General features: G+C 36.2%; 3 protein-coding genes, 1 long non-coding RNA gene and 1 other non-coding gene across 23 annotated transcripts; 2 read left to right on the top strand and 3 right to left on the bottom strand.

The window, feature by feature from the left end:
• Positions 1-3,894: 3,894 nt before the first annotated feature.
• Positions 3,895-67,380, bottom strand: TRAK2 (trafficking kinesin protein 2). Of its 2 annotated transcripts, XM_072813312.1 has the most exons (17): positions 67,104-67,367; positions 62,002-62,045; positions 43,466-43,752; positions 34,247-34,441; positions 27,558-27,634; positions 25,393-25,509; positions 24,174-24,383; positions 23,434-23,512; positions 21,801-21,931; positions 21,256-21,330; positions 19,626-19,763; positions 16,883-16,962; positions 15,912-16,115; positions 13,715-14,013; positions 12,351-12,599; positions 10,419-10,524; positions 3,895-7,896 (listed from the first exon to the last, which is right to left on the bottom strand). In XM_072813312.1, the coding sequence occupies exons 3-17, from the start codon at positions 43,554-43,556 to the stop codon at positions 7,218-7,220; spliced, it is 2,730 nt and encodes a 909-aa protein (XP_072669413.1). In that variant the 5' UTR covers positions 43,557-43,752; positions 62,002-62,045; positions 67,104-67,367; the 3' UTR covers positions 3,895-7,217. The 2 variants fall into 2 exon arrangements, with proteins under 2 accessions (XP_072669413.1, XP_072669412.1); XM_072813311.1 differs by lacking the exon at positions 62,002-62,045 and having other exon boundaries at positions 67,104-67,380.
• LOC140625920 (U6 spliceosomal RNA) lies at positions 27,379-27,486 on the bottom strand. Its single transcript, XR_012025188.1, has one exon. It is a non-coding gene; the product is annotated as a U6 spliceosomal RNA (small nuclear RNA).
• A 165-nt stretch (positions 67,381-67,545) lies between the features above and the next one.
• On the top strand, positions 67,546-103,558 carry STRADB (STE20 related adaptor beta). 2 transcript variants are annotated; one of them, XM_072813313.1, is made up of 12 exons: positions 67,546-67,711; positions 70,915-71,009; positions 76,121-76,201; positions 93,883-93,979; positions 97,415-97,536; positions 98,432-98,540; positions 99,319-99,442; positions 100,645-100,816; positions 101,082-101,186; positions 101,334-101,578; positions 102,242-102,284; positions 102,748-103,558. In XM_072813313.1, the coding sequence occupies exons 2-12, from the start codon at positions 70,998-71,000 to the stop codon at positions 102,880-102,882; spliced, it is 1,245 nt and encodes a 414-aa protein (XP_072669414.1). In that variant the 5' UTR covers positions 67,546-67,711; positions 70,915-70,997; the 3' UTR covers positions 102,883-103,558. The 2 variants fall into 2 exon arrangements, with proteins under 2 accessions (XP_072669414.1, XP_072669415.1); XM_072813314.1 differs by lacking the exon at positions 67,546-67,711 and adding an exon at positions 68,192-68,216.
• On the bottom strand, positions 96,743-228,224 carry C2CD6 (C2 calcium dependent domain containing 6). Of its 17 annotated transcripts, XR_012025080.1 has the most exons (22): positions 227,979-228,212; positions 214,293-214,379; positions 211,320-211,371; positions 209,673-209,818; positions 206,459-206,581; positions 202,344-202,388; positions 201,320-201,388; positions 198,751-198,830; positions 193,841-193,987; positions 187,015-187,120; positions 185,193-185,259; positions 183,084-183,127; positions 181,705-182,061; positions 161,426-161,483; positions 150,656-150,714; positions 129,792-129,866; positions 121,470-124,916; positions 118,363-118,577; positions 117,236-117,293; positions 104,552-104,761; positions 103,876-103,940; positions 96,743-101,568 (listed from the first exon to the last, which is right to left on the bottom strand). XR_012025080.1 is itself a non-coding variant. In XM_072813298.1 (20 exons), exons 1-19 carry the CDS (start codon positions 228,183-228,185, stop codon positions 103,913-103,915), a joined length of 5,412 nt encoding a protein of 1,803 aa, XP_072669399.1. In that variant the 5' UTR covers positions 228,186-228,212; the 3' UTR covers positions 96,743-101,568; positions 103,876-103,912. The 17 variants fall into 17 exon arrangements, 14 of the variants coding, with proteins under 14 accessions (XP_072669399.1, XP_072669403.1, XP_072669397.1 ...); XR_012025081.1 differs by lacking the exon at positions 104,552-104,761; XR_012025082.1 differs by lacking the exon at positions 117,236-117,293.
• Positions 140,488-181,047, top strand: LOC140625760 (uncharacterized). Its single transcript, XR_012025083.1, has 3 exons — positions 140,488-140,625; positions 177,163-177,241; positions 179,341-181,047. It is a non-coding gene; the product is annotated as an uncharacterized lncRNA (long non-coding RNA).
• Positions 228,225-234,863: the final 6,639 nt, after the last annotated feature.

Genomic DNA, 234,863 nt, shown 5'->3' with positions numbered 1-234,863 from the left:
GAGAGAGAGAGAGGGGCAAAGACACAGGCAGAGGGAGAAGCAGGCTCCATGCAGGGAGCTTGATGTGGGACTTGATCCTGGGACTCCAGGATCACGCCCTGGGCTGAAGGAGGCGCTAAACCAGTGAGCCACCCAGGCTGCCCGGAGGGCCACCTTTTGAATTTGTGGGTGACTGCATGTTGGGCTTAGAGGTGGACTGCTGTACACTTGGTTAAAGCCTCTATTCGCAATTTTATATCAATAGAGGCAGCTCCTGAGACAAATATGGCTACAGGATCAAACCATCAAGAAGCCCCCTTTGATGTCTAGCCTTAACAATGTCCTAATTATAAGCAAGTAGAGAAGACCTGTCCAGAGATATGGGCACCCCCAAGTGCATCATCCAATCCAATCATAAAGAAAGTGGGGCCATCCATTATCTCCACAAGTCCATAGCCAACCCTATGGAGTGCCCATGGGGTACATACATTTTGCCTCCTGGGGGAATTTTGTCATCTCAACTATATAAAAGTGGTCAAGGATAGTTAAGTTATACAATTATTGGAGAGTTCATCCCATTTTCCAGTAGTTCAAATAATCATATGCCCATAGGGTCCTGTTATTATCCCCACAGAATAACAAGCATGAAGACTGTCTATACATGAGCTATTGTGGGAATTTCTCTGAAGCTGACCTCAGGTTGTCTAGCTTTGTGAACAACAAATGTTTAAAGACAATCAGAACCAGAACTTAACATCTGCAGAGGCGTATTATTGAACCATAATTTCTTTCCCTTATTTCCCTAGGTGGCCAAATCAAGATTAATTCATTTGAAAAACAAGTCCAATTTTAACAAATGTAGCCTAATTATTATTTCTAAGGAGATCTATTGGCTTCATAAAGTCAACCTTAATTCCTTACAGCTGTCTCGTTATATAAGCCTATGGATGTCTCTCTCAAATATGGCAGTTCAGTCAAAACCTTGGTAATATAACCAATGTTTCCAATGGTGTCTTGTTACAAGAATAGATTCTCATTGAACTTATGCAAATAATTTTAATTGCTATTGAACAAAGACTACTCATTGAGAATTTCTGAATTTCAGAGGGTTCAGGTACCCATTTGTTTCAATCTTAGTTTATCCTAACCACATATAAAATTCTTTTCTAGAGCTTTCCCTTTACAGAGCTACAACTTTCTTTTACATTCAGATTTTGCCCTAAGTCTTTCCTGTCCACATACGTAGTCTCATTTTGGGACAAAATTACTTTCTTTTCCCCTCAACAAAAATGTATTCTCTTTCCTTATACCTTTTTGTTTCTTAAATATTTTATTTATTTATTTGATAGAGAATGAGAGTGAGAAAGTGAGAGCACAAGCAGGTGTAGCACTAGGCAGAGGGAGAGAGAGAAGCAGGTTCCCTACTGAACAGAGAGCCTGACGTGGGGTTTGATCCCAGGATTCTGGGATCATGACCTGAGCCAAAGGCAGATCTTAACTGACTAACCCACCCAGGGGTTATACTCCTCCTTATACGTTTCTTTTATGCCTCCTATTTTCCAACAGAATTGCTTTCCTTATTGTTTCCATCAGTCTTAATTACAAATAGCAAAATTTTAACTCCAAGAACCTTTATTTCCAGTGAAAACTAAGTAGTAACTAAGTAGTTGTGAACTACTATACCAAAATTCTTTAGATTGGCAAATTTATGAATACATTTAATAATTTTTAAGAACATTAAGTTTTCATAGTACAATCTTTCAACGAGGCACAAAGCATGTTTTCAAATAGACCCAAGTATTTTTAGTTTCTCTGCAATAAGAAGTCAAAAGCAGACAAGCTGGGGATCCCTGGGTGGCTCAGCGGTTTAGTGCCTGCCTTCAGCCCAGGGCGTGACCCGGGATTGAGTCCCACATTGGCTTCCTGCATGGAGCCAGCTTCTGCCTCTGCCTGTGTCTCTGCCTCTCCTCTCTGTCTCTCATGAATAAAATCTTAAAAAAAAGAAATTCTCATAATCCTCCCATGTTGAGTATCATTAAAAAAAAAAAAGGCAGACAAGCCTATGTTCATTAATCAATGCTTTAGGATTTCATCTTATTTGGAAATGACTTAGATACCCAATGAATTCAATCCAACTTATCATTTAACTCAGCAAAACCTCAAAGTTTCAGACTTGATAGCTATCTGCAGGGTCAGATGGCCATGAAACCTAGCAAGATACATTCTACAGTTTTTGAAGAGGTCAAGATTTGGGGACAATGCCATGAAGCCTTGCACATATGGGACTCCAGACCATTTGGAGGAATTCTGGCAATAGAGGTCAAGCTGGAAAATAATAAGGCTTCCATGAAAGGGCCATACCTCTTGATCTGGGGACTTCGTGCTGAAGCCAGGAAACATTACATTAAAAAAGAGACATTTTTCTCAGGACTTGGGCATCACATTTGTTCCATTTTAAAGAGAATATAGTCCAGGCAGCCCCAGTGGTGCAGCGGTTTGGCACTGCCTGCAGCCTGGAGTGTGATCCTGGAGACCAGGGATCGAGTCCCACATCGGGCTCCCTGCATGGGACCTGCTTCTCCCTCTGTCTGTGTCTCTGCCTCTCTCTCTCTCCTCTGTGTTTCTATGAATAAATAAATAAAATCTTAAAAAAAAAAAAAAGAATATAGTCCAAGGATGAGTCCAAAGGAATAGGGGGGTTTGTCCCATAGAGGGGAAGATGGGCTGCTGATTCCCAAAGGGGCATCCCACTAAAGAGAATGGAGCTTCGACTTGTGGTTGCAATTTTGGTCAGGGTATCCCAGTGACCTGAAAAAGGACTAGAGTTCATATGGGGTGACTGACTCTACTGGAGCATCCCACCAAGGAGAGGGTTGCAGCAAATTGCAATAGCAATCCCTGCTGGGTATCCTCTCAACAGGGAAAGCTGGACACTAGGTGGCCAGACTGGGTCAGGAAAAAGGAGGGGGAAGGATGCACCACTCAGAGGCATAGGAAGGTGTTTTGCCTGTAGATCAAGATGGCAGTTGGATCCATGGGAACAAAGGAAAAGTGGAGGGAGGGAGTTCCAAAAGCAGCACATTGGGAATGTAGACCTCAGAGGAGATAGAGTGGGAGAGGAGGGGAAAGGGATCCTTTGTCCTCACAGGTACCAGCATCCAGCCTGTTCACCTTCAGACCTTTAGACCACATCAGGGAGTTGCCTTGGCTAGAGATGGCCAGTTGTCTGAGGAGCCCTAGGGTTAAGAGCTGAAAAGAGAAGAGGGAGGGGAAGGGTCCCTTTGAAGGGCAAGAAGGAAAAATCCCTTACTCTTTCAGACAAGAGCAGTTCAGTCAGTTTCTCCTGGGGCTTTGGATCCTGTTTCCCAAATACTACAGTCAGTCTCCTGAGGGAAAGTCCCAAGAAATTCCTGGAGAATTTGGGAAGAGTCCCAGGCCAGCATAAGTCCCCATATAGGACACCAAATGCAGGGCACTCCAATTCGGTAAGGGTCAGCGGTGTGGGTGGTGAAAGAATTCACCAATGCAGAACAAAAGAGATAGAAGTTTATTGAATATACCACAAGGCTGCGGCAGGCAGGACAGCAAAGGGGAGAGTGCCAAAAATCATAATTTATAGGGAAAAAAATGCTTCACATTTTCTCCATCTTTTCAAATTAAAGCTCTGCAATGACTTCTTTGTTGCTCTTATTTTACTAAGGAAACAATATGGCGAATATAGACACTTCATTTATTCTGTTTTTAAAAAATATCTCAGAAAATACAATAAGATCTCTTTAGTACTGTTGGTTTGTTTTGTATTGGTTTGGCAAGTAGAGGTTGTTTTCTCTACCAAAACCAGCATAATGGAAAGGAAAGACTCAATGCAGGATAAGCTATGAAAAGAACTGGGACAAAAACACAGAAAGGCAAATAAACACTTAAGAAGATACTCATGTTTATTATCTGATTTACATTTGACAAAGCAAAGGGAGGTGCACGGAGAGCTGTTTGACAAAGCCAAGCCCTAGATATCACACAACAGTATTTCCCTGGCTGCACCAGAGGCCCCTGAAACACCACTCCTGGGCAGCCGTGCTCTGCAGTGAAACCACCCAGTTGTAGACACCATGGGGTCTACACTGCACTGGATACAGGCCTGTGGGCATCTGACATCAAAGCAGTGGACCATTAAGCACTTGAGAGCTCTAGTTCCAGATGTCAAAAGTCAGTGTTAGTAACCAACGAGTACTAATTATGTACTAGAATGGTCAGAAAAAAATAACAGACTTTGAATACTGTATAAAATACCCCTTTAAAGAGAATCAGCTCTTGTCGTGAACTGTCTCTTTATTTCCTCCCTTTGCCAAAGTCTGTTCATTCATGTCAAATCAAGGACATAAAGTATAAAACTTTTTAAAAAACTACTTAACGATGGTCATGAAATTCTCCCTAAGACCCATGCCTAAGGCTATTTACATAAGATTTGGGATCATCATAATTCAGGAAAACTTTTCATTCTGAGCTCACAAAGGTATCCCTCCTATAGATAGTAGGATACTCAGAAATACCTGAGGTATAATCACTGAGAACCCTCCTGAAGGAGAAAAAAAAAGATTGGAGTTTCCCATACTGGCATAAAAGTACATACACAGTTGATATTGAAAAATTAAAATGCGACAGGACTAAAAAGTATAACAGATAAACGGAGGAGAAACTTCTACGAAGCTTCAGGTCTTCTCACTATACTTTGCACAGCTTTGTTAGAACAGAGATTCTCAGGCTATACCAAAAATGATTTTAGGTGGCATCTTTAAAAATAGCAAAACCCAATTTCAAAAACGGATTCATTTCTAGAGACAAGAATGCACCAGTATACAATCATTATGTTTCTGGTAGAATAGTAACATCAATTTAATTTTCAAAAACTTAAGTCTGGTTTTCTTTAATTAGATGTGCTTATTTGGCTGTGAATATGCCTTCACCCTGCTTCCAAAATGATCACTTTAGCATCAGTTATTTTAAAAAGTATACTAATTGTTTGGAACACTCCAAAATCTAGCTTAGTTCATAGCTATTTATATAAGATACACAAATCTGATAATTTAACACTTTGTACTACACTCTCTGGCCCTATATTTTCCTACTTCCTGATGTTTCTTGGAAACTGGCAACAGGAAGATTACCTTCTTAGAGAATAAATAAAAAGCTTTAAGAATCAGCTAAAATAAGCACCCCAGAGTTACTTAAGAAAGTAGAAACTCAGATACCATTTTTTAAAAAGTGAGTTGGGAATATTCTGGAAATTTCAACATCTTTAAACAAAGAATTCTTCTAATGAGTGCCTACCACATTCAGGGACACTTACATTCACTTATGGACCTGCTGGAATCCTTTCTGAACATGTTATGTGTGAGGTCCGCTGACTTCAGCATGACTGACAGAAGGGGAGAAGACACTATCACTTTTTTTGTTTTTAAGAAATTAGAAAAGTTTTATTAAGGTTCTAAAAAGCATGGTATACTCACACATTCTTACTACTGCATGCATGTTGGTTTTTCTACCTTTTGACACATAGCTCTTCATATAGGAGAGGCACCGTAGAGGGGAAAGGAAGGAGCCTCTTCAGCCATCAGAACAGGTACATCAATGGGAATCAAAGGAGCAAGACTCTTATCAAGAATTCTTCAGAAAACTGCCTTTCAGTTAAGTCAGAAGAAAGGAGCAAAACACTTGAAAATTAAGCTCCAAAAAGATCAAGTAATATGCCTCCCATTAAAAAAAAAAAAAAGTAATTATCTTCCTCCCTCATCTCTTCTCCATCATGCCTTTCATATACTGGCATTTTTTTCTGAACTGTCCTGTGTAGAGAAAGCCATGTCATTTCATGAAGAACAGACCTTGTTCAGCAACACTTGGAAAACAGATCTGTTTCCTCCCAATTCACAGCCTTGTGTCACACTGCTGAATGCTGAAACCTAATCCATGAGTTTCACTTTGCCATTTCACAGAATTTGTAAAAAAAAAAAAAAAAGGAATCCCAGGAAAAAAGCAAAAGCTTTGACTTTCCCGTTTTCCCATTAAAAAGTTCATTCTCTAATTCTATATACATCAAGAAAAAGGCAGTGACATTTAAAAAAACCACAATCTCAAAGCAAGCACCTGGGTTTTACTTTAGCTTATAATAATTTAATAAGCCTGAGAATTTTTGTGCAAATACATGTCATCTTCAATGAAAAATATGCATAGCACTTTGGAAAAAGTTTAGTTGCAACTAACTTTCCTTACAAAAAAAACATACAGACATAAATACACAACATTCCCTAATTCCTACTGATTGCACTTCTGGTTTAACCCCTTCCAGCCTCCAAGGAAATTTGAAAGACAAGTAATTGTGTTCATATGCCTTGGCCACTATACTTATCTAAAAGAAATATTCTGAAAACAAGTTTCCTTGGTTCCAACCTACCCATATTTTCCTTCTTAAAGTAAATCCTTCCTACCCGACCCCCTGCCTCCAATTCATGTTGTATTTTTTTGGAGGTATTGTATAAAAATACAAATTTAAAAATGAACTTTTATTAATCACAAATACAAAAGGAATTTGGGTGGTGTCTGGGCCCCTACTGGCTCAAAGGCTTGAAAACAGAAAACAAAAAGGGAGTTTCCACTATTTTGATTTTATGAAAAAGATAAAATTCCTTATTTGCTAATGCTGTGTACATACCATTTGATGGATATGTAATTTAAACAGACATTATTATCAGGGTAAAACATAAAACTATCTCATTTGTCTCAGTAACAGACTGGGCTTAGCCCAGCAGCTCTGCTTTTTATAGGCAATGGTCAAAGCTGCTCCCTTTCTCTTTCCATCCCCTAACCTGGGTTCTTCCTGCTTTTGCTTACTAGAAATAAATATGCTAGCAGGTTCAGTATATCTGGTATATTTCGATATTACTGAATTTATTGTCCAGTAACTTTTTATTCTCAAGATAGGAACACTCAACTGAATGAGTGAATTAAACCTTTCTTCCTTTTCTGCCTCCAAACACTCATGACCCATTCATTTATACTTTCAATTTATTAAACCTTATTCATTGGAGCCTCATCCCAATTCTGTTTCCATTCTTCCACTTTCCCCTTTCCACATTCACAACCCGTCTACAACATTCCTTGTCTCTCAGTCAGACCACACTATATGTATCAGTGCAAATCTATCCTTCATGTGCTAATTTAAGAGGCCACTTAACTGCTGAACCTCAGTTTTCCTTCAGGATATCCATTTTCGGTGAAGTTGTGCAAACTGGAGTGCCAAAGCTACCCATCATGACTGGAAGACTCTGATTCCTCCTCAGTCCACTCAATAAATTGCTACCTGAATTTAAGTAAACAGCAGAGTCTGGTCTTTGAAGACCAACTTCTGCTTCTTGGCTTCTTCCATTTTCCTGTGCATCAGGGGTCTTGATCACTCTGGCTATCCCCAGTCGCTTCAGCCTGTCCACTAAGTTCATCTTCAACTGGCCAATGTCAGGAGGGTTCCGTGTAGGTCTTAAACCATACATCTCCTGGAGGAATGTTTCCGCTGGTCGAGAGGCCAAAAAATTTTCGGAGAGATGCACTCGAGGCTCAAAGGGCAAAGGAGAAGGGCAAGGTGAGTGAGATGGTGAATTCGGTGGTGTGGAAGGAATAGCCAGGGCTTTAGGGATAGGCTGGAGAAGGGGGTTCTCTGAAACTGGGCTGTGATACACTTTAGCAGAAATGCCGCGCTCTTGTAGAAGTTTGGCCAAGCTCATGGTGCTACTGAAGGTTATAGTGGAATCTCGTCGATTGGTAACAGATTCACCAATGCTGAGTCTATAGGACATAGCAGGAGAATTCACCGCCGTGTTTGATGAACTGCTACCACTACTTCCACAGGATAATGAAGGGAACCCAGAGCTTTGAAAAAAAGAAAAAAGAAAGAGAGAGAGAGAGAAAGAAAGAAAGGAAGGAAGGAAGGAAGGAAGGAAGGAAGGAAGGAAGGAAGGAAGGAAGAAAAGGAGAGTGTTTAAAAATAAAAAGTAATTTACAAGTCAGCATTTAAAGTAATTACATTAGCTATCTGTAGTAAATATAGAATAAGAGGCAATACATCAGTAATTGAACTCTGTAGAAAGATTTGAAGATTAAGAATTTTGATATGTTACTTGAATGACTGGTTAATTGCAATTTGTAACTAAGTTACTAACTCATTGAAACATACTCCTTTTCATAGGATATGAAAAAGTTTACTCTTAGATAACTTTATTCCTAAATTTTAACTCAAAATATGTATCTTTGGGAATACAACTAAATTTTATGATAGAAATTAAAGACAGTAACCTTCAGAAATTTTTATATATTCATTCCATATAGTGAAATACACCAGAGTGAAACAACCCATGAGTAAATAATTGTCTGTCTTAGAAAATACAATCTTTTATATTAAACCTAAGATGCTCTTCTAAGAGCTCTTCTTCTTTTAATCTTACAATTTTATATTTCTAAGAACTCACAAAAGTTGAAATTGTTAAATTTCCATTTTCAAGAATGTTAATTCCAAACAATAGTAGTATAAGGATACCTATGAAACAAATTTTTCTTAACCTTGACTTTGAACATATGTTTCTGGGAAAACAAAAATAATTAAAAGCTTTGACAACTATTGGAAATTTCTTATTCTATTTTGTTAGAAAGAAAAAAAAAAACCCTAAGAAATCGTGTACTCAAGGAAATGGTGACAGAATGAAGGGACTTCCTTAGCTAATTTCCCTCCCTTGAGAAAATGTTACCAGTATTTAATAGATAAACTATCACTTTAACAAAATACTCAGATAACAAAATTCTTAGTGATTTTAAACAGTTATTATTAAAACTAATCATCTGTTAATAAACAAATTTTCTAAAGTACCAACTGGTATGAAAGAAAGAAACTACAAACAAGTTTGACTCCTTGGTTATACAAGTCCAACTAAGAACCTCTAATTGGATGCAGTCTATAGACTATTCTCCCAGTTTCCCACCTCCCTGGTTCTACTTTACCATAGAACTGCCTGTCCTTTCTCTCAAACTGTACACCTCATATGATGGTATTATCTTGTACTGAGAATCCTCCCAAGAACCCATTTTATAAAACTTGTTATCTTACTGACTATAAGAACAATGTAGAAAAATTGCAGATATGCGTGCTCATCACAGACTTTATGGAGATCTTTATTGGATGAAATGTAAATGCTTCCCTAAATAATTGATTTGCTCTTATATACATTGAATTATAGTCTTATTTCCCTCCACACTGGCAGCTAGAAAGATAACAAGTATTTGCATCCTTGTTTTTTTCTATTTTATATCCTTCATATGCTTCATTTTCCTTTTCTACTTGTAGTTAACATTATCTCAATGCTCTAAGTACCTTTGAAAACTACCTTAGATTCTTTTGGGAAGTGGTAGGACAGAAATAGCAGCAATGTGGCTTAATAAGAACCCTCACCTATGTGTTAGAATATGCATGTTCTAGCTTGTGTAGTGAATACTTTGGCCTTGCCCAGAGGGTTCTGGCCTTTGCCCTCAGCTGCCGGGAGGTAATCTATGCCATGTCTGACATGTTTGTTTAGGATGTGTCTTTGTTTAGGATGAAGGCTGGCCATACTAGGTGAGTCTGGCTACACCTAATAGTTTTAGGATGAAGGTTAGCCATGCCAGAGGACAATTCATGTGATTTAGGCTAGGGCCTTTAGGTTAGTGAACCTGGAGGTGAGCTCAACTAATGTGGGTGATAAATCAATCATCATGACTATGCACTGAAACTTCACTAAAAAATCTGGACACTGAGGCTTACATGAGCTTCCCTAGTGGGCAATACTCTGCATGTGCCATCACACAACAATGCTAGGAAAGTATTAAATACTAAGGACAAGGAAAACTTTTCATGTGGAACCCTCCCCAGACCTCTGACTTATGTCTCTTCCTTTGACTAATTTTAACCTGTATCCATTCCCTGTAATGAACAGCAATCATGAGCCTAATAGCTTTTGGTGAGTTCTGTGAATCTTTCCAGCAAATTATCAAACCAGAGAGTGGTTTTGGGAACCTCCAGTGAGGGCAGTCTTGTGCTGAGGACTGGTCCCCCAGATCTTGTAGTTTAGCTTACTCTGGGTATAGTTGCAGCTGGGTCATTAACTGGCCTTTGGACCGGTTACCTAAACTATCTATGCCTTAGTTTTTTACTTACACAATACATACTCACTTGCCCTGCCAACTTCAAAGAGTTAAAATGATCAAAGGAGAAGATACAATGTGAAAATATCCTAAAGACAAATGAAAATATCCTAAAGACATTAATTAAAATTCTGGGAGTTAAAATAAAGTAATTTTTAAAATAAATTCATGAAAACATAGTTAAGGAATCAAGCTTTAGGCCTCAAATTGCCCAGACCCCTTACCTGGGGGTAACCTGAGTGATATCAGAAGGATGCAATATCCTACAGGTGGTGAAGGTGAATGTCGAGTTTGTGCATGACAGACATTTGCCTGGGTTTGAGGTTGCAACTGAAGTAGAGATTTTAATGGAATCAAACAAAATTGAAAGACTAGGTTAATAATGCAAAACATTCATCACTATTAATTAAGCATTAGTCAAGGTTCTCTTGCACAAAAATCACCAAATATGGAAATGAAATATACATAAATATCATATTAGTATCAACTGGCTAGTATAGAGCTGAATCCTTCAATACTTTAAAATTATAATTCAAAAGGATTAAAAATAGCTTAGAAATAAGAGAAATATATATTCTGAAAAAATACAAACACCCCCACACAAGATCTAGTCTTCTAGATCTTGTTTCTAGCCAAACTATCTACTTCAATGGTTTTCAAAGTGTGGTTTGCAGATCTTGTGGGAATCCATAGGTTATAGGTCAAAATTACTTTTATAGCAATGCCAAGATGCTATTTGCTTTTTTGACTGGGTTGGCATTTGCACTGCTGGTGCAAAAGCAATGATGAGCAAAACTGCTGACTCCTTAGCAAAAATCTATAAGCTATATCAAGCTATGCTAATATTCCTCACTGTTGTCCACCCACAATAGTAAAAAAAGAAAAGAAAAAGAAAAAAAAAAAAGCCGGATTCACATAAGGATGTCCTTGATGAAGCAGTAAAAACTACTTATTAAATCTTGACTCTATATTTTAATATTCTGTGTGGTTAAATGGGAAGTAAGCATTAAGTATTCTGCTGCATGCCAAGACACAATGGTTATCTAAAGGAAAAGCACATGGGCAACTGAATTGAAATTTTTTCATGGAACACCATTTTTACTTGAAAGAACAACTAACAAATTACAGTTATTCAGACTTGGCTATCTGGCAGAAATTTTCTTGGAAATGAAGGTAGTGAGCCTATCTCTTCAATAAAAATAGCTTACAAGATTTGCTGTCAGTGACAAAATTTTATCTTTCAAGTGAAAATTAGAGTTTTGGAGAACTCATACCCACCCTTGAGAGCTTTAAAGCTTTCTAATACTAAAAAGACTTAACTGATGAGATACATGGTGATATTAATGTAATTTTAATATATTATACAATGAAATATGTTAACATTTCGAAGATATGCATTACTCAGTGAACCACTATTTTCCAAATGACCAGTGCATGATGTTACAAAATCATGCTTGGGTAAAAGATGCATTCAAAGTGTAAATAGACCAAAACATTTTGTAACTAAGTATGACAAGTTCACTGATAGGTTTGGATTCCATATTGCTCTATAAAGCTTAAATAAGCTATCACTTATCAAGTTTTGGTATAATATCAAAGAATTATCCACAAATACCTGAAGAGGCTATTAAAATACTCTCTCCTTTTACAACTACACACCTGTGTGAGCCTGCATTTTCTTCATACTCTTCAGACAAAAAACCATATTATAATAGACTGAATGTAGAAGCTATATGAAAATCCAGCCATCTTCTCTTAAGCCTTAAGTGAGAGACTTGCAAAATTGTAAAAACAAAACCATTCTATTCATTACTTAAATAGCTATTTTTCATAAAACATAGTGTTAGCATGTAATTATTATTTTTAAATGAGTTTATAAATATTTTGATAATTTCTCAGTTTTGATTTCTAATATGGTAAATAGCAATAGATATAACCCACCAAGACAAGCTGTCTGTGATTCTCAATGATTTTTAAGGGTATAAAAAGATCCTGAGCCCAAAAGGCTTACGAACCACTGTCACCACAGATATTAATTTTCTTCAACTCAGGACTGAGTGCATTCAAGTTAAATTTAAAAGGAGGCTGTCAAGTTGCCATACTGTAAGTCAGAATACAGAATTATTAGACTACACTCCACTAAGCACTGTTCTTACCTGTAACTGGACCACTAGCTGAAGTAATAGCTGGAAGGAAAATTCCTGTTACTGGCTTGGATACTGAAGGTTTCTGTTCCACTTGAAAAGTGATACCTTCCTCTTCATCCTCTTCTAAATCCGAGAGGTGATAGATGGCATCCCTGGGCAACTGGGTAAAGCCTTTAGTGATGACACCTGGTCGTGGGTCAAGAATGGTTCCTAAATTTGGTTGAGCAAGCTGCTGCCAGTGGTGCAAAGTTTGTGATCCTGAATGTGCAAGACCAAAAACAAAACAAAACCCATAAAGCATATTTTAAATTTCCCACAAATATTCAATCTTGAAACAGAGGCTAAAATTATATGTATAAAAAAGTAAGGATAATAATAAAAGGACTATATGTGTAAAAAAATAAGGATAAAATTACTTAGTCTTAATATTTTGGTAAAATTTTATAAAGTTCTTTGTGGAAGACTGACAAGATGTTAAAGGTATGAATGATAATCTTTCTGTTTCAAAAGTAAAGTTTACAAAGGACATCTATTCTTCCCTATGCTCATGACTCTCCTTTCCCTAGGCTCTCCAGGGAGAATAGGAACATGAAGGAGATGCTAAAAGGAGGATATATCCCCATGGTTTCTAAGAATCATGGTGAATGACCATCCCAAGCACCCGCACCAGATGCAATATCTAATTATGTCACTACAGACATTTCACCCTAAAGGGGGCAACTCTGACAAATACCTGCACTGATCATTAATGAATGAAACTAACTTGTATAACCCTTGAGTTTGAAGGGTCCTTCTATATTACCTACTCAAAATTTTGTCTACTATATGTAGACTCTTTTATGATAATAACAGAATCATTTCAAGGTAATCAATATTCCATAAAATAAATTTATTTTAAATTCAAGTTCTACCTTGGGGGGAAAGAAACAACAACAAAAAACACAACAACAACAAAAAACCCAACCCAGACACACATACCTCTAAGTAAATGACACTTCCTGGTAAAGAAGTCTTTTTTGAAAAGAAAGGTAGAGATGAAGCATTACATCCATATTATTTTTTTAAATTTATCTACCAATATTCCATTTATTTTACCATGAAAACTGCTGTTGATGATATTTCTTAGCTAAGGATAAGAAAAGATGTTCCTCTTCCCTCACATTTATATTAAAAAAAAAAAAATACTGATGGCTGATGACTTGGAGAATGCAGATCTCTTCACTCTTTTTCCACAAAGTACTATAACAGACTGTCATACAAATGAGGTTTAAGGGTAATAAAGGTATCTCCTGCACATAGCCCTCTTATAATACAAAGTTCAATTCCAGGAAAAGGAAAGGCTAAAATGAGCAACATGGCTTAAGAATGATTACCTTCAAGGGGCTTGACAATCTGTAATTTTTCAGGCATAAAACCTCGAAGGCAAGTGGCACTGCTGAGGTCTGTGATCTCTGACTGGTCGGTGCAGAGAGAAGCAAGGCTCTCTGTGGGGGTGCCACAGCCACTAATCCCTTCTTTCTGGTCAGCCAGAACCTGGATCTTCCGCTCCCATTCTTCAGCAAAGAACTGCTTCTCACTTAAGTAGTTCTGTCGCCGCAGACTAAGGCGATGCAGTGCTGTAGCCAAATCACTATCTCCAGAAGGTCCTGCTTGACTCACCTTCTGAACGTTCCTACGGGAAAATCATTCACTGACTAGATCTGTAAGGGCAATAAACACAACCTAGACTTCTCTTTTCTACAATGGTGAATGTTCAACAGACTGATCTTAAAATCATAGTGTTTTTTCTTAGATATCAAGAATACAGAAATAATAACAATATCACTAATACTATACATTTTTTACTCATTTCAAGCAACTTCAGACAAGCAAAAATATACTTATGTTTACTAACTTTTCTATTTCAGTTAATTTTTATAGTGAAGTATAATTAACATACGATGTTATATTAGTTTCAGGTATACAACATACTGATTTGAGAACTAATAAACATTACTCAATGCTCACCATGGTAAGTGTAGTCAGTTTATGAAACTACAGATATGACTATCTATAAATTGAATTTAAGTAGCCAGAAAAATAAATGTTGTCATATAGCACTGAATCTGTAATACCAATTGATTGCAAGAGGTATTATTATTTTATTTTATGTGCTACTAAGGAAGAAAATAAAAATGCTACCCATTAAATTATGATATGCCATTAACTACAAAACATAAATGATTTCAAAAATATTAAAATGTGAAATAATTTGCTTTGTGCCATGGGATCCTCTATGAATATTGTAGAACACACATATATATATATATATATGTGTGTGTGTGTTCTACAACATATATATATAAAAACCCAAGATTTGTAAATACTACATTTTCATAGTCCTGTGAACACACTTGTTCACTTTTCAGTATTTTTGAAATTGGAGGTTTCTTCGATTGATATCAAAAGAAAGAGCAGCAAGTCAAGCTGTAGCTGCTCCTGGCTACTGTATGTGAATTCACAAAGATCTGTTTGTTGATCTTCGTCTACAGTAATTGTGTACAATGACATAGTAATGACACAGAAAGCTACTATGGGTGCAAATTCAAATACAACAGAAAACCCAGGGTGATAGATCCTTTTCTTTCTTTGTTTTTTCCTTTTTAGAAACACAAAAATTTTTATTTTTGAACCAAACAAATTGCATCCATGCACCAATTCTGTAGTTCACAGAAATGTGACAATACCCTCCTGTGAAGTGACCATGGGCAAGCTACAGAATGATTTAAGCCTCACTTTCCTCAACTATAAATTGAGAAGATCTAGTACCTACACTATGGGGTTGGTGTTGACAGGATTAACAAGATTTAGCTCCTAGTCCACAATTAGTGTTCACTAATGGTAAGAACACCACCACTACTACCATTGATAATAGCTGATACTTATTGGATATTTGGTATGTTCTAGGATAGATTTCTGCATTAGGAAAGATTCCTCTCAGATGCGAAACATTTACCTTTCAAAAGTCTTCAGCTGACTTTCCAGTAATGCTGTTTAACTCTAGTTATATGTAATTCAGTAAGATGAATTAATGAAAACTGGAAAAAAATCTAAATTTAAACAAATATGAAGAGCAACTTACTTTTTCTCAATAGGTATTCAAGTTTACCATTTATCCTAAAGGCACCAAAGCAGTTGAGATTATGAGCATGGGTTATGAGAAAGTGTTATCTGATGCTATGTATAACTGCCAATGACCTAACAGATTCAAACAAATTTGACTTAGACCATAAAGATTTAGACACAAACTTTACCATACTAAAGAAGAAAGTAGTAAAGAATTTTATAGGTCAGTGTAAGTTCCATTTTGAATACACTTAATTAAATATAGCCTTTTCACTCTAAAAATTTTTATGAAGTCAATGATCTATCTTACAAATAATGCTATAGGGCATCATTACTGAATGAAAACTGACAGTTCCAGAACTTCCTTGGAATGGCACAGAACAATACTTGGAATATAAGTATGTGAATCTGGTATGTTAATGCCATACAAAATATAGAATCACTGCCATGATCTATATTTCTTACTCTGAAACCTCTTCTGAGTTGCTCCCCTGATTCAGCAGTGTTTTTTCCTCTGTTTGTTGTAATCCAGACTCAAAAGGTTTTGCTGTCATGATGACACTTGAACGGTTGGACCCAGGAATAGGTAGCAGAGCTGGGAATGGGATAGAGCGGCCCCGTGTGTCATTGGCAACCTTGACAGTATCAAATATTCGTTTCTGTTGGGCTCTGTCAAAAAAGAAATGTTCATTATTGCACTGCCTACCACTGGAGTGCTTTAGAAGAGACACATATGTACAATTTATTAAAAAATAGCAGCGGTTTAGTGCCTGCCTTTGGCCCAGGGCGCGATCCTGGAGACCCGGGATCGAATCCCACGTCGGGCTCCCGGTGCATGGAGCCTGCTTCTCCCTCTGCCTATGTCTCTGCCTCTCTCCCTCTCTCTCTGTGTGTGTGACTATCATAAATAAATAAAAATTAAAAAAAAAAATAAAGCCACCGGGGATCCCTGGGTGGCTCAGCAGTTTAGTGCCTGCCTTTGGTCCAGGGCATGATCCTGGAGTCCCGGGATTGAGTCCCACGTCAGGCTCCCAGCATGAAGCCTGCTTCTCCCTCTGCCTGTGTCTCTGCCTCTCTCTCTCTCTCTCTCTCACTCTGTGTCTTTCATGAATAAATAAATAAAATCTTTTTTTTTTTTTTAAAGTGCTGAAGGCAGGCACTTAACCGCTGAGTCACCCAGGGATCCCAATAAATAAAATCTTTAAAAAAAAAATAAATAAATAAAGCCACCTTGACTATCCTCTAAAGTTTAGGAGAAATTATTAGAAAATAAACTTCAGAACAAGTGAGTGCTCTTACAAATGTGAGCACTCTAAAAAACCCTGAATACTAAGCAGATTTACAACTGAATCTCAAAATACCTATCCCTTAGGGCTGTGGCTTTTTAAAAATTTCATCCCAATGCTTGGGTAATAATACATGTGATTTGTACTTACTTTTGTTTAAAGAGAGAAGATTCCTCATCCAAACTCAACTTTTTACGCATGGTCCCCTCGATCTCAGCTGCCAGAGATTCCTAAGAAAAAGAATTTGAGATTCCTATACTGATTATGTAAGAAGCCTGTTAGAAGAAATGAATTATCCTTAAATTAATTGAGTCTCCAGAGTCCAGTACTTTTGGTGTTATAATAAAAGAAAGCACAAGAAAACTGTCACAGGCCAAAATGCAAGGAAAAAAAGAGATATTCTGGAAATCTAACTTTTAACAAGAACCAATTTTTTTTATCATGATATATTTCACAGAACAGTGGAAAAAACCAACATGATAAATAGAAACTATTACATATGGAGACACAAAAAACAAAAGGTCTGAAAGGCTATAAACCAAGATGCCAATAATAATTCTCTCGAGGTCAGGATCTGATGGTATTTCATAATTTCTTTTTGCTTCTTTTAATTTCTAACTCTTCTACAAATAAATACATATAGCTTTTATAATATAGAAAAATCATTAAAGGAAAAGTAAGCAGGTTTCCCTTTTCCCCAGTCAGAGATGAGGATTTAATCTAGCATGGGTGCCATGCTCAGTGAAGCTGAGCAGACAATGACTAGAATTGGAGGTACTGGTGTGAACTCATATTTTTAAATATATATATAGAGAGATTAACATAAATATGGACGGAAACATAGATATTGATGTGTTTGGGTGTGTGTACGAACACACACATATCTTCTAGCTCTATCTGCTGAGAGGGCCTAGATGAAAAAACACTCTAGTGGCAATGGATATACGGGACCCAAGTCTTGAATTCTAAGTATCATTCCTCATTAAAACTAACCAGACCTCCCTGGAGAAACGGCTGATTCCAGGACTGGGACAGGAAAAGCCAAGATGAGTTTGGAGGAGATCCCACTGGCCATATCTGGTTCAATTTAAGTATCAAAATATAAAATAGTAATAATGTATTATAATCCACTGACTAAAATGAGGCAGAAATGGGGCTTCTCGGTGGCTAAGTTGGTTATGTACCTGATTCTTGATTTTGACTCAGGTTACAATCTCAGGGTTGTGAGATCAAGCTCCGTGTCAGGCTTCATGCTGGGTGTGGAGTCTGCTAAAGATTCTCCCTCTCTACCCTGCCTGCCCTTCAATAAATGAATGAATGGGTGAATGAATGAATGAGTGAATGAATGAAGCAGAAAGGCTCTGACAAAACAATGTCAATTAACAAATGTTGAAAAAATTATGGAATTAGAAAATCACCATTTGGCAATCCTCATAGTAATAAATGAGCCAAATATGAACCATTATGGAATGTTAAAACTAGTGGATAAAAGTTTGCTAAGAAAAACAGGATATTTAAATAGTCTCAAAGTATAGTATCTTTCCACAAAATAGTAACTTGGACCACTTGTCTAAGGTAGCATCTGCCAATTTTCATCATTGCAAAATTAATTAGTAACATTAATTTAATTATCAACACTGATTAACTTTAGAGTGGGAAAAGTTGGCAGATATACTGTAACCTAGTTATTAAAGTTAATTAACATCATCAGTAAAGGGATAAATAGACAATGTGAGCCTCCTGATCCAGTGTACTGAGAAGAACATGGCATTATTTCTGCCAAAAATACACTGCCTGAATCTAATCCTGAGGAAACATCAGATAAACCCAAATTGAGGACATTCTACAAAGGTCATGAAAGGCAAGCAAACAACCAAATGCAATATATCCTTCAAAGGACATGGTTGGGACAAGTGGCAAAATTTAAATGAGCTCTGTGGATGAGACAGTATAGTATATATATGATAATTTCTTGACTTTGATGACTTTGATGGTTCTAGTGTGGTTAAATAGAGAGTTCTTATTTTTGGTAGATATACACTGAAGTAGTAGAAGTTAATAGGGTATATCTGTAACTTATTGTGAAATGGTCCAGAAAAAAAACAAAAGAATGATATGGCCAATGTAATTAAATATTAAAAACTGATAAATATAGGTGAAGAATATATGAGAGTTTTTGTACTATTGTTGCAATATTACCCTAAGTTTAAAATTATTTCAAAATAAAAAGTTAAAATACAAAAATCCTGCTCCCATGCTTTTCAAAAAAATCTACTAAAATTTATAGTTTGTCTTTTAAAAATTTCATAGGATTGCTTATAAGTACTTATGAACCAGATTGTTAAAATAATTCTTTGAACCAATATTACAGATTCTGGCATAAACTCACAAGTTTTCATTAATTTCTTTAATTCAAAAAATACTATATATTGATGAATTACACAAACATGAATCCTGCTCTCATGGCACTTATTCTCTAGGTGGAATTAAATATATCAAGAAACTCAAGATCTATTGAAAGAGGTTTTAGATGTTCAGAGTTCTATTTGAATAAGTAGTATGTGGTGGGCCTAGGGTAAGGATGCTTACCCAAGTTTAAGCAGCTCTATGGTATATAGACCTGAACCTAATTTCCTTAGGGTTCATCTCATATATTAACAATAAACCTGGAAGGTCATCTGTTAGAAGAAAGGTTGCAGTAAATAAGAGTATTAAGATAGAGGTAAATATGTAAATCAAGGCCTAAATCAATAAATGAATTCCAGAAACAAGGACAAACCACGCTAACTCTTCTCAAGATACTTTACACCACCAGAAATCATATCACTCTCAGAACAATCTAATCTTAAGCAAGTTTCCTTAAACAAGTAATAGATTTTCCAGAAAAACTCACCCCAGAAAAAGCTCCATATGACTGTGAAAGGTAAAGATGAGCAGAAGGGCCAGATCTACTTCGAAGTTCCTTTATTTCTTCTTGAGATTCATGCAACATTCCCAGACATTCCATATTCCTGTCTTGTAACTCATGCAGCTGAAAAAAAGGATGATAATTAGTTATATTCTCAAAATTACAATGGGGAAAATAAACCCCATCGGGATAAGTATTAATTTTATCCAGAGGGCTAGATAACTTCATGAATATACTTTCAACAGAAAAGCTCTAAAACAAACTAGGCAGGGAGACTATATATCTATATGTATCTATTAATTTTTAAGTCACCAGAACTAGGGATGTTTTGGTCAGAATTACACATAAACATGATTACCTAAAAATCTGAAATGTAGCTGAAGTAACTGTAACCATTAATTCAATATTTAATGTTTCATACCCTTAAAAAAAAACTTACAGAGGTGGGGCACCTGGGTGGCTCAGTCAGGCATCTGCCTTCAGCTCAGGTCAAGATTGGGGTTCCTGGGATTGAGCCCTCCTCAGCAGGGAGTCTGCTTCTCCCTCTGCCCTTCCCCCTGCTCATGCTCGCTCTCTCTCCCAAATCAATCAATCAATCAATCAATCAATCAATCAATAAAATCTAAAATAATTACAGAGGTAGAGTAATAGCTGTGGGTCAAGTTAGGTCTAGCATGTTAGATGTGCATATTTTTAAACATCACTCTGAAGTCTGTAAATGAAAATATCAAGTCTACAAAGTACTATATATGTTGCCAGGGTGCTCAATCATCCTAAACAAGTAGTTTCTCCTCCCTTGTTTCAGAATCTTCTTTATATAGTTAGGTATGTAAGTATGGCAAAAGAGTATATAATTTTTTTTAAAAAAGACTATATTTATTTATTCATGAAAGACACAGAGAGAGAGGGAGGCAGAGACATAGGCAGAGGGAGAAGCAGGCTCCATGCAGGGAGCCTGATGTGGGACTTGATCCCAGGTCCCCAGGATCACGCTCTAGCCCGAAGGCAGGCGCTAAACCGCTGAGCCACCCGGGCTGCCCTGCCCTATAATTTTCAGAGTACATTTTAATTTCGAAAATTTTTTTCAAGTGTGGTATGTGGACTGGATCATGCAGATTCTAGACCCTTACTGTAGACCTACTCTATTGGAAACTTTTAGGGATGGTGCATAGGAATATCCATTTATAACTCATTTTGCCAGGTGATTATTATGTCTGCTAGGGAACCACTATTATATCTAATAAACAGAATTTTTATATAGATAGAAAGTAAAAGATTTTTGGTGTTTCTCCTGCCATAGCTGCTAAAACACTTATTATTAGAAATTATTTTAAAAAACTGTTGGGTTACAGTAGACTGGTAAAAGGGTCACATATTCTTAAAAAATCTTATAAAAGACAAGGTTTTCCCTATTAATCAAGAAAGATGTCATGTTATTAGTTTTAGGGACAGAATCTTTAAATTGCTTCACTTCTTTGATCTCATAATTTAATATTATTCTTTCATTGTTATTTAAAATATGGTAATAAACTTTAATCATTCTTACTCATGAAGATGAAACTATTCATCCTCTCTCCCCCCCAATATTACACAAGATAAAGGAAAATTTGATTACCTCCATTGTCAGTTGTCTTTGGGCATCTTTGGAAGCTTGTAGGTGAAGTCTCAGTTCCTCCTTCTCAATCACATGCTAACAACATATTTAAAAAAAAATGAGCCTTCCCATATAAAATATGGGCTACTTTCCCTTTTTAAAGACATCTTAAGAGTGTCTCTCAGGAGTATGGTCTAGAGGCTTATAAAAGCTAATCCTTCAAAAGCCAAATAAGAGCAATAAGAGCAATTAAAGGGCAGAATACAAAATCTATTAAGGTGTTCAGAGGTCAATGAGCATAAGTCACCAGTTCATATCTTAGTTTTCTAAGGAAAATCTAACCCCATTTGACAGAGGGACAAATAGTAACTTGAAAGAAGTTATTCATATTTCATGACAGAGAAAGACCATACCAGCAGTCAGGCTAAAGCACGGTAAAGGGGTAGGGAGCATGCTTGCTCTGTTTAATGTATCTAGCACTTTGCAGAGTGTATGGTACTAGGGCAGTGCTTAAGAAACATCTGCTGAATGAATGAATGAATGAATGAATGAATGAATGAACTTACTTCTTTAACTTTGTGCTGAAGATCCACAATTTGAGACAAGAGAGAAGAGATCTCTTCTTGGTACCGAATCAGTTCATCACTCTTCCCAGACAATTCTTCAGTCATTCTGGACATCTGAGCATTGGTTTCACCTGGGAAACAAAAGAGAAATTTAAAAATTAATAAAAATGTAGAGTAGGGTTTGACAAACTATTTCCTATAGGCTAAGTCCTATTTTGTAACAAGCAGGGGACTATATCATGAAGAGATTTTTAACATAAATTTGAAAAATAAACCCAAATAACTGAGTAGAGGAAAATAAAGATTCTTCTGAAATCGGCTAATGCTGAGAGGTGACCTGTAAGGCAAGCAAGCTAGAAGTTTTGCCTCAATCTTTTTCTTTATGCAGGACAAGAAGGCGAATTGCATATGTTTGAAAATTCTAACAACATCTCATTTATGTCTCTGAAAACCCTTCAGGGACATCAATAATACCCCGCAAGCAATGAAAATTAAACAACAAATGTACATTTCCAAATAAACAGTTACAATCTGTTAAAGCTGTGGAAATGGTTCTGCATAAAAGACTTTCTGGGATACCTTGCAAACTGAGTAAGGCCTCTGATGCAATCCTTAGAGCCAAGCATTCTTACATGCATATGGAATAGAAACTTTAGAATTCCATGAAGTAAATCTTGCATTTAAAACTCTGACATCAGGGATCCCTGGGTGGCGCAGCGGTTTGGCGCCTGCCTTTGGCCCAGGGCGCGATCCTGGAGACCCGGGATCGAATCCCACATCGGGCTCCTGGTGCATGGAGCCTGCTTCTCCCTCTGCCTGTGTCTCTGCCTCTCTTTCTCTCTGTGTGACTATCATAAATAAATAAAAATTAAAAAAAAAAAAAAAAAAAAAACTCTGACATCAAACACAAATGGCAAAACTATTTCTCAGTGTTAGATGAAACTATTTTAAAATTGACAGAAGCTCTATGACATTTCAAAGGATGACAATAAGAAGCTAGGAGACTGGGATCTAAGCTTTTGGGCAAGTCATTTCCTCTTTTGTTTTTAAAAGTCTAAGAGGTGTGTAATGAACTTCTGATGGAGAAGGTTCAAGTGACATTCCTTCTGGTACTCTAACATTGAACTAATTTTATTTCAGTAGCTAAGCTATCATATTCTGACACCCATAGCCCAGATGAATTGGTATGGTGTTTCATATCTTCTCTTTCAACATAAAAGGTTATATATTTATAGTTTATATAATTAAGTGTCTTCCTCCAGTAAAGCCTTTTTCTGATTTATTTTTAAAAATTATTTTAAATTAACAATATCACACCAAAATAGGCTGTTACAGAGCATACAACTGCACTTAATACTCATTGAAAGCTTCATTTCCTTTCATGTGCTAAAACTGATAAGAAAATAGGTCTTAAATGATGATGGCAATTTGCAATAAAGATACTTCTTGAAAGTACATATGGTATTTTGTTTAGAGTTGTGGGCTCAATGTGATATTCCAAGATTTTTCAATAACTACTTAAAATTGTTTCTTGAGATGTCTCTACTGAAACCACTGATTTACTTTCTGAGTTGGTGATAATGTCACCAGAGAACTGTCCAAAAACTATGAAATAAAATGTGTTAATACATACGAAGTTCTTTAACACAGTCATTGACAAGCTGTTGTTCCTTCTCTTCATAGGTAATAGTTTCTGTCTTTATGTGACAAGCCTTTAAGAAAAAAAAAATCAGTCTGTGATAACATCTTCCAATGACTTTACAGTATTCACTTAAAAACGTTCAATGCTCATTTGAAGATAAAAGTCCATCAGTTAAAAAGGAAACATAAAATCCAAAAAGCTTTATCTAAAATAGATATGCGACAGGATATAACAAACATCTCCCCCTCATTCCTCTCAGGGCCTTTATACATGCCTATTCATTCCCCACCCTCACATGGTTTCCCTCCCCCTTACTTTTCTGGCTCGCTAATCCTAGGCTCGGATAAAATGTCATTTACTTAAGTAGGACTTTGATTCTTCCCCATATGTAAGTTCCAGAAACCCTGTAATTTTCCAACACAGTTCTTATCATAGTTTTAATCATTTAATTATTTGTGTAAACGCCATAAGATATATATTCAAAAAAAAAAAAACAAAGATATATATTCCATGCTGTGACTCTCTATTTCATCTATCAGCTTGCTATTCTATTTGTCAATGAATGGGATCTAAGGGACAATGGAAGGCAAATACACATGCCTTGGCTGTCACCCCCTTGTTGGAATATCAATAGTAAATACTTATTATGCCATTATTTTACCTCAATCCTACATGGATCTAAATCTGTGGCCTTTAAGGTAAAAGGAAAGTGGGAATCAGGTTGAATGTACCTTGGATCGAAGGGCCATATTCTCCTCTTCCAGTTCCTTGAGTTTTTCTTGCAGCATGTCCAACTGTAGCAAACCTTGAGATAAGCTAAAGGACTCATTGAACCGAAGAGGTGTAGAACAGCTGGAATCAGTTTCACTCTCTTCAGAAGCAATGGAGACAATTCGAAGTAATTCATCTTTCTTGGACAGCTCATGCTGCAGTTGATTAACCTGCAACCAAAGGGCTTGATTTATAAGATGTTCTTTATTTTGCATTATTTACATATAATATTGCTTTTAATTCATGGAGCAATCGTTTCTCACCATAAAATAAAATCATAAAACTAGCTGCTAGATTTTACTAAGGTTACAAGTATTAAAAAGAGAATAACAAACCTCAGATACTTAAGACATAATGTTAGTGCTAACTCAACAAATGTAGCTTTTTCAATACTAGGTGAAAAGCCAATTTTTATATTCTATATAATAAGAATGTAGGAAGAAATTTTCATGTAAGATAATGATGCATTCCAACGTAAAAACAAAGCAAAACTGAAGAACCTTCAAACTGTCAGTAGAGACCTCTCCTTCAAAGTCTCATCCTGAATAAAGGCTCATATTTTTAAGCTTTTAAGTTAAATATAACTCTGCATGACTTTCTAACTTTAGTTTTGTAAAATAAATATTTTCACAAAGGCTCAAATGTTATTAAACACAATGCATTTATAAAATAAAAATGAAACCAGATAATAACAAACAACAGCAAATTTTAAATGTAACCATTCAGGTTAATAAAAAATCAGTTCTCTCTAAAAATATTTATTGCATGAAATAAATACATTTTCAAAAATTTCCTTTTCCTTTTGTTTGGGTTTTTGAATAAAGATACTTCATCTGGGTATCTATTATTTAGGGTTATTTTTTCAAAACAAATTTAAGATAAGATCCCAAGGAAGTCTACGTAAAGGGAGGAGGAGAAAGTGTTAGAATCTAAGCATGGTGTTAGTTTCGTAGGTACTGAACATAGCCTGTTATATTGACTAAGGTAGAGTCACATGAGCACTCCTCTTGTACAATAACATTTCATTTCTCTACTGGTTAGTTCAATGGTTGCCAACAAAGTCAACAAGTACTCGTGTTATTTAGCTACCTGTTATTTCAGGGGCACCCGGAAAAAAAAATTTCTTTGTTGACCAAGAACTAATTATTTCATGCTACAAATACTTGACCAATGACTTACTTGATCAAAGGCTTGTCCCAGTTGCTCCTCCAGAGCTTCATTCTGCTCAGACAAGACATGATTCCGTTTTAAGAGAGCTTGTCCAATTCGAGCAGCTAGCTCCAGATCACGATCTCTCTGTTAAAATACCAAATACAACTTCTGAGTACAAACAAAATTAAATGGTAGTTTAGAAATTCTTTAGTTTTGCTAAACTCAAAAGCAATGTCCTAGAAAGCATCAAGATTCATTTTAATGTCCAGCTATCACAAATAAACACAAGGCCTGATACACAAGTGGTGTTTAATATGTGCTCATCAAATGGATGGCCACCAGTTATAGATTTAAGAGAGCATTTCTTTTCAAGTGAGATTTATTGATCACCTTATTAATTAGGATCAAGCAACCCAATTTTTAAACTTATGATTTGGGAGAATTAAAAAATCAATATAGCCTTTACAAACTGAGGCTAGGGGCTGGCACATAATGAAAGCCCAACAAATATTTGTTGAATGCATTTGTCTATTAAGCATGGTAATGGGGATCCCTGGGTGGTGCAGCGGTTTGGCGCCTGCCTTTGGCCCAGGGCGCGATCCTGGAGACCCGGGATCGAATCCCACATCGGGCTCCCGGTGCATGGAGCCTGCTTCTCTCTCTGCCTGAGTCTCTGCCTCTCTCTCTCTCTGTGACTATCATAAATAAATAAAAATTAAAAAAAAAAAAAGCATGGTAATGATACAGTATTATGTTGAAAACAGTTCCAATTGGGATAGAGTTTCTATGCATTCAATCAGAGGCTTAAAGGAAAGCATAAACAAGAGCCCTATTGTCAACTGCTGCAAAAATGATAATGTGAGATAAAAAAGAGGGGATAACAGACTAGAAGTTTTGAGACTATAGGTTCTGCTAAAGCATAAAAAAAGGAGTCTAAAGAAGTCAGTGGTTAAAAAAAAAAAAAAAAAAAGTCAGTGGTAATGAGGCAGGGAGGCCTAGAGTAAAGCCAAGCAAAGCAAAAGCTACTCCTTCTACATAAATGGTGATACTTAGCAAGGGTGTAGGAATCCCACCTATGTGATAGTGGTGAGGATTGTATTCTGTAGGATGAAAACAGTCAATATACCTCTAGCTGCCTTATATATGAGCATGGATGTGTTCCACTTAATCATCACTGTAAATAAAATTAAGCTTCTATCCTTTTACTTTATAACACATGAAACCAGGTGGATAAATTATCTCCAAATTTTCAGGGCCCACTTATCTCAGTTTCCATATAGCCTACGTGGCATACACAAAATCAGTCTAGGGAGCTGAGAGGGAGAGGGGAGGGGTTCTTCAAGGAGAAAGATAGTTTCTTTAAGATCAATTGTAGTTGAAGTATAAGGAGATATTCTAAGAATGCCAATTGGAAGAGATTTACCACACACAGTAAAAATGTCATGGACAAATGGAACTCAAATAACAGTCCAAACTGAAAGTAGAAAAAAGAAGATGCTGCAAACTGCTGGTATTGATCTGCCACGGACCTACTTCTTCAAAGCACAGCTTTGCTCCAGGATAATAGCAAGGGTTTATCTAAACACACACACACACACACACACACACACACACACATACACACACACAAACTTTAAAAAAAAAATTTTTTTTATTTGAGAGAAGGGAGCGAGAGCAAGCATGCACAAGGAGGGAGGGGCAGAGGAGAGGGAGAGGCAGGCTCCTGGCTGAGCAGGGAGCCTGATGCAGAACTCAATCCTAAGACTCTGGGATCATGACTTGAGCCGAAGGCAGAGGCTTAACTGACTGAGCCATCCAGGAGCCCCACAACTTTTTTAAAGATAGCTTTCTAGGATGGGGAAGCCAGCACCATCATAACAGCAACAACAAAAATTAAACCCTCTGAAACTTCCTGACAATAAACTTCAGGAACCATCCTACTTTGGAATGCCAGTCCACTTATAACAATCTTATAATACAAAATAACCCAGAACACAGACATCACTGTTTTTCATTTGATCTGCAAACTTGATAGATTTTATGTGTCATCCTTGCGCATGGGCCATGCTAACCTTCTCTGTATCACTGCAATTTTAGTATATGTGCTGTCTAAGTGAGCACAAACTTGATAGATTTTAAATGATTGTCAAGGTTTAGCTTTCTGTACTAGAGAAAAAAAGATATATTCTTACCTCTGCCAGGAGGTGTGTAACCATGTCGATATCATTGTAAGTTTTGGTCATCTGCTCCACCCTGTCTGTGCCTAGAACTGAGACAGTTCAAAACAACTGTTTATAGTATTTAGAGATAACAGAAACTTTTAAATATTCATAAAATTTACAAGTTAGCAACAAACTCAGGCTTTTACAAAATCCCATTCAGGAGAATAAAAATATATGTGAAAGAAGAAATGTTTATGTATTAGACACTCATGAAATAGATCAATTCTTACAAACAAAATGTACATCATACAGTGAATTAAGAAAGTTATCAAATGATCATAAGATAACCACTTCCTGAGTATCTCCTCTTCCCTCTTTAAGATTAGAAATTTGGTGTACTCTCACTAGAGACTGCAGGCCTAAAGAATGGATTAAATCACCAATTGTTTTATGCCCTAAATTAAAATTCCTGAGGGACAAATTAATGAGGGATTATGCTATTACAAATATATTTAATTAGAATTCTGTTGTAATTATCTTAAATACCTGTGATCATCTATCACATGAACTAATATGAATAAATAAGTAACGGACTTGTAGGACTTTTGCAGTTCTGTTATGAAGCATAATCTTCTTTTGCTTAATTGAAAACCCTTTATGAAAATTTCCATCATATCTAGACCTCTGCTATAATATAAACTGTATACTATTACTTGCATAATTTAAGTCCAGTATTTCTGCATTAAGTTCAGGAACTGTCAATGCACTGCATAATATAGCTCCAAAGAGAATGCCTCGTATGACCCTAATGACTCCACAGTCACAATAAGCAATACCTTTTTAAGCTAATGATGCATACTTTTAATGTTAGAGTACACAACATAAAATGGATCTGTGTTTGACTTAGATTGATTTTATTATTTTATTATTAGTTTGCCCTGAAGTGTGAAAAACTAAGAGGCTTTAAAGCAAAAAAGCTAAATTACAAATTTGAGAGAATTTAGCCCTTCTTAAACTCCTATTCCATCATATGGAGGTGATACCACTCATCTCACAGGATCATTAGGAGGATGAAATACGATAATTCTATATCAGCAGTATTTATTGCTAAGTGTCATATTAACTGTTTATAGTCACTACTCTTTTTGTTTGTTTGTTTGTTTATAGTCACTATTCTTTAAACACAGCTGGTAGGTATGAAATAGCCCTGATTTAAAATTCTCTGTAAATAATGCACTGTACTGGCAGCAGACATTATTATTTAAGTCACCTGTAGTTCCTTAGTCCCATCTTAACATTGAGGTCACCCAAAAGACACCCTGAGACATTTTTTACTTTTATTTGAGCTTTTTATTTTCTTCCTAGCAAAAATGCTTGAAATGAATCTGGGAATCACCTAGAACTTAATTATTAACGACAGTCTTATTCCTAGCTAAAAGTAAAACAAAGTGCTGAGCTGATAGTAATAGGAGATGGAAAACTAAAGAGATCTGGATAAACCATTTTTACCCCCAAAGGATTTATATTTACAAGTAGAAAAACTGGCTCCGTAATTTAACCACAGGGATAATGGAAACAGGGTTTTGGGCCAAAGGAATCTTCACAATTTATTTAGAGTGTGAGGTCTCCACTACTTCCAGTCTCAATAAGATGAGACCAAAAGAAAAAAATTAAATCCTATCTATGTTCTAAATTAATTACAGAAAACCACCCAATGGTTACAAACCCAAATGTTACTACCTAAGGCAGTGGGTCTCATCTCTACACCTGATTTTAGCCAAAAGGCAGAAAAGAGATGGGTATCATCTCTACACTCTAATTGATTTGGAGGAACCCCAGGGCACACACAGTAAAAGATGCCCAAGTGTTCTGGTGTGGAGCTAGCAATTGAAACTACCAATTCAGAGGTAACACTCGAAGCAAGAACCAGGAATCCTAGAGACTCGGTTTGTTTTTATAAAACTAACTGAAACAATATATTATTAACATAGTTTATATTACAGGATCAACCAGAGTTGAAGGTGAAGTGGTAAATTTATTTTGAAGTAAAACCAGTAAATTAAGAATGTAATAAAGAGCTGTGAGCTACAAGTTGTTCATGAAGAAGTGAAAAGAAAATAAAGGACACCATCATACAGAAAAGAACTGTTTAGAATAAAACATGTTTTAGTGAGGAGAAACTAACAATAGTGAGGATAATAATGAGGTGATAAGAACTCCTATCTCACAAGGTCATATAAAAACTTTGGGCTGCTCATTCTCAGTAATAGGCTCTTTGCACCATTCTGCTCTTTCTTTCACTGTTCCACCAAGATCAGAAGGCCTTTATCTGATGAAATAACCGGTATCCATCTGTGAATGCAGGTTATAGGACAACACAGATCCCAGTTTTTTAAAATTGTGAGCATAACTTATACATATAAATATAGGAGAGAGGCTGGAAGGATACACATTTAAATGTTAATAGTGGTTATCTCTGGGCAGGGATTATAGTTGATCTTTTGTTTTCTTTTCAGTCTTTTGCTTATTTTCCATGAAGAATAAATGTTATCTTTGCATTAGAAAAATAGCCGCTCTTTTCAGAGATTTCAAAAAGCAAAAATGAATTTTCAAATGCTTAAAGATATATTATGGCAAAGAAGTTAGATAATGCAACCAGAGTTCTCCAGTTTTGTTTTATGTCAAAGAGTCTACATGCTACCGAGCCCCAAAGGCTGAGCCACCTCAATTGCACAGAGCAGCTCAAGCAATGTGTGTCAGTCACAAAGCATATAAAAATGCAATGAATTTCTCTCTGCAGTCTAATCAGTTCTGTCTTCTCTTCCTCAACAGTGCTTCTGGCAGATAGGCTGCTTGGGAAGATTCCAAAAGTACTCAGGGCAAAGCTCTTAAATGTTCTCTTGGCATTTAGGCATTGTGACTAAATGCTTCCAAAGTGAGAGACTAATTCTTCACTGTAATTCTGTAACCACAAATGCAGAGCCAAGCAGACTGATTTTATTATAATCAATTCTATCAAATCTTATTTTCCCTTCAGTTCTCAGCTGTTAAAATAAATAAAAAAATTTTCCCTTCAGTTCTCAGCTGTTAAAATTTTATAAAAATAAAATGTAGTACAGAAATTAGCAGTGTCCTGTCCCTTGTTTACAGACTCAAAACTCCTAACTCTTAAAAAATTTTTATATATTAGGAGAGATGATAAACATCTTTACAGAACAATCCTTGCAAGTTGATTTTCAAAGGTTATTAATTAATGTTCAACATTTTTGGTGTAAGATTTGGGGAATCTGATGTTCCTGAAAAAATACGGGGTGGGGGGGTAGAATATACATAAATCCTTTCTAATTCTTACTTTAAGTTCTAATTCTGCATAATTTCGTATCGGCAACTCAATCTCACATTTTTTCAGGATGGGAAGAGCCAATGTTAATCCATTTTGATATCCGTAATTTATATAGGATGGTATTTGATAGTTCTCTTATGTGCCCCTTTTCAAGATCTCAAGTTTTTACTACAATTACTGAAATTGAAAAAGGCTTCTAATCTCTCCAACTCTCAGCAAAAAATAAAAAACAAGGCAACAAAAACCCAAACCGAAACACACACCACCCATGTGGCATAGTAAAAGCCACAAGAGCTCCTGGTAACTAGACAAGTCTTACGGTTTTAACCCCAAAGAAGTGACGGCTGCTCTTGCTGCTATAATACAGAGAATATTTCTGCAATATAAAAAACTGCCTTCAAAAGAACTGAGAAGAAAAAGAAGGTGTCTGATGATATAAACTGTCTAGGACAGGCCTTCCTCAACAGGGCTCCTGGAGAGAATTAAGCCCTACACATAATGATTTGAGTGAGACAATTTTCTCAATTCTGCCATGGATAATACTCAATAGATGTCTTGGGGTATCTAAATTATTTTGTGTAATTGGTTGAGAGGAAATATAAAAATGCTAACCTCATGATATGATTTATGGTTGATGCTTTCTGAACATCATCAGTTATATTTCTTTTCCTGCCAGTATAAAGTAGTAATTTTTGAGGGCAGACTTTGAGGAAAAGTATAACCAGAAGTAATTATTTCTATAACTGTATTTCTCTCCCAAATTTTAAACCCTCTGTAATTCCTTAAATTCTTCAATTAACATCACTAAGAACGGCCATATAACTTTGGTTGACAATGCTTTATACTGATGGTTCTCAGATCGTAGTGTGCCATCAGTATCAGGAGGACTTGTTAAAACATGGACTGCTCTGCCCCACTCCCAGAATTTCTGATTCTGTAGATCTGGGGTGGAGGCCCAAGAATTTGTATTTCTAACAAGTTCCCAAGTGATGAAACTAAAGAGACTAAAACTTAAGAGACTAAACATTGCCTCCAACCCCCGACCCTTTTTTCTTATGCATTTATAAAGGGTACAGGCGATCCCTTATTCCCAAATAAAAAAATACCCTGAAAGGCAGATCAGACTTCTATTTTTAGCCTTTACGCGAACAAATGGTACCTTCTGTTATGATGTGCTCTGACCGCATTGCTCACCCCCACAGCTCATTCTTGGGTTTCTATCTTAATAAAATTAAGAAAATCCTGAAATGATCTGTTCTTTGAATATCTTAAATTTTATATATGGCAGGGAGTAGGATGGAATTTTTTTTGACCCACCCACTGCTCTCAAATGTTCTATTTTAAAAGTAAACAATCTCTTTCTGGTTTGGTGGGGGCTTCAGAGAATATCCGGTATCCTTTCATCCATGGGAGGTAGGCTCCCAACCCAAAACCCTGCCCATGTTTCCTTCTAAATTTATTTTTCTTTTCACAGCTCTTTCAACTTCTTTGTGTTATGTAAGAGAGAAAGTGCCTCTGCCTGTGCCACCTCTTTTTAATAGTTGTAAAAATTCATTTTAAGGAGAACGACTATCTCCTGGTATGTGAGGGAAGTAGGGATAAGAAGAGGCTGAAGTAGTACCAGGGAGCTAAACCCTAGGATGGCTTGTCAGGGTACATAATAATCATTCAGAACCACAGGTCCTGATATTTCAAAAGGATAGAAAACTGTTGGAAAGGGTCCGAGAATGTTTTGTATCTTGCCTTTTAAAACACACATTTATTTGCTAAATAAAGTAAATCACTTATCTTTTACATTCATAAGATGCAAATTCATAATAAAGTTTATTTGTATTTGAGTGAACTGTTAACCAAAGAATTGATACCTTTAAAATGACATTGAAATTTTAAGTACAATACAGAGATTAAGCATTAGTATACCAATTATAATCAATCCTAGCTTACTTGCTTCATGATCTTAAGTATATCTTATAGAGTTCAATTTTCAAATTGTTGAAGTGAAAATAGTACCTTTAGACCAAAGGAATAGGACAGTTTTCTGGACCCTGGAAGTATGAATCTATAACATCTTATTAATCTTAAGTTTTAAATTGCTTCCTTGAACTTTTGTATAAAGTCCTGAAAACCAAATATTTTAGAATTTGATTATCATTTATTTTCAAAAGAAGTTTATTTTTACTTAAAATTCTTCCTAAAAGTAACTCCATGAAATTATGATCTAAGATAGCTTTCTAGCTATAGTTCCATCCTCTAGTGGCATATACGACAAACAAAAAGTAAACTAAAGGGGCACTTTCTGTGCCACTGTATCAAAATAATGACAGGAACTAATAAATTTATCCTGATGAGATTTCAGTTTGAATTTTCTTCTCACAAATCTAAAAATCATAGAACAAAGAGATATGGGAAAAAAAACCCGGAAAATCTCAAGCAAGCAACTTCTCAAATTTGAAAGTTAAGAAAACTTTCAAATTTAAGAGCTTTATTTTAATATTCAGCTACTTACAAGAATTATTGAGGCAGAAACAGTTTTATTTGGGTTTCTTGATATTGCAATTCAATGTTTACAATTTTCCCCCCTGAGCAGTAAGTAACCTCTTTCTAGGAAACCTACTATTAAAAGCAAGTTAAGGATTACTATTAAAATTAGTATTTCACAACAATCATTAAAGACACTGAAGCACTCACTGGGAAAATGTCTAGGAACTGATGCAATGTCATATATAATTCAAATGAAAAGAATTTTACAAACATCAATGTTGAACTTACAGATTTTTATTATCTATCCAAATAGCTACTATGCACACATTTTTATAGTGAATGAATAAAAAAAAAAGTTAGCTCAGCCTGAAAACAGATGTTTGGAATGAGGTCAAAAGCAAAAAGATCTCCAGACTTTAATTATTAAAACTATTTATGTATCTAAAAACTATGCTTCTAAATGACTGACCTAGTTCCTGTGACTGTGTTTAACAGGAAATGTAATAAAGTAAGATGGTTCCAGATATCAAACTACTAGGATAACACATGTTTTAAGATATAAAGGGATATTACAATTTTAACTTAAAATTTCAACTACTTTTTTTTTAAAGTTCCTTTTTCTACTTAGTCTGAGAAAAGTATCAAATAAAAGAAAGGAGAAATGGAAACATCCGAGTATTGCTTGCAACCACAAACACTCAGTGTCATAAGAATGACAAACCGGCTGCATCTAGACATAACACAGATCATCTCTTTGCGTCATGAAACCAGTTTGAGTTAAAGCACGTATACGCTAAACAACGGCTAGGGATACCAAATGCTTTAAAAGTCGACACCAAGATACTTAGGATCTTTATTTCAATGGACAAACTCTAAAAGGATAAAAAATACTCACTCATATAATGGAAAGTCTCTTCAGCAAGGACTGGAGAGAGGGCATCAGACGCATGATGCTGCTGGTGTGGAGACCGAGTCCAGTCTTGATTTTCATATAAAAAGAGAGAGTCTACTCTTAGCTTATACTGGGGCAGCTGTTCTTCTAGCAGACTCACCAGCTCAACTTCAGGGAGATCCTCATTGGAGCAGACATCTAAAAAGGAGATTCCATGTAAATGAATCCAGTATATTTCAATTTATTAGGCTACAGAGAAAACATCAAGTGAAATTAGTTTGCAAAAGTAGGGTAACCAAAGAAATGGTAGTCAGGAGAATTTCTCCAGTCATTTTTATTAATATATATTGATACTATAGTTGGCCTTTCTGTTTCTTTGATATGAAAACTTTTATAGTGAAAATAATACCATGAATTTAAAAATATACTGCTTGATAAATATAACTATGTTTTTAAAAATTAAAATGAATTTGAACAAATTTCCTCCTTATCAGTCTATTTAGTGTTGCTTAAAAGAGAGCTGACCTTAAATAACGTATATGCTTGGGGGGAAAAAGGCAACACCAAGCAACCAACAGAAAATAGCTAATTCAAAAGGAATAAAGTAACATACTCTTTAATAACAGATTTTGAACTCTGTGGGAGGATTCTTCAAAATTTGGAAAAATGCACTTTGGTATATTCTCACAGTAGCTAGATATAAAAAATTAACATTTATTGGTTAAATGTTAACCAGTAATGTTAACATTTCAGCACAGTGTTCCAGCACCAGTACTAGAATAAGTACTTTATCATTTTTATTTTGAAGATGTGGTACCTTTGAAGTCCTGAATACCTTTCACGTCACTACCCTCTCAGCCACACACCTCTGGCTACCTCCTGCATACACATCTCTGAACACACTTGGCTTTTCTGCTTTATGTGTTTGCTCTTGGCTTCCTGTTCCAAATACTGCATATCATTTAACACTTCCCAAATTCAGCAGTTTGCAAAAAAAGTAAATTTACCCTTTTGACATGCCTAGAATAGAGAAAATACAGGATGTCATATCAACCCTCACACTTTATAAAGAGATCTGGTATTTCCTTTGTGGGTAGTACAAAGAAACATATTCTAACTCTGGCAAACAACAACAAAGTTCTTTAAAAAAAAAAAAGATTTATTTATTCATGAGAGACACAGAGAGATAGACAGATAGAGAGAGAGAGAGAGAGAGAGAGGCAGAGACACAGGCAGAGGGAGAAGCAGTCTCCATGCAGGGAACCCGATGTGGGACCTGATCCCGAGACTCCAGGATCATGCCCTGGGCTGAAGGCAGGAGCTAAACCGCTGAGCCACCCAGGCATCCCAACAAAGTTCATTTTTAAAAACCATATCTTAAAAGAGTAAATTTCTACTACTTGACCTTAACAATGACACTTTATTAAATCATATACAACACTAAGCTGACAATATCACATCCCCCATCTTTACCCAGGACAAGCAATGACTTCATAATTACAAAGATGAGGTACATTTAAAATCTTAGATATGGTTCTAAAGAAGCTCTCAACCTTTAGCAGGTCTTTTTAAAAGCCCTAAAACACAACCATATTTATTATTACAAATTCCATGTGATCATCCAAATTTTTCCTGCTATAAATATATCACATACAAGATTGTCAGTGTAATACTTGGAAGAAAAGAAGTTGACTATAAATACATGCAGAGCTAAAAATAGGTTGTGAGCAATTCAGGAAACAAAATTTAACATCCATTAAAAGAATTTTTATTTCCTAGAGATTGTCTTTTATTTTTTAGAGGATACCTCTTTCATTTTAATTGCTTAACAAATCTTTAGTGTAAATGACATTTTATTTTTTTAATTTTATTTAAATTCAATTAATTAACATATAATGCATTATTGGTTTCAGAGATAGAGATCAGTGATTTATCAGTTTTATATAATACCCAGTGCTCATTACATCACATGCCCTCCCTAATGTCCATCACCCATTTACCCCATCCCCCTATTCCCTCCCCTCCAATGACCCTGTTTGTTTCCTATGACGAAGAATCTCTTATGGTTTGTCTCCCCCTCTGATTTTGTCTTGCTTTACTTTCTCCACTCTTCCCCTATGATCCTCTGTTTTATTTTTTTTTTAATTTTATTTATTTATTCATGAGACACACAGAGAGAGAGGCAGGCTCCATACAGGGAGCTTGATGTGGGACTAGATCCCAGCACCCCAGGATCACCATCTGAGCCAAAGGCAGACGCTCAACCACTGAGCCACTCAGGTGCCCGTCTGTTTTATTTCTTAAATTCCACATATGAGTGAGATCATATGATAATTGTCTTTCTCTGATTGACTTATTTCACTCAGCATAATATCCTCTAGTTCCCATCCATGTCATTGCAAATGGCAAGATTTCTATTTTTTTTTTTAATGGCTGAGAAGTAGTCCCTTTCATATATATATATATATATACACCAAATCTTCTTTATCCATTCATCTGTTGATGGACATCTGAGCTCTTGTGGACATTGTTGCTATACACATGGGGGTTCAGGTGCCCCTTCAGATCACTATATTTATATCTTTGGGGTAAACACCTAGTAGTACAATGGATCTTAGGGTAGCTCTATTTTCAACTTTTTGAGGAACCTCCATACTGTTTTCCAGAATGGCCACACCAGCTTACATTCCCACCAACAGTGTAAGAAGGTTCCCCCTTTCTCCACATCCTTGACAACATCTGTTGTTCCCTGACTTGTTCATTCTGGCCATTCTGGTTGGTGTGAGGTACTATCTCTGTGGTTTTGATTTGTATTTCCTTGAGGCCAAGTGAGGTTGAGCATTTTTTCATTTATCTGTTGGCCATTTGTATGCCTTCTTTGGAGGAACATCTGCTCCTGTCTTCTGCCCATTTCTTGATTGGATTATTTGTTCTTTGGGTGTTGAGTTTGGTAAATTCTTTATAGATTTTCAATACTAGTCCTTTATCTGATATGTCACTGCAAATATCTTCCCTTGTTGTGTCAGTTGTCTTTTGGTTTTGTTGACTGTTTCTTTTGCTGTGCAAAAGTTTTCATCTTAAAAAAAAAAAGTTTTCATCTTGATGAAGTCCCAATAGTTCATTTTTGTCTTTGCTTCCCTTGCCTTTGGAAACATGTCTAGCAAGAATTTGTTGTGGCTGAGGTCAAAGCGGTTGTTGCCTGTGTTCTCCTCTAGGATTTTGACAAATTTCTGTCTCAAATTTAGGTCTTTTATCCATTTTGAGTCTATTTTTGTATATGGGGTGGGGAACTGGTCCAGTTTCCTTCTTCTGCATGCAGCTGTCCAATTTTCCCAGCATCATTTGTTCGAAGAAACTGTCTTTCTTCCATTGGATATTCTTTCCTGCTTTGTTGAAGATTAGTTGACCATAGAGTTGAGGATCTCATCCTCATCCTCATCCCAGAGGATCCATTTCTGGGTTCTCTATTCTGTCCCACTGATTTATGTGTCTGTCTTTGTGCCAGTACCATGCACTTCAATAGAGCTTGAAGTCCGGAATTGTGATGCTCTCAGTTTTGGTTTTCTTTTTCAACATTCCTTTGGCTATTTGGGGTCTTTTCTGGTTCCATACAAATTTTAGGATTATTTATTACAACTCTGTGAAATAAGTTGATGGTATTTTGATAGGGATTGTATTGAATGTATAGATGCTCTAGGTAGCATAGATGTTTTAACATTATTTGTTCTTCCAGCCCATGAGCATGGAATGTTTTTCCATTTCTTTGTGTCTTCCTCAATGTCTTTCATGAATGTTCTACAGTTTTCTGCATACAGATCCTTTGCGTCTTTAGTTAGGTTTATTTCTAGGTATCTTATGGTTTTTGGTGCAATTGTAAGTGGGACTGACTCCTAAATTTTTCTTTCTTCAGTCTCAGTGTACAGAAATGCAACTGATTTCTGTGTATTGATTTTATATCCTGCCATTTTATTGAATTGCTATGTGAGTTCTAGCAGTTTTGGGGTGGAGTCTTGGGTTTTCCATATACAGTGTCATGTCATCTGCAAAGAGTGAGAGTTTGACTTCTTTGCTGATATGGATGCCTTTTTTTCTTTTTGTTGTCTGATTGTTGAGGCTAAGACTTCTAGTACTTTGTTGAACAGCAGTGGTGTGATAGTGGACATCCTTGCCATGTTCTTGACGTTAGGGGAAAAATCTTTATTGCGGTTTCTCTTCCTATCAACTCCTCTTCACCCCACAACATGTTTGTTTAACAAAATTGCTAACCACATAAATTAGAAATTGTCTTTTAAGATGCATTAATGAAATTCTGAGAAAATTCAAGGTTACCAATTCCCTACTCACAAAGTTACTTTTAAAAACACATATACACTTAAGGTTTAAGATTAAATATCCTTGACTAGCTCCTTCTATTTGCTTTTGTATTTTTGATAATGTACTATTTACTACTCTCCTGATTATCCAGTCTTAACAACTTCCTTGATGACTTTTTAACTTCCAAATGTTCCCTCCACATGTCTACTTCTTTTTAGCTACATTGTGTCTATTTAGATTCAAGGATTCCTCTTGCTTCTCTTGAAGAGCCTCAAAATTGTTCTGGCCTCATTACACTCAAATTTTCCTCTACTTCTTCACATCTACATTATGTCACTCTCCTATACAAGACTAACAGAGGTCTGAATTTCATCTAGCTAGCCATTGGAGAGAAACTTTATGAATATTTGGGATAATTAGTAAACATCTTAGAAAGGTCATGGCTTCTCTTAGCAGGATTAAATTAATGCTAGAAGAAAGCATAGTACAGTATGATCTAAAGTGTGACCTAGAGAACTCCATTACAAAGATTAAAAACAAGCCTCAAAAGGATGGACCTTATTAGCAAGTAACTTAAGGATCTGTCAGAACAGATTTTAAGTCTTCCAAGGAAGACAAAAAAAATCTAAATATCTAACAATGTGACATTCAAAATATTCAGCATTTACTAAATATGCAAAGAATAAGCGAACTGTAATCCATTACCAGTAGTAAAATGAGTCAATAGGAATAGGCCCAATAATGACAAAGTAAACAACTTAAAAACAGCTATTATTAATATGCTCAAGGATTGAAAAGGAAAACATAAACTTGATGAAAAGAGAACAGAAGCTATATCAATCTTTATAAAACCCAAGTAGAAGTAGAGTACAATATCTAAATTGAAAAACTCACTGGATAACATTAACAGATTAGACATTCTCCAGAAGAAAAAAACAGCAGTAGACATGAAGACATAGTAATGTAAACTATCTAAAATGAAGCATAAAGAAAAAAAACTGGGGAAAAAAATGAACAGGTCATCAGTGATTTCTGTATCAAACAGTCTAATGTATATGCAATTGGAGCCACAGAAGAGGAGAGAGACAGAGCTAAAAGATTATTTGAAGGAATAATGGCTGAAATCTTGCAAATTTAATTAAAACTATAAATCCATAGTTCAAAGAAGCTCTACTCTAAGCAGGATAACACAAAGAAAACCCAAGAGAATATGTAAAAAGCAGAGAGAAAGACAAAGGAAACATTACATTTGAGGGAACAAAGACAAGAATAAACTCATCAGAAGCAATGCAAAATAGATGACAATAGAATGCTATTAAAATATATAAAAAGTCATCACAGAACTCTATACTGAAAACAGCTTTCATTAAAGGTGAAAAAAGACTTTTCAGACAAGCATATTGCCAGCTGACCTATAGTACAAGAAATATTAAACTTCCTCAGGCAAAAAGGACACAAAATGCAGAGTTCACTCTACAAAAAGAGATAAAAACTGACAGAACTGGTAAATCTGTATGTAAATATATGACTTTTATTCTCACAATTTATTCAATTTATAAATGTTTAGAGTAAAAACAGTAATTATGTATATAACTTGTAAATGTAAAAGACATAACAACAATATATAGAATGATGAGGAAAGAGAAGATTATTGTTGTAAGGATATCATTTTATGAAATAGTATAATGTTATTTGAGGATGTACTGCAGTAAGTTAATAACGCATATTGCAAACACAGAGCAACCACTTAGAAAAATGAGAAATGTACCTACTAAGTCAATAGTGGGATTAAAATGGAATCCTAAACAAAACAAAAGAAAATGAATACCCAAAACTCAGGAAAAAAGGAAAAAAAAAAAAACATTAAGTGGAACAAAGAGAAAATAAATAGTAGTACAGAATTTACTGACTCAACCAAATTTATAATTATATCAAATGTAAATTGTCTAGGGGTGCCTGGGTGGCTCAGCTGGTTAATCGGCCATCTTCAGTTTAAGTCATGACCCCAAGATCCTGGGATCCAGCCCCTCATTGGGCTCCCTGCTCAGCAGGGAATCTGCTTCTCCCTCTCCTTCTCCACCTGCCCTCATACTCTCACTTGCTCTCTCTCAAATAAATAAATGAAATCTTTAAAAAAGTGCAAATCATCTAGACACACCAATTATAAAGTAGAGATTTTCAGATTGAATTTTAAAAAAACAAGATCTAACTATAAGCTCTCTATAGATGTCCTTTAAATATTTAGGTAAGTTAAAGGTAAAAGGATGAAAAATGCTATCATACTAATTCTATACAAACTCTTTTCAAAAATAGAGGCAGGAATATTTTACAAATCATTTTATGAGGCCAGCATTATTCCAATACCAAAACAAACACATGCAAAAAAAAAGTACAAGCCAATAGTTTTCATAAATGGGGCACAACGCATACACACAAAACATTAATACAACAAATCCATAATCTATCAGAAGGATAATACATCATGGCCAAGGAGGGGTTTCCCCACAAAGTTGGTTTAAAAATTCAAAAGTAGAAAAAATTAAAAAGTCAATAGAATTCACCATTAACAGACTAAGAAAGAGAAACCATCTCAGTAGTGGAGATCAGGCATTTGACAAAATTCAACATCCATTCATGACAAAAATCTCTTATCCAACTGGGAGAAGAAAAACAACCCCCTAATTTGAAAAAGGCCATTCTAAAGAAAACTAATAGTGAGATTGTAACTTTTCTCTAATATTGGAAATATGGCAAGGATGTTTGTTCTCATTTTTATTAAAAAAATATACTGAGATCTTGCACTATTCAAAAAGGCAAGGAAAAGAAAGAAAACACATCTAAAATGAAAAGGAACAGACATGTAAAACTGTCTCCATTTGTAGACAACATTATGATTTACAAAGGAAATTCTAAGGAATCTATAAGAAAGCTAATGAAATTAAGCTGGGCTGCCTGGGTGGCTCAGTCAGTTAAGTGTCTGACTTCTTGATTTCGATCAGATCATGATCTCAGGGTCGTGAGATCAATCCCCACGTTGGGTTCTGTGTTAAACATGGAGCCTTCTTAAGATTCTCTCAGTCTATCCCTCTGCCCCTCCCCTCCGCCCCCTCCTTGCTGGTGTGCTCTATCTAAAAAAAGAAAAATCTTTTAGAAAAAAAAAATAAGTAAAGCAACTTTGCTACTACTTATCTAAATGCAAAAGCAAAAGCCATAAAATTTTTAAAGGACAACAAAGGAGAATATCTTTGTGATCCTGAAGTATGTGAAGATTTTTTAGAAGCAACACAAAAAAACTAAACTATTATAAAAACCAAAATCAATAACTAGACTCCACCAAAATTTAAAACTTTTGCCCTTCAAAAGGCATCAGTATCTGGCTGGCTCAGCCAGCAGAGCACAGGACTCTTGATCCTTGGGGTTGTGAGTTTGAGCCCTACATTGGGTGTGGAGATTACTTAAAAACAACAGCAAAGATGAAAAGGCAAGCCCATATAGGAGAAACATTTGCAACCCATAAGTCTAACAAAGGACTTATATCTAAATACATTTACAATTCAATGGTAAGAAAAATTTTACAATGGGCAAATGATTTGAACAGACAACTCAAAATAAGATCCAGAAATGGCCAATAAGCACATGAATAGATAGATGCTCAACATCATTAGTCATGGGGGAAAAATAAATTAAACCCACAAAGAGATACCAGTATATACCTACTAGAATGGCAGTGATCAAAAAAACTAACATTACCAAGTGTTGATGCTGCAGAACAGAGGTCAGCAAAGCAGGCTCTAGCCTGCTGCCTCTGCCCGATTTTGTAAATCAAGTTTTATTGGACCACAATCACATTTGTTTTTTATGTATTGTCTATGAGTGTTTTTCTGCTATAACATCAGAACTGAATTGTAGCAATTCAGCAATGAAAATGATTGAGTTACTGATACATGCTGCAATGTGGATAAATCTCAAAAACATTTTGCTGCACAAAAAAAGCCAGACATAAAAGACACAGACTAATTTATATTAAATTCTAGAACAAGCAAATTTGATCTATTGTGACAGAGAGCTGATCAATGGTTGTCAGAGGCCAGTGGTTGAGAGAAGGGGGCTCTGGGTACAAGGGAATTTTTGGGAGGGCAATAAAATGTTCTACAACTTGACTGTACCAGTGGTTACATGAGTGTATATATTGTCAAAGCCAAACTGTGCACTTAAAATGGTCATACTTTATCTTAATAAAGAGATTACAATAAAGCTGAATTTAAAAATGGAAAAAACTTTCAGTTTGGATAGATTTCAGAATTTTTTGAAGTTTAGAAAAGTACTGCTTTGTGTATACTGTATGATATATAACAACTACATTTGGTTTTGTAGCAACATCCCATATTTAAATACATTAGTACATTTTCAGCAAACAAACATTCACACTAAGTGAGGCTAAGTCTAGAAATAGCTATATAGGTCAGGTTTTGTGGACCAATGAATTTTATAGCCAAAGTTAAAACTCTGGGTTGTTCAGAGTTTTTTGATAAGGGCTTACAGGCCTGTACCTGTGTTTGAATAACCAATCTATAGGTCCTGAGAACTTCTTAAATGTCATGAACTGTTGTCATGTGTTTGCAGGGTAAGCAACTCTGTCTTTGTGGAAGATATGAGTAGAAAGACAAAAGGGGAAGGGAAGTATGATGTGGTTCCTGCTGACCAGGGCTCATGCGGTACAGGAGAATCCGACATGGACAACATACAACACAAAAGGCAGATTTTGATAATTCAGTAAGAGACCAGGAGAAGGAAAGACTGATTCAGTTGTCTCTCAGGAGATCAGGCTGGAAAGTGAGGCCAGGGTTACAATGTGGCAGATCTTATACACTAGGAATAGCACTTCAATATTTATCAAACTGGACTCACCAGTGATACTTTCTGAGTCTCTGTGATTGATATTCATGAGGTTTTCTTCACCTGTTGGTGATGTAAAAATGGCATTCTGTGATTGACTCATGCAGGATCCTTTCTTGCTTTGGTTGACAAGGACGGCTTTGGTATGATTCAGAGTAAAGGAAATCCATCAAGCCATTTAATAACGAAATGGATCTGGTCATAGATATTTTCTTTTAAACAGCTTTTTTCTGATGAGTCAAATGACATCTGCAGCAATGAGTGCTCTCATGTGATTATCATACGTGGAGAGTCATGACCTAAAACAAAGAACACATTAAGTGACTTTAGAATTCAGCATGCTCTTTTATAGTGGCAGTCCAATTACCTGGAATCTGTCGCTGAGAATGCTTTCCTAGTGATGTAACATACAACATGGATAAATCTCAAAATAATTATGCTGGATAAAAGAAAGGAGTAAAAAAAAAATATACAGTTTATTATTGCATTTACATAATTTTTTTTACATAAAATTTAAAAAAATGTACACCTATCTACAGTAACCAAAAGCAGATCAGTGGCTGCCTGGGGCTGGGGAAGGGATTAGCAAAGAACAGGAGAAAAGTTTGGGGCATGATGAATATGTTCATTATTGTGATGTGTGGTGGTGGTTTCACAATTATATACACATGTCAAATTGTTCACTTGAAATAGATGCAATCTACTAATACATTATAATAATGTTAAAAAATTTAAAGATAATCAACTGTTTAAAGTAAAATAATATAGACATGGGGTCTATAACATAAGAAGAAGTAAAATATATTACAATACTTGCACAAAGGTGAGGAGGAGAAAAATGGAAATATACTATTATAAGGCTTTTATATTATACATGAAATAGTAAAATATCTGTTGAAGGTAAACAGCAATAAGTTAAAGATGTATACTATAAACTGTAAAGTAGCCAATAAAATAACTCAAGAATTACAGACAATAAACTGACAAAGGAGATGATATGGAATAATATAGTTTCTCAACTCTGGCACTACTGATATTTGGGGATAATGCTTTGTCATGTGCCTTGCAGGATTTTTAGCAGTATGTCAGCAGAATTTTCTCACCAGACCCTCTCCCAGTTTTAAAACCAAAAATGTCTCCAGACATTGCCAAATGTCCCCTGGTAGGCAAAATCACTGCCAGGTGAAAACCACTGATATAAAAGGTGCTCAACCTCATTTATAACTAACATAGATAAAAATGTAAAGAAATTATTTTTCATGTATTAGATTAGCAAACACTGTTTTATTATATCCCTTGTTGGAGAGGGGTCAATAATTGTTTTGAGGCAGCTTCAGCTTTCTCCAACAGCAGACCTTTGAACCCTCAGGTCTTGGCATATTTGTGATGCCTGGACACACTCACTGTAAAGCCCAGTATAATTTGATAATATTCAGTAAGACAGGATAGAGAAGCAGCACTCATACTGTTGATAAAAAGTACAAACTGGTACAAGCTTTTTGAAAGGCTAGTTGGCAATGTCTACCAAATTTTTAAGCGCACATACACCATAATTCAACAATTCTACCACTAGGGATTTATAATAGGGATATACTCACAAAGTATATGACAAAATATAGGCACAAGAATGCCCATATGGTATTTTTTTAAAGCATAAACACATGACCATAATGAAAATATCCATAAAGAAATGGCTTAATAATGGTACCAACAGAGGAATGTAATGCATTAAATATGTGTATACTTGAAAAAATTGTTATCAGTTAAGAAAACTGTTCAATACTAAGTATTAGCCTGGCTTTATATCAAAAGACAGTCTCTACCAAATAGTCTCTACTTAGCAAATTGCAGCTTCTATTTATGGCTAATTCATTCTCATGCATACTATTTATAGGCATTGTAAACATTCAGTGTTTTACAAGAGTTACCCCTAAGAAATGGAAAGAAACAAAACAAAGGCATTTAAAAGCAGATGAAAAATGGTCACTGAGGTAGAACAAAGCAGTGTTAGTAAACACTAGTGAAGAGAGTTTAAGAGGTGAAATGGACCACAGAATTAAACATTACAGAAAAGGCAAAGGACAGATTTGGTTTAAAAAAGGGGTACTAAAGGGATCCCTTGGTGGCACAGCGGTTTGGCGTCTGCCTTTGGCCCAGGGTGCGATCCTGGAGATCCGGGATCGAATCCCACGTCGGGCTCCCGGTGCATGGAACCTGCTTCTCCCTCTGCCTATGTCTCTGCCTCTCTCTCTCTCTCTGTGTGTGTGTGACTATCATAAATAAATAAAAAATTTTTAAAAAAAGGGGGGTACTAAAAAAGATAAAATAAAAATAAAAAAATTTAAAAAAAAGGGGTACTAGGACCATAAAATCAATATTAACCTTCTAGAAACCAATTCAACCAAGAAGTTAGGCCCAAAGCTAGGCTGCGAGGAGTCAGGAAGTGAAATGATGAGAATGGAGTTTACTAAATATAGACCAGGATTTCCAATACCACCTTTCAGGTTTACACAACAATAAAATTTCAAAAACTTCTGTGGTTATTGGCATTGGATTGGATTGCCTTTTCTTGGAAAAATACATTTTGTAAGGAAAAAAGACATAATGGAATATACAACAGTCCTTCTCAAAAATGGAGTTTATAATATTATGCTGACATAACAAAAATTAATTTTTCTATATTTGAATTCAGAAAATTTTACTTTATTTATTTTTTAAAGATTTTATTTATTTGTTCATGAGAGACATACAGAGAGAGAGGCAGAGACATAGGCAGAGGGAAAAGCAGGTTCCATGCAGGGAGCCTGACATGGGACTGGATCCTAGGTCTCCAGGATCATGCCATGGGCCGAAGGTGGCGCTAAACTGCTGAGCCACTCAGGGATCCCCACAGATTCTTAACTATAGAGAACAAACCCAACAGAATGGAGGTGGGTGGGAGGATGGGTTAATTAGGTGATGGGGGTTAAGGAGTAACTAATAATGAACATCAGGTGTATGGAAGTGTTGAATCACTATATTGTACACATGAAACTAGTATCACACTGCATGTTAATTGAAATATAAAAACTTTAAAAAATTGTTTTACATATAACTGTTTTCTTGAAATATGTCTGTCAAAACAGCAATCTGCACTAGCTCATGCAGCAGTATTTGTTGAGGTACTTTAACTCCAGTTGTCAAAAATTCATCTTCATATCTAAGATCAATCTATTGTATGCAACTGAATTCTTCCTTATGTACCTTATTGTCCAAATTGCCATTCCTAAATCAATCCCTCAAGGGGAACAGAATTAAAATTGGATCAAACCAGTAAAGATTTATCTGCCCACCCCTGGAAATTGGGAGGAACAGGAAAGCAACCTGAAGTTTATGACCACCAGCTATTGGAACAAAATGTCAACTAAGGGTTCTGCCGTCAAAAAAGTGAGGGAGCCGATGATCCTTGAGTAGGCAACCAAAAGCATCCCCTGCATAAGTTTTTATGTCACATATGATCTTTACCAAGGTCTTTTAAATTATAATACTCCAGAGACCCAGATCTATAGATTATAAACCCAGCAGTTTATTTTAAAAAATAGAATGGCAATACGAATATAAGAATAAACATACTAGGGCAGCCCCCTTGGCACAGCGGTTTAGCTCCGCCTGCAGCCCAGGGCGTGATCCTGGAGACCCAGGATCGAGTCCCATATCAGGCTCTCTGCATGGAGCCTGCTTCTCCCTCTGCCTGTGTCTCTGCCTCTCTCTCTCTCTCTGTCTCTATGAATAAATAAATAATGTTTAAAAAAAAAGAATAAACATATTAGTGTATAATAGGCCTAGAGCACAGTCAGCAAACTGCTGCCTGAAAGCTGAATTTGGCCTGCCACCTGTTTCTGTATGACCTGTGAGCCTAGAATAGTTTTTGTATTTTTAAATAGTTGCAAAAAAATCTAAGTTAAAATGTTACATAATATGTGACAATTATATGAAATTCAAATTTCAGTAGTCACAAATGAAGTTTTACTAGAACACAGCCAGACTCATTGGTTCATATATGATCAATTTGGTTGTTTCCATGCTATAATGGCTGAGAGCTTACAGTCAGGCAAAGCCTAACATATTTACTATCTGACCCTTTACAGAAAAAGTTTGCCAACTCCTGATCTAATAGTAAAATAATTCAAGCATCAAATAACCATCTGTCAGAAGTTACAAATTTGCTTGTAAATAAAATAGAGGAGAGGAAGATAAAGAAGGAAGAAGAGAGGGAGGAGGAGGGGAATGAAAAGGGAGAGAATAGAAGCAAAGTGCCTCTCATACTGGTCCAAATTGGTTTTTTAAACAGAACTATGGGGATCCCTGGGTGGCGCAGCGGTTTGGCGCCTGCCTTTGGCCCAGGGCGCGATCCTGGGGACCCGGGATCGAATCCCACATCGGGCTCCCGGTGCATGGAGCCTGCTTCTCCCTCGGCCTGTGTCTCTGCCTCTCTCTCTCTCTCTCTGTGACTATCATAAATAAATAAAAATTGAAAAAAAAAAATAAACAGAACTATGGCACTTTACCATATTTTAATCAAAGACCACTGTGATACTCTAATGATAACCTTGGGACATTACCCACTAGCTGGTTTAATCTTTAATATTTACATTAGCACTTGTATTTTTTCTGTTTTTTTTTTTTTAATTTACATGTATCACACAGAAACAGAAAAATAAACTATATAAGTTTCAACTATGGATTCCAGACCTTTACTCTAGAGGATTGCTTTTTAATTAGCTTTAGAGGTACTGTTCATTGTTTAGTCTTAACTCTTAAATATAAGAATAAAGAAAACCAAGTTGAATATAAAACTAAGTCTACCTTTAAAGTCAGGCAGGAAGAATCCAGACCTCCAGGGTAATCCAAGAACCTGCCTAACATAAAGGGTGTGCACCAGGTCAGGGATGATCTGTAAATGATATGTTCTTCCCAGTGATTCTTTAGAACTAAGTAAACCCTTTGGATATACCCTGGTCTAGATCTGAGCCCCTCAATATGATTAATATAGAGTAGCCAGTGCTGAGTATAAAAACATGTATGCACCTTGGCATTAGATGAGCCTGAATTTTCATCTTATCTACTGGTTTTCTGACTCTGAGTATTATTATTTAATAGTTCCTCATTGTGAAGGCGATAATTAACTATTCTTCATAGGGACAGTCAGGTATGAGAACTAATAAGAAATACAAATTCCTAGTTTGGTACCTGACATACATGCTTATTCCCTTCAGCGTTCCCCTTTTGTTTGGGCCTGAAGAAAAGATGATGTCTTCTGCCCAATATTTCTTAAATTTCTGGCTCAACAGCCGACTCTGAGCTCAGAATAGCTACCCTGTTTGAGTATGTAATAGATGTAGTCTGCAGATTGAATAGTCTTCATATGGAAAGAGAAAGGAACTAAGCAATAAAGTAACAAGTGCCTTATAAAGCAAGACTACTGAAGATTATTCCTGAAGCTCATTTCCTCATGGATTCTGGGGAAGGGTTGTTATAATAAAAGCCTTAACTATAACTAGTACTTTTATTCTTAGCATAATAGCTGTATTAGTTTCCTATTGCTACGGCAACAACAAATTACCACATTTAGTGGTTCAAACCACTAAACCAATCCATTATCCTACAGTTCTAGACATCAAAGGATGAAGTGGTTTCAATGGCCCCAAACCAAGGTATTGGCAGGACTGTGCTTCCTCTGAAGGCTTTGGGGAAGAATCCATTTTCTTGTCTCTTCTAGCTTCTAAAACTGCATTCCTTGGCTCAGGGCCCCTTCCTCCATCTTCAAAGCAGTAACTCAGCATCTTCAAATCTCTCTGTTTCCATTGCTACACAACCTTCTGCCAAATCTCCCTCTACCTCCCTCATATAAGGACATCTATGATTACATTTAAGGCCCAATGAGATAATCCAGGATTAACCGCATCTCAAAATCCTTAATTCAGTCCCTTTTGCAAAATCCCTTATGACATATAAAGTAATATTCATAGGTTCCAGGAGATTAGGATCTGGGTGTCTTCGACAGCTATTATTCAGCCTATAGAGTGGTTAAGAACATGGATCTAGGAGCTAGACTGTCTCTGTTTGAATCCCAATTCCATCACTTACTAGCTGTCTGACTTTGGACAAATTACTTAATCTCAGTTTTTTATGTGTAAAACAGGCCTAATAACAAGGTCTACTTATTTGGTTGCTATGAGGATTAAGCGGATTATGAGAAGATAATTGGAACACCTATCTCAGAGGGTCATTGAGGGAATTACACGAGTTAATACATGTAAAGCTCTTAGAACAATGCTCTTAGATTACAGTAAATGCTATGCAAATATTAGTTATTATTTTTATCATCATCAAATAGTATTATCATTACTGTTACTGTGCCTTATACAAAGTTGGGAACAGTGTAAACCCTACTCTTGACCACTTAATGGCATCTTCTCTTAACATAAGAAGAAATCACTCCCCACAAAAAAGAAATCCCATTTACTTCCTGCCCTGTAATAAGTAAGTAATGTTAGTTTAATGCCATTAATCATTTTTCTTTCTATCTCTCTGATGTATGAATAAAATAGCTTGCAGAGTCAGAGTCCTAAATGTAGTAGAAACTGCTGGCAAACTCTGGCAAGCACAAACATCACATTTTCAGTGCCCTTCCCAGTTTGTACAACATATTCTAGTACTTCCTTCAGCACCAACTATTTTCTATGCTGGATCTTTATTCACTCTTTTCACTTCACTGCTTTTCTTCAATCAACCAAGCATGCATTATTTAACAAAAAGCCAGCCTCTGTAATTCATGCACACTTAGGAGAAAATAAAGTAAAACAGCCAAGTGACTCATTTAAACAAGAATAAGACTTAAGGAAAAAAAAACAACAACCAAAACCTTTCATTGATAGAAATAAGAAATATTGTTGGAAGAAAAAAAAAACAACATGGCTAAGGGCTGAGTTTAGCCTAGCCATGGAAACAAAATGGTCAACAGTGTGTGCCAAAATATAGGCCCTGTGCCTTAAAAAAAATCTTACTACTTTCTTAAAACTGATACTCTGGCAAAAACAGCCTTATAGAAAAGGCTAAAACAATTCAGAGAAACTTCATCTTAATAGAAGCACAGAGCCTAGAATTAAAGTAAACATAAAGATTTAACAAACATTTAAATTAGAAATATATCTTAAAATGTTATTGTACAAAAAAAAAAAATGTTATTGTACAAATAAAACTTTGGAGATTAATTTAAAGTAGATATTGTCTGCTCATCTGCATGAAGTGGGAAGAGTGCCAATCACCATCAGCAGGAGCTCTTTTAGGCAGTGACAACCCTAATCCAGTCAAAAGATAATCTGTATAATTTAAAAACTACTATGTTTCTAGATTAAATAATAGATTTTTGACAAAGATAGAGACTAATTTTAATATTGTCTAGGTACATCAAAGATAAGATTTACTAAAAACCCAATAATTTTAAAACCAGGTATTAAACCACAAAAAGAAAATATGATGGTTTTAGAGTTCAGAGTTGAAAGAAAAGGGACGGTGTCACCACCAAATTCCAACCTGAGGAGTGAGCAGCAGAGCTTACAAAGGCAGAGACCAGGGGCAGCCCAGGTGGTTTAGTGCTGCCTTCAGCCCAGGGTGTGATCCTGGAGATCCGGGATCCAGTCTCATGTCAGGCTCCTGATGGAGCCTGCTTCTCCCTCTCTCAGAGAGGCCTGTGTCTCTGCCTCTCTCTCTCCCTCTCATGAATAAATAAAATCTTAAAACAAAACAAAACAAACAAACAAAAAAAAGTCAGAGAGCACATATCAACACCAGGTACAGCTGCACTGATACGCCCTAGTATATTACACTGGCTATATTCAGCACCAGTGTCCTATCAGCAGTTGTAGGGTTCACCCTTAGGAAAGAGAAATTGTGCATTGTACCCAGCAAATACTTTGTCCCTCTTCTTTAGTGATCTTTTTTAGATTAAAGATGAGTAGGGTTGGGGCACCTGGGTAGTACAGTCGGTTAAGCGTCCAACTTTTGGTTTCCATTCAGGTCAGGGTCATGAGTTCAGCTCCATGCTGGCCTCTGTGATCAGCACAGCAGCCTCTTGAAATTCTCTCTCCCTGTCCTCCTCCCTGCTCTCTCTTGCTCTCTCTCAAATAAATACATCTTAATAAAAAAAAAAAAAAAAAAAAAGATTGGTAGGGTTTTCAGAATATGAAATACACAGGGGCAGCTCTACTTACAAACAAGTTGGATTCCAAAAGGCTGTTGAATCCATTCGTTTAAAAGTCCAAAACCATGAGTGAGATTTAGGCGTATGGGTTCCACATTGCCTCCTAACTGATATATTTTAAGTATTTTTAAAAACTGCCCTGTTATGTTTATAATGAACATTCGCTGAGGCAGACAACCCCTCCCTGCCACAATCTCTACTAACAGGAGAAGGGAGTGAACCTCTGGCAGCTAAGGCATCCACACCAGAGCTTCACCTGAAGATTAAGAAAAATGGTGAACCCATGGTGCCATCTGCAGTTTTTGATAATTTTCCACAATAGCACTTGCATTCACCATGCTTAGCCTTTCAACTCTTGAACTCCTAACTCCTAACTAACTCCTAACTGAATCTTTGTCTATATAGGCATCCCACTTCAACAATGGTCCTCTGCCAAAAGCGTTTCATTCACATTTCTTCACCTTTGGCTGTAAACTGCACAGGTATATCTTTTTTCATGGAATTATGCTTCATAATCATTCTTATGGTCTAATCATATATCTAACATGTGTAATTTTCTCATTTTTAATTTTTTACACTATTTCTACTTTTGTGTCCATCAATCTATCACTAGCACTGCTTTTAGGGACAAAATGGGGTTTGTAATATTTATAAAACACCTCAAAACTATATATATAAAACATACATGCTACAAATAACAATAATGGCTGAATTGAAAATAACCATCTGATGGTGATCACTGGAGCTAAATCTGCTCTGGAGCATACTCTGCCCCTAGCCAAAAGGCTCCTAAATTATACATTTTAAGCAGTTGAGTTTGCATTTAAAGAGATTTATAAGGAAGTAAACCTACCATACAAGAACAGGGTTTTCTTATACATTTGATATAATTTTGGATGTTGCTTATGCTTGGTATTTCATTTCAAGACAAATATTAAAGGTCTAAAGAAAAGTTTAGCCTGATGTCTTGTTTGCAAAAGATAATGAATTTATATTCTTTGAAAGTAATCCAGCCCAGACTACGTAAGTGGGAAGGGATACAGTTTCTCTGTACTTTCCTCAACAAATAATGAATAGCAAGGGAATGTGTGACAGCTAATAAGTATCTGTCATTCATCAGAGTTTTAAAATCATTAAGAACTAAAGCTACCACAGCAACACCGAAGAAGGCTTCCTAGATAAGGGACCATTTGTGAATCAATGATCCATTTTATGGAAGAGCAGCCACATTACACAACTGTGGTTGTACATTCCATATTTTACCTTTTATAAAGTTAGGGAAATAATCCAAAAGCAAAAAAATATTAGGGGCTTTTTCAACAATGCAAGATCCAGTCATTATCAGAAGCCATTTTGTTTCATATTTTACATTTAAATCCTCATCTAAGTACAATGACAGTTATCAAAATATGAACCCAATTACAAGGAAAATGTTAAATCATGCTTCCATAACTACTCTTTGAGAAGTTATGAAAAGAAGATTTAAAAGAAAATATTAAAAGACAATATTTTTGATGCTTAAGTAATTAAATTTCACCCATCTGGAAAATTCATACATCCAAAGTGCTGGAGTACCAACTATGGCATCTAACAAAATAGAATTGCCTACTAATTACACCTCTCAAATTTTATGCCTCTTTCCATCACTCATTTTTTTCAAACTCCTTTCTATAAAAAATTGGGATTGGCTTAGAAATATGAAAAACAAAGTAAATTATTTTCTGGCAGTCAAAAATAATTTAGTGATATCAAATGATAGTTTAGTCAAAGAAAAGAGGATAGAGGGGATCGCTGGGAGGCTCAGCGGTTTGGCGCCTGCCTTTGGCCCAGGGCGCGCGATCCCGGAATCCTGGGATCGAGTCCCACGTCCGGCTCCCAGCATGGAGTCTGCGTCCCTCTCTCTCATAAATAAATAAATGTTAAAAAAAAAAAAGAGGATAGAAAATAGTACAAAGATACTAAATAAACACAAACCTCAAAATGGGTAGACGAGTCTCACATTCACAAAATAATGTTGATTTTATTTCTCTAAGAGAAAGAGCAACTTGACACTTAAACTCTACACTTAAACTCTACTTGAAATCTTGTATCCTTTTAAGAGAGCACTCTTTTCTTTGTATGATCTGGCAAAAAAAGCTACACAATACTATATAGTTTATTCAATTCTAATATTGCAAAAGCTTTTACAAGATAGGGTTTTCTTAGAATTTCTAAGGAGTGAAACTGAGTTTAGTATGAATTATTTAAATATTTGAAAGTGATAAATGGGGAAAATAGGTACACATTTCATCATCTCAACATATGATAACAGAGCTGCTCTTAGGAAAGAAATGCTTTTTGTTTGAGAAAATACACAGAAAAGCCACTTGTGGAAGGTGAGGCCTTGCAGCATCGAAGGGAAGGCTAAGATGCTCTGCATTAGACTAGGGAAATAACTGTTTTCTCTTTCTCTGGATGGGGAGAGAGAAGGCAAGGGAAAGGAATCCTATCCAGATGGCAGTAGCTCAGAGGCCACAAGAACACCAGGAATTTACAGAAATCTTACAGAGGGTTTTGGTTTCCCCCTAACATGAAACTGAAGGTTCAAACCAACCATTTTTAGCTTTTAAAGGATCTGTCTGGACAACTAGTTGACATTTGGGTTATAGACACATTGAAATACTTGTTCACAAGAGCAGATGGTGTCAAGAACTTATATTCTGGAATATTAATAAAATCATAATTGCTATTATATTTTAGAATCTTTTTTAAAAACAGAAATCTTTATGTCCTTTTGATTAAAAGAAAGGAAAAAACAATTATAGGTCTTCAAAAATGGGTAATGCAGAGTAAATGGCATCACAGATTTGGGATTTCTTGTTCTTGTAACCAAATATGGGGGGAAATATCTCGAGCAGAGACATTTTATATAAGAGATTCCACAAAAGAATATGTACTATATTGCTAGAACCAAATACACTTTTCCCCAACAAATCAGAAAGTATTTTCTTTCAATACTGACTGGCAAAACTTAGGTAGTAGATTAAATCAAGAGACATAATCATCTAAAAACCTGCAAATAGTTCACAGAAAATTAAAAAATAAACTGAACAGATATAATCATGCTGGCAGACCTAAGAGTATTATTGTATAATCTGCTCTTCAAATACCATAGCTTAGAAGACCCCTTGAAACTCCACTTTAACACAGCAGTAGGGTAAATACAAATTTTAAAAACAGAAATAATTAAATAAAAGTAGAAAACATGTGTCTTTATTTCTCTTTGTCCCCTCTAATAACCAAATGAAAACTTACTTTTGGTGGCTTTAAAAATGATCCTAAATCCTTCAATTATTTTAAACTCAAAATATATAAAAGCTTTCCAAAGAAGAAGTTTCCAAAAGATGCCAAAAGAAAAACTGTAAGCACTACAGCTCTTCAGATCAACAAAGTAATCAGTGGCACCAGAACATGCAATCTTCTATGACCAGGAACAGGGTGTAACTTAAAATGGGGGTGAGTGGTCAGGACAGAATATTATAAACATATTTATAAACATATATATTTCTAGAATGATTTCTAAAATTCTGCATATCTAAGACATGTAACCATTTTAGTAATGTAATTCTACCAAGCAAAAATATGTTCAAATTACATTGAGGTTTAAATACTAGTCATTGATAAATAAATACATACATACATACATACATACATACAAACTAGTCATTGTTTTCCAAACCAGTTGTCACAATTAACTCCAGGACTTCAAGATAAGGTTGTCCTTTGAGGGAGAATTGACATGTAATGGGTGGTTCTGGTATGCCAATGAAATTCAGGAACCATGTAAGAAAATATCAATTTTTTGAGCTACAGCTATTATCTTTCACTCGGGAGACAGATTCTGAGCTTGAAGGGCACATAGGTAGGCAGTGGAGAGCATTTAGGAACCCTCCTTCTCCACTTGCCTCATTAAGAGCTAGTAGCCCATTCTTCAGATTTTATAATGGGCCTTCTCCTTTCTCTCCTAAGGAATCTCATCTACTTTAAAAGCCTTAATTTCCAATTATATTATAATTACTTCCCAAATCTCTACTTTAAGTCCAAATTGGCATATGACTTTAAACTGGAACTCTCAATATCAGTTATGTCAATACCATAAATATATCAATATATATATTTATATAAAACCAATACCATAAATTCATCACTTTCCAAATTGAAATTATATCCTTCTCCCATGAAATGTTTTTTCCTGCTCTACTAATTAGTTAATATTATCAAGTCACCTGATCAGCAGAGCCAGAAATCTAAGAGTCATCTTTTTTCTCAATTTCTGCTTTCCATGTAGTCACCTGTTCCTGTCAATGTATTATCTAAGCCTGTTACTATGGTCTTAGTTCAAGCCCTTCTTTCTCTCTAGCTACTGCAAGAGCTGCCAACTAGTCATCTAGACTCAGCCCTCTTCTACTCTGAGCTAGTGAGGCTCTTGGAATGCCTACTGCTACTCAGGCCACCCTCCCTATGCCCTTAGCATATACTGTATCTTGTGGTTCAGATGTCCTCCATGTCTAAATGTACACACACTAACATAACTTTTGTTAACTTGATTTCTCTCGCAGACTTTTCTATAAACGAAAATTATAGTAATTATGTAAACCAAAACATACAGTCCACTTGATTGTTCTGTTGTATATTAAGAACGGATATGGGATCCCTGGGTGGCGCAGCGGTTTGGCGCCTGCCTTTGGCCCAGGGCCCGGTCCTGGAGACCCGGGATCGAATCCCACGTCGGGCTCCTGGTGCATGGAGCCTGCTTCTCCCTCTGCCTGTGTCTCTGCCTCTCTCTCTCTCTCTCTCTCTGTGACTATCATAAATAAATAAAAAATTAAAAAAAAAAAAAAAGAACAGATATCCTAGCATATCGATTTTTTAGTGAGTTTGCTTAGTGTGTGTTTTCCTCCAGACCTATCAACTCAGAGTACACTGGGAAAACCTTCCATTTCTAGACATAAACAACTGAATAGGAGACCTCACTGCCCTATGAGACTTTTCCTGAGCAGGAACTATCTTCTTTTGACAATGAAAACAACCCAAAACTTCTTTGTTAAATTCATGAATTTACTGTAGAATATAACAAGTGAAACTAGCACTACAGAAGTTTTCTATAAGATCAGTTTATAATGTTAAACAATTGATAATAAAGACACAAGCCTTCTGTGTTTCAAATGAAAAATGCATGATAAATAAATTCTCAATTCTGTTCAAAATTCAGTCTTTTCTAATAATAATAGCTAACACTGACAGAGCACTATGTGCTAGGCATTGGAATAAATGCTTTGTGCACATGATCCCTTTTAATCCTCACAACAACTCAAAGATGTGAATATTATTATTGTCATCATTTTATAGATAAGAAAACTGAAGCTGAGAGGTTAATTAACTTGCCCAAGCTAGAAGACCCTGAATCAAACCCAAGACTATGTTTTTTCAAAGCTGGGACTTCCAACCCTTGAGCTCTACTAGCAAGGGACCAGGAGTGTAAGGGATAATGAGTGTGTAGTTTGAGAAATTCTCTCTCTCCACTCCAGTTTGCAAAAAACACATATTGATTAATAAATAAAGAAAAACAACAAAATAAGGCTCCAAATTTTTTTAGTCCCCGTTTTTTAAAGTGGTATATTTGCTTTTAGAAATAAGTCATCTGATCCTAAAACTGGCTGTATTTACAACGAAGCAGAATGATCTGTGTTCTTATGTACATCATGTCATAAGAATTCCAAATCTCAGTTTGATTTTGTCTTTAAAAGGGTTATTCTACAGTATCAAGAAAAGAATGCAGATGTATTGCTATAAACTGGGAATAATTCTGTTATGTGTTCAGAGCTGCTAAAATTAGTGGAATATCGACCAAAATAAATCCTTATCCAATAAATAAGTCTACCTGTATCTTAGTATCTTGCAAATGCTGGGCATTCAATATTTATTGAATGAATCAACCTCTAGTTAAGTTACATCCTTGGAATCTGTACTAGGGAGAAAAATGAAACTACATTAGAAACCTAAGACTGTCAGAGCATTTGAAAATTGTGAGCTTTCTTAACCCAATCTATAAAAATCTATACAGGCTTCTTAAGATGTCAGTTACAGGCAGAGCTATATCAATTAACCCCACCAGTTACAAGGAAGTTGCAAACATTCCCTAGAGATGGGCTTGACAACACTGGCAACAATCACAAAAATTTAAATAGCAACTTCCCCCAAGTTTCCTAAGATATTAAGGTATTAAGATATTTTCCCTCTAAAGTTAAAACATGGAATGAGAAAAGTCCAACTTGTATAAGGGGGGTGGGCGGGTGGAGAAAAGTCCTTAGAACAGACCGAAAAGAAGTGGATGACTCAGGGTCATTACTATGACTAGCAATCACTGCATCATAATATATAGTGACTATAGCTATAACCTCTGGATTATATTTTTAAAGAGCTCTTTTTCCTACAATAAATGGTGTGAAATGCTAACTTTTTGGAGATTTTAAGTCTACTTCTTATTTTGTTCTCCTCCTCACCGCTGCACTATCAAGCATTACACTTTGCTGTTGCAGTGTGCCTCTCTGCTTTCTACCCTGCTGTTGGCTGAGAAACCAGATAAACCAGGTTATCAGAGAACCCAGAAGGTGTCTGCATGAGATTGAACCCTAGGACCTGTTTTTCTGCTCTTGGCTGTTTCCTCAAGTAACTTTCTTTCTTTCATCCCTCCAGCACTAGGGATTTAGTTGGCTTGCTTCTCTCCCTTTAGCAATCTTGTCAAGTCCTTTTCTCACCTGGTATTCTTTTTTCATTTCTGTAGGCTGGCTATGAATACACTCTGTCCCTTCTTTATTGTCTTCCAAAAAAGGATAGGTTCTTCTCTCTTTTGTGAGAATTTTAATGTTAATCACTAAAGAGAAATACATAGTAGACTACAAACATGGAAAAAATGGTTTGGGAAATCTTTTTTTTTTTTTTTTTTTTAAGATTTTATTTATTTATTTGACAAAGAGAGAGTGCACAAGCAGGGGGAGCAGCAGAGGAAGAGGGAGAAGCAGGCTCTCTGCCAAGCAGGAAGCCCAATGTGGGGCTCAGTCCCATAACCCTGGGATCATGATTTGAGCAGAATGCAGTCACTTAACCAACTGAGCCACTCAGGTGCTCAGTTTAGGAAATCTTAAAAATTTTCATTATGTTCTTACTCCTTAATCAGTATTTACTGACTCTTCATCTTGGATGTTACCCAAGCTCACTTTCTTCCTTGCTACAATACTGTGAGCTCTTTGAATGAAGTTATTTTATTTTTGGATGCCCCAAACCTAAAAGCAACAGTTACATAGCAGGCTCGAAATACATGCCTAACTATGAGCTTAAAGATTAAAGACGATGAGCTTAAAGATTAAAAATGTCAATACACTGAATTACAGAAGTAATTTAATGAGCAAAAAACTGATTACTAATACATTTCGGTCCAATATCAATTAAATGAATTGCCTTGAAAAATTAAGCAAAGATTGAACATTTGAAAGAAAACACTGTATTTGATTTATGAAAAACTATGAGTTTGCTGTCAAATGGTACCTTATCATTTTTTAAAGATTTTATTTATTTATTTGAGAGAAAGAGAGAGAGAGCACGAGCAGGGGGGAGGGGTAGAGGGAGAAGCAGACTCCCTGCTGAGCAGGGAGCCTTAAGTGGAACTCAATCCCAGGACCCTGGGATCATGATCTGAGCCAAAGGCAGACACTGACTGAACCACCCAGGTGTCCTAGGGCGCTTTATCATTTTTATAGCAATAACAGTACCCACTTTTTTGGTAAAAAGTAAAAAGAACTAGCTGTCAGTGTCATAGGAGAGCTATGACACAATCTTTGGCTTTTGCTTAGTTTTATAATGTTTTTTACTAGCAGCATCTGCAGCTGTTTATGGATGCATTTAAAATAAGCTCCACATCAATTTAAGAAACAAAACAGATTAACATAGGGGAAGGGGAAGGAAAAATAAAAACAGAGAGAGAGAGGCAAACCATAAACGACTCTGAACTATAGAGAACTGAAGGTTGTTGGAGGGAGGTGGGTAGGGGGATGGGCTAAATGAGTGATGAGCATTAAGGAGGGCACTTACTGGGATGAGGACTGGGTGTTATATATGTCAGTGATGAATCACTAAATTCTACTCCTGAAACCAATACTACACTATATGTTACCTAACTGGAATTTAAATAAAACCTTGGAAAATACTACATTATATGTTACCTAACTGGAATTTAAATAAAACCTTGGAAAAAAGGACGCCTGGGTGGCTCAGCAGTTAAGCATCTACCTTCCGCTCAGGTCATGATCCTGAAGTCCCAGGATCCAGACCCACAGCAGACTCCCTGAATGGAGCCTGCTTCTCCCTCTGCCTTTGTCTCTGCCCCCTCTCTCTTTGTCTCTAATGAATAAGTAAATAAAATCTTAAAAAAAAAATCGGAAAAAAATATTAAAGAAAATAAACTAATCAAATGATCAAATAGTTTCTTAAAAAACTCACAACTGAAAAAAAAAAAAAAAAAAAAAAAAAACTCACAACTGCTACATCTCCTTTGTAGTCTTCTGAACATGTGACTAAGAATAAGACAAAGGAAAAGGCAGTGGTTTTTAGCCTAGTACTAGCTAAAGAGATAAAAATGATCGGAAAAAATTTTTAAGTTATGTGCTTTAGGAACAGTAGTACCATCTCAGAGACATTTTAGTTGGTTTCTAGTCTCCTCCTCTTTCTTTCTTCCGTCAGAGAATGCTCTTTCTTAACTAACAAGTTTCCCTTTGTTTTGATTTATAACACTGGCCTGAATGGCCCCAAAGTACCACCACACAACATGCCCAAGACAGAAAGCAGTTAAGAGTAGAAAGCAGGGCTTTGGCACTTGGATCCGGAACAAGCATTTACTTAAGTGATGAATTTCTGAGAAGTTCATCTTCTAAGCCGACATGAATTTTAAATATAAAGAACTAGTTAAGTTCTTCTATGGTCACAAAACCATGGGGAGTGGGGCTGCTGTAAATTCAGTCATCATCCATGGGCCTCACACCATAGGCATGCCCTCCATTACCTGCTTACATATACTCTCTGGAGACATTCCATACCATATCCTTTACACTCATCTGTGAACCCCTATCTGTGCTCTCTTACTTTCATTCCTCCCACCGATAAATCCACACAATCTATACCTAGCTTTCTCTCCAAACTCTGAGAATTAAGTACAAGCATAATCTCAATCATGTCCTTGCACACTCATTAATGGGAGTGTAAATTAGTAACCCTCTTAGAGGAACTGGTGGCTGGAAGTTAGAAGGGGGAGAGAAACTTATTTTTCATCATATACCTTTCAAATTGTCTCCCATATGACAAGTAATGAGAAAATAATTTTCTCACCCTGTGAGAAAATGAAATATATGTTACTTAAAAGTCTCTACTCCTTCCTTCTTTAAACTTTGTTCCACCAGTTATCCCTATCCACTAGTCACACCCTCTTCCTTGGCCTATTCTCATGTTCAAAATCTTCCATTTTATTAAAAGCAAATAAAATTAAAATGTAAAAATCTTCCTTCTTCAAGACTCTGGGTTCCCCTCTAGCCCCTGGGTTCCCCTCTGGGTACCACTCTATCCTCAATGAAGCTTCTTCAGAGTATTTACCCTCCCTTTTCCTCATCTTTTATTCCTTGCTCAACCCTACTACAATCTGATTTTTCCTGAAACTGCCTTCCCTTTAGTCACCAATAGGCCCTGCTAATCAATCCAATTTTACTTTCTTAGTTGTTATCTTAAGTACCTCTGGTTCAATACTCTTGACTACTCCCTACTTCAACTTTCCTATGGGTCTCCTGGAGCTTACATCTTACAATGAATGTACTTTCTCAAATCCCTTCATTGGATCACCCAGCTCCCTTCTCTTAATCCTTAAATGTTGGTGTTTCCTAAAATTCCAACTGTGACTGTGTTCTTTATTGCTGCTGTTTTTCACTTATCTTTGTACAAACCAACCACCACCATAGATTAAACTACCTCTTAACTGTTAATAACTCCCAATCTGACTCTTCAGACCAGACTTCTTCCTTATATCCACTCAAATTTCTTATAGGCTGATTGTAATCCCTTTAATTGATCCACTGAACATTAGATGCCTCCTTTCTCTCACCTTCCACATCCAATCCATTACCAAATCCTGTATGGTCTAATATTTCAAATTTACCCATTTCTCTTCATCCTCTCTTCTATCATCCTAATTTTCTACCCATCATTACCTCTTAGTCTACGAACTAACCTCTTAACAGGCCTCCATGCTCAATTTGTTGCTCTCTCTCTTCTCTGTAAGACAAGAAAAATGTTTTAAAAACTAAACTCCTTAAAAAAAAATACCTAGAATAAAATCCACACGTCTGGTCTAGTCTTGCCCCTGACTACTTCTCTTCCTTCATCTTGTACCACTCTCTTTACTCAGACTCAGCCACAAAGACAGCTTTGTGTTATGGCTTTTTCTTTACTTCCTCATCACATTCTCTCCTATCACTGGATCTTTGTCACTGTTTATTGTACTTGGAATATTCTTCCCTCTTGTTCTTCATATGGTAACTACTTCTCACCCTTCCAGTCTCAGCTGAAAAATTATCCTCAGAGATAAGTTACCAGTCCAATTGATCTAAAGTAGCCTCTCCTGCCATCTTTATTTTCTAACTCAGCATCTAAGTTGTTTTCTTCACAACACGTATTACAACTTACTTCCAGGAAGGAAGAGGGAAGTGCTACCTTCTCCTTTTCTTTTTCCTTTCCAATCAGAATGAGAATATGACAGGAACTTAAGCAACTTAATACATATTTGTTGTTAAATGAACTATTAACTGAACTGGTAGGTGAATTCTTTCACCATGAACACATCTGTCAACTTTATTGTTACACAAAATAGCATAATACTTTTAAATTACACTCTGTTTTATTTGAGCTATTCCTTCTTTATTATCAGAAAGCTTTCTAAAGAGAAAGAACTTGAAATTTGGCAAATACTGACAGAGATATATGGATAAACTTCAAAGACCCCAATGATCTTTACAACATGAATTAGTTACACCTCTATACCTCGAGTAGACTTTGTATGCTCATTTTCTAGCACAAATAAATCATAATACAGGGTGGTTAAACAGGATATCCCCAAGGTTATGTGAGCCACTAGTAAAGCTAGGAACATTACATAATAAGAAGCCAGTTACATAAGAAATCTCAATAAAATGACCTATGCTAACAACTGGTCAATTAGCCACCTATTGGATAGTTTTCAATAAATGTCTCCTGAATTAAGCTGAAAGACTGAAAAGAGATTTTTTTTTTTTTTAAAGTAGCCTCTGCCCTAAGGGAGGTTAAAAATTTAAGAAATCTAAGATCTACTAGGGAAACTTCTGAGTTCCATGCTCTAGATTAAATCTAAGATCTAATGGTCTAAGATATCTAAGAGAAGAAGATAACACCACTAGATAATAAGTATTTAATGAGTATTAGAACAGAATTGTTCTAAATACAGTCAGGTGAAGGGAAAACTGCTTTCTAGCTAAAGTGATCTGGTTTCTTTTCTTTTTTTTTTTTTTTTTTTAGTGATCTGGTTTCACATTGGAGTATGATGTTAAGTGGGTTCCTCAAGGATGGAAAGATCCAGATAGTGAGAAGGGGAGTATCCAGTAGGTAAAGGACAAAGAAAAAAAAAAGCCCCAGAGCAAACAGCAGGCAGACCCAGTTTGGCAGCAGTGTACAGAACAATTTAAGTGGGAATGATTAGGGGAAAGTACTTGGAGCTTTGAATTTCACAAGTTCAGATTCAGAAGTCTGAACGTGATTGCACAAGGCAACAAGTTTCTAAATGGAAAGTGACATCTGAGGGGCTTGGCTAACCCTTGGTAGAGCATGCAACTTGTGATCTCAGGGTTGTAGTTTGAGCCCCATATTAGGCGTAGAGATTACTTAAAAATAAATCTTTTTAAAAAATGTTATTTCAGAAATAAATCTAGAGTCAGAATACAAGATAAATTTCAAGAATGGAAAGATTAGAGACAGTAATAATTTAAAATTTTTACTGCATTGTGCCTGGATTATTGTAATAAAGGCATAAATGAGTTGAAACAGTAAGAGGGATCTGTAAGACAGTGTTAACTCGTTAACTTATGAGTTGGGACTAGATAAGCTTTAACCTCTCCTAAAAGATAATTACATCTGGCATATACTTCAATCATTTGACTTCAGACCTCACAATTTTCATTGCTCCTCACTCCCTAATAAGTCCCAGACATTTGGTGACGCCATGAAGTCCAAACTGGATTCTCCAACCACATAATACAGCCCAGTCAAAACAAAGGATTGCATTTACTAGCTACCTAGACATACTAGGAAATTCCCAATCATATAACTTTGTTCTTGTGATTTCTTCTACCTTTAATATCTCTCCCTCCTTCTAACATATTCAAAGTCTAGCCATTCTTCGTATCTTAGTTCAAATGCCATTTTTTTCCCAATGCCAGATTTCCCAAAAGCCTCAACTTGAAGTAAGATTACTTTCCAATACTCTCCACTTTCTTCTAAACATTTTTAATCATATAATTATTCCTTATCTCCTCTAATAAAACTATATACTCCCTACAACATACATAATTTATTTTTGTATTATTCCCTCTTCCTGTCTTAGGTAGTTGAAGATCTTGATAAATAATACATGGTAACATACAGTATAATGGCTAGGAGCATAGTCTGAAGACAGACTACTTGAATTTGAATCTAACACTGCCATTTGCTATTGACCATGGGCAAGTTACTTAACCTCTGTGTTTTGATATCTTTTCTTTTTTAATTTTTATTTATTTATTCATGAGAGAGAGAGAGAGAGAGGCAGAGACACAGGCAGAGGGAGAAGCAGGCTCCACACAGGGAGCCCGACATGGGACTCGTTCCTGGGTCTCCAGGATCAGGCCCTGGGCTGAAGACGGGGTTAAACCACTGAGCCACCTGGGCTGCCCTGTGCTTTGATATCTTTAAGTATAAAATGGAGATAGTAATAGTACATAGTCCATGAGGTTGTCAGAAGACTTGATTTAGAACACTGTAAGCACCACAAAAGTGCCTATTAGTGGGAAAATACTGAATATTCTGGGATAGTTGAGTAAAGCTTTATCTATGGAAAGCAAAATGTCAAAAGTAAAGCCAGTTTCTAGGTACAAAGAGGTGCATACAAATTCTTCCTAAATGCTCCCATGTTTGCCCTAAGGGTTAGCTGTGCCCTTTAAAATCTCCCTTATGTTAACAATAGATGTTTTAGTTTGTCATTTCAATACTCTGAGATAATATTTAGTTCAGCTTCCACCTAATTTTGATCATGCTTCCAGTCTTATCTCCTTTAATCCATACTCCACAAAGGTCAGAGTAGTCTTTCTAAAATGCATATCCAATGTTTTTCCTCTGCTACAAACCATCTCCATTCTATCCCTTTTATGATAAAGTTCAGCTCCTTGGCATTTCATACAAAATTGTCCTAATATGGCCCCAGCCTAATCTCCAACTTCAACTCTCAACACTTCTTACCATGAAACTTAATCACCTGGCACACCTTAACGGCTTTTTGTATGTCATTCCTTTTGCTAGAACATCCCTGAATTAGTTTGTTAGGACTGCCATAGAAAATACCAGAGTAAAAAAAAAAAAAAAAAAAGAAAAGAAAAAGAAAATACCAGAGTAGGTTAAATGAGACAAGTTTATTTCCTCACAGTTCTGGAAGCTAGAAGTTGAATATCAAAGTATTGGCAAGCTTGGTTTCTCTCTGAGGCTTGCAGATATCCAACCTCTCAGTGTGTTCTCACATAATTTTTTTTCTCTGTGCACACATCCTTGGTGTCTCTTTTTGTTTCTAAAGTTCTTTTTATAAGGACACCTGTCAGAATGAATTATACCCACTCTGTTATTGCAGCGATTAAGTGAGCAAATGTACACAGAGCTCATGACTGGTGTGCCCAGCTGACTGAAAGTACAGCTGACTTGAACTTGGGTTTGAACTGCAAGGGTGCACTTAGACACTGAGTTTTCTGATACAGTACAGTAAATGTATTTTCTTTTTTCTAGTTTACTCTAAGAATACAGAATTGTAATACATATAACACAAAATATGTTAAACAACTGTTTATGCTATGAATAAGGTTTCTGATCAAAAAGGCTATTAGTGGTTAAGTTTCTAGGGAGTCAAAAATTATATATGGATTTTTGACTCTACAGGGGGTTGGTGCTCGTCAGCCCGGTGTTGTCCACGGGTCAACTGTACTCAAATACTTGTACTTTTAATATTTGTACTCATATACTGTACTTTCTTATGATTTCTTCAACGTATGAATAAAAATCTGTAAAATAACAAACCACTCTCTTTCGTACATGTGATTGCTGAATGTCTGAGACATTGTTGAACATTAACTTTAAAAATAGAAAGCTGTAAAAACTGCTGAGATGATAAAGTGTCTTCATCCCTGCCCTTTCCCACCACCAAACGCCCTTCACAATTCCTTAAGTGTCACGTCAACGCTATTAACATGCTATTTGGAGATCACTGTAACTCAGACTTTCAATTCTACAGCAAAGAGGTGAAGGTCATGACAAATTTTTGCTGAAAGATAATTTTTTAAAAAACTAGAAGAGTCCATGTCATTTTATTCCTATGGTCTATTCTAGCTTGATGAATTTCCAGTGAAAAGTTACTGCTCTGGTTTTTTTTTTTTTTTTTCTGGCTCAGAAAATGCAGGTTTTAATATAAGGTTGGTGGGCAATGAACTGAGTTCACCATTATTACTATGACCCAGAACTCTTTTAAATGTTTGGGAGATCATCTTTACGCTGGTACTAAAGAGGACATCTGCCAACATCTATTATTCACGCCTGACACTAAAGTGAACCGTTTCTTTTGAAGGATATGTGGTGTCTGGCTCAAAATCAATCGCAAGAAAAACCCAACGGAGCATAGAAAGAGCTCTCTGCAATATCCTCTCTGTTCGCTCACATCACAGATGGTGACCGGGGCTTAGGCACTAAAGCTGCGCATCACTCAGGGAGGAGGTTCCAGGGGATGCTCTCCGGCAGAGGATGAGATCCTCACAGGCGCAGCTGGGATGAACCCGGAGACCAGAGCCCAGCGCCCATCACTTCGCACCCACACTTGGGGAACCAACCACTTCCCAACCAAGCCTTCGCGGGGCGGAGCCCGGCGAAGACCCAGGCCTGCGATCCCCAGCCCTCGGCTCCGATGTCCGCGCGTGACCTCCGGGCACCGGGAGGAGCTCCGGGCGGGGAGGCTCCCCTGCTTTCCGGGGAAGTTGGCAAGGGCAAGTTGGAGTCACGCGCGGGAAGGTTACTCACGGGAATGGCCCGACGTCCTCCGTCCTCCGTCCTCCGCCCGCGCTCCCTCAGGGAATAGGGTCTAAAGCGGCGGCAGCCCGAGAGCTGCAGCCGAAGCGGCTGCCGCTGCCACAACCGCCCGGGCGTGGCAGGGACCGAGGGCGACTTCACAGCATCATCACTCGGCGACTCTGCTTTGGCAGCGGGGACGGCGCCTCCGCAGCCCCACACATCGGAGGAGAGCGGAGGAGACCCGCTCTCCCGGCAGCCTCCGCGGCGTCGGCGCACTACCTGCCGGGAAGTGTGGTCTTCCCGAGCGCCCGCCCCCTCCGCCTCCGGAGTCGCCGCGCGCCTGTCCCGCCCCCTCAGCGACGAGGCCCCGCCCCCGAGGCCGCCGGGCCCCGCGGCGGGAGGCGGGGCCGCGACCCTGGGGCGAGTCCAGTCCCGGCGGGCTGCCCGCGGCGGGGGCAGAGCTCCAGGCCCGCAGCCCGAGGCCGGGTCGCGCTGCCTTGCTGCGCCCCGCGGCCCGCGCGCTCGCAGGGCCCCCTCGGTGGGCCGGGCTCCCGGGGCCGTGGGGCCCCGCTCCGTTGGGCTCCTGAGGAGAGTCGCCGGTCGTGGTCGCCGCCAGGGTAAAGAGGGGAGGCCGGGCGGAGGGGGGGTGGCGTCGGGCCGGGTCGGGAGCCTGAGGGAGCGCGGCTCGGTCCGCGCGCACCTCGCGAAGCCCGAGGCTGGAACTTGCCGCCCCGCCTCGAACCCACGCCCTGGCCGCGGGCGGGCGGGCGGGGCGGCGTCTGGAGTCCGGCTGGCGGGGCGAGCGGCCCCTGAGCCCCGGGCCGTCGGGCGGCGGCGGCGGCACCTGCGCTCGCGGTGGGCGGCGCTTGCCAGGTGCGCGGGGCGCCCGCGGCCCCGGTGCCGCCCCCCCTCCCCGCCCCCTCGCCGCCCCCTCCTCACCCCGCACCTCGGGCTCCGCGCGCTCGAGCCTGGCGGAGCGTCCCGGCGGGAGACACCCTGTGGCCGCGGCTCTGTGCCGCCTCCTGCGAGTTCGCCTTCGCGATCCCCCCTCGAAGCAGGACGAGGAAGGAGCCTCTTCACAAAATTAAATGCTCAAGCTTCATTTTGTTCCCGGTATTTAAAGTGAGCGTCGTGTTTTTCCCCTCGTGGCTTTGTGGTGCCAAACACCCTTTTCCTGAAAACTTGGTCAGGATTTTGTGACCCGGCGGCTGCCGAGCGCAGGTCCGGGTGGCGCACAGTAGGCGCTCAGGAAAGATTTTGTTTTGAAAGCATGAGTCATGTTGCTAAGTTTGGGGAATCTTATAGCGAGTTGTGCGTCGCTGCAATTTTTGAGATTTTATGGGTTCTCAAGGTCCCTTTGAAAATTACAGTAATTTTAAGGCTTAGCAGAGATCGGGGTTGTTGTTGTTTTTGCGTTTCCTATAACAATAGCCTCTGCTGGATGCCTAAATTAACTCAAAACCCGAGTTCTGTAAATAAATGCGCCCTGTGATTTTCACAGAAATTGTTAACCTTTGATATTAAAGTCTTTGGATGAACTATTCTATAATGGAGCAAATTTAAATTATTTATAAAGCTTTATACCCTAATTAGCTTGTTAGATACAAATGCAAAGGACCACACTGATGTAATATATTTAGAAATACAGGCCTCAAGTATGATTTCTTTAAAAAGGATTTATATTCACATCTAGTGAAAGAGCGTGCAGGAGAAAATCTACTCGCCCCCCCCCCCCCCCCCCGCCCCCAAACTGTACCCTTTACCAGGTGCAGCTGCTGCCTTGACCTCAAAATGTCTGGTAAAATGATCTCTTAAGCATCTGGCATATCTAAAGCAGAAATCTGTGGGATTAAACCACCTCAGTGGAACTACTCCTTTGTACTCACAATTCATAAAATCGTGTCAGTTTCTTCGGAGTATTTCTGAAATAATAGATAATGTAACAGAATTAAAGTTTTTTTGTTCTTGTTTAAGAACTTACTGATAGGAAGTGGAAGAAGCAAGAAACAAAATCCTGTTAACCAGAAAATTGAATTAATCACGACATCCCTAATCTTCCTGTGAGAATGTGAACTGCAAGTGGTCAGGGCCTTGTCTGCCCTGATCACCAGTGAGTGTCCCCAGTGCCTGACCATGGTCACCATTCATTAAGCACTTAGAGAATGAATACTTGGCTGTTTCGGATTAATGGTGTCATGACTTTCTACCTGTGTATGGTTTCTTCATTTATTTGGACATTTCCTTAGAGTTGATTGCTAGAAGTGAGAATTTTACTGGGTCAAAAGGTATGAGTATTTTCATGTTATTGAAACATTGCCAACTTGCTTTCCAAGTGAGCCTTACATTTTTCGGCTGCCACCAGTAATATGTGAGTGTACCTCTCAGAGTATCCTCTCGAGCTCTTATATTGATTGGCGCAGTATTTGGTAGTTATGAGCCCTTTCAGATGAAGTATCTCTGATTCAATCACCCCAGAAGGTGGGCAGGGCAGGTATTGCTTTCCCCCTTTTGTATTACAGCAAATACCACTGCCTTAAGTTGATGATAATGAATAGCAAGTGACTAAATAATCATACCCTTTGAGGTTTTTCCTCCCCCTCTTCTCTACTTTTGGTTTGTAGTGAATATTCTGAATAAATTCATATCTTTCCTTAACAGTAAAATTGGATACTGCTGTATAATATGTATTGTTTACAAAATCTTCCTTTTCTTTTCGCTTAGTTAGATATTTGCAGGGACCTTGATTAAACTTGGGGATTTCATTAAAATGAAATAATAAACCACAATTAACAAGAAAGAGATATTCCTTAGTTATAAGGAAACACCCAGCACTAGGAAGTTCAGAACATTGCCACCCTTTCTGTTAGGAAAAATCTGGAAAGTTTTGGTGGTGCCCTTGTAGTTCTTTAACTCTAAAGAAGTTGCTATTTTAAACTTCTGAATCTGTTGCAGTCTTCATAAACTATTGAGGTTAATACTCTACTAGTGATAGTGGACAGGAATTACTTGTATAATTTCATATCTTTCATATATGTCAAATTCTAGGAAGAACAGAGAACTAAGAATTGTGTTAAAAATATTCAGTCTTCAGAAATATTATTTTATGTTAAGACTGAAATTTCTCTTTTAAAAACATGTGACAACGAGTAAATGTTAATTCCTAGTGTGTTGCTAATGCAGATTGTTTCCCAAATTTGCTAATCATGGACCCCAAATGACTTAATTGGCAATTAATCCAATCAGGAAGCTTTGGAACCTTCAACGTTTACTTATAACTAGAATCATTGGAAATTCTAATGGGTCCAACATTGATTTTCTATATTGCTTTCACATTTGCTTAAGTTTCTTTTTTTTTTTTTTAAGATTTATTTATTTATTCATTCAGAGAGAGCGAAGAGAGAGGCAGAGACACAGGCAGAGGGAGAAGCAGGCTCCATGCAGGAAGCCCGATGTGGGACTCGATCCTGGGTCTCCAGGATCACACCCCGGGCTGCAGGCAGCACTAAACTGCTGCACCACTGGGGCTGCCCTTAAGTTTCTTTAAAAAAAGTAGTACAGAAAAAATAGGGAAGGAGAGATGCAGGTATATTGGTCTTTGGAAATACTCAGAATCTCCCTTCAACTTCACTCTGCCTTTCTGTTGTGATGGCAGATCAAATAGTGTTACATAAAAAGAAACACTCTTTAAAGACACTTTTCAGAAATGTCTCCAGTTGTTGTATCAAAGAATAGCTGCCTAAATATCATATGGGTTTATAGCAACTAGTTCTTCCAGGAGCTTTTATGTAAATCTAAATTTTGCTTTTGTTTTTTATAACAGAATATTTCTTCATCTTGAAGATAAAGCAAAAATCTTTTGGAGTAGATGGGTTTTTGACATCTTCTGTGAACTAAAAAGATTCAATGTCTCTCTTGGTAAGTTTGTGTTAACACAGATTTAATTTCAGGACATGTGGGTCCCGCAGTCCCTTATGCCTCTGACTCTTGGTTTCTGCTCTGGTCATGATCTCAGGGTTGTGAGATCCTTAGGTCAGGCTCCCTGCTCTGTAAGACATAGGCTTGGGATTCTCTCTCCCTGCAAGCTCCACCCCCACACCCAGGCCAAGACAATAAATAAGAGATGCTTGGATGGCTCAGTTAAGTGTTTGCCATTAGGTCTTGCTTTCAGGGTCTTGGAATTGAGCCCCAAGTAGGGCTTCCTGCTCAGCAGGGAGTCTACTTCTTCTCCCTTTGCTCTTCAGCACTGCTCATACATTCTTTCTCCTCTCCCTCTCTTTCAAATAAATAAATCTTTAAAAAATAAGATGAAATAACATAAATCTCTTTTTTTAAAGATTCTATTTATTTATTCATAAGAGACATAGGCAGAGAGTGAAGTAGACTCCATGCGGGGAGCCCAGTGTGGGACTGGATCCTGGGATTCCAGGATCACTCCCTTGGCCGAAGGCAGGTGCTCGGCCACTGAGCCATCCAGGCATCCCATAAAGAAATCTTAAAAAAAAAAAAAAAAAAAAAGCATAGATCTAATTTGGTACTATCAGAGTAGTTAGATGTTAGTGCAGAGCCATAATTGAAGGCAAATTCTGATGAGATACTGTTATGCTGAGATGTTATTTTGACCTGAATGGCTTTTGGTCTTAAGAAATGAGTTAAATTCTCATTGAGTTTTTGTTGCTTTAAAAAAGAGCTTCTCCTATACTTTTCTGATATATTCATCGTTCATTTCCTTTGTCCCATCCCACTTTTTTCCATACCTTTACTGTACTTAGATATGCCTCTCCCATCTAGTTAGCTATCTTATCCTTAAATCTTTCAAAAATCCCTTTTACAAATTTCCACTAGACCAAAGGCAAACAGAATAATACTAAAAATCAGCCTCTTAACAACAAGATAGAAAACAGTTGGATCAATGTATAGTATGATATATAGATTACAACTTGTTTTTTGTTTATACTAGATCCATGGCATCTAGATTGAGAACCAAGAATCATATGGTAAAAAATATTCAACCTACCGAAAATATTACTTAAATTAAGTAGTTTCAGGTCTTTCATCATATCTTCTTCTATAGAACATAATACAATATCTGACTTGATTAAAGTAGTGATCTTTTAAAAAGTGATGGGTACATTTGTATGATGATTTGCAGTTTATAAATACTTTTATATATCTCTTTCAGTCTTCAAAATTATGAGTGATTGGTAGGGCAGGTGGTTTAATCTTGTTTTGAGTTTGGCCCAAGATTGCCAGGGCTCAAATTCATATCTGCCAATCCACTCCATCATTTACCAAGTCTGAGAGAACTATGAAGTGAGGAAATACAGAATGGATTTGTTGGATTTATTGTATAATTTGTTATATGAAATATACAGAATGCACTTACTTTATTTTTAAAGTAAAGATTCTCTACTTAAAAGGGGAGCTTTAGGAGCTCCTGGCTGGCTCAGTCAGTAGAGCATATGACTCTCGATGTTGGGGTGTAAGTTCAAGCCCTGTGTTGGGGGTAGACATTACATAAAAATAAAATCTTAAAAAAAAAAAAAAAGGACAGCTTTATCTATCAATAAAGCACATTGATGTGAAATACCTACCTGATTTTCTGGTGCTGGGGTAAACCAATATTTTCTGTAAAGGACCAGATAGTATTTGTGTGGTATATGGTCTTTGTAACAAATTACTCTTCTGTTCTTGTGCTGTGAAAACAGTCATAGACAATATTTAAATGAAAAAAATGAATGTGTTCAAGTAAAACCTTCTTTACTGAAACAGGTGGTGGGTCAGACTGGTTTGTGGACCCCTGCTCTAAAGGATTACTTAAGATTCACCATTTTATATCAGTTTATAAATTGCGTGAGTTGTAAAAGGGCATTTGATAGAAGAAGATCCAGAGATTTAGAGGACTGTGTGGATTCTCAGGGCTTCTAAATTTTGGAAAAAGAGTATCTTATTTATTCAATTATTCTATAATTATGGGTTTTGTGAAAAATAATAGAAATTAATGTATGATTTAAATTTGTTCAGTTTGTTAATAATTTTACATTTAATACTTCCTGTAATGATGAAATATTTAGAATTCTTTGAATATTTTCCTACATGAGATTTTTGTACAACTGAGATAAAATTGATGTTTATACTTATGAAGGATTCTTCCTCATTCAAGTTTTTTCCTCTGTTGGAGAGCTAAGAAATAGTGTTTTCAAAGGAGCAACATCAGTCAAATATTTTCCTTTAGATGCCCTAGTAGATATAACTGCTTTACATTTGGCTATTATGGTAGTAGATTTAAAAATTACATTAAAAATATTTTAAGGCAGCTTCTGGATGGTTTTAATACTATGTGTGCTGTCTAAAAGACCTTAATGTATATATATTTCATGGGCTATTATATTCATCAGCATCTCATTGATTCATTGTGGATATAAAAAATGTTTGGAAGAATAAGCTATGAGTGTTTTATGACTTTTATAACTTGAACAGCTAATGAACATGCTAACATTTTTTAGAAGTCAGCAAAAACATTTTGCCTTATAGTATTGGTTGGTTTTAGCTGTCTTCACATTAGTGATCACTTTCTTGCACTGTGAAAATTCTGTATAAAGGTAATGCAATATGAAGGTCCACCATATTATTTTATAAAATGTTTTCCTATTTCTATAAACCAAAAACATGGATCACTACTCTTGAGAATGAATTAGGGTCAATCTAAGTTTTTTAAAGTGTGCCCAATGTGTCTTTTAATTTTAAAGATTTATTGATTTATTTTATTTATTTATTTTTTAAAGATTTATTGATTTATTTATTCATGATAGACATAGAGGGAGAGAGAGGCAGAGACACAGGCAGAGGGAGAAGCAGGCTCCATGCCGGGAGCCCGATGCAGGACTCAATCCCAGGACTCCAGGATTGCGTCCTGGGCCAGAGGTTTAGTGGTTTTAGGCACTAAACCACTGAGCCACCCAGGGACCCCCTATTGATTTATTTTAGAGAGAGAGATTGAGTGCACAGGGGGTAGGGGCAGAGGCAGAGGCAGACGGAAAGGGAGAGAGTCCTAAGCAGATTCCTCACTGAGCATGGAACCTGTCGCAGGGCTCAGTCCCACAATGCTGAGACCATAACCTGAGCCAAAACCTGAGTCCAACACTCAATGACTGCACCACCCTGGTGCCTCTAACAATATGCCTAATATGTCTCAAATTAATTTTTTAATTTAAGTGATGGACATTTTTTAGAAAAATTTTTATAGGCTTGAATATATTTTGGTAACTATATTAGAGGTCTGCCTAAGACCACCTCCACGTTTGGTGATTTGCTAGGAGGACTTGTAAAACTTAGTCTTATAGTCATAATTAAGTTTTGTCACAGACAAAGAACACAAAGCAAAATCAGTGGAGGAAGGAGGTACATGGAGTAAAGTTCAAGGAAACCAGGCTCAAACTTTTCAAGAGTCCTTCTCCCGTGGAGTCACATAGAATGTACTTAATTCTCGCAGAATAGTGACAACATGTGTAAAATGTTAGCTACCAAGGAAACTCATTAGAGACTCATTTCTCAGACTTTTTGGCAGGGGACTGATCATGTAGGTACCTTCTGCTAGCAGGTAACAAAATTTCAGACTTCCAGAAAAAAAGCAAGTAAAAAAAAAGCAAGTATTCAGCATAAGGTATATTGTTTATATGGTTTAAGCCCATGATCTGTTCTTATTAGTGAATGATGATTTCCCTTCCCAAAATCCAAGTTCCCAGATGCTAGCCAAGGGCCAACTTTTCAAGCAAGCCTTTTCTTTCTTTCTTTCTTTTTTTTTTTTTTTTAATTTTATTTATTTATTCATGAAAGAGAGAGAGAGGCAGAGACACAGGCAGAGGGAGAAGCAGGCTCCCTGCAGGGAGCCTGACGTGGGACTGGATCCAGGGTCTCCAGGATCACGCCCTGGGCTGAAGGCAGGCACTAAACTGCTGAGCTACCCCGGCTGCCCTAAGCAAGCCTTTTCTAAGGATAGCAATTTTAGGCCTGATGTGTTAATTCTCTTCTGTACAGTGATATTAATGATTATTGTGAAAGATTCTGAGTAAATGTTACAAAATATATGTAAATACCAAATACAAGATGTAAGTGACTCGTGGTTGTTTTCAATATGAGGAAGAGTAATAAGTATCTTCAAAAACTTTAATTGCCCATTTTATTCACTCTAGACAAACCAGTAGAAACTTTGCAAAGGAAATTATTCTATAGCTATCCTGACATTGTCAGCTTCTGTTCTTCAGGGACAAGTTTTTCATAAGACAGTGGAGATTTAAATCAAAGTATTGTGGTAAGATCGATAAGGCATACAAACTACAGGAATTCATCTTAAAATAGTAATTTAGGCTGAAAAAATGACAAGTTAGTGAGATTCTGGCATTATTTTAAATGAAAGGAAGTGTGATTACTTTTAAGTGACTATAGAGTGTTAAGTAGACATGAATGAGCTTATCTTGAAGACTCATTTGATATTAATACTTTAAGTGTTCATGAGATGCTTCAAAATAATTTATTACAAAAGTCTCTTTTACACAATTTGTTTATGCTTTTGACATACCTTTTCTTCCTAAGTAGAATAAGGTCAGCTTTACCCCATGTGATAAGTCACAAGGAAGCGTGACATTTCTTTATTGACAATATGTGATAATAGGACCATAGGTTAAAATGCAGGAAAATGTGAATTGTGATAATGGAACTAAATCTATTTTTAATTTGCATTCAGTTGAAGTAAGATGTTTACCACCTTAAGAAACAAAATTGGTTCCATATATACTCATTGTGTAGTTTAATGTGGATAAACACAGTTCCTACATTTAAGAAACAAAGGATTTGAGGACTAAAATTAAATTGATTACAATGAGTACAGCAGAATAATCTTTAGCTAAATATTCAAAACAAAACTGAAAGATGATGAAAGGATTAAAACTTAATACCAGCAGTGAAAATGAATTGGTATTATGATTTCCAGTCTTATTTTTCACTTATTTCATGCGTTTCTGAATTTCCAGGATTGTTTCTGCACTTCACGAACACAAGTTGAATCACTCAGACCTGAAAAACAGTCTGAAACCAATATCCATCAATACTTGGTAAGACAGTGGTTAAGTACAATTAATATTCTTCCTTTGCTTTCTGTAGTATCATAGTACAGAATGTAATTCCTAGTTCTTCCCTGTATCATAGTACAGAATGTAATTCCTAGTTCTTCATATCTCTCTTTCTTTTTTTTACAGTATCTTTTACTGTTTCTTCTTCCTCTAGTTCTATTACTCTTCAGAAGTTTACGGTTGACCTCTTCTGCCTAAACAGGCTCCCCCTCAGCAGCACCTATTCCTAGGCTCCAGTTGGTCAGATTTCAGACTGTCCTGTAGCTTCAGGTCATGAGAGGACTCTGGCATCAAGCAGGACTGTTGATTCTCAAATTTTTACCTATAGTCCCACACTCCTTCCTGGGCACTAGATGTATCTATAAAATGCCTGCAATTAAACTTTTCAAAGGCATCTCTATGCAGTTTGAGTAAATCCTTAATCCATCAAACTTCTCTGATCATTGTATTTCTTTCTTTGGCTAATGAAAACCCATCTACTAAGTCACCCTAACTAGAAACTTAGAAGTTATCCTGTTACTTGTCTCTACCCCCCACCCCAACATCTAGTTATACACCAAGTGTTTTGTGTCTGTCTCTGAAATGCCCTTGAGTCCCTAACCTGCTTCACCTTATCACTACTACTTCCCAAATCTCATCATCTCTTACCTGGATAATTACAAGTAGACACATTACCTCTACTTTCCTAGATAAACCTCCTCTCACACTCAGATCAGTATTCAAGACTGTTACCAGTATGGGCCTGTTTGTGTCACTTTCCTGCTTTAAAATGTTCATTGGTTTCCTGCAGCCTGTGGGATAAAGCCTAAACTTCTTAGTATAAGGACTCTTAATGGTTTGGAATATGTCTAATTTTTTAGTTTCATTTCTTGCTACTAAGCCTTAGCACATACTCTTTTTTTTTCTGATTAAAATACTCTTCTTGGACAGCCCCAGTGGCACAGCAGTTTAGCACCGCCTGCAGCCCGGGGTGTGATCTTGGGGACCCAGGATCAAATCCCACGTCGGGCTCCCTGCATGGAGCCTGCTTCTCCCTCTGCCTGTGTCTCTGCCTGCTTCTCTCTCTCTCTCTCTCTCTCTCTCTCTCTGTGTGTGTCTCTATGAATAAATTTTTTTAAAAATCTAAAAAAATAAAATAAAATGAAATACTCTTCTTTTTCTGTCTCCAGAATTCCTCCTCATTCATGAAGAGTTAGCTCAAATATCACATCTCTGAATTGTTTCCTCTTGTACATTTTATTCCATTATGCTCCTACAAATCTTAGACATTCCCAGAAAATGATATTTATTATATTGTCTCACAATAATTGATATACGTGTCTAACTAGAACATGATTCTCATAAAATAGGCATCCTGCTTTTTTCATCTGTATTTCCCCTGGGCGATGCCTGGTATATATTAAATAATAATTTTTTTTAAAGATTTTATTTATTTATTCATGATAGTCACAGAGAGAGAGAGAGAGAGAGAGAGAGGGGCAGCGACACAGGCAGAGGGAGAAGCAGGCTCCATGCAGGGAGCCCGACGTGGGATTCGATCCCAGATCTCCAGGATTGCGCCCTGGGCCAAAGGCAGGCGCCAAACCGCTGCGCCACCCAGGGCTCCCTAAATAATAATTTTAAAAACATGCTTGGGAATAAATATTTCTCTGGGGTCCTCCCTTTCTAAATTCTTACTTTATTCTGCAATTCTTAGTACAAAATGGAATCTGCCTTGCAAATGCCTTGTTTTCCTATAAAATAAAGTCATGCCAGTTATTCCTATTTGTAAGTTTATCTTGATCCTATTTTCAGTTGTCTTCATTTTTCTCATTTCACTTTTTACTCACTAATGTTCTTAAGTCTTTCAGTCTTCTGTCCTTTTGTGTAATAAAATATATTATCCAATCCAAGTTTTCATTCAAGAATTACTCTTCAGATTGAGGCAGTCTGCTATTGTCCCCTTACTGTTGCCAAGAGAGAGGTCTTTCTTAAACTTCAGGAAACTTCCATAGTTGCGGCTGCCTGTGTGTGTGTGTGTGTGTGTGTGTGTGTGTGTGTGTGTGTATGTGTGTTTCTGGGTCTTTGGGCGTGGGCTGCTATTAAAATACATTACAAAATTTACCATCTTAGCCATTTTTAAAGTGTACAATCAAATACATTCATAGTGTTGTGCAGCTGTCACCACCAACCTCTATAACTCTTTTCATCATGTAAAACTGAAACTGTGTATCCATTAAACAATAACTCCCCATTCTCTCTCTCCCTCCCAAGTCTCTGTCAACCACCATTCTACTTTCTGTGATTTTTTACCTGGTATTAGTGGAATCCTACTGCATTTGTCTTTTTGTGATTGAATTAAATTTCATTTAGTGTCCTCAGGGTTCATTTGTGTTTCCACATATTGCAGAATTTCCTTATTTTTTAAGGCTGAAAGCTTTCCATTATGTGTACATACCACATTTTGCTTATCCATTCATCTGTTGATGGACACTTGGATTGATTTAACTTTGTGGTTATTGTGAATAATTATGCTATCTATGAACATGGGTGTGCAAATATCTGATTTCAGTTCTTTGGGTTTACCCAGAAGCAGAATTACTGCATCATATGGTAATGCTATTTTAATTTGGGGGGAACTACCATACTGTTTTCTACATTTTGTATTCCTACCAATAGTGTACAAGAATTCCAGTTTCTCTACATCCTACCCAACACTTCTTTATTTTCAGTTTTTTGATAGTAGTCAACCTAACAGGTGCGAGGTGGTATCTCATTGTAGGTTTTTTGTTTTTGTTTTTTGGGTATTTTTTTCTCTTATTGTAGTTTTGCTTTACATTTCTCTAATAACTAGCGATGTTGAATATCTTGTCATGTGCTTATTGGCCACTTGTATGTCTTCTGTGTGTGGAGAAAGGTCGGTGCAAGTCCCTTGCCCTTTTTTCAATGGAGTTTTCTTATTTTGTTGTTGAGTTTTAGAAGTTCTATTTATATTCTGGATATTAACACCTTACCAGATATTTACAAATGTAAATATCTCACATTCTATGGGTTGCCTTTTAACTTTGTTGTTAGTATTTCTTTGATGCCCAAAATTTAAAAATTTACATGAAGTCATTTTGTCTATTTTTCTTTTGTTCATTATACTTTTGCTGTCATTTACAAGAAATCATCTCTAAATCTGATGTCATAAAGGGGCAGCCCCGGTGGCTCAGCGGCTTAGCGCCACCTTCAGCCCAGGGCGTGATCCCGGAGAGCCAGGATCGAGTCCCACATCAGGCTCCCTGCATGGAGCCTGCTTCTCCCTCTGCCTGTGTCTCTGCCTCTCTCTCTCTCTATGTGTGTCTCTCATGAATAAATAAATAAAATCTTTAAAAATAAATAAATCTGATGTCATAAAGCTTTTGCCCTATGTTTTCTTCTACGAATTTTATTGTTTAAGGTATTAAATTTTGGTCCTTGATCCATTTTGAGGTAATTTTTGTATATGGTGTTAGATAGGCATCCAACTTCATTCTTTTGTATGTGGATATACACTTTTCCTAGCACCATTTGCTGAATATACTGTTCTTGTTTTATTGAATGGTTTTGACACCCTTGTCAAATATCTTTTTTTCTTTGTTCATTTGTTTTCTTATATTTCACATATGAGTGAGATACTGTATTTGTCCTTCCCTGACTTATTTCACTTATATTCCCTCTAGATCCATCAGTGTTGCAAATAGCAAGATTACATTATTTCTTATAGCTGAATAATATTCTATTGTGTATATATACCACATATTCTTTATCCATTTATCTATCAATGGACACTTGGGTTGCTTCCATATTTTGACTATTGTAGAGGTGTATATCTTTTTAAATTAGTGTTTTCATATTCTTTGGGTAAATACCCAGGATGGAATTACTAGATCATATCGTAGTTCTTTGTTAACTTTTTGAGGAACCTCCATACTGTTCTCCACAGTGGCTATACCAGTTTGCATTCCTACCAAGAGTGCAAGAGGGTTCCTTTTTTTCCACAACCTTGCCAACACTTGTCATTTCTTGTGTTCTTGATTTTAGCTTTTTTGACAGATGATATTTCATTTTGGTTTTGATTTGCAGTTCCTGAGGATTAGTGATATTGAGCGTCTTTTCATGTCTCCGTTGGCTATCTTATGTTTCTTGGGAGAAATGTCTGTTCATGTCTTCTGCCCGTTTTTTGATTGGATTATTTTTTGGGTGTTGAGTTGTATAAATTCTTTATATTTTTGGGTATTAGTAGATCTATCTTTTGCAAATATATTTTCCCATTCAGTAGGTTGCTTTTTTGTTTTATTATTACCTTTGCCGTGCAGAAGCTCTTTATTTTGATGTAGTCTCAATAGTTTATTTTTGCTTTTGTTTCCCTTGCCTGAGGAGATCTATCTAGAAAAATGATGCTATGGCTAATGTCAGAGAAATTACTACCTGTGCTCTCTTCTAGAATTTTTTTGGCTTCAAGTCTCACATTTAGGTCCTTACTCCATTTTGAGTTTGTTTTGTGTATGGTATAAGAAAGTGGTCCAGTTTCATTCTTTTGCATGTAACTGTCCAATTTCCCAACACTGTTGAAGAGATTTTTTCCCATTGCATATTCTTGCCTCCTTTCTCATAGATTAATTGACCACATAATCATGAGTTTATTTCTGGGCTCTCTTTTCTGTTCCATTGACATATATATCTATTTTTATACTAATACCGTCCTGTTTTGAATACAACAGCTTTGTGGTGTATCTTGATATCTGAGATTGTGATACTTCCAGTTTTGTTTTTCTTTTTCAAGATTGCTTTGACTATTTGAGGTCTTTTGTGTTTCCATACAGATTTTAGGATATTCATTCTAGTTCTATGAAAAATGCTGTTAGAAATTTGATAGGAATTACTTTAAATCTGTAGATTGCTTTTGGTAGTATGAACATTTTAACAATATTGATTATTCCAGTGCATGAGCATGGACTATGTTTCCACTCGTTTGTGTCATCTTCAGTTTTTCTTATCAGTGTCTTATAGTTTTCAGAATACAGGTCTTTTACCTCTTTAAGTTTATTACTAGGTATTTGTTCTTTTTGGTGAAATTGTAAATGGTGTTTTTTTAAATCTGTTTCTGCTATGTTATTATTAGTGTATGAAATGCAACAGATTTCTATATGTCGATTTTGTGAGTTTATTGAATTCCTTTATCAGTTCTAGTAGTTTTTGGTCAGTCTTTAGGATTTTCTGTATGTAGTATCATGTCATCTGCAAATAGTAAAAAATTTATCTTTTTTCTTACAAATTTGGATACCTTTTATTTCTTTTTTGTCGTCTGATTGCTGTGGCTAGGACTTCTAGTACTGTGTTGAATAAAAATGGTGGAAGTGAACCTCCTTTTTCTTGCTCCTGATCTTATGGGGAAAGCTCCCAGTTTGTCACCAGTAAGTATGATGTTAGGTGTGGATTTTTAATATATGGCTTTTATTATGTGGAGGTATGTTTCTCTAAACTTCCTTTGTTAAGGGTTTTATCATGAATGGATGTTTTACTTGTCAAATGCTTTTCTGTATCTGTTAAAGTGATCATATAGTTTTTTTATCCTTGCTCTTATTGATGCAGTGTATCACATTAATTGATTTGTGAATATTGAACCACCTTGTATCCCAGGAATAAATTCCACTTGATCGTAGTGAATAATTTTTTTAAGTATTGTTGGATTCCACCTGCTTAATTTTTTTTTTTTTTTTTTTTTGCGCACTTAGGTTCATCAGAGGTCTTGGCCTATAGTTCTGTTACTTCTGTGGTGCCGTTAGCTGGTTTTGGTATCAGGGTAATTCTGGCCTCATATAATGAATTTGGAAGCTTTCCTTGCTCTTCTTTTTTTGAAATAGTTTGAGAGAATAAGTATTAACTCTTCTTTAAATATTTGGTAGAATTCACCTGTGAAGCCCTCTGGTCCTGGCTTTTTGTCGATTACTGATTCAGTTTGATTGGTGATTCAATATCATTGTTGGTAATTGGTTTGTTCAAATTTTCCATTTCTCCCTGATTCAGTTTTAGTAGTTTATTTGATTCTAGGAATTTATCCATTTCTTATAGGCTTTCAGTTTGTTGGCATATAATTTTTATAATATCCTCTTATAATTTGTGTTTCTGTGGTTTGGGTTGGTATTTCTCTTCTTTTTCTTTTGAGTCTGGCTAAAGGTTTATCAATTTTTTTTTTATCTTTTCAAAGAACCAGTTCCTGGTTTCATTGATCTGTTCTATTCTTTCTTTAGTTTCTACTTAATTTATTTCTCCTCTAATATTTATTATTTTCTTCCTTCTACTGACTTTGGGTTTTGTTTGTTCTTCTTTTTCTAGCACCTTTAGGAATAAGGTTAGATTGTTTATTGGAGATTTTTCTTGCTGCTTGATGTGGACCTGTATTGCTATAGTCTTCCCTCTTAGAGTAGCTTTTGCTGTATCCCAAAGATTTTGGACTATTGTATTTTCATTTGTTTCCACATATATTTTCATTTCCTCTTTGATTTCTTTGTTGACTCATTCATTGCTTAGTAGCATGTTAATTAACTTCCATGTATTTGTTTTTTCCAGATTTTTACGTGTGGTTGAATTCTGGTTGCACAGCATTTTGGTCAGAAAGATACATGATATGATTTCAGTCTTTTTTAACTTGTTGAGGCATGTTTTATGGTCTAACATGTGATCTGTTCTGGAGAATGTACCATGTGCACTTGAAAAGAATGTGTATTCCGCTGTGTTAGGATGGAATGTTCTGAATATATCTGTTAGAAACATTTGGTCAATGTGTCATTCACATTTACTCTTGAGGTACCTGGGTAGCTCAGTTAAGCATCTGACTCTTGATTTTGGCTCAGGTCATGATCTCAGAGCCCAGAGATCGAGCCCCATGTCGGGCTCCATGCTGGATGCAGAGCCTGCTTAAAATTCTGTGTCTGCCTCTCCCCCATTCTTTCTCCTTCTCTTAAAAAAATAAGAAAATTAAAAAATAAAAAGAAGAGAAATAAAAACAAAGTCACTCTTTCCATGTTGATTTTCTGTTTGGATGATCTATGTATTGAACAAAGTGGGGTGTTAAAGATCTCTGCTATTATTGTATTACTATTGATTTTTCCTTTGTGTCTGTTAATAGTTGCCTTATGTATTTGGATGGTCCATTTTTGAGTACATAAACATTTACAATTGTATATCTTCACTTTGGATTGTTCCCTTTATTATTATGTAGTGTCCTTCTTTGTCTCTTGTTACACTTTTTGTTTTAAAGTCTATTTTGCTTAACATAAGTATGGCTATGCCAGGTTTCTTTTCACTTCTATTTGCATAATATTTTCCCATCCTTTCACTTTCAATATGCATGTGTCTCTAGTTCTAATACGAGTCTCTTGTAGGAAGCATAGATGAGTCGTTTTTTTATCCATTCAGTCATTCTGGTTTTTTTGTTTTGTTTTTAAGTTCAAGTTAGTTAATATACAGTGTAATATTAGTTTCAGGTGACGATATAGTGATTGGCAACTCCAAACATCACCCAGTGCTCATCACAACCAGTACACTCCTTAATCCTCATCACCTATTAAAGCCATCCTCCAATCCACCTCCCTTCTGGTAACCATCAGTTCTCTGTAGTTAAGAGTCTGTTTCTTGATTTGCCTCTCTTTCTCCTTTTTTTCCCCTTTGCTTGATTGTTTTGTTTCTTAAATTCCACACATGAATGAAATATATTTGTCTTTCTCTGACTTATTTCACTTAGCATAATGCTCTCTAGCTTCATCCATATCATTGCAAATGTCAAGATTTCATTCTTTTTTTATGGCTAACATTCCATTGTGTGTGTATATATATATATATCGCATCTTCTTTATTCATCAGTCATTGGACACTTGGATTGTTTCCATAAGAAAACAAGCATGGCTATTAAAGGTAATGCTGCTATAAACATTAGGGTGCATGTATCCCTTTGAATTAGTATTTTTGTATCCTTTGGGTAAATACCTAGTACTACAATTGCTGGGTCATAGGGTAGTTCTGTTTTTAAGAGGAACCTCCATAATGTTTTCCAGAGAGGCTGCACCAGTTTGCATTCCCACCAGTGCAAGAGTGGTTTTGTTTTTTTTTTTTTTTTTTTTTTTTTACTGCAGCACTTTATTTTCCTCACACAATGATGCATTGCTGGGACCTAATCTCACGTGACAGTAGAAAAACCAAAATTTGTTGTCATCTCTTAAAGAATTGAGTATTGTGTACAAAAACCTTACCTAAATTAAAAGGATGAATAAATTTACAGTTATAAATGCAAACCGTTTTCCAACTCAAGGCAATTAACCACCCATGGTGTTCTGGCAGGTGCATGTCTTCTTTAGAAAAATGTCTTTTTAAATTAGATTGTTTTTTGGTTGTTGGGTTGTGTAAGTTATTTTATATATTTTGGATACTAACCCTTTATCAGATATATGATTTGCAAATATCTTCTCCCATTCCTTTAGATTGCCTTTTAATTTTGTTTCCTTCACTGTACAGAACCTTTTTATTTTGATGTAGTCCCAATTATTTTTGCTTTTGTTTCCCTTGCTCAAAAGACATATCTAGAAAGAAGTTGCTACAGCCAATATTAAAAAAGTTACTTCTTCTTTTCTAGGCTTTTTATGGTTTCAGGCCTTTCATCCATTTTGAATTTATTTTTGTATATGGATAAGAAAGTCATCCTGTTTCATTCATTTGTATGTTACTGTCTAGTTCTTCCAGCACCATTTGTTGAAGAGGTAGTATTTTTCTCATTGGATATTCTTTCCTATTTTGTCAAAAATTAATTGATATATATTTGTGGGTTCATTTCTGGGTTTTCTGTTCTATTGATCTATGTGCCTATTTGTTTGCCATTATTATACTGTCTTGGTTATTATAGCTTTGTAATACAGCTTGATGTCTGGAATTATGATGCCTCTTTTTTTTTTTTTTAATTATGATGCCTCTTTGCTTTTCTTTTTCAAGATTACTTTGGTTATTTGGGTTCTTTTATGGTTCCATACAAATTTGAGGATTGTTCTAGTTTTGTGAAAAATGCTGTTGATATTTTGATAGGGACTGCATTAAATGTATAGATTACTTTGTACAGTATGGACATTTTAAAAATATTTTTTCTTCCAATCCATGAACATGGAATGTCTTTCTATTTCTTTCTGTTATTTTCAGCTTCTTTCATTAATGTTTTATAGTTTTCAGAGTATAGGTCTTTCACTTCTTTTGTTAGCTATCTTAATATTTTTGGTGCAATTGTGAATGGGATTGACTCCTTGACTTCTCTTTCCACTGCTTCATTATTAGTATATAGAAATGGAACAGATTTCTGTTTGTTATTTTGTATCCTGCAATTTTAATGGTTTCATTTATCAGTTCTATCAGTTTTTTGTTGGAGCCTTTTGGGCTTCCTATATATAGTATCATGTTATCTGCAAATAGTGAAAGTTTTACTTTTTTCTTACCGATTTGGATGCCTTTTTTTTTTTTTCCACTTGTCTGATTGTTGTGGCTAGGACTTTCAATACTGTGATGAATAAAAGTGCTGAGAGTTGACATCTCTGTTTTGTTCCTGATCACAAAGGAAAATCTCTCAGTTTTTTCCCCATTGAGGATAATATATTAGCTATGGGCCTTTATTATAGCCTTTATTATGTTGAATTATGTTTACTCAAAACCCATTTCTTGAGATTTTTTTTTATCATGAATGGATGTTGTACTTTGTTAAATGATTTTCTGTATCTATTGAAATGATCATATGGTTCTTATCCTTTCTTTTTTTAATGGGCTGCATCACATTGATTTCTTTGTGAATATTGAACCACTCTTGCATCCCAGGAATAAATTCCACTTTGGTCGTGGTAAATGACTTTTTTAATGTATTGTTGGATTCTGTTGTTAATATTTGTTGAGGATTTTTACATCTATGTTCACTAGATATATTGGCCTGTAATTTTTTTGTGGTGTCTTTAGCTGGTTTTGATATCAGAATAATGCTGGCCTCAGAGAATAAACTTGGAAGCTTTCCTTGCTCTTTATTATTATTTTTTTTTTGGCGGGGGGGGGAATAGTTTGAGAAGAATAGTTATTAACTCTTCTTTAAATGTTTAGTAAATTCGTCTGTGTGGGCACCTGGGTGGCTTCGTTAAGCATCTCCCTTTGGCTCAGGTCATATCCTGGGGTCCTGGGATCTAGTCCCACATTGGGCTCCCTGCTCAGTAAGGAGTCTGCTTCTCCCTCTTCCTCTCCCACTGCTAATGCACTCTCTCTCTCTCTCTTTCTCTCTTTCTCTCTCTCTCTCTCTCTCAAATAAATAAAATCTTTTCAGAAAATCATCTGTGAAGCCATCTGGCCCTAGACTTTTGTTTGTTGAGAGTTTTTTGATAACTGATTCAATTTCTTTGCTAGTAATTGGTTTGTTCAAATTTTCTATTTCTTCCTGGTTCTGTTTTGGTAGGTTATATGTTTCTAGAAATTTATCCATTTCTTATAAGTTGTTTAGTTTTTTGGCATGTAGTTTTCATATCTTCTTTTAATTGTATTCTGTGGTGTTGGTTGTCATTCTCCTGTCTCATTTGTGATTTTTTTGATTCTTTCTTGTTCTTATACATCTGGCTAGAGGTTTCAATTTTGTTGACTTTTAAAAGAATCACCTCCTGATTTTGTTGATCTGATCTATTACTTTTTTAGTTTCTATATCATTATTTCTGCTCTAATCTTTATTTTTCCTTCTTCCTGTTGGATTGGGGTTTTGTTTGTTCTTCTTTTCCTTGCTCCTTTAAGTGTAAGGTTAGATTCTTTGAGACTTTTCTTGCTTCTTAAGGTAGGCCTGTATTGCTATAAACTTCCCTTAGACTGCTGTAGCTGCATCCACAAGATTTTGGACCTCTATGTTTTCATTTTTGTTAGTCTCCATGTATTTTTCTATTTCCTCTTTGATTTCTTTGTTTATCCAGTCATTATTTAGTAACATGTTAATTAATCTCCATGTATTTGTGTTCTTTCCAGATGCTTTTTTGTGTTTGACTTTTGGTTCACAGTGTTGTGATTCGAAAAGGTGCATGGTGTGACTTTGATCTTATATTTTAGAAGCCTATTTTGTGGCCTAATATATAATCTCTTTTGGAGAATGTTTCACCTGCACTTGAAAAGAATGCGTATTCTGCTATTTACGATAGAATGTTCTGAATATATCTGTTCAGTCCATCTGATCCAGTGTATCACTTAAAGCCACTGTTTCTTGTTACTTTTCTATCTAGATGATCTGTCCATTGATTTAAGTGGGATGTTAAAATTCTCTACTGTAATTGTATTATTGTCATTTTATGCATTATTAACTATTTTATGTATTTGGGTGCTCCCTTGTTTGCATAAATATTTATAATTGCTATATCTTCTCGTTGGGGTGTCCCCCTTTATTCTTATGTAGTGTTCTTCTTTATCTCTTCGTATAGTCTTTAATTTTAAAGTCTAGTGTGCCTAAGTATTGCTACTTGCAGGGGTTTTTTTTGACATTCATTTGTATGATTGTTTCTCCATCCCATCACTTTCATTCTGTAGGTGACTTTAGGTTTAAGATAAGTCTTTTGTAGGCAGCATAGAGATGGATCCTATATTTTTATTCATTCTGACACTCTGTGTTTTTTGATTGGAGTGTTTAGTCCATTTATATTCAAAATAATTATCGATAGATATTAATTTATTGGCATTTTTTACTTGTTTTCTGTATATTTCTGGAGCTTTTCTTTGACCCTTTCTTGTCTTCTCTTTTGTATTTGTTGAGTTTATGTATATTTGGATTTCTTTCTCTTTATGCTTTGCATACTTATTAGTAGTTTTGATTGATACATTATTATCATTAGGTTTATTTATAACCTTTTTGGCATATAGCAGTCTATATTAAGTTGATGGTCATTTAAGTTTGAATCCATTTTTGTCTCCTCCCCACATTTTTCATATGTTATTTTTTATCTTTTTTGTGTGGGTTCCTTGACTGAATTTTTACAGAAATGTTCATTTTTACTGCTTTTATATTTCCTATCTTTATACTACCATTGTTGGTCTCCTCTTTCTCTCAGAGTCCCCTTTAATATTTCTTACAGGGCTGGTTTAATGATCTCAAACTCCTCTAGTTTTTGTCTGGGAAACTCTTTATCTTTCCTTCTATTCTGAATGATAGCCTTGTTGGATAGAATATCTTGGCTGCAAATTTTTCCCATTAAGCACTTTGACTGTATCCTGCCACTCCATTCTGGCTTGCAAAGTTTCTGTTGAAAAATCTCCTGTTAGCTTTATGGGTTTTCTTTTGTAACTTTTCTGGTCTTGTTGTTTTTAAGATTTTTTTCTTAATTATTGTATTTTGTTTCTGTTTTTTTAAAGATTTTATTTACTTATTCATGAGAGACACAGAGAGAGGCCGAGAGACAGGCAGAGAAAGGAGAAGCAGGCTCCATGCAAGGAGCCTGATGTGGGACTCGATCCCAGAACTCTGGGATCACACCCTGAGCCAAAGGCAGATGCTCAACTGCCAAGCCACCCAGGCGTCCAAATCACTACATTTTATAAATTTAATTACAGTATGTCTTGGTATAGCCCTTTTCTGTTGATTTTGATGGGAATTCTCTGTGCTTCCTGGATCTGGATGTCTATTTCTTTTCCCAGATTAGGGGCTTTTTCAACTTTTATTTCTTCAAATAAATTTTCTGCCCCCATTTCTCTCCCTTCTTCTGGGACTCTTATCAGATGAATGTTACTATGTTTGACAGAATCACTGAGTTCCCTGTCTGTTCTCTGTTACATCATTCTTTCTCTCTCTCTTGTCTACATAATTGCTTTCCATTACTTTGTCTTTTATGTCATTAATTTGTTCCTCTGCTTCTTTCACCTGGTGTTCATTGCAGCAAGCATGTTTCTAATCTTGTCTATTACAGTCTTCATCTCTGATTGATTCTTTTATCTCAGTAGTAAGGGTCACACTCATGTCTTCCACTCTTTTCTCAAGCCTAGTGAGTATCCTTATGAATGAGCATTGCTTTAAATTCTTCATCAGGCATGTTACTTATATTACTTTTGTTTAGATCTCTGGCCATGGCCTTATGTTGTACTTTCATTTGGGATAAATTCCTCTGTTTTCTCATTTTGTCTAAGTCTGTGGCTGCTTATGTGTGTTAGAAAAGACAATTAATGTCTCCTGTTCCTAAAAGTAATGGCCATATGAAGGAGATCATGTAGTGTCCAGGGCTTGGTCCTTCTGGGAGTATCTCTGGTGTGTGTTGCCTGCACTCTGCTGTTGTGTTTTGGCTCCTTTGTCCTTTGGGCCAGTCATCTGCAGAGGCTCTTCTTGCCTGCTCTGGGCAATGTTTGGTCTTTGGCCTGGATGTGGTGAGTTCCAACTAAGTATGCCCTCATCTGCTTATGAAATAAGACCTGTCACCACCTCCCTGAGGCCTGGCAAAACTCTCTGGTCCACCTTGTGTTTTTTTTATTGCACCATTTAGTCCATTTACATTCAGAATAATTACTGAAAGGTATGCACTTACTGCCATTTTGTTATTTCACGGTTGATTCTGTAGTCCTCCATTCCTTTCTTCTCTTGCTCTCTTCTTTCATGGTTTAATGGCTCTTTTTATATGCTTGGATTCCTTTGCTTACTTTCTGCATGTTTATTACAGGTTTTTGAATTCTCATTACTGTTAGGTTTATATATAACATCTTAATGCATATAGCAGTCTATATTAAGTTGATGGTTGCTTAAGTTTGAACCCTTCTAAAAGCACTAAAGTTTTATTCCTCCCCACACCTTCTACGTATATGGTCTCATAATTTATGTATTTTTATTTTGTGAATTCCTTGACTGATATTTATAGATGTACTTAATTTTACTGCTTTTGTGCTTCGTACTTTTTTTTACCCTAGTTTATGGCCTTTCCTTTCCAGAGAATCCCTTTTAACATTTCTAGTAAGACTGGTTTAGTGTTGATGAATTCCTTTAACTTTTGTTTGAGAAGCTTTTTGTTCTATTCTGAATGATAGTCTTGATGAAGAAAATATTCTTGGTTGCAGATTTTTTCCTTCAGCACTTAGAATATATCATGTCACTTTGTTCTGGCTTGCAAAGTTTCTGCTGAAAAATCAGTTGATGGTCTTATGGAATTTCTCTTGTATGTAACTGTTTTCTTGCGGCTTTTAAAATTCTCTTTTCTATCACTACCTTTTGCCATTTTAATTATTATATGTCTTTGATGTGGACCTCCTTGGGTTGCTTTCACTGGGGACTCTCTGTGCCTGCTGGATCTGGATTTCTATTTCCTTCCCCAGATTCAGGACATTTTCAATTATTATTTCTTCAAATAAGTTTTCTGTCCCCTTTTTCTTCTCCTTACAGGATCCCAATAATGCAATGTTATTGGGCTTGATGGTGTTGCTGAGTTCCTTTAATCTATTCTCATCTTTTTGCTGTTCAGCTTGATGGCTTTTTATTTCTCTTACAGGTCACTGATCCAGTCTTCTGCTTCCTGTAGTCTACTATTTATTCCCTCTAGTATATTTTTGAGCTATTGTGTTCTTCATCTCTGCTTAGTTCTTGTTTATATTTTTTGTCTCTTTGTTGAGGGTCTCACTGAGATACTCCATTCTTTTCTCAAGTCCAGTGAGTATCTTTATGACCATTACTTTATTTTTTTTTCCCATTTTTTATTTATTTATTTATTCATAGGGACACAGAGAGAGAGAGGCAGAGACACAGGCAGAGGGAGAAGCAGGCTCCATGCAGGGCCTGATGTGGGACTCGATCCAGGGTCTCCAGGATCACACCCTGGGCTGCAGGCGGCGCTAAACCGCTGCGCCACCGGGGTTGCCCTGACCATTACTTTAAATTCTCTATCAGGTATATTATATCTGTTTTGTTAGTTCTTTTGCTGTGATTTTGTCCTGCTCTTTCATCTGGGGCATATTCCTCTGTCTCTTCATTTTATCTTACTATCTGTTTCTATGTGTTAGAAAAGCCAGTTACTTCTCCTGCTCTTGCAAGTAATGACCTTCTAAAGAAGAGATTCTGTAGTACCCTCCAGTGCATTGGAACCAAGTGCTTCAAGGGCGTCTCCTGTGTGTGTTGTATGTGCCCTGTTGTTGCTGAGCAATATTTGCCCTCAGTTCAGTGATCTGCAAGTAGTTCTTTTTGCCAGTTGTTGGCAGGTTTTGGTCCCTGGCCAGTTTGCAGCTGCCTTGGGCTTAAGGTGGGTCAGGCTAGGTGTTTGCAAAAGCTACAGTCTCACCCAACTGTAGGGTGCTTGCTCTCCCTGTGTTGTCCCCTGAGAAGCTTTTGGTGGAGCAGCCTGTAGCCAGATCAGATGTTTACCCCCAGCACACTGCTGGAGTCAGAGTCAGACTGGTATGTATGGTTATCTTCCCCTCTCTCTATAGCAAGAGTCACTTTGGAGTGGTACTGGTTACGGTCTGGACTGCTTGCACAATGCTATGCTGTGACTCTGCTTTGGATGGACTACTGCTCAGGGCAGGTCTTCAGGAGAACATGAAGGCCAAGTATGCTGCTAGTGAGCTAGGTGGAGTGTTCCTGCAGGTGTCCATCTCTCTAGGTTGGGGGTTAGGGAGAGAAATAGCTTCCCTCCAGCTCTTTTGTCCTTGGAGAAGTCCCGTAAAGATTCCTGCCCCTCTAGCATGCGTTCTGAGATTAAAAAATAAGTCTCATTCGTGTATACCCCAGGTGTTTCATTCTGGTTTCTATTCTCAGTTCTACTACATCTGCAGACTTAATATCCTAGATATAATTGTGTTTGGCCTGTAACTTTGAACCCATTTAAAAACACTTTGATTGGACTTTAGCCACTTATCTACAACATATATGCGTCCTTTATTTTGTTTTTATTTTTAAAGATTTTATTTATTTGAGAGAATGCACACAAGCGGGGGAAGGGGCAAAGGGGAAGGGAGAGGAAGAGGGAAACAATCCCAAGCAGACTCTGTGCTGAGCACAGAACCCAACATGGGGCTTGATCCCATGACCCTAAGATCATGACCTGAGCCAAAAGCAAGAGTTTAGGTGCACGGTGGACTGAGCCACCCAGACCCCCTGCCCCTCCTATCTTAAAGAAAACTTTAGGGCAGCCCAGGTGGCTCAGCGGTTTAGCATCGCCTTCAGCCCAGGGCCTGATCCTCAAGACCCGGGATTGAGTCCCACGTCAGGCTCCCTGCGTGGAGCCTGCTTCTCTCTCTGCCTGTGTCTCTGCCTGTCTTTCTCTCTGTCTCTCTCATGAATATTTGACTCTTAATCTCAGGGTTGTGAATTTAAGCCCCACAGTGGGGCTATTTAAAATATATATATATTTCCTTAATGGAGTAAACAGAAGCAAAATAGAAGTTGATTAGCTTGCTTTCAGTCTGTCATCTGATAAGGTATTCCATTTTTCTCAAGCAGTAAACCGTAAGCCTCAGTTCCTTTGGTGCTCTAGCCTTCCTTACAGGCTTAAGGTTGCCACTTTAAAATTTTTTAAAAATTGTTTTATGTTCTTCTGTCTCTTATTTGTATTCTTTAAATCTGAATTTATTTGAAGATTATCTGTTCTGAAGAAATGAATTGAATTATTTAGATCTCTTTTCTTCATTGGGATTATTTCCAATTTAATAGTGGGATTTCATTTTACAATCTTTAATCCTTTTGAACAATAGTTACCTTTATTCATCTTTAACTGTGAGCTTATATTTTTCCTGTTCTTTTAAAAGTTTAGGGAACATACAGAATCAAGGATGTAAGAAGTGGCACAGCTCCTACTACACAGTAATGTAATTTCTAATCCCTTTCTTCCTTTTCTCTACCTTTGAAGTAGTAACAAGATTCTTGCCATCTGCTGGTGCCTGTAAAATGTCCTAAGTGTCTTTTGGAGTATGAGTGTCTTTTGGGAGGTTATCCTGGCTATCATATGACACTAGTGGTGGTGGCCTCTTCTTTCTTCTGTGTGCATGTTATTTCACTGATACTGGGATCTGCTACAGAGCTAAGATTTTAACCCTAAAGGATCACCCTGAGACCTCATATTGGTACATGGTCATTAACTCAGGAGGTCTGTGCCCTATTCTCCCATCTCTTGAGGTTTTTCTTTGTGATCTCCCTTCTGAGATCATCTTGTAAAGAACTTCGGGAATTTTAATAGGCTGCAATGTGGACATTTTTCCTTGATTTGTTAACACCTTCACTAGCTGAGCAGGTGCCTATATATGTAATAGGTATAACTTGCAACCACTTGAAGCAAGAACCAAAGTATAGAATATTCCTGACAGGTCCCTGCATTTCTTCCCTTCATGTTTTTATCAGATACCCTGGAGAATTAATAGCTATTTCTAGCAACTTCTAAAAATGTTTGTTGGAAATTGTGCAGGAACGTATTTTTGGCTACCTATAAATCTGGTTTTCCTGCCTTCTCCTCCTTTACATGCTGATAGCTTTTTAACCATTTATTAGCAACTGTAAACTCTTTTTAAATTTTGAAACAGTGTCTTAAGTCACCTTCCAGTGCCTTCCTAATGAGCACTGGTGGGTTTGAAAATAAAATATCAATATTTTATATTAGGGTAGTGGACTAAAATGGGGGACCTAAAACTTTTATGTATTTTGTTTTCATCTTTTTAAAATAACACAGGTTGATGAGCCAGCCTTTTCCCGATTGCCAACCACTAGAGCCAAGGATGTGATCTGTTCCACCAATGTTTCTCACTATGAACTCCAAGTGGAAATAGGTAATTATCCTGGGTTGACCCTTCACTATTAGAAATGAAATTGCCAAAAAGATTATTTTGTAGGCAGGTCTTTTTTTGTTGTCACATATAGCATAAAACTAGATGCTAATTGTGTCAGACAGATCTATTAATTTTATGTCCTAAATAGTGGCCCAAATTTTTTTCAAGATTATTCTCTAGAATTTTTACCTTTTTAAGGAAGTAGTTTTAGAAGAGTAAGACCCTAAGCAATCTAGATATTTATTTATCTTTATCGTGGCAGTCTTCCAATTTTAAGTCTGTAATTTACACTAGGTATGAAAATCAAATCAAATCATGTGACTCTTTCAGTCTTTTAACCAGATTACTTTCTTTTAACTTAAAAACTTACCTAAAATCCCATTTGTAATAGAAACCTTTCTCAGTTAAGTTTGGGACAGGATGAATAATTGTTTCTAGTCACATACATGTGAAACATTTGTTCTGAATATTCAGAAATATCTATGAAACATTGCAAACAGATACTGTGTTAGATGCTAGGGATACAAAACTATGTAAAAAATAAGTGTGTTATTATGGAAAACACAAGAGGTGGAACAAGGGCACCTGGGTGGCTCGTGGTTGAGCATCTGTCTTTGGCTCAGGTCATGATCCCGGTGGGGGGGTATTGAGTCCCACATCAGGCTCCCCACAGGGAGCCCACTTTTCCCTCTGCCTATGTCTTCACCTCTGTGTGTCTCTCATGAATAAATAACATATTAAAAAAAAAAAAAGGATAGAACATCTAACCATCCATCTTGACTACTCTGAGATACCAAAAAAGATCACAAAAACAAGCAGGATCCTGAAGAATGAGGAAAAGTTTGCTAAATACTCTAATCAGGGTTTTTGTTACAACAGAAAATAATCCTGACTAATTTAAGAGAGGAATTTTTTTAATAGTATTGTTAACCTACCTAGAATTATTGGCTAGAGAGAAAGACTTGAAAGAAACTAAGAAAAGCTACATCTTAGAACCAGAGTCAGGGCCATGGCATAGGAATAGCCTAGTTTAGTGTACTACCTGTTAGAATACTTACATCCCAGATATTGGAACCCACTGCAGTGAGTTCTGACTGCCTCTGCTTCTGTTGTCACTAACTCTGTCCTTCATTTTGGCAAAGCGTAGGTCATTGACCTTGCCATGCCAGTGTCAAGGAGGCCAAGAGAAAATAAGGATCTGACATTTTTAAATAGCACTGGAAAATGCCCCATCTTAGAAAGGACGTTCAGATGGTGTCAATTTAAAAAGAGGTTAAGAAAAAAAAAATTACTTCAGTTAGATGACTGAGGAAAGATGGTTAGAGGGGAACTATCCATAGATGCTCTTTGCCTATAAGTGGGAACAGAGGGGGAGTACGCAGTGGTAGAAGACAAATCTGGAAAGGGAGGTTTGGAACACATTGTGAAAGATCTCCTGTGGTGTTATATAGAAGTTCAGACACTGGCATCCCTCACAACTTACCCACTTCATTTCTCAAAGCATTTTTTTTTAAAGATTTTATTTATTTATTCATGAGGGACACAGAGACAGAGAGAGAGACAGAGACACAGGCAGAGGGAGAAGCAGGCTCCATACAGGGAGCCCAACGTGGGACTCGATCCCGGATCTCCAGGATCATGCCCTGGGCTGAAGGCGGCGCTAAACCGCTGAGCCACCGGGGCTGCCCTCTCAAAGCATTTAAAGCACAAGTTTGGAATTTATCCTCTAAGTGTTTGAGATACATTATGGAATGGTGATAATTGCAATAATACCGTCTAACAGGCACTGTGCTGAACATTTCATATGTTCTTTTTCAGTGTTAGCTTTTTATCACTCTCATTTGTCTGATGAGGCTCTGAGAATTTAACAGTCTTAGAGCTAGTGATTTGAAAGCAGACCTTTCAGACTGGACAGTCTAAGCTTTCAGGTGCTGGACTGAAATGTACTTTCTATTAAATGCTGAATTTAGGAGGAAAACTGACAGCAGTTCCAGGCAGTAGTCTGGAAGATGTAGATCAGTGATTTGCAACGAAGTATCATCCAATTTAAAACTTGCAGTGCCTGTATCCCATCACACACCTACTGAATCAAAATTTCTGGGGAATGGGACCTAGGTATAGGCGTTTGAAGTATTATTTCCCTAGTAATTTTGGAGCATGCCTTAGTTGAGAATACAGGGCATGATGAGGAAGTCACTGCATATGACCAGCAAAGAGGGACAGGACTTGAACTGTTCAAGGCAGTCGTGCTGACACTGGAGTGGAAGGGATGAATCTGTGATTAACTTCATTTCAAAGATAAGTGGCACAATTTGGTGAATGTGGGGAGAGGGAGGGACTAACATTTATTAGGTGCCTATTGATAGGTGCCACTCTAGGTGTTTTAAATTTTAAAAACTGGGGATGCCTGGCATCTGCCTTTGGCTCAAGTCATGATCTCAGGGTCTTGGGATGGAACTGAGCCCCATAGTGGGCTCCCTGCTCAGCAGGGAGTCTGCTTCCCTCCCTTTGCCCCCTCCTCTGCTCATACCTTCTCTGTCAAAATCTAAAAAACAAATAATTAGTTAATTAATTTAAAAAACTGATGACACCAAATGCTGGTGAGTATGTTGTAGTTCTTACACATTGCATGTGGGAATAAAAATGGTTCAGCCACTTTCAAAACCAGTTTGGCAATTTCTTAGAAAGTTAAATATACATGACCTAGCCCTCTCACTTGTAAGTATTTGCCAAAGAGGAATGAAAACATATGTCTACTTAAAGAATGTTTTGGCAGTTTTATTTATACTCACCAAAAATTGAAAACAATCAATATATCTATCAACTTGCAAATGGATAAACTGTGGTATATTCATACAACGGATTGTTACTCAGCAATAAAAAGAAACTACTGAAACACAACAACCATGGAACAGTCTTAAAAGCACTATGCTAAGTGAAAGAAGCCAAACACAAAAGACTACATTCTTTATGACGCCACTTATGAGACCAACAGAAATCACATCAGTGGTTTAGGGATTGCTGAATAGTATTCCATTGTATGAATTTCATAATTTATTCAGGTCACAATTTGAGCCATTATAATAGATACATAATGATATATCAATGTGGTTTTAATTTGCATTTCATTAACTTGAGGATTTTTTCATGTGCTTATTGGATATTCCTGTATCTTTTGTGGATTGTCTTGCATAGTTTTAGATTTAGTATAGGGTTGGATAGAATTGTAAGAATTCTATAGAGTTGTAAGAATTTTTTTACATATGCTGGATGTAAATGACAAGATATAAGTATCATTAATGCTTTCAGTGGCTTATCTTTTCATTTTCTTAACAATGTTTTCTTAAAGAGCAGAAGGTTTAAATTTTGATGATATCCAAATTATCAATTTTCTTCTTCTTTGGTTGCTAACGTGAGTTTTACATCTCGTTATAGGAAGAGGATTTGACAACTTGACAACTGTCCATCTTGCCCGTCATACTCCCACAGGAACACTGGTGACTATAAAAATTACAAATCTAGAAAACTGCACTGATGAACGCCTGAAAGCTTTACAGGTAGCAATATGAAAAAAAAGTAAGGTATTTAATGTCTATTTGACAAGATTACGTTTCTAAGAATTTTTTCCCCAAATTACAGTTCTTTCTATTGGAGAAAATTAGATTTCTTTCTTCTAATAATACTTGGAAGCCAGATCCATGAAAAAACAAATATATTCAAACTTTGGGATACTATTAATTCCCTCAAATGAATATCGTATTCAAAATGCTGGTCTGGAGATTTACAGTACTCCTAGTCCAATCACAAATAGTCATATAGGGAAATCGAAAAAACAAAAGTCAACAGTTTCCTTTCTATCCAACTAAGTAAAATCAACTTCTAAATTGATACATTTTGATAGAATTGCATTTCAGGAATACTATAATACCATTTTCATTGTCACTAATCATTTTTGATATAAAGAAAACATTTTGTTTTGATGTCCCAATTTTTGAAGTATACACGTATATTACACAGGAAAAAAAAGATTGAAAGAAATTATAGTGAAATGTTAACAGTGGTTGTCTCTGATTTAGTTAGAAGTGATTATCTTCATATTTTTATGTATTTTTAAATGTTTCTGTATTAAGAACATAGTGTAGTTATCAGAGTATGACCTCAGGAGTCAGACTAAGTTCACATCTCACTTCCACTCCTTTTATTGATTATGTGCTTTCGACCAAGCTTTCTGACTTATTTTAAGTTTCTTATTTTCTGTTTCTCTCCTGTAAAATAGGGATGACCATATGACATACTTCATGTCATGGTAGTGACATTTAAAGAGATGGCAGCACCAGTAACTTAGTACTAATAAGCTCTGCTGAGTGTTAGCTGCCACTTCTGTTGTTACTTTCATCATAAGGGGGGAAAAAGTTGTTTTTAAATGTCTTGTCTCTTGTGTGTTTATCCTAGAAAGCAGTGATTCTATCTCACTTTTTCCGGCATCCCAATATTACAACTTACTGGACTGTTTTTACTGTTGGCAGCTGGCTTTGGGTTATTTCTCCATTTATGGCTTATGGTAAGAAAACTCATCTTAGATAAAGTAACTTGTAGTTTAGCCTGGAAGTTATAAGGATCTTAGATTTATGATTCTCTACTTTTAATTTATAAATCTGGTGGCCAAGTCTAGATTTCATGATAAATTTATGTATCTGGTTCATGTTGACTTTTAGTCTTTGGAAAGAATGGGTCTGATCAATAATAGTGAAACCACTATTGCCTCCCTAAGAAGTCCATGCCTTTGAACAAACGGTCTCTTTCCTTCAGTTTCCTGCCTATCATTGCAGAACCAGTATAAGTCTTCAAGCAGTATGTTTTCTCACCTAATCACATCATCTCTGTCCTGATTTTTCTCATTGTAAACTTATTTTACTGTATTGTAATATCTGTATGTGTACCTGTCTCATTTCACCAGACTTGAGCTTCTTAAAGCCAGGATCTTCTATTTTTCATTTTGGTGCTCATACTGTATTGAATAAATAAATGAATTCTATAGCTTTGATTTTTAGGACTTTTGAGAATTGCCTCTGGATCGAAAAATAAATATATCCACACAGTATTTTCTCAGTAATACTGAAAATTGTTTCTTTTCCTTTCTAATCTCTAGAGTATCATTAGGAAGGTCTTTTTGGAGATTCTTGAAGGAAAATTACCTTTGCATAGGAAAGTGGTTAGACTCTAAAATGTAACAGAGGTGTGTGTATGTGTGAATTTATGGTTGAAAGAACATTTAAAACATAAGCTAGAAGCAAAATCACTTTCAGTGTTCAATGAAAGATTTCAGGTGTTTCTTTCAGGTTCGGCAAGTCAACTTTTGAAGACTTACTTTCCTGAAGGGATGAGTGAAACTTTAATAAGAAACATTCTCTTTGGAGCAGTGAGAGGGTTGAGCTATCTGCATCAAAATGGCTGTATTCACAGGTATTTACTTATTTGTATTTTATGGAATGAGAGGATTTTAGTGGAAGAAACCATTTAAGGAGCTGTTAGGAAAGAACAGTTGAGTGTGAGTGTTAGGAAGTTTGTAAATGAAAATTGAAGGAGAAATGGGCCAGTAGGTACAGTAATTGCTTACAATTTTATGTTCATTCACCAAAAATGTTGAGACCACATCCTCTTTGCCAAATGCTGTGCCTGATGTTGTGGTGGAGCACCTGCCCTCAGGAAATCTGGGGTATAAGCTATAGATAGCGATCATGGTTGTCTCTTTTGTTTTTCTTAAGCAAATAAAGAGCTTCTGCTTTTCAGCTCTATGTCATATTTACATCATATACCAATTGGAACTAAACCTTTGATTTCTAAATATTTTGTAGCACCTTGAGACTTTCATATTAAATATCAGTTCTCTTATTTTTAAACTGTAGATGCAGAAATAATTGGTGGAATGTTAAAAACAATGTTCTGTGATACACTGGGACTTTTTCTCTTTTAATTATTTTTAAATAAGCTTATTTCTTTTACTGTTTATTTCAATATTTTTACATCTTTTTTTCTCACTGTACATTTTTAGAAACATTCTGGTTAACTGAGGAGTTCTAGCGGACTGTATTCTAATTAATCAAAGCTTATACAGAGAGAGTTAATCAGATTGTTGGCCATCCTACTCTATTAGTTTCTAAATTCAGTATTTTGGATGAAGAACAAGGCTCTTCTATAATTTATCTAACAAAGGAAATATTTATATGACATCTCTGTAAATGTTAATACCATGAGAGGCTGCCTATTGGATAATACTGCATTTAACTTTAAATTCCAACTTTATGTTTCAAATATTTTTTTTTAGACTTTTCTTTGGGTATTTTGCAACAGTATCCTAAAACAGTGAAATTAATTTGATTCCATTCCTAGTGTGAAAAAAAATATTATCCCTTCCAAATATGTAGCTGTTTCCCTTGTTCTAATGCTATGCTAAATAGTTGAAGGATTCCCTAATTCCCTGAACATTTCATATGTGTATGTATACATATATATGTATATGTGTTTGTATAAGCATACTTACATATAAGTGTGCTATTTTATAAAGAGTATTTGATTTCCAAGAGAATACATGGATTTGTTCTGACCAGATTTTTATCTTCATTGGCCAATTTCCTAGTATTTAGCATTGTTTCTTTTTGTTCTAGGAGTATTAAAGCCAGCCATATCCTCATTTCTGGTGATGGCCTAGTGACCCTCTCTGGCCTGTCCCACCTGCATAGTTTGGTTAAGCACGGACAGAGACATAGGGCTGTGTATGATTTCCCACAGTTCAGCACATCAGTGCAGCCGTGGCTGAGCCCAGAACTACTGAGACAGGTCAGGTGTGGCCTTCGTATTGGGTTGTCTGTGCATCTTGAGTGTCTTCTGAGCTTCACTAAAGGACAATTGCACCCTTAGATTTGGATTGGTGAATGGCCTACTGCAAGACTTTTTTTCTCTTTCTTGTAAAAATTATTAGGTATATCCTGATTTCTCACTTATGAGTTTTTTCCACTGTTCAACATCCTTTCTCGAAAAAGCACATGTATATAACTTTTTATTGTTATTTTCACTAAAGAAATTCAAATTAATTGTTCTACAGGATTTACATGGATATAATGTAAAGTCAGATATTTACAGTGTTGGGATTACAGCGTGTGAATTGGCCAGTGGGCAGGTACCTTTCCAGGACATGCACAGGACTCAGGTAAATCCTAGTAAAATCCCCAAACTACTTTTCTTTCATAAGATCCCTTATATTCTAGATAATTTCCTTTAGACATCTTTGTTCTTAGAATCTTTGTTTTTAATGCTTTCTCTGAAATGGGTTGAAGGAAATTTTTCTTTCTTTTAGATGTTGTTGCAGAAACTGAAAGGTCCTCCTTATAGCCCATTGGATGTTAGTATCTTCCCTCAGTCAGAATCCAGAATGAAGAATTCCCGATCAGGTGTAGACTCTGGGATTGGAGAAAGTGTACTTGTCTCCAGTGGAACTCGCACAGGAAATAGTGACAGGTTGCAAACTCCGTCCTCAAAAACTTTCTCTCCTGCCTTCCTTAGCTTGGTACAGCTCTGTTTGCAACAAGATCCTGAGAAAAGGTAATATTGGCCACTTGTAAATAACATCAAACTTAAGTGTTTTATATCTTGTAGAAGCTTTGTAATACACCTTTCCCACCAAATTCAAGTCTCTTTTATCAGTCTTTTGATGAAAAAATTATAATTAATCCAGAAAATATCAATGCTAAAAACAAGGAGAGGCAATGAGCAAATGGGAAGAACTGGATCCAAAGTCAGAAGACTTGGTCTCTAGTCTCAGCTATATCATTTCCCAACCAAGTCATCTTGTAAAAATCACTTCATTTTTCTGAACATTAATTACTGCATTTATATTTATACATTCAGAAACTTTCAAGCAGTACAAAAAATGTTAGTTGCTGCTATAATAATATAAATTCTCATAACTACATATTAGTGTTAGTATTTCAGAAATAAGGTGTGTCTTCCCTTTTCTTTAGCCTCTTAATGCCTAGCATACTTTCTTATAATTAGTAAGTGCCCAATAAATGTTATTTTTCAAATTAATTCTTCCCATTAGTCAGGGTTATAGGTAAGAATTTGGCTTCATGACATTTCTTTTTCCTTTTAATTTTTTAGTATTGAGTTTTATAACTTTAAAGCTAATTTCTAATACATTTTACACATAAAAATACATTCTAATACAAAGTTCTATTTTTTTTTATAACTTCTTAAAAAATTTAGACCATCTGCCAGCAGTTTATTGTCCCATGTTTTCTTCAAACAGGTAAGCTGATCTACCTTGTGTTGTCTAGATGTTTTTAAATACCATTAAAAATTCGTTTCTTTTTGTTGGCTTAATGAGACAGTTTGGTAACCAAAATTCTTAATAATGACTTCCTTATAAAGTAAAGTTAGAAAGTCTATAATTTAACTACAAAAAAAATTTTGTTTTTAAAATATTTCCATTCTGCAAAACAAGATAAATATCATTAAATGTTACTATACCCTCAATTTATATTTTGATTAGAGACATTTTAGTTTACTGGCTAGAGATGATCAAGGGGCAAAATAATTCTGATAAAACTTAGATTATTTGCTTATTTTTTCTTCCTGTTTTCAGATGATCAAAGGCATTTTTAGTGAAAATACCAGAAAACAATCTTAAACGCTTTTAACATTTAAAAAAGTCATTTATACATAGCTAATGTATTATGTACCAACAACCTTACTTTGAGTTTCTTTAACAGATGAAAGAAGAAAGCCAGGATTCAATACTTTCACTGTTGCCTCCTAAGCCATCAGTAGCACTGTCTCCAGTGTCACCTTGGACTGAGCCGGAATGTGATTTTCCTGATGAAAAAGACTCAAACTGGGAATTCTAAGGCTGTCAAATCCTTTATGTCCTAGATACTTGACACTTTCTCCCTGCTGCTTTTCTTCTATGTTGCTAGGTACAAATACTAGAATTATACTTGAAAAACAGTTGGTGCACTGGAGATTCTATTGTTTAAAACCACTCTGTTCAAAGGAGCATGAATTTATAGCCTATTTTGTTAACTCAGAGTTCTAGTATCACTCCAGGAAACTTTAGAATTATGAATCTAGCTCTATTTAGTGTCACCTGTTCTCATTTTTTTTCCCCAAGCTGTGACTAACTCCTCTTCTTGATCTTTCAATGTAATTTTTGAGCCAGTTAATTTTTTCAGCATTTTGTTACCCTCGGGGGAATAAGCCCTCAGAGGATAAGTGCTTCCAAGGACATTTTTTTTACTTCCAGATTCTCTAGCCTTTTTGATCAGCTGTTGTTAGACCAACAGGCTAGTTTATCCTGGCATCAAAACTCTTTTCTGTTAAAGGGAAAATGTTTATACTTTCCCATTTTATTCTGTTAATACTTCTGGTAATATGAAACTGAGCCTCACATTAAATGATTCACTTGAAATATAGTTATAATTTGCTTTTTTTTTCAAGAGGCTAAACTGACACTTTTCTACTATAAATTATAGATCCTAAATTCGTGCATCCCGTGGGAGCTCAATAAAGATTTATTGAATTGAATTTATGCTTTTATTTTTCTTTGGGATGATTCTAATTTCTTTTGCCAAGGAAAGCCCCTTCTCAGATTTACAAGGGACACCCTGGTATTTTTTCAATGAGGCAGAAGAGGTTCTAAATGACATAGAGATCTTAATGATTTTACCTTATTAGCAAAAAAGAGATATAACTCAAAGGATATATAAACTAGTAAATTGGGGCCTATCTCACTCAGTTAATAGATTGTCTTAATCTTATTTAAGATGATTATCTTAAGAGTAAAGAATTAAAACTAATAAGACAAATAATGTCAAAATGAATAGATCATTTGAAACACAAACCTTTTCATATTTATTGGTCAGTTCCCCTCAAGAATGTTTAGGTTACTCCATCAAGCCATGAAGACCTGCAAAGGTGGAGGAGGAAGAAGAGATGAATACCAGTTGAGGCCCTGAGATCATCTGTACTGGTGGGGGCTGTCATTCATTCCACGGACTTCCTCCTAGTTTCTCTAGGTAACAGAGGTACACAGAAACCATAGAGCCTAGGTAGGGAGTTGATGTTACTGCAAAAGAAGGACTCTGGAAGCCATGAAAGAATGCCCCTCAGATTTCCTGTATTAGAGTTCTCTAGAGAAACAAAACCAATAGAATATTTATTATAAGGAATAAATTTGGCCATAAATGTGGCTCATACTATTATGGAGGCTAACAAGTCCCAAGATCTGGAAGGTGAGTGTGCAACCTGGAGACCTAGGTTGTCTCTTGATATGTTACAATATTGCCATTAGAAGTTTAGTGAGGTAAAGGGATTTCAGTTTTCACTTAGTAAGTATTTTCTCTACCACAAGCTTTCCTAAGTATTATTGGTCAATTGCCTGTTAGTCCTCAAATCTATTTATTCAGTCTTCCCCTGCTCTGCTTCATTGGGAACTACATTTCCCTTGCACCCTCACTCTGGTTTCCAGGAAGCATGAGTGGAAGATCAGCGTATACGAAGAAATGTGGTATTTCTCACCTTTTGTCCCACTTCCTTGTTTCTGGTGGGGTCTCTGGCAGCAGCTGCATCATCTTTGTCTTCTGTTTTTGGCACTCCGGTAACACCACCTCTTGCTACCCCTTCCATCTGAGGGCTGGTATCACTTCCTGCTCTTGCTAATCTTTGGATTGCCTCACACTCCCTTTTGGTTTCTTAATCTTAGTTCCATCACTGATGAAACCAGTCTACCTGAAAGATCCAGAGTTACCTTCCTAATTACACTCTGATTGATACACATACTGACAACCTTGAAGATTACTAGAAATTCTTGGTCTCAAAAAAAATAAATAAATAAAACTACTACCTTGATTGTACCATTACATGAATGATCGAGAATCCATTTTCCAATTCTATTGAAGTCCCATAGTGTTCATGATTTGTGGTAGAAAAATTGAAACTGATCAGTATTCTGTAAATTGAAGCTTTTCTCAAGAGCAAACCAAAGTCTGACAAGATATAAATATTGTACTTGATAATAGAATAGAGGCACCTGGGTGGCTCAGTCGGTTAAGCATCTGCCTTTGACTCAGGTCATGATCCCAGACTCCTAGGATAGAGGCCCACTTTGGGCTCCTTGCTCAGTAGGGAGCCTGCTCTTGCCTCTCCCTGTGCCTGTCCTCTGTCAAATAAATAAAATCTTAAAAAAAAAAAAAAAAAAAGGAATAGAACATATTGGAGCCTGGGAAGATGGTGGCATAGGAGTATCCTATGCTCAGCTTGTCCCATAGATACATCTAGGTAACAGCCACATCAGTGCAACTAACCCCCAAAACAACCCAGACTAGCAGAACAGGCTTTCCACAGTTCATTGTAGAGGAGGCCACAAAGCAAAGGTTAGGGGGCAGAAATGCAGTCAGTACCCAAACTCTCGGCAAGACTAACCACAAAAGGATGCCACCAGCAAAGAGAAGAGAGAAATAGACCACACATCAGGTACCCCAGATACAGGGGAACTGCACTGGGAATATGAGCTACCACAACATCTGGCTTTGAAAAGCAGTGGGGCTTAATGAGTTTTAACCCTCAGTAGGGCTTAATTCCCGGGACTTTAAAGATCAATGGGCTCAGCTCTAAGAGACTGATAGGAAACTGAGTCCCCACCCTTTAAGGTATACCATAACAAACAATCCTGCTGAGATATAACATAGAAGCAGCAGTTTGGAAAGTGCCTGGATACATAGGAAAGAGATTTATCTACTAATTTCAAAATATACACTGGCGAGGTAGGAATCTTTAGGAGACTTGTTCCAGAACAAAAGAGCTGGCAGGAACACTTCTCCACTGCCTAAATAGCTGGGCACCTTCAGGAAACAGCATGAACACTCCACCTAGCTGGCTAACACACCACACTCTGCCCCATTTCTGTGGATCAACCCCATCCAATCTATCCCAGTTGGGAAGAGTCCCTCCAATATGACTACTGCAGTGTCACATCCTACAAGCAGCTCCCACTAACCAGTGCCACTCCAAAGTTACTCCTACCCTGGGGAGAAGGGAAGATAACCATACACAACAGTTTGTGGCCCCAACTGTGAACTGGGGCCAGACATCTAATCTGAATGCTATCACCACCCATTAATAGGGAACAACTCAGAACACCCTGCAATTTGGTGTGACCCTTAACCCCAGCAAATGGGCTGAGGGCAAGCATCTGGTCCAAACCCAACCATATGCCCAACACAGCCCCAGACTGGCCCCTTAACAGCACGGGGCCCAAACCCTGCCCTCAACAGGCAGAGAGCCATTGCAAATGACTGGACTGAAGGCAAAAGTGACTGAATCACGACAGTAAGGTGCATGCAACACAGAAGAAACATTCTGGAAGTTCCTGGTTCTAATGAATGGGAGGACATACACTGCACTACAGGACCCCTTCTTCAAAAGGCCACTACTTGAAGATCAGGAGATGTAGCTGACGTTCCCCAAACAGAACAGATAGACAAAATGAAAAAACAGAGGGCTGCCCCAAATGAAGGAACAGGACAAAACCACAACCAAAAAAACGAAATGGAGATAAGCAATATGCCAGATACAGAATTCAAAGTAATACTCATAAAGACAATTGACATGAGAAAAGAGATCAGGATCTTAATGAGACCCTCAACAAGCAGAAAATTTTATATATGTATATATAATGTATGTATACATTATACATACATGTATGTATGTGTGTGTGTGTGTGTGTGTGTGTAAACCAATCAGAGACTAACTCAAAAACTGAAATTAAATTACAGTAGAGGAAATAAATAGTGGACTAGAGGATGCAGAAAAATGAATCAGCTGGAAGGCAAAGTAATGGAAAGCTGAATAGGAGAAAGAAAATAGAATCATAAAATATGCAAATAGATTAACAGAATTCAGCAACACCATCCAATATAATAACATTTGCATTATAGGGATCCCAGAAGGACAAGAAAGACAAAAGAGGGGAAGAAAATTTATTTGAATAGCTGAAAAATTACCTAATCTAGGGAAGGAAACACATCCAAACCCAGGAGGTACAGTGAACCCCCTATAAAATCAACCCAAGGAGATCCACACCAAGACACAATAAAATAGCAAAGGTAGTGATAGAGAATTTTAAAAGCAGCAAGAGAAAATACAAGGGAAACTCGATAAAGCTATCTTCTGATTTTTCAGCTGAAACTTCACAGGTCACAGGGGAGTGGAATGATATATTCAAAGTGCTGAAAGAAAAAAACCAAAAATACTCTATCTTGCAATATTATCATTGAGAATAGGAGGAGAGAAATAACTCCCCAAACAAAATATAAAGGAATTCTCACCACTAAACCAGCTTATAAGAAGTGTTAAAAGGAATTCTTTCAGTGGAAAGAAAAAACCATAAACAGGAGTAAGAAAATTAGAAAAGGAAAAAACTCCACAGGTACATACAAACATAATAAAGGTAATAGATAAATCACTTATAAGACCAGTACAGAGGACTTCTGGCAAAGATGGTGGAGCAGAAGGGCCCTAAACTCCCCTCATCCTATGGATACAACGAGCTAACACATCAGTAAAACCCAGAAAAATGACTCAAAGGATGGGAAAAGATCCACCAAAACAAAATGGCAATAAATGCATATCAATAATTACTTTAATGTAAATGGACTAAGCACTCCAATCAAAAGACAGGGTGATAGAACAGATAAAAAGGCAAGACCCATCTATATGCTGCCTACAAGAGAATCACTTCATACCTAAAGACACATGCAGATTGAAAGTGAGAGGATGGAGAAACATTTATGCAAATGGATAGGAAAAGAAAGCTAAGGTACCAAAACTTAGACAAAATTGACCCCAAAGACTAACAAGAGGTAAAGGCCACTAAATAATCATTAAGGGGGGATCCCTGGGTGGCACAGCGGTTTGGCGCCTGCCTTTGGCCCAGGGCGCGATCCTGGAGACCCGGGATCGAATCCCACGTCGGGCTCCCGGTGCATGGAGCCTGCTTCTCCCTCTGCCTGTGTCTCTGCCTCTCTCTCTCTCTCTCTGTGTGACTATCATAAATAAATAAAAATTAAAAAAAATAATCATTAAGGGGACAATTCAACAAGAAGATATACAATTGTAAATATTTTTGCAAATAACATGGGAGCACCAAAACACATGAAACAGTTAATAACAAATATAAAGGAACTGACAGCAATACAATAGTAGTAGGGACTTTAACACATTTTTACATCAATGGACAGATCACCTCAACAGGAAATCAATAAGGAAACCTTGGCTTTGAATGACACACTAAGCCAGATAACTTAATAGATACATTCAGAACATTTTATCCTAAAACAACATAATACACATTCTTTCTAAGTGCACATGGGATATTCTCTAGAAGAGATCACATATAAAGTCACAAAACAAGTCTCAACAATTTCAAAAAGATCAGTTATATCATGCATCTTCTTGAACCACAATGCAATGAAATTAGAAAACCACAAGAAAACATCTGGAAAGAGCACAAATATATGGAGTTTAAATAACATGCTATTAAACAATGCATAGGTCAACAAAGAAATTTAAGAGTTAATAAAAAAATACATGGAAACAAATGAAAACTCAGTGTTCCAAATTCTTTGTGATGCAACAGTAGCAGTCTAAGAGGGAAGTTTATAGCAATACAAGGCTACCTCATAAAGCAAGAAAAATCTCAACCTAACCTTATAACTAAAGGAAGTAGAAAAAGAAGGAAAAACAAAACCCAAATCCAGCAGAGGAAGAAAATGATAAAGATTGAAGCGGAAATAAATGATCAACAATAGATCAACAAAACAGCTGTTTTTTTGAAAAGCCAACAAAATTGTTAAGCCTCTAGTCAGACTTATAAAAAGAGAGATAATGCAAACAAAATCAAACAAAAGAGAAGAAATACCACCACCACCACAGAATTACAAAGGATTATAAGAGAATATTCTGAAAAAAATGTATGCAAACAAACTGGATAACCTAGAAGAAATGGATAAATTTCTAGAAACATAACCTACACCAAAACAGAACCAGGAAGAAATAGAAAATTTGAACAGTGAGATTACCAGCAATGACATTAAATCAGTAATCAAAAAATTCCCAAAAAACAAAAGAACTAGATGGCTTTACAGGGGAATTCTACCAAACATTTAAGGAAAATAGTTAATATCTATTCTTCTCAAACTATTCTAAAAAAATAAGAGCAAGGAAAACTTCCAAATTCATTCTATGAGACCAGCATTACCCTGATACCAAAATCAGATAAAGACTGAAAAAAAAGCCCAAACCCAATTTCCCTAATGTATACAAAAATCCTCAACAAGTATTAGCAAACCAAATCCAACAATATATTTAAAAAATCATTCACCACAATCAAGTGGAATTTATTCCTGGGATGCAAGGTTGGTTCAATATTTGCAAATCAATATGATATATCACATCCATAAGAACAAGGATAAGACCCATATGATTATTTCAATTGATGTATAAAAAGTATTTGACAAAGTACAAAATCCATTCATGATAACAACCCTCAACATTTAAGTTTAGAGGGAGCATATCTCAATATAATAAAGGCCTTATATGAAAAACTCTCAGCCAATATACTCAATGGCCAAAAACTGACAGCTTTTCTTTTAAGGTCTGGAGCACTCTCACCACTTTTACTCAACACAGTACTGGAAATCCTAGCCACAGCAATCAGACAATAAAAAGAAATAAAAAGCATCCAAATTGGTAAAGAAGTCAAACTCACTATTTTGAGATGACATGATACTATATAAATATAGAAAACCAAAAAAAAAAAAATAATAAATAAATAAATAAATAAATAAATATAGAAAACCTTAAAATTCCATTAAAAACTACTAGAACAGATGAATTTAGTAAGGTTGCAGGATACAAAATCAATGTACATAAATCTGTTTATTTCTATACACTAATAATGAAACACCAGAAAGAGACATTAAAACAATGCCATTTACAATTACACCAAAACTAAAATATCTAGAAATAAACTTAACCAAGGAGGTAAAAGATCGTACTCTTAAAACTATATACGCTGAGGAAAGAAATTGAAAATAACACAAAGAAATGGAAAGATATTCTGTATTCATGGATTGAAAGAACAAACATTAAAATATTTATACTACCCATAGCAATTTACAGATGTAATGCCTTTCAAAATGCCAGCAACAATTTTCATAGAACTAGAACAAACAATCCTCAAATTTGTATGGAACCACAAAAGACCCTAAATAACCAACACAATCTTGAAAAAGAACAACAAAACTGGGGATATCAGAACACATGGTACTAGCAAAAAATAGACAGATCAATGGAACAAAATAGTCCAGAAATAAACTCATGATTATATGGTCAGTTAATCTTTGACAATGGAGGAAGGATATGCAATGGGAGAATGATAGTCTCTACAAGAAATAGTGTTGGGGAAACTGGACAGCTACATGTAAACAATGAAACTGGACCACTTTCTTACACCATACACAAAAGTAAACTCAAAATGGATTAAACACCTAAATCTGAGACCTGAAAACATAAAAATTTTAGAAGGGAGCACAGGCAATAATTTCCCTGACATTGCAGTAACAATATCTTTCTAGATATGTCTCCTGAGGCAAGGAAAATAAAAGCAAAAAATAAACTATTTGGACTACACCAAACTAAAAAGCTCTGCACAGCAAAGGAAACAATCAACAAAATTAAAAAACAACAATGAATAGGAGAAGGTATTTACAAATGACACAGGCAATAAAGGGTTAGTGTCTAAAATATATAGAGAACTGGGGATCCCTGGGTGGCTCAGCAGTTTGGCACCTGCCTTTGGCCCAGGGTGCGATCCTGGAGTCCTGGGATCGAGTCCCAGGTCGGGCTCCTGGCATGGAGCCTGCTTCTCCCTCCTCCTGTGTCTCTGCCTGTCTCTCTCTCTCTCTTTCTCTCTCTCTATCATAAATAATAAATAAATAAATAAATAAATAAATAAATAAATAAATAAATAAATAAATAATCTACCTTTAAAAAAATAAAATATATAGAGAACTGATACAATATATCTCAAAACCAATAATCCAACTAAAAATGGACAGAAGATATGAATAGACATTTCTCTAAGGAAAACATCCAAAGGGCCAACAGATACATGTATAGATGCTCAACATCACTCATCATCAGGGAAATGCAAATCAAAACTACAATGAGATGTCACCTCACACCTATCAGAATGACTAAAATAAAAAACGCAAGAAATAATAAGTGTTGGCAAGGACATGGACAAATAGGAACTCTAGTACACCACTGGTGGGAATGCAAACCAGTGTAGCCACTGTGGAAGGCAGTACAGAAGTTCCTCAAAAAATTAAAGTAGAATGCAATATCAATCATAATTCTAGGTAGTTTAATCAAAGAATACAAAAACACTAATTCAAAGGAATACATACCCTCCTATGTTTATTGTAGTAGTATTTACAGTAGCTAAATTATGGAAACAGCTCAAGTGTCCACTAATAGATGAATGGATAAAGAAGGTATAGTAAATAAACACAATAGTATTCAGCCATAAAAAAGAATGAAATCATGTCATTTGCAATAACATGGATGAAGCTAGAGAATATAATGCTAAGCAAAATAAGCCAGTCAGAGAAAGACTAATACCATATAATTTCACTCATATGTGTCATTTAAGAAACAACAAAGGGGAAAAATAGAGCAAGACAAACTAAAAACAATCTTTCAACTATAGAGAAGAAAGACAAATACCAAACGGGAAGTAGTGGGAGGAGGTGGGTGGGAAGAGGAGTGAAAAAGGTGAAGGGGAATAGAAGTACACTAATCTTGATGAACACTAAATAATATATGGAACTGTTGAATCACTATATTGTATACCTGAAATGAAAATACCACTGCAAATTAACTATACTGGAATAAAAATTTAAAAAATACAGAGATTAAAGCACGAAAGCAGTAATATCAATTACATCCATAAAAACTGGTCAGGGATTCACAAAATAAAAGGATGTAATATGGGGATCTCTGGGTGGCGCACCGGTTTGGCGCCTGCCTTCGGCCCAGGGCGCGATCCTGGAGACCCGGGATCGAGTCCCACGTCGGGCTCCCTGCATGGAGCCTGCTTCTCCCTCTGCCTATGTCTCTGCCTCTCTCTCTCTGTGACTATCATAAATAAATTTAAAAAAAAAAAGGATGTAATATATTCCACCATATATATAAAACATGCATGAGGGGAGTAAACATTTAGTGCTTTTAGTATGGGTTCAAACTTAAGTGACTATCAACTTAATATAGACTGCTATATGAATAGGATATTAAATATAAACCTACTGGTAACCACAAATCAAAAACCTATAATAGATAAGCAAAAAAATAAACAGAAAGGAACCCAAGCATATCACAAAAAAAGCCATCAAACTGAAAAAGAGAGCAACAGAAGACAGAACTACAAAAAACAATCATAAAACAAGTAACAAAATGACAATAATTACTTTGAAAGAAAATGGGCCAAATGCTGCAATCAAAACACAGTGACTGGATTAAAAAAAGATCCATCTTGTGCTCCTATCTACAAGAGATCATTTCAGAGCTAAAGACATATGCAGATTGAAAGTGAAGAGGTGGAAAACATTTATCATGCAAATGAAGTGAAAAGAAAGCTGGGGTCACAATATTATATCAGACAGAACAGACTTTAAAAAGACTGTAACAAGAAAGAAGAACATTACATAATCATAAAGAGAACAATCCAACAAGAAGATATGATTATAAACGTTTGTGTACCCAACATAGGAGCACCCAAATACATAAAGCAACTATTAACAGACATAAAGGAAGAAATAGACAGTAATACAATAATAGTAGGGGACTAAAACATCCCTTTTAAGCAATGGAGAGATCATCCAAACAGAAAACAAGAAATCAACTGAGTTGAATGACACATTGGATGAGATGGATCTAACAGATACATTCTGAACATTTCATCCTAAGACATTCTTTTGCAAGTGCATATGGAACAGTCTCCAGAATAGATCACATTAGGCCACAGTCTGAACATATTATAAAAGACTAAAAGACTGAAATCACATATCATACGTCTGACAACAATGCTATGAAAGTAGAAATCAACCACAAGAAAAAAATCTGGAAAGAACACAAATACATGGAGGTTAATTAACATGCTACTAAGCAATGAATGAGTCAACAAAGAAATCAAAGAGGAAATGAATATATACATGGAGACAAATGAAAACAATGGTTCAAAATCTTTGGGATACAGCAAAAGGCATTCTAAAAGGGAAGGCTATTGCAATATAGGCCTACCTGAAGACGTAAGAAAAATCCCAAACAACCTAACCTTATACCTAAAGGACTTAGAAAAGGAAGAACAAACAAAAGCAGAAGCTACTGGAAGGAAAAAAATAAGATTAGAATAAAAATATATGAAATAAAAATAAAAAATAAACCAATACAATAGGTTGATGAAACCAGGTGCTGGTTCTTCATAAAGTCAAAAAAATTGATAACCTTTAGCCAGACTTGTCAAAAGAAAAAGAGAGAGACAGAGAAAGAACTCAGAATCAGAAATGAAGGAGGACAAATAACAACCAACAGTACAGGGGATCTCTGGGTGGCTCAGTGGTTTGGAGCCTGCCTTCGGCCCAGGACATGATCCTGAAGTCCCAGGATCGAGTCCTGCATCAGGCTCCCTGCATGGAGCCTGCTTCTCCCTCTGCCTGTATCTCTGCATCTCTCTCTCTCTCTCTTTCTCTCTTTCTCATAAATGAATAAATAAAATCTTAAAAAAAAACAACCAACAGTACAGAAATACAAAGGATTATAAGAGAATATTATGAAAAATAATATGCCAACAAATTGGACAACCTAGAAGAAACAAAGTCGTAGAACCATATAAATTTACAAAACTGTATTGGGAAGGTATAGAAAATCTGAACACTGTAATTACTAGCAATGAAATTGAATCACTAATCAAAAACCTCTCAACAAACAAAAGACAAGGACCAGATGGCTTCACAGGGAATTCTACCAAACATTTAAAGAAAAGTTAATATCTATTCTTAAACTATTCCAAAAAAAAAGAGCAAGGAAAACTTCCAAATTCATTCTATGAGGCCAACATCACCCTGATACCAAAACCAGATAAAGACTGTATGGAAAAAAACCCAAAACCCTATTTCTCTGATAACCATAGATATAAAAATCCTTAGCAAAATATTAGCAAATGGAATACAATAATACATTTAAGAAAATCATTCACCACAATCAAATGGGATTTATTTCTGGGACACAAAGGTGGTTCAAAATTTGAAAATTAATCAACATGACACATCACATTAACAAGAAAAAGGATAAAAACCATATGATCTGGGGATCCCTGGGTGGCTCAGCAGTTTAGCACCTGCCTTTGGCCCGGGGCGCGGTCCTGGAGTCCCAGGATCGAGTCCCGCGTCGGGCTCCCTGCATGGAGCCTGCTTCTCCCTCTGCCTGTGTGTCTGCCCCCACCTCTCTCTCTCTCTCTCTCTCTCTCTCTCTCTCTCTGTGTCTATCATGAATAAATAAAAAAAATCTAAAAAAGAAAAAAAACATGATCACTTCAATACATGCAGAAAAAGCATTTGAAAAACTACAACATCCAATCATAAAAATTGTCAATGAATCAAGCTTAGAGAAACATATTTCAACATAATAAGGGCCATATATGAAAAGCCCACAGCTAATATCATACTTAACGCTGAGAACTTTCCCTTTAAGGTCAGGAACTAGATAAGGATGTCCATTCTCATCACTTTTATTCAACACAGTACTGGATATCCTAGCCACAGCAACCACACAACAATAAGAAATAAAAGGCATCCGAATTGGTATAGAAGTAATACTTTCACTCTTTTCAGATGACATGATACTATATATAGAAAACTCTAAAGACTCCACAAAAAAACTGCTAAAACAGACTAATGAATTCAGTAAGATTGCAAGATACAAAATTAATATCAGAAATCAGTTACATCTCTATACACTAATAATAAAATAGCAAAAATAAAAATTAAGGAAACAATTTCACTTACAACTGCACCAAAAAGAACCAAATACCTAGAAATATACTTAACCAAGGAGATGAAAGATCTCTACTCTGAAAACTATAAAACATCAATGAAAGAAACTGAAGATGACATAAACAAATTGAAAGATATTCCTTGTTCATTGACTGGGAGAACCAATATTGTTTAAATGTTCATACTATCCAATGCAATCTACAGATTTAATGCAATTCCTATCAAAATACCAATAGCATTTTTCACAAAACTACAACAAATAATCCTAAAATTTATATGGAACCAGAGAAGACCTTGTATAGCCAAGGCAATCTTGAAAAAATAAAAACAAAACAGGAGGTATCACAAACCCAGATTTCAATGTATACTACAAAACTGTAATAACCAAAACAGTATGGTGATGGCCACAAAACAGACATATATACCAGTGAGAGCCAAAACATGGAAATAGCCCCAATGTTCAACACACACACACACACACACACACACACACACACACACAGACTATTGTTCAGCTATCAAAAAGAATGGAATCTTGCCATTTGCAATGACATGGATGCAACCAGAATGTATTATGCTAAGTGAAATGAGTCCAAGAAAGACAAATACCATATGGTTTCACTCATATGTGGAATTCCATCAAAACAGATGAACATAGAGGAAGGGAAGTAAAAACAAGATAAAGACAGAGAGGGAGGCAAACCAGAAAAGACTTAAACATAGGGGTGAGAGGTGGGGTAATTGAGTGTCAGGCATTAAGGAGGGCACTTGATGTAATGAGCACTGGGTGTTATATTAACTGATGAGTCATTAAATTCTACCCCTGAAACAAATACTACACTATATGTGAATGAACTTGAATTTAAATTTTAAAAGAAAAAAAAAGGATCAATGGAACAGAATAGAGGGCCCAGAAATAAACCCATGGTTTTAAGGTCAACTAATCTATAACAAAGGAGGCAAGAATATTCGATGAGAGAAAAAAATTTATTCAACAAATGGGGTCGGGAAACTGGAAAGCTATATGTAAAAGAATGAAACTGGTCCACTTTCTTACACTGTACAAAAAAATCAAAATGGGTTAAATACCTAACTGTAAGAACTGAAACCAAATTCCTGGAAGAAAACATAGGCAATAATTTCTTTGACACCAGCTATAGAAACATTTTTCTAGTATGTCTACTATGGCTAGGGAAAAAAATTAAACTATTGGGACTATACCAAAATACAAAGTTTTGAATAGCAAAGGAAACCATCAGCAAAACAAAAACAGCCTATTGAATGTGAGAAGATATTTACAAATTATATATCTAATAAAGCATTAATATCCAAAATATATGAAGAATTTATACAGCTCAACCTCCCAAAAGAAACAAATAATCCAATTTAAAAATGGGCAGAGGAGATGAATAGACCTTTTTCCAAAGAAGATACACACGTGAAAAGATGTTTGACATCCCTCATCATCAGGGAAGTGCAAATCAAAACCACAATGAGAAATTACCTAACACCTGTCAGAATGGATAAAATAAAAAACATAAGAAATAACAAGTGTTAGTGAGGATGTGGAGCAAAAATACCCCTCATGCACTGTTTGCCGGAATACAAACCGATGCAGCCACTGTGGAAAACAGTCTGGCAGTTTTTCAAAAAATTAAAAATAGAATTACCATATGATCCAGTAATTCTACTATTGGATATTTACCCAAAGGATACAAAAACACTAATATGAAAAGATATATGCATCCTTATGTTTATTAGAGCATTATTTACAATAGTCAAGATATGGCAGCAGCTCAAGTGTGCATTGCTAGATGAATGGATAGACATCACACACACACATAGGAATATTACTCAGCAATAAAAAAAGAAAGAAATATTGCTACTTGCCACAAGATGAATGGATCTACAAGGTATAATGCTAAGGGAAATAAGTCAGAGAGACAAATACCATATGATTTCACTCATGTAGAATTTTAAAAACAAATGAACAAAAAAAAAAGACAAAAAAACCAGACTCTTAAATATAGAGAACAAATGTAACTAGAGGGGGATGGGTGAAACAGGTGAAGGGGATTAAAGGTACACTTACCTTGATGGACACTTAGTAATGTATAGAATTGTTGAATCACTATATTGTATACCTGAAACTAATATAAAACTGCATGTTAATTATACTTGAATTTAAAAAAAGAGGGGGGTAGAACCAATTCTCAGAAGTCTCTCTCAAATAATAAATAAAAATAAATCCTATGTTGATCTTGCTAATTTTTATGCAGTTTCTACAGTTTAAAATTTTTATTTATTTATTAATGAGAGACACAGAGAGAGAAAGAGAGGCAGAGACACAGGCAGAGGGAGAAGCAGGCTCCATGCAGGGAACCTGATGTGGGACTTGAACCCAGAACCCTGGGATCACGCCCTGGGCATGAAGGCAGGTGCTAAACTGCTGAGCCACCCTGGCGTCCCTGTTTCTACAGTTTAATGTGATTTCCTAAGTTTCATGCTATTAAAGAGGTCCTTTCATAGTTTTCTGAGTAAATTAGAAGAGTCGGTTCACCATAGGAGGTGCCTCAGGAAATAGTATTAAATCTGTTCTTATATTTATTTATAGTGCAAAAGTTGTAATAGCAGATGATATTAAAATTAGTGGATGTTCCCTAAGCCCAGAAAATTACATACTGTTGAATCTGGAAATATACTTAGAGCCAAAAATAAGTATATTCATAAAAAAAGGCTAAACATAAATAACTGCAAATAAAGACCCTGAACACTGGGTAGACAGAAATAATTTAGAGACTAACAAAGATTTGGGAAATCAGAGGACTATCAACTGATAGGATATTGTTATACAGTAAAAAGAGAGAAAAGCTGGAAAATAAAACTTAACAAATATGAACTGAATATGTATTTCTTGGTCTGTTCCCTAAGGTTCATAAACAAAAACACATTTACATCAAAAGTGCTTCTTTTTCATTTTAATTTAAACAAAATGGTTCTAACAAGATGAAATTTGGTTGATTTCTATCACACAAAAGGACATATCTCCAAACCATTTTGTTAATTGGAGAAATTGACTGTTGGCCTTATATATCGTTCTGAACTTTTAACATTTGGATAATATCACAAATGAGCGAACACTTTTCAATATTCTCTCTTAATCTTTTTTTTTGCCGCATTTTATGGATTTCATAATTTGGGATTGCATCATTGACGTACACTAAGCCTGCTGAAACCATTCGAGGACTTGTACATTTTCCATTGTAGCTCTCTCGCCGTTTGTTAACCTCTGGAGCAGTATTCGGTCTTGTGAAGTGTTTTAACTGATTATGGCTATCATCTGAGCTTTTTCCTAAAAGCTTTGTTCTTGATTTTGCTTGTTCAGCATGCTTAAATGGGGTCACAGGTATATCCTCAAATCTATCCGAACAATCCTAAATATTAAAATAAAAATTCAGGTTGGTGAGTTAGTTTTCTTAAAAATACATTCAAATTTCCAAGAACTGAAGTTTGTAATATCAACAGTTAAAGAGAAAAAACAAAGGCAACAAATATTTTATAGGCAGTCCCCAAATTCAGATCCTAAACCCAATGCCTCCTATTAGATCCTATTACAGAAACCATGCTTTTGGGGCAGCCAAGGTGTCTCAGCGCTTTAGCACCACCTTCAGCCCAGGGTGTGATCCTGGAAGACTGGGATTGAGTCCCTCGTCAGGCTTCCTGCATGGAGCCTGCTTCTCCCTCTGCCTGTGTCTCTGCCTCTCTCTCTCTGTCTCTCATGAATGAATTAAAAAAAAAAAAAAGAAAAAGAAAAAAGAAACCATGCTTTAAAAAAAAAAAAAGGCCAATGTTTCAAAGGATCTTGTATTTTAGAAGCGATAGAAGATACGAAGCTGGAAACCAGAAAAATTTAGGGGAGCTGTCCTTAGGAATCAGACTCCTAGACCAAGGCAGTTAGCCTATTCTATAATTCTTCTCCAAAATATATTTTCTCCAACCCCAAATATAAATCATGAACTGATATGTTATATCATCCAGAGTTTCATTCTTTAAAAGTTAATAAACATCTTCTTTAATGCACCTTCACGCACACATAGAGATCCTGGCATCCAAGGACATAGTTATATTGTTTAAAGTAATAAAAATTTTTATGTACATTCTGAGTAAAGAAGTAAAACATTTAGGAAAATAACTAGAAAGATATACACCAAAATTATTTTTTTAAAATTATCATTGGGTTAGGGTGATAGGATTATGGGCTTTGTTTTCCTTTTCTTTTTTAAAAATTTACATAATATGACTCTCTTTTATAATAAACATATAATAACCTACAATTATCCCTAACAAGGTATGGAGCTATTAGTCATTCCTACGCTAGTATGAACTAGTTTCCCATGCAGTCTGAGCATCTTGTCCCTTAACTCTTTGCAGAGATGACCACACCAAAGCAATAAGCTATCCTGATTTAGAGAGAAGGTGAGAATGAATTAATAGAATTGGAGGGTAGACAGAGGTTGTACAGGACTAAAAATTAGTGCAGCAAGAAAGATTTACAAAAAAAGGGGTATAAAGAGTCTAAAAACAAATTCTACCTACTTTATTTTTGCCTGGATTTGAAGAAGGCAAGGAAACATTCTTCCTCTTCCCCTCTTATGTATGTGGAACAATTAGGTAAGCCACATTTAAGGGAATTTCTGCTACTTTGGTAATATATAATTCTTGCTTTACAGATGAAATAACTGATTGCTGGAGTACCAGCCGAAGGGCATGCAGACCCACACAACTGGTTACTTTTCTGGATGGTCCTACAATTCAATTTCTGATCTTCTATTTTGACTCCTTTGGGAGATTCTTGGATTTTAGAAAAGAATCAGATGAGCAAGTCTTTCCAATGATCTGAAAAAAATGCTCTCCTACCACTCAATTTTCTCAACTCTACTGGAGAGGAAAGTTTAGGGACTGCTGGTTTAACAGAGAAAAATAAAGATAACTCCATCTCTCCTGCCCACTCTTAGGATAAAGTTTCTGAGATCCTATATGATCTCATATTATATGATATAAACACTACTTATTGTTTTGTTTGGAAAAATGATATTAAAGATTCAATTTGTGTAAAGGAACTTCAGAAAGTCTTTCCTTTCCCAAAACTATGAGCCCATCTTCTACTTCCTTGTCATAGTTGATACACACACGTATCCACTAAGTGTGTACACACACAGTCAATACTAAATTACCAAATTTAATAGGAAAGAGAAATCCAAAGTTAAGAGTATAAGCTGCATTGATAATATTTCCCCTGCTACTAATTTTACTGCTTACTAAAGCTAAATTTGCTTTACTATGAAAGCAAATTCAAAGCAACTGTTCTAAGAAAAAAAAAAAAAAGCAACTGTTCTAAATTAGACCTATTTTCTCATTCAAAGGATTATGCACATCAAACTATCAATGTAATACTATTTTGGGATTTACGAGTTCTCTCAGTTGTGGGTCATACCTATTTATATACACTAACGGAGAAGAGCAGTAGTCCAGAAAATTAAAGTAAGTCCTTCCATTCCTAGATTTTAACTTTGCTTTAGAATGGTTCGCATAAAGTCTGGCAGCAGGTTTACCTTCCTAATTGTTTTATGTTAATATTATAAATAGGTTTGAATTCCAAGTTTCTTAGCACATGATATACAAGAGGGGCAATGGTAATAGAAGTTAAATTAAAATTTTTTCATCCATAGTCCAGTAGATTATAAATGCATATATATAAATTTGAAAAAATTGCATATCTAATGCTTATCAGAATAACTGGCACATATCTTTGTTTACTGAAACAAATATAACTTAGCAATCTGAGAATTATATATTTATATCTGCATGAAAACAAAATCCCAGCTATGTTTCCATAGTATACAGCCACTGCCAATAATTGTATCGGTTGTGCCTGCATGGAGCCCCTGGCTGAGGGGTGAGTTGTGGCTGAAATCAGTTTTCCATGGACAGAGCAATGTGCTCTTGCTCCAGGGTGTCTCAGTCTACAGTGTCTGCTCAGAAGAAGCAGGGTGTCTTTTTCTAATTCGTGCTCCAGAGGGAGTGGCCTTTATCTATTTTACACAAAGGCACTAAATGTGTTACCAGTCCCCTGACTTTGTGACTGCGTTTTGAATTGGGTGAGGTGAATTTGAATGTCAGAAGAATTTTTAAAAATTTGACAGTCCGTATATCTTGGGGCAACAAAGGTTACACACATACTTGCATACAGACATATATACCCTAAAGTACATTATTTACAAACTTTGCTAAATACAAAACTAGAAGACTTAGAAAAACAGTATTACATGTATAGTTCTTCTTGCAGTCCAGTGAAGCAATGTTCTTGGAACAGATTTCCTTAGAATTCTTGTGGTGGGCAGTGTGGTTGGTAGTATCTTGCTAAATGACTTCTTTTGTTTGTTGACACGGTCTCTTTCTTTTCGGACCTTGGGCTTTAGATTTTCTGTCTTTAATACTTCTGGGAAGAGGGATGGTTTTGAGTTTTTCTGAGCTTCCACAATTTTGTATTTTAAAGACTGTGATTCAGGGAACTTGGCATATTTTTCATCACAAATTCCATCTTCTCTTACAGAAAGAGTATGTATTTTTTTGTATTGTGCAAATGTTACTAAATGTTGTTTTTTATTATTATTATTATTTCCTTTCAATCTCCGAATATACTGGTCTTCTAACTTTGATTTCTCCCCAGCCTCTAAATTGAAATGAGTTAAAGTGCTACTCTGCCTGGAAGGAAAAGTGTATTTGTATACATAGTCTTCATTTTCACTTGGCATTTTGCAATTAGGAATTCTTGGATAAAGTGACAGTACAGCTTCAGGTTTTTCCTGTGCTATCAACTTACACATATTATGCTCTTTTTTTTCAAGGGGCTTTGTTTTTAGTGTCCTTTCAAAGCAAACATTTGACTGACTTGTTTTTGATTTGCCACTCCAACTATGTGGGTCTTGAATATCCGTTTTAAAATCATAATTTTCTGCTCGAGGAAGCTGGATAAAACCATATTCTTTCCTGTGTTTCTTAAGCACTATATCTGTAAGTCTTTCTGATGACTTATTTAAGGGAATCACTTGGGTATTTTTGATGAAAGAAGGTTGTAGTTTAATTAATCTCAGGGTTTGGGCTCCTTCTTCAGGATAGTATCTTTTCTGTTCCTCAATTATTGATGGATTTTCCTTAATATGCTGTAAGGAAAAATATTCCCTTTCTTCCTTTTTGGTCAGTTCCGTTTCAGTAAGTCTATCTTTAGGAACTTTTTGTAAAGTTGTTTTTTGAATAATTTTTGAATATTTATTTTGCTTTTCTGAATTCTCTTCCATAAGTTGATTTTCATTTCTAAAAGATAAATCTGGCTTTATACATTTTAATGGTATAGTACTAGAATTGATCAAATTTATATGTTGGTTGATCCCCTCTAATTGTCTTTCTGTGAGTAGTCCTGACTTTGAAAGTTTTTCTATAAAAAGGCTCTGGAGGTGTTTGCTTAAATTGGCTTTTAGATTTAAAAGTTCATTTTCTGTTAAAGTTATAAGATAGTTTTGTAGAGATTTATTTAAAGGATATTTCATCTTTAAGTCAAGTCTTTTCCCAAAACTCCCCCTTGAAATGTCTTGTCTTAACTCATGAAAAGATATGGAGGCACTTTTAGTTCTTAGAGAAGACATGTTTGAGTGGACAGTCTCAGATTCTGTCTCTTTAAATAAACTGCTTTCAGAAAGGTTTTTTAGGAAATAGTTTTGGAGAATTTCATTTAAAAAAGATCTTAGCTTTATTTCCAAATGTTTATCTATGAAATGATGATTAAAATTATTTACAAAAGACATGATTTCTTTTACAGTTTCTGAATATTTTTCCAGAAAAATATTTTGCCCTTTTGGCTCCACTTTCTCATTCATCAAATACAGATTTTGATAGATTTTTGGTAAGTCTTCTTTGGTGATGTGTCCAGATTCTGAAAGTCTTTCTACAAGGTAATGTTGGATATGTTTACTTAGTTCAGATTTTAAATTTTTTATTTCTGACTCTGAGAGTTCTTCTAGAAATATACGCAGTTTTGGACTCAAAATAGGTTTTCTGTCTAATTTATCTGCTTTATCAAAATTCTCTTTGATTTCTTCAAGGTCTTCTGTATTATTTGGAACAGGATGCTGAATTAGTCTTTCTAATTCTTTTTCTGGTTGTCTTCTATCAAACTGATTATATTTGAAAAAAATATTAAACACATGTTTTAAGAAGGATTTTAACATTATTACATCTGAATCATTAAGTTTACCCATTAATGAGTTAGTTAAATTTTCTAAAGTAGAATTTAGATCATTTTCTTCTCTATCAAACCTCTGACTATTATTTGGCATATCTGTTTTTTTATCTGGTGCTGACGGATATTTTGAATGTTGTAGGGATAAATTTTGACCTTCATCCACATATTCAACTCTATTCAAAGAAGTGGTTTCTTTGGGAATGATGAGTGTATTCTGCTCTGAAAGAGGTTCTGTACTGCTTTGGGTTTCCAAATAATCCTCTGTGGAATACTTTGGCTCTTCTCCAGCAAAGACGGTCTCTGAAGCCATCACAGATCTCTTCTGATATTCTTTATCTAATTCTATCACTTTGATTATCCCAGATTCCAAAAGTCTATCTATAGGAAATGCTTGTATTATCTGGCTTATAACAGATTTGGCCTGTGGCAATTCTATTTCATCATTGTTTTCTTCATATTGAAGTAGAATATTTGAAGATATACTCTCCCAAGCTGTGGGTAATTGATTCTGCAAATTTACTGATGTCTCACTTAATTCTTTCACTCCCACTTCCAACTCTGAGAAGACAGGTGCAGTGAATATTTGCTTTATAACATAATCATGTGCACTGTCACTTACATCTGGTTTAGAGCTAGACAGTTCAATTTTTGAATGATTCTTTTTGAAATCATTTTTTATTGGAAAATCAATCTCACCAGCTTCCAAGTGTTTTTCAGAGACAAGTGCCCTTTCTACCACTGGAGAATTTCTTGGTCCACCTTCTGAAAGTGAATCTGCAGGAATATCTTTAATTATTTGTCTTAAAAGAGACTTTGAACTTAAAATATCTTTTTCTGAAACCCAGCTATTTAAATCTTTAACTTTTTCAAATACTTTGTTTTCCAAACTACTTGGTGGCTCATCATAAACACTCGGAAGTGGAGAACTACGACTTTCCTTTCTTGCTTCAGTGTCCACAGAAGACTCTGGTTTAGAAAATAATTTATCTGAAAGGTCTTGCAGATTTTTACTTAAAATTGACTTGAGCATAATTGATTGTTTTAAACTTTCTAGGTGAGAAGTAAGATTTAATGATTTTGAGAAGCGACATGTATTTACATTTCCAGTCATTGATGATTCTCCTTCAAAATTAGGTAGAGATACATTTGGTAGTCTTTCTTTTAACTTTTTCTTAGTGTCTAAAGTCTTTATTGTGATGAAATCGGGATCATGGGCTAACTTTAGCTTAGTCTTTGTGTCTAAAGTCTTTGCTGTGGTGATGCCAGGATCATGAGGCCAGGTTTTATTAGTAGGTCTTGCAGTTTTTGAATATGTTGGGTAAGGAGGATCTTGGTCTTCATGCTCTATAACCTCTGCACTTAAAATATTTCTACATTTGTACATATCTTGCTCTTTCCTTTTTCCGACTGACATTTTGTGGTTTATATTCCTTAGAAAAGGATCAAAACCATTCTTAGAGTTGAATTCCTGGAACTGTAATGTTAAAAACAAAAGGTTAGAAAATTCTGTAGTATTTATTTGAATTTATAATAAATTTGCTAGTTAATTTTCTTTGAGCAATCTGTCAAATTATCTATTCATCTACTTACTGTCTACAAAGAAAAAACTATTTTAAAATATTTGAAATTGGAATGAAAATTTTAAGGCAAAATTTAAAAATTCCTAATTCTGATACTATACTATTTTGTATCTGAGAGCTTTTTGCCACCTAGAGTATTTTAAATACTTAAACTGCATTCATAGTTTTTTTTAAAAAGAACTTAATTTCCAGTGTTAGCTGCACTTACTTAGACAATAGCTAACATCAAGATTTAAGTCCTATATTTAAACCAATTAATAACCAAAGTGAAGAAATACTTAGATAATAATACACTTATACTTGGTGACTTCAATCTAGCTCTTTCTACCCTCGATAGGTCTTCTAAGCACAACATCTCCAAAGAAACGAGAGCTTTAAATGATACACTGGACCAGATGGATTTCACATATATCTACAGAACTTTATATCCAAACTCAACTGAATACACATTCTTCTCAAGTGCACATGGAACTTTCTCCAGAATAGACCACATACTGGGTCACAAATAGGGTCTGAACTGATACCAAAAGATTGGGATCGTCCCCTGCATATTCTCAGACCATAATGCCTTGAAATTAGAACTAAATCACAACAAGAAGTTTGGAAGGACCTCAAACACGTGGAGGTTAAGGACCATCCTGCTAAAAGATGAAAGGGTCAACCAGGAAATTAAGGAAGAATTAAAAAAGATTCATGGAAACTAATGAGAATGAAGATACAACCGTTCAAAATCTTTGGGATGCAGCAAAAGCAGTCCTAAGGGGGAAATACATCGCAATACAAGCATCCATTCAAAACTGGAAAGAACTCAAATACAAAAGCTAACCTTACACATAAAGGAGCTAGAGAAAAAACAGCAGATGGACCCTACACCCAACAGAAGAAGAGACTTAATTAAAATTCGAGCAGAACTCAAGGAAATCGAGACCAGAAAAAATGTGGAACAGATCAACAAAACCAGGAGTTGGTTCATGAAAGAATTAATAAGATACATAAACCATTAGCCAGCATTATTAAAAAGAGAGAGAAGACTCAAATTAATAAAATCATGAATGAGAAAGGAGAGATCACTACCAACACCAAGGAAATACAAACGATTTTAAAAACATATTATGAGCAGCTATACGCCAATAAATTAGGCAATCTAGAAGAAATGGACGCATTCCTGGAAAGCCACAAACTACCAAAACTGGAACAGGAAGAAATAGAAAACCTGAACAGGCCAATAACCAGGGAGGAAATTGAAGCAGTCATAAAAACCTCCCAAGACACAAGAGTCCAGGGCCAGATGGCTTCCCAGGGGAATTCTATCAAACGTTTAAAGAAGAAATCATACCTATTCTACTAAAGCTGTTTGGAAAGATAGAAAGAGATGGAGTACTTCCAAATTCGTTCTATGAGGCCAGCATCACCTTAATTCCAAAACCAGACAAAGACCCCACCAAAAAGGAGAATTACAGACCAATATCCCTGATGAACATGGATGCAAAAATTCTCAACAAGATACTAGCCAATAGGAAAAAAAAAAAAAAAAAAGATACTAGCCAATAGGATCCAACAATACATTAAGAAAATTATTCACCATGACCAAGTAGGATTTATCCCCAGGACACAAGGCTGGTTCAACACTCGTAAAACAATCAATGTGATTCATCATATCAACAAGAGAAAAAACAAGAACCGTATGATCCTCTCATTAGATGCAGAGAAAGCATTTGACAAAATACAGCATCCATTCCTGATCAAAACTCTTCAGAGTGTAGGGATAGAGGGAACATTCCTCAGCATCTTAAAAGCCATCTACAAAAAGCCCACAGCAAATATCATTCTCAATGGGGAAGCACTGGGAGCCTTTCCCTTAAGATCAGGAACAAGACAGGGATGTCCACTCTCACCACTGCTATTCAACATAGTACTGGAAGTCCTAGCCTCAGCAATCAGACAACAAAAAGACATTAAAGGCATTCAAATTGGCAAAGAAGAAGTCAAACTCTCCCTCTTCGCCGATGACATGATACTCTACATAGAAAACCCAAAAGCCAAAAAAAAAAAAAAACCCAAAAGCCTCCACCCCAAGATTGGTAGAACTCATATAGCAATTTGGTAGCGTGGCAGGATACAAAATCAATGCCCAGAAATCAATGGCATTTCTATACACTAACAATGAGACTGAAGAAAGAGAAATTAAGGAGTCAATCCCATTTACAATTGCACCCAAAAGCATAAGATACCTAGGAATAAACCTAACCAAAGAGGTAAAGGATCTATACCCTCAAAACTATAGAACACTTCTGAAAGAAATTGAGGAAGACACAAAGAGATGGAAAAATATTCCATGCTCATGGATTGGCAGAATTAATATTGTGAAAATGTCAATGTTACCCAGGGCAATTTACACGTTTAATGCAATCCCTATCAAAATACCATGGACTTTCTTCAGAGAGTTAGAACAAATTATTTTAAGATTTGTGCGGAATCAGAAAAGACCCCGAATAACCAGGGGAATTTTAAAAAAGAAAACCATATCTGGGGGCATCACAATGCCAAATTTCAGGTTGTACTACAAAGCTGTGGTCGTCAAGACAGTGTGGTACTGGCACAAAAACAGACACATAGATCAATGGAACAGAATAGAGAACCCAGAAGTGGACCCTGAACTTTATGGCCAACTAATATTCGATAAAGGAGGAAAGACTATCCATTGGAAGAAAGTCTCTTCAATAAATGGTGCTGGGAAAATTGGACATCCACATGCAGAAGAATGAAACTAGACCACTCTCTTTCACCATACACAAAGATAAACTCAAAATGGATGAAAGATCTAAATGTGAGACAAGATTCCATCAAAATCCTAGAGGAGAACACAGGCAACACCCTTTTTGAACTCGGCCATGGTAACTTTTTGCAAGATACATCCACGAAGGCAAAAGAAACAAAAGCAAAAATGAACTATTGGGACTTCATCAAGATAAGAAGCTTTTGCACAGCAAAGGATACAGTCAACAAAACTAAAAGACAACCTACAGAATGGGAGAAGATATTTGCAAATGACGTATCAGATAAAGGGCTAGTTTCCAAGATCTATAAAGAACTTCTTAAACTCAACACCAAAGAAACAAACAATCCAATCATGAAATGGGCAAAAGACATGAAGAGAAATCTCACAGAGGAAGACATAGACATGGCCAACATGCACATGAGAAAATACTCTGCATCACTTGCTATCAGAGAAATACAAATCAAAACCACAATGAGATACCACCTCACACCAGTGAGAATGGGGAAATTAACAAGGCAGGAAACAACAAATGTTGGAGAGGATGAGGAGAAAAGGGAACCCTCTTACACTGTTGGTGGGAATGTGACTGGTGCAGCCACTCTGGAAAACTGTGTGGAGGTTCCTCAAAGAATTAAAAATAGACGTGCCCTACGACCCAGCAATTGCACTGTTGGGGATTTACCCCAAAGATTCAGATGCAATGAAACTCCGGGACACCTGCACCCCAATGTTTCTAGCAGCAATGTCCACAATACCCAAACTGTGGAAGGAGCCTCAGTGTCCATTGAAAGATGAATGGATAAAGAAGATGTGGTTTATGTATACAATGGAATATTCCTCAGCCATTAGAAACGACAAATACCCACCATTTGCTTCAACGTGGATGGAACTGGAGGGTATTATGCTGAGTGAAGTAAGTCAATCGGAGAAGGACAAACAGTGTATGTTCTCATTCATTTGAGGAATATATATAACAGTGAAAGGGAATATAAGGGAAGGGAGAAGAAAAAGACTCCTAACTCGGGGAAACGAACTAGGGGTGGTGGAAGGGGAAGAGGGCGGGGGGTGGAGGTGAATGGGTGACGGGCACTGAGGGGGGCACTTGATGGGATGAGCACTGAGTGTTATTCTGTATGTTGGTAAACTGAACACCAATAAAAAATTAATTTATTTTTAAAAAAATAAATAAATTTAAAAAAAAAAGATTTAAGTCCTATCCTAGAAATATTTACCATTTTAGTAGCAATCCAAAAAAACATTTAAATGCAAAGCAAGTAGTAGATATTCTATTACAAGTATCACAAATATTTTCTAAAGATTTACTTGGGAGCATAGATCATCTGCTTTTAAGTCTGCAAATTTTAACAATGATGATGAGTTTCACCCACTCCTTAGCATGTCACAGTAGAATCTTACTTTTTGATGAATATCACACATGCCTGATAAATGGCTAAAAGAGAGTAGTATAAAAAATTCTGGATTATAGGGAAATTTCAGTGTAATATCCATGGGCAGTTTTGTTGCTCTGGGATCGAACTTGTCTATCACTGAAATAGCCTTTGGGATGAAGTTTATTCAAATATTTCAAACATATTCTAATGTTTGTTCATACAACTTCTATATTATCCTGTTGAAAAAAAGCAAAATGTGAAGTAATCAGCTTAGTATTTGTTTTAGTTTATTTCAACTTAGTTGTTCAAACTTCATTGTAATGGATACAATTTATTATAACTGTTCCTCAAATTTTGATATCCAGATGACAACATAAGAATTCCCTGGGTTTTTCTGAGAAATACAGATTCCCAGGCTCCACTTCCAGATTGAGATTCATCAGGTCAGAGGTAGGACCTGAGAACAGATATTTTTTTAAAAGACAGCCAGGTGTTTATAATGGGTAGTATGGTTTAGGAACCATTAAATTATATAAAATATTAGAGAAGCCTAGTATTTAAATATAATTGCTATTGGGATAGGATAATTCAGGACTCACCAGATACTTTGGTTTGAATTCTATAAATTCTGGTCTGAAAGATGGTAAAGTGTATTCCACTGGTGAAAAAATCACCTTATAAAAAGAGAAGTTTTAATTTTAGACTGCTTATAATGCAAGGATATTTCCCAAGATAATTTTATTCTTTCAATGTATAAAGACATAAAAAAGCTTAAAACCTAAATATTTTTCTCGTAACTACTATAATTTACTTTGTCAATTATCAAAGAAATCTATACATATATAATACATTTACACATATCATCTTAGCTTCCTTGATACTATAATATTCATCCTACTGAGTTTGTAAAATCAAGACAACGCACAGCAACTTGAAGCAGAAACAAAAGCAGAAAATAGAATTGTGAGAATTAATATAATTTCATTTTAAAAGGTTATAAAATGGATTAGATAATAACTGGCATTTAGGGGCCCCGGGTGGTTCAGTTGGTTAAGCATCCAATTCTTGATTTTGACTTAGGTTATGATCTGAGGGTCGTGAGATCTAGCCCCGCATGAGGCTCATGTGCTGGGTGTGGAGCCTGCTTAGGATTCTCTCTTCCTTTCCCTCTGCCCCTTCTTACCTTTAAAAAATAAATAAATAAATGGCATTTGGGATAGAAAGCATTTTTAATGATTCCTTTACCTGTAATTGCTAAATGGGTACTTACACTGCCTAAGGAAACACTTGATTCTAGATTAAGGTCTATAGGAACAATTATAGAATCATAGAACCACTGAATTTTTGGAGATGAAAGATGCTTTAGAGATAATCCAATCTGACTCCTTGTTTCATACAAGAATCTGAACTTGAAGTTTGTTGCCCCAAGTTATCCAGATGATTAGTAGCCTAAATCCTAAGCATCTTAAATTTTCATTGGATACTCCTTCCACTATACAATCAAGACTGCAGCGACTAAAAGTGATTCTTTGGAAGCATCATAATGTGTATTCACCCTGACAACTCAGCTAGACAAAACTTGACACCATCTCTTTGAGAGTACTTAGTACTACAAACTACTTTCCAATATATTATCTCCTTTAGACAGCAGGAGGTTTATTATATATCAAGTTAATTAAAATAGCAGTTCAATGAATGATGTTTCCATTAGTAATACCTTTAACTGTTCATTAATATTAAGCAGTTAATAACATGACTTTAAATTTTCATCAGCTTCCCACTTTTGCAGCTATTTGTCTTAACGCATTGACTAAATTATTTCTACAAGTTTCTCAATATTCCCTATAATTTCTCCCCTTCAGACAGATGTGTCTATGAATTCTTGAAATACACCTCAGACTTTTCCACATCTGTTCTTTTGATTGTTTTGTTTTTCTTTGCTTGAATTTCTCCAAATTTCCCTAAAACAGCTTGAACTCCAACATTTGAAATTCCATTATTTTAAACAAATTTAGTAGAAAATTTATAAATGAAATATATATGACAAAGAAGCTGAAGAACAGTAAAAATATATATATTATCTTTTTTTGTAAAAAGCACAAAAGATATAAAAACTCTTCCCTAATATAAGCTTAAAAGAATGTGTGAAAGGACATAAAATGCTAACATCTCTAGACAAGAACTTTTATGCCATTTAACTCTGTATTGTTATTTAAAGAATATGAAGTGCTTTATGAATTAAAAAAAAAAACCAGTACATTTACACTAGAGAGAAATACTTTAAGCATTTATCTCAGGAAGTCAGAAAATGACAGTAAAACAAACCAATATAGAAGCTTCAAGATGATGGACTAAACATGTGGTTCTATTCTCTCCTACCTCCCAAGGTCCTAGTGAATTAACAGAAAACAATATTTCAAAAAGAAAAATCCCATAGTAATACTGGAAATCAATAAGATGAGACACCAGGATTTAGAAAGTTGAGAAAATTCAGAAATTATGAAAGCAGATGAGATTGATTGAATAGAAACCCCCATCAAGAAAATTAGAGCCTTGAATGACAGAAATCAGGTGGATCTTAGAAGCAAAAAATTCAAGGACAACATATCAAAGAGTTTCAGATGATGGTACAATTATCATTAATTAAAAAGCTGCATTCAGAACAGCTGGATCTTCTCCTTTTCAGCATACCAGAGTATATGCTGCTGGTAGCATTGTCTTTCTCAGTCATCTACCCAGAACATCAAAAAACCTGCTTTCTAAAGTAAATGTGCCATCTGCCTAGGTAGAGATCCTATGAGTTTTGAGCCTTGATAGGGAAGCAGAATAGACCTTGCTGTCGATGACATTTCCACATCAGATAACAAAAAGGGTATACAAAGAAAGAAAAGGAAGTTCCATCTAGGAGAGAAAATCATGGGTTCTTTGGAAATATTGTTGAGTCCCCAGCCATCCTGCCTAGCCTCTTCCATCCCCATTTACCCTCCAGGGAAGCTTGCCTGTCACACAAAGCATAACTATACAGTCAATATATTCCTTCATTCACAAACATAAAATGAGCCAACAAAGTTTACCAGATACATGAGGAAAATCAATACATGCAATGAAGAATCAATAAGAACAAACAGAATTAACCCCAGAGTAAATAGAGATTATTTCTGAGGAATGTGAGGAGAAGGTGACCCTTGGAAAACATTCCAAATAGTATCTTGAGATATTAAAAAAATATCTTAAGATTTTCAAAAAAATAGTATCTCAAGATATCAAAAAGATCATGATTTCCTCTTAGCTGTGTAATAGGTATCTCAGATTTAACAAATCACAAAAGAGAATTCTGGATTACTAATGCTGTTCCCCTCCCTCTCTCTAAAACCCATAGAACCTTGGCCTTTCTCTATTTTTCCTCATCTCAGTTATTGATTATACCATCTACTGGCTTATAACCTAAATATCATTTTTTATTTCTCTCCTTCTCTTTACCATATCTAATCCAGCATTAACTCCTGTGTTTGCTGCCTTCAAAATATATCGAATGTCCAGCTATATCCCCCCATCAACCCCACTACAATTGTAGCACAAGCCACTATGATCTTTTTCCAAACGTTAGTCTCCTAACTAGCCTCTTGTTCTCTGTGACAGGGACTGATCATTGACTTCCCACAATATATATTATCTTAGGAACATAAATTTTTTTAGCATTTAGGTAGAAATGTTCCCTGCTTAAAAAAAGAAAAAAAAAAAAAAAACAAACCCTACATTTTCCAGCCTCTGTTGAAGACAAGGGTAACTATGTGACGAGTTTCTGGCCAACTACATATAACTGGAAGTTGTTGGGAGAATCTCCTGAAAGACTATCTTAAAATAGAGGGATGCCTGGGTGGCTCAGTGATTGAGCGTCCGCCTTTGTCTCAGGTCATGATCCTGGGGTTCCGGGATCAAGTTCCACATTGGACTCCCTGCATGGAGCCTGCTTCTCCCTCTGCCTGTGTCTCTGCCTCTCTTTCTCTGTCTCTCATGAAAACAAACAAACAAACAAACAAACAAACGGCAGACTCAGCTGACAGGATCTAACTGACCTGCCTGAATTCCAAGTTATGTGAGACAGAGCTGAACTAGTCAGTCCTTCCTGTATCGACCCAGCAAGATTAAAACATACATACATAATGATTTGCACATAAGGTCTTCCTATGTTTTATCTAGTTCAATCAAGGTAACTGGGAATTGGGCTCATGGGGGCCACTGCTCAAGACCAAGAGTGCTGCTATCCTAGGAAGAAGTAAAGCAAGAGTAAAAATGCCATGAAATTTCCTATCATTTTGAAGATGGCCTTTTCTTCATTGGGTATTTGCTTAGTTGCCATAAAATTTGATTGTTTTCCAGAGCTCCTATGAAGCTGGCTCAGATAGCTTCTGGATGCTTTTTCAATGTTTTTCAGAGGAATAAAAACTTGGAGCTGTTTATTCTACCATTTTGTTTATATCACTTTCCTTGAATATTTATTCAATATGGTGGGGGTCTTCTTGCAATGAATTCTCAGCTTTTGTTTGCTGAAAGGGTATTTTAACTTCTGTTTTGAAAAATAGTATAACTGGTTAAAGAATTCTAGGTTCGTGATGTTTTTCCTTCTATTAAAGATGGCATTACAGAGTCCTCTCCCTTGCATAATCTCTAACAAAAAGTCTGTTATATTTCTTCCTCTACAATAAATGTGCCTTCTTCTTCCCTCCCCCTAAGGTTTTCTCTTTACTACTGATTCTCAGCAAAGTGATTATGATATGTCTGAGAATTTTGTAAGGTCTATTCTCTTTGAGTTCATTGAATTTCTTGTTCTGTGGTTTATAGTTTCATTAAATATGAAAAACTTTTGGCCATAATTTCTTCAAATACATTTTTTAGTTTCGCCTCCCTGTAAGTCTCCAATTACATGTATGTCTTACCCCTTGATATTTTCATACAAGTTACTTACACTTTCCTTTTTTAAAATTTTTTTCTCATTGTGCTTTATTCTATAACTTCTATCCCTTCAGGTTTACTGATATTTTGCTAGCATCTAATATTACTATTACTTCCTTTTTCATCTCTAAAAATTCCATTTTGTCTATCTATACCTTCCATTTCTTTCCTCATCATGCTCATGTTTATTCTACCATCTTGAATATATGGAATGTATTTTTAATAGTTCTTTAAACATCCTTTTCTGTTAGTTCCATCTTCTCTGTCATTTCTATGTCTGTTCCTATTAATTGATTTTCCCCTGCATTATGGGTCAAATTTTCTTGCTTTTTTCGGTATGTCTATAATTTCTTATTGGATGCTGAGAATGATAAATTTTCTAGATCTTACTTTTGGTTTCTAGATCTTGCTTTCTTCTTTAATATAGTATTTTATTAGTACATATTAAGTACTAGTACATATTAAGATACTGAGAAACTTATTGGTGGTGAGGGGGTATTGTCCAAAAGCCTTTAATGTAGGGCTTAGTCTCTCAACAAAGATGGGCCTTCTATTTGCTGTCACATACGCGTTTCTCTCTGGCCTATAGGAAAATGGTTTATTTCTAGCTATGTGAGTTCCCAGAATGTTCTACCCAATACTTTTTTTCAGTGGTTCTTTTTCTTGCCTCTACTATTTCACTACTCAGATTAATCCCAAAGACTAAAGGGGACATCCTTCATAGTTATCTGGAGATTTCGTGTTCTACATTTCCTTCCACTCCAGTACTGTACTCCACAAATTTGCCTCTGTGCACCAAACTTTAATCTCTTCAATTCAGTGAGACCTCCAAGCTCTGTTTTGGTTCTCTCTCCTGGTGCTGCTGTGCAGAAAACTGGTGTGACGTTGTCCTTTTCTTAAGAAATTACAGTCCCATGCTATCATCTTCTCAATGTCTAAAAACTGCTTTTCCATAATTTTGTTTCTGGTTTTCTTATTGATAAAGGAAGAAAGACAAATCACATTCCTCTAAACTCCATCTTTACTAGAAGCAGACATGTGACATTTACTTTTCATGGATCTATTACATACATTATTTAGTTTGGCAGAGATTTATATTTAAATTATAATACTATGTTATTTATAAGTACTAATTATTATAAATTATATTTATATAAATTATATTAAATTTTATTATGAATTATACTTATTATACTAATTACTTATTATTTATTATTTATAAATTAACTTTTCTTATATTTTAAAATAGAGCCAATCTATAAACAAAGCATGGGCGATTTAACTAGAGCAATATAACAATGTATTAGAAACCTTGAAAAAAAAAAAAAGAAAAAGAAACCTTGACAGAGAAATGATAATATATAAGTAACAATGACAACAAAAAGAAAATGGAAGGGATAGGAAAATGAAACTTAAAAAAAAATCTTTTTCATCTTTCATAGTAGGAAGTTGGTAGATAATGCCTATTGGTTTATATGACAAGAATTTTTAATTTATTTTTTAAATTCAATTTGCTAACATATAGTATAACACTCAGTACTCATCACATCACATGCCAAGAAATATTTTTTTTTAATTTTTAAATTAAATGTGGGATCTGGGCCAAAGGCAGGCGCCAAACTGCTGCGCCACCCAGGGATCCCCAAGAAATATTTTAAACATATTAATCACAGCGTTACAAATAACCATTAGAAAAATAATGTCTAATAAAACTCAGAAGTTATAGAAAGAAGGTTTGAAATATTATAAATGCTCTAAATCATCTTTCAGAGTGACATCAACATATTCTACCTGAAGTTGATTAGTTGATAAATAAAGTTTGAACTACATAATTTAAAACTATAATAAAACTTACAAGAATTACAAGGCAAATTGTTAAAAGCAGTTGTCTTGGGTAAGGGAGACAGTGTAGCTGTGGGTGGGGAAGGATGACTTTTTCTTTTTATTTTATACCCTTCTGTGCAGACTGATTTTGGGGGGACTGTGTAGGTATTGTTTTAATTTTTTAAAAAAGCTAGGGGTGGTGGTGATGTGGGAAAACATAAAAGCTTAAAACCTACAAAAAACTACAAAGGGCATTCTTTTTTTCCCCAAAAGGTATTATTAATAGGCATTGATTAAATAATTTTTATGCAGGCTCACGATGAGAGATAGTAGAATTTAGTTGTTTGCAGCACAGACTTCAGAGCAGTCTGCCTCTGTTCAAAACCCAGGCTTACCTTGATTATCCTCAGACTAATCAGTTAGCTAGTCCATGACTTAACTTTACCACACACAAAATAATTTAAAAATATTTACTTCACAGGATTGCTATGGGGATTAAATGAATTCATATATTAAGATAGTAATATAGGAACTTGCAATAAAAGTATTGGGTATTATAATAAAAAATAATGAAATCTTGCCATTTGACAACATGAATGGACTTATAGGGTATCATGCTAAGTGAAATGAGTCAGAAAAAGACAATACATATGATTTCACTTATATGTGGAATTAAAAAAAACAAAAACAAAACAAAAAACCCAACCAAATAAAAAAAGAAAACCAGACTCTTAAATACAGAAAACTGGTAGCTGCCGGAAGGGAGGCAGATGGGGGGATGGGCAAAATAGATAAGGGAGACTAAGAGGTACACATTTCCAGTTGTAAAATAAAGTCATTGGGAGTCATGAGATATAGATTCCCATGCTGAGGATGAAGTATGAGAAATAGAGCTAAAGGTATGACAGTGGCATTATGTGGTGATAGATGGTGACCACACCCATAATGTGCACTGAATAATGTATAGAATTGTTGAATCAATATGTTGTACATCTGAAATTTATATAACATTGTATGTTTATACTTTAATTATAAAAAAATTATTGCCTATTACTAAAATAAAAACATTACAGCCACTTAAAGTGATGTAATTGATATATAGGTTGTATAAGCAATGAACTACCAGATGAAAGATTAAGGTACAGATGCCTAGTTAATCATAATAAGCAGTCTAGGAAAGCACCAGTAGCATATAGGAAAATATCTGTAAAACTGACTCAAGTGGAATGAAAAAACTTCAATGGATAATTTTTTTAAAAAATTAATTAAAATACATGATTATTCATTTGCCAAAAATCCATTGATCTCTACTTCACAAAGAATGAACGTTAACATATGTAAATTCAAAACAATAAAAAACAGAATGTTGGTAGTCAAGAAGTAATGCAGACATTGACAAATGAATCCAACTCTATTACAAATGTAAAATATATAACCTCACTCAAAGGGGTAAGAGAAAAAAGGAACTAACCTTAGTAACTTTGGAAAATAATGTTTTGACTGGAAATTGTAATAAAGACAAAGTAAACTGTACATAAACACTGTGTGCTAGTAGGTAAATTTGTTCTTCATGGGTATGGTCTAATTTTGGAATTCTGACACTACTTTGCACTTATATTGGGATGGAATAAATAAGTAAATAGTGGATGATGACAGCCAAGTTTCTCACTGTGGGAAAGAGAAGTTACATTGGACAAAAGCAAGAAAAGAGGGTTAATAAACTCTGGAACAGATTCAGAGATACCAATATAAACTTATAATTAGCAAAACATATAAAGAGACAGATATATATACAGAAACAGGTATAGACATATGTATACACATGGGTTTGTATACACACATATATTATTTAACTGTCTGCTGCCTAGACACAATAGCAACACATACACCCAGTTCCCAGACCCTGGTTTCAAAATATCATTCTCCAATATAAATAACCAAAGCTCCTGGTAGAAAAAACTGATTCTAGGATTTGGGTAAGAAAATTACAAGAGAAGCCTGGAATATCTTACAGTACAGAAAGTAGGAAAGTGCTCAAAAAACAAAAGGATGGAGGCATGTTAAAGAAACAAAGGATATACTGAAAGAGTTCCTAAATAAATAATATCGTCTTGGATTATAACCAAAAATATAAAATATACTTATTTAGAAATAAAATAATTCATTAAGAAAAAAGAAAGAAATTGGCTAATATAATGAGGAGATCTAGTTCCAGGGCCTCAATATGACCAAATCACTATCTCTTCATATCTTTCTTCCTCTGTATTGGTTTTCTTATTCATTCCCTCTTATAACACTGCAAGCTCTTGATATAAAAGAATAAAGCATTCTCTTAATATTCTTAAATTATATCATTATCCTTGTAGCCACAGAGACAGTGTTAAGTTTGCCAACTACACCAAAGATTAGAGTTGGGGCAGGGAAGATATCTTCAGGAAGGGATACTGATAAACAAAAACATGTTAACTATATGGGCAATAAATATGTACAGGCATGCTTAATTTGTTTTGCTTTATTGTACCTCCCAGATATCGCATTTTTTTTAATAAATTGAAGTTTGTGGCAACCCTGTGTTGAGCAAGAGTATCAGTGCCATTTTCCAACAGCATTTGCTCATTCCATGTCTCTGTTACATTTTGATAATTCTCACAATATTTCAAACCTCTTTGTTATTATTTTACTTGTGTTGATTTGTGATCATTTATTATAATGCTGAAAGCTCAGATGATAGTTTTTAGCAAAAAAGTATTTTTAAATTAAGATACGTACATTTTTAAAGATATAATACTATTGCACACTTAATGGGCTACAGTATAGTGTAAGCATAATTTTTAGATGCATTGGGGGGTCCCCTGGGTGGCTCAGCGGTTAAGCGCCTGCCTTCACTCCAGGGCGAGATCCTGGAGTCCTGGGATTGAGTCTCACATCAGGCTCCCTGTATGGAGGCTGCCTCTCCCTCAGCCTATGTCTCTGCCTCTCTCTCTCTTTGTGTTTCTCATGATAAATAAAAATCTTTAAAAAAAAAATTTTAGATGCATTCTGAAACCAAAAAATGCTTTTGACTTGATTTATTGCAATATTCACTTTATGTAGTGGTTTGAAACCAAACCTGCAATATCTCTGAGGGTGTCTGTAGTATTGAAACAACTGCCTATCTATTTCAGCAAAAATATCAGTAAATTATTACTCATACCAGAAAAAAAGGTATAAATGAATTAAACATATGTAAATACAAAATGCACATATTAGGAAAACATTTAAGAAAATACTGACATAATCCCGGGGAGGAGAAATATCTTTTAAAAAAGATATAAACTAACAGCCACAAAGGGAAAGGTGCCAGATTGGACAACTTAAACACTTAAAATTACTATAAGGACCTCAAAGAAGTTAAAAAAAAAGGTAATAAACAGCATAGATCACAAAGCATTGTTACTTGAAACATATACAGCATTCTCACACATAACCAAATATACAACCCAATTTGTATATATGGGAAGAGATTTTAAGTAGTCAAATAACAGAAATACGGATACAAAAAATAAACACATGAAAGTTGTTCACTTATTAATAGTCAGAAAATGTTAATTAAAATAACAATTGGAATATCATTTTTGGGTGAACAATTAACAAAAACTAGAATGAACAAGGTGTGAAATACTGAATATTTTCTTACATTTGGGTGCAAATGCAAATTAGTAAAAGATAATTTGACAGTATATATATCAAAATTAAATATGCTCATACATTTTGATCCAACAAGTCTATTTCTCATATTTATCCTATAGTATACTTGTACAGGTTAATAAAGATAATACTTACCATTTAGCAAGTGACTATTATGTTCCAAGCCCTTTAAAATTCTTTGAAATAGATGATAGTATAATCATTTTGTAGATGACAAAACTGAAACTCAGATGTAAATTGCCTAAAGGTATATGACCATGAAAGTGGAAGAATCTGGATTTGAACCTAGATATTTCTGCCTGTGAAATCCAAGGTCTTTTTACTATATCACACTAATTCTCTTACCATCACCAAACAATGCCTTGAAATGGTAGGTAAAATCAAATTCCCCATTTTTCCCCACTTTCTTTCATCCTGACCTTTGGAGAAATGATTTAGCATCCTGTCATGATCAGGGTTTAAATAGAAACAAATTAAACTATATCTGAAAGTCTTAATTTATGAGGGGGCTCTAAAAATGTGAAGGAACTATTGAAAGACTGTCACCTGAATCAGCTATGAGTTGAATGAGATGTTTGTTAGTCTTTTCCAATTCAGATTAGCACTCCAGAAGTTTGTCTCAAAATACTGCATTTCTTTAACACACTGTCTACTTTGGTTCATAAAAAAAAAAAAATCTTTTTACTTCAAACAACTTCAAAGTTTATTTTCCCACAGAATTCTGAAGGTTTTGTGACTTTGTGAAGCAATTACCTTAGACTTTGGAGAACTTGTTCTAGAATTCTGATATGTCTTCAATTTACAAGCTTGTTGCCATAGGTGATAGATTCTTTCAAACTTCTAAATCTGTTAATTGTATATAACCTATGTTTTATGGTTTACCAACTGAATTTATCTTGTTAATTTAATTGAGTTTTATCTATCATATATATACAGGTCTGACTACCACCCTTAAGGAAAATATTTAAGGTAAGTTTTCACTTTTCTTTTTTTTTTTTTTTTTTTGCTTTATAAAAATTAAACTCTTTACTTTAAAATGCTGCAGATTCCCATGAGTTGCAAGAAAAAGCAGAGAGAACCCATATACCCTTTATCCAGTTTCTCTCAATAGTACCATCCTATAAAACTGTAGTAAAATATCACAACCAGGATACTGACATTATACAGTCAAGATGCAGAACATTTCCACAAGGATCCCTAATGTCCTTTTATAGTCACATCCATTCCTTTCCTGCCTCCACTCCCTATTTAATGCCTGACAACCACTAATCTGTTCTTAATTTTTATAATTTTTAAATTTCAAAATTATTATATAGATGGAGCCATGCAGTGTATAACATTTTGGGACTAGCTGTTTTCACTCAGCATAATTCTCTGGAAATTCATCCAGGTGGTATTTATCAATACTTTGGTCCTTTTTATTACTATTATTCCATGGTATGGATGTGTACCACAGTTTATTTAGCCACTCACCAGTTGAAGGACAACCTGGGTTGCTTCTACCTTTTGGCTATCATGAATAAGGCTGCTAGAGAGTATTACACTAAGCAAATAAGTCAGTCAGAGAAAGACAAATACCATATGATTTCAGTCATATGTGGAATATAAGAAACAAAACAAATGAGCATAAGGAAAAAAAGGAGAGAGAGAAACGAAGAAATCGACTCTTAACTATAGAAAACAAACTGATGGTTATCAGAGGGGAGGTGGGAGGTGAAATAGGTGATGGGGATTAAGATGTGCAGTTGTTGTGATGAGCATTGGGTATTGTATGGAATTACCGAATCACTGTATTATATGCCTGAAACTAATATTACACTGTATACTAAGGGAAACTTAAATAAAATGTAAATAAAAACTTAAAAGAAATACATCATATTAAATCAACAGGTCAATCTAGGGAGAACTGGCATCTTTCCTATGTTGAGTCCTCCAATCCATGAACATGGTATGTCCCACCATTTATCTAGGCCTTTGATTCCTTGTCAACATTTTGTAATTTTTATCATACAGATCCTGCACATGTTTTGTTAGACTTGTTTAATTTTCTCTGGAGTTATTGTAAATGTTATTGTGTTTTAAATTTTTGTTTCCACATGTTCATTGTTAGTATAGAGAATGCTATTGATTTTTTTCATTTTGAATTTGCATCCTTCAACTTTGTGGAACTCCCTTATTAGTTCTAGTATGTGTTCTTGTTGTTTGTAACTCTTCAGTATTTTCTACATAGACAATCATCCCATCTGAAAATATAGTTTTATTTCTTCTTTTCTAAGCCATGTGACCTTTATTTCATTTTCTTGCCCTATTACAATGGATAAAATTTCTAGTACTATATTTAAAAAGAGTAGCAAGAACATATGTCCTTGCTTTGTTTCTGATCTTGAAAGAAGAGCATGCAGGCTTTCACCATTAAGCATAATGTAAACTATAGTTTTTTGCAGATGTGCTTTATCAAATTGAGGAAGTTACCTTCTAATATTAGTTTGCTGTTTGTAATATCATGATTGTGTATCAAATTTTGCAAAAAAACTCGTCTTGTGTTAGTTGATATTACATGATTTTTCTCCTTTTGTCTATTGATATGGTGAATTACAAGACTGATTTTCAAATGTTGACACTAGCCTTGCATAACTTTATCTGGTGAATTACACAGACTGATTTTTAAATGTTGAACCAGTGTTACACTTACACATTGCTGTATAAGTGTGTTTATATACTGTTCAGGATTTATGCATCTAAATTCATGAAGAAAATGATTTGTAGTTTCTTTTTTGTGCTGTCTTTATAGTAGCCTCATAAAATGAGTTGGGAACTGTTCCTTTCTGTTTTTTTGGAATAGATTTGTAAAACTAGTGATAATTCTTTCTTAATTGCTTGGTAAAATTCTCCAGTGAAACCATCTGTGCTGGACACTTCTTTTCCAGGAGCTTTTAAATTACTAATTCAATTTTTCTAATGGCCAATGACTATTCAGATTGATTAATTCATCTTAGTTGACCTAGATAACTTGTAGTTTTCCAGGACTTGGCCCATTTCCTCTGAATTGTCAAATATATGAGCCTAAAGTTCTGGGTAATATTTCCTTTTCATCTTTTTAATGACTACAATAACTGAAGTGATAAACGTTTTCATTCCTGATATTAGTGATTTGCATCGCTTCTCTTTTTGCCTTTGCCAATCTTGTTAGAGGGTTATCAATTTTACCGATTATTTTGAAGAACACCTTCCTTTGTTTCATTGATTTTCTCTATTATTTATTTTTTCATTTTGAAATTAATTGATATTTGCTCTTATCTTTATTATTTCCTTCCTTCTTGTTTCATTTGCCCTCCATTTTCTAAGTTCTTGAGGTGAGACCTTATTTATTTGAAAATTTCATTTTCCAGTGTATGCATCTAGTACTAATATATTCCTTTCAGTGTTGCTTTAACTATGTCTTACTAGTTTTGATACGTTGTATTTTCCTTTTTACTCAGTTCCATGTATTTTTTATCCCATTTTGAGACTTCCTCTTTTACCCAAGGATTTAGAAGTGTGTTGTTTATAAACATTTGGAGGTTTTTCTCTTATTTATTTCTAGTTTGATTGCAAGTTATGTGTTAATAGACATAGATGGCCTCTATATAGTACCACCCACCAGGTTGTTTACTTCTTCACAATAGGCTGAGACTTAGCTCAAAAGCCTGCAAGCACCAAACTAAAACTTGTGCACATCCAACTGTTTTAAAAAATAACCCAAATAAGCAGGTTTTTAGCTATTTAGAGCCTGTCTGCTTTGCATACCACATGAAACTGTGCCCAACATACGTTATCCATAGATAAGATAAACCTTGGGGATATAAAGATCTTGAGTCCCTGTTGCCTTTGGATTTCTCTGACCCAGAGACTCCCTGCTGAGCTGTTGAGTGAAATCACCTAGACCTGTAACCCCCTTTCTAAAAACTTGTCCACAATGAATTTCCTTTCCATCCTTCCCTTTTGAGTGGTAATCTCTGTGCTATAGCCTCCAGGTGGTCTCATGCTGTGAGGGACTCTCCTCACATGCAAACATATTACAGTGTTATTCAAATAAGGCTTGTGCCAGGCTACAGCCAGCTTAAGGTCAAATATTTTTCCCTGATCAGCCTCCAAATCCCTTGAGCCCTCTATATTCTATTATGGTCAGAGAACACAACTCCTTGTGATTTTAATTATTTTAAATTTGCTGAACTTGGTTTTATGATCTATGATGTGGTCCATAAGCTCTAAATAATCCATGGACACTTGAAAACAAGTTGGGTAGAGTGCCATATCCTGTTGGCTGATTGTGTTGTTAGGTCTACATTCTTGCTGATTTTCCATCTAGTAGTTCTATAAATTACTGAGAATGGACTGTTAACATCCCCAATTAACTGTGGATTTTATTTCCTCTTTAAGCCCTATCAGATTTTGCCTCATGTATTTTCAGACTGTTAATTTAGGATTATTATGTCTTCCTGGTGGATTGATACTTTTTTTTTTTAATTTTTTTTTAATTTTTATTTATTTATGATAGTCACAGAGAGAGAGAGAGAGAGGCAGAGACACAGGCAGAGGGAGAAGCAGGCTCCATGCACCGGGAGCCTGACGTGGGATTCAATCCCGGGTCTCCAGGATCGCGCCCTGGGCCAAAGGCAGGCGCTAAACCACTGCGCCACCCAGGGATCCCTGGATTGATACTTTTATTGGTATATAACATCCTTCTTTGTCTCTAGTAATTTTCTTGTACTGAAGTCTATCTAGTTTATCTGATATTAATATAGCCATTGCTGCTTTCTATGATTAATATTTGCATGTCATATGTTTTCCCACTCTTTTGAACTTATTCTTGTAAATAGCATATTGTTGGATATTTTTTATTCACCTTGCCAAATCTGTCTTTAAAATGGTATATTTAGACCCCTTACATTTAAAGTAATTATTGACATATTGGGGCTTAAGTCTGTCATTTTATTTGTTTTCTGTTTGTTTCCTCTATTTCTCATTCCTCTGTTTCTCTTATTTTTTTGTGGGTTGATATTTCTTAAAATCTGACATTGATTTATTTATACTGGTTTTTTTTTAGTATGTTGCTTTTAAGTTTTCTTAGTGATTGTGCTATGTATTACATTTATGTAACATCACAATCTATGGTAATTGATATTTTCTCTCTTCAAATGAAGTATAGAAATCTTTTATTTAGGCCCCTTCACTTTTTTATTTTTATTTTTTTTAAGTTTTTTTTAATTTAATTTTTATTTATTTATGATAGTCACACACAGAGAGAGAGAGAGAGAGAGGCAGAGACATAGGCAGAGGGAGAAGCAGGCTCCATGCACCAGGCGCCCAACGTGGGATTCAATCCCAGGTCTCCAGGATTGCGCCCTTGGCCAAAGGCAGGCACTAAACCGCTGTGCCACCCAGGGATTCCCCGCCTTCACTTTTTAAAAAAGATGTATTTATTTATTTTAGACACAGAGAGAGAGAGAGAGAGATTGGCAGGGAGGGGCAGGGAGAGAAGACAGTCAGTCCCAAATAGAGTAGTGCTTTTTGCAGAGCCCAACATGGGGTTTGATTTCACGACCCTGAGATAATGACCTGAGTCAAACCAAGAGTCACTTAACCCACTCTACACCACCTAGGCATCCCTAGGGCCCTTCACTTTTAAAATGTAATTGTCTTAAGTATTTCCTCTACTTACAATGTACATCACAGTAGATAGTGTTATAATCTTTGCTTTAACCATCACATATTATTTTAAAACTCATGAGAAGTAGGAGAGCCTGTAATATTTGCCCATTCTCATGCTCTTTTCTTTCTGAATTTCCAAACCTTCTCATCATATTTTTTTAGAGCCTTTCCTTTAGCCATTCATTAAGAATCTGTTTGCTACCAACAAATTCTCTTAGTTTTCCTTTATCTGAGAATGTCTTTATTTTTCCTTTAACTCCTGAAGGAAACTTTTGCCGGATATAGAATTCATATTGGCCAGTTCTTATATTTCAGTACTTGAAAAAATGATGTGCCACATTCTCTGGCCTCCATGATTTTAGATGAGAAAATCAGTCATTCAAATAGGTATTCTCCTATAGGTAATGCATTATCTCTGGCTGCTTTCAAGTTTTTCCTATAGTTTTCAAATGTGTAATGATGATGTGACCTGGTAGATTTCTTTGGATTTATACTCTGAGATTTGCTCAGCTTCTTGAATCTGTAAGTTTATGTCTTCCTATAGATTTGGGAAATTTTCAGCCATTATTTCTTTAAATACTTGGTCTTTCATTTCCTTTTCTTTATATTCTCCTCCTCCTCCCTCTCTTCTTCTTCCTCTTCCTCCCTCTTCCTCTTCTTCAATCCCTCTCTTCCCTCTCCCTCCCTCTCTACTCCTTCTGGAAGTTCAGTACATGTTAACTCTTTAGCTGAAACAATTTTTTTCAGTCTGCTTTCTTTCTGTTGTTCAGATGGTATAAATTCTATTGATATTTCCCTAAGCTCACTGCTTCTATCCTGTCATCTCCATTCTACTCTTAAGCCCAATCAGTGAGATTTTCATTTTGGTTATTGTATTTTTCAGTTCTATAATTTCCATTGGTTTGTTTTTTTTTGTTTTTTTGCAATTTCTGTGTCTTCTGCTGATAATTTTTATTTTTTTCAAGAGAATTTCTGATTGCTTGATGAAGCATTTTTATGGTGGTTGCTTAAAATCCTTGTTAGGCTATTTCAACATCTGATTCATCTTGGTGTTGGCATCTTTTGATTGTCTTTTCTCATTTATGTTGTGATATTCCCGGTTCTTGGTATGGCAAGTGATTTCCAAGCATATCCTGGATATGCAGGATCTTATACGATGGACCCTGGATTCTTAAAAAAAAAAAAAATTTTTTTTAAAGTAAACAGTTACCCCGTTGAGATGTAGCATGGGGCCAGCCAGGTGAATGTGGATGTTCAGCTTCACAGTAGGCTCCCCTGACACCACTCCAGCAAAAGTGGGGCAATGACTCATACTGCCTTGCTGCAGACAAATGGGATGAGCATTAAGCATCCTCCTTGGTCCTGATAACACCTTCTCAGTGACAGTGGGGCAGCCACTTGAACTACATTCTGCATCCAAGTATGGATGTAATATCATCTCTCCCCTAGGCTCAATGACATCAAGGATTAGAGAGAGAAAATCAGAGTGCCAAGCAGCCTGCCTCCCCCATTGCTTGGTTTTGCCTCATTGATGTCAAGCAGGGATGGAGGCTCAATTCCCCACTGGATCCCACTGACAAAGGAGGAAAATTAAAGACTACTGCTAACTGGGACTCAATTACCCATCATATTTTGTTGCTACTAATGGAAATGGAGACTCAGCTGGCTACTAGACCCAACTGAGACTACCCTGGTGGGAGAAGCAGAGTTTTCCCTACTTTCACCAGGCAGGGATGAAAAGATCAGCTTCCAGCTTAGCCCCACCAACGGTATCTATCAGGAAAATTGTAGCATTGCCTTGTTCGCTGGGTGGAGATGGCTCAGTCCTACTGCCACCTAATGGGGAAATCACAGTGCACTACTGACCTCCCAGGTGTATGGGTGGGGTATGAGAAGGAAGATCAACTTCCTGCTTTATACCTGCTGAAACCATGTATGGGGAGAGGAGTGTGATTTTTCCATTGGAGTTTGGCTGCAATAGGACAAGCATCACCCAAACAATTTTCTGCTCTTAGCCTACCCTTTTCTGAGTTCCTTGGCTACACGGAATAGGCTTTCCTTGGAGCTTTATTGTCTGTGCCTATTGCAACTCTAGTTGAAGGCTTCAGCAGCATCCTGTTCAGATATATGGGAGCCAACAAGGAAACTTAGAAAACTCATACCATGTCCTGAGATCCCTAGGCAGCCTACCTTCTTATTTCCATGTTTCAGAGATTTCCTATGCTTGTTTGTTATATGTACATTTAGTTGTGATGGAAAGGATCTAGGAGGAATGGGGCTATTCCATATTGGTAAAACTGAAATTTCTTCATTTTAATATAATTTTTCATTTTGAATATTTGTAGTTTCTTTTAGCAATGCTATTTAATTGTTCAATGTTTTTATAGTAATTTTTTTACCCTAAACAGTAGTATTATCAGGTTATAGATTAGTAAAGATAATTTGAGATGTCCTTACCCTAGGAATTAGAGGGAGAGCTCATCTTGATTCCTACTTTATTGATATATAGGAAGGCTGTCCTTTCTCCTCTTATTAGCCACCATGCCTCTTCTTAATGTCATGATAATTCTTTTTCCTTTATCCCTTATTTATCTTTCTTTCTGCGTGTATTTCAAAGTGGTGAACTTTTATATACAAAATATATAAATATTGTGTGTATGTTTTTGTACATGTTTCTAAAAAGAAATTGCAGGGTTTTAGCTGAGTATTCTCTTTCCACATGGACCTTGACTGCCTCCAATCTAGATCCTTGGGAATTTGTGGCAGACAGTTCCTCACATTTACAGGTGGCCTTTGACCTTTGCTGCAAGTGATCTAGAGGGGGTAAGGAGTGTAGTATAGTTGGGAGTAAAAAAATATAGAGTATACTTGTGATCATTTGCCTAATACACTACCAACACCATTAGGGGATGTCACAGAGCATTAGTAGAAAAAAACTATTAGTGATAACAGCAAAAAGCCAAAACTTACATGGCAAATAGACAAATATAACATCTATTGGGTGACAACTTTGTATTACTGTGCCAGGTGCCAGAAGATAGAAAGGTAAGTAAGATAAACACTTCATCCAATGTAGTAAAAGCTATGGCTAAATAATCAGCTACAAAGGATAGGCTATTTCTTTGGTTGTAATATGCTAAATTACCTAAAGTGTCACAGTTAATATGTAGCCAAGCTCAATCTGAAGCTAGTTGTCAACTCTCCTTTAACTGTCAGTGCTACTTTGCCTATGCCTACTGCCTACTGTACTTTGTAAATTTATCTCACTTAGAACGATTATATTACTGTAATATTGTGGTTTACTCCAAGTAACCAAGTAAGTCTTTCCCACTACCTCACTATAAGGCCTTTGAAATCAAGAGCTATATTCTGTTCATTTCTGTATCCACAGTTCCTGGCACATAATAAGTACTCATTCAGAAAGTATTCGTCAAGTGCCTAGGTTTCAGACACTATTCCAGAAGAAAGGAATACAAGACACAGAAACTCTCAGCTCTAAATATGCTTACATTCAGGTAGAAAAGATGGACAACTATGATTAAAGATCTCACTACACTGGCATTTAGGAGATGGTTTCCACTTTGCTTAAGAGTCTCTAAGTGAGTCCCCTGGAGACACTTACAGCTGTAAATTTCTGATAAAATTTATCTTCATCAAAATATTTTGAGTTAGGTAGACACAAAAAATCTCTATTTCTCTAGTTCATTGATCTTATTAAAACATGAATTGTTTAAATGGACCTGGTAATACTACTGCTATGAGGGTTCAGTTCAATTCAACCAACACAATGTTCTACATATATTTTCTCACTGAATCACCACTTTTGGTTAAAAAGGCCTTTCATTCCCCATGTCTACCTTCCCTTTCCTGCCCTACGTCCCTGTTAAGTACATTCTTCACAGAATATTCCCAAGGCATCCTATGTGTTCATCTAGTATACTTTATTATAACTCTCTGTTTATTTTTCTATCAGCTACATTCACTAATATATTTTTGCCATCTCAAAGTATTGGGAAGAGGAGAAGGTGCTTCATCATATATACTCTAGAGTCAAATCCCAACTCCCTTACTATGTGATCTTAAACAGTTTATCTAACCTCATTGAGCTTCAGTTTCCTCATCTGCAAAATATAAACAATAACATTGCTTATTTTGTTATGAGGATTAAATGAAATACTGCACATAAAAAGCCTAATATGTTGCCCATCTATATAATTATTGATTAGCATGGTGCCTGCTATCTAGTAGGTATTCAATAAATGTTTCATAAACTAATCCTCTTTAACCTTCAGCTAGTAATGAAAAGACTGCTGCCAGAATGCAAGTCTTCTGACTCAAAATCTTGTTCTTCTGTAACAATTGTTACATTATTACCAATGTAATTGTTACCAATATGAAGCCAGTAATCAGATGGGATTTTGTGCTATTTTTAGATGCATGGATCAGTATGGAAATAATTTCAATTCCAAAACATTAAAATATCCAGGATATTTTGATAGCTTACTGGAACAACGGTATTAAATATTAGAATCAGTAATGCCCTGGCCAGTTGGAATTGTTGCCTTTAAAGTAACTAAACCTTTTTGCATGGAGTTCAAGATATTCATATATGAAATTCTACTATCTAAAAGAGTATTAGTATGGGGTTCTAATGTCTTAGATTAAGGAGCCACTTAGTCATTAAAAATTACAAAGAAAAGCACATATATTTTCCCTCTTTTGAGAGATGGTTCTTATCTACTGGGTGCAAAATATGAAGTAGACCAAATTTTTCTTTCTCATCTTCCAAGTCAATATTTCTTTCTTGCCTGATCATCCCAAGCCACACAACCCTTGTCCCATTTCTGAAATACTTACTGCTGTTAGTCATCATGGCATTTAGACAGTTGAATCTTAAACAACTGAAAATTTCCAAGATGCAAAAATGGAATCCAGTATAATTAATTTCAAGTATTAATGGAGAAATGAGATGAGGAGAACAGATTCTTTAAAACTGTTCATATCAAAATAGATGGGTAGAGGTAGTCTATGCTTTCCTAGTGCTCTTGTGTGTTGCCTATTAAACAATAGCTATATGGGGGAAGGCAGAAGTAAAGAATTCAAAAGTTTAGCCTGTTAAAGTTAATGTTATATTTATGTTGCTTTATAATAACATAAATTTATAATAAACTATGATAAAATATATAATAAATTTTATTTAAATAAATTCATAATAACATGCTTTCTTGATGAAAGAAGTCAGTAAATATTAATTCAAAACAATGTAAAATATTAATAATGGTTTTAAAGGATATACCAATCTACTTACTGATTTTCCTTTTTTATTTGTATTTTTTTGTCCACAAAACTGACTTTGCATTACCCTATCTGAAAAAGAATGAAAAAAATGATTATATAAATAAGTTGGCACTTGTGGTATTTGACAAACATGTTCTACTGGCTTATCTGTAACTAATAATGGTGCAGCATAGCAATTAAGAGTACACGCTCTGGAGCCAGACTGCTTGGACTCAAACAGTCTCTGCAACTAACCATCTAACTTTGGACAAGTTATCTTGGCTCCATCTCAGTTTCCTCATCTGTCAAAGCATAAAGATCCTGTGTCATAGGGCTGTGTGATTTAAAGGGCTAATGTATGTAACACTGTGTCTGGAACATACCAAGCACAAAATGAATGGAAGTTCTGTTCTTGTTACTATCACTACTACTCCCTTTGCTCTGATTCCTGATACATTGTACCCTTGGGTCTGTCACTTAGTAAGTTCAATTGCTATTTTCAATAGTATTGTTAAAGAGTGTATGTTAAGTGATTAAAATGAAATGTCATCATGAGCTAGGTTTTTATGTACATAAAAGATTGTCTTTTAGTCAAATGATAGTAAATGTTTATATGGAGTACTACTTTTCTGGTTCTTAATGCTGATTCAAAAAATAAATTAAAAACCAAAAACCAAAAAACAACTCATCATTGCACTCCAGGTGGTTCTGAATGTTTTTGTGGCTGTTAAATTTTATGCACATTAATCAAATCTGTGCTTGACTGGATGTTTAAAAAATTGCTATTACTCATCCTTCTTGGAGCCTCATTTTTGTCTGTTCTCTAGCAGTCATTTGGGTAAACTTCCATCACACATCTGCTATTCATACCCACCTCTATAAAGCTGTGTAGACAATCTACATTCTAGAAAACTTCCATGGATAATTCTATATTTCCTCAAGAATTCATGACCCTAGAAAGGAATCTTAAGAAATAAACTAAAAGAATTTATCAAGTATGGAATGGAACAACTATGGCCTTCAATGATTTATGGTGTTAGACTGAAATATGTTTGCAAATATATATATTTAATATATATGTTATTTATATTTAATATGTATTAAATAACTTATGTATATTAAATATATACATATATATAAATGGAAAAATATATATATTTATGTATAGGAGTGACAGGTATCTCAAAAAGCAGCTCTAAAGTAGTGGGGCTAACCATATTCCTCTAATTTGTTTATAGGTAATAAATCAAGGAATTAAAAAAGTGAATAAAGTCTAAATGCACTGCTTTACACTTATATAATGTATGCATATATTTTTATAAAAGCAAAACTAACCTATATTTGATTTTAATTTTTAAAAATTTTTCAAGCTTTTTTTAAATTCTTGTTAGTGGGCAGCCCCGGTGGCGCAGTGGGGCAGCCCCAGTGGCGCAGCAGTTTAGCGCCGCCTGCAGCCCGGGGTTTGATCCTGGGGACCCTGGATCGAGTCCCACATCAGGCTCCCTGCATGGAGCTTGCTTCTCCCTCTGCCTGTGCCTCTGCCTCTCTCTCTCTCTCTCTCTCTCTCTCTGTGTCTCTATGAATAAATAAATAAAATCATTTAAAAATAAATAAATAAATAAATAAATTCTTGTTAGTTAACATACACTGTAATATTAGTTTCAGGCATAGAATTTAGTGATTCATCACTTACATACAATACCCAGTGCTCATCACTACTAGTGTCTTCCTTAACCCATCACCCATTTAACCCATCCCCCTCTACCACCCCTCCAGTAACTCTGTTTCCTATGGTTAAGAGTCTGTTTCCTGGTTTGCCTCTCTTCCCCCCCCCCCATATTTTCACCAAATATGTCTCATATGTGGGATTTAAGAAACAAAACAGACTTTCTCTGGCTGACTTATTTCGCTAGCATAATACTCTCTAGCTTCATCCATGTCAGCGCAAATGGCAAGATCTCATTCTTTTTTAAGACTATGTATTATTCCATTGTATATACAAGTACCATGTCTTCTTTTTCCATATACCTGTTGATGGACATTTGGGTTTTCCATAATTTGGCTATTGTTGGTAATGCTGCTATGTGTCTCTTGGAATCAGTATTTTTGCATTCTTTGGGTAAATACCTAGTAGTGAAATTGCTGGGACATACGGTAGCTCTACTTTTAACTTTCTGAGGAACCTCCATACTGTTTTCCAGAGTGGCAGCACGAGTTTGCATTCCCACCAATAGTGTAAGAGGGTTCTCCATTCTCCGCATCTTTATGAACACCTATTGTTTCTTGTGTTGTTCATTTAGCCATTCTGGTGTTGAATTGTATAAATTATATATTTTGGATATTAACCCTTTATCAGATACGTTATTTGCAAATATCTTCTCCCATTCCATAGGTTGCCTTTTAGTTTTATTATTTCCTTCGTGCACAGCTTTTTAATTGATGAAGTCCCAAAAGTTTATTTTCTGCTTTTGTTTCCTTTGCCTCAGGAGACATACCTAGTAAGAAGTTGGTATGGCTGATGTCAAAGAAGTTACTTCCTGTGCTCTCCTCTAGAATTTTAATGGCTTCATGTCTTACATTTGGGTCTTTCAGCCATTTTGAATTTATTTTTGTGTACGGTGTTAAGAAAGTGGTCCAGTTCCAATCTTTTGCATGGCTGTCCAGTTTCACAACACTATTTGTTGAAGAGATTATCTTTTCTCCATTGGATGTTCTTTCCTGCTTCGTTGAAGGTTAATTGAACATATATTTGTGGGCTCATTTCTGGGTTTTCTATTCTGTTCTATTGGTGTATGTGTCTGGGTTTTTTTTGTTTGTTTGTTTGTTTTGTTTTTTGCCAGTATACTGTCTTATTATAGCTTTGTAATACAGCTTGACGTCTGGAATTATGATGCCTCCAGCTTTGCTTTTATTTTTCAAGATTACTTTGGTTATTTGGGGATCTTTTGTGGTTCCATACAAATTTGAGGATTGTTTGTTCTAGCTCTGTGAAAAATGGTGGTGGTATTTTGTTCCCTATCATTATATGTGTAAATTGCTTTGGATACTATAGATATTTTTAACGATTTTTGTTCTTCCAATCCATAAGCATGGAATGCCTTTCCATTTATTTGTGTCATTGTCAATTTCTTTCATCAGTGTTTTACAGTTTTCAGAAAATAGATCTTTTACCTCTTTGGTTAGGTTTATTCCTAGGTATCTTATGGCTTTTGGTGTAATTGTAAACAGGATTGATTCCTTGACTTCTCTTTCTGCTGCTTCATTATTGGTGTATAGCAATGCAACAGATTTCTATACACTGATTTTGTATCCTAGAACTTTACTGAATTCACATATCAGTTCTAGCAATTTTTTGGTGGTCTTTCCAGTTTTCTATACAGGCTATCATATCATCTGCAAATCATGATGGTTTTACTTCTTCCTTGCTGGTTTGGATGCCTTTCATTTCTGTTCTCTTGTCTGATTGCTATGGTTAGGACTTCCAGTACTGTGATGAATGTAAGTGGTGAAAGTCAATATCCCTATCTTGTTTCTGATCACAGAGGAAAATCTCTGTTTTTCTTCATTGATGATGATATGAGCTGCAGGTGTTTTGTATATGGCCTTATTATGTTGAGGTATGTTCCCTCTAAACCTGCTTTAGTGAGGATTTTTATTATGATTGGATTGTGTATGTTTTTCTACATATATTGAGAGGATCATATGTTTCTTATCCTTTCATTTATTGGTGTGGTGTATCACATTGATTGGTTTGTGACTACTAAGCCACTTGCAGCCCAGGAATAAATCCCAATGATTGTGGTGAATGATTCTTTTAATGTACTGTCGGATTTGATTTACTAGTATTTGTTGAGAATATTTGCATCCATGTTCATGAGGTTCTCTTTTTTTAGTTCTCTTTTTTTTAGTGGAGTCTTTGGTTTTGGAATCAGAGTAGTGCTGGACTCATAGAATGAGTTTGGGAGTGTTCCTTCCATTTCTATCTTTTCTAATATTTTGAGAATAGATATTAACTCTTCTTTAAATGTTTGATAGAATTTTCCTGGGAAGCCATCTGGCCCTGGACTTTTCGTTTGTTGGGAGATTGATTGCTGATTCAATTTCATTGCTAGTTATCAGTCTGTTGAAGTTTTCTGTCTCCTTGTTTCAGTTATGGTAGTTTATATGTTTCTAGGAATTTATCCATTTCTTTCAGATTGTTCAGTTTGTTGGCATATAATTTTCATAATATACTTTTATAATTGTATTTCTGTGGGGTCAGTTGCTGTTTCTCCTCTCTTGTTTGTGATTTTATTCGGGTTGTTTCTCTTTTCTTTTTGATAAGTCTGGCTAGGGAGTTTATCTATTTTATTCATTTTTTTTTTTTCAAAGAACCAGCTCTTGGTTTCATTGATCTGTTCTACGGGTTTTTTTAGATTCTGTATCAATTATTTCTCCTCTAATCTTTACTATTTCTCTTCTTCTGCTATCTCTAGGCTTTTTCTAGCTCCTTTAGGTGTAAGGTTAGGTTGTTTATTCGAAATTTTTCTTGCTTCTTGAGGTAGGCATTTAGGGTATATACTTCTTGCTATGACCACTTTTGCTACACCTCAAAGGTTTGGGATCATTGTGTTTCCATTTTATTTTGTTTCCACATATTTTTTTTATTTCTTCTTTGATTTATCCTGGTTGATCCACTAATTCTTTAGTAGCATGTTGTTTAACCTCCATGTATTTGTGGTCATTCCAAATTTTTTCTTGTGGTTGACTTCAAGTTTCATAGCATTGTGTTCAGAAAATATGCATAGTATGATCTCAAACTTACCGTATTTGTTGAGTGCACATCCCATGTGCACGTGAAAAGAATGTATATCTCTGCTGCTTTAGGATGAAATGTTCTGAATATATCATCTAAGTCCATCTGGTCCCAAGTGTCATTCAAAGCCATTGTTTCCTTGCTTAGATTATCTGTCCATTGATGTAAGTCAGGTGTTAAAGTCCCTTACTAGTACTGTATAATTATCAATGAGTTCCTTTATTAAAGTTTATTATTGTTTTATATACTTGAGTGCTCCCATGTTGGGGGCATAAATACTTACAATTGTTAGATCTTCTTGTTGTACAGTCCCCTTTATTATGATATAGTGTGCTTTATTTCTTGTACAGTCTTTGGTTTAAAATTCAGTTTGTCTGATATAAATATTGCTACTCTGGCTTTCTTTTGACATCTATTTGTATGATAAATGTTTCTCCATTCCCTCACTTTCAATATGCAGGTGTCTTTAGGTCTAAAATGAGTCTCCTGTAGGCAGCAAATAGACGGGCCCAGTTTTTTGTTTTATTTTTTATCCATTCTGACACCCTATGTCTTTTGATTGGAGCATTTTGTCTATTTGTATTCAGGGTAATTATTGATAGATATGTATTTAGTGTCATTTTATTACCTGTTTTGTTATTGTTGCTGGTGATTTTCTCTGTTCCTTTCTAGTCTTTATTACTCTTGGTCTTTCCTTCCCAAAGAGTCCCCTTTAATATTTCTTGCAGGGCTGGTTTAGTGGTCATGAACTCCTTTAGTTTTTGTTTATCTGGGAAACTCTCTCTCCTTCTATTCTGAATGGTAGCCTTGCTGGATAGAGTATTCTTGGCTGCAGATTTTTTCCTTTTAGCACTTTAAGTATATCATGCCACTCTCTTCAAGCTTGCCAATTTCTGTGGAGAGATCTGCAGCTAGCCTTATGGGTCTTCCCTTATAAGTTAGAGACCTCTTTTTTCTTGCTGATTTTAGGATTTTTTTTTATCACTATACTTTGCAAATTTAACTACAGTATGTCTTGGTGTTGGCCTGCTTTTGTTGGTTTTTATGGGAGTTCTCTGTGCCTCCTGGATTTAGGTGTCTTTTTCCTTCCACAGCTTCGGGAAGTTTTCAACTCTTATTTCCTCAAATAAACCTTTTCCCTCTTTTTCTCTCTTCTTCTGGGACTCCTATAATACAAACATTACTATATTTGAAAGAGTCACTGAGTTCCCTAAGTCTACTCTCATGATCCATAATTCATTCTCTTTTTTGTTCAGCTTCATTATTTTCCATTATTCTACCTTCTATATCACTCATTCATTTCTCTGCTTCTTTCATTCTTGTGGTCATTACACTTAACCTTTCAAATTTCAGTTATTGCATTTTTCATTTCTAAGTGTTTTTTAATTCTTTTATCTCTGAGGTAAGGGTCTCCCTGATGTCTTCCATGCTTTTCTCAAGTCTAGCAAGTATCCTTATAACTGTTGCTGTAAATTCTCCATCAGACATATAACTTACATCTGTTTCTATTAGATCTCTGGCCATGACCTTTTCTTGTTCTTTCTTTTGAGATGAATTCCTCCATTTGGCATTTTGTCTAGGTCTCTGTCTTCCTCACTGGGTTAGAAAAGCCAGTTATGTTTCCTGCTCCTTAGAGTAATGGCTTTATGAAGAAGAGGTCATATTATGTGCAGAGCCTGGCACTTCAGGGAGTGTCTCTGGTGTATGCTGTGTGCACTTTGCTGCTGTTTTTGGCTGCTCTGTTGCACAGGTCAATCATTTGCAGAGGTTCTCCTTGCTTGCAGTAGGGGGATGTTCAGATGTTGGACAGAGTTTGGCGAGTTTTAACTAGGGATATTCTGATATGCTTGTTAAATGAGACCTGATGGCACTTCCACTAGAACTGAAGCCTTGTAGAACTCTTCAGTTGGTAGACATGGTGCATGTGGGGGTTTCTGCTGATCTTCTGAGGAAGGGGCCTGCTGTGCTGGTCTTTAGGCACACTTACCCAAGAAAAGCAGCACCAGCAGAGTGCAGGGGGGTGGGGATGGGACTTGGTGTAAGCAGGTTAGGCAGCTGGGATTGGCACTGTGATATTCATTGAAGTTTGTTCCTGCTGGGAGGTGGGGGAGGGAAATGACACCAACCAGCTCCTTTGTCCCCAGAGTTGGGATTCTGTGCTTGCTGCTCTCAGGGAAGTACTCTCAGAAGAGTGAATAATTTCCCCTTGTTTAACCCAGGCATTTTTCAGATCGCTGTTTTCATGTTATTTGTCTCTGGGTTGCCTGCCTGCCTGATTCCACTTTGGGCTCTATCCCAGCCAAGCCTGCTGACCTTTAAAACTGCAAATTTTAGAGCCCTGACGTGATGGGGACTTGCACTGGTCTCACTGTACGGGAACCAATGTAAGTTTGACCAAGAAGGGCAGTCACACCAGAGTTCAGGGGCATGGGATTTGGAGGAAGCAGGCTAAATAGGCAGTGTTCCAAGTTCACTGTCCTCAGCAGGTGTCTCTGCACCTATGCTGAGGGATGGGGGAAGGAAAGGTGCCCACCAGTTCTTTTGTTCCCAGAGAGGCAACTCTGCGCATGCTACCTCTTACAGGAGCACTCTAAGTAGAGTGAATAGTCTCTCCCTGTGTGCCTTAGTATTCTCTCCAGGAACAGGGTAGCACCTTTAGGTCTCTATCCTAGCCAAGCCCATGGACCTTTAAAACTTTAGTTTTTGAGGCCTGCTGGTTGCAAAAACACAAAAATCTGCCCCTTTCATTTTCCCGGCCTATGGCTTTAGGGAAGTATGCTCCTGGGATGCCTTGGTGGCTCAGCTGTTGAGCGTCTGCCTTTGGCTCAGGGCATGCTTCCAGTCCAGGGATCGAGTTCCATATCAGGCTCCCTGTGAGGAGCCTGCTTTTCCCTCTGCCTGTGTCTCTTTCTCTCTGTGTCTCTCATGAATAAATAAATAAATCTTTTTAAAAAAGTATGTTCCTCTCCCTCTCTCCTTTCTTCTTGACCAGGGCTTACTCCCCTCCACAGCACCTATGATCCATTTCTCCCCCAAACTATGTCTTCATACTTCCCATCTTCCTCAATGTGGCCTCTTCTCTCCCTCTAGTTATGCAGTTTGTTCTGTCCATCCTCAGGTAGATCTCTTGGTTATTCAGAATGATTTGGTAGGTATCTGGCTGTGTTCAAGGATTGAGACAAGCCTAGGATACTCCCACTATGCTGCCATCTTAGCTCCCCCCTCATATAAAGTATTTATAAAAGTATTGGGTTAATTATATAGGACTGGTCTACACGAGTAAACTGAAAAGTATAGTTCAAAGTAAAAACAAACCATTTTTTCTTAATTTATGCATTTATTTTAAAATTCCAGCATAATTAACATACATTATTATATTGGTTTCAGGTGTACGATATAGTGATTCAACATTATATATATTATTCAGTGCTCATCACTTTAAGTATACTCTCAATCCCCTTCACCCATTTCCCTACCCACTTCTCTTTTGGTAACCAACAATTTGTTCTCTATGTTTAAGAGTCTGGTTTTTTAAATTTGTCTCTTTTGTCCTTGTTTGTTTTGAAAGTATAACAAACCCATTTAAAAACATATAGTAATATTAAATAGTTTTTTTAAAGGCTCTATTCAGATACAAATTTAGGAATATAGACTTAAAGAGAAATAGGAGACCCAATCATCTTAAAACAATTTCTCCCATTTTAAAAATGAGAAAAATCCAGAAAGGTTAATGACTGGCCCAAGAGCAAGACAGAAGTGAGCAATAGGGAAATAAGTCCTGTTTTCTAAGCATTGCTTTAAAAAAAAAAAAAAAAAAAGACATACTATAGGGATGCTCAGTGGGTTGAGTGGCTGACTCTTGGTTTTGCCTCAGGTCACAAGTTCATGGTCCTGGGATAGAGTCCTACATTGGGCTTTGTGCTCATCAGGAGTCTGCTTGTGGATTCTCTCTCTTCCTCTGCCCTTTGCTCAGCTCTCTTTCTCTCTCAATCTCAAATAAATAAATCTTTTTTTAAAGATATACTATAAATGATCTTTCTAATCCTATGTTTAATCTGACACTGTTTATAAAGGTTCTTTACCCTTCAGAGGTAGCTGGATCACTGGCTTGTTTCACATAGCCTCTTTTACATAATTTTCAAATTGCTCTGGCTTTCCATGCCTGAGTTGCTTCATTTGTAAAATTAGGATACTACTGTGAACCCTATACAGTTGTATTAAGATTAAATAAATATATGGAAAGTGTTTACAAAGTTATGAAGATTAAAAAAGGCAGTATCAGGGACACCTGGGTATCTCAGTGGTTAAGCATCTGCCTTCAGCTTAGGGCATGATCCCGGGGTCCTGGGATCAAGTCCTGCATCAGGCAACCCATGGGGAGCTTGCTTCTCCCTCTGCCTATGTCTCTGTCTCTGTCTCTCTCTATGTCTCTCATGAATAAATAAATAAAATCTATAAAAAATAAAAATAAATAAAAATTTTAAAAATACAATATCAGATAATGGCAAGGAAAGTGTTGAAACATCTTAGTACCTATTTCTATACTTTCATTTTGAAAATGGCAAAATTAAGGCTTTAGTAAAACAAATGATTGCCTAAGATCACTGAGTTAGTACCAAGGCAGAGGTGAGGTCTAGTTTATCCCCTCATTAATATTAATATTAATACTCTACTATTTGATAGAGTATTTTCTCTTTTTAAGGAATAGTTAGAAATAATACAATAAGGAGCTGGTTTGTAATTGTATCAGATTTACTCTAAAAGTTCTACAATGGTTAGAAGAATCCAAAGGGTATTAGAATAAAAGTTTTGTAGGAATCACATTATGAATACCCAAGCATTCCACTCTTCTAAGATGTCTTATTACCCCTGAATATTATTCCAAAATATTTTTCTCTAGAATAAATAATAATTTAGGTGTACTTTAAAGCTTTCCTGACATTTAAAGTATCAGTTCCTGCAACTGACATCCTATGCTCCCAAATGGCTTCCTGTACCCCAATTATTAGAACTGCTATTAATGTATAGAACAAATGTATAAACACATATACATTAGTGTACATATATATAAATACAAAAACATATGCATGAAGCATTAATTTCTAATCATCTTTATTTTGTTATATTCAACTATTCAAGTAAGCAAAATTTTCCTTTTAGGGTAAAGGTCTGTTCTAAAAACATTCCTGCCAAACACACTTTCTTACTTTTGCCAATCACACTTTCATTGGATAACCCATGAGTGGGAGTGTTGGAGAACTTTTGCATGTTACAAAGAAATGTGCTTGCTTGCTTATCTTTCCTGTCAAGTGTTTTAGTTATCTTCTTATTTTCTGTTCATTTTAATTAGATTACTGCAATCTACTCTGGATGGATATTCAGTCACTACATGATTTTAACTATTAAATATTAAAACATTTCTGTACTAATTTATAAAAAGTTGCTGCCTCAAGATGTTCAAATGCCCATCTTACATTCATTGCTTTGGTTACCTGATTCCCTTAGAAATCTACCATTTTCTTTGATCCCAGTCAAGCATAGTAGGGGTCCTCCCAAAATTCTGACCCAAATTTGGTTGTTCCATGTTTATGGATGTTCTAGTGTTAAATATTTTGATTATCTCCTTTGGGTTTACTGTTATGTCATATATGTCTTCATAATGATATCACCTAATGTCTCTTTGAATCAGAAAAATTTCTTCACTAGGTAGATTTATAGGGTAGATGAAATGCTTATAAACATATATTAATATAATAAATGGTTAGTAATATTATAATCATGTAAAATAAGTATTATCCAGGATTTTAAGGTGACCTATATTTTGCTTTGTTTGATTTCCAATTAATATTGTAATACATAGGTTTTTTTTATCTCAATAACCATAGAACATCATGATGTAATTTACATTTTTTGAGGAAAGTCTTGATAGTTATTACTTTATGTGAGTTCATATTCTCTCACTGAATATTTGAAAATCTAAACAGTATGTATACAATAAAAACTTACCTACAGTATTAGGACAATTTCCATTTCCATTCTTGGGGCTAATGGAACAAAAGGTACTCTGAAATAAAAACAGAGAAAGTGAATAGAAAAGTAATTAAATATCAATATGATTTTTAAATAGCATTATTGATAGCTATAAGTAACAAAATGAGACCCAATGTTATCAGTTGGCCTTGTATTAAGGAATTCATTTACAATTTAATCAGTGAAACTAGAGGTAGTAAGATAACTTGCATAGCTGAAACATTGTATTAATAGGTTGTTGAGGTAGGAAATGGCAAGCATTTTTTAAAAAGTGGCATTATTTTGTATATCACTGACCTCTTCTTGTCACTCCAAACCATAGGAAACAAAAATGGTAACTTAAAAAGATAAAAATAAGATTAATACCAAAGACAGAATACAGCAAAAAAGGGAGAAGTGACATTAAGGAAAATGGTGGAGTAGGGTGCTCAGAGAATTGTTCTCTTCACTGAAACAAATATAAACCGTCAAAGACTGAGATCGACTATTTCAAACTCCAGAATCTAATACAAAACTTAGATCATCCAGGGGACTGGTCAATAAAGGAAAGGACAACTAAATTTTGATGTTTAAGAAAATCTGTTGGCCAAAGATACAGGTGTAGTGAAATGACAGGACATCTGCACCCCACTGTTCATAGTAGCAATGTCCACAAAAGGGTCAAAACAGTGGAAGGAGCCACAATGTCCTTCAACAGATGCATGGATAAAGAAGACATGGATATATATATGGAATATTAATATTAATATATATGGAACATATATATGGAATATTACTCAGAAAGGATGAATACCATTTACATCAATGTGGATAGAACTGGAGGGTATTATGCTGAGTGAAATAAGTCAGTTGGAGAAAGACAATTATCATATGGTTTCACTCATATGTGGAATATAAGAAATTGTGAAAGGGACCATAGGGAAAGAAGGGAAACTGAGCAGGGAAAAATCGAGAGGAAGACCAACCATGAGAGACTCCTAATTCTGGGAAACAAACGAATGGTTGAAGAAGGGGAGGTGGGGTGGGAGAAGGTAACTGGATAAAGGGCATTAAGGAGGGCAACATGATAAGGTGAGCACTGACTGTAATTCTATATGTTGGCAAATTGAATTTAAATAAAATATTTTTTAAAAAAGAAAATCTGTTGGGTCATTAGCTGGCCACTGAGATAATGGAACAGTCCAATGACTAGCCACAAATGACAAGGAATATAGTCTTCACTTAAAAAAAAAAAAAAAAAGGCTTGGATAGGTCCCTAAAGAAACAAATGACTGCTGCCCTCAAAATCAATAGCAGTAACCCCTGGAGAATGAAGAAAATCTAATTACCGGAATTGCATTATAATATTCAAAATTCCCAATTTTCAGCAAAAAATTATAAGCCATATGAAAGAAATATAGAAATATACCCATTCATAGGGGAAAATTAATTGATATAAATAACTTTAGAAAAAACTCAGATGCTGGACTTACTAGACCAAGATTTTTAAACAATTTTCTTAAATGTGCTCAAAGAGCTCAAGAGAACCATAGACAAAGATAAAGGAAATCAAGAAAATGATGTATGAACAAAATGAGAATATAAATAGACAGAAAATATAAAAAAGGTATCTGAGTATCTGAAAGAACTTTGGCACCTTCAGATGTACCAATATACATTTTACAGAAATCACAGGAGAAGAAAAAGTGTTGGAAAGAATTTTTGAAGAAATAATGGCCGAACACTTCCCAAATATGACAAAAGGCATAAATCTACACATCCAAATATGGATGGAGCTTAACATGCTCCAAGGAGGATAAACTTGAAAGAGATACATGCCAAGACATAATATAAATCAAACTACTAAAAGAAAAAGTAAAAACTTAAAAGGAGCAAGAAAGAAGAAACTCATCACATACAAAAATTCTTCAATAAGATTAAGAGTCAATTTCTCATCAGAAGCTATGTAGGTAAGTAGACAGTAGAATGGCACATTTAAACAGCTGAAAGAAAAACTGTCAACTAGAATTCTATATAACAAGCAAATTATCCTTTAAAAATTAATAAGAATTAAAGCATTTTTGGGTTAACAAAAGGTGGGGGTGTTTGCCACTAATATTTCTGCTTTACAAGAAGAAATGCTAAGAAAGTCCTTCAGGCTGGAAACAAAGGACACTAGACAACAACTCAAGCCCATATTAACAAAGAATTCTGGGAAAGGTAATTACATAGGTAAACACAAAAGCCAGTATTATTGTACTTCTGGTTTGTTACTCTTTTTATTTCCTACATGCTTTTAAAAAATATTTTATTTTTTATTGGACTATAATTGACATATAACATGGTAATACTTTTAGATGCAATTAATATATATATGATATGCAGATCATATGTATATACACCAGAATGATTACCATAAGTTAACATCCATCACCACACAGTTATAATTTTTCTGTGATGACTATTTTTATGTCAACAACTTAGCAACTTTCAAATATGCAATAGAGTATTATTAGGTATACTAATCATGCTGTACACTATAGCCCTAGGACCTACTTATAACTGGAAGTTTGTGTCTTGACCACTTTTACCAATTTTGCCATCCCCTACCTGCCACCTCTGGCAAATACCAATTTGTTCTATGTATCTGTGATTCTTGTTTGTTTCTTCATTTGTAGATTCTACATATATCAGATAATAAAGTATTTCTTTCTCTGATTTATTTCACTTGGCATAACACCCTCAAGGTCTGTCCATGTTGTTGCAAATGGCAAAGTTCTTTCTGTTCTATGGCCAAATAATATTCCATTGTATATATATACACAAGTTGTTTATCCAATCATCTGTCAATGGAAAATTCTGTTGTTTCATGTCTTGGCTATTGTAAATAATGCTGCAATGAACATGAGGGCGCAGTTATCTTTTCCAGATAGTGATTTTGTTTTCTTTGGATAAATACCAGAAGTGGAATTGCTGGACTATATGTTAGTTTTAAATTTTTTGAGGAACCTCCATGGTCTTTTCCATAGTGGCTACATCAATTTCTCTCTCTTCCTCTTCCTCCTACTACCCTTTCCTCCCTCCCTTTCTCTTTCTCCTTATTCTTTTGTAATCTCTACCCCCAACGTGGGGCTCAAATTCACAACCCCAAGATCCAGAGTAACATGCTCTTCTGACTGAGCCAGCCAGGTGCATTCTACTTATTTATTATTATTTTCTGTGATAACAACACTTAAGATATACCCTCCTAGCAAATTTTTAAGTAAACAATACAGTATTATCAACTACTGGCATTGTGTTGTACAATACATTTCCAGAACTCATTTATCTTGTATAACCTAAACTTTGTACCCTTTGATGAATACCTGTTTTTCTCCTCCAAACCCTGGCAGCCACTATTTCATTCTGTTTCTATGAGTTTGAATATTTTAGATTCAGCATATGTTATCATACAATATTTGTTCTCTGTGTCTTGCTTACTTCACCTAGCATAAAGTACTCCAGGTTCATATTGTTGCAAAAAAGAATTTTCTTCTTCCTCATATTAATATTCCATTGTATGTATATACCAAATTTCCTTTATCCTTCAGTAGACACTCAGGTTGCCTCCATGTCTTGACTATTGTAAATAATGCTGTAATTAACATGGGAATACAGATATCCTGGTTTCAATTCCTTTGGATATACACCCAGAAGTGGGATTCCTGGATCATATGTTAATTCTATTTTTAGTTTTTTGAGGAACCTCCATACATTTTTCTAATGTGACTATACAAATTTGCATTTTCATTAACAATGTATAAGAGTTCCCTTTTCTCCATAGCCTTACCAGTATTTATCATATTTTCTTTAGTTGGTTTTAGATAAATGCCAGCATAGCAGGTATGAGGTAAGATCTCATAGTGGTTTTGATTTGTAGTTCCTTGATGATTAACGATGTTAAACACCTTTTCATTTACTGGCTGGTCATTTGTATGTCTTCCTTCTAGAAATGCCTAATCAGTTCCTCTGCTCATTTCAAAAATCAAGTTATTTGGGTTTCTATGCTATTGAGTCATAGGAGTTTCTTATATATTTTAGATATTAACACTTTATCAGATATGGCTTATAAATATGTTCTCACATTCCATAGTTTACTTTTTCATTTTGTTGGTTGTTAGCTACAGTAATCAAGCCAGTATAGTACTGGCATAAAAAAACAGACATATAGAATAGACAGCCCAGAAATAAATCCACACATATATGGTCACCTGATCTTTGAAAAGGGTGCCAAGTATGGGGACACGATAATCGCTTCAATTAATTGTGTTGGGAAAACTGGATATCCACAAGAATGAAATTGGACCTTTGTTTCAGAGCATACACATACAAAAAAACAACTCAAAATGGATTGAACACTAAACCTTAAGACTTGAAACCATAAAACTCCTAGATATTAACAAAAATTCTCAATGTTGCTTTTTTAGTGTTTTTTTTTTTTTTTTTTTGGATATGAAACCAAAAGCACAGCCAGCAAAAGCAAAAATAGACAAGTGGGATTATATCAAAGTAAAATTCCCTATATCCTTTAATTACATATTCTCTAATGTTTGGAAGCAGTATTCATTATATGTCCACCATATCAAGTTATTATGTCATTTTTACATCCTCACTAAAGTTTTTGCTTGCTAGCTCTATTAACACAAATATTAATCTTAAAAAGAACAGATTAAATTATCTCATTTTAATTGTGAATTTGTCAATTTCTATTTGAAATTGTTATTTTTAGTTGTGTATATTTTGAAATTATATCAATGGTTATGTCTACTTAGTGAATTTTTCTTGCTTTAAGTAATTATGTAGGAACTCTCTATTCTCCAAATAATTGTATTTGTTTTAAAAATGAGTATTAATTTTTTTTTAATTTTATTTATTATTTATGATAGTCACACACACAGAGAGAGAGAGGCAGAGACATAGGCACAGGGAGAAGCAGGCTCCATGCACCGGGAGCCCGACGTGGGATTCGATCCCGGGTCTCCAGGATCACGCCCTGGGCCAAAGGCAGGCCAAAGGCCGCTGCGCCACCCAGGGATCCCGAGTATTAATTTTTTATCAATAGTGATATATCAGCTTTCCTTTGGTTATTTGTTCATTTTTTTTCTCTTTAGTTTCACCCTTTCTGTACCCTTAAGTTTTACATGTGTCTGTTGTCTTCAGTGCAGTCTCAAAATATTTTAAAAGGTGGCTTTCACTTACAAATTTATTGTAACTCACGTTTTGTTTTTCCTATTAAAATGCTTTTTTCCCCTGAGATCCTTTTGTATTCCTTTCCTGTATTGTATGAGATTGGATGGGTTTTTATATTTTTTCCCTTTCTACCAGTTTTGAAGGAATATATATTTTTTTAAATAATTTTTTCCTTCAATTTTATCACATATTTTTTATTTTTTTGAATGGTCATTTAAGTAAGTGTAGAATTCTAGGTTTAGTGTTTTCTCAGTATTTACTATTCCTTTGTCCTCTACTTTTGCTTTTCACAGTTTAGGTTCTCTGGGAGGGAAACTGTGATGGAAATGTATGTTTAGGACATGCATTAGAGGGTACTATTGGGACCAACATCTGAGGACGGGAGGGTAAAGAAGAGATAGATGTTGACCTGCAATGTAGTCCCAATCATGGCCTCAGCAGACCTTGTAGGGAGTCCTGAAGTTGAGATGGCTCTAAAGAGTTTTTCTAATTTGGGGCAAAGGGGTTGAACACTTTACTTCTGGATTGATCTATCGTTGGATGCTGGCTGTCTCTATAAGAAGAATGACTTGAACAAGCTCAAAGCAAAGGGCCCAGAAGTATACTCTACTTCTAATAGAAAAAAACCTGAAAAGTTAATTGGAAAAGAGCATGAATACAAGAAAGGGTAATGTGTTTGGGTCAATCATTCATTCTACCAAAGTCTATCTTCTTGGCCATAATTATTCATTTTGTACCATAACTCATAATTCATACCTTTCTCAAATATAAAATATGCTTACTACCATTCAAGCTCTCCTAAAGCTTCATTCAACCACAGCATTGGGCTTAAAATACAAGTCTAGATACAACTCCCTTGAATTACTCTTATGAACCACAAGCAAATTATCAGTCTCTCTTAATCATACATTAGTGGGAGAGAGATAGAATAATGAAAATAAATATTCCTATTTGAAAAAAAAAAGAAAGACAAAGAGGAGGAGCATGGGAAGATGGCAGAGGAGGAGGATGCTAAGCTCACCTCATCCCATGGATACATCTAGATAACATTAATTTCAGTGAAACTAATCCAGAACACCCCCAAAGTGGCCAAATATATTCTCACAGTTAATCACAGAGAAGAGGCCTCATTAAAAAGGGTAGATGGCACAGACATGGGCTGGGATCTACATACCCAGAGAGACTAGCCACAAAAAGGGGAGGAGGACACCACAAGCACAGAGAAGAGAGGAATAGATCCCACACTAGGTACCCCAGGCAAGGGGACTAGATGAGTCCTTATAACATTTTGCTTTGAAAATCAGAGGGCCTTAACTTCACAACTTTTTAAAAGGTTGTCACTTTTCTATTCGTATAGTTCCAGCCATTCTTTTCTTACATCTCAGGTTGAATTCATAGATGTTCAAGATGATTTGATAATTATCTAGCTAAATTAAGGGGACAAGATGAAACAAGGATCCCCTACTCTTCTTCCATCTTGCCTTCTCCCTTTTCACCAGTGAGGATGATTTTAGCTGTTGGCTTGATATATTTTGACCTCTATTATGTTGAAGTAAATTTCTTCCATACCCAATTTCTTATTTTATCATGAAAGAATGCTATATTTTGTCAAGTGTTTTTCTTCATCTATTGAGATCATAAAATTTTATCTTTAACTCTGTTAAAGTGGTATATCAAATTTACTGATTTGCATATATTGAACCATCTGTGCATCTCAAGGATAAATCCCACATGATCATGATATGTGATCCCTTTAATATGCTATTGGATTCAGCTGGCTAAGATTTTGTTGAGAATATTTGCATCTATAATCATCAGGGATATCAGTCTATAGCTTCCTTTTCTTGTAGTGTCTTTATGTGGCTTTGGTACCAGAGTTATGTTGATCTTGTAAGATGAGTTTGGGAGTTTCTTCCAATTTAATTTTTTGGAAGACTTTGAGAAGGATTTTTATTCACTCTTCTTTAAGTGTTTGGTTGAACTTATCAGTAAAACCATCTGGTCCTGGACTTTTCTTTGTTGGGAGGGTTTATTAATCTTCTTTCACATTTGTCTATTCAGATTTGCCATTTATTCATGATTCAGTTTAAGTTATATGTTTCTAGGAATTAGTTTATTTCTCCTAGGTAATCCAATTTGTTGGTATATAATTGTTCACAAGAGTTTCTTATTAATCTATGTATTTCTGTGATATCAATTGTAACATCTCTTTCAATTCCAATTTTGAGTCATCTTTCCTTTTTTCTTAGTGGTTCTACCTAAAGATTTTTTTACTTTTTTTAAAAAAAGATTTTATTTATTTATTCATGAAACACAGAGAAGCAGAGACATAGGCAGAGGGAGAAGTGGGATCCTTGCAGGGAGCTCGATGCAGGACTCAATCTCCAGACCCAGGATCACACCTTGAGCCGAAGGCAGACGCTCAACTGCTGAGCCACCCAGGAGTCCTAGATTTCTTGTTATCTCTTTAAAAACCTGCTCTTAGTTCCATTTAATTTTTCTGGTTTCTACTTATTTTTTTCTCTGATCTTTCTTATGTCCTTCTTTCTGCTAACTTTGGCCTTAGTTTGTTGTTTTTCTAGTTCCTTGAGGCATAAAGTTAGGTGCTTTATTTGCAATTTCTATTTTTTTCTTAATATAGGCATTTATCACATGTTTAATTGGATCAAACTGTGGATCTCTTTTTTAGCATATGTTTATTTCCTCTCTTGCATCCAGATTTTCCTGTTTCTTTTTCTTCTTCTCTTTCTTCATCTCCTACTCCTCCTTCTCCTGCTTCTTCTCTTTGGTAAGACTATTTCTCATCTAATTCTAGAATACCAGTCTAAATTGGATATCAAAAGTAAAGACATGGGCACCTAGGTGGCTCAGTTCGTTAAGTGTCTGACTTCTGCTCAGGTCATGATCTCAGGTCCTGGGATTAAGCCCTGCATCAGGCTCTCTGCTCAGCAGTGAGTGTAACCCTTTGCAGTCAATTAGTAAGCACACACGAAAGCTGGCTTGATTCTACAGGACTGGGAAAAAGCACAGAAACTTGAGCATTCAATTCTGCCCTCAGGGAAGCCAATGGAAGGCTGTCAGCACCCATCCTGGCTTTACAAAATCAAGAGAATGCATACAATCTTAAGAATTTGCCCCTCAAAAAAAATTGCCCCTCCCCATCCCTCACCACCCAAGAAGGAACAAATGTTGAGCAGACTATCCACTGAAAAGGTCTAAGAAAGCCTGAGAATCCCTGCCAAGGCTGACAGAAGCTATTACTCTCCCTAAGCCAGGCAGTAAAAACTGGAGGAGGTGATTGCTTCTGCACAGAAAATGAAGCATTCAACAAAACTAAAAGACAATCTACAGAAATGAAGAATATATTTGTAAATGACATATCCAATACAGGGTTAGTATCCAAAATATATAAAGAGTTTATAAAACTAAACATCCCAAAAACAAATAATCTAATTAAAAATGAGAAGACATGAGACATTTCTCCAAAGAAGACACATGATTGGTGAACAGATGCATGAAAAGATGCCCAACATCACTCATCACCAGGGAAATGCAAATCAAAACCACAATGAGATATCACCTTACACCTGTGAGACTAGTTACATTAAAAACCACAAGAAACAAGTGTTGGCAAGGATGTGGAGAAAAAGGAACCTTCTGCATTGCTGGATATGTAAACTGATGCAGTCACTGTGGAAGACAGTATGGAGGTTCCTCAAAAAATTAAAAATAGAACTACTCTGTAATCCAGTAATTGCCCTACTGGATATTTTCCCAAAGAATATGAAATCATTAATTCAAAGAGATATTTGTAGCTTATATTTATTGCAGCATTATTTATAATAACCAAATAATGAAAATAGCCTAAGTGTCCATCAATAGATGAATCATTAAAGATGTGAGATATATATAAAATGGAATATTATTCAGCCATAAAAAATAATGAAATCTTGCCATTTGCCACAACGTGGATGGATCTGAAATGTATAATGCTAAATGAAATCAGAGAAAAATAAATATATGATTTTACTCATGTGGAATTTAAGAATTAAAACAAATGAACAAAGGGAAAAAGAGAGACAAACCAAAAAAGAGACTCTTAACTATAGAGAACAAACAGATGGTTACCAAAAGGGAGGTAGGTGGGTGGATGGGTAAAACAGATGAAGGTAATTAAGAGTACACTTATCTTGATGAGCATGGAGTCATATGTAGAATTATTTTAAAGATTTATTTATTTATTCATGACAGACACAGAAAGAGAGAGAGGCAGAGACACAGGCAGAGAGAGAGAGGGAGAATCAGGCTCCATGCAGGGAGCCTGACGTGGGACTCAACCCCTGGTCTCCAGGATCACACCTTGGGCTGAAGTCGGCACCAAACCGCTGGGCCACCAGGGCTGCCAAAATTTTTTAATCATATTGTACACCTGAAACTAATATAACACTGTATGTTAATTATACTGGAATTAAAATAAAATTCAAATTTAAAAAAATTAAGTGTAATAAGGAATCCACTTGGTCTTGAGAAAGAACAAACAAAAGAAAAAAGAAAGAATGAACGAAAGAAAAAAGGAAGAAAGAAGGAAGGAGTAGCACATGAGATGAGCACTGGGTATTATACTATATGTTGGCAAATTGAATTTACATTAAAAAATTCAAAAATAAAATTTAAAAAAGAAAGAAGTTATCCAGAAGACAAAAAAGAAAACGAATGGAGAAAGTGAAGAAAGCCTATGTGAATTATGGAGTACCATCAAGTCAAACAATTTACATATCACTGGAGTCCCATAAGAACAGAGAGAGAAAAAGGCAGAAAGTATATTTAAAGAAATGAATGAAAAATTTCCAAATTTGGGGAGAATTTTGGACATATATGAAGTTCATAGGTCTTCAGAGAAATTCAACCCAAAGAGATTTTTCTAAGACACACTGTAATAAAACTTCCATTATCAAAGACAAAGAGGGTATTTTAAAACAGCAAGAGAAAAACAATTCCTCACATACAAGGGACCCCCTATAAGGTTATCAAAGAGACCCTGCCAGCCAGCAGAGCACTACATTCAAGTGCTGAAAGAAAAAAGCCTGCCAACTAATAATATTTTACTCAGCAAAACTGTCCTTTGAAATGAAATAGACTTTCCCAGAGAAACAGAAGGGAATTTATCACCATTAAACCTGCTTTTCAAAAAATGCTGAAAGTAGTTCTTCAAAATGAAATAAAAGGATGCTAACAAAAACATATGAAAATATAAACCATACTGGTAATAGTTATACAGTCAAAATCAGAATAGTCTAACATTGTAATATGATTGTATATTATCACTTAACTCTAGTATAAAGGTTAAAGGACAAACTACTAAAAATAACTATTTAATAATTTGCTAATGGATTCACAATATTAAAAGAGGTAAATTGTGACAAAAGAATGAAACAGGACCACTTCCTTACACTATACACAAAATAAATTCAAAATGGATTAAAGACCTAAATGTGAGACATGACACACACACACACACACACACACACACACACACACACACAAATCCTAGAGAGCACAGGCAGTGATTTCTTTGACATTAGCCACAGCAACTTCTTTCTAGATATGTCTCCAGAGGCAAGGGAAACAAATGCAAAAATACACTACTGGGACTACATCAAAATAAAAAGTTTCAGTGCAGTGAAGGAAACAATCAACAAAACTAAAAGGCAGCCTACAGAATAGGAAAAGATATTTGGCAATGATGTATTTGATAAAGGGCTAGTATCCAAAATACATACATAACTTATAAAACTCAATGCCCAAAAAAACTAATAATCCAATTTATAAATGGGCAGAAGACATCAATAGATATTTCTCCAAAGAAGACATACAGATGGCTGACAGACACATGAAAAGATGCTCAACATCACTCATCACCAGGGAAATACAAATTAAAACTACAATGAGGTACCACCTCACACCTCTTAGAATGACTAAAATCCACAACACATGAAACAACATGTGTTACCAAATATGCAGAGAAAAAGGAACACTTGTGCACTTTTGGTGGGAATACAAACTGATGCAACCACTGTGGAAAACCGTAGAGAGGCTCCTCAGAAAGTTAAAAATAGAACTACCCTATGATCTAGCAATCGCACTACTGAGTATTTACACAAAGAATACAAAAGGATACATGCACCCTGATGTCTACAGCAGCATTGTCTACAGTAGCCAAATTATGGAAGCTGACTGATGAATGGATAAACAAGATGTGGTGTGTATATATGGGTGTGTACACACACACACACACACACACACACAGTGGAATATTACTCAGGCATAAAGAAGAGTAAAATCTTGCAACTTACAAGATGTGGTGTGGATCTTACAAGGTCCATGATGTGGATGTAGCTGAAGTCATCTGACTGGACTGAAAGTAATACCATAACCTGGAAAAGTATCAACCAATTACCACCAAAGATGTCCCAAAGTCCGATGCTAGGAGCAGGTGGGATACTTGTAATATAAGCTCTCCTATCACAAGACAAATGGGTCAACATTTGGCAGGAATCAAGTTGGGCATGCAGTGGCAGCCTCTAAACTTCACCAAAGTTGACTACTTTGGGCCCAGCTATGAAGGTGGGCAGTATGATAAATCCAGGCAATAATTGTGGCAATCTGCGGAGTAGAGGCTAAATCAGCAGCTTGATTCCAGCTAGTCTCACTAAGAACATGCCTTTATTGATCACATCTACAGAAGTGACCCAGACGGTTATTTTCATAGTAGCAATTTGGTTCTATAGTTTGCAGCCCCAAAGAGAAGTGTCTTTAATCCAGCAGTCTGTGGTTTTCCAAATGACAAACCAGGCAGCTAAGCCATTGACAATAGCCCAAAAGTAAGTAAAAATATAACAAGGCTCTTAAGAGTAGTACTGGCCAGAGTTCTGCCCAACAAAGTCAGGTAACCATATCCATTATTGCTTCTGCATACCTGGCCCTTAAACAGCCACAGTAACTCACTGACACCATCAGGTTTCGGCTTAGCTGAACCATCAGTGAACTTTGCCTAGGCATTTAGGGCCACCTCTGTGAATCCGGGGCTCCACTGAGCCATTGACTTTGTTTCAGGTGCCAAAATAGGGGATAAGTTTAGGGCCAAAACCAGTGGCTGATACTTTTCATGCAAAACCAAAAAGATGCTAGGACCAAGTCAGATGTACCTCTTAACATACTACTACCATTTGGCCAGCAAAATCTACTGGTTTAGACCCCACTCAAAGCATGTTCAATGCCTAAATGAGGTATATACAGTCTCTCATACCCAGTTAAAAAAAAATATGCTGAGCATCCTTTGGGTGACAGGTGGTTGAAGAGACTGCCCTTTTTCTTTGACTGCCAAAGAACTGAGTGCTGTGAATCTGTCCAGAGTCCCAAGAGAATCTACTTGGCAAGCAGACTCTTGGATTTTTCAGGGTTTATCAGCTACCCCTGATGGTCAACCAGAGCCAATGAGATGGAGGCTTTTGACTTGCTAACCAACAGAACATCTTTAGAAATCAAGAGGGTGGAGGCACTCACATAAATCCTGATCCGCCACCCACCTGTGGCAAATGACAATAACTTCTGTACCTGTGGCAATAACCCTGAATGGAAGACTGTCTTCTGACACATTATGAGTATTTACAGTATAAGCATGCAACACATTAATTTCATTTCATAAGGTTAGTAATGAGAACTATAACAGTATATTCAATCAGCAGTGAGGGCCCTACCCATAAGGTCACTCTTAAGTTTTTCCCCACTGCAACTTTTGCCCAAACCCAGTCAGTTGATTTCAGGTATCTTTTCTCCTCCTATAACACAAACTCCCCTGCATGCTAGTGGTTACACCAACTAAAATCAGGAGATTGTTATTTCCAAAGTAAGAACACTGGAAAAACAAGAGTGTGAGGAAGGCTAGCCTGTGAGGGACATCTAGAGCAATTAGAAGCTTTTGGTTTTCTGGTGTTTTTTTTTTTTTTTTTTAGTAGGCTCCATGCCCAGTATGGAGCCCAAAGCGAGGCTTGAACTCATGACCCTGAGATCAAGACCTGAGCTGAGATCAAGAGTCAGATACTTATCTGACTGAGCCACGCAGGTGCTCCTAGAAGGCAAGACTTCTGCTTTATTTTGGCACTTTACCTTATCTCAGGGTTGGTACCCCCTCTTCCCTCATACACTGCCTTGCTTTCAGAGTGTGCCTGGGCTCAGTAGCTCAGACACACTCACTGGTAGAAAGTAGCAGGCTAGTAGGTACCCTGGCTAAGTGTGAAAGTCATATGCAAACTGGCTTCACCCTTTGTCAGTGGTATGGCAAGGGTGGTACTGGCAGCGTACAAGACAGCATACCGAGTGCCATCAGTCTTGTGTAGTGGATACAGTTATAATCGCAATACCTGAAACAGCAGGGATATAGAGGAAACAATTGGATTCAGAGTGATAACTCTAAGTCTCCAACTTCATTAGCAAATTCACTGGCCATATAGGGATGTGGTATTGAGATAATGCAGCTTTCCCTGCTCCTTTAAGTCCTCAATGAAGGCTGTGATTTCCCCTTTCCTTCTAGGATTCTAGTGTGTTTCTGTTAGACCATCTGAAAGAGCACAAGGAGACAATTTACAATCTGAGTAGCAGTACATGTCCCACCAGCACTTCTCTACCTGTAGCTCTGTGGAATGGAGACAGATAAGTAGGAATATAATAGTTCCTACTACATATTCAGATGTGGAAAACAACAGTACACTGAACTGCCCTAATAAGACTCATCCAAAAGGTTATATTAGTTCCTTCCCCATTGTGAACCCTGCCCAAATCCTGCAAGTTGAATCCAACTAAGTTTTCCTTCCATAGGTAGAGACTTGTACATTCATAACCAACAAAGCCAGAAATGGTTGGGTCCTTACCCTCCCTGAAATTCCCCCAGAAAACTTCGATGGCAGTATAGAACCTTATATCCCCTTTTAGGGACAGGGAGATCTTGGCTCCATCTTTAATCATGTTTCTCTTTAAAGCCTTTGGGATGAGGTTAAGAGGGAAAGGAAGTGTCATGGGGTTCATTCAGAAGAAGGCAACTCCAGGCCATCTAACAAGACCTCACGTTTATTTTCAGTTTTGAGTGGTGTAGCAGCAATTCATAGTTCAATCAAATGAACTTCTAATGTTGCTGGTTTACCCAACACTCTATATCAGGCAACAAGGTCTTCATAGCTGACACCTTTATTTCACCTTTGGGAATTATTTGACTTGAGAGCTGTAGTCACATTTCTTCTGTATAGGTCCATGAGGTTTGTTGTGTTGTCAGGTAACTTAAACTTGGCTTGCACAGTAGTGACCTACTTAGAGGAGTCCACTTCAATCCAGGGCATCTGCTGTCCCGTTACTATGATGACATCTCATAAATTCTTCCTGGCTTCAACATCAGGGTTAAAGGAGTCTTCCAAGGCACCAGAGCTGACTTCAAGAATTTATATTTCTTTGGGTCCATTTTTTTGGGTCAGTGGATAACTCTCATCAGCTCTGTGTACACAATCAGGGCAATAAATGCCTCCAAACTAGTCACTACCTATTATGGTTTCCACCAGGGTTTTTCTGTCTCAGGATAATCTCCCCAAGAGGGCCAAACTGCCTTTTAGTAGCCAGAACTCATGATAAAAAAAAAAAAACTCAGATCTCTTACTATTGTTTTGGAATGTATGTAAGATTATCACCATATACTGCAGCAGTACTTAGCCATGAGATGGCCCAGTCATTGCCGTCCTTCCTTTATAGGTATCACACAGCCGGCATCTTCATCTCCCAAGAAAACCAGACAAAGTTCTAATGATTTAGTTGGTTTCTATCCATAACAGTTATAAATTTCCATCCTCTCATCTCAGTATAGGTAGGCACCACCGTAACTGTTGTCAAAGAGCAGAATCTTCTGCTTACTCAGGACTGATCTTAGTAATAATTGTTAACATAGGACAGACATTGAGGGGGATCATCAGATTGGCAAGGAAGTCTCCCTATCTGGAGGATAATTAGCAACAACCAGGGCACTGTTCACGCAGCTGTTTCTAAGCCTACTTCCTAACTCTTAACTTATAACCATCTCTCCAATAGTCTAGAATAAAGGACTGTTTATTACCTGATCAATCATACTATTCGGTCATCACTTTCCACCAGTGATGCTTACTTTAAATGCAACTGATCAGACCACAAGGTCCCAGCAGTCCTTCATCTTTCAGAAAGCCATGTTTGTCAATAACCCATCTTGTCACCAAGCTGTCAAGAATGTACCCTGCTTGTAAGCTAACTAGTTAGCCTGCCACAGTTTCATGAAGGCTGATAGAAGAAATGAACTTCCTGGGTCATAAACTAAAGTTTATTACTCACAGCAACCACAATAGCCAGAATATAAGCATTTTTACACAGTTCCTCAAGCCCGGATTCCCAAGATAATACAAAGTGGGTAAAATAACAAGATTACATGCAATTAATAGGTGGAGTCATGGAGCTCGGGCCACTCAGCAGAAGCTATAGATATGAAGGAAAATTCATTGCCAGAACCACAACACCAAAGTAGGTACAAAATATCATCATGAGACTAATAATGTCTACCTGTGGAATCTCTGAATATATTATAAGTCATGCGCCTCATTGCATGTAATTAATAAAAACCACTTAGTCATAGGAAATGCAAATTATTTTAGTACTTTTAAGGCTAATAAACCACCTAGCTCTGGCATACCAAATATCAGGCATAAGGCAGAGAGATTAATTCCACACTCCATAAAATATATAATAAGGGCTTGATTATGTTTAAGTCCTTGAGTTTAAGCTTCTAGTACCTACAGAAAACTAGGATTAAGGAAGACAGGGAATTGTATAAAGAAAAGATTGGTGATTGCCAGAGGGAAGAGAGGAGTTGAGGAAGGAGAGATTGGGGAAAGGGATCAAAAGGTGCAAACTTCCAGTTATAAAACAAGTAAATCATGGGATGTAATGTACATCATGGTGACTATAGTTAATATTGTATTGCCTATTTGAATGTTCTAAGAAAATAGGTAGAGCTTAAAAGTTCTCATTACAAGAAAAAAAATCTTAAGTATGTATGGTGACAGATGGTAACTGGACTTATTGTTGTGCATATAAATCAGAATGTATATACACATCAAATCATTATGTTGTATACCCAAAACATGTTAATGTCAATTATACTTCAATTAAAAAATATATTCAGGGATTCCAAAGCAGTATTTTTAACTAACCAATTCAATAAGTATATATTAAGTGTCTGTATGGACTATTCTTTTTTTTCTTTTAGAGAAAAATATATAGCTTTATTCTTTTTAATTTTTATTTAAATTTGATTTGCCAACAATAGTATAGCACCCAGTGCTCATCCCATCAAGTGCCCTCCTTAGTGCCCATCACCCAGTCACACCATCCTCCCCCGCCCCACCACGTCTTCGGCAACCCTGTTTGTTTCCCAGAGTTAGGAGTCTCTCATGGTTTGTCTTCCTAATTATTTTACATAGAGCCTGCTTCTCCCTCTGCCTGTGTCTCTGCCTCTCTCTGTGTCTCTCATGCATAAAATAAAATCTTAAAAAAAACAAAACAAAACCAAAAAACAGCAACCTATCCAGCCCAAAATGATGAATCATTATTGGAAATCCCATTCCCTTTTACCAAATATTAGTTTTCCCACTCTTCTTTGAAGCTAGAAGTATTCATGTGACATAATTCTAGTCAATGAGACACAAAATCTACTGGGGGTTGATTGGGTAAACTTTTGTTTCCTTGTAGAAATAAAAAGGGGCAAGTGCAAAAGAATTTAATTGTTCAACCCCTACATTCTTTGTCCTGCCTTGATCTATATATGATGCCTATGACTGAAGCAAACATCCTGTGATCATAAAGTGACAAGCATGAGCATGAAAAAGAGGAAAGATAAAAAGTGTCCTTGAAGACACTGTTAAGCCATTGAACCAATGACAGAAATCCCAGTCTCATGACTTCATTGATTGGGTTCCAATGGCCTTGCCAGGAAAATGCGGTTTCAAGGTCAAGATCACAAAGGTGTGACTGTAAGATCTCTTGTTCAGACTTCAAAAAGATTTAAGGTAGTGTTTCACTGACTCATTCTGCTAAACAAAAAATATTCTAAGTATCTTAGGATGGCTTGTTAGATTATCTTTGCTGGATAGGAGACCCTCTAAGATTCTTATGGATATTGTACTACAGCACTTTGGCTTTCAATCAAAGGTAAATAGTGGCCTGTCTTAAAGATATTCAAGACTGCAACAGTTGGCTGTTTGCATATCCATAACTGTATATACAAAAAGCCTACAAAATCTTTAAGAATCATAGCATCTGGGACAGGAATAGAGACAACTTAAATGGAAAGAGGTTTTTGAACTCTCAATTTTCTACGGAGAATACATAGGCTTCAAAGCTACTCTATTACAAATATAAGCTCTTTTTCGTGGAAAAAAAAAGATAAAGCCAAGCCCCAAGGGCAGAGGCAAGAACTTCAAAATTACTACGGCCCATTCACTGACTGTTGTATGCTTCACTTTCCCCTTCTTCCACCTTTGGAAGATAAGTGCCTATCTGTTTTCCTGTTCCTTACTCACCATGTATATAGGACACAGGTAATTTGTCTTTTCAATTCACAGATCTTAAGATTGAGAAGAGCCATATTCAAGAAGCCTCATCTACCTGGATCTGATTTAGATGCTGAAAATCTATACTTCAAGCCTAAGCCTGATGCAGTAATAGCATTAGCCAAGGATCTTAGAAGGGGAGTAAGTATAGTCTGCATGTAGGAGGCACATGAATTATTTGGGGGGTAGAGATAGTTAATCTATGGTGGTTAATCTATGGACCTTGCATTAGTTCCAAGCCTAAGTCTTAAGAGGACTCGAAGCTTCTGGTTTTGTATATTGGAAGCCCCAAGCTGCAACATAAGAAATTGAGCTGCCCTGCTAGAGGCAGCATGGAGAAAGAAAGAGATAATCCCTAAGGTTACATAACAGTGGTGGTGGGGAGTGGGAAGAGATACATCAAACTAGATATTCATGCATCTCAACCAAACCCAGGTTTACAGCTGTCCCCATCAAAGTGTAAAACATGTACGTGTACCTCATGAGTGTTCCAGCCCAACTGAGCTCCTAAATGATTATGAGCCTACCCAACATTAAGTGGAACAAAACAACTTCCCAGCTGAGCACAATCTTATAGAGAATCTTCTAAAGATAAGAAAATGATTATTTTAGGCCACTAAGCTTTGGAGTGATTTGTTATACAACAATAAGTAACTCACTTATCAAATGAAAACTGAATATTTTGGAAGTCAGACTCGATAGAAAAATTAAAAGGCAAACTACAAACTATGAAAAAGTATGTGTCATGAACATACCACTGGTTAATATCCTTATAATGAAAAAGAGCTCACTGTGAAACCTCAACCTAATCATCAAGTACTCAACAGAAAACAATGGACAAAGGACATGATCTGTTTACTCACAGCAGGGACAATCAAAACAGCTAATAAGTATGAAAAAGTTCTAATCATTATTTAAAAGATCATTAATATTCAAATACTATTGGTGAGAAGGTAGAGTGGTAAGATCTTTCTAGAGAGCAAATCTGCCAAAGGCCATCTCTAGAAATACATGAGGGCATAATCACAGATCCAAAGAAACAGCTACAGAAAGGATGTTAATTTCAAACCGAATATCCAACAACATAGAAAATGTTTAAGGAAATTATTAAGTATCTATATTTGAGGGTATTCTACATCTTTCAGGTTTTTAAGAAAATTCAGGTAACATGCTTATAATGTCAAGTTTTAAAAAGCACAATATAAAATTATTTTTATATATACATATATACACCCATATTATTTTGATCCAAGTTTTTAAAAATAAATGAAAAATATGCTTATATATAAATACCAAGGCTGAAAGGAAATAAAATTGTTAAAAGTGGCAGTAGGATTATAACTACTTTTGTTGTCTGTGCATCTATTTTCTAAATTTTCTATAACTATTATTTTCACATTCAGTAAAAACAAGAATGTTATTCTTTATAAGTTACACTGGTTAATCTACTGATCAAGGTACTTAAGAATAGTTCCCCAACTGGAGATATTTAATAAAATTATCTTTTGGAATTTGGGAGAGAATTTAGAAATGACCTGATATGATCTACCATTCAACAGATGAGAAAATAGATCTAGAGATTTAGGTGCCCAAACTTGTTGAAGTATTCAGAGGCAGAACCTTACTTAGAATTCAGATTGTTTATCCACTGGCCAGTACACATGTTTACACTCCTTTAGGAGCTACCTATAATAGTGATTCAAATAAGAACTAAAGATCTAAGTAGAATAACTGTCATTTTGAGAAAGGCTTTAACCCTTTAAACTGATATTCAAATCATTCTCATTTTAAACTATACAATTATTTATAATAATAATATACCATTTCCTATAATAGCAATAATATACCATTTCCTATAATAGCTTTATGAATAATTTCCACTGAAATAACTTCTCAAGATTTTTAAGTTTCCTATAAATTTACAGCTTGTTATTGTTGTTACACTTTCAGCTGAATTTTATGCCCACCCATGAGACTATTTTGTACTACAGGCATTTCACATCACTCTGCTTTTCCTTCAAGAGTTTTTTCTCCTCACTTGACGAATATAAGTAGGGTAGGAATGTTTAATATACTTAGACATACTTCCACTTGGAGACTTTTGAATGTATTTTCAATTTATTTTATTTTTTTTTAATGAATTATTTTCTCTAGTCACACTTCTAATACAAGAGCAGCTACCTTTAATTCAAGGTGTTCCTCTGGATCTTGGCTTTGAGACCTACCTTTTGATTCTGAACCTGGGGAAACTAAGCTTGTGCTCTTCCTCCTAGCTAAGCTTAGATTGTTGCTTTGCCAACAATATTCTGCTGGAGATGAATCTAAGTTCCTCCTCTTTATTTTACCTGGATATATAAAGCTAGTTTTCATCTTTACCTCTGATGGAGATGAGTCTGTTTTTAAAAGGCTTGGATATCTATCTTTCAATTTTACTTCTGGTGGAGGGAACATATTTTTCATTTTTCCCTCTGGTGGAGCTTTTGATTGGTATTCCTCTAAAGGTAATGTTTTGTTCTCCTCCGTTATTGTCAGGACTGGAACAACAGGCAATGGAGTTTGCTTTGTTGACTCATCTGTTTGCTTTGTTGACTCATCTGTTTGCTTTGTTGACTCATCTGTTTGCTTTGTTGATTCATCACTTTCAGGAGCAATAGCAACAGCATCTGAATTATCTTGATTTGACTCGTTCAAAGGTGGGAGAATCAAATCTTTCTTATCATCATTATCTGGCAACTAGAAAATAGATCAATAAAGCAAGCTACCAATTAATCATTACTGACTAGAAAATATTTAAAACTAATAAAACTTAAAATCATGTGTACCCTTTTATCAGTTTTCATAAGAACTTACCTTCAATATTTGTCAATTATTGCATTCTTTATTAAAAGAGTTAAACTCCACTTGCCTGAAACTAAGGACTATAGAATATTATTTCATTAAAATGATCACACTGCTTTACAAAGCAGTGGTTCTCATGTATTCAGATTTTATAAACTAGCAATTTCTCAAAAAAAATTGAAGAGTCTAACATTTTGATATTATTATGCTACACCAATATATCATAAATAAAGAAAACTTTAGGGGCACCTAGGTGGCTCAGTCAGTTGAGTGCCTGACTCTTGATTTCAATTTGGGTCACAATCTCAGGATCGTGGGATTGAACCTCATGTCAGGCTGTGTGCTCAGCTGGGAGTCTGCTTGAAACATTCTCCCTCTCTCTGCCCCTCCCCCCACCACAAACTTGCACCTGTGTTCGATCTCTAAAATAAAGAAATCTTAAAAAAAAAAAAAAGGGAAATTTTAACAGCAAAAGAGCACAAAGAAAATATCATAAAATCAAACAATATTATATGAACTCTATTTTTTTGCTTCTATTTAAATATAGATTATAAACCCACAGAGAAAGTAAAGAATATAGTTTAGTCTGTGGCATCCATTTCTAAGATCATTGTGCAAAATTTTATGCTTTTATTTTTACTTGTTGCCCCCTTTCACTTTGTCAACATCTTTTGTCCCCATCTTTGTATGTATTTTTAAATATTACCATTTTATGCTGTAATTTCCCCTTTAATAGTGTAATATAACTTAAGTAAATAATGTAATTGTATAGATACGGCCACAACAGAAATAACCATAAAAACCTGAATAACTTCTTGGGTGCTTTTTTCCCCATCTATACATATTTCTTTATTTATAAATGTTTCATCCCTTTATAAAATAGTGACTATTAGAAGTTCTCTTCCAAGTTCCCTTACCTCACTTGGAACAGTTTCAGCTTCCTCCTTTATAAAAGGTACATCTGTTAATAAATTAATAGAAGTATTTTATCATATAACATTATAAAACAATAAATACATTTATATATATGCACACTAACAAAATACTATTTTAATTTTTCTCACCAAGAACAAAGCAATTTAAATCAAAGCAGCTATTCAAACATAAATACTATTTAGTAAAAACAAGCTGAGAAATCTCTGGGAAGTGGAATGATAAATTAAAAATCATGAAGATAAAATGAAAACATGAATTAAGTAAGATTTCAGATAAAAACAGATATACAGTGTCTTTTGCTACAAGTCAAGAGGAAATAAAATAAATCCCAGATGGTCAGTGATAGGGTTGGGATTGGAAAGAGAATGGAATAAAGGTGCATGTGACCAGAGAAAGTAGGACCATTTGAAAGAAAGCTGGCTGAAGCACTTCTAAAATTTTCCTAGAGACATAAAGAATATATATTTAGCAAGTAGAAAAGGAAAACCTAAAAGGAAGAGAGACGAAATAAAAAATTGAGATACAAAAGAATGTGTTAAGTCTAGTATAAAACAAAACTTATTTTGGTCACTGTTAGTTGTGTGGCTGTGGTCAGCTTAGCTCATTTTTTGAGCTTTGGTTTTGTCATATGTAAAATAGGATAATAATGGCTTATCTTACAGGTAGGATACAAGTCTATGTACAATGTGAGCAGCAGTATGGTTAAAAGCTGAAGCTCTTGGGTCAAACAGACTAGGTTCAAATACAAACCCTACCAGTTAATGGCTGTGTGACTTCTGAGTGGTTAATCTGTCTGATTTCAGCTTTCTCATCTGTAAAATGTAGATAAATAATAATAACACCCTCAATTGACTGCTGTGAGGATTGATTTATATAATCTAGGTAAAGGCCTGCAACACAGTGATCAGTAAATGTTGGGGGAAGCTGTAAGAAGTATAGGAATACCAGAAAAAAAAGAAGTCACTAGACTTGAAATAAACTATTTGGATAAGAAAAATAAAGTTGGCAACCTACAGTGAGTGAGGGGGGTTAGCCTCGACTCTCCAACTTTGATACTGAAGATGGAAACTATGATTCTCCTATACCTGAAAATTGAACACTTCAAGGTAAAGAGTAGGCTAAAGACACATAGCTCTGCTGGGCTGGTTGATCCTCAGACGTTAGGAAATGAACATATCAGAGGCTGAGGTAGCCAGGAGGTAGTAGTAGGGAAATAGAGAAGTAACTTGTAGCCCAAGTCTTATAACAATAAATCCTTATTCCACACCTGCAGAATCCAAGATCTTGCAGATAAAGTATTATGCATCTATTTTAACTTTCTTTTTTTTTTATTTATTTTAACTTAACTTTCAATGAATTTTCTAACAGAAATTTTTAAAAAGACTACCAAACAAAAAAAAAACAAAAAAACAAAACAAAACAAAACAAAAACAAAAACAAAAAAAAGACTACCAAACAATATCTTCTATTACTTTACTGATATGTGATAAGTTCTCAAATTTAATGCTAATGGAATTTCCCGTTCCCTTCTGTTTGCCTTCCTTTCTCATACACAGACACACACTTCTACTAAAAAGAGACCAATACCTCTACATCTACTGTTTAAGAAAAATATCTTTTTCATAGATCATAATTAAGATTTAACTTTTTTTTTTTTGTCCTTAAACGAGTAAAGGAGTATTAAAACAACAACAACAACACTCTTGGGCACCTGGGTGTGTCAGCTGGTTTTGGCTCAGGTCATGGTCTCAGGGTCATGAGATCAAGTCCCATGTCAGGCTCCACACTCAGTGTGGAGTCTGCTTGAGACTCTGTCTCTCTCTGCCCCTCCCTCTGCTCACACACTGTATCTCTCTAAAATAAATAAATAAAAATCTTTTTTTTAAAAAAAAAAAACCTCTTAATTGGGTCTCAGTCTTTTCTTTGGAGTGTTACAAAATAAACGCTATATACTAAAACTATAATGAGATACATATTTCCAACAAAAAATGAAATCCACTTAAAGCAAATTACTAATTTTCATTTTGTGATACAACTACCCTCTTTTAAATTATCTTAATAATAATAAATACAAATGTTAATTTCTCAACCTGATGTTACACCATTTTCAGGCTTCTTTTCAAATAGGCTTGCAAGTAACTCACTGGTATCACTTCCCTAGAAATAAGAAGAAAAAAAAAAGAAAGATTTTGGAGAAATGTTTAGAGAGCTATTTTGCCTTTATAACTTCTTCTATTACCTTCTGTAAAATTTACAGAAGAATGTGGTTTCATGAGAAAAACTGTCCAAATAGCACTATTTTAAAGAGAAGTATACCCTGGCTAAGAGTTAATGTTCCAGGGAGAAGCTTTCCAAAAATTGATAGGGTATTTGAGTAACAAGTGTGTAAGAGAAAAAGATTGTAAGTTAATAATATCATAACTTCAAAGGATAAAAGAAGATATCCCCAGAAAATAAATTACTTTTTTATTGGAAAACATTATGGCCTATAAGCTGCAAAGTGATGTGGATCTTTAAATATATTCCAAGAGAAATTATAAGGTAGGGTGATCTCTGACTCATAAAATACTGATCTTTTAATAAGAAAAAAAGTCCATAGTTCCTTTAATTAAGGGCTCCCCAAATTTTCCGTAAAATATTAATTCTGTGTAAGTGCTAATTAATTTATCCTAAAGAAGTACCACTATGTCAAAATACGAGTCATGAAAAACATTAATATATCAGTGTGTTATGACTATCACTTCAAGGCTGTGACCTTAGTCAATGCTTTACTAATTCACTGAAATTTCTGTGAATCTCTATTGCTGGGCCAAAATGTATAGGTCAGACTGTATTTCTAAATATTATATTATCTAATAAAGATCTAGTATTCAAGATTTAGAGCACTCTTATAACTCAACAATGAAAATACAAATAACGCAATTTAAAAATCAACAAAGGATTTAAATAAACATTTATCTAAAGAATATATACAAATGGCCAGTAAACACATGAAAATATGTTCACATCATTGGTTATCAGGGAAATGCAAATCAAAACCACAATGAGATACCACTTCAAACCCACTAGGATAGCTATAATTGAAACAAACAAAAAAAGCAAAATAACAAGTGTTGGAGAAGATATGGAACCTTCATACATTGCTAGTTGGATGTAAAATTGTGTAGCCACTATGGAAAACAGTTTGATAGTTCCTGAAAACGTTAAAAAAGGAACTACTATTTGATCCAACAATTCTACTTCTAGGTATATACCCAGAAGAATTAGAAACATATGCTCACAGAAGAATCTGCACACGAATATTCACAGCAGCATTATTCATGATAGCTAAAAAGTTCAGACAACTCAAATGTTCACCAACTGATAAGCAGAATGTGGTAAATACGCATTTAGTGGAATATTATTTGGCAGTAAAAAGAAACAAAGGATTGATACATGCTACAATGGGAATGAACCCTGAAAACTATGCCAAGTGAAAGAATCAAAGAATTATATGATTCCATTCAAATGAAATGTTTAGAATAAGCAAATCTATGGTAACAGAAAGTAGAGTAGTTAATTGTCTAGGGTCAGGGGGGCCTGGGAGGTTTGGTTAAGGGGTGTGGAGTTTCTTTCGTGAGTAATGAGAATATCTGAAAATTGATCATAGCAATGGACATACAACTCTGAATATACTAAAGGCCACTGAATTGTATGCTTTAAGTAGTTGATATTTTAACCAAGTTGTTAAAAAATGAAATCTTATGAATTAATAGTCAATATTTATGGAATATCACGTTAGCAAAACAGAAAAGTACATGAACGATGAAAGACATTCTATATATCAAGATGAAGCTGTATCTCATCACTTTTAATTATCATAATCTTTTTAAATAAAAGCATTAGAAATTACATATGGAGAATGTTAATTACCTTACGTTCTTTATGGGCAAATTTTGGGGTAAGAAGCCCTTCTAAATAGCTAGCTTTTTCCATCCATGTATTCAGATTTCTGTATTCTTTTTTCATTTTTTCCAGCCTAAAGAAAGAAATCAGTTCTACACTTAAAAAGTGACAGATATGGTATGATTCACAAAAGAATACATTCATTATGATCCACTTATAAAATATTCTAAAAGAGGCAAAACAGCAATATACTGTTTAAGGATACCGTCAAAGAAAGGAAAAGGGATGATTACAACAAAAGTCAGGGCAACAGTTACCTAAGGATAGATTGGGGAGAGGATGGAATCTCATAAGGGCACACAAAACACATTTGTGATATTGGTGTTCTATTCCTTTAAGTTTTTATTTAAATTCCAGTTAACATACAGTGTCATACTAGTTTCAGGTGTACGACTTAGTGATTCAACACTCCCATACAATACCCGATGCTCATCACAAGTGTACTCCTTAATCTCCATCACCTATTTAATCCATCCCTCCCACCCAGCTCCCCACTGCCAACCATCAGTCTGTTCTTTATACTTAAGAAACTGTTTTTTGGTTTCTTTTTTTCCATGATCATTTGTTTTGTCTCTTAAATTCCACATAGGAGTGAAATAATATGGCATTTGTCTTTCTCTGACTTGTTTTGCTTACCATAATACTCTCTACCTTCATCTATGTTGTTGCAAGTGGCAAGAATCCTTTATTTTTTATAGCTCAGTAAAAATTCTTTTTTTTTTTTAGCTCAGTAAAATTTCATTGTGTATATATACATATATATATATATATATACACACAGTCAATGGATATTTGGGTTCTTTCCATAATTTGGCTACTGTTAATAATGCTGCTATAAATATTGGGGTGCATGTACCCCTCTGAATTAGCAGTTTTTTAATCTCTGGGTAAGTATCTAGTAGCGCAATTGCTGGATCATAGGGTAGTCCTACTTTTAACTTTTTGAGGAAACTTCATGCTGTTTTCCAAAATGGCTGTACTAGTTTGCATTCCCACCAACAGTATAAGAAAGTTCCCCTTTATTCCACATCCTTGCCAACACTTGTTTCTTGTGTTAATTTTAGCCATTCTGACAGATGTGAGGTGATATTTCATTGTTTTGATTTGTATTTCCCTGATGAGGAGTGGTATTGAGCATTTTTTCATGTGTCTGTTAGCCATCTGGATGTCTTATTTGGAAAAATGTCTATTCATGTCTTCTGCCCATTTCTTAACTGGATTATCTGGCTTTGGGGTGTTGAATTGCATAAGTTCTTTATATATTTTGGATATTAGCCCTTTATCAGATATATATAATTTGTAAATATCTTCTCCCATTCAGTAGGTGGTCTTTTTGTTTCGTCAATTGTTTCCCTCCCTGCATAGAAGCTTATTTTATTTTGATGATGTCCCAATAGGTGATTTTTGGGTTTGTCTCCCTTGCGTCAGGAGACATATTTAGTAAGAAGTTGCTATGAGCCAATATCATAGAACTCACTGCCTCTGTTCTCCTCTAAGATTTTAATGAATTCCTGTCTCACATTTAGGTTTTTAATCCATTTTGAATTTATTTTTGTATATAGTGTTAAAGGGGTTCAATTTCATTCTTTTTGCATATTGCTGTCCAGTTTTCACAACTTTGTTGAAGAGAGAGTCTTTTTTCCATTGGATATTTCCCTGCTTTGTCAAAGATTAACTGACCATATAGTTGTAGATTAATCTTTGGGTTTTCTACTCTGTTCCATTGATCTATGTGTCCGTTTCTGTGCCCATCCTATACTGTCTTGATTACTACAGCTTTGTAAGATAACTTGAAGTCTAGAATTGTGATGCCTCCAGCTTTGCTTTCCTTTTTCAAGGTTGCTTTGGCTATTTGGGGTCTTTTGTGGTTCCATACAAATTTGAGGGTTGTTTGTTCTATGAAAAATGCTGTTAGTATTTTCTAGGGATTGCATTAAATGTGTAAATTGTTTTGGGCAGCATAGACATTTTAACAATATTCATTCTTTTGATCCATGAACATGGAATGTTTTCCCATTTCTTTGTTTCATCTTCATTTTCTTTCATCAGTGTTTTTTAGTTTTCAGAGTATAGGTCCTTTACCTCTTTGGTTAGGTTTACTCTTAAGTGTATTACGGTTTCTGGTGCAATTGTAAATGGGATTAATTCCTTGACTTCTCTTTCAGCTGCTTCCTTATTGGTGTATAGAAATGCAACAGATTTCTGTCGATTTTTGTATCCTGTGACTCTACTCAATTCATGTATCACTTCTAACAATTTTTTGGTGGAGTCCTCTGAGTTTTCTATATTGAGTATCATGTCATCTGCAAATAGTGATAGTTTTACTTCTTCCTTGCCAATTTCGATGCCTTTTATTTCTTTTTTCTTGTCTGACTGCTGTGGCTATGATTTCCAATACGGCAATGTTGTATTTCTTTTATTTTTTTTAAGATTTTATTTATTTTATTTGAGAGAGAGAGAGAGAGAACGAAAGTACATGTTTGAGTCGTGTAAGGGGTATAAGGGGAGGGGGAAGAGAAAATCTCAAGCAGACTCCATGTGGAGCTTGGAGCATGGAGCCTGACACAGGGCTCTACCTCATGACTCTGAGATCATGACCTGAGTCAAAACCAAGAGGTAGAAGCTTAACCAACTGAACTATCCAGGTGCCCCAATGTTGTATTTCTTAACTTGAATTATAAATATCTAGGCAGTAGTCTTATTATTTTTATTTAAGCTATACATGCATGTTTTAGAAGTTATTCAATATATATTGGTCTCATTATTTAAGCTTATATATACATATATGTTATCCAATATATACATATTTTTGCAATAAAAGAAAAAATAGGAATTCAGCTTCTAATCCAAGAAATTTAAAAAAGCTTTAGTCATCTAAAGATGTAACTTACAAGAATTCAACAGAAAAAAGCGAATGTTTCCCAGAAGACACTATTACCTTGATAATAAACCCTAATAAAGACATTATAAAACAGGAAAATTAGTCTAATCTCATTCACGAACATAGATGCAAATGTTACAAATAAATATAACTTTAGTACAAAAAAATCCAATAGTATAGAGAAAAGATAATATATCATGAACAAGTTGGATTTATCCCAGGTATACAAGGATATTTTGATGTTAACATTAGAAAATATAAATACAATTTGACTAATTAAAAGGGAAAAAACATTTGGCAAAATCTAACATCCATTTATGATTTTAAAGAAACTAAGAAAACTAGGAACAAAGTGGAATGATTTACATAGCCTGGTATAGCTTATCTATATTTAAAAAACCCTATATAAGTAAATGCTCTTAACTATTAAATGCTAGAAGTGTTGTCTTTAAAGATCATGAACAAAACAAGGATGTCCATCCTTGCCATTTATATTAGACACTGACTGGAACTTCTAGCTAGCATAATAAGAAAGCAAAATTAAAGAGTTAAGTACTGGAGATAAAAAAATAGTTATTTGTAGGTATGATTGTTTAAATAAATTCTCTCAAATGATACTATAGATAAATCATTATAAATATGAAAGTTTAGTCAAAGAGGAAATTCTAGAAGATAAGGCCAGCAGGGATAATTTTAAAATCTTCTCAAATCTTTATGTAAAAACATTCAGAGTATCTCAATAGCAAACCCAAGAACATATGGGCAACATTTACAACACAATCATATGACAAGGCATCTCTATGAACCCCAAAACATATACACAAGACCTTCAAGGTATTGGTGTACATATGTCAAAAAGCAACAGGTATAAATGGGGCATCTGGTGGCACCTGGATAGCTTAGTTGGTTGGGCATCCAACTCTTGATTTCAGCTCTGGTTATGATCTCAGGGTCCTGAGATTGTGCCCCACATGGAGCTCTGCACTCAGCAAGGAGTCTGCTTGGGTTTCTCTCCCTCTATCAGTCCCCCAGCTTGCACTCTCTAAATAAATAACGAAATCTTAAAATAAATGGAAGGGGGAGCATCTGATGGACCTGAAAATAAGAAAACCCCAAAATAGCCAACAGGTAGTCATGGGAAATTACAGCAGGCCAATTTGAGAAAAGCAGTTGAAACTGGGAGCATTTTGCTTTTTCCAATAGCAAAGTGAGAACAGAGGATTCATGGTAAACATTAAAAGGACTGGAGCAGTCTAACCACTGTGAATACTCAAAACTGAACAACCAGGTCTCTAGTCCAGGGCATATGGCCCCAGAAAATCTTAGAAAGCAACTCATTTTTTAACACCAAATGAAAACATCAATAGTGGGAGCTCTGTGAAACTCAATAAGCTTTCTAAACCAAATCTCCTATAAAAAATTTCAGGAAAATTAATTCCATATAAAATTGAGTAACAGAAAACTACCAGTGCCAAATTCCAAAGTAGTTATAAGAACAAAGAAAATAAGGAACAGAGTAACATCCCTAGACTTTGAAAGCATGCAAGAAAAATACATGTGAGTCAGTGAGCACAGACAGGAGCAAGACGATTCACTGGGACCCATTTTGCTAGGAAGAGGCAGATCAGCTGGTGAAGCTACATGAGAGAAATTAGAGCAGTGGCTGTCACTGTCACTATGAGCTATATAAGTTGAGGTTCTGCAGCTGGAGACACTCTGTTTAAATGCTGAAGCAATTACAAGGATCCAGTTGTAAACTATTAGGTAAGATATTAAGGAAATTAGCAATTTCCAGGTTTTTTTTTTTAAGATTTTATTTATTCATGAGAGATGAGAGAGAGAGAGAGAGAGAGAGAGAGAGAGAGAGAGAGAGAGAGGCAAAGACACAGGCAGAGGGAGAAGCAGGGTTCCGTGCAGGGAACCTGATGCAGGACTCGATCCCAGGGTCTCCAGGATCACACCTGGGCTGAAGGCGGCGCTAAACCACTGAGCCACCCAGGCTGCCCCAGCAATTTCCAGTTTAAGATGGTGGCGAGGAGGCTCCTGAACTCACCTCCTCCCATGTATGCACTGTACCTACAGTTATACAAAGAGCAATTCTCTCTGAAAAAAGAAATAAGCTGAGCAACTCCTACACATCGTGCAAATAAGAAATGACTCACATCCATGGGAAAGGATGAGGCACATACCATAAGCCCCACCCCTGGCACAGTGTCATACAATTGGGACAGAACTCCCAACTCCCAACTCCCAGGGTCCCCCTGAGGAGAAAAAGGGTTGGACAACACATATAGCATCCCAACTTTCAAGACTCCCATCTGAGGGACAGGCCCCCAAAGCTCCTATTTCTGAAAGCTTGTGACCACAAGACCCATAAGGCTACAGAAAAAAAAAAGTTTTTAACATGTTTGCTAGGACTTACTATGCTGTCCGCTCAGGGCTCAGCAGAGGAGTGGTACAAAAATAAGCTCATCTCCCTGTTATTTCCCAAAAGATGCCTACTGCATTCTTTAAAAGCTGCTACCTGGAGTTGACTGAAATCCTTCTTGAGATCTCTGGAAGCCAGCAGATGCTATCTCCTTCTCCTTCTAGACCGATCCAAACCATCAGTATCTCCCTGGAAGGAGCTTATACAGACATCTGGCACTCCAGACTTTGTGGCTGTTGCCAAAGAGATGGGCCCCTGGATTGTTTGGCTGCCATAGCCAATAGGGCTTGCATTCACCAGTCCCACAGAACTTCAGCACACAAAGAAGCAGTTCCTAACAGGTCCAGGAATGACTTCCACTCCAGTGGCTATATCCACAGGCCTAGCACAAAGGGAGCAGACAAGAAAGCTCATCTTCTAGTTTCTCCATGGAAGGGCTCTAGTTACATATTTGCCCAACAGCTGCCTGGGGTTCAGCTGCTGGTCAGCCTTAATCTAGAGGATGACTGAGATTCTCCTCTTTGAGATACTGACAAGTCTTGAAACACTGAACAACTGGAAGCTGCTAAGAAAAAAAGAAATCAGCCTGGACAATCACAAAGGTTTGAAAGACACCCAAGAGCTTGGGCTGGGTTCATTGATGAGGTTCATTTCCTATATGAGACCACTCCATCAAGACTACGAAACTTGGCAGTTTTATCTAATGGTCAGAAACCAACACAGAGTCAGGATAAATGAAGAGGATAACAAGAACAGAATAGCAAGATAAAACTTCAGAACGTAAGTTTCAAAGAAATAAATAAGAAAAAACAGACCTTAATAAAATCTGATTTACCTGATATAAAATTCAAAATAGTGATAATAAAGATGCTCACTGAGGTCAGGAGAAAAATTCATAAACAGAACGAGAATTGCAACAAAGAGATATAAAATATAGGAAAGTACCAAACAGAAATCATAGAGCTAAAGAACAAAATAACTGGACTGAAAAATTCAATAGAAGGATCCAAGAGCACTAGATGTAGAAGAAAGGATTGGCAAACTCAAAGACAAGGCAAAGGAATTTATTCAATCAGAAGAGCAAAAAAAAAAAAAAAAAAAAGTAAAGATAGCTTAAAGGATTTATTTATAGGACACAACAAAGTGTACCACCATATGTATTACAGGGGCACTAGACACTGACTTTCCTTTTTTTTCTTTTTAAGATTTTATTTGTTTATTCATGAGAGACAGAGAGAGAGGCAGAGACACAGGCAGAGGGAGAAGCAGGCTCCATGCAGGGAGCCAGACATGGGACTCGATCCTGGGACTCCAGGATCATGCCCTGGGTCAAAGGCAGGCGCTAAACCACTGAGCCACCCAGGATCCCCAACACTGACTTTTCCAAACAAATACCTAAAGCCCATGTCCCAAAAGAAAAAATTAACGTACCACTAACACATAAATAAGATGAAGATTTTTTTTTCTTTTCTTTTCTTTTTTACCTTTCCCGAGGTTGTTGCTGAAGTTTCTCAAGTCGCACTACAGGTGGCTGGTTGGATTGGGACACTGCAGGTGGCATCCCAATGGTAACATTCAGGTCTGGGGATAGGAATGCTGGATATTCTATTGGTTGTGGTGTAATAACATTTCTGCCAAATGGTTATAATGTTAAATATTGCAATTATACAAAAGCACACTTAAAATCATTCTCTCTTGTACACTGTAGCTCATCTATCTACCTTGAACCATCAGAAGGTAGAGCTAGGAAAAAAGACAAAGGTCAGACATCCTGACAGAAGTACTCTCTTGAACATTCTTACTATTAAGATGGGCAGCAGGGATGAGAAAGGAGATAAGGACCTGAGGTTCTAATGAGAAGTAGAAAGTGTTTGAGCCCAGATCTCTCTCCCAATCTCTAGATCCAAATCTCTATTTTGCAGCTTAGTCAAGTGAAATTGATCATCACAAGTCCACCCACCTCTTATCAACCTGGCACCCTTAAGCCTATCTTTAAAACATATTTAATCTCCAAATGAGAACAATAACACGTCATAATTCCACTTAACATAATACAACTATCCTGCATACAACCAAAAATTCACTAACCTCTTCCCCAAAAAAGAATATAAAGTCTTTGGGTGATGTTTACTTTTCTTAATATCCTGAAACTTAAATAGTATGATCTAAATTTAACAATACTTAAGTGTTACAGTATAAAGTCAATATAGCTAATGTTACATGATAAGGGGATATGAGAGAAGAAAATATATTTGCTATGTAAATATATTTTTCAGGTCACTTGATAAATGGGCCAGAGTAGTACACCCAAATAATAAATCCAAAAAAGCCCACCAGGTATTATGCTTTTGTTTTGGTTCTAGGAGGGGCCAGATACAATTACTTATCCTCCACCTTAGTAGGTGCGGGACCACTGGATCCTAAAAATTTCAATGAAGACTACTAAATTTTTGTCAGAATTCTTCCCACCCTCTGATATGCAAATATCTTATCAGAAGTCTAGATTAGTTGCTATTTTCTATTTACCAGGTCCAATCAGCATAACGGTTATCGCTGTAATGGACCTGTGTAATATCTTGTATTAGGGAAAGGCAATCAAGATACCCGTGAACTATGGGACACCTGAGTGGCTCAGTCAGTTAAGCATCTGACTCTTGGTTTCAGCTCAGATCATGATCTCAGGGATGTGAGACCAAGCCCTGTGTCAGGCTCTGTGCTCAGTGTGGGGACTGACTGCTTGGGACGTTTTCTCTCCCTCTCTCTCTGCTCCTCCCCATGCTCTCTCTTTAAAATGAATAAATCTTGTTTAAAAAATTCCTGTATAAATAAATAAAAATTAAAAAAATAAAATCTTTATTTTTTAAAAATTTTTTTTATTTATTTATGATAGTCACAGAGAGAGAGTGAGAGAGAGAGAGGCAGAGACACAAGTAGAGAGAGAAGCAGGCTCCATGCACCGGGAGCCCGACGTGGGATTCGATCCCAGGTCTCCAAGATTGCGCCCTGGGCCAAAGGCAGGCGCCAAACCGCTGCGCCACCCAGGGATCTCAAAAATAAAATCTTTAAAAAAAACTCTCTCTCTCTGTGACTATCATAAATAAATAAAAATTAAAAAAATAAAATCTTTAAAAAAAAAAAAAAAAAAAAAAGGATCCCTGGGTGGCGCAGCGGTTTGGCGCCTGCCTTTGGCCCAGGGCGCAATCCTGGAGACCCTGGATCGAATCCCACGTCGGGCTCCCGGTGCATGGAGCCTGCTTCTCCCTCTGCCTGTGTCTCTGCCTCTCTCTCTCTCTGTGACTATCATAAATAAATAAAAATTTAAAAAATAAAATCTTAAAAAAAAAAAACAAAAAAAAATAAAAAATTCCTGTGAACTTAATTAATGACATAGGCTGGGGAAGTTAATATACCTGAGGTAGGATAGTGAAGGTATATTGCTTGGCCTTACCAGATCAAAGAAACTACTTCTGATGGTCTTTATATGAGCAAAATAGCATTTGCCAGATCAACAGTTGCATACCAGGTACCAGGGGATGTGTTAATTTGCTCAAGCAATGAAACCACATCTGGTACAGCGGCTGCAATTGGAATCACAGCCTGGTTAACCTTACAACAACCTACTATCATTCTCCAAGATATTTTATGCATAGGTCAAAATAAGTGAGCTAAATGGGGATGTGATGGGAATCACCACCCCTGCGTCTTTCAAGTCCTTGATAATGGCACTAATCTCTGCAATCCCTCCATGAATGTGGTATTGCTTTTGGCTTAACTATTTTCTTAGATAGAGGTAGCTCTCTGGTGGCTTCCATTTGGACTTTCCCACCATAATATCCCTCAGTCCACAAGACAGGAAACCAATGTAGGGATTCACCAACTGCTAAGTTTGTCGATTCCAAATATGCAATCTGGAACTGGGGAAATAATCACAGGATGGGTTTAAAACTCCATTAATCACCTGTTCTCTGTAAGTCCCTAGTCTGACAGGTGGACAACGGTGCCATTTGGATCTTCTGGAACTAGGGTCAGTATAGAGCAAGAGTCCAGTAGTCTTTGAAAGGTCTGATTATTTCCTTTTCCCTAATGCAGTTACTCTGGTAAAAGCCTCTCCCTCCCTTTTGGGAAAGCTGGGAGAAAGATTAACATTATAAATTTTTGTCAGTTAACCAGAATCTCTTTTTTTTTTTTTTTAACCAGAATCTCTAAGGGGACCAAGCCTCCCCTTCACTTGAAGGCTTTTGGGTCTGCAAACTGGCTCAAATCTGGGATTTGACTGAGGACCGATAGTACATTTTTTACTCAGGTGAGACTTTTATTCACTTGATATAGAACTTCTCTGCTTATACAAATTAAGTAAGAATTTAGTAGGCTCCCTATACATTTTATTTCTAGGAACTTGAAATGATCAACTAGCCAATGTCAGAGGTCTGTGTGAGTCAAACTATTCTGATTACTGCTTTGACTCTACTGTCCATTGCAATAACCACGCCATCTTGCCTTAGGTGGTTGTGGGCCATCACTTGGCCCTGCCACTTCAGGATGCTATATTCCCATTGCATTTAGGTTTCCCAGTTCAGTGACCACAGCTCCCACTGTAAGGTGGGAGCTGCCTAACAGAGAAGAGCAATCACATAGCTCTTCACGGGGGGGCTCCCCTCACAAATTTACTTCTCACAGTCATGGTGAAAGGTGTATCTTCTGGAACCTCCCAGGGTGAGTGAGTAAGTCTTAAAAAGAAATCTATACCAACATCACCATCTCTCTAACCCTTTGAATATCTTCCTTCTACATTAAACCAAGGCAGGTTTGGCATTTCCAATTCACCCATGTGGGCATCTTTTGGTTCATGTTTCTGCAACCAAACAACCAAATCCAGTCTTTTCTAACCTCTTTATCTGAAACATTAAATGCAGAATCTCTGCTTAGTGAGTCCATTTCAATAAATTTGCTGTGACCCAACTTTTATGTTCCTTTCACCATTATCCCACACGCTATGTCCCACAGTTCTTTATGTTTACCTCTAGGAGGGTTCTTATCTCATTTGTATTATAATAATCTCTTTTCACAAGTTACCTTTGCACTAAACCATGAGCTACCAGAGGGCAGGGACCAGGTCTTACTTATTTTACTATCTGCAATGGCTTGGGGGTATAGTAGATATTTAATTAATGCTTATTGAATCAATCAGTGAATAAAGAAATAATGATTGATAAACATAAAACATTCAAATTTTACTATTTCAACAAATGACCAGTATCAAGTGAACAAAATTTATTTAATGATAATACCCAGTATTGGTGAGACTCTAGGACAATAAGCATTTCAGAATATAAATTCCCATCCTATACCCAATTCCCTCAATTCCATTTTCTCTATTTCTTATTCTTGGATAGCACCATAGATTAAATTTCCATCTCAGGTGCTCATTTCTCTTTAATCTATTTTTATTGTTGAAATTTTAAGAGCAGTTGACATATTTTAAGTTACTTTTGGTTTGCTAATGACATTTTTGTTTTTTGGGTTTTTTAAAGATTTTATTTATTTATTCATGAGAGACACAGAGAGAGAGAGAGAGAGGCAGAGACACAGGCAGAGGGAGAAGCAGGCCCCATGCAGGGAGCCTGATGTGGGACCCGATCCCAGGACTCCAGGATCCCTGGGTCGAAGGCAGGCGCTAAACCACTGAGCCACCTAGGGATCCCTGCTAATGATATTTTTTAACATGAACTTTTTACTAAAGATTTAGAAGTAACCATTAGAATGTGTGGAATGGAGGTAACCCTACTATACTGTAAGGAAAACTGACAATTAATAGACATTTTGATCTTATAAATCCCTCACCTCCTTCTAGAAAAGGGTACCTCAACTAGCCAACTTTCCTTATTATCTTAACCCTGCCTTCCCTCCTTCAGCCATGAAGATGACACTCTCTTTTATCTCATCTCGAGGCCTCTTCACCTCCTTTCTCCAAGCCTATACCCAGGAACCCAAGATTTCTCCCACCTTAGTAAGCAAAAACAATTCATTGCTCTCTTTACCTTGGAGTCTAGCCCATTCTGGCTATGTCTTAAGACAATCAAAATGGCGGGATGCCTGGGTAGCTCAGCAGTTAAGTGCCTGCCTCTGGCCCAGGGTGTGATCCTGAAGTCCCAGGATCGAGTCCCAGGATCAAGTCCCAGGATCGAATCCCAGGATCAAGTCCCAGGATCGGGCTCCCTGCATGGAGTTTGCTTCTCCCTCTGTGTCTCTGCCTCTCTCTCTTTCTGTGTCTCTCATGATTAAATAAATAAAATCTTTAAAAAAAAAAAAAAGGCAATCAAAATGGTCCATCAAATGGATTAAATGTTTTAATGCTACGTAATCTGATTGTGTAAATAAGACTTCAAACACTTACATCACAGGATCTATTCTCTCTGGAGGTGGTGCAATATTCATAAACATGGATGGCTCAATAATTTTCTGAAGAGGTTTTAACTGAAGAAAATGGTAAGCGTATTTTAACACTGCTTAGTTACAATTATAGTTCACTCTAATACTACTATCCTCCAGGACTACAGAATAGGCCTTAAATACGTATAAAAAGAAATGGAACTAAGAGAGGAAGAAAGAACTACCATTTATTGACACTAGGTATCTGCCAAGAACCTTGAATCTGTAATATTATTTTTAATCCTCTCAATAATCCTATGATGTAGGTAACTGTGTCCATTTTACAAAAAATGCTGAGGATCAGTAATTTGTTCAAGGTTACCCAATACACACCAGAGCCAGGATTTGAATGCAGCTTTATCTGCCCCCAGTGTTGTACTCTTTTTACATTATCAAGACAGGTGAGTAGGGGTCTATATTACTGAAAAGTTCATAGACATAGGGATCACTGGGTGGCTCAGCGGTTTAGCGCCTGCCTTTGGCCCAGGGCGTGATCTTGGAGTCCTGGGATCAAGTGCCACATCAGGCTCCCTGCATGGAGCCTGCTTCTCCCTCTGCCTGTGTCTCTGCCTCTCTCTCTGCCTCTCTCATGAATAAATAAAAAAAAAAAGTTCATAGACATAAAATCAAAATCAATAATTTTTATTATATTTCTCACTCTTTTCCACACAATATCTGTTTCTTGTTTTCAGTAGAATCTACCTATGTAAAACAAAACTTGCCTAGTTTTATCTGAAAAGGAGATATCTCCCAAAAAATGTGATTATTACATGTTTTACTTATATTCAGACACAAAACCTACCTCTGAAGTTGGTGCTTATAAACTATGTCATGAAAGGGACTAATCAGTTACAGTCCCTACAAGACCCAATTCATAAGAAAATAAATAGGCAGGAGGAATAGAAAGAAAAATCAAAGAAGGAAAAAAGATTGTGCCTAGTGGCTTTATTCTGTGTATTACTTAGTTCTGATTCGAAATGCATTAAAAATCATTATGATGTACCACAGGCAAAATTTTAGAATAACATTTTACCTGGGGTTACTTAGTAAACATAATGGCAGACTGTTTAATAAGAGTAATATACCCACTCTCAATTCCTAATAAAAAAGACAACCAAGACTATAAAAAATAGCAAAAAAATGAAATGAAAAATTATATGCAAAGTATAGGGATCATATCCCCTGTATAACAGCAGCACTGATGGGACTGGATTTATAAATGGTCCAAAGTTGTAATAATACCCAGGGATATGAAGAGTTCTTTCAAACACTTGGTGAGAATATATGTTGCTACAACATTTTTAAAACAATTCCCTGACAAGGTCATTGTTTTGGACAATAATTTCCATTCTAGAAATCTAGCCTAAGGACATAATAAAAGGACATAGGTTAATGTACAAAAATAATCTAGCCTAAGGACACAGGTTAATGTACTAAAATTTTCATTGGAACATGAGTATATGTAATGAATTTAAAGGGGCAGGACAAAGCTAGGAAGATAACTTCTTTGAACATATTACTCTCTCGATAAATCAAGGAGTGCTCAAATAATACCAGACATTGAAATAACCATGGGGGGTGGGGGAGTGGGGAAGGAGTATATACGATCAGAGTAAAACATTATATGAGTATAATAAATGACTCCATTTTTAAAAAGCATTTTTAGATATAAAAACCTGCACTTCGGGACGCCTGGGTGGCTCAGCGGTTAAGCATCTGCCTTTGGCCCAGGGCGTGATCCTGGAGTCCTGGGATCAAGTCCCACATCAGGCTCCCTTCATGGAGCCTGCTTCTCCCTCTGCCTCTGTGTCTCTAATGAATAAATAAAATCTTAAAAAAAAAAAAAAAAAAAAAAACAGCCTGCACTTCTTATACAGTTGAAATAATTTTGTTTTCAAATGAACACACAAAAGCAAATTTTCTGGGCAGCCCCCATGGCTCAGCGGTTTAGTGTCGCCTTTAGCCCAGAGTGTGATCCTGGAGTCCTAGAATCGAGTCCCACGTCAGGCTTCCTACATGCAGCCTGCTTCTCCCTCTGCCTATGTCTCTGCCTCGCTCTCTCTCTCTGTGTCTCTCATGAATAAGTAAATAAATAAATGTTAAAAAAAAAAAAAAAGCAAGTTTTCTGATAATGGCATTTTGAATAAAATATTATTTTAAATGCATATGCAAATAAAAATGATGGTTTCATTTTTTTCCTTAGGTTGGAGAAAAACAGCATTCCTTTAAAAATATTTGTTTTAAAAAAATACGTATTTAGGGGTCCCTGGGTAGCTTAGTAGTTGAGCGTCTCTGCCTTTGGCTTAGGGTGTGATCCTGGAGTCCCGGATGGAGTCCCACATTGGGCTCCCTGCGTGGAACCTGCTTCTCCCTCTGCCTGTGTCTCTGCCTCTGTGTGTGTGTGTCTCTCTCATGAATAAATAAATAAATAATTTAAAAAATATATGTATTTTTGAAAATTTATCAAACTGGAAAGAAGAGAGGCTCAGATTTGACTGAAGAGTTATAGAATAATTTTTAAGAGAGGAACTAACCTGATGTGAAAATCCATAACCAAAGTTTCCATAGGAGAACATAAATTCCACCTCCACCTTACAGATAAACTAAACACATGGCAAATTTATTTTATTGGTTAATCAGAAAGATATTCTAATGAAAAAGGGGTAGCAAGTAATATTTTTACTTCACAAATCTCTCAGAAAAACTAAAGCATAAATCTCCTGATTGAAAAAATAAGCTACACAAGGAACTCCTATAGAAGAATCTATGGAGTTCCTGAAATGTTAAAAACTTTGTTAAAAAGTATTATATGATTATAATATAGGAAATATCAACTTATAATTAGTAGGGTTACCCTGAGATACACACACACATATATGTATATGTATATATATATACATGTATATGTATATATGTGTGTATATATATATACACACAGAGATACATATACATGTGTATGTTTTTAAAGTATTTACTCACATTTCCCCTATCTCCACTTCCAGATAACACTTTTATTTAGACAAGTGATTTCATCTTTCTGAATCCAAGCTTGCTCAAATGTGAAATGAAGGAGGGTGTCAGAGGTTATGATCTCAAATGTCCATCATTCTTTTTGATAAAGCTCCTTGTCCCTGTTCTGGCTATTGATGACAGAGGTCTCTCTGAATAGAATATTAATCAAAACAATAATTTTAAGTATTTAAAAAGAAATTCAAGCAAGAACTGTAAAAACACCCTTTAGAAACTCTTTTTCTCTAGGACACATAATCAAAGAAGAAATTAGGACATTTTAGTCTCTTAGTCAATGATTTCAATTTTCCTGTTCATCAGTTAGCAGTAAGGTAGCAGCATTAAAAAAAAAAAAAAAAAAAAAGGTGGAGATGAAGACTGTGTGAGTAAATATTGTTCTTTCTATTTAATACATTTCCATTAATTCAAACAGTGATAGGGTAACAGGAGAATAAAAACATTAACAGAAGTTAAAACAGTATCAGAGTAAAGCTATATGAAATGTTAAGTGCATGTACAAAACTTTGGAAATTTCAATAAAATTCTTACTGTGTTTTTATGCAACATGTGAAATTCTTCAATAAAACGCCCTTTCTGGAAAAGAGTAAAAAAGAGTAAAATTCTCAAATAGAGAGTCACTCATGAAGCCATACAGATGATAACCTTAACCATCTCATAAATTTTGAAAAATCAGGTAATGATTTTTAATGCATGTGTTAACTTAGTAGCTAAAATACATTTGGAAGAAAATAAAAATTCCAGGTTGCACCAAAAACAAGTTATTGTTTACATTTATAATTTAGACAAAAATGGTTGTGCTGATTATAGTTCCCCTTTCTTCAAGTCTTAAAGGAACTGCCATGCCTGTACTCCTTTAGTTGGATTTAACATAAATGTGCACAAAGAGTGGACTCATGACAGAACTGAGTGCCTCTCTTATCCCCCAGGAACTGTTGGGATCTTTTTCACCAGGTAAACCTTAGGTATCCTTGGTCATCACATCACCTCTGGTCATGTCTACTGTGCTAGCAGTCCTCCCATCTAATCCACCATCCCATGGTTCCCTTTCTTCCCAACATTTTCCACTGCAGTTCATGGAATCTCTCCCTATTCCATGGTTAACAAACAACCTTACACCTTTAACTGCTCTACCAGACATTGCCTCTTTGCTTTACCTAAGCCTTGGCTCACCACTAAAGATGCTACTTCCCTCACAGGCTCCTCAAGGAAAGGCCCACCTACTTCAAGGCCAGGAAGTAAGGAGCAACCTTCACACTCCTCTTCTATTGCTTCTAGGTTGTATTAGTTCATGTAGATATTAACAGTTTTCCATTTTTAAACTTCAGGCTGTCTGGTATGTTTCAGACTTTCTGGTCACTAGTTCTCCTTTAGTGAAAACGTCAGCACCTTGTTCACACATCCTCTCCACCCCCAAAACCTAGCAATCTGCAGAACCTATTTAACATTGGCCCTCTCAGTTTCTGGTGAAGTCATATAATAAAGGAAATAACAGCTGATGGTACAATGGCAGACATCACACACCTATCAGAATGGCTAAAGAATAAAATGGTGAGGACACCAAATGCTGATGAGGATGCTCAGAAACTGATCATTTATTTCTGGTGAAGATGTACAATGGTTTCACCACTCTGGAAAACAGCATTTCCTATAATGATTATACATGCAACTATCTTACAAACCAGAAATTTATCTGAGAAATGAACACTTATGTCCACACAAAAACCTATACATGAACGTTTATAGCAACTTTAGTCAGAATGGCCCCAAACTGGAAACCCAGATGTCCTCTAATGGGCAGATGGCCAAACCATGGAACATTCACACCCTGCAGTACTACTCAACAGCAAAAAAGAAATGAACTAGTAATACATGCAACTACCTAGATGACTTCCCAGAGAAGTACATTGAGTGAAAAAAAAAAAAAAAAAAAAACTAAAATGTTACATACTATGTGATTCCATTTATATAATATCCTGGAAATGAATTACAGAAAGGAAGAACAGATTGGTGGTTGGCAAGGGTTAAAGGAGGGGGCAGAGGCAGGAGGGAAGAAGATGTAGCTATAAAAGGCAACAACCTGAGGAATCCTGGTAGAAGTGGCACATTCTCTAACTTGGTTGCAATACTGTACCCTGGTTTTGAAAGATGGTACCATCATGGAAAACTGAGTAAGGGATACAAAGGATCTCTCTGTATTATTTCTGTCAACTGCATGTGAAACTACAATTGTCTCAAAAATATTAAAAAAGCCATGCGTCTATTTAAAGTGGGCCAAATTCATCCATGAGGCTTATTCTTCATTAGGCCTAGTTTATACAAATAGGGAAAGAGAGAGCAGGAGTAGGAGCAGAGGTGTGGAGAGAGCAGCAGACTCCACACTGAGCAGGAAGCCTGATGTGGGGCTCGATCGTAGGACCCTGAGATCGTGACCTGAGAAGGCAGATGCTTAACTGACTGAGCCACCCAGGTGCCGTGAAACAATTCTTAGTGAAGGTAGAAGTGCCTACAGAAAGATACTGACAGGGATCCCTGTGTGGCGCAGCGGTTTGGCGCCTGCCTTTGGCCCAGGGCACGATCCTGGAGACCCGGGATCGAGTCCCACGTCGGGCTCCCGGTGCATGGAGCCTGCTTCTCCCTCTGCCTGTGTCTCTGCCTCTCTCTCTCTGTCTATCATAAATAAATAAAAATTTAAAAAAAAGGAAAAGAAAAAAAAGAAAGATACTGACAGATGTCACACACAGCATATCTTGAACACACCACACCTAAAATCATAAGGCTTTTTGGGGAAACCTATAAATAACCAAAATTGCTTCCCCTGACTACTCTGCTCATTAAATAATAATGGTCTCTTTGCCATATGACATAGCAATTCATCATACTATAGAGACTTTTTGCATATATGCAATGGAAGACAGTTTCAAGAAAATTCACTGCAACAATGAGTATAATAGTAAAAAACAGAAAACAATCCAAATACCCATCAACAAATTTAAAGATTTATGTATTTGTTTTAGAAAGAGAGAGAACAAGTACACGAGCAGGGGGAAGGGATTCTCAAGCAGACTTCCTGCTGAGCCCAATGTGGAGCTTGATCCCATGAGCCTGAGATCATGACCTGAGGTAAATTAAAAGTCAGACGCGTAAACCACTGAGCCATCCAGGCACTCCCTGACCTTAGCTTTTTAGAATCTAAGCTAGTATGTCCCACATTATGTATTCATCTTATATCATCATGGTATTGTCTAACTTTTTCCCTATCTCCTAAATTCCTATGAACTGAAAGTTAGATCTAGACTCAGCTTGGTTAGATTTGGGGTAAACATTTTGATGAGAACAATTCCGAGGCAATGCTGTATACTTCATATTGTACTGACATGCACTGACATAGGATGCATATGATGTTAAATTATCCACAATTACCTAACTTCAAGCTAACTTCAAGCTCTTGGTTAAAGTGGTAACCAAAACTTCTGTTGTAAAGGCACCTTTTCCCCACTGCAACAATTAATGTGTAGACTGTTACAGTGGTGTCGTGGAAATTTCTTGTTTCCCAATAACCTTTTATCTCATGCTTTAAGTAGCACTGCTAAGTCTTGATTGAACCAACCATCATTCGCTATAAAGGACTGCAAAAATAGTCAACCTGTAATTCTATCATTCTTTCTACACTAAGTGGCATTCTTCTGTTTTAAATTTCAAAATTCCATTTTTCTTCCCTGGCTCTTTTCTTCTTTTTTTGAGATCAACAGGACTTCTGGATTTTTCTTTATTCAGAACTTGTACTGATCTCTTTGATATTCAAATTATCCTGAAATTAGCCAACAGGAGACTCTTGCAATCTGTCTCTTCTGTCTTTTGACATAACTTCATAAGTCTTTGAAGGCTTCCTTGCTTTGCATCCTACAAATACTCCTTCAGATTGTTTATATTTGTTCACTATCAGTTCTCTTCCTTTGAGCTCAGGACAGTATGGCTGCTGGGAAGTGAGAGGGTAATCCGAGATAGGAGAAAGCAAGAGGGGAGGAATAATGAAATCTGTGTATAAACCCTGCCCCAAACTCTGGCTAACCTCTAAACAACACATGCACAGGGCAGACTGCAAGGAGCCCAGCTAAGAGTAAAAGAACTGAAATTTGGGCTGTCAAATAAGAGACAGAGTTTATCGTTTGAGTCCTGTTTAAAAATATTCTAGAGAGATGCCTGGGTGGCTCAGCGGTTGAGTGTAGGCCTTCGCCTCAAGGTGTGATCCTGCAGTCTAGGGATCAAGCCCCACATTGGGCTTCCTGTAGGGAGCCCACTTCCTCCTCTGCCTATGTCACTGCTTCTCTCTCTCTCTCTGTCTCTGTCGCTGTGTCTCTCATGAATAAATAAATATTTTTTGAAATTCCAGAAAACATAATAAAACATGCTAAGTCTTTTAATTTGTATCTTTCCCCCACACACAATTGATTTTTAAATATATTATGCTGTTCTAAGCCAACTTTAAAAAAATATATATAACCAGAGGGAGACATTGTTTCATAAGCATATGAGTTTGAAAGTAGAAAATAAACCAAAAGGAGTCTATCAGATACAGATAAATACCACCACCAACAAACTGGATAACGTGATAGCAAGGTGGTAAAGATAATCTGAATACATACCTGAATTACTTCATAAAGGTGTACCTGAATACTCCCTAACAAGAGAGGGTATTTTTCTATTTTGTCATATTGCATTAGTTCCAAGAAAATATTATTCCGCACATCATCTTGACGCCTGGGAACCTTGAAACAAAATACATGCAAAAAGAATGATCACATTTGCAGTCTGAATTTCAGATATAATTTCTGAATAAATACACTATAGGTGTAAAACTATATTTTGTTATATACACCCTAATAAACCTAAATGGTTAGCTTTCACATATTATTAGCCTTATAACTTTTCAATCACATAGTCAGATACCCTAACGTCAGCAAAAATCAGGATCTTGTTTATGTATAACATCAATTACAGTTTTTTGAAACATGCACTGCCTACATTCTCTTTTTAACTCTACACAAAAGTTTAGTTTCCACACCCTACTGAAACTATAGTATAAAAGGTAATCCAGGGGATCCCTGGGTGGCTCAGCGGTTTAGCGCCTGCCTTTGGCCCAGGGCACGATCCTGGGGTCCCAGGATCGAGTCCCACATCGGGCTCCCTGCGTGGAGCCTGCTTCTCCCTCTGCCTGTGTCTTTGCTTCTCTCTCTCTATCATGAACAAATAAAATCTTTTAAAAAATAAAATAAAATAAAAAATAAAAGGTAATTCAATATCCAATTCAGATAATCTAGATAACCCAAATAGCCAATATCAAAAGACAACCAACATCCTTTTCAGTCTCTGTTAAATAACTTATTGATAAAATGTATCCCAAAATATAATGTGTAATTTTATCATAGTTATATAATACGTAGTTTAAAAAATCAAAGAGTTCTATAATGGTTAAAACAAACAAAAACAACTTTCTTTTCTCGCATGTTTAATCCTTTTTTCTGTATTTTATGATGTCTTGACATCCTAAAAAGCCTGGCCAGAGACAGACTTCCCCTCCCTGGGCTAGTCAATTCTTACAGATAGCAAAGGGTTTAGTGAGATGGAAGCATATCTTTCATATGCAAACCAATCCCAAATTATAGCCCTAACCACTTCCTTATCTAACTCTCACATGGAGCCAGTATTTCCCTGGCCCTAAATCATCCCGGGACCAGGAACCAAGTAACTAGGGACTTCCCTACAGCCTAAAGCCTGAGAGAATTATTCAAACTAGCCAATCTTAAATTTCTGTTCTGCAGCGCTTTCTCAAGAAAACCCCAATAAAGGCTTTAGTCTAGGGTCTCTCCTCACTTCTGTCTTGTTTCCTGACCACCTGGACGCTTCTCCTGAAGCTCTATGTAGTGTAGTGTTTTCCTTTCCACCCTTCTATCAATGGCATGAGCCCCTCCATGTCATCATTCAGTCATACCTCTATAAAGTAAATCCTGGGCATGATTTTGCAAAATTTCACTCCTCAGAAACTATCTTTCAAGCTTTTAAAGGGATTTCTTTGGTTTTTTTTTTTGCCCTGAAACCATGTTTCTAAGTAACATGCTTATATTAAGTGATATTTTAGTTTTAGATACTATCAATTAACTGCTTATTGTGAGAGAAAAATATTAGCTCTCAACACCCTCCCCTACAATTTTCATAGTTCTCTTCCTTTCATCCCTCCAGTATATTTTATATATATATAAATTTTCATCCTTCCAGTATATTTTATATATATAAATTTTATATATATATATATAAATTTTCCTTTAACATGTTTTGCTTTTGTTTCCTTGTACAGTTTTCTATGTAGTTATTACTGAAACATTCCCAAACTTTCCATTAGAGTTCCATTAAAATTCTCCTCTTAATATGCTCAAACTAACAGCTCCTATTTAAAAAAAGGAAAAAAGACTTTGATTATGCTAATAAAGATAAGCAACTTACTAATTTATACTATTCTCCAGCATTAATTTCAAGTTTTCCTTAAGTGGATATACAAAATTCTTGAAAACTTGGCAAGCTCAGGAAAACTATTTGCAAAGTAAAACAAATAGCATAGATTGCCTTTAGCAAACCTATGCCTGATTTTTTGTGTTCTTTTTTTAAACTATGCTTAAAGAACTATCTTCAATACTCAAGACTTCAGCAAAAAGTTTTAAAGATTAAAACTGACGGTTAACAAATATGGAGCACAGGGGAAATGTTTAGGACTTCACTAAAATTTAACTATTAGGACTAATGAATGGCCTAATCAATGAATCCCTATGGCTACATGAAATAGTGCTGCTCACTTTAAATAATGCAAACTCTGAAATACATTTAAGATTGTAAGAAGCTTAGCTATAAAGAGAAGCAAACTCTTAACATAGGAAGCTCTGATGTGAGAGGAAGTTGAACAGTATAGTCTGAAGCCAGACTGACTCCATTCCCAGCTATTCCATTTACTGGTTCTAGGATCTTAAGAAAGTTATTTTACCTAACAGTACCTGTTTCCTGAACTGTAAAATGACGATTATAATAAAATAATATATATTGGGGGGGTGATTCTTATAAAGACTAAATAAGTTAATCCATGCACAAACAAGTAGAGTTTATATAAGAAGAAAGAAGAGAGAGAAATGAGGGGGAAATGAAAAAAAAAGAGAAAGTATGCTCTGGACTGAACATCGCATCCCCTCAAAATTCATATGTTGAAGCCTAAATCCCCAACGTGATGGTATTTGTAGTTGTGGTGTTGGTGAGGTAATTAGGTCATGAGGGTAGAGCCCCCATGAGCTGGATTAGCCCCTGACAAGAAGAGACACAAGAAAGATGATCTCTCTTTGCTCTCTGCCATGTCACTAAATGAGGAGAAGATGGCCATCAAGAAATTAGAAAGCAGGCTCTCACTAGACAGCGATGTGTCAGCACCCTGATCCTGAACTTCCCAGCCTCCATAAAGGTGAGACATGAATGGCTGCTGTTTAAGCCACCCCATCTATGGTAACTTGTTACAGCAGCACAAGCCAGAGTGGAAGAGGAGAAAAGCAAGACAGAGAAAAATGTATATTTGATGAGCACTCAGAAACATAGTAAGATCTTAGGGAAGAAGATCATCAAGATTATACATATGCCAGTAAGTTGTTTATTTAAAAAAAAAAAACACCAATATAGTCCATGGCATAGAAACAGAATACTGTAAAAATCAAATTAAAAGGTACTGCATTTGTTTCTTTCCAATCCCCAAAAAAGGAGATAATTAGTATGGATTATTTGAAACTGTAAAAATGCATTCTTATATCTAGAAGAGAACTTTAACATTACCTGTACAGAAAAATACTTTACGTCATCAAAATTAATTACAGCGTTCTTTTCATTGTTTTGGGATGGCAGGCTACACATTTTTGTACATTTCACAATGTTGTTAATAGAGATGCGAATGAACAAATTACTGTAATGTTGTAAAGCAACTGAAAATACACAGATATTGAGGAAGCAAATTTTGTTGTAATTGTATAGTAACAAGTTATAATATTACCTGTTAAATAATTCAGGCAAAATCAATCAAATAAATGAAGGTAATCTTTTAAAATAGTATTTTTGCCCATCAACGGTAGGCAAAATATAAGTAGGAAAATTAGGCTGATTATCCTTCAGATCACTTCTCATATCACCATCCTCACATTTCCATTATGATCTTCTGCAACTGTTTCTATATATTATCATTTTTTGAGAAAGAGAGAGGAGCAAGTACGCAGCGGGGTGGGGAGGGCAGAAGGAGATAGAGAATCTTAAGCAGGCTCCATGCCCAGTGTGAATGACCCTGAGATCATGACCTGAGCCGAAATCAAGAGTCACATGCTTAACCTGAGTCACCCAGGAGCCCCTCTAAGTATTATTTTTAAGGTGACTAAATATTTGCAATATAAGTTAAAATTTTTTCTAAGCATAATTATGTAGAAATGCAAAACTTTGAAAATCACTTGAGAGTAACTTATTTTTAACATTAAGACAAAAAAATTTAAAGCAGTTTTCCATTATCTTACTCATTTCACTATATACTTCAGTATACTATACTGAATTATTATTCATAGTACTCCATGCATTAAAACCATTTTGTCTTTATGATTTAACTAATTATCTTCAAAAATCTCTTTATGCAAAATTTTCCTCAATAATTCACTTTATATAAAAAAGAAATACCAAGACTTCACGATGACACTGGGTTTATGCCATGATAAATCTAATTATGAGCAATCAGTTTATTAAAGGCACCAAGATAAATAAATCCTTTAAACAATGTTTAAGACTGCACAATTACTACTTTGAATAAAAAAAAAGAAATAACTAGTATTATCATCTAAGATATGTATTTTTCTTTTCCTTTATATGATGATTGAGATGGATTACAGATGGCTGAAAAACATTCATCACTTTGCACAACAAAAAGTGGAGTTTATTTTGCTCTGCTCTTGAATCTGGACTGGCCCTGGGAATACGTTAATGCAGTGGACATGACTAGGGCTGGGTCTAGGACAGGGTGAGAGAGACACCAGCCATGGTCCAAAATTTAAGGAGACACCTAAAACTTCAGTAAACAAAATAAATAATATTTTAATGTAGTATTTTTTAAAAATAAAAATGCAGAAAAGATATGATGGAAAGATAAGACCTTGGGACTGTATGGAAAGAAATTTCTAACCATTTCAGCTTTCCAGCTAAGTCTAGTCTTCTAGGCATCCTCACTAAAATACCAGACATGTAAATGACATCTCTTAGATATTCTAGCCCTTTTGAACTGTCAGATGACTGAATGCCTGCTGTGCTAATGTGAAGCAGAAGTGGCACCTAATGAATGCACACAATGATTGATGATAAAATGGTGAAGGTTTTAAGCCACTAAGTCTTGCAGCAATATATAACTGAAACATATATGATCATGGTATGGTTCTGAAATCAAAGAAAGGATACTCTTAGGCGTGAAATGTCTGCAGTTCTTTACATGAATAGCAAGGCAGCCAACCTAAAACAATCAAAATAAAAACACAGCAAATGAGTTTTTAAGTTAACTTTTCTTCCATTTAACTCTACACCAAACTATATATTTTTAAAAGCTCCACTTTGCTAGTTTTTCTCATTAAAAATAGTTTCTCATTAAAAATATCTAGTTAATGGAAAACACCAGAAAACAGGAATACTGTTTTCTAAGAAAAATAGGCAGGATTTATTCAAAGTAAAACTAAAATGAACAAGAATACAAGGAAAGAAAGAGAAAGAGAGAAAAGAAGGCAAGCATTATTAAGTTAAATCCAACCATCACTCTTTGAATCATTGTTATTTTATGAGATGAGAACCGACAAAATGTAGCATCCCACATATAATAATAAGAAATATGCCTTGCTTCAGATAAGCTTTTTTATTCAGTATCCTAAAACCACTCTATTCATTCAACAACCATTCACCCACTACAATGTGCCAAAGATTGTGAAATATTCATTTTCTCTTGTATAAAGTATTTCTAAATGTTAAAGAAAATTATACTTTGTGTTTATGCATAAAGTAATATATAAAATGAATTCAGGAATACTTGAATGCTGATATGCATTATCCGCCAAATATATTTAGCCATGTTTGGTCTTAAAAACCAAGTAAAAACAACAGCAATATGGTATTAAACACTGTAAACAAAATAAATGGCCAAATAGTATCTTTAAATATATGTAAATAATTTTAAAGATTTGGCTTTAAAAAAAAAAGATTTGGCTTTAAAATGATACAGAAACAGAAATTAGCATTCAGTATTTAATTTAAAAACTGTTATCTGAATCATAAAATCCTAAGAAGAAAGTACTGTGGTCTACTTCTCAAGGAAACTTAGATACGAAATGTTATGTTAAAAATTCTAAGTTTTGGGGATGCCTGGGTGGCCTCAGCGGTTAAGTGTCTGCCTTGGGCTCAGGGCGTGATCCTGCCCGGGGTCCTGGGATCGAGTGCCACATTGGGCTCCCTGCATGCAACCTGCTCTTCCCTCTGCCTGTGTCTCTGCCCCTCTCTATCTCTCTCATGAATAAATAATTTTTTTTTTTAAATCTAAGTTTTCAAATGCAAAGGGGTGTAATGCCAATGCCTATTACACAATCTAGGCAGGATTTTAAATAGTACTGCCATAGGTGATTCTATGAATCATTTTTATTTCTTAAAATTGGAGTTAAAGATAAAGAGGATAAAACAGGGAAGTATAACTATAATTTTGTATTGCATAATGCTCCAAATTAACATTCTGTCATAAATCACTGCCTGCCTGCCAAGTATTTTAACATGAAGCCATGGGCAACTACCTTTACTTTCCTTATATTTCATTAGCTCTTTATACTTTTGTATAATAGATCCATATAAAATAAAACAGAAAATTTTCTATTTAAATATAGAAAAATACTTAACACTCACAAATATAATGATGACCACTCACAGGCTATGAATAACAAATGTTGCCACAGATTCTGAGACCCATCTGTGGCCCAAAACAATAACCATGTCAAACCTTCACCAACCACCCCACCCTTAATATGCACTGAAAACAGGAAAGCAACCAGAAGAGTGTTCACAAAAGCATTTCATGCACCCATTTTTAAGACAGGCTTTTTCACATTTTTTCTGAAAAAGGGCTCTGACTGTCAGAAAGAGGAATAGTGGGTTGTGATGTAGCTATCGTTGCAGACACATGTACAAGTCTTGCCAAATACCTCAGAATAAATCACAGAACTTTCAGAAAGTAATGTGACAAATCACATGCCAAGAGGAGCTATCATATGCCAAACATCTGTCAAAAACTTTCAGGTGACTTTTAAGAGCAGGTTAATAATGTCTAGCAATATGTAACTCAACTAAGGAAAATGCAAACTATGAAGTCAGGAGGTATGAATGAAATCAAAGTATCAGTTCTGAAGGAATGTAGAAGTTATACTCAATAGTATGGATTATGGATTTCAGTATGTCAACATAATGGCATGCAGAATAGCTTACAGCCAAAAGTGATTTCAAGGAATCTTTTCTAAGTTTAGATTCAGGCAGTGACTTTGATTGTGTTATAGGAAAGTATTATATAATTATACAGATAAATGCACACTGTGCTCATTTTGTAAAAAAAAAAGTAGAATTAATATACTCTTACTTTTCCCCAAAAAAAACGTGGTGTTAAAGTCATCATATATTTTTTAATCAAGAAAATGTATGGTATACGATAGGATCTAGAGAAGAGGGACAAGAGAAACTCTCTCACTGCATACCCATTAACTATTCCAATGATGTTCAGGAATAAAGATAACTGTAAAAGAATACCAAAACATTTGATAGTTCTAAATGTATCTTATGTTCTATAGTGCACACACACGCAAAAAAAACAGATTTTTCTGATTCTCAGCCTACATTTTAGGTCCAACTGTGTGTTTGTGTGTATATGTATGATTCACAAGAATTTTGCTTTTGTTCCTGGGATTTACTATTTCTTGCTTGAAGGAGATGTGTGGAGTCAATTTTCAAATCATAGCTCAAAGGCTCCTAAATCTGACAATAAATGCAATCACTTCACCAGCACAACGAAAATACTTAATCTTAGGCACCATTCTCAGATTCCAAGTTAGCAGATCTTAGGTGGAGGCCAAGAATCAATGTTTTTGAAAAGTATTCTCAGTGATTCTGATGTAACTACAGTTTGGGAGTCCCTGTATAGAAATTTTTTTTTCTGTGAATCAAGATGTTTTCCATAATTTCAGTGATTATTAGAATGCTTTTTCTGACTCAATGAAAAAAATGAAAAATTCACAAATATGTTATCAGAGAGAACCATTTTCTACATATGTTTTTGATTATCAAATAATAAATATTAACTAGTCTTCACATAAAGAAATAATTTGTACAGATTTACAAAGGATCAGTCTCACATACCACACCCCCAAATGGTACCAAAGTTGGCACTTCAGGTGTTATTTCCAGTTCTTTACTTTCAGTCCCTTTCAGAGTTCTTCTCAGCATCTACGATGTAAACAAATTAATATAAGACTTTAGAAGGCAAAGAAGAAATAGATAAAAGTCAACTTCCACAAATATTTTAGGAGTATCTACTAAGTAACAATTATTCTAGGCATTGGGATATTAATATGACCAGAAAACTCATCCCCACCCTCCGTAAGTTTATCAATAAGTTAGCAGAGAAACAAATATAAACAAGTAAATATAAAATCATCAAGGGGGGATCCCTGGGTGGTGCAGCGGTTTAGTGCCTGCCTTTGGCCCAGGGCGCGATCCTGGAGGCCCGGGATCGAATCCCACGTCGGGCTACCGGTGCATGGAGCCTGCTTCTCCCTCTGCCTGTGTCTCTGCCTCTCTCTCTCTCTCTGTGACTATCATAAATAAATAAAAAAAATTTTAAAAAAATAAATAAATAAATAAAATCATCAAGGGAACCATGAGGGGAGAGAGAAGCACATGGTACTGTGAATAATGAGTTCTGCTTGCTAACTAAAAATGACCATCATTACTCCATTTTAGTCTTAATCTGATATAGACATTAAGGACTGTATCCCACAGATGGGCAGGGATCCTGCTTGCAAGTTATCCCAATATTCATTCAGCTAATCAGCCATTGAAGGAAGTGGAACTGAATATTTTGGGATAGTAGGTACATGGCCATGAGGCAAGGGATAAATGGCGGTCAGTTTTTAGTTGTGTGATTTCCTCCAGAGTAACTTCACTAACTGCTATTTGTGAGTTGGTATCTTTGTTCTTAAGGGCTCTGGTCACTACACATGATGGTTAGCTTTTAAAAATTACAAGAGTAAGAGAAAAAGTAAAGAGAAAGAAAAGGAAGGTGGAAGACAGAGGCAAGGGCAATAGGGAAAAAGCTATTACAAATCCAACTTGAAAAGAAGAATTGTTATTTATCCCCAACCTTTGCTAACTTGAATCAACATAGCTTTACCTATAAATATTAGCTTCCCAGGAATCTGTTGTTTTGGGTCTCCTCAAGAACCAACTGTTCAATTTTTGACATATAAAATACATCTTTAGTTATGTTGAAATTTTTGCTTCAAAGTATGTAACAAACACTTTATCTGTACTGAAGAAATTTGTTGTATGTATCTTGGGTCATTTTGCTATTGCTGCATCTGACTGGCCTAATGGGTTTTATATATATGATTTTTATATATTTGTATAATTTGTAGTTTAAGGTAACTGAGTGACAATTACTATATCATCACTAAAACATCAAATGTGGTACATCATATGCGTATTCAGTGTGCACCCTCAAGCTTGTTGATGTTATGATAACCTTATTACGGAATTTTGCTCTGTGCATTTTAATAAATATAAAATAATTGGGGAAAAATCCTTTATAACACTCATGTTCAATTTACTCTTGACTATGTGGCAAAAAATACTGCCTCTCCCCTCACATCATTACCTTTTTACTTTTCCTTCCTTATCTGAGCAGAGTTCTCAGTGGCAGCAACATAAGCAAAACAACTCTGCCTAAATTCTATTAGAATCTTGAACACAAGTTCTAAAGACTAATCTCATAAGGCCTACTAGTACCACGCAGAATTTCTGAACCTGCAGAGAATTTTTATTTCTGTTAATTCTACTATGCCTTTCATGTCTGTCACTTTTGGCCCCACTTTGAATAAAAGTCCCTTGTGGCACTTCTTTTAAAGGTCTGCATATTCACTTACATTATTCTGTAATTCCTCCCCATTCACCTTTTTTTTTTTTTTTTAACCCACTCTCCTCCATTCCAGTTTTATTTGAAAACCTATTAGCCTACACACTTAACTTTTCCCAGTATATTCCTTCTTCCTAGTGCTAGCAGAAACCTCTGTGTCTTCACATTAATTAACATTTACTAACGTGCTGGCACAACTGTATGCCTAGCATTGTGCTGGTTCCAGCTTGAAGTGTTCTTGCCCTTAAGAAGTTCAGTCTGGTGTTGAAGATAGAGAGGTGTAAAAAAAACCCACTTACAGTTTCTCTATAAGAAAAATGATTGCTGGGGATCCCTGGGTGGCTCCAGCGGTTTAGTGCCTGCCTTCGGCCCAGGGCATGATCCTGGAGACCCAGGATCAAGTCCTACAAAGGGCTCCCTGCATGGAGCCTGCTTGTCCCTCTGCCTGTGTCTCTGTTTCTCTCTCTCTGTATCTCTCATGAATAAATAAATAAAATCTTAAAAAAAAAAATAAAAGAAAAACGATTGCTGAAAAAAAGATAATTTTATTTTTCCTTTTTCTTTACCCTACCCAGATTTCCTACATGGGAAAAGGAATAACTTATTTGATTGGTCAGACCTTCCCATTCATTGTGCAAAACTACAAGTCTCTGGATTTATTAACTCTGAAAAAAAAATTTTTTTTAAAGATTTTATTTATTTATTCATGAGAGACACAGAAAGAGAAAGGCAGAGTCACAGGCAGAGGGAGAAGCAGGCTCCATCCAGGGAATCTGATGTGGGACTAATATATACATATATATATATATATATTTTTTAATATTTCCTAAATCATCTTTTCTCTGCCTAACTTGGGAGCAAGGACTCTTTTTCACCATCTGTGTTTCTGTCGCCATGGAACAAGGACACTCACAACAAGGCCCAGGGATCATCTCTAGAGTAGTGGAAGAAAATATTAGAATAGAATTGATATTAACAATTTTCTTTAACAAATAATAAAGTACATACAACTAACTGTAAGCAGTAGACAAATATTCCAAGGAAAACTGAATTTTATGCTCAGAGAGGTTATATCACTGCCTTCATAAGTTCTGGATATCGCATTTGCCAGGTAAATGGACTGACCAATCCACATTATCTTAAATACCATACTCAGCGTACTTACAAATAGATAAGGACTGAGCATAAAAAATGTCATGGCAAAATATTATTAAAGTTGGCAAACAGGGGATCTCTGGGTGGCTCAGTGGTTTGGCGCCTGCCTTTGGCCCAGGGCGCAGTCCTGGATCTCCGGGATCGAGTCCCGAGTCAGGCTCCTGGCATGGAGCCTGCCTCTCCCTCTGCCTGTGTCTCTGCCTCTCTCTCTCTCTCTATGTCCATCATAAATAAATAAAATCTTTAAAAAAAATTTTTTTAAGTTGGCAAAGATATACCATGTACTTTGATCTTACAAAAAAAAAGATAAATGTTCCAAATTTGCTAAACTGTGATGACAAATAGCAGTATGTAAACTAGAAAATATTTTTAAATGTATAGCTCTTAATCTGTCTTTTCAGAGTAAGGTAGTGACATTTTAGTGAGTGGGAAAATAACTCTTTTATATGAACTCATGTTAAGAACATTTTGAAAACTATTGCAAATATTTTTACCTAATGTGATTTTATGTTTGTGCAAATGTGATCACACTACAAACTCATGGTATCACACTTTAAAAACTTAGAAACCATTTCCTACTTTGTTTTAAAAATCTCACAAAAGAAGGGTTTCAGGGGATCCCTGGGTGGCGCAGCGGTTTAGCGCAGGTTAGGAAACCATTTTTCGTTTTTAATATAAAGAAATGTAATGCTTTCCAATTACTTTGCCAGAACTATTACTCAGAAAAGATAATATTTTACTGATAAAATCTGGACTAAAAACTTTGCAAAGTAGAAGAGAAATGAAAAATGAATAATGTCATTTACCAAGTACAACCAAGATGCACCTATTCTATTTGAAATTTCAAATCTTTGAAAGTATCTTTTTCAAATACAATAGCATTAAAACCCTTATACTGAAATAACAAATTTGTCTTAGAATGAGACCTTCAAATCACTACATCACTAATATTAAAACCCTGCTTTTCAAAAATAGTAATGCTTACTGAATTCTGTACCACTGATAAACATGGAAATCATTTTTAGAAATACTGCTTATCATTTTAAACTTTTTATATATTGTAGAATTTATATAATAAATTACAGTACTTTAATGTAATGTATAAATAAATATACAAACATTAGTGATAGATGTTCACATATTTTTTATTGATAAGGCTGTGTAGTCTAAGCAATTTGGAGACTACTTCTACAGAGTTGCAACTAAATGACTATAAGCTATCTCACTTGCCCAAATCTGCCTTTCTGGAGGCTCTAAGCCCCCCATGCATATTCCCACCTAATCACAGTCTGCTTAGAATGAAGCATCTCAAAAAAAAAAAAGAAAAGAAAAAAAAAAAAAAAGAATGAAGCATCTCATACATGCTGCTTTCAATTTGAGATGCAGGTAAGAAAGAGTTCCACAATAGTTTCCAGTTTAGACTCATTACCAGAAAGCCTTAGATAAAGCTGATACTTAGTTCCTCATTTGACTGTCCACTTTTTAGCACTTTTTTACTAATGGCTACAACCCTGGAGCAAAAGAGGAGCAAGAGGTAAGATTCCAGTACCATGCCTGATCCAGGATGTCTAAGAAGGATCTCATAAACATATGGCAAATGAGAGGAGTGGGGAGAGAGAGTTAGGGAAGGATCTAATGATACTTCAAGTGAGTTAGAAAAGGAAAAAAATTAAGAACTAGAGGGACAGAAGCCTAGACAAAATAAATATAAAAGTATAAAGAAAAAAGGCATAGTTTTATTACATTATTATATTTATATTATATATAAGTATATTGTACTGAGATACATATACTTAGGTACAATAAGTATATATACTTACATATAAACATATAAATACTATATCATGTAATGTTTATATAATATATACTTACATATTTATATGTTAATGTAAATATTGCATCACAACATACATATACAGATGGCTATCAAACAACATGAATTTGAACTGTGTGGGTTCATTTATACATGAGTTTTTTCCAACAAATATACACACAGTACTATAAATGTATTTTCATTTCCTTAAGATTTTCTTAACATTTCCTTTCTTTAGATTACTTAATTTTAAGAATACAGTACATAATACATACAGCATACAAAATATGTGTTAATCAACTGTTTATGTCATCAGTAAAGCTTCCAGTCAATAGTACACATTGTAGTAAATTTTGGGGGGTATCAAAAGTTACATATGGATTTTCAATTGCATAGGGGTCAGTGTCCTTGATCCTCATATTGTTCAAGAATCAACTCCAAATAATTCACCTCCTCAATTTGAACTACAGATTCAGTGCAACCAAAATCAAAGTCCTAACAAGTTTTCCTACAGAAATTGATGAGTTTCCCAAAAATTAGTATGGAAATGGAAAGACCAAAAATAGCCACGACCATCTTGAAGAAGAAAAATAAAATGAAGTATTTATTTTTTTAAGATTTATTTATTCATGAGAGACAGAGAGAGAGAGAGAGAGAGAGGCAGAGACACAGACAGAGGGAGAAGCAGGCTCCATGCAGGTAGCCTGATGTGGGACTCGATCCCAGGATTCCAGGAACACACCCTGGGCCAAAGGCAGACGCTAAACCGCTGAGCCACCCAGGGATCCCCACAAAATGAAGTATTTAAAAATTAAAGAAATATTAGCCTCATCAATCAGACAACAAAAAAAAAGTAAAAGACATTCAAAGTGCTGAAGAAGAAGCCAAACTCTTACCCTTCACACATGACATGATACTTTATGTGGAAAACCCAAAAGACTTCACCTCAAAATTGCAAGAACTCATAAAGCAATTGACCAACATGACAGGATATAAAATCAATGCACAGAAATCAGTTGCATTTCTACACACTAATAGTGAGACTGACGAAAGAGAAATTAAGGAATTGATCCCATTTACAATTGCACCAAAACCCATAAGATATCTAGGAAAAAACTTAACCAAACAGGTAAAGGATTTGTACTCTAAAAACTATAGAACATTTATGAAAGAAATTGAAGAAGACACAAAGGGAAGGAAAAACATTCCATGTGCACGGATTGGAAGAATAAATATTGTTAAAATGTCTATGCTGGGACACCTGGTGGCTCAGTGGTTGAGTGTCTGCCTTTTGGTTGGGTCATGATCCTGGGGTTCTGGGATCAAGTCCCACATTAGGCTCTCTACAGGAAACCTGCTTCTCCCTCTGCCTATGTCTCTGCCTCTCTCTGTGTGTCTCTCATGAATAAATAAATAAAATCTTTAAAATTAAAAAAAAAGTGTCTATGCTACCTAGAGCAATCTACACATTCAATGCAATCCCTATGAAAATATCACCAGCATTTTTCACAGAGCTGAAACAAATAATCCTAAAATTTGTATAGAAACAGAAACTACCCCAAATAGCCAGAGAAATGTTGAAAACAAAAGCTGGAGGCATCACAATTCTGGACTCCAAATCTGTAATCATCAAGACAGCATGTTATTGGAACAAAAACAGACATATAGATCAATGGAACAGAATAGAGAACCCAGACACAGACCATCAACTCAATGGTCAATTCATCTTCAACAAAGCAGGAAAGAATACCCAGTTGAAAAAAGACAATCTCTTCAATAAATGATGCTAAGAAAGTTGGACAGCCACATGGAGAAGAATGAAACTGGACCATTTCCTCACACCATACAAAAATAGACTCAAAATGGATGAAAGACCTAAATGTGAAACAGGAATCCAACAAAATCCTAGAGGAAAGCACAGGCAACAACCTCTTTGATCTCTACTGCAGCAACTCCTTGTAAGACACATCTCCAGAGGCAAGGGAAACAAAACCAAAAATTAACTATTCGGACTTCATCAGGATAAAACGCTTCTGTACAGCAAAGGAAACAGTCAACAAAACTAAAAGACAACCTACAGAATGGGAGATCTTTGCAAATGATATATCAGATAAAGGGTTAATATCCAAAATCTATAAAGAATTTATCAAACTCCACACCCAAAAAACAAATAATCCAATCATGAAATAAGCAGAAGACATGACAGACATTTCTCCAAAGAAGATACACAAATGGCCAACAGATAAATGAAAAAGTGTTCGACATCACTCGTCATCATGGAAATATAAATCAAAACCACAAAAAGACAGTACCTCACATCTGTTACAATGGCCAAAATGAACAACTCAGGAATCAACAGATGTTGGCGAGGATGTGGAGAAAGAGGAACCCTCTTCACTGCTGGTGGGAATGCAAACTGGTGCCACTCTGGAAAACAGTATGGAGATTCCTCAAAAAGTTAAAAATAGAACTACCCCATGATCCAACAATTGCATTACTAGGTATTTATCCAAAGGATACAAAAAGAGTGACTTGAAGGGGCACATGCACCCCAATGTTCATAGCATCGACATCCACAATAGCCAAAATATAGAAAGAGCCCAGATGTCCATTGACAGATGAGTGGATAAAAAAGAAGTGGTATATATGTGCAATGGAATACTACTCAGCCATCAAAAAGAAGGAAATCTTGTCATTTGCAACAACGTGGATAGAACTAGGGGATATAATGCTAAGTGAATAAGTCAGTCAAAGAAAGGTAAGCATCACATGATTTCATTCACATATGGAATTGAAGAAGCAAAACAGATGAACGTAGGGGAAGAGAAGGGAGGAAAATAAAATAAGATAAAAACAGAGAGGGAGGGCAGTCCCAGTGGCACAGCGGTTTAGCGCCACCTGCGGCCTGGGGTGTGATCCTGGAGTCCTGGGATCAAGTCCCACATCGGGTTCCTTGCATGGAGCCTGCTTCTCCCTCTGCCTGTGTGTCTGCCTCTCTGCCTGCCTCTCTCTCTCTCTCTCTCTCTGCCTCTGAATAAAATAAATAAATAAATAAAAATAAATAAATAAAAAACCATCATAAAAAAATAGAGAGGGAGGTAAATCATGAGAGATTCTTAACAGAAAATAAATTGAGGGTTGCTAGAGGAGTGGTGAGTAGTGTGATGGGGTAATTGGGTGATAGGCATTAAGGAGGTCACTAGATGTAATAAGCACTAGTGGGTTTTTTTTAAGATTTTATTTATTTCTCATGAGAGACACAGATAGAGAGAAGCAGAGACAAAGGCAGAGGGAGAAGTGGGATCCTTGCAGGGAGCCGGATGCGGGACATGATCCTGGGACTCCAGGATCACGTCCTGGGCCAAAAGCAAATGCTCAACCACTGAGCCACCCAGGTGTTCCTAAACACTAGTGTTATATGCAAACGATGAATCACTAAATTATACCCCTGAGACAAATAATACATTATATATTAACTAAATTGAATTTAAATAAAAATTAAAAAGAAAAACAAATATATAGATCAATAGAACAGGAGAATCCAAAAATAAACTCACGATTATATGGTCAATTAATCTTCAACAAAGGAGGCAAGAATATGCAATGGAAAATGACACTCTTCAACAAATGGTGTTGTGGAAACTGGACAGGTACATGCAAAAGAGTGAAACTGAACCGCGTTCTTATACCATACATAAAAGTAAACTCAAAATGGATTAAGGACCTAAATGTGAAACCTGAAACCATAAAAATTCTTGAAGAGAGCACAGGCAGTGATTTCCCTGACCTGACATCAGCTGTAGCAATGTTTTTCTAGATGTGTTTCCTAAGGCAAGGGAAACAAAAGCAAAAATAAACTATTGAGACATCAAAATAAAAAGCTTCTGCACAGCAAAGGAAACCACCAACAAAACTAGAAGACAATCTATAGAATGGGAGAAGATATTTGCAGATAACATATCTGATAAAAAGGTTAGTATCCATAAATTGTCCCACTGAATATCAAATAAAACTTCCGGGCAGCCCAGGTGGCTCAGTGGTTTAGCGCCCCCAGGGCATGATCCTGGAGACCCTGGATCAAGTCCCACATCCCACATCGGGCTCCCTGCATGGAGCCTGCTTCTCCTTCTGCCTGTGTCTGTGCCCCTCTCTCTGTGTCTCTCATGAGTAAATAAATAAAATCTTTAAAAAACAAAAGAAAACAAAACCTTCCTTACCATTTCTATGAAGTAAGCATAACACTGATATCTAAACTGATAAAGAAAATAGAGGGGAACCTCAGGATCAGGGGTTTAGCGCAGCCTTTGGCCTGGGGCGTGATCCTGGAGTCCCGGGATTGAGTCCCTCGTCAGGCTCCCAGCATGGAGCCTGCTTCTCCCTCTGCCTGTGTCTGTACCTCTCTCTCTCTCTCTCTCTGTGTGTGTCTCTCATGAGTAAATAAATAAAATTAAAAAAAAAAAAAAGAAAATAGACAAAAACACACTGATACAAAAATGCCAAAAAGTAAACAGAATTGAGCACCACATGAAGAAAATAATATGCAATAACCAAGTGCGATTAATTCCTGGAACATAAGTTGGTTTAATACTAGGAAAATCATTGATAGAATATGCCACATCATAGAGATCGAAAGAGAAAAAGTTATATGATTATCTCCATATATGTTTAAATGGCCTCTGACAAAATTCAACACGCTTTCCTGATTAAAACACTCTCAAAAATAGGGGATCTCTGGGTGGCTCAGCGGTTTGGCGCCTGCCTTTGGCCCAGGGCCCCGATCCTGGAGTCCCGGGATAGAGTCCCGGGATCGAGTCCCACCTCAGGCTCCCGGCATGGAGCCTGCTTCTCCCTCCTCCTGTGTCTCTGCCTCTCTCTCTCTCTCTCTATCATAAATAAATAAATAAATCTTTAAACAAACAAACAAACAAAAAAACCACTCTCAAAAATAGGAATTAAGCCAGTCCTAAAGCCAATGTTTCATTTGGTGGGGAAATACCTTTACTAAGATCAGGAATAAAGCAAGGTTGCCTACTGTCACCATCATTCTTCAACACCTTACTGGTGGCATGAGCCAAAGCAATTAGACAAGAGAAATCAACCTAAGGCAAAAGAATTGGGGGGAAAAATTGTTTCTGGGTAGAAAAGTCAACACCATAAACCATAAAGATGTCAGTTGCCTAACTTACCAATTTAATACACTCCTTATAAAAGAATACAAAGTTCTTTGTTGAGATAAACAAGTTAATAATAAAGTTTGTTTGTTTGTTTGTTTAAGTGAGAACAGTCAGGATATCACTGGACAAGAAAAATCAAAGCAGGGAACCAGCCCTACCTGACTTTAAAACATAGCATAAGTCTTTAAAATAAAATAGTATGGTCCTGGTAAATGAATAGATAAACAGACCAGTGGAATAGAAAGTCCAGAGAAAATATCAGATACATATGGTCACTTAAATCTCAAATCACTGGGGCAAAGATGGATTTTTTTTTTCTTAATAAATGGTTTAGGGACCATTCCACTTAGAGAAAAAAAAAAAAAAAACAAATCCATACCTCAAACCAAACAATCCAAATAAATCAGGGATTTAAATGTAAAATGATTAAATCTGGGATTAAATGTAAAAATGATACGCAAGTACTAGAAAGTAATAGGTAAATTCCTTTATGACCTGGGTATATGTAAACAGTTTTTAACTAAGACTCAGAAATCAGATGCAATAAAAGATTGATAAACTTGACCTAAGATTAAGAACCCTTTTCCATAACATAAAGTGCCAACAACAGTCAAAATAATAGCTGTTAAACTGGGAGAAAATGGGATCCCTGGGTGGCGCAGCGGTTTGGCGCCTGCCTTTGGCCCGGGGCACGATCCTGGAGACCCGGGATCGAATCCCACGTCGGGCTCCCGGTGCATGGAGCCTGCTTCTCCCTCTGCCTGTGTCTCTGCCTCTCTCTCTCTCTGTGACTATCATAAATAAATAAAAGTTAAAAAAAATTAAAAAAAAAAAACTGGGAGAAAATATTTGTAACACGTATCACAGATGAAGATCTAGTATCTTGGGACGGCTGGGTGGCTCAGCGGTTGAGCATCTGCCTTCAGCCCAGGGGTGATCCTGGAGTCCTGGGATCGACTCCCACATTGGGCTCCCTGCATGGACCTTGCTTCTCCCTCTGCCTGTGTCCCTGCCTCTCTCTCTGTGCCTCTTATGAATAAATAAATGAAATATTAAAAAAAGAGAGACAGAGAAAGATCTAATATCTCTAATAAAGAACTTTTGAAAAATGGAGGAGGTAAAGAACAAAATTCTCTTAGGAAAATAAACAGAAAATTCACACACACAAAAATTTAAGGGACTTGAAACATACAAAAAGATATGCTACGGCACCATTTCACACCACTCTCCCTCTCATTCACAATGTTCCATGAACATTCCAAACCCTCTGCAGAAACTTCACATCTGTTTACTTTCTTATACTCTCTCCAACTCTTTTTCTAAAATATTTTTTAAAGATTTTCTTTATTTAGGGATGCCTGGGCAGCTCAGCGGTTGAGGATCCGCCTTTGGTTCAGGACGTGATCCTGTAGTCCCAGAATCGAGTCCCACATTGTGCTCCCTGCATGGAGCCTGCTTCTCCCTCTGCCTGTGTCTCTGTCTCTCTCTGTCTCTCATGAATAAATAAAATCTTTTTAAATAAATAAACAAACACTGGTCTGGAAGAAGAGATGCCTTTCTTTCTATTCAAGAAAGATACCTCTGTGCTTCAGAACCCATGCTTTTCCATCCCCTCACAGATTCTACTGTCTTCACTGCCTATTTCTTTACTCTCTCCTTAAATCCTAATAGTCAATTTTTTTCAACAAAGCACATCTGATCCATATTATCCCCCTGCTTAAAACTTACCAGCTTTTCCTGTCTTCTGTAGCCCTGGTTCTTTGAATATCCTTGAATTTAAATGTGTTTTAAGCACCACCTGCAAACTATTTGTTTCCCGAAATGTATTCCAAGAAGATGTGAAACATATCTGAGTTATGTTTGCTTCCAAGTTTAAAAAACTGTATTTTGAACAGAAATGCTAAACATGTTTATATAGCTGTTACTACCGTAGGATAATCTGATTTCAAGAAACCATGTGCCATAAAATGCCAAGAAATTGTAGAAAGACTACCTGTTACCTAAATATATAATGTTCCACCTGTGTACTGATGCATAGGCAGCATTTATTAAAGAGGAATATCCATTCTGTGATCAATGGTCTACACTGTGTATCTTATAGCTATTATAATAATTTTAATAACACACACTTGTATTTTTCTAACTTTGTTGTATAATGAACATCTATAGTACATAAACTCATTCCTCTGGATCCGTGTCTGAAAAAAATTCATTTATGAGGTCATTATAAACTAAACCCAAGTGCACATTTCATTTCTTAAGCTCTTTTTTTGTTGTTGTTCTATCAAAACATTAAAATATCCTATGGTCAAATAATTTGGGAAACCAAACTTGCGTCAACAATGTACCTCGCATACGGGTGCACTACTCTTTTTTGAATATATGTAGTTGCTGTTGTGCCTATAAGCAAATTAAAAACACTGCCGCATGGTGGCTCTCTGTCATTACAGATCTTTCCAGTCAGTAGAGAGTAAAAAGTCTGTTACTCTTTTGCGATAAAAAGGAATTCTCGTGCTCGAAAAAATACTGGAAATTACCATTCTACAAAATAAAGTCCATATTCCACAAAGTGATGTACAACAAACATCTCCTATGGCCTAAACCTCCAAACATATCCCTCTTTCACCACTTTGCAATTTTTCCTACCATTATGGCTAAATCCTAATACGCTCTCAATTTATCATAACAATGAATCAAGAGTATTCTAAGTTTTTGGAATTAGGAGGGTACTGTCGAGATCAAGTAATTCAACTCCCTGATTTTACAGAGGGCATCTTCCTTTTGTGCACCATTTGTTCCTGATACCTTTATCTCTACTATTCTTTTAATAGCTGAAGACCAACAGAGAACGTACAAATTCCCTAATGTCGCCTTCTAACACTTTGAAAAAGCGCGTTTCCATCTGATTACCCTTTTCCACTTCCTCCGTGCTCTGGCTATACCATCATACCGTGAACTTAAAAGAGTTTCACCTATTTTGAACATAAATCAATCTTTCCAATTAAGAATAGGAGGCCGGGGGATCCCCGGGTGGCTCAGCGGTTGAGTGCCTGCCTTTGGCCCAAGGCGCGATCCTGGAGTCTCGGGATCGAGTCCCGCATCGGGCTCCCAGCATGGAGCCTGCTCCTCCCTCTGCCTGTGTCTGTGCCTCTCTCTCTCTGTTCTCTCTGTGTCTATAATGAATGAATGAATGAATCTAAAAAAAAAACAAAAAAAAAAAACAGGAGGTCAATAGTTCACTTTGCAGACGTGACACGGATTTGTTACCGTATGATGACCCCAGGAACTGAAAACAAAGGTGACTCGACTTTCTGAAGTTTAGCCCTTTAACCACAGAAATTAAATCCTAATGGTGGTGATGAAGGCATCACTTATGTCAATGACGACAGCAGCTGTGACACCTCCTGCCTTGCAGCTTTAAGCACTTGACATCATTATCTCCCTCAGATCTTCAAACGACGCTAAAAGGGAGACTGTCCCAACTGTCACTTAAATTACTGCCCGAGGGGATCCCTGGAGGGCCCAGCGGTTGAGCACCTGCCTTTGACCCAGGGCGTGACCCCGGAGACCCCCGGATCGAATCCCGCGTCGGGCTGGCTGCATGGAGCCTGCCTCTCCCTCCCTGTGTGTGTCTCTCATGAATAAATAAATAAAATCTTAAAAAAAATAATTACTGTCTGACAAGTTAAATGACTGTCAAGGTCCCACAGTGAGCGCCACCTTCCAGTTTAGGGCGGGGCTCCCGCCTCCCCGCCGCGGGCCCCGCTCACGTTCAGCAGCCGGTGCCCGGCGCCCTCCTCCTTGGCCCGGTGCGTGGCCCCGCTACCCCTGCGGCCCTCTGCTGTGCAGGACGTCGGGGATGCCGTAGGGATTCCTCTGAAGTGCGGGGGCTGTGGACTGGGGACGGCCCCGCCCTCCGCGGTCGTCGGGGGCGTGGGAACCGCCGGCCGGCGCTCGGGGAGGCTCCATCCCTCCATCCTCCGCCGGCCGGTCTGCGCCCAACCGCCGGCCCGCACTGCGCAGGCGCAGCCCCGCCGCCGCCCCGCCGCCGCCCCGCCCGGGCCTCTGCGCGTGCGCACTGCGGCCCGCGCCTCCCCAGCCCGAGCTGCCCCGAGGGCCGGCTGCAAGCGCTTCCCCAAGCCCCTTCCCTCACGGGGGAGTCGGAGCGTGCTGGTGGACGGCAAGGCCCCCCCGCGCTGTGAACGCCGTAGTTCACCTTCTTGTCTGCTCCCTTAAACCATCATAAGCCTCCTTTCCCTAAACCAACTCCTTCTGGAAGATTGACCCTATCCCCTGGGCTCCAGACATTATGCTTCCCAGAGCCCACTGTCCCATACACTCAGAACCCATTCATAACACGTTAATATTCATCTTCCCTCCCGGGCCTCTGGTATATTCCAAACCTTTTTTTTTTTTTTTAAGATTTTATTATTCATGAAAGACACAGAGAGGCAGAGCCACAGGCAGAGGGAGAAGCAGGCCCCATGCAGGGAGCCTGACGTGGGACTCGATCCCGTGTCTCCAGGATCAGGCCCTGGGCCTAAGGCAGGCGCTAAAAACGCTGAGCCACCCGGGCTGCCCGCCAAGCTCATCTAATATAGTAATATCATAGCCACCAGAGCTTAGAACTTCAGACATATTTTTAAATTCTAATCCTAAATATTTGAACCCTACTTTTTTCTTCAGGGCACCTAGTTTAGGACACTTCACGTACACAGTTGCAATGGTTTACTCCTGGATCTCCAGCATGCTGTCATTACCCCCTTTCTATTGCCCCAATAATAATACAGTTTACCTTTAAAACCAAGCAAAACCAAAAATATATATATAAATAAAAACAAAACCAGAAACTTTCAGAGCATCTTTGTTAGCCATAAATTTATGTTCCTTAGCTTGGAAACCAAGGGCATCCAAAACACATTCTACCTCAGGATCATTATTTATTGCTATTCTACTTGGGATCTATTTTTCTTTTATTCAAGGGCCAGCTCAAACCTCAGCTTTCAATTAAATATCATAACCCTATACACATACCTTCAAAGCAGAATTAATGTTGCCGCTGAGCTACAACTTGGCATTTTGCTATTAGCTCATGCTATCAGAATTAGTTAATTTCAAAAGCTATTTCTTTAGGGGCAGGAATCTGATCCTCACCTTGTTCTCAGGGCTCATGGCACAAGAGCCAAAAGCCCTTGATACATGTTTGTTGTCATCAGGGTCTGTGCTGTGTGGTGTTTACCGTGCCAATGAGACCTGCTGCCCATCAGCTCACACCGACTTCCTTAGGGCTCATCTGATGCAACATAAAAAAAATATCTAACCTAAATCTAGTCAAACTTCTAGACCTAACCTCCAGTCTACAAGAAATTCAGGACATAGAGAACAAACTGAATGATGCCATTAGGGAAAAAAACAAGCAAACAAATACAAAATGTAGGTGGGATATTCAAAAACAAAATGGTTTGGATTCTTCTTTAAAATGTGAAAAGGAAATATAGAAAGTTACAGCCACTTAGAAGACAGTTTGGCAATTTCTTAAATATTAAACATGTAACTACCGTACAACCTAGCAATTGCACTCCTGGGCAGTATCCCAGAAAAATAAAAAACATATATTCACACAAAAACCTGCATACAAATGTTCACAGCAGCTTAATTCATAACAGCCAAAAAATGGAATCAATTCAGATATTCTTCAAAGACGAAATGGTTAAACAAACTGCAGCAGGTACCTACCTTGGAATACAACTGAACAATGAGAAGAGAGGAGCACATAACTTGGATGACTCTCCCAGGCAGAAAAAAAACTAATCCCAAAAGATGACATTCTTGAAATGACAAAATTCTGGAAATTTTGAAGACAGCTTTGACAGCCAGAGGTTTTAGTTAGAGGTGCAGAGATGAAGAGGTGGTGGGAGATATAAAAGGGGAGCAATGGGAAATTCATGTGGTTTGGGGAACTGTTCAGTATCTTGACTGTGGTGGTAGATACACAAAGCTACATAACTGGTAAAACCATATAGAAATTAACACACACATACACAAGTACAAGTAAAACTATGGAAATTTGAATAAGGTCAGTGAGCTTTATCAATGTCAGTATTCTGGAGCTTTTGTTAAATGTTATTCAGGGACACTGGCAAAGTGTACAAAGGATTTCTCTGCGTTATTTCTCAAGTATGCATGAATCTACATTTATCTCAGGAAATTTTTCAGGTAAAAATTAGTTAACTGAAGTTAAATAATAGTGAGAAGCTAAATAAAGGTGAGAAGACCATTTAAAGTGGAGATAAGGGCAGCCATGGTGGCACAGCGGTTTAGCACCGCCTTCAGCCCAGGGCGTGATCCTGGAGACGCAGGATCAAGTCCCACATCAGGCTCCCTGCATGGAGCCTGCTTCTCCCTCTGCCTGTGTCTCTGCCTCTCATTCTCTCTTTCTCTCTCTCATGAATAAATATAGAATAAAATCTTTTTTTAAAAAAAGAGAGAGGGAGAGAGAGATGGGATAGGGAAGGGCAGAGAGAGAACGAGAATATCAAGTAGGCTCCTTCCCCCAGCATGGAGCCAGCCCAACACGGAGCTTAAACCCACAACCCCAAGATCATGACCTAAGCCAAAATCAAGAGCTGGACACTCAACCAACTGAGCCACCTAGCCACCCCTGTTCTTGGTAAATCTTTTGAAAGTAAGTTGCTAACATCATGTCACTGCACTAGACTGTCAACATGCATCCTCCAAAAATAAGAACATTAGTTTACATAGCACAGTATCATTAAATAGTGTATCCTCAAGTGTCCCCAGTTCTCTCAAGGTATAGTCAAGGTTTGCACATTTCATTGTAGGGCAGCTCTATTTTTAACTCTTTAAGGAACCTCCACACAGTTTTCCAGAGTGGCTGTACCAGTTCACATTCCCACCAACATTGCAAGAGGGCTCCCCTTCCTCCACATCCTCTCCAATCTTTGTTGTTTCCTGTCTTGTTAATTTTCCCCATTCTCACTGGTGTGAGGTAGTATCTCATTGTGGTTTTGATTTGTATTTCCCTGATGGCAAGTGATGCGGAGCATTTTCTCATGTGCTTGTTGGCCATATGTAGGTTTTCTTTGGTGAAATTTCTGATCATGTCTTTTGCACATTTCAGGATTGGATTGTTTGTTTCTTTGGTGTAGAGTTTAATAAGTTCTTTATAGATCTTGGATACTAGCCCTTTATCTGATACGACGTTTGCAAATATCTTCTCCCATTCTGTAGGTTGTCTTCTTTTGTTGACTGTTTCTTTGCTGTGTAGAAGCTTTTTAACTTAAGTCCCAATAATTCAGTTTTGCTTTTGTTTCCCTTGCCTTCACACATGAATCTTGCAAGAAGTTGCTGTGGCCAAGTTCAAAAAGGGTGTTGCCTGTGTCTTCCTCTAGGATTTTGATGGAATCTTGTCTCACATTTAGATCTTTCATCCATTTTGAGTTTATCTTTATGTATGGTGTAAGAGAATGGTCTAGTTTCATACTTCTGCATGTGGATGTCCAATTTTCCCAGCATCATTTATTGAAGAGACTGTCTTTTCCAGTAGATAGTCTTTCCTGCTTTGTCAAATATTAGTTGACCATAGAGTTGAGGGCCCATTTCTGGGTTCTCTATTCTGTTCCATTGGTCTATGTGTCTGTTTTTGTGCCAGTACCACACTGTCTTGATGACCACAGCTTTGTAGTACAACCTGAAATCTGGCATTGTGATGCCCCCAGCTATGGTTTTCTTTTTTATTATTCCTCTGGCTATTCGGGGCATTTTCTGATTCCACACAAATCTTAAGATGATTTGTTCCAACTCTCTGAAGAAAGTCCATGGTATTTTGATAGGGATTGCATTAAATGTGTAAATTGCCCTGGGTAGCATTGACATTTTCACAATATTAATTCTTTCAATCCATGAGCATGGAATATTTTTCCATCTCTTTGTGTCTTCTTCAATTTCTTTCAGAAGTGTTCTGTACTTTTTAGGGTATAGATCCTTTACTTTGGTTAGGTTTATTCCTAGGTATCTTAATGCTTTTGGGTGCAGTTGTAAATGGGATTGACTCCTTAATTTCTCCTTCTTCAGTCTCATTGTTAGTGTATAGAAATGCCACTGATTTCTGGGCATTGATTTTGTATCCTGCCACACTCCCGAATTGCTGTATGAGTTCTAGCAATCTTGGGGTGGAGTCTTTTGGGTTTTCTATGTACAGTATCATGTCATCTGCAAAGAGAGAGAGTTTGACTTCTTTGCCAATTTGAATGCCTTTTATTTCTGTTGCCTGATTGCTGAGGCTAAGACATCTAGTACTATGTTGAATAGCAGTGGTGAGAGTGGACATCCCTGTCTTGTTCCTGATCTTAGGGGAAAGGCTCCCAGTGTTTCCCCATTGAGAATGATATTTGCTGTGGGCTTTCCGTAGATGGCTTTTAAGATGCTGAGGAATGTTCCCTCTATCCCTACACTCTGAAGAGTTTTGATCAGGAATAGATCTGTATTTTGTCAAATGCTTTCTCTGCATCTATTGAGAGGATAATATGGTTCTTGTTTTTTCTCTTGTTGATATGATCTATCACGTTGATTGCTTTACAAGTGTTGAACCAGCCTTGCGTCCCAGGGATAAATCCCACTTTATCATGGTGAATAATCTTCTTAATGTACTGTTGGATCCTTTGGCTAGTATCTTGTTGAGAATTTTTGCATCTGTGTTCATCAGGGTTACTGGGCTATAATTCTCTTTCTTTGTGTGGTCTTTGTCTGGCTTTGGAATTAAGGTGCTGCTGGCCTCATAAAATGAGTTTGGAAGTACTCCATCTCTTTCTACCTTTCATAACAGCATTAGTAGAATAGGTATTGTTTCTTCTTTAAATGTTTGATAGAATTCCCCTGGGAAGCCATCTGGCCCTGGACTTTTGTGTCTTGGGAGGTTTCTTTTTTTTTTTTTTTTTAATTTTTTTTTAAGGTATTTATTTATTTATTTGTGATAGTCACAGAGAGAGAGAGAGGCAGAGACACAGGCAGAGGGAGAAGCAGGCTCCATGCACCGGGAGCCCGATGTGGGATTCGATCCCGGGTCTCCAGGATCGCGCCCTGGGCCAAAGGCAGGCGCCAAACCGCTGCGCCATCCAGGGATCCCTCTTGGGAGGTTTCTGATGACCACTTCAATTTCCTCCCTGGTTATCGGCCTGTTCAGGTTTTCTATTTCTTCCTGTTCCAGTTTTGGTAATTTGTGGTTTTCCAGAAATGCGTCAATTTCTTCTAGATTGCCTAATTTATTGGCATATAGCTGCTCATAAGTTTTTAAAATCGTTTGTATTTCCTTGGTATTGGTCGTGGTCTCTCCTTTTTCATTCATGATTTTATGAATTTGAGTCTTTTCTCTTTTGTTTTTAATAAGGCTGGCTAATGGTTTATCTATCTTATTAATTCTTTCAAAGAAACGACTCCTGGTTTCGTTGATCTGTTCCACAGTTCTTCTGGTCTCTATTTCATTGAGTTATGCTCGAATCTTTATTAATTCTCTTCTGTTGGGTGTAGGTTTTATTTGCTGTTCTTTCTCCAGTTCCTTTAGGTGCGAGGTTAGCTTTTGTATTTGGGTTATTTCCAATTTTTTGAGGGATGCTTGTATTGCGATGTATTTCCCTCTCAGGACTGCTTTTGCTGTATCCCAAAGATTTTGAATGGTTGTATCTTCATTCTCATTCGTTTCCATGAATCTTTTTAATTGTTCTCTAATTTCCTGGTTGACCCTTTCATCTTTTAGCAGGATGGTCTTTAACCTCCACGTGTTTGAATTTCTTCCAAATTTCTTCTTGCGATTTAGTTAGTTTCAAAGCATTATGGTCTGAAAATATGCAGGGGACAATCCCAATCTTTTGGTATCAGTTAAGACCTGATTTGTGACCCAGTATGTGGTCTATTCTGGAGAAAGTTCCATGTGCACTTGAGAAGAATGTGTATTCAGTTGCGTTCAGATGTAAAGTTCTGTAAATATCTGTGAAATCCGTCTGGTCCAGTGTATCATTTATAGCTCTTGTTTCTTTGGAGATGTTTTGCTTAGAAGATCTGTCATTTGCAGAAAGCACCGTGTTGAAGTCTCCCAGTATAAGTGTATTATTATCTAAGTATGTCTTAACTTTGGTTATTAATTGATTTACTTGGCAGCTTCCACATTAGGGGCATAAATATTCATGATTGTTAGGTCCTCTTGTTGGATAGAACCTTTAAGTATGATATAGTGTCCATCTTCATTTCTTACTACAGTCTTTGGGATAAGCTTTAATTTATCTGATATGAGGACTGCTTACCCCTGCTTTCTTTTGAGGACCATTTGAATGGTAAATGGTTCTTCAACCTTTCATTTTCAGGCTGTAGGTGTCCTTAGGTCTAAAATGAGTCTCTTGGGATCCCTGGGTGGCTCAGCAGTTTGGCGCCTCCCTTTGGCCCAGGGCGCGATCCTGGAGTCCCAGGATCGAGTCCTGCGTTGGGCTCCTGGCATGGAGCCTGCTTCTCCCTCCTCCTGTGTCTCTGCCTCTCTCCCTCTCTCTATCATGAATAAATGAATAAATAAATCTTTAAAAAAAAGGAAAATTAAAAAAATAAAAATAAATGAGTCTCTTGTAGACAGCAAATAGATGGGTCTTGCT

The sequence above is a fragment of the Canis lupus genome, chromosome 36, assembly GCF_048164855.1.
Source record: "Canis lupus baileyi chromosome 36, mCanLup2.hap1, whole genome shotgun sequence".
Lineage (NCBI taxonomy): Eukaryota > Metazoa > Chordata > Mammalia > Carnivora > Canidae > Canis > Canis lupus.
Note: the sequence above shows the minus strand (reverse complement) of the source record. Positions and strands in the feature narration are given on the sequence as shown.

Bases quoted from the DNA above. Each gene is read 5' to 3' on its own strand.
- TRAK2 (XM_072813311.1), bottom strand. From the start codon at position 43,556: ATGAGTCAATCACAGAATGCCATTTTTACATCACCAACAGGTGAAGAA. The intron at 19,764-21,255 runs GTAATCAAATTT...CCTTTTTTTCAG, and splicing joins AAAGACAACTGACAATGGAG to CTGCATGAGTTACAAGACAG. The intron at 10,525-12,350 runs GTAAGAACAGTG...TCTCTACTTCAG, and splicing joins AGCTAGTGGTCCAGTTACAG to TTGCAACCTCAAACCCAGGC.
- STRADB (XM_072813313.1), top strand. The intron at 98,541-99,318 runs GTAAGAAAACTC...TGTTTCTTTCAG, and splicing joins TTCTCCATTTATGGCTTATG to GTTCGGCAAGTCAACTTTTG. The intron at 101,579-102,241 runs GTAATATTGGCC...TAAAAAATTTAG, and splicing joins CAACAAGATCCTGAGAAAAG to ACCATCTGCCAGCAGTTTAT.
- C2CD6 (XM_072813296.1), bottom strand. From the start codon at position 228,185: ATGGAGGGATGGAGCCTCCCCGAGCGCCGGCCGGCGGTTCCCACGCCC. The intron at 150,715-161,425 runs GTAAGTTTTTAT...ATTCTTTTTCAG, and splicing joins AAATTGTCCTAATACTGTAG to ATAGGGTAATGCAAAGTCAG. The intron at 129,867-150,655 runs GTAAGTAGATTG...TCTTTTTATAAG, and splicing joins CAAATAAAAAAGGAAAATCA to GTGATTTTTTCACCAGTGGA.